General features: G+C 46.6%; 3 protein-coding genes and 2 long non-coding RNA genes across 5 annotated transcripts; 4 read left to right on the top strand and 1 right to left on the bottom strand.

Annotated features, from left to right (window-relative positions):
- Positions 1-65,345: 65,345 nt before the first annotated feature.
- On the bottom strand, positions 65,346-280,850 carry LOC138566455 (uncharacterized). Its single transcript, XR_011301938.1, has 4 exons — positions 280,735-280,850; positions 279,948-280,035; positions 244,256-244,341; positions 65,346-72,851 (listed from the first exon to the last, which is right to left on the bottom strand). It is a non-coding gene; the product is annotated as an uncharacterized lncRNA (long non-coding RNA).
- RPP14 (ribonuclease P/MRP subunit p14) lies at positions 77,781-164,230 on the top strand. The gene is made up of 6 exons (XM_069643771.1): positions 77,781-77,920; positions 100,092-100,200; positions 100,281-100,365; positions 131,902-131,978; positions 147,933-148,011; positions 162,873-164,230. The coding sequence occupies exons 1-6, from the start codon at positions 77,893-77,895 to the stop codon at positions 162,927-162,929; spliced, it is 435 nt and encodes a 144-aa protein (XP_069499872.1). The 5' UTR covers positions 77,781-77,892; the 3' UTR covers positions 162,930-164,230.
- HTD2 (hydroxyacyl-thioester dehydratase type 2) lies at positions 162,970-164,230 on the top strand. Its single transcript, XM_069643770.1, has one exon. The coding sequence runs from the start codon at positions 162,970-162,972 to the stop codon at positions 163,489-163,491; it is 522 nt and encodes a 173-aa protein (XP_069499871.1). The 3' UTR covers positions 163,492-164,230.
- Positions 201,470-255,757, top strand: LOC138566456 (uncharacterized). Its single transcript, XR_011301939.1, has 3 exons — positions 201,470-201,777; positions 222,345-222,386; positions 255,321-255,757. It is a non-coding gene; the product is annotated as an uncharacterized lncRNA (long non-coding RNA).
- Positions 280,851-280,952: 102 nt separating the features above from the next.
- LOC138566452 (myb-related transcription factor, partner of profilin-like) lies at positions 280,953-286,302 on the top strand. The gene is made up of 2 exons (XM_069643768.1): positions 280,953-285,038; positions 285,451-286,302. The coding sequence occupies exons 1-2, from the start codon at positions 284,360-284,362 to the stop codon at positions 286,248-286,250; spliced, it is 1,479 nt and encodes a 492-aa protein (XP_069499869.1). The 5' UTR covers positions 280,953-284,359; the 3' UTR covers positions 286,251-286,302.
- Positions 286,303-288,358: the final 2,056 nt, after the last annotated feature.

Raw genomic sequence — 288,358 nt, 5'->3', positions numbered from 1 at the left:
AATTACGGTGTAGCATGAAAGGAAATCCTTCATGGCTGTAAAGAAGAGACTCTGTGACCAAGCTGTGAAGTAAGCCATGCAATACCCGGCTATAACTGGCTAAACTATGAATTGAACATGCAAAAAGACACATACTAACCCCACTTCTTTTGCTGAATTGCGTCATATGTGCTCTGTTTATCTGTTGCACGTTGTTTTTTTCTACCAGATACCCTTCTTGGGTCGTATTAATTCTAGCCTTCAATGATTTGAAATACATTCAAATATATTTTTGTATGTTTTTGGATAAACTATTTAACTTTTGTGTTGTCCCATCTAATTTATTTTTGGATACCCTGCAAGTCCTTTGCCAATGCACTAGCCTGTACGAATTTGAGAAATGGGGTAATTACCTTCTGTTCCGCTCTTCCAATGTTTCTTGACCCTTGAAGGTTTTCCCCCATAAATAACAGGGTCTTCCCATCTTTTGATACCTTGATGGGGATTGGGACATTATGATGTATGAGCTGGCATGTGCGGAGAATGGGAAACCCAATCAAAATGCGGAGACTCCAGCTGTATGTGGAGCAACACAAAGCCTGTATTCTGTTTTTGCAGGAAACACATGCGGTGACTGCGAGATGTTTGCCAGAAACTGGGGCACACAAAGGTTTTTTTGCAACATACTCCACTCAGTGCAGTGGCGTAATGACTCTGATCCACAAGTTGGTACAATATGTGCATAAGAAAGCACACCTGGACCCTCAAGGTTGTTATGTATTACTGGATGGTACACTGATGGGGAAAGAAGTGGTGCTGATGAATGTCTATATGCCAAATGTAGATGATCCTGAGTTTTACTCTAGCATAATAGAATTGTTAGCACTATACCCACTTATACCCATCCTGTGGGGGAGGGATTTCAACAAAATATTAGATACAGACCTCGACAGGTCCGGACATACGGTTCAGCAATTGACAAAAGCTGCCTGAGAGATACAAGAAGGAATGGTTGACCTAGGGGTAGTAGATGCCTGGAGAATGCTCAATCCAACATCACAAGGACACAACTCTACAGAACACAACTCTCATTCTCGTTGCAACAGTTATAACTCCGTTGAGGTTAAACCTCTCGGTATTGTGTTACCAATTTCCAAAAAGGATATTTAGAAAAACACTAACCTGATCGGATGCCAACGTGTTCGGAGCAGAAACAGCAGAAGAGAAGAATCACCCCGGAATCCCTGTTCCCCCTAGTACTGAACATAAAAGAATCAGTGAGGGGAAACACGGATCCCAGGGAAACCCTCAGGGGAATAAAACCCTGGAGATCTTGAATCAGCCTTCTTGTAAGGAAAGACTCCGGACGTCAGGACTGGTTGTCTCTCAGGATGACCCTTCTCTATGTGGCGAAGTGGAAAAAGACCTACAGAACAAGAATAACAGGTAAGTATAAGAAGAGCAGAATGATGGGTAAATTGATGAGGAAAGTGTGAAACTAACTTTGGATAGGACTGGAGATAGATCCTTCGAATGGGTCTTCCCAGGCAGTTGAATGAGTGGTAGTCCAAAGAGGAGGGTAACAACTGACAAAGGAAGAATGGTAAGTGTAGTTCTAAACAAAGAAAAGATAGACCAAATGTAGGAATTGGACTTACTTCCGCTAGGCGGACCTTCTGTCTAGAGCGGAATATCAAATGGTGAGCCCTGCTTGAAGAGACAAGGGATTTCTCTGGACTGAACGAAGGAGAGGAAGTGAGCAGGCCGAGACAAGATACAATTCTATAACAAAAAGGAATGTTAGTGAGAAAAAGATAGTTGAATAGCTGTCGATAGAATAGGGTTAGGGGTTCTGAATCTTAGCGAATTTACGGAGCATCACATTCAGCAGAAGCAACGTGTTGGAGCGGAGTTCCGGGTTCCTTAATAGGGATCAGATGACTTATCACGTGTTCCTGACGGCAACGTGAAACAACTAGACTGCTGGCATAGGATTCTCTTGCTATTTCCTCGAATCATAGCTCCACACAGGGACCAATGACGCCTAAGCTGCCATCGGCGAAAAGGTTTAACCGTATTCCCCCTCCTCAGGGGAGGCGAACCCAGTTTACCCGGGTGAAGGCAAAAGAAACGGCGCACCAATCGAGGTGCATGAACTCCTCATGCCGGTTCCCATGTTCTGTCTGCAGGGGAGTAACCCTTCTAATCAATAAGAAATTGGAGATGGCCTCGACGATATCTGGAATCACAGATACCGGCAACCTCATATTCATCCCCAGAAGAGGTCATAACGGGAGGAGGTAAAGGTTTGGTGGACCGAGGGAAACGGTCTGGTACATCCAGCCTGATCTGAGACAAGTGGAAAACAGGGTGAATGTGAGACCAAGAGGGAGGTAAGGACAATCGCACTGCCACTGAACCCACCCGTTCTAGTACCTCAAAGGGTCCAAAGAATCTTGGGGATAGTTTGGAAGGGATCAGATGTTTGGGTAGAAAGCGAGAGGCCAACCAAACTTTGTCCCCTGGATTCAAATTTGGCTCGGCTTGACGGCGTTTATCAGCATATTTCTTGGCATAATCTTGTGCATTTTGCAATGCCACTCGTGCCGTTCGATGTCCCTCTTGAATATCAGCTATCAAACTGTCTACTCCAGGGATTCGTGATGAGGTTGAGGAGATGGATTGCACAAATGAAGGATGATATCCATAAGAACAATAGAAGGGACTTGTCTTTAATGCTGCATGCCTGGCATTGTTATAGGCGAACTCTGAAAAAGGTAAAAGCTCTACCCAGTTGTTTTGAGCAGCCGACACAAAGCAGCGGAGGTAGCCTTCTAACGTCTGATTCAAGCGCTCTGTTTGCCCGTTGATCTGGGGATGATATCTTGAACCTAGAGCTCTCTTGATGTTTAAGGCTTGGCAAACTCCCTTCCAGAAACAGGATGTATATTGAGGGCCTCTATCTGAAATAATAGTTTCAGGAAGACAATGTCTTGAAAATATTTCTGAGATGAATATCATAGCCGACTGGGCAGTTCCTGGAGTGAAGTGGGCCATCTTGGTGAAGTAGTCGACAGTGACCATGATAGTAGTGTTCTGAGAAGAAGGTGGAAGATCGACTATGAAGTCAGTAGAGATGACTTGCCACGATCTTTCTGGTATAGGCATGCGGGCCAACAATCCGAAGGGAGGAGACCGGAGTGTCTTCGATTGAATGCAAACACTGCATGCCTTTACATAATCTGTGACGTCCGACTGAAGGGTAGGCCTCCAAAAGTGACGTTTAATCAAGTCAAGAGTAGTTTGAATGCCTCGATGTCCCGCTGCACGGGTGTCATGACACATCCGAAGAACCTCCAATTGTAATGGGTACGTAGGAATCAATACTTGGCCTTCATAAAAATACAATCCCTGATCTCTGGTTAGATGGTAGGAAGTAGCCAATCCTTCACACAGTTGACTTTGATTTGAGGTTTCAGATTTAAGGGCTTGGAGAAAATCAAAAATGATGGAGACAAATCAAGCTTGGGGAAACATCTTTTCAGAACAGAATCTAGTAGCATGAGGATTCTTACGAGATAAAGCATCCGCTCGTAGGTTCTGATTCCCTGGTAAAAAGGTGAACTCAATCCGATATGGGAAACAAAATGTGCCCATCTTGCTTGTCTACTATTGGTGGTTTGAGCCTGCTGAAGTACTTTAAGGTTTTGATGGTCAGTCCGTACCACTACTGGGAAGGGGGAACCTAATAAGAGCTGTCTCCATTCTTCAAAGGCTTTCTTTATAGCCAGAAGATCCTGAATAATTTTCTTCGGAATGAGTGAATGTCTTCGAAAGGTAGGCTATGGGTCTTTCGTCACCAGTGCTTGATTGTTTATTTATTTATTTATTTATTCGCATTTGTTAAGCGCACATACAGCCCATAGGGCATCATGGCGCTTGTTACAGAGATGACTTGTTATACATACAAAGAAGTCATTACTTAGTTACAAGAGAGTAGTAAGGAGAAGATAGGAAAGGAAGAGGAGATGATGTTGTACGACGAGCTAGTTGAACAAGGTGGTTTTCAGTTTTTTTTGGAAGGCAATGAGAGATGTTTCTGCTCTGAGTGTGCTAGGAAGTGCGTTCCATAGCTTCGGTGCAATGTAAGGGAAGCTTATTCCACCTGCTCTGGCTCGTTTGATGCGTGGGACCCTAAGCTGGTTGGTGTGGCATTGTCTGGTTGGTCTAGTGGAGTGCGATCTGACTAGCGTGTCAGACAGGTAGGAAGGTGCAGATAGGTGAATACATTTATGTGCAGTGGTAAGTATTTTGAATGTGATGCGCTCTTTGACAGGTAGCCAGTGTGCTGCCTTTCTGGCTTGCGCAATGTGGTCCCGTTTAGGTATATTGAGGGCTGCTCTTAGTGCATTATTTTGTGTTGTTTGGAGTTTATTGAGATTAGTGATGGAAGTACCAGCCAGTAGTGCATTACAATAATCTATCTTGGCTCCTATGGTGGCTCTTGCAATAGATAAGCAATTATCTTTGGTTAGGAATGGTTTAATGGCATTAATGAGCTTAGTGCTCAGAGCGGAGGCAGAGACAATGGAGTTGACTTGCTTGTCCATGGATAGTGATGCGTCAATGTGGACTCCTAGTGTTTTTACAGAAGGTAGAACTGGGATGACACAATTGTCTATGCAGAAGTTTGTGTAGAGAGGGTCGAGATTCTTGAGAGTGGATTTTTGGCCAAGGATGAGGATTTCGGTCTTGTCACCGTTAAGACATAGGCCATTCGTGGCCATCCATGCTTGGATGGTGGCGTATATATTCTGGAGGGTGATTGCGTCCTGGAGGTAGTGTCCTGTGAGCGGGAGGAGTACTTGGGTATCGTCAGCGTAGTTGGTGTATGTGATCCCAAGTGCGTCCAATTTGTCAAAGAGAGGTTTGGTGAAAAGATTATAGAGAGTGGGAGCTGTACATGAACCCTGAGGGACTCCATACCTGATGGTGGTAGGCTCTGCGTTGGCTATATTGGAGAACACTTTCATCACTCTGCCTTTGAGGAAAGAGGTAATCCAATTTGTGGCTTGTTTGGAGAAATGAGCGGCCTGAGTTAGGTGGTTCGTGAGAATGGCATGATCGACTAAATCAGAAGCCGCTGAAAGGTCTAGGAGGAGCAGGAGGGCCGGCTTACCTTTATCTAGGATTAGGGTGATTTGATTCTTCAGATCTAGTAACGCAGTTTCAGTTCCATGACCTTTACGGAATCCGGACTGCCTTTTGCCTAGGACAGAGTTGTTTTCCAGGTAGGCCTGTATCTGCATATGTGCAGCTTTATCTAGGATTTTTAAGAGAAATGGAACCGTTGTAATGGGCCGGTAATTGTTAGGTTGGGCGGGGTCCAAGGTTGGTTTCTTTAAGAGCGGGCGTACCCACGCCTCTTTAAGGCTGTCCGGGACTTTACCCGTCTTGAATGAGGCATTAATGAAAGCTGTGATGATTGTTGCAATAGGACCGCCCCTATCGCATGATGAGAAGCGTCAGTCTCTACAATAAATGGATGAGTCTGATCTGGGGTGACCAAGATAGATGCAGAGGTAAAGAGGCCTTTCAAAGTATCAAATGCATGTTGAGCTTGTTCATCCCACTTGAAACGTACACCCTTCTTGAGTAACCTTGTTATGGGTAAGACAGTCTCAGAATAACAAGGAATAAACTTTCGATAAAAGTTTGCAAATCCTAGAAATCGTTGGATCTCTTTAACCGATGTGGGGGATGGCCAATCTAGAACGGCTGAAACCTTCCTCTGGTCCATGGAGATACCATGAGCTGATAGAACGAATCCCAGGTAGGAGATCTGTGCTTGATGAAACTCACATTTTTCAGCCTTACAATACAGTTGATTAGCCTGAAGGCGCTCCAAGACGATGTTCACGTGATGAATATGATCCTCCTCATTTGCAGAGAACACTAGTATATCATCCAAATATATGATTACAAAATGAAGAAGAATGTCGGAGAATAAATGATCCATAAACCTTTGGAAAACAGCGGGTGCATTTATCAGTCCAAAAGGCATCACCTGATACTGAAAGTGTCCAAAAGGTGTGCGAAAAGCTGTTTTCCATTCGTCTCCGGGGGCGATTCAGATCAGATGGTAAGCCCCGCGAAGATCTAGTTTGGTGTAAAGTGCTGCTCCTTGAACCGCTTCTAGGATGTCTTTAATCAGTGGCATCGGGTACTTATCTGGGATGGTGCTCTTATTGAGCCCCCGATAGTCTATGCAAGGACGTAACTCCTCCGAGTCTTTCTTTGGGAAAAAAAGAGTGTGGCCCCTGCTGGAGATTTAGACTCAGTAATTAACCCATTCTGTAGATTAGAATGAAGATACTCCTTGAGAGCCACTTTAACTTTTTGAGACAGGACATACATCCGTCCGAACGGAAGAGGCTGATCGGGGAGCAAGTTGATGTGGCAATCATCCCGACGATGAGGTGGTAAAGAAGGAAAAAGGGGTTTAAAAAAACTTTGTGGTACTGTTGATGACATTCAGGCACTGTCTGTAACTGATTAATAGAAGAAGTTGTGGGAGTATTGGAAATTTCCGATGGAACTTGAATTCCAACTGCCTCTTGAGATATACAATGGGCTAAATAATACTCCGAACCCAAAAAAAGAGTCCCTACTGTCCAATTTATAAACGGGTTATGAGTGCATAGCCAAGGGAGTCCCAAAATGACAGGAAAGTGGGCAGCCTTTATCAGATCGAAAGTCAAACTCTCCTTATGTGAGGCAATCATACAAGTCACGGGACTGGTTTGTTCTCTAATAGGTCCAGATATTAAGGGACTGCCATCTACTCCTTGGATTGGAGTGGAGCAAGATTTAAGAGCCCTTGCAATGCCATTTGTAGCTGCCCAATGGTCATCCAAAAAGTTTCCAGCCGCCCCACAGTCGAGTAAAGCTGGGATATTTTGGATTAAACAATCTGGAAGGCTAAAGGTCAATACTAGTACAATCATGGATTGGTTGAAGACGGGCTGTTCAGGAGACAATCCTAAAACATGTGGGGAACTCTGAATAGATTTCCCTACCGTGTTTCCCTCTACGGCAGGGCTTTGGCGTTTCCCGTCGTCTGAGGTTTGGTTCTGCGCGGAGGAACAATCAGGCAGTCCCGTAATATGTGAGAAGAGGAGCCACAATACATACAAAGCCCCAGGGTCTTCCATCGTTCTCTTTCGGTGTTTGTTAAAGGACCCTTGACGGATCCAATCTGCATAGGTTCCTCACCCGTAGGGGCTTTGAGAATACTGGGCAGAGGATCAGAATGCGTACGGATTCCCCTAGGCTTCTTCTTTTCATGCGCCCTTTCTTGAAGTTGTTAGTCTATTTGCATGGTGAGGGTTATCATTTCAGCCAAATTGGCCGGTTGAGGAACATTGGAAACCTCGTCCTTCAACTCCTCAGAGAGTCCTCGACGAAACAACATTAAGAGACCATCATCTGGCCATCCAACCTCTGAGGACAATTGTTTAAACTGGGTGATATAAACAAGAAGGTCCTTGTTTCCCTGGCGGAGATCAAGAAGTTTCTCTTGTGTAGTAACCGAAATTTCCTGGCGACTAAACATAGATCTCAGACTGTTTACAAATGCTGGGTAGGAATCTAATACTGCGTTACCTGACGTAACTAAAGGGGTAGCCCAAGCTAGCGCAGGACCAGATAGATGCGAGATCAAAAATCCCACCTTATCTTTATCGGTTGGGAAGAATATGGGTTTAAATGTGAATTGCACGATGCAGCTATCCAAAAAATCCTTGAGTTTATGAGGACCCCCATCAAACCTGCCCATGCTCAATGAAATTGGGGGAGTCTCGGAAAAGGCTCGGGTCACCTGTTGCCTTAATTGAGCATTATCCCTCTTCATAGCTTGCATTTCTAGTGACATAGACTGCATAGCGGCCATTAATTGTTGCATTTGCTGCTCCATGTTATTGCCACCCGATCTTGTCAGCTATATTGGGCGTCGCTTACTGTAACAGTTATAACTCCGTTGAGGTTAAACCTCTCGGTATTGTGTTACCAATTTCCAAAAAGGATATTTAGAAAAACACTAACCTGATCGGATGCCAACGTGTTCGGAGCAGCAACAGCAGAAGAGAAGAATCACCCCGGAATCCCTGTTCCCCCTAGTACCGAACATAAAAGAATCAGTGAGGGGAAACACAGACCCCAGGGAAACCCTCTGGGGAATAAAACACTGGAGATTTTGAATCAGTCTTCTTGTAAGGAAAGACTCTGGACGTCAGGACTGGTTGTCTCTCAGGATGACCCTTCTCTATGTGGCGGAGTGGAAAAAGACCTACAGAACGAGAATAACAAGTAAGTATAAGAAGAGCAGAATGATGGGTAAATTGATGAGGAAAGTGTGAAACTAACTTTGGATAGGACTGGAGTTAGATCCTTCGAATGGGTCTTCCCAGGCAGTTGAAGGAGTGGTAGTCCAAAGATGAGGGTAACAACTGACAAAGGAAGAATGGTAAGTGTGGTTCTAAACAAAGAAAAGATAGACCAAATGTAGGAATTGGACTTACTTCCGCTAGGCGGACCTTCTGACTGGAGCGAAATATCAAATGGAGAGCCCTGCTTGAAGAGACGAGGGGTTTCTCTGGACTGAACGAAGGAGAGGAAGTGAGCAGGCCGAGACGAGATACAATTCTATAACAAAAAGGAATGTTAGTGAGAAAAGGATAGTTGAATAGCTGTCGATAGAATAGGGTTAGGGGTTCTGAATCTTAGAGAATTTTCAAAGCATCACATTCAGCAGAAGCGACGCGTTGGAGCGGAGTTCCGGGTTCCTTAAGAGGGATCAGATGACTGATCACGTGTTCCTGACGGCAACGTGAAACAACTAGACTGCTGGTATAGGATTATCTTGCTATATCGGAGTTTCCTCGAATCATAGCTCCACACAGGGACCAATGACGCCTAAGCTGCCATCGGCGAAAAGGTGTAATACTCGTATAGATATGTGTTGTGTGTCTACGCCTCTCACTGGAGGTCTATGTGATGCTGATATATTGCCCAGGACCTTCTCTGACCACTCCACAATTACATTGACACTGACACTGGGTGAAGCATTGGGGACTAGACGGATGTGGATATTTAAATCACAGGCATTGCTAGATCCAGTGTTTGGTGCAGAAATGGCAAAATGTGTTAAGGAATACTTTGAAGTAAATATGTGCTCCGCAGGCACATGTGCAATGCTATGGGAGGCTTTTAAAGCATATATTCGAGGCAGGGCATTAGCTACAGAATTGGGGATTCTCAAGACGATACAGCATGATATTCAAACAAGCGAGACCGCCCTGCAGCGACTAGAGCTGCTATATGCATCCACACCCACTACCGCCACCCTGGAGAACATTAAGGTGGAACTGGATAAATTCTGGACACACGCAGATAGGGAGCTGAAGTTGCTTAATAACCCGAGGTCGGCAAGACAATATGGGGAAGGGAATTGGCCAGTAAACTACTAGCCAGGGATGTGCGGCAGGCAAGTGATAGTTACCATATTCCGTATGTGCAGGATGGCTGCAGCATTTTAGTACACACTACGCCCGAGCTGAATCTGCTATTCCATTACTTGTATGCTACACTGTATGCCAACTTAGACACCAGAATTTGAAAATATTGGATTGCAGCTCAGGGCAATACGCGGCTTACTGGTTTGACAAGGATACCTGCCACCCACATGTTAAAATTGAACGACATGCGGCTTGTGCTTCCGATATTCGCTCAATGGTGCTACCTTTGTTGTTTGAAGATCCTGGAGTAAATTACCCTGTCAACGTGACATCATACGCATGGGGTAAGATATGGAAGTTGCTGGGAACTCCCCGTCCATTTCATGGGGACCTCCCATTATGGAACTTTATACTGTTGTTTCCTAGGATAAGCAAGACTGCTGAGCGACAGTGGGCATTAGACGGATACACAACCCTGACAGATGTATATGCAATGGGTACCTTCATTACACTTCTGGAGCATCCTGAGCACTCACAAAGACAATCCTCGCATTGGTTGCAATACAGAGGACTCTGACGTGCGGTCTGGAATGCACGGGTAGAGTTTCCAACACTACTACCTGATGAACCACTGTTATATTGTGTAGTGGAAGCAACCAGAACCCGAGGTAAAGTGGCTAGATTTTTTTACCTGTTGCAGACTCGTGGGAATAGACCCCTTACCATGCTCTGCAAGACTTGGGCAAGATACTTGAGTATTGATATCACTGATGAAATCTGGGAAGTCATGTGTCTACAGACTCACACTGTATCCCTCAACTCTATATTTTGCTTAATACAATAAAAGTTTTTACACAGATTTCACTATATTCCGGCTACGCTGCATCCATTTTCTCAGGCATATTCCGCTCTCTGCCCAAGATGTCATTAGGAAGGGGCGAGATACCTGCATATGTTATGGGACTGTTTAGAGCTAAGAGACTTCTGGTGTGGAGTGTGTGATGCCATGTCTAAGATTTTTAATTGTACCATTGAGTCTACCCCGATGCAATGCCTGTTTCATAGGTTTGAATCACTGTAATATGGTTTTCATAAACTGGCGAGCCTTTGCATGATAACTGCAGTCCTATGTATACTACTGCTATGGTTGAAAGCCGGCAGTACCATCAGCTGTGTATTGGCTGCGTGCAGAGACATGGGCTTGCGACCGTGAGGAGCAATGGTCCTGCTGCAGCCGATCGGATGCAACCAGTTGAATCTGGCCTCCTATTTGTATGTAATATGGGTTTAAATCGATGTACTGAGTAATGCTGCCATGATTATGCTGTGTTATAATGTCAAGCACTTTTATAAAAAGAAATGTTATAAATTAAAAACATAAAATGATGCTGCAGGGTTCTGCATAGCATTGTGTATTGTAGGGTGTTAACAGCCTTAACATTACTAACTACTAACACCACTATATATATGTGTATATATATAATCTTACTGATATTAGTAATTGGACTGGGATTGAAAGTGCATAAATTCACACTGCAATTTGGGCCTAGATAAATAAGTAAAAAAATTGAAAGCTGAACATCAGTGTGTTTTGCGGATGTTAGATTCAGAGCACACTGGGGGTGGCAGAATGTGTACTTGAATGAACGATTTCATTGTTCAAGCTGGTAAAAGTCAGGAAGCAAAGGATATCATGCTGCACATATCATCCGGGCTCAGTGAAATATTGAACAGGAGTGCTGTCCAAAGATCATTGTAGAAAAAGCCAGAAAAGGCTGTAAAGATACTGTGGGGATTTGGCCGAAAGCTGGGTGGTGTTAACCAGAGGCATCACATGACATCACAATGAAATGTAGGAAAATGAGTGGTGAAATAATAAAGAATTAGTTAAATGTGATTTTACAGACGAACTTGGTACTTTTCATCATGGAAAAAATACCAAAAAACACAGAACTTTTATTTTTTTCATATTTGGTGGGGTTCCCCCAAATCCTTTGTTTTGTTACACTTATAACACCACCCCATCCCGACCCCTTGTAACCCCTTTACCCCAGTACCCTTTATATATTTATTTAATGTTTTCTGTGTTTTTTTCAGTATTATGGTCCACTCTGAAATGTACCACCCTGTAATGTTTTCGATATATTGACTGGGTACCTAAAGAATCTTTATGAAAATATAGGCTGATCGGAGGTGAAAGGAGGAGAGCTTAAAAGCTGGGTGAAGAGGGGAGAAAGGTGTTGGCCACAGAAGGATCGAGAAGAGGGTGAAGAGAGAAAGCAGGAAAAGGGAATATTAAGGAGATCAGAACGGGTGCCGACTGAGCTGCGCTGGGCCAGGCTGCGCTGCAGAGGAAGGAGGCAAGGGCTGGATGAGAGAGTGCTGTACTACTGGAGGCATGCCCCAAGAGTGAGAAAGGCAGCCAAAGAGAGAAGGAGGGTGTTCACTAGCACAGGCAGAATCGTCTGATACCATATTATTGGTAGGCATAGTTAAAAAAAAGAGAAAGCTAAAAGAAATACTTAATTAGTGCTCCTCCTAGTCTAATTAGTGAAGTGTCAAATTAGACATGAAAGGGCAGAAACCCATGTGTTCTCTATGCACCGGAGAATAAATGTGTTTTCCTGTGTGCAAATAATCACTTGTTGGAAAGGAGGAGTTTGCAGCACTGCTAAAGTTCATCAGTCATATTTTCAAGGTTGCTTATAGAAATGCATGTGGTCTGCCAAATTTGCTAAGACAAAAGCTTGTTTCGCTGGACGCGAACGAGAAATCATTGTCTTGGTGGGGGGATGTTAAGGAAGTCTATGCCAATATGCTGTGAATATAAATGCACTAACAAATTATGAAAACTGTATTTTTGCAAAGCTGTGTTTAGATCTTTCTTCCTATTTCTTGGTTATGTTCAACAAGGTGCAATGCTAATGTTAGTATCAGCAATTTTATTATTCTGTTTTGCTAAATGAAGAAAAAGTGCCTAAGGGCATAATTGTGGAAGCCGTGTGTGGTTTATTAATGTGTGACCTGGTCATTTTGTGATATTTGGTGAAGTCTATTGTATCCAGTATAGTCGATGTGGAAACTTAGCGTGCCTAGTATAGTGCTACGTCTGACATTTCATTAGCCAAAGACCCCAAATAAAATCATAGCAATAACAAGTGACCCATGAACTAATTCCTATGAACTATTTCCCTAATTCCCTACACTGTAGCAAACCAAAATACTAACAGAGTGCAGCAGCTAGGTGAAGTGGCGGGGAGCGGTGGGTGCAACAGAGGAGGCAAAATCTAACCAGGAGAGGGCAGGTAACAAAAGGCTGATCCATCTTTTCAGCCTGGGATTTAAGAGGTTGGCCTTTTGCGAGCTGCCTCCAGACCCTGAACCATCAATCCTCTCAATGCCTTTGAGACAAGGAACACAGTAGATAGCAGCTATGTCCAAAGACATCTGAATGTATTGAACAGCTGGCGACCCCTACTGGGACAACTGAATCTTCTTCTGTAGGAAAGTTTTCTCAAAGGAACCCTGTGGCCATGAGGTTGATCTTGTCCGCAGGCAGAGAGGTGAATAGTCATTCACTAGGATGAATCCAGGATGCAGATGGCTGAGGAGTAAGGAGCCACAGAAGACACAAGTGCTGCAGGCTTCCTCTCTGTGGGCCAGGAAGAGGAACAGCAGCCAAGCACGTACAAGATAACTATGGCACGGTGACTGCTTCAGCTTCTGTGAGTGAACCCTCTGACTACCTAAATGCGGGGACCCCATGATCTTGCAGTTCCTCACGTAGCTGAAGTGAGATGGTCTATGCCTGGCCGGGCAAGATTCCAATTTCTGATGAAATATGACTGAGCATTTTTCACCTGTGAAACCATAATGGACCCTCCCTTGATATGCTTTCTAAAAGCAACACACCATTTATTTTATTTATTGGATATTTGTAAGGCCCCTAGATAACAAATGATGTTTCAAGGCGTCACAAGTCAAAAAAGGGGGGAACAAGGGAGAAAGATAACAATAATGGTTCTACTATGCCCTGTGACTTTCGTATTGTGCAAGTGCAGTAACAAGATGTGCGGGGGGTGCCGGTCTGCACAAATGCGAAGTGCTAGGGTAGGAAGGGAAGTGCAGGAGTGTGCAAGTGAAAGGAAGGGTGTCGGAGGGTGTGAGGGCCACAGGGGCTAAGCAGGTGCTAAGGGGAGGAATGGAGGGCAAGTGCTAGGAATTGCATGGGGTGCAGGTGGTGAGGGTCCACATGATAAGTACAAGGAGGGGGGTGGACTGTGCGGGGGATCCTGGAGCCCTGTAGAACTCAGAACGTACCACGCAGCCAGTCACTGCGACAGACAGGGGTGCTTGGAGGGGAGAGGGAGAGGGACGGTAGAAGAGAAAAGGAGGGGGTTGAGGAGCTTCCTGAACATAAGGCAAACCGGCACAAGCCTGAGAGGGGCAGGGAGACCATTCCAGGGTGAGGCTCCTGCAGAGGAGAGAGAGCTACCCCCCACTCTCTGCTTAGAGAAGCATCTGATCTGCAGAGAGTTTGAGCTAGAAGACCAAAGGGCTCTAGAAGGGAAGTATTTAGGGAGAGAGAGTTGAATGTTGTGGGGACCCAGGCCCAGAAAGCCTTGTGGATGATGCAGAAGGTCTTGAACTTGATCCTAGCAGTAACCGGGAGCTAGTGGAGACATTTTAGGGCTGGAGAGAGGCAGTCCCTGGGTTTGAGGCCAAGGATATGATATGATGTGGCATTTATAACACACCTGTACACAAGTGTTTCTAGGTACCACAAGACAAGGGAGGGAAGACATAGGGAGGACAAGACAAACAATCCTACTAGACCTTGTGTCATTTGGATTGTGCAAGTGTGATGATAAGTGCAGGAGGAAAGGAGAGGGTGAAGTGCAGGGAGAGGAAAGGTGGAAGTGCAATCAGGGCAGCATGGCTCTGAGTAAGTGCAGCCAGGGCAATGCGATTCTGGGTAAGAGCAAGGAGGCAGGGGGCTGTAGGGCTTACAGTCACAGGCCATGAGTGCACGGTAAGCCAGGAGGCAGTGCAAAGGAAGACTGGTCATGGAGGAGCCTGGTAGCCAGTGAGACTCTGAGTGAACCAAGTAACCAGTCTGCAGAGCAGACAGGTAAGTTAGCAAGGGTGCAAGAGAAAGAAGGCAGAGGAGAAAAGGAGAGTCTTGAGCTTCTTCCAGAAATTCGGTTGGTCTGGTTCCAGTCTGAGCAGGGCAGGGAGGCCGTTCCAGAGGGAGGCACCTGCAGAGGAGAGCGATTTACCCCCCAATCTTAGGATAAGTCTTGTACTCCTATTCTGGATTAGTTGAAGGGGACGAAAGGAGGATAAAGGAAGATTGAGGAAGAGGCTGTTGCAGTAGTCCAGCCTAGAGAGGACCAGAGCTCTGGAGATTATTGAGTTTCTGGGGGAAGGTGAGGAAAGGGAGAATGCCTCTGAGGAGGTGCAGCTGATAGCGGGCCTTCTTGGAAAAGTCTGCAATGTGAGGAGAGAAGGAGACAGGACAGAGGAGTCAAAGATGACACCAAGATGTGTTGCCTCACAAGAGGGTGAGGGGAGGGGACCCATAGAGGGCGGCCAGAGGGTCGGAGGGAAGGAGGGAGCTGGGGTCCTAATAATAAGGATCTCAGTCTTACTGGCATTAAGGCAGAGATCATTGGCAACAACCATGCCTGAATGCCAGTCAGACAGTAAAGGATGAGAGAGGAGAAACAGGAGGTAGTAGAGCGGAGCTTGAAGGAGAGCTGGTATTGTCTGCATAACACTGGAAGCGAGGAGAGAAGGATGTGATCAGGTAGGCCAGAGGGGCAAGGTAGATATTGAGGAACCATAGCGCATTGAGGGACGCTGCAGGGGGAGAGTGTGATAGGGGAGAAAAAAGGCCCCAGTTGAGATCGGTCAGAGAGGAATAAGGTCAACCAGTCCAGTACCAGGGCCGTGATGCCAAGGGTGTCATGATTGACCATGTCGAAAGCAGAGGAAAGATCCCGAAGGATAAGCACGGATGGAGAGTTGGAATCGAGATTCGAGAGCAAGTCTTCACCGGTGTTCAGTAGAGCAGTTTATGTGCCTCTGGATGCTCTGAAGGCAGACTGGTGGATCAGTTGGGAGATGACCAGATTCGCCAGGAGTTTGCCCAGGAGTGGGATAATGGAGGTAGTGTGGTAGTTAGGCAGACAGTAGGGGTCAGCAGAGGGATTTTGGAGGAGAGGATGACCAAGGGGTAGCAGGAAGGAGCCAGTACCCGAGGAGTGATTACAGAAATCGGCCAAGGGAGGCAATGTTGTCTTTGATAGTTTTGGAGGAGCAGGGGAGCACATGTTTAGAGAAGACTTTCATAGAGAGGACTTGTCTGGAGACCTCATCCGGTGCTATGGGAGAGAAAGAGGAGGGTAGGAGGGAAGGGGAGAGGGGGCCAAGGGAGGTCAGTAAGATGGGGCAAGAGGAGGGAGGGGAGTAAAGGAGAATGAGGACAGGATGTCCTGGGTTTTTTAGTTAAGAAGTGGGAGGCCAGTGAGTTACTGAGGGTCAGGGATGGCAGGGGAGAAGTGGAGACTACAGTAGGATTGGCGAGTTCCTTGCAGATTTTAAACAGTTTACCAATGTTGTTAGTGGTGCCACAGATGCAGGCTTGGAAATGGGCCCTCTTCTTCGAGTGGATGGAGAGCCTGTATTCCCTTTGGAGAAGGCAGCAGGCCAGTCTGTCAGAGGATGTGCCTGGTGCCGGCCACTTCCACTCAGCAACGTTGCACTTGCGTTTCAGAGAGGCTAGGTAGGAGTCATACCAAGTGTTGCGCTTGGAGGCAGGCTTCATGCGGATCCTCATGACAGGGGCAAGGATGTCCAGGGTATTGGTGATGGAGAGGTGAAGATTAGTAAGGGCAGAGTCAGTGTGGGAGTCCATGGCAGGCGTGGGAGCGGGAATGAAGTGGTGGCAAATGCAGCAACTGTCACTAGCTTCATTGGTCAAATGACAGAGAAGGAGACTGTCCGTGCAGGCAGAGGCTTAGCTAGGGAACCTAAGAGATCCTGGTGAGAGCACAGGACAGCATGGACAGACCAGCAGAGAGGTATAGTGAGAGAGTTGGAGATGGGGATGTCTGCTGATATAAGAGAATCCAAGGTATGACTGGCTGAGCGCGTCCGACCAGAGGGATGAATGGTGAAGGAAAGAAAGTCACAGAGGCTGCAGAAGAGTCCAGTGGCCAAATCAGGAGAGTCAAGGTAAATATTGAAATCTCAGAGGAGGAGAAGATTGGAGGTGGAGGCAAGAGGAAAAGAGGTGAGGTCAGACCACTCCGCGAGGAAGAGGAGCACCAGACCAGGGGTAGCGAGTGTCAACGAGAGAGTTTGAGAGACACCAAGCCTGCAGATGAGGCATTTGAAAGAGGAGTAGGTCTGAGTGGGAATGATAGTGGCAGGGACCCATTCAGGGAAGATTAAGGCCACTCCACCACCAGACCGGTTAGCAGTTAGAGTAGCAGTTAGAGATGGAGAGCACCATGAAGGAAGAAAAGAGAGAGATGGAAAAGTGGAGAGAGAGACAGAGAAAATGCAAAGCACAGAGAAACTTCACAATACATGAGGAACTCACCAGGCGGCCTAGTAGCTCGACAGTTGCAGGCAAGTCAGCTTCACGAGACGTCCCAGGTCACCAAAAACAATCCTATGCATGACATCACACAGGTCACTGAAAGGGTATTGTGCTGCTCCAGCAGCAGAGGAGGAAAGAAGGCCACTCAGATAGGATGAACCCAGGCGGCCTAGCAGCAAGACAGGCACAGATGAGTCATGTGCACGAGACGTCCCAGGTTGCCGAAAACAAGTAATTCGCAGCTCCAGCAGCTAAAGGGGGGACGCCCCAAGGAAAGCATGAGGGCCAAGTCCTCAAACAGTTCTCATTCAGGTCAGGTAAATGCCACAGGGGATCTCCACCTTGGGAGCCCTTGCGTTCCACTCAGGCAATATTATTGAGGCTCCCAGTCAGCTGCTTACTACGGCTTCCCTTTTCTTCCATGAGTGTTCACCTCAACTGTGCTTGTATTACCGAGCAGGGATGATATCATGCGCACTCACTCCTTGATTGGGTCCTGTTGGCGGTATGCACATCACAAGATGATCCACAGTACCTTTATTTGTAGTGCCTGGTGAATATCTGAGGCCAGCTGTCCTTTCCACCAATGTGGTCATAAATACTGCAGAGTGTCAGGAGTGTTTCCTGTGTGGGGCTGCTATTCTTCTTTGGATTACCTTGAAGGAGTCTGCCTTTGCTGTTTAACCGGACGAGGAGGCGCAGATCATTCAAGAACTCACTCCCCAACGTGGAGCATAGCGGAGTGTCGGGAGTATTCCCTGTGTGGGGGCTGCTGTTCTTTTTTGGATTACCTTGAAGGAGTCTGCCTTTGCTGTTTAACCTGAGGAGGAAGAGCCTAACATTCAAGAACTCACTCCCTGGTGCGGAGTGTCACAGAGTGTCAGAAGTGTTTCCTGTGTCGGGGCTGCTGTTCTTCTTTGGATTACCTTGAAGGAGTCTGCTTTTGCTGTTTAACCTGAGGAGGAGGAGCCTAACATTCAAGAACTCACTCCCCAACGGAGAGCATAGCGGAGTGTCAGGAGTGTTTCCTGTCTGGGGTCTGATGTTCTTTTTTGTATTACCTTGAAGGAGTCTGTCTTTGCTGTTTAACCTGAGGAGGAAGAGCCTAACATTCAAGAACTCACTCCCTGGTGCGGAGCGTCACAGAGTGTCAGAAGTGTTTCATGTGTGGGGGCTGCTGTTCTTTTTTTTTGGATTACCTCGATGGAGTCTGCCTTTGCTTTTTAACCTGAGGATGAGGAGCCTAACATTCAAGAATTCACTCCCCGGCGCGGAGTGTCGCAGTGTGTCAGGAGTCTTTCCTGTGTGGGGCTGCTGTTCTTTTTTCGATTACCTCGAAGGAGTCTGCCTTTGCTATTACTCAACTAGAGTTGTAATGCCAAGTGTGAATGGTTCAGTTTGTCCCCCTCTAGTGCTCTATACGAGAATGGGTTGACCCTCCTAGAAGTGACGATGCATTGGTCCTATTAGGCATGAAGATTTGTTTGCTCTCCTGGCCAGAAAGACCATTTGTCTGTCCTGGGCTTGAAAACATGCTAGCACTCCTGGGCTTGAAGGCAAAGATAGTCCCTTTCAGGGGCCAGAAACCGATATGTGATGCATCGGCAGGCCCAGAAACCGAAGAGAGAAACCACTCACCTTGGTGTTGAGAGTAAAACCACGGTAAAGTTGGTTTACCCAGGGTACGGCACTTCTACTTGTCTTTCCACTTCCCCTCTCTACTTTTGATGGGCTAGTTATTAGGTTAAGATGTTCAACCAGGCGCCAGCTAGCATACTTCTTCTTCCACAGTATTTACCTTATTTTCAGGGTCCACCTTCTGCACTTCTTCCTTCCTCCACCTCCCTTTTCTTCCTCAGTACCTCTTCCAAAATGTCCCTCCATCGGTGGCCCTCATCGTCCTACTCTGATTCTGTACCTTTCAAACTGTTCTCCAAGTAATTTCCTCCTTTCTCTTGTGTCTCACCTTCCATCTTTCCTTTTCCCCCTTTCTAGTTTTCCTCTCTTCACGCTGCTCTCCCCTTTCCCTTCTTTTGACACATCTTCACCTTCCTCTCCCATCCACCTCTCTTTAAGTTTTACTCTCCTTCCACTCCCTTCGCCTTCCTTCTTCCTCTTTTACTCCGCTCTTTACTGCAATGCTTGTTTGCAAACTCCCATACTAGGCCTTCTACCCATCTCTGTATGGTCCTGCCCCTTTTGAAACTGAAAAAGGAAGAAGAGGCTGGGGGTTAATTAATGTGCCCAAGTCCTTGTGTGTACGTGACAAAGTGATTGTTTCTTCTGATTAACTCATCATGTTCAGATCTAGTGATTTATATCAGTTATAAATTGTCAGCTGCCTACAAGAAGTCAAGCAGCGCTGTCATGGTAGCTGCCTGACCCCACCATGGTGCCTCCTGTAGGCAGCTGCACAATAACTCTGCCAACCTTGAACCTCCTCATCCGCCAACTTCCTTGCATACCCTCAAGCTCAAGTAGGTCTTTTTCACAGTCCATCCTGCAGACTGTGCATACAAATGTACTTTTAGTGGGATCAAAGACGATACCCACAGACCTTTTGGCCTTCTAATGCAGAGTTGTTCATTCTTCAAAACTCTACCAGGTCTTGAATTACAGACTGGTACCTGGCAAAGGATAAAGTGGATAGGGTAGACGCCTTGGGAATACCTTATATACTGGCTATTATCTTTCTGAAGGTACAGGCCCCGCCAGGGTCTCGTAGCTCCATTCCCATGTGTCCACCTAGAAACATGGTCACAGTTCTCTCCTTTTTCTATGCTGTCACTCAATTTATTGTTGTACTCAATAAGTAATTCCTTTCATTGACAGTTTCATATTTTCAGTCATTTATATTCCATGAAAGTATTTACATTGTTAAAGTAGGCCTTATTTTCATTTATTATATTACTCGAGTTATCAGTTCATGGTTCTTACATATTTATCATATTCAAGATTAATTATAACCATTTAATTGGACCAAAGTGTAAGATATCTTAGCCATTGGCATACTTATGGATCTATGGGGGTCATTCCGAGTCAGGAGTTAAGGGGAAAACAATGCCGGAAAAGGATTACCGCCATCGTTTCCCGTTATGGACTTTTCTGCCCTACTAGACCGTTATTTACGGCACCATAAAGTACAAGGTCGTAAATAGTGGTCTAGTGGCGCGCGCCCGACACTCCATGCCGAAATTAGCGGCATGGCGTAAACCGGAGATGATCCCAAGTAATGCAGACATGCAAAAAAACGGCCTCCACAAGGCCGCAAAGTACCTTAGTGGCATGGAGTAAATAACGACATCGCCGAGAAGGTGTTAAGAACCATGAGCAGTGTTTCCAAGAGGCACAGGTGCACTCAAGCAGCACAGGTGGAGGCAATGGAGTCTGGCACAGCACAAAAAGAGCACACCCACACACCACACCCCCTCCCACACCAAGATGATACCAATTGTAGCAGCATTCCTGGAGCTGGAGGCCCTGCTTGCAAGGCAGCAACTACAACAACAGCAACAACAACAACCACAGCCCCCACCACAGAGGATACACAGGAGGAGAAGGAGGGTGAGACAGGCCCAGCATGCCCTACCGGTGCAGCCACCATTACCACGCCGCCAGCCCCAAATCCCCCCCATCAGAGCCACCCCCTTCTACCTCACACCAGAGCCGATCCACACCCTGTACCGGCTTGACTGGGACACCATTACCACCATAGTGGACCTGATACATGACGATAGAGTGAGCCTCATAGAAATCAGCACTGCCATCCCCCCTCTACTGAAGGTAGTGTCTGTGCTCCACTTCCTTGCCACAGGCACCTACCAGCATACAGTCGGACACATGCATGGCATTTCACAGCCCATATTTTCCCGGATACTCAACCAAGTGCTGGATGCCCTCCTCAACCACACAAGGGACTACATATCCCTACCCCGGACTCCCCAGGAGATATATGATACAAAAGTTGCCTTCCATGCACTAGCAGGCATGCCAAATTGCATAGGTGCCCTCGACTGCACCCACGTTGAATTGGTGGTCCTGCATGCCATGGAGGTGCCGTATCGCAACCGCAAGCAATACCACTCCATCAACGTCCAGATGGTGTGTAATGCCAGTAAAGCCATCACACATTGCAATGCCCGATACCCCGGATCAACTCATGACTCCTTGGTCCTGCGGAACTCCACACTACCCTGCTACATGGAGCGACATGCCGGACGACGTGCCTGGCTGCTTAGTGAGTAACCTGAATGGGCCATGGCAGTGCATTGGGGCTGTGAGTATGTTGGCTGCCTACTTCACCTGGCTGGGAAAGGGGGGAGGGAGATGCCTACTTCACCTGGCTGGGAAAGGGGAAGGGGGGAGATGCCTACTTCACCTGGCTGGGAAAGGGGAGGGGAGATGCCTACTTCACCTGGCTGGGAAAGGGGGGGGGGGAGATGCCTACTTCACCTGGCTGGGAAAGGGGGTGTGGGGATGCCTACTTCACCTGGCTGGGAAAGGTGGTGGGGGAGATGCCTACTTCACCTGGCTGGGAAAGGGGGGGGGGAGATGCCTACTTCACCTGGCTGGGAAAGGGGGGGGGTGCCTACTTCACCTGGCTGGGAAAGGGGGCGGGGAGATGCCTACTTCACCTGGGTGGGAATGTTCACGGCAGTGCACAATGTGCACCTCACAGAACACTGTGCCCCAAGGCAAGTGACACGGCACATGACTACCTAACCACACAGTGATGATTTAGAGCCGACACCTAACACAACATGACTAACAGGAAACCTGCCCAAATACCACAACACATGCCACACCCATCGGCGGCCTTTACACACCGTAAGGGCATCCTGCATCATGCAGTGCAATAGCACCATGTCGCAGACTCCTGCATCTCACCACACAGGACAGTCATCCCTGAGAGTGCATAGAAGTGAGTGCAAAAGGGATCCCACAGCGTGGGACTGGTCCTGCACACCCATAGGATTGCTGCAAGTCACCATGGCACAGATCAGTGCAGAATGATGAGTATGCTACTAACTACAGGCAACCCCCCACTGTCACCAAAACTTGCACAACACATCAATGAATGCAGTCCAACACTGTTGCATGCATATACGATGCAGCAAGACGTGAGTGCACACCATAACCCATCATGAAGAAGCTACCCCTCCATCATTCCATTGCACAGGACACATAGCCGGGCCAGTAATGGGGTGAATGCATCCTGGGACATGTGTGTTTGGCCAGTAATCACCTGCTGCCATGTAAGACTAGTACAGTTCTCCACCATGAATTTACAAACACCTACCTTCATTCCACCCATATGCAGGTAATGCTGGCTACCCTTTGAAGCCGTGGCTCATGACCCCGGTCCGCAACCCACAGAACAGGCACGAGGAGGACTACAATAGATCCCATACTGGTACACTGGTGGTGATAGAGCAGACCTTCGGCCTGTTGAAGGCACGATTTCGCTGCCTCAGCCGGTCGGGTGGGGCACTCATCTACAGCCACGAGAAGGTGTCCAAGATCACCATGTCATGTGTAATGCTGCACAACATGTGCATCCGTCGGAAGGTGCCACTGCCCCCTGACTTGGAACTGCTACCACCAGATGATGATGAGGGGGAGGATGAAGGAATGGCAGGACAGCATCACGGTGCCGATGCACAAGAGGGATGTGCCGTGCGGCAATCATTGATCGGACAATATTTCTGACTCACTAGTCAGCTGAGGGTGTGAGGATGACAGGACATCTGGCACTGGGTGTGGGGATACATGTACACCATGCACTGTGGAACATTAAAAGACACATGCACAATGATCAATGTCCACTCTTTTTTTCTGGATGATCAACCAGTGTATTGAATGATAAAGTTCTAACGTGTACAACAAAACCTACACCACCACCCCCTCCCCTTCCCCCCCAACTCCCACACACACCCTCCCCCCTCCCCCTAGCCCCCAACTCCCACACACACCCTCTGCCCCTCCCCCTCAACTCCCACACACACCCTCACCCCCTCCCCCTCCCCCGCCACCTCCCAAACACACACTCCCTCCCCCTCCCCCACAACTCCCACACACACCCTCACCCCCCTCCACCACGCCCCACAACAACCCCACAATAGTTCAATTGGGGCAACATAGGCCACATGTGTGTGCCGGGATGGTCAATGTGCACTCCCAGAGCCAGGGGGATCCATGTCGTGGCAGCGCAATGTACGCAGTGAATGACGGACCTGGCTGGTCTGGGTGGAGGAGCTTTGTGAAGGTGGCTCCTCCCGCTGGGGCTGTGGTGTGGGGTGTGCTGCTTCCAGGGCATCTGCGATCCGGCCAAGGACGTCGCAGAGCCGGTTTGTGTTCGCTGTGATCACCTCGCTCAGAGCCTGAAGGTCATTGCGCCACTCCACCCTTGATTCGCGATTGTTCCTGATGAACTCCTCAATGAGGCCTGTGAGATGCTGGGATCGCACTACATCCATGGCCGATGTGGCCGATGTGCTTGGCAGGCTTGGTATTGGGCCTGCAGGCCTTCGCAGAGATTCTGCAGGGGAAGTAGATACAGGACAGGCAGGTTGTACTTCTTGCCCTGTGAGCCCTGGGGTTTCACTCTCCCCGGAGTCGCTGTGTGCCACCTGGCTGTATGATGGTGTGTCAGGGGTATGGCCAATGTCAATGGTGTCCTCCACGTTGGCTCCGGATATTGGTGGGGGCTGTCTGGCACATCGAGGAGGCACATGGCTGCATTCTCACCAGCCACAATGGACTCCTCAGAGTGCAGCGTGGGACATGTGTCCAGCGGCACTGCAGGCATGGGTAGGGGTGCGGGTGGGGGTTGTGCACCCTCCATGGGGGTTGCTGGAGCAGGTGGTGTTGCCTGTGTTGTCTTCCTGCTTGCAGGTATGCGGCGGCCCCTGACTCTGCCCCTGGAGGTACTGGCCCCGGTGCTTTCCTGGTCCTCGCTGTCATGCTCGCTGCCTGTGGGGGGGGAGAGAGAGAGAGACGGCATGAGCAATAATTTGGGGCTCAGCATTTCTACATGCCTATTCTGACTCTGCATGCATTTTACATGCCTGGTATCACAATGGGATTGCAGCGGTTTGTTGACATTTGGGTGGTGAGTGGGACAGTGATCTGGGCTTGAATGGTCAATGCATGCAGATGTGTGGGTCACTCATGTTGACGGAGTACTGTGATGACCCACATTCACAATGTTTACAATCACTGCCCCGTGTGCCTCACAGATTCGGCCTCTTTGTGTGGTATGGCCCATATGGGTTACAGACTTGCACCTGACATCGGCCTGGGTCCCACTTGTTACAGCATGATTTCATTGGGGGGGGGGTTGCCCAACCATGACGTGACACCTTGCCCAGCCCATGGCAGTGACCTACGTTAGGAATGCATGTTCTGTCTTTACTCATGACACTCACCTCCATCAGCGGATGACGCTGCACCGCAATCCATTTCTCCAAGACCTTCTATGGCTTCTGTGCCCATCATGGCCGTACACGTTTCCTCCCACGGCATCATTTTGATGGGGGAACCTGGCCCTCCTCCTGTCTCCAGAGCCTGACTTCAGTTTGCCGAGAGGATGGCCCGCACCCTGAGACGGAGGTCATCCCAACGTTTCCTGCAGTCCTTGGTGGTGCGGGGGTGTTTCCCACGGCACTCACCCTCTGTGCCACCAAGGCCCAGATCTCTTTCTTCCTGACGACGGTGGGCCTCCGCATATCACTGCTGAATACAATGTCTGCATGTTCGTGCAGAGTGTCAACCAGTACCTGGAGCTCATCCTGGGTAAAGCGCTCCTTTCTTATGCGTGCAGCACCCTTTTTTAATGCTTTGGGCATGATGCTGGTCTCCAAAGCCTATTTCTCTGATCACTGTATGGCTGGGGGTCCTGTATGGAGAGGATGGCAATGGATTGTGATTTTAAAGATGGCCGCCGTGCTCCTTCCCGTTCCTGTGCTATGACTTTTTTTCCGGTTCCGTTTTTTAACGGTGACCGTAAATAGCGGTGAGCGCTATTTACGGTTACTGCTAAATTCTCTATGCCGGTAATGTTATGTACCGGTAAGGGCGTTTGGGGCCCTTTTACGGCATGTCGGTGAGGTGCGTTACCAGCACGGCGCAAAGCGCGTGCACGCGGATTCGGAATAGGCCGATTTTTACGGTCTTGTGCCAGCACGGACACGCTCTTTACGCCATGCCGGTAATCGCCTATACTTACCGCCCTACTCGGAATGAGGGCCTATGTGTTCAAATTGAGCCTGAACTAATTGCATTTTTTCCAAATGTTTTGTACCTAATTTTTTTAAATGTCAGATTGTGGGGTAGTTCGCCCCTCCACCACCCACCCCTTACACAATCCAATATGGCCTGACTCCAACCCACAATGTAAAGAAATTGAGGGGAGGGGGGCAGGGGATTCTCAACCAGTTTGGGACCGGGATGTCGACCAAAATCCATAAACCTATAATTATACTGTTAACTGGTGTTATGGTCACTAACATTCTTCATAAAAATCCAAAAAAAGGGGAAAATGTGTTTTTACTGGGGTGTGAGGGTTACTAGACCACCAGAGATGGCTTGAAAGGGGAGGCAGTGATCGGAGCGTGATAGTTAGCCAGAGCTCCAAGATGGTCAGAGGTGATGTCGGCGGTGTTGTCCCCTCTTGGGCGGCTGTCTACCATGTGGGTTGACCATCCCCAAGCAGCCCCGGCAGGGTCCCCGACTTTTCCCAGAGGGAGAAGCTGTAACGCAGGGCAGCCATAGCTACAGGATTGTCGGGGGTAATGTCCCTGGCCGTGGGTAACTGTCTCCCATATGGAGCAACCATCCCCAAGTCCAGCAGCTGTCCCAGGAAGCCCCCGGCAGCGTCCCCATCCCTTCTCTGAGGGAAATACTGTAACACAGCCAGCCAATACTCCAGGGTGGTCGGGGGTGAGACCCCTGGCCTTGGGCACCTGTCTCCCATGTGGGTCGACTCTCCCCAAGTCCAGCAGCAGTTCCAGTGAGCCTCGGCAGGGTCCCCATTCTTCCTTGGAGGGAAAAGCTGCAACGCAGGGCAGCCACAGCTCCAGGATGGTCAGGTGTGATATCCCTGGCCTTGGGTAGCTGCCTCCCATGTAGGGAAGCCCTGGCAGGGTCCCACTCCCTCAGGGAAGGTGACCCTGCCGGGGATCCCTGGGACAGCTGCTGCACTTGGAGATGGTCAACCCATATGGGAGACAACTGCCTAAGGCCAAGAACACTACCCCCAACTACCCTGGAACTCTGGCTGGCCTGTGTTACAGCTTCTCCCTCCGGGAAAGGTCTGAGACCCTGCCAGGGCTCCCTAGGAGGACCCCTGTGCTTAGGGATGGTGGATCCACATGGTAGAGTCGTCCAAGGCTGGGGACATCATCCCCGACCAACCTGGAGCTCTAGCTAGGCAGCATTACAGAATTTCCCTCGAGGAACGGATCGGGACCATGCCGGTCTCCTTGGGACTGCCATTGGACTTTGGGACCGTCGACACTTTTTCTTTTTCACCCAGGTAGGTGCACCAAGACATGAGGTACTGTTTTCATCCGGAGACCTGTGGAAATGTTGGAAGGTATGACATGTGTTGTTGGCGGTATGTTTCAGTAGTTTCCAGGTGGGAAATGTCTGAAAATTCTGTTTTTTGTTCCCTAAATATCAGACTTTGCCGGTCTTCTTGGCAATAAATTCTAGGGCGATTAGCGCAAGTCAGACCTCTGTGGGTTCCCACAGGAGTCTGCTCTCCCGGAATACTTGGGTTACCAGTGGTTTAGCCTTTTCACTTTGCGCCCAGATAGGTGCACCCACACGTGAGGTACAGTTTTCGTCGGTACACCTGTGTGATCACGGGAAGCTACATATGTTGTTGGCAGTGTGTTTTGGTGGATTGGAGGTGGGAATGTCTGAAAATTGAGGTTTTGTCCCCTAAATTTTAGACTTTGCTGGGGCTTGTGGGTAATACATTCTGGGTCGATTCGCACAAGTCAGACCTCTGTGGATTCTCACGGGTGCCTACTTTTCAGAAATGCATTGGGTTCCGTTTTCCTTGGTGGCTGCGACACCGCAGGCCCAAATCTGTAGGTTGTCCACAAGAGCAAATTCCCGCAAAATCTGCCCTGCCGAAACACTTGGGTTTACCAGTGGTTTAGCCTTTTCCCTTTGCGCCCAGGTAGGTGCACCCCCACATGTGAGGTACCGTTTTTATTCAGACACCTACGGGAAGGTAGGACATTTGTTTTCTCTTGGTTTTCATACATTTGCTACTGCACTTTGTTACACAACCCTTTCATTTCCCAAATGGGACCTACATTTAGTTGCTGTTTTAGGCACTGTATGCTTTTGTAACCTGCACAAGTCACCTACCCTTCAAAAGATCTGCCTGTGCTCTTTCAAAAATTGCATGCTTGCCATTCCTCATATTTATTTTCCTTATTTACACATGTCTGTTTAGGCTGTCAGCCTAAAAATCCTGTGTACCATGACTCAGTTTTTGGCTTGTAGTATTGCTGGTTTTGTGAAATAATACAAAAAATGTGTGATTTCCTAACTGGAAGAGTCAGGGGAATGTAGCGGGGCATTACCTTTCTCAATATTCACAGATGCCATTACCTTACAGGTTCAACCATGTCCAGCACATACCTTTTTTATGTTATTTTTCCAATTTTTCACCAAACTATGGGCATTTTCCCACATAGATGTTGCCTGGCCTGCGCAATTCACTAGTTCCTTAACTTGGAATTTTGTCTACTTTTCAGAAATGTATGCCCTTCTTTCTTCCCATTCAGCATTCTGCCCTCCTCTTCCATTCCATCCACATATGGACTACTAGGGGAAAAAACGGGAAAAATCGCCTACCTCTCACAAAATTGATGGTAAACGTATAAAAAAATGTTTGGGAGTTTCCACTCAACCTGTTCTTGAAAGCCTGGAAAATGGTGAATGCAGCACAGCAAACCATTTGTTCCTAGCTCTTACAAGGAAAGAAACACAGGCTTCTTTGTACATCACTTTATTGCCATTTTCTGAAAGAACACAAAATGTGCTCCTTTTTGGTTATTTTCTCCCCCCCCCATACAGCAACTAGTATTCCTTGGTGGCGTTATGAAGGAAACAAGGAGGCCGAATTTGGCCGAGATATCACAAGTAACAAAAAAGGTACAAGGGATTGAATGGTGACATACCAAAACCACCAAAAAGGGCTTGGCACGGGGGGGGGGTGCTGGTAGAGGGGAGAACCATTGGCAGTTAAGGGGTTAAAAACATTAGCTTAAAGAAATAGACAATTGGGTAGTGGAAGTGTTTTTATTATGACAAGTGCTTGCACTGTAAAGCAACAAATAGTACATATAGATGTGTAGACTGTATACACACTATACATTACACCGTATATTTGGCTTTGGCAATTGCCTTTTTAAAACCAAAGATTGAATTGATGGAGCCATATGAAGTGAACCTGCTTTACCTGGGTGATTGGAAGAAAATGAAGCCGAATAGTGAAAAATTTGTGGAAAAACAGATCTCATAACTGCACATGAAAAGCTGCAAGAATTTGATAACAGAAAAAGTAAACTTTATTATGCAAATGTTCACAATCTTTCATCACAATATTTCCTGTAAGAGCTCAACAGATATCACGACTTCACACCTTCAGCAGGGGCATGCTGATACACAGTGCCAGAGGTTTGTGACGCACTTATCGATCTATAAATTATTTGCTTTGCATAATGGTGCTGTAGTGTGAACAAGTATGGGTAAACTATAGACAACTAAAGATCTCAGAAATAACATTTCCAAGTTAAAAATGTCACTTGAAATATGGATTTATAGGACAGTGAGTTAAAATAACATAAAAAGCAACTCACACTGCCTAAAATGAAAAATGTGATTAGAGTGGAAGGAACTCAGAAACAGTTGACACTTTTCTGAAGCGCACCTGGCACTTTTTGAATCTGTTATACACTTTGCACTTTAGTCAGGCATTTCCATTTACGATTTGCCTTGGTGAAGTAATATGGCACTGCGTTGAATTTATGATGCATTTTGCACTCAGCACTTTTAAATGGATATATAATGGATTTGAATGTACAAGGCAGTTTTGTCAGTATTTAACATCATGAGGAATGGCCGAGCAGGCCAAGTAGAGTGGCTGAGCAGGAATGTACAGACATTATTTGGCCTGTAGATATTCTGTCCCAGTTCAATAAAAGGCATGATGAACTAGACATTAGGCCTTGACATGAATGGGCTTGTCCATGGGTTGCCAATGAAGATGGTACACAACTGGAGTAATGTGAGCACAACTAGGTGTGTAAGTGGCTACTCAGGCTGTGGAGTTCTGCAGGACCTCAAGGTGCCATAAGAGGTAGACAGGTTGTGCCCGAAATAGTGCATGGCAGTGGTCCACGGAGTAAGCAAAGAACCTTACTAAGGGGTTTTCAGTTGAAGATAGTCCCTTTGACATACTGGACTTATCTGAGATTCCGCAGACAGAAAAGCTAATATATTTACCCCTAAAGATGGCCAAAAAGAGGGGGATTCCAAAAGACAGTAGAGGAAGGAAGGGCACCCACAGCACCAGAAAGGCCGACACAGAGGGGCAAGATGGCATGGTCATTGGTATCAAAGGCAGCAGATAAATCAAGCAACAATAAAGCACTGATGCCAGCCGAGTCATGCAGCCAAACCACATCATCAACGTTGGAGACCAGCAAACCGTCTGTGCCACGTCCAGGACAAAAAACAGATTGGGAATTGTGGAAGAAGAAAGATTACTTTAGAAAGGGCCGATGAAGGCTTCAAAAAGCTTCATAAGAAGATTCCAAGATGGCCACCATGAGGAACGCACTCCTCCCCGGCGACCCGAAAAAGGAGCCATAAGCAGGGTTAAAAACAAGACCCCATGGCAGTAAAACCCAATGGGACGACCCGAGAACCGAGTGGTCCCCAAGAAAACTCCAACCTGAGCGTTTGAAGGCAGAGAGGGGCAGAGTGAGCGGACCTGGACCGCCAGCAGCGATGCCTTCGTGGGGACTGGCAGCCGAGCCAGAGGAGATCAGAGAGAACCCCCGCGGGTGGTGCACAAGACATGGGGTGCCTGTTCAGCCACTGCAACATAGGCGAGACTGGGGAGTGTGAGCGCACCACCACAGATCCCTGGATGCCGACCTGGAGAGACAAGGCTGCCGGACCAGTGTGCCCGCAGGGGCCAGGAAGCGCTGGCGCATGCACTACAGCGCGGCAATCCAGCAGAGCCGGCCCAGACACCCAGCTACAAAAGTAAGGTGAGGGAGTCAGTAGTATTCCCCTGAAATCCTGTGCCCGCCTCTGCCCCATATAGCAAGCCCAGCTCTGCACGGTGCAGGGCCCCAAGAGCTGTGATTCAGCCCAGCTGGCGGATGGTAAGCAGGCATAATTAAGGGAGTCGGCAGCCACGAAGCGGGTGCGCGCAAGTCGCTCCCCTCCCAAACAACGGACATGGAGGTTTATGAAAGCATCTGCCCCAACGCACCATAACCTTCACTTGGAAGGGGACCCCCTATGGCATGAGACACGTGAATACCAGGACGCAGGCAAAGGCCCATACCCATACCATTCTGCAACATCAGAGGCAAACTGCAGTAATAGAAGGGCGACAGCACTAAGTCTCCTGCAGCATCCCCCCGGCCAACGGCCAGGGAAGGAACCCGGAGGGAGGGGGGTGGCGGCGCGTGCTCCCATTCTCCAGCATTGGACTCTGCCGGAGAGCGCCGCTCCACCGCCCACCCTCATGAAAAATAAACCCTGCCATGCAAGATTAACCAAGAAGGAACCTTTCATGGGGGCAAGAGTGTACTTAGAGGCCCAGGGGCGGTGGGAGCATCGGGGGCACCCTGGGAAGAAATTCAGGAAGCTCCTGCGCTCCGGCCCAGTGTGACACTGCGACCATGACCACTTCAAGGTCACCTTTGAGCATACTAGCCCCACGGCCCCCAGGGGGCAACCAACCCAGGCTCTAAAGGGGAGCTAGACCCCCTTCGGCACACAGGAGGGAAGAGAGGAGCATCTCCTTCATACAGAACAACCGACCAATAGCCCAGGATGAAGAGGAACCTCAGAGGCATTAGGAAAAGCCCCCCACAGTAAGGTGCAGGTAGGCACTCGCCATTACCCGGCAATGTCGCGCAACAAACCCAAGGAGGCCAAAGAGGGCCACCGAGGGGCCAAGATCTCAAAAAAACAGGAAGGGACCTTCCAAAAGCTATGGCGATAGGAGGGGGAAGCTCCAGAGGAAGAGGATCCAGCAGTGACAGAGAGGCAGCAGTCGGAGGAACCCCCAATGCTGCCACAAGGGAAAGAGGTCACAAGCGAGGTGCTGCAACAGTGCTTTAAGGCATTCAGTGACCAAATGACGGGTACCCTTAAGACATAATTAAGCCTAATACGCACAGAACTTGCACAGTTCCTGCAGGAAATCAAAGGCGACATAGTTGATTTGTGTGACAAGAGTTGATACAAATGAAAACGCCATTCAAGAACTCACTGAAGATACCCGGAAGATAGGTGTATTAGCGGAGCAGCTTGCGGTAGTGCCACACAACGTGGAGCTCCAAGCAGAGAACTTGGAGAACCACTCGAGAAGGTCCAACATCAGGGTGAAGGGGCTGCCAGAAAGTGTGAGTGATGCCGACCTCAGGGAAAAAATGTTGAAAGATTTGCTGGACATAGAGGCTGGGGGAGAAATTATCATAGATAGAATCACTGCGTAGGTCCACAGCGAGAAGAACTCTCGGCCAGGCCAAGAGAAGTGGTGAATCGATCCTCCAAGCGGTGAGGAAAGCAACCCTTGTAAAAGGTGCACAGCACCATCATAGAACTTTTCCAGGACCTGGCCAAATACACACTAACAACGACGAGGCAAATGGGCCCAGTGACGAACAATACATATAAGATACAGGTGGACATTCCCCTTTGGAATGGTCTTCAAGTGGGAAGGGCACCAACACAGCATCGCCACATTGAGTGAGGGACTCAAGACCCTGAATATTGAAGAAGAAGGGGATGCAGGGGGAGGACATAATAGGAGGCCAGAACAGGAGGCCAGAACATGAAAGCCACCAAGAGAAGCCATGGGAGTGGAGAAGAGTAGAGGGGTCGAAGACAAGACGCAAACAATTGCGGGGCTCAGGGGGGCAGCAACTGAAGCCCCCAGGCTGAATAGGCCATCCACTTAACAGCAGCAGCAGGGATCATGAGACAAGGGTTAAGACCAGGTGGGGTTACAGGAGGAATGTCAGCCTAAGGGTCGGCTCGGGGACACAGGGATCGGGCAAGGTGACGGATCTTGGAAACGGGAGAGAGCAGAGGAATGGCTCTCCCAGCACAGTTATTCTCCAGGATAGGAACGAGATCCGGCAACCTAGGACGACGACACGGCCTTGGGAAGTTGAGCCGATTCCAGCTGGAGGGGGCGAGAGGGAAGGGGAAAGAAAATAAATAAATAAAAATAATTAAGGGGGAATCGCTGAGACATGGTTACTCTCAGGGCATAACGGTTTATGGGTAGCAGAAAAGGGATCCAAATACTAACACTCAATGTGAGAAGACTAAACACACCGGCTAAGATATGGAAACTGGTGAACCTCCTCCAAGAAACCAAGCCTGACATTGTGACACTCCAGGAGACCCATATCCATAAGTAAGACAAACACAGAATGAAGTTAAGAGGGTACCCCCAGGTTCTGCAGGCCAACAACAAGAGCAAGCCTCGAGGGCTTCTCATAGCGTTTAGACACCTACCTGATGTCCAAATAATAGGCACAAAAGCCGACAAAGGAAGGTAGATTCCTCTTTGCCCAGCTACAGAACCTCTCACAATCGCCACACTATACACCTCCAACTCAGGACGGATACTTGCGGGGGGTTTGGAGAAGCTAGACCAGTTCACAACGGCCAAGCTAATACTGACAGGGAATTTTAACTTGGCGTGGCGCCCATCCACGGACAGAAGCGCGGAGAGGACGCCCACATCTAAAGGCTCATCTAGTAAACTACAGGCTAGCATAACCAGAATGGCATTAGCAGATACATGTCATTAACTAAAAGGGAACTCCAAGGGGTATACTTACTACTCACATGTGCACCGATCATTCCCAAGAATTGATTACATATGGGTTTCGGTGACACTGATTGGCCAAGTACGGAACATAGAAAGGGGACCCATAGCCATGTCCGACCACGCTCCCCTGCAGCTAGAAATCCAATGGGAAAGGGGCGCGGGGGGAAATATGGGCTCTGGAACTGGCGGTTCCCCTGCCATCTGCTGAGAGACACAGTAATTTGCGACGAGATACTAGAGTCCATCTGTGACTTCTCTGGGGAAAATAAGACCCTGGAGGTGCAGGAACATGTAGTAATGGACGACTTTAAGGCAACCATGCAGAGGTGCTCACAGCAAAGCAGGCATCTCGTGTCAAACAGGAAAAGGTCTTCCAGGTGGACCTAAAACAGTGCTTAAAAGGGGTAATGGAGAGAATGGAGACAGATAGGGGGTAACGATCAGGAGGGAGTATAGGCATGTCAAAAGGCAAATCAATATCCTTCTAGCTAAACAAGCATTAAAATCGCTCCTATTCCTGAGGCAGAAGTATTACCTCCAGGCAACCAAGACAGGCCGGCTTTTAGCCAGGTGGGTTAAGCAGAAGCAGGCGGTAGGTACAATACGCCGCATTCAGATGGTGGGGGGGCAGGAACCCACATGTACAGAGGAGATCCTGCAGGCTTCACTGAGTTCTATACGAGCCTCTACTCTACAGAGGCACTAGATAGTGACCCCCAAAAGGCCTTCTTAAATTCTTGCTGGTTAAAAAGATTAGAACAGAGACAGCGTTATGCTTTAGAAGGGACGATTACCGAAGACGAGGTGAGCGCAGTGATCCAATCGCTACCACCAAATAAAGCCCCAGGCCCAGACGGGTACCCCGCCACATTCTATAAAGCATTCCAGACCACATTAGTCACGTTAATGACATCCCTGTCAATTCCTTCTCCGATACGGGCCACATCTCCCAGATGGAGGAGGGCAAGATAATCCTCTTCCGTAAGCCAAACAAGAAACAAACCCTCTGTAGCTCCTACCACCCTATTGCCCTAATAAACGTCGATGCCAAAATCTTTACAAAAGTTCTAACATCTAGAATGGATAAAGTAATCCCCGACCATATCCACCCAGATCAAGCGGGCTTTGTCAAGGGGAAACAAACATTTGACTAGGTGAATATCCCACCTGATAGAGAAGTCAAACAGGGAAGGCCTGAGGGCGGGGGTGTTAGCGCTAGATTCCGAGAAGGCATTGGACAGAGTCGAATGGTCATTCTTGTGTGCTACCATGGAGGTTATGGGATTTGGCACAGGCTTTCTCTGCCTGATCAAAGCCAACTATGAAGCACCAGTTGTCAGGCTAGCTATCAATGGGCATGTCTCCCAGGTGATAAGGGTCACTAGGGGTACTATGCAGGACTGCCCCACATCACCAGTCCTGTATGCAATCTTTCTCAAACCCTTCCTAGCTAGAATTAGACAGGAGAGGGGAACAAAAGGGATTATATTCAGTGGTGAAGACCATAAGGCAATGACCGCACTCCTAGAGGAATTCGTCCCTATCCCGCCCTACAGATCCACACCAATGTGCCTCTATCCCACCCTCCAGACCAACAGGTGCCCCATACCTGTTTCAGACCGACACCAATGTGCCCCCATCCATTGCAGACCTCAACCAAGATGCCACCATCCCTGCCTCCAGACCCACACCAATATGTCCTCATCCCTCCCCAGACCCACACAAATGTGCCCCATACCTCCCCCAGACCAATGTACCTGTCCCTCCCATCAAACCCACACCAATGTGCCCCCATCCCCTCCCTCCTGACCAACACTGATGTCCCCATCCGACCCAAACCAGGATGCCCCATCCGTCCCTGCAGACCAACACCAATGTGCCCCCATCCATTGCAGACCCCACCAAGATGCCACCATCCCTTCATCCACAAAGCAAGATGCCCCCATCCTGCCCTCCAAACCCACACCTGGATGAACCATCCCTACCTCAGACACAGACCTATGTCCCCATCCCTCCCATCAAACCCACACCAATGTGCCCCATCCCTCCATCCAGACCCACACCACTTTGCCTTGATCCCTCCCCCCAGACCCACACCACTGTACCCCCTCCCTTCCTCCAGACCCACACCACTGTGTCCCTATCCCTCCCTCCAGACCCAAGCTGAAGTAAATGTAATTTTCGGCTCCCTGTCTCAACCTGGTGTCTTGCAGGAACGTTCACGGTATCCCGAAGAAAATGCAAATTGTATTCTCAGACAGCCAAGAGCACACGGATTACTGCTGCTTTTGCACCCTGGCAGCCAGTGCCTTCCCGGTTCCCCTCAGAAAAATGATGAGGGACAAGACAAAGTCGGACGCTCCATGGTTTTGCATGGTTTTGCAGAAACGTTCCCGCTATCCTGAAAAATACCCACTTGCACTGGCAGGTACAGCTTGCCTTCCTGCTTCCCGAATTCTACTCAGCGCTCACTGAAAGTGCTCCCGCTCCGGAATCGCTTCACTGCTCCGGAAATATCACAATGATGACGTGAAAGTCACGTGACAAAAAATGGGCGGGCCGTTGCTATGTTCCGGTTCTCGGATGGGAACTAGTCGCTACCATGGTGGGAACAGAGTTAGGAAGTACGTTATATAATCTGTAAGTAACGTGATGAAGACACGTTGCTAGGGCTGTTCCTCTAATGGGGAGAAGTCACTACAGTCTGAGTTAGCAGGACACTTTGCACGACAGTCAGTGCCAGCTTAAGCGCAGAGACTCCCGAGTTATGGAGTTTGAATCTCGGTATGGACGTGGTGTTTGCTTGAGCTGCTCTAAGTGGTCTTGATGATGTGTGTGGGGTAAGTTGGTTGGTGAGGTAGGATGGTGCAAGGTTGGCCCTGGCTTTGTGTGTAAGGGCAAGAGTTTTGAGGGATATTCTGTGCTCTACTGGGAGCCAATGCAGATTATGTCTAGTCTCTGAAATAAGCGACTTCTTAGGGATATTGAGGGCTGCCCTGATGGCATTATTTTGAATTACTTGTAGTTTGTTCATATTTTTGTGGCTAGTGCCTAAGTAGAGGGCATTACAATAGTCTACTTTGGACAAAACAAACGTTCTAGCAAGTGTGATGCAGTTGGGTGTGGAGATGAACGGCCTACATGCAGTGATGAGTTTACAGGTGTAAGCGGCTGATGATGCTACTGCATTAGTTTGTCTGGAAAAGGATAAGGTGGCATCAAGGTAGATACCAAGGGTTTTAGTATTGTTTGAGACGGGGATAGGATTACCATCTATAGTGAAAGATTTGAAGGCAGTATTTAGTTTTTTTAGTTTAGCGTGGGTGCCAAGGATAAGCAGCTCTGTTTTTTCGTCGTTGAGACAAAGTCCATGATGTGCCATCCACGCTTGTATTATTGTGTAAATTTCATTAAGGGTTTTGCTGTCTGTTGCATAGTCACTAGAAATAGGAATGAGTATCTGGGTGTCGTCTGCATAATTAGTATACGTGACACCCAGATATTCAAGGATATCAAAGAGGGGCTTTGTAAATACATTATAGAGCATTGGAGACACACAGGAGCCTTGTGGGACCCCACAAGGTACCGGTGAAGGTTCAGCCGAATCAGTGGGAGAGAAGACCCTCATGGTTCTGTTCGCCAAGAAGGGGTTGATCCAGGCAGTGGCTGCGTCGGAGAAGTGTCCTGCAGATTTCAAATGGTGGCAGAGCGTTTGGTGGTTGACCAAATCAAAAGCTGCTGACAGATCAAGCAGTAAGAGGAGTGCAAGTTTACCGTTATCTTTTAAGATTTGGATCCGAGTAGTGAGAACTATTAAGGCAGTTTCCGTGCCGTGTCTGGGTCGGAAGCCGGATTGCCTTAGTCCCAAGAGATTGTTCGATTCTAGATAAGCCTGTATTTGCAGGTAGGCTGCTCTATATAGTATTTTTAGTAAGAAGGGTACAGTTGTTATCGGCCTATAGTTAGATGGGTTGGCTGGGTCAAGAGTTGGTTTTTTGAGTAGTGGTATGACCCAGGCATCTTTTATGTTATCAGGAACTACTCCGGTTTTGAAGTAGGCATTGATAAGGTTAGTAATAAATGGTGCCAGGTCATGTGCTGCTGCTTTGATGATCGGGGCAGGGCAAGCGTCACCTTGGCAATTTGATGGTTTGAGTTTCCTAATGATATTTTCTACGTCCCAAATTGAGGAGGGTGAAAAACTGAATGGCTTACAGGTTGACTCAAAGGTGGGTGACTTGTTAGGGAGTTCAGCGAGTAGAAGACATTTTTTCGCATTGATTTTAGATTGTGAGCGAGCTATTTTATCTAATAGTGCCTTCTGGATAATTCTGCACCATAGTGCATCTGTGACACATTTAACGATAGGGGCAATAGGGGATTCCAATTCTTTTAGAATCTTGAAAAGTTCTTTTGTGTTGGATTCTGCTTGCGTAATCCTTTTGTTGTAAGAGTCCCTTTTTTTGCGAGTAAAATGGCTTCTTTGTAGCTAGAGGATGCTAGGGTTAGCTCGTTCTTATTGGTTGCTGTAGGGCACTTTTTCCAATGTGCTTCTGCAGTTCTCTTAGTTTTGCGTAGTTCTCTTAGATGCGGCGTGAACCATGTATTCAAATGACGTTGTGGTTTAGATTTCCTCAATTTTAGTGGGGCGTTGGTATTCAGCGCTTTTAGAATTGCCAGATTGTAAATATCCACTAAGACTGTAGGGTCAGAGTCAGTGTTGTTAAGAAGGGGGAGTAATAGCGGTAGGAGTTTATCCGGTGTAATGTCTTTCTTGTTTCTTGTGCGGGTAGCTGGAGCGATGATAGGAGCCGGGTGCTGTGTGCTGGCTTTGATGGTAAAGGTTATTTTATGATGATCCGACCAGATACAAGGATCATTAGATAAGAGATCAATAGAGCAATTAAGGTTAGTGAGCCAGTCCAGTGTTCTTCCTTTGATATGTGTGGGCTCGTGAATAATGTGGGTGTGACCCAAGTTGGAAAGGGTGTTGGCTAGATCACGGGCGTTAGTATTCTTAGGGTTTTAAAACCAAGATTAAAATCCCAGAGTACGATAGTTTGTGAGTTAGGTTTAGTGTCAGTGGATATAAGAGATACAATATCCTCAATGAATGAGGAGATAGGTCCTGGCGGTCGGTAGATAAGGTGCACTGTTGCTGTATAATTAGGTGATAGTGGTAATTTGGCCAAATTTAGTTGCTCTGAGCACTAACAAAAGGGTGTCTGTCCCCAAGTCAAAAAGGAAGATCTTCCTGGAATCATTCTTGAGTCATCAGGTGACTCCATCCTAGAGTCATCCATGGCTAGTTCAGGGAGATCATCCAAAACCATCCTTAAGTATGTGTATAGGCCAAAATATTCAAATGAGATGACTCTAGAGTTATCACAGAAACTACTCCAAGAGGAGTTCTGATTACTTCCAGTGATGATCTTGTATTACTCCAGGATGACCGCCATGACAACTTCAGGATGGTGCGGATTACTCCATGATGACTTCAGGGATGGGTGGGGATTACTCCAGGATGACCCCATGACAACTTCAGGGATGGGTGGGGATTACTCCAGGATGACCCCATGACAACTTCAGGGATGGGTGGGGATTACTCCAGGATGACCCTGTGACAACTTTAGGATGGATTTGAAATTGTGAACGATTATTACGGTCACACTGAACCAGGAATCAGGCTGGTTTGCAAAGTTAAAATATTTATTTATGTATTCACAATTCAATCACACTATGTTTTAATGGGTATACAATAATCACCAATGGGGTGATGTAACACTAAGCAATCTCTTTAATCACAATGAGTAATAATGAGCAAAAACCATGCAGCACAGAAAGAAACTTTGGTGTGTGTGTTCAGAACAGATAGCAGTGTGGTTACTATTTCCCCCTGCACACCCCTCAACCCCCCAATAGGCAATGTAAAGAGATAGGAGGAGAGAGCAGGTATTAGGAATGGCAGAATTCAAAGAAAATAACAATCCCAATTCCCCCCAGCAAACACAAGAGAAAAACAGAATTGATTGGCAAGCGGTCAGAATGATTTTTAAAGTTATCTAGAGAATGGGTTGGGTAAAACACTAAATATGGGCTAAATTGCTGAAATTGTTTAAATTCTTATGGGAGCCACTTTGGATAGTTGCACATAAACACAAGCGATGATTTGATACTAAGAAGCAATGTGAAATCTTAAAATTGAGGTCGGAAGCCATCAAAAGCTGTTTTACACATGTCAGAGTTTTTGCTAAACGAAATTTGCTGCAAACTTTTCAGTGCACGGTAAACCTGACGAAGTTATGGACGTTTTGGTGGCGGTCGTATTTTCAGATACAGGCGCAAAATGGGAAACCGGAATGCAGTTTTACAATGACAAAAAGGATTTCTTACACTAGGTTAAAGACCACCAAAAAGTATAATGCCACACAGGAAGGTCATTCACAGCCGCTCATAACAGTTCAGGTGTGATACTCTACTTTCTGTTTGTTTTGGAAATAATATATATATTTTTTTAACTTTGTTTATTTTAAATCAAGGCAGGATGACAAACACACAGCACATCAATCAAGAACATGCACCCCAGACATTTTCTACGAGTCTCGTCCCCCCCATCTCCCATTCCCACAGCCAAGTCCCTCCTTCCCAGGCCATCTGACCTGCGCCCCATTGTCCATGTGTCAGTTTCGGGGTTTTCCTGGTCCTTCAGGGTCCACCGAGCTTTAATGGGTTTGTAGGTCAGGGCGGGGAAACGCAGGTCGTACTCTAGCACTGGGACCCAGATGTTCTGGAATCGGTGGAGGACTCCCGCTCTTGCTGCCGTCACCTTTTCCGCGATCAATATGTCCCAGAGCTTTGTCCACCACTGGGCCATAAGGGGGCCCTCCGGGGACTTCCAAGAGCGGGTCAGCACGGTTTTCCCGGCTAGCAAGCATTGGGTCAATAGCTTTGCCCTGTTTCCAGCGCGTGGGTAGATCCCGGGGACCGGTACTCCCAGAAGGACTGGCTCTGGATCCAGCGGAATCGCTGTACCAGTGATTTCTGCGATGGTTTCCAGAACTGCTGGATCTTCCGACATGTCACTACATATGAAAGAATGAGCCCAGGTGGCCGCATCCTTTCCAGCAAGAGTGGTCTAGTTGGGGGTTCATGTGGTGGAGTCTAAGGGCGGGTAGTACCACCATAATTTTATATGCACATTCCCTGTTGGTGATGCAGGTGGACGAGGTATGAGTTCGGGTCCAGATGTCCCCCCCAAGTCTGGTCTTCTATCAGTGTCCCAGGTCCGCCTCCCACTGGGCCATGCAGCGAGTCCTCGTGCTCAGGAAGTCGCCCAGAAAGCACCTATATAGGGTGGATACTCTCCCCTGAGACGGGAGGTCCCTGAGTGTTAGTTCAGGGCGGTGGGGGGGCGCTTTGCCGCCTGCAGGGTATGGGGGTGCGAGCACCAGTGGCGCAATTGGATGTAGTTAAATCTGTCCTTCTCCTGGAGTTGGAACTTGTCATGACGCGCGCTCCATGGAAGCTATGGAGCCAATGGAAGGGCTGATTCCGTTCCTCCACCAGCGGTCTAGTCTCCCACGCACTGCACATTACCGTCATGACGCATATAAATAGGCGTCACACGCGGTAGTCGATTGCTTTCCTCGCCAGGTTCGTACGCTAGTGCTCCGCTCTTGCTCCGGTTGTGTATTCTCGCTTGCTTCCTCTTGTCAGTCCACAGTGATTGCCCGCTCAGCTCCTAGCCCTTGTTCTCTCATGGTGCTACCTCCTCTCCTCTGTACCTCCCACTTGGTAGCCTTTGTTCCTTCTCCCGCTCTAGTGCTTTTCTCTCCCCTTTTGGGCATACCTCTACAATTGTATGCTCCTTCCCACCGCAGCCTTCTGCAGGCCTCTTCCTCATTCCTCAGCTACGGTATCCATCCAAACAGCGCTCAGGATACGCACGCTAGCCCGACTCCAGCAGTGTTTTCTGGGAATTGAAGTCCTCTCATCTACTTCAACGGAAAGCCTTCAGCCTTGACATCCTAGTGCTATCTCCATCCAAGCACACCAGGGTTTTTCAGCCACGCTTTTCCCTGGAATTGGGGGCGGACTTCCTGAGGGCCCCCTCTGCATTGCTGTCTGCCAGCAGGCAGGGTGGCTTCCAGTGGAGCTCGTCCCAAACTCAACAGGAAAGGACTGGACCTCTGGAGAGAAAGGAGAGCCATAGACACCGACGATTCCTCAGAAGAACCCAGTACAGGTGAGGAGGAGGAGGAACCAAGGAGGGTATTTGTCAAGCAACCAATACTTCATCGCATGACAGTTTGCAACTCCAAAGGATGACTAGCTTAGAGCAGTATCAAGAACTAGTCAATGCCATACAGGGGATAGCTGCTGAGCTCCAAACCATGAAGGTAGAAAACACCACTCTTAAGGCTGACAATGCCGTTCTGAGACAACAAATGATTCTGAGAGAAGATGTTCGGGGAGATCTCCCACCTATGCCTTTACCTTGTGGTAAGTATGAAGGAAACCCCAAGAGGATTAAGGAATTTCTCGACGCATGTAGGGTATACTTCACTTTTCGCCCAAAGATGTATGAATTCGACAAGGCAAAGGTTGGCTTCCTCGTCTCAAACCTTGGGGGTAACGCTCTAGCATGGGCCACCCCGTTGGTTACAGAAGCTGACCCTGTGCTGAATGATTACAATGCCTTTGTACTACGATTCAGAGAACGCTTTGAAAGGACCGAGACTTTGTACGCGTCTTATGAAAACATACTAGACCTTAAACAGGGTCTTTCTGATGTACAAACCTATGCCTCAAACTTCCAGAGGATAGCTTTGGAGACAGGATGGCCTGAATCAGTTAAGAAAACTCTCTTTCGGAGAGGGCTACATGAAGACTTGAAGGATGAACTCTCTCGAGTAGCCAGACCCTCCTCCTTCCAAGAACTGGTCGATCTGGCCCTCCAGATGGAATTTTGAATTTCCGAGAGACGAGCAGAAAGAAGAAAGACCAGACCCAATCCGCCTTCTACACCATCCTCCTACTCGCCAGCCGCTCCAGACAGATCTCTTCCCCAGACTGAAGAGCCCATGCAAATAGGTGCAACGAGGGGTCCTCTTAGTGCAGCAGAAAGAAAGAGACGAAAAGACCTAAGCTTGTGCATGTATTGCGGTTCTGAGAAGCACCTTCTAAGAGACTGTCCGGAAGTACCTCCCCGAAGATCGGGAAACAAAAGACCCCGACCCTGATCAGGGACACGGAAGGGGCTTCTCTTGCTAATCCCTTTGTAACAAGTCCACCTATAACATGTACCCCCTCAAACCAACTTATGGTCCTAAAGATCGTCCTGGAATGGACCTCAACCCAAGCAGTAGAGTGTCTAGTAATGCTTGACTGTGGTGCAGCTGGGAACTTTATGGACGACCAATGGGCCAGTAGATTCGCCATTCCTAGGAGAGAAAAACCTCAACCCATACCAGTAGAAGGAGTGGATGGTACCCCCTTGTCTTCCAGTCTTATCCGACAAGAAACCACAGAAGTCATGGTTAAGATGAAGACTCACCATGAGACCGTGATATTTGATCTGATAAAGGCAGCCCACTTTCCAGTGATACTCGGGATACCCTGGTTAAGAAAGCACAATCCGGGAATTGACTGGGTAACTAACATTATAGAGTTCAGGTCAGACCTTTGTATGCAGTCCTGTTTGAAAGAAGAAGGGCAACATTCACATCAGGGTGACACAGTGCCAGCGAGGAGTATTAACTCCATTCCTGTTACCTATCAAGAATTTACTGACATCTTTGCAGACACTCTTCCCAGACCTCTTCCTCCACATCGAGCAGAGGATTGTAAGATCAATCTTATACCTAATGCTGTGGTTCCATTTGGGAGAATGCATCCCTTATCCCTCCCGGAGAAGGAAGCATTAAGAAACTACCTAGCCAGAAATTTACAGAATGGCCTGATACAAGAATCAACTTCTTCGGCTGGAGCTTCTCTGTTCTTTATACCAAAGAGGGGAACCAAGGAACTCAGACCTTATATTGACCTGAGGGGCTTAAATAGCCAAACCATTCGAGATAGATACCCGATGCCTCTGATAAAGGAGATCATGGAAGCAGTACAAGGGGCAAAATGGTTTACCAAACTAGACCGCAGAGGGGCCTATCATCTCCTACGTATCAAACAAGGGGACGAATGGAAGACCGCCTTTCGTACTCCATTAGGTCATTTCGAGTACAAGGTAATGCCCTTTGGGTTGGTTAACGCACCAGCCCAGTTCCAAAGATTTATGGACAAGGTCTTCAGTGATCTTCTGTTCAAGTCCACTGTAGTCTACTTGGATGACATCTTGGTTTACTCTCATACTTAAGAACAACATCGTCTACACGTAAGGGAAGTGCTCAAGAGACTCCGAGACCACCACCTATTAGTCAAGCCAGAGAAATGTCTTTTTGAGGTTTCTACAGTTCCGTATCTGGGCTTTATTCTGTCAGAAAACCGCATTGAGATGGACCCTAACAAGACAGCATCTATTAACAATTGGCCAGTTCCCAGCTCAGTCAAGGACATCCAGAGGTTCTTGGGGCTGACAAATTTCTATCGGAAATTCATCACGGGCTTCTCCAACACAGTCCTACCTATAACAGCTTTGCTAAAGAAAGGGGTGAAGTTCCATTGGACGCCAGAAGCAGATTCCGCTTTTCATCAGCTCAAACAAGCATTCACCTCTGCACCTATCCTCAGGCAGCCTGATCAGTCTCAACCCTTTATCGTAGAAGCTGACGCCTCACAAGGGGCTATTGGGGCAGCTCTACTACAAAGGAAGGAGGATCAACTCGAACATCCTATTGCCTATTATTCCAGAACACTCACCTCCGGTGAAAGAAACTATTTGGTGATAGAAAAGGAACTGTTAGCAATCAAACAGGCTTGTGAGGAGTGGCGTCATTTGTTGCAAGGAGCGAGATACCCGTTTTAAGTACGAACTGACCACAGGAACCTAAGTATTCTCCAACAGATGGAATGCAGGAACTCTTGTCATGCTCGTTGGGCTTATTACTTCTCCCAATTTGATTTCAAACTCACATACCTACCGGGTAAAGACAATCACTTAGCTGATGCACTCTCCCGCAGCCACCAAGAAGGATCAGGTAATTACCCCGAACAGGAATGTCTGCTCAATGGGAAGAGATTCATAGGAACAGTTAATAAATATTTACAGTAGGTTCTGGAAGCCCAAAAGACCACCTCTCTTCCAAGAGACCCCTCTCTAACCTACAAAGGAGAATACCTGTTTAAGGATGAGTTGCTTTATCTGCCCACCCAAGATCTCCAGAACCAAGCTCTTTCGTGGTGCCATGATCTGCCCATGGCTGGTCACAAGGGACGTACTGCTACACTGGAACTACTGAAGAGGAATTTCTAGTGGCCAAAGATGAATAAGGACGTAGTGGAGTACGTCTCTTCCTGTCCCATATGTGCTCAAAGCAAACACAGTTCGGCTAAACCCTTGGGGCTTCTAAAACAAGATGAACCACCTGCCGGACCCTGGCAACATATATCTATGGATTTTATCGTTCAGTTACCCAAATCGGGAGGATGTTCAGCTATCATGGTAGTGGTCGACTCCTTCAGTAAGCTGGCTCATTTCATTCCCCTTAGAGGCAATCCTTCTGCCACTACCACAGCAGACATGTTCTTAAAGGAGATAGTCCATCTCCATGGTCTACCATCATCAATTGTGTCTGATAGAGGAACACAGTTCACCTCCAAGTTTTGGACAACCTTGTGTAAACAGTTGCAGATTCAGAGAGCGTTGTCTTCTGGCTTTCACCCTGAAACAAACGGACAGACCGAACGCCTCAACGCTACACTTGAACAGTTTCTAAGATGTTGCTGCAACCAGACTCAGGACAACTGGTATCATCTCTTATCGGTTGCAGAATTCTCGTATAACAACACCAAACATACTGCAATAGGAATGAGTCCTTTCAAATGTACCTATGGGTACGAACCCAAACACATCCCATTTCCTACTGTCCAACCCACTAATGTCCCTACCATAGACCTACTACTGGACACTCTTAAACAAACTCATAAATCTGCTCAAGAAACCCTGTTAGCCAGTCGCCAGACTTACAAGAGATGGGCTGACAAAAACAGAAGACCTAATCCCGACTGGAAGAAGGGAGACAAGGTATGGTTGTCCACTAAATACCTTCCCCGAAGAGTCCACCCAGGTAAATTCACTCCGAGATACATTGGACCGTTTTCCATAAAACAACGTATCAATCCTGTGGCCTTTCGGTTAAACCTCCCGCACTCTCTTCGAAGAATACATCCAGTATTCCATACCTCGCTTCTTAAGGATTATAAACCTGACCCTTTTTTGAGAACCTCCAGAAGAAAGATACCCAGTGTGGATGATGGCACCCGAGAGTATGAGGTTTCACGCATCTTGGACTCTCGTTACAAACACAGAGTCCTACAATACCTCATACTGTGGAAAGGATACCCTTGGACGTAAAGATCTTGGGAACCAGCCAAAAATCTACATGCCACCAGACTCCTACGCATATTCCACAGACACCATCCAGGCAAGCCTGGAGGAAGGCCTTGGCGAAGGGGTTATACTGTCATGACGCGCGCTCCATGGAAGCTATGGAGCCAATGGAAGGGCTGATTCCGTTCCTCCACCAGCGGTCTAGTCTCCCACGCACTGCACATTACCGTCATGACGCATATAAATAGGCGTCACACGCGGTAGTCGATGCGTTGCAACCTTGCTTTCCTCGCCAGGTTCGTACGCTAGTGCTCCTCTCTTGCTCCGCTTGTGTATTCTCGCTTGCTTCCTCTTGTCAGTCCACAGTGATTGCCCGCTCAGCTTCTAGCCCTTGTTCTCTTATGGTGCTACCTCCTCTCTTCTGTACCTCCCGCTTGGTAGCCTTTGTTCCTTATCCCGCTCTAGTGCTTTTCTCTCCCTTTTTGGGCATACCTCTACAATTGTATGCTCCTTCCCACTGCAGCCTTCTGCAGGCCTCTTCCTCATTCCTCAGCTACGGTATCCATCCAAACAGCGCTCAAGATACGCACGCTAGCCCGACTCCAGCAGTGTTTTATGGGAATTGAAGTCCTCTCATCTACTTCAACGGAAAGCCTTCAGCCTTGACATCCTAGTGCTAACTCCATCCAAGCACACCAGGGTTTTTCAGCCACGCTTTTCCCTGGAATTGGGGGCGACTCCCTGAGGGCCACCTCTGCCTTGCTGTCTGCCAGCAGGCAGGGTGGCTTCCAGTGGAGCTCGTCCCAAACTCAACAGGAAAGGACTGGACCTCTGGAGAGAAAGGAGAGCCATAGACACCGACGGTTCCTCAGAAGAACCCAGTACAGGTGAGGAGGAGGAGGAGGGAACCAAGGAGGGTATTTGTCAAGCAACCAATACTTCATCGCATGACAGAACTTCACTTTACATTGCTCAAATGTGAGGGGTACCTCTCCCGCATACAGCTGGTCTATAGTCTCCAGGCCGCCGCTTATCCAGTTTTGGAAATTGTTAGGGTTTGCCCCAGGTGAGAAGGCCGGGTTGTGGAAGATCGGGGATTGAGGGCTTTGGCTTCTCGGTACTCCGTTTCGTTTCAGGGCCCAGTCCCAGGAGCTTAGAGTATGTTTGGTCGCTAGGAGGAGGTCTCCCCAGTGCGTTCTGAGAAGTGGTGGGATGTGTGGCAGGAATCGTAGGGGTAGAGGCACCTGTGCATGTTCTACCCATCTAGGGCGGTTTGTGACCGTTTGCCATGTGTGGATCTGTGCTAGTTGGGCCGCCACTCTGTAGGCCTGTAGGTCCGGGACCCCCAACCCTCCCAATTTGGAGCTCCCCAGAAGTGTCTTGAGGGGGATCCGTGCCTTCTTACCTCTCCAGATGAATTTCAGCATCTTCCTCTGTAGGTCCCGAAGGGCTGGGGCACGGATTGCCACTGGGAGCGAGGCGCAGGCGTAAAGATATCTCGGGAGGAGGTTCATCTTACAAGCTGTTATGCGCCCCAGTAATGAAATCTCTTGGGTCGTCCAACGTTTCAAGTCTCCTTCCAGTTCTTTAAACAACCTGGGAAAGTTAGCTTTATATGTGTCTTTCGGGTCTGCCGGGATGTAGACCCCGAGGTATGGGATCGCCCTCTTTTCCCACTTGATTGGGCACATTGCAGCTAGAATTACCTGTTCTTCCGGAGTGAGGCCGATGCTTAAGGCCGTTGATTTAGTGAAGTTTACTGAGAAGCCAGACACCTCTCCGTAGCTAGCTATTTCCCTCAGTGCATGCTTCAGGGATGAGTGAGCCTCCGAGATCATGAGCAGTAAATTATCGGCATATAGGGCAATTTTGTGTTGTGAAGGGCCGCCTTGCGGGCCTTTGATCAGCTCATTTCGCCTAATTTTCTGAACGAAGGGCTCCATGGTGAGTGCGAAGAGAAGAGGTGACAGCGGGCAGCGCTGTCTAGTTCCGCATGACAGGGGGATTGGAGCCGAGCTGTATCCGTTGATCCTTAGGAGAGTCTTCGGTCCCTTATAATTGGCCAGGACCATTGTTTGGAATGCTGTTCCGAAACCAAAGGCCGCCAGAGTGTGTTTCATGAAAACTCAGTCCATCCTGTCAAATGCTTTGGCCGCGTCCAGGGCCATTAGGGTCAATTTCTGGGAGTTCCGGGAGGCAAGGTCCACCAGGTTTAGGACTCTCCGAATATTATCACCTGCTAACCGGTGTAGGATGAAACCTGCCTGATCTGGGTGTATGATCTCCGGTAAGACGTGGCCCAGGCGATTCGCCAAGATTTTCGAGTATAGACTCGCGTATATGTTCAGTAGTGCGATTGGTCTATATGAGGCCAGGTCCCTTGGATCCTTCCCTGGCTTGGGCAGGAGAATGGTAGTTAACTCCTGCATAGAGGGGGTTACCGAGCCTGTATCCCTGAAGGAGTTGAAGAGTGTTACCAGGGAAGGGGTCAGCTGGGGTCTGAATAGCTTATAGAACCTGGCCGAAAATCCGTCCGGGCCTGGAGCTCGTGCTTTAAGTGCCTTAATGGCGTCTTCTATCTCTTCCCCTGTGATGGGCGCCTCCAATTTTTCCCGTGCTGTGTCGGGGAGTTGAGCCAGCGCTGCCTTTTGCAAGTAGTCCATTTGCTGCGGTAGGTTCCGTAGGGTAGCTGTCATGACCTGGGTGAGGTGGTCCACTGCTAGTTGTTGTTTTTTGAGTCCAGAGTATTGAATGACCCCCATCGGGGTCGCGCAGTCCAGCGATCCTGTTAGTATGCCGCAATTTGGCCAGTTTGGCCACCAGGATTTTATTTGCCTTATTGTTCTTTGCACAGTATGACTGTTTGGCCTTGGCCAGGAGTATTGCTGTTTGTTCCGTATAGTGGGCTTCTAACTTCTTCCTAGCTGTGCGTATGGCTCGCTGTGTCCTGGGTGACCAGCCTTTTTCCTTGTGGACCTCCTCCGCTGATCTAAGCTCCTCTTCTAAAGCTATCCTGGCCTGCTGCCTGTTCTGGTGATAGGCTGCTCCTTGGGCGATCAGGGTGCCTCTGATCACTGCCTTCATAGCGTCCCATTTGTTCGCTACCAAGGTGTCTGAAGCTCGGTTTTCTTCGAAGAAGTTCTTGATTGCCCTTGTGATCTTGTCCCTAGTTGCCATGTCATTGAGAATTGGGTCATATAATGTCCATCTCCGGGGGTTGCTGGGTTTAGGGTTCTGTGCCCGAATCTCCAAGATTACCGGGGCATGGTCGGAGAGAGCTCTTGTGCCAATGGACACCTCCTTGACGAAGGCCAGGGTTTGAGGGGAGGTCAGGAGGAGGTCAATCCTTGAAAATGTTCGGTGGACGTGTGAATAAAAAGAATAGTCTCTTTCGGTGGGGTGGAGCACCCGCCAGGCGTCCACCTCCTCTATGGATCTGAACAGCTGGAGGAGACTTAACGCCTGGGTGAAGTCGCTGGGGTCAGGGGGTGAGATTTGTCTCTTACGGGGTCTGGTACCCCATTGAAATCTCCTCCGATGATCATTTGGCCTTCTACAAAGCGTGACAGGGAGGAGCCCATTGAGTTATAGAAATTCGATTGGCCTGTGTTGGTAGCGTATACCGAGACGAAAGTGTACAGATCTCCCAGCAGAAGGCATTTAACTGCTACAAATCGGCCTTCCGGGCATGTTTTCGATTCTAGTATTTGTGGGTTTAGATCCTTCCTGAAGAGGATCGCTGTGCCTCCTTTTTTAGATCCTCCTGAAGCAAAGAATTGGAGTGGGAAGAGACGAGAGCGGAGTCGGCTGACGTCCGCCAGTAGCAGGTGGGTCTCCTGGAGCATGGCTACCGCAGCCTCCTCATCTTGGAGTTTTAATAGGACCGCCTTTCGTTTATTGGGAGAGTTCAGCCCATTGACATTTAGTGAGATGAATCTTAGGTTTTGGTAGTCCGGTGCCAGGTCATTCCCCGTCATTTGCCTTGGGGGGGTTGAAGAGGATGGGTCAACCACCATTTTTGGTGTGAGCTAGGGGTCTGCCATCCTGCACCTGAGGTTTTAACACGCACCTCCAACGGGAGGTCGTAACTTTAACTAGAGGGTGGGCCGTCATTGTGTGTGCGGACACACCCTTGGCCAACTGGGCCAACTCGCAATTCGGAGGTTGCATACTATAGGTTTCCAAGGACCTTGGGTTGAAACTGTCCTTGGTGTGGGTATGAACCGTGGGTGTGGCCCGCCGCCACCGTTGTTGTGCTGGTTTATTCAATGATGAGCTGGTGGTTCCTTGTTTAGGGCAAGTTGGAGGGTCTGAGGCCGCCATAGAGAATGTTTGCGGGACATGGGTCCGCTTCTGGTTACCTTCTCCTATTGCTCCGCTGTATCTTGGACCACGAGGAGCGTCTGGGCTTCGGGGAGAGGGGCGGCTCAGAGCCTCCAGCCGCCTCCGGATTCGGCGAGGAGGCCTCCCTGGGTGGGGTTGGGTGCATAATTTTGTTTGCGTCTTCCATGTGACTAATTTGTCGTATCATGCCTTTGAATGAGAACTGCAGCACTGTTGGGAATAGCCATCTGTATCGTATTTTTTGATCCTGAAGGAAAAGTGCCAGGGGTCAGAGAGCTCTTCTTTTCTGAAGAGTGAGCAAGGAGAGGTCCTGATAAATCTGAAGTGGTGTGCCCTGAAAGGAGAGCGTGTCTCCTGTACGGCTAATCGCTGAGATGGCCTCTTTGGTCGTAAAGAAATGGACCCTGGTAAAGACATCTGGGGGGAGGTCTGAGACCACCCCCTGGCTTGGGCGCAGTCTATGGGTTCGGTCTAATAAAAGCTGGGATTTGTCTAGATCTGGGAGCAAGGCTTGGAAGAAGTTCCCAATGTATTCCAGTACTTTTTTTTATCAGGGATGGAGGATGGAACGCCTCGGATCCGGAGGTTGTTGCGACGCGCCCTGTTTTCCAGGTCCTCTTGTTTGAACTCTAGGATCTCATATTTGTCTTGTAGGGCATGAATGGATCATTGGATTTCCCCTAGGGCGGTCGTATGATCTTGTGAACGGTCCTCGATCTCCCCTAGCCTCTGCTCCACCTCCGTTACCCTCTGGTCCGTCTGTTCTACTTTGGTAGTGAGTTCCGAAAGGCAGGAGCGAAATTCTGATTTAATGTCTTCCATGAATGCCACTAGGTCCCCTCTGGTAGCTAGGGTGTCTTTTTCCTCTAGTTGCTTTTGTGGAGTCAGTTTAGGGGGGTCCTGTTTCTTGCTTTTGTCTGATGCAGTGAACATAGTGGCTATGTCCGTGCCTATACTGGTCTTTGTTTGTTTGGACATAGTGGCCATGCAGGGGGTCAGACCTGAGGAGGTCGAGGGATTCTCCAAGGGGCACCTAGGTCATAGAGTCAGCTCCGGCGAAGTCCTGGATATTGCTGGGCCGGTTGGTGATGCGCCTCCAAGGGCAGGTTCCATGGGGCCTCTTCACCAGCAGGGGAGAGCCAGAAGTCAGCTCCGTTGCACCTAGCCGGATCGGCCTGCTAAGTGGGTGCGTGGGCCGGGGCGCCCCAGGAAGCTTGCGGGGGGAGAGAGTCTGTGTTAAATTGGGCCTCAGCTGGTAAAGTCGGCTATGTGGCACATTGGCCCAGATGAGCGTGGGTTTATTATGGGCGTGTGCTGACAATCCTCCGTGGACTTCTGCAATGGGGAAGGACCTTACGGGTATGTTGATGATTTGTCCCAGTATGGCCGGTTCCTGTGATGTTAGTGATAGTCTTCAGGGGGGGGGGACCCGGTTCACCCCACAGAGAACACCCTTCCGGCTGGTGCTTCTGGTGTCAAGGGCCGGGAGTAGCGCCCATGCCTTTCTGTGGGGCGAGCTGGGAGGGGGAGATAAGGAGCCCCTGCCCCTGTTATCTGTTGGTGCTGTTCAGATGTACCGTGGGCACCCCCACTAGGGACCCCGCCGAGACAGGCCCATACGGCAGTTATTGTCGAGTTGGCCCGGGGGTGGTGGGAGGGGGAAGAGGCCAGCTGCTTTGTGTCGGTGTCTTGATCCTATGCGGGGCCTAGCAGGGCCTCCCGCGGCTGTGTGCACTGTGCAGCCCGAGCGGGAGACGAGGCTGGATCCTCTGCCGGGGGCCCCTCCCCTGCTCTGGGTCGCTAAGCGCCACTTGATCAGCTGGTCCGGGGACCCCTGATGGTGGTCCGCCACTTCTCCCCACCGGCTCCGGCGCGCTCCCCTCACAAGGCTGAAGGTCAGTTCGGGGGCGGCTGAGGGAGGGAGGGGAGAAACCGCTGCATGTCTTCAATGCTTGCTGGGGTCCAGAGCACGAGCGGAGCCCGGCAGGACCCCCCCCATGGCTGCAGCTGATGTGTGCCCAGGGCGGGGACTGGGGTTGGGCCGCTCGATGTCACTTCGTCCGGGGGTGTTGAAGCGTCGTTAGACGGTCATCCGCTCCTCCTCCTCGGCTCCCTATGCTTCCGCGCTCCCGGGCTCCTATACGGCCGGCATCTTGTCTCTCCCAGCCGGCACCGAGTGCCCGCTTCAGCGGCTAATTTCAGGCACAAGCCACTGCATCAGACGGTCATCTTTGGCCTCAACATTCACCAGCAGTTCCGATTGCCTTGGATGGGATCGGTGGCCCGTTGGGCTCAAAGGAACCGCCTAATTTTAACGGCGACGGCGGGTATCCCACGGGCGGCTTCAAGGGAGCAACCACATAGATGGCGCTCCAAGCCACGCCCCCCGGAAATTATTTTTAGGGTTTAGGAACACATATGAGAGAAAAGTCCATGCAAAGATAGATCTAACAATACTGGCTCGGAAAGAAAGAGGATGGGTTTAAGATAGGGATTAACTAAGCAAGGTACATAGACTAGTGACACAGTTATATCTATAGATACTCACTATATGTGTTTCAAACGGAACCTCAGGGATTCTGGTCAGGGATTCTCGTCAGGGATTGGCAGTGTCAAGGCGCTCTGGACACCGCACAGCACAAATGACCTGGATCTGATCTGCAATGGCTCTGGTCACCGCACGCCACAGCTGGGTTGGATCTGCCCTTTTTGGTTCTGATGATAATTCTTTCAGCGGGGAAGCAGTAGAGCACAGCCCGGCTGTTTGTTTTGTTCCCTTAGATTTTGGAATTTTAAGGCCTAGCTGAAAATGGTTCAGCTATATAATGGGCCTTTCTGCTTGCCAAGTTTCTGGAGTCTGGAGCAAGGAAGATGGATACTTCTGCTTCAGGGTGCTCCGCCAGCAATCGGTTAGTGGGTGAATCTTTGTGTCTTTTCCAGCCCTGAGCTGTTTCTATTTATGCTTATGATAAAGGGGAGTGTGTGCTGGATTATCCCCCTTTCCAGGGATTGGTCAGGGTCTCCTCTCTTCCTCGAAAGGAGGAGAAAAACAGTGTGTCATCATGATGATGTGGTTTTAAGAGGCCTAGAGTCCACCCCTCGCCTCTTGATCACAAAATCTACTTTTGGCACAATACATATTTACAAATGTGCAACCTCGATAACAGTAACATATATAGATTACATATTTTGTGTAGCAGATACTCTTCCAAACCCTGTCGCTGTAAGATCTTGTGTCTGCTTTTTACAGAATGTTGCCCTTTTAGTCCGGAACACATTGTCCAATTTCGGAGCAAATTTCTACAAATGTGCGCATTGAATATGGGCATAAGTGTATGAAGTTTCATACTTTTGGCATAAATTAATTTGGTGTAAATCCATATTTTCTGCCGTTTCTTTCCAGAACATGTCACAGAGTTCTGGCGCCTCTTAAAACGTGCAGCCAAAAATTAGATTCACAAATCTGTTGTTTACATATTTTTCATAATTTTAAACAGTAAATTATCGGTCTTTTAAAAATTTGCTTTTTGTCCTTGTGAATCAACAAATGGCTGTTTGTCTCCGCCTCCTTCTTCTCCCTGCAGCTCAGAAGCAGTCTCCTCCCAGTTCCTCCTGGCAGAGGCCATTTACGACCCTTCATAATTAGCATCTCCTTCAGCTGGAGGAAGTCCATTGTCCCCTGCCCACAGCAGCCCAAATTGTCCTCCCACTCTGTAATCATCACTTAGGTGTGATTTCCTGGTGGAGGAAGCTGTCACGCTCACCTGATTCCCACGAAGGCGCAGGTCTGGCTTCGAGTGCTGATGCTTCTTCTATGGTGAAGCGCAGGACTCTGAAGATGGACTCACTGGCTCGCAGGAATATTCCCCTGTGCGTGAAGGGTCTGGAAGGATGAGTTCTCCATCCTGCTTCTGATGCAGGGGCGCGTTGAAACCCAGTTACTTCACTGGATTGAGGTTTAATGGGAGTTCAAATAAGCTTGACTATTCTGGTAAGGCGCTGTAAGAGTTCTGTAGCAGGTTCAAAAGTTCAAGCTTAATAATAATGTTCATTGTCTTATTGCAGCAAGCGCTAACGCTTATGTCTGTTTCCCCTTGGGGGCCGGGGTTCGGAATGCCGGAGATATGTCGCCGACCCGAAGTGAAACGTGCAGTTCCAGTAAATGACAGGTAAGTTCTGGATGAGCGTTCGGGTAATGTCTTTGCATTCGCTCATTCAATGTCTTTGTCTTTTTTCCCCATAGGGGCCGGGGTCGGAATGCCAGGAAGCGGCAGGACCCGAAATGAAATGGGAATGACCCAACAGGTAAGTCTTAGAAGGAAACTGAGCTTTTCCTATTACCTTCCTTTTCTCACCTTGTGTTCTTGTCTTTTTCACTCTAGGCTCTGGGAAGTGGCGGCGGATCCGGATGATCGCTGCTGAAGATGGAGGTGCCCAGGAAAGGTGAGTGAAATGCAGCGCTGCAGCGATCGAAGCGAAATGCTTTTAAAATGATGTCTTCCCTTTCAGGATCGTCGGTGTGAAGTCTCCCTGATGCAGCTTTAGCAGGTAAGGTCTTCTTTCTCTCCAATTCTCTCTTAGCAGGTGACCCAGGATGCTGACAGGCGTGGCTGAAGTCCAGATGCAGGAGCTGACACGGTGAGCGTCCAGCTGCGAGGAGCAGAACAATGCGAAGCGTGAGTTGCTGATCGGGCGTGGTTTAAATAGCTTTGGAAGAAGTTCCAGGTATGTATCCTTCCACCAATCAGGTATGTATCCTTCCCCAACCACACCCAGGGGAAAGTAGTTCCACAGGTAAAGTAGTTCCGTTCAGGCCTCAAGATAGCCTGGATGTAGCAGCATGGTCTGCATCAGGTAAGTGCACCTTAAAACACTTGAACACATGTCTAGCTTTATGAGCCTGGCGCCTAAGACGCCAGGACAGGGGTCCAACATGATCCTGGCGCCTAAGGCACCAGGACTGTGTCCAAAGGGCCCCAGCTTGGGCCCGCTGGCACATCCCTGGGGGAAATGATGCCTGCCTCTGGGGTTGCTGGGTCGGACCTGGCTCCTTGGAGGTAGGCATCATGACAGTAGCAGAAGGGAGAGGCCTGGCCTCTGTGGGGCAAGCTGTAATACTGGTTTGGCTGCTTTCAGTCAAGCTTAAATTCAAATGTCATTCTGTTGCATTTTTTTCAGGGTTTAAAACACACTTGTAATTTCAAAACAAGCAGCTATCACACTGATTCCAAATTCTAAACCATGGGAGTAAACAATTACAACATAGGTTACTATCAGGAACAAGTCACTTAGTTTTCAACCATTTGATTTCAGTTGTACAAGTTTAAATTCTATCATGCAGGCTCCTGACAGCTGTAATTCAGGCGGCTGTGGATGTTTTTTTATGACAAATTCAGCTTCGCAGGACATTTTAAGTCCACAATGATTTCTTGAACTAAGTGAATTGTGGCACCCAGCAAGAATTCTGGATGTTTGAGGGTGTCTTGTCCTGACATTCTACAGTTTCAGCAACCAAGAAAAAGGATTTAAAAGCAAGATTTTGAATTTCTTTCAGCAAAGCACTGTTTTGCCTCTGTGCTCCATTTTCACTTGTTGGGCAGCCCAGTGACATGTTTCAGGAGTGTGATCTCTGTTCCACCACTGACAACATGCATGGCGGACTGGGCAGCCATCTTTTTCTGTTGCAAAGCATGATTTCCATAGGGTTTGGCACGCACAAGGGTTTTGCAGCCATTTCGATATTTCTGACACCATCAGAACACAGGGATGCCACATGGCAGAGCAAAAGTGGGTCAGTACATCCCACAGAGCCCCCTCGCCGACTTAAGTTTGACTGCCCGTCATGGGGAAGTCGGGAGATTGGGATGTTCATTCTTTCTTTTTGGTCCAAGTGGAAAAATTCATCTGCTTCTCCCATCAGTGCTGGATCGACAGGTTCTCCTCGCCGGTTCCGGATGGGAGTATGGAGCGATACTCCGGCCCCCTTGGGTCTTTCCTCCCGGTCCCCGAGTGGTCCTCCTTGGTGCTTAGAATCCATGGTTTCAGTACTATGAGACAGAACAGAGCAGGGTTATGGACATTTCCCCACCACTATTCATGTAGTAGGGCAGATGCATACATTTGACATACACTTGACAATATTTCCCGCCTGTAATTACTCCTGATTTTAACAGGTGGAATGGTTTTACATTTGGAATTTTCTAGGGATCCGGGGATGGCAACACTTCAGCTGGTTGATGTGGACCCACTTGTCTTCCCCCTTTGCCAAACTGCCTTTGGGGATACAGATTTTTTAGGCGACTGGTGAGATTCTGTCTACAATTTGAAAAGGACCCCACCAGCTGGGAAGAAATTTGCACTGTTTGGCCTGGTTCCTTTGGAAATTGTACAAGTAGACCCGGTCTCCTACTTGGTATTCTTTTTTAGTTGTCTGAAGGTCATAGTGGGTCTTCATACTGTCTGCAGATCTTTCTAGATTCCGCTGAGCATAGGCAAAAGCATGTTGAAGGTGTTTTCTCAGATTCTCAACAAACTCATGAGTTGTGGAGGCATTTATCAAGGTCTCCTCTTGGGTTCTGTAGAGCAGATGCTGGGGAAGCACCATCCTTCGTCCAGTTATCAGCTCAAACTGAAAAATTTTTGTTGCAGAAGAAGGGGTAGATCTGATGGCCATCAGGACAAGAGGTAATCGAATGTCCCAACTTGGCCCACAATCTGCCATAAACTTTTTTTTAATATGCTCACAATTGTCTTGTTGTATCTCTCAACCCTACCACTTGCGGCTGCCGGTAGACAATGTGTAGTTTCCTTTTGACCCCAAGTATTTCCCACATCTTTGTCATCACTTCGCTAGTGAAGTGGCTACCTCGGTGTGACTCAATCCTTTGGGGTAGTCCAAAACGCGAGAAGATGTGGTTGATCATCAGGGCAGCTGTTTCTGCCTTACAATTTGGGGCCGGGAGACATTCCACCCATTTAGTGAACAAGCATGTCACGGTCAACATGTACTTGGTCCCCCTTAGAGGAGCGAATCACGGGCCCAATAAAATCGATTTGTAAATCTCACCAAGGCAGTGTCATCCCCCTCTTTTGGAGGGGAGCACGGTGTGTGAGTGATGTTGGCTGAAATCGTGCACACACAAGCTACCCCTTCAAGTATTGGTCGAGGTCCTGCCCCATGTGTGGCCAGTATGCAACCTCTCGCAAGATTTCCAGTGTCGTATGAAACCCCCTATGACCGGCAGTGGCCGCATCATGGGCGTGATTTAGCATCAGGCGTCGGAATGAGGTACGGACCACCCACTGGTCATGTCCAGCTATGGATCTCCTTACCAACGAAGCGTCTTGGATTCAGAACATTTTTGGACATTTCATCAACACTCTGAGGTCCTCTTTCCCTATGTAATCGGTATCCATCAGGGGAAAGTTCTCAGGGTCCTCAATGTGTTGATAAAAAGTACCAATTATTGGATCCCCTTTTTGAGCCGTAATCAAATCAGCATCTGGGGTCTGCTTACTCCATTGTGCAGTTGAGAGTTCATTGTGAGCATTGGACTGGGCTCTAGTGATAGCAGTGACCTGGTTTTCCCCCAACAGGGACTCGATATCAAGTAGATCCCCTTGGATAGCTCCGGTTTGGCCAGCTGATCAGCCAGGTAATTTCCAGTTTTGTCTGGTCCCTCTACTTTAGAATGACCCTTAATCTTAATCTTTTTCTAGTAGGTGTTATCCCATTCGAGGTGACCAGATCATCAATATTTTGTATTAATTGCCCATGTTTCAATGGTTTGTTATTAGCACATAGCATGCCTCTGGTTTTCCAGTTAACCAGGTGCTCCACAAACCCGTTCCAGACATAATCCGAATCTGTGATTATGACCAGTTTGTGGAGTTGGTGTTGGACAGCAGTGAGGATGGCTTGATGCACAGCCAGCAACTCTGCCACTTGACTACTTCGGGGACCGATTTTGTACCCAGCGGAGTGTTCTGGGGCATCATTCACCCATGCATTCCCTGTGCCGGCCACAAGTTCTTTTTCCCCGTTGTTGTCAACATGGTAGGAGCACCCATCCACATAAACAGTGGCCATTCCCTCACACTGGTCTTCTTCATAGACTTTGTGTGGGGAATTAAGGTATGCCTCCATGTTGTCCTTGATTTTAAGACTTTCGTCCTCGAGACAGTTTTCTCTGGCACAATCATGCAAGTCAGCCAGACTTTGCGCGAGGGGACTCTTCTTGCCATATCTGACCTCCACAGGAAAGCCTTGCATTGACAGAATCCAGGAAGTAATTCGGGAATTACTCACATTTCCGGCCCAGATTCTGTCACTCTGAAGATATTGCAATGGTTGGTGTGGAGTCTCCACTATGATGGGTTTCCCCCTGGATAAACGGGCGGTAATTCTTCAATGCCCACACCGTTGCCAGGAGTGATTTCTCACAATCGTTGAATTTATCCTCTACAGAGGATAAGGTTTTACTCGCATAGGAAATTACTTTATTGACCTTGTCATGCCTTTGATATAATACTGCAGTCAAGCATGTATTTGAGAACCCAGTCTCCAAGAAGAACTCCTTGTTTTTGACAGGGTAAGCTAGGCAAGGCGCTTGTGAGAGGCTTCTTTTGAGTTGTCTTACTGCCTCGGCTTGTTCTGGACCCCACTCCCACTTGACCCCCCCTTCAAAAGATGGATCAGGGGTCTTGTGATCTCTGCGTAGTCCTCAATGAACTTTCTGCGGTAATTAGTTAGTCCAAGGAGGCTCCTTAGTTCCCGCAGAGTTGTAGGGTCTTTTATTTTCTGGAGGGCTTCCACTTTCTTTTCTTGGGGACAGAGATCCTGAGGAGTTATCTCATGCCCCAAGAAATTGACACTGGTTCTGCACCACTGTGCCTTTTGAAAGGAGAGTTTTGCTCCGGCAGCCCTCAACTGTGTCAGGACATAACGGATCTCCGCTATGTGTTCCTCCACAGTTGAGGTTTTGACTAGAACATCATCTAGATAGGCCAGGTTACCCCTTTCACCCAGGTCGGGCATGGCCTTGTGTATAAAGATGTTATATTAATTGCCGGAGTTGATGTATCCGAAGGGAATCCGGGTCCATGTGTACTCCTGCCCCCAGAAGGTAAATGCCAGCTTGTATTGGTCCTCCCTACTGACAGGTACAGTCCAGTACCCATTGGTCAGGTCAATTGCAGTGAATTCCTGTGACCCTTGGATCTGGGCAAGCCCTTGGTCAATGTAGGTAAGAGGCCATCAGGAAGTATGGACCCGTTTGTTGAGCTCCCTTAGGTCGGCACAGTCTCCACTGGCCGTTTGGTTTCAAAATCCCCAGCACCGGATTATATAAGGTGCTGTGGACTGGACAAATTATCCCACGGGACTCAAGGTTCTTAATTATTTCAGTAAGGGACTCCATTGATGCGAGAGTCAATCGATGTTGCTTCACAAACACTGAAGTCATGCCAGGGTCTGTGGGAATTGTGTGGATGTCGGTGCGACGACAGTCAAATGAGTCAACCGCAAAGAGATCTTGAAAATCTAAGAAAACTTGTTTCAATTTTTGCTTTTGCTCCAGAGTCTCACAGGCATCAGCTAGGTTGACTCTCTCTTCAACCATCTGCCTGAAGCCTGGAAAGACTTCCGGTTTGGCTATCTCAGCGGCCTCCTCCAGCTGGGTCGAGAGGTCCCTGGTCAAAGTGCTGATTTGGACTGATGGATTCAAATGGGGAAAGCAGTCCTCATGGACTTGGAAGATCACCTCATCCCTCCTGAAGTCACAGGTCACATCTTCCTTACCATAAGGGCAGGAAGAGTACACCAAGAAATTCCCCCCATGCCGGGTGAAGATCCTGTCTGGTGGTGTGTCATCATCGCTATCACTGTCAAAACAGTCCTTGGGGATTGGTCCTAACAGTTAATTACCTAAATTTATGGAAAAATGTTCGTCATCAACCGCCATTCTAATAATGGTGCCTGCGGCCAGAGTGATACTCTTTAGGTCGCTGTTATCCACCCCTATTGGAATGGTGTTGTGTTCTATGTTGACTAGTGGTGTTGGGTTTACACCCAACCCTTGCTGTTGGAAATGAGCATTAAGATGGACATAGGCATCAGGGTTTTTCAGTTTCTGTCCTCTTTTAGTTTTTACTTCCAGTGAGAATTGTCAGGTCCGTTCTGGGATGGTGACTTCCTCTCCAATCTGAATTTCAACTGCATATGGCAGCATTTGAGCTGACTGAAATGCTTTCTCTGGGTCATCAAAGTTCATGGGATTACCCGCTAATCGGGACCAAGCTTTGATGTTTATTAGGTCCAAACTAATGGCAAAGCCATTGAGAAGGTCACTGCCTAATTGAAATGCAGCAGGGACATCTCGCACGACCCAACAATTATGGACTATGCTCTGGTTGCCTATGGAAATTTTGAGCATACACCTGCTAGGCAGGAGATATTTGGAATTGGGTGTTTTCAGGTCCATTTCCCATTTGTCTAACAGTTTAAATATGGGAATGGCTGGATCTTTTGGGAGTTTGCGGAACATGGCCTCGCTGATGAAGCTCTTACCGTTGCTCCAACATACTCGGGTGAGAACAGGGTCCTTCCCTTCATTTAACTGAATAGGGATGAACAACTGCTCTCCAATTTTCTGAAGATTAGCCAAACTTTGAGCTGATTTCTCATCTTTTTGGACTTTCGGAATGGAATTTTCTGATTGTGAATTTGTATAGAATTTCAGAGTGTTTCCTTCCAGTGGGGAATGCACCTTAGATTGGAAGGAAGGTTGATTTTCAGAAATAGAGAGGACTCACCATCAACAGTTTGTTGTCCTACTGCAATTACTGTCACGTCTAGGATTTGTTTATTCTGGAAGTGAAATTCTATTTGGTCAGGTTTTTGTTCAACCATGTGGCATGTGCCGTTTAAACTAACATGGTTGACACTATGTTTTAATTTTATGGGTCGGCTAGTCTGGGTCCAGAGGACCTTGTTTACAGAATCTATGAGGGGAGCCAACCTACGCAGGATGTTATTCCTTAGAAAAACAAGATATGCCCTCTGGAGTCACAACTATGACCGAGTGCTTCACCTTGTGTAGCCCAATTTTAATGTCCAAATCTGCAGCCCCCTCGACGGGAATTTCCTTCCCGTCGAAGTTCTGAAGTTGTCCAGGTAGAGGGGTGAGAGGAATTTGGTATTTCTCCCCCCTTCCCGAATTTAGCTGATCAAAGACCCTTTTTGACAGAAGGGTAGCTTGGGATCCAGTGTCCACCAGTGCCAAAATTTTACATTGCCCCTGTATTTGGACCGGGGCATAACATCTTCCCTCCTTTTCCTCAAGGGGGCAAAGATAATGTACATTTTTGGCCAACTGGTGGGTTAATTTCCTTGCTTTGGATACTGACAGAGAGGTGTTTGGGCAGGATTCTGTTTGGGATCTTGGGAACCTGTAAGAAAAAGGTGACAGCTAGATATGGGGGGAAGTTTTAGGTTCCCCTGGTTCTGATTCTGGGATCCCCCCCGCCCTTTTGGAGGCAGTCCCCAGGATGGGTTTGAACAAGGGGATTTTTGTGTTGTTCATTCTTGGTACTGATGATGGGCGGTTCTAACTCGGTCCCCACATCTACCCAGTCTGGATTTGGATCCTTTGGGACCCATTTTTCTTTGGGAGGAGTTCCCCCATCCCTGGAGGAGAGGATCCTTTTCCCAGGATCCTCTGAGGAGCCCTCTCCTTCAAACTGGAAGATTTGTACCTCCTCCACAAAATGGGTCCTTTTGGGCTCTTTATTTCTCCTACCCGCCCTCTGCTCCTTGGGTTGCAGACTTTCGGGAGCAGGAGATTTTGGTTCCGCTTCCTGGGCTTCCAGGGGCTTAGCACAAGTGGGGAAGGAAGCTTCGTCCAAGGCTTTACACCCCCCCTTCCCCTTGTGCCTCCTCCCTGGGAACCGGTGGGTTGTCGGGGATCTTCCCCGTCATTGTTCTGGAGCACCAGACCCTGGATTTGAGGAGTTATGAGCCTCCATGCTCATCTGAGGGTTCTGTTGAGCCCTCAGCATGCAACCCAGATCCTGTGCCATGTTCTGGACCTAGCGCTCTAGTTGGGACACCCGCTCTGGCTGGTACGGGGTCCTCAGTTCTCCCCTGGGTTGATCCTGGGAAGGGTAACTATCCCTTCTCGGGTAATACCCCTGGTTAGGAAAGTTTGGGTACCCCTCCACCCTTGGCCTCCCCTCTCACGAATTGGGCTGTCTGGGCTCAGGAAAGTGGGGAAAGAAGGATGGGTTGTTTTGGGGGTTGAAATTTGGCGGGTACCTAGGAAAAAAATTTGGTCTGGCATTTGGGGGATTACTGTCCTCCTGGGGGAAGTGAGGAGGGAATTTCCCTGGGTTTCCTGCGGTCTGGTTGGATCCCCCCCCTTGGGCTGGAGGAGTCCATACATAACCCAGGATGGGTCTATTTCCCTTGTAACATTGGCTGATGTAGTCAGGGGAGTTAGGGGTCCCATTTGTGGGGTTACCTCCCTGGCTCCCTGTTTGTGATTGGCCCGAGGGCCTTCTGGGTTTGGGGTTGTTTGGATTCTGTGTGGGGAGGTTTTTAGGCCCCCTCATCTCCAGATCTAAAATGGGGGCAACCTTCACCTCCACCACCTTAGTAGCAGCAGGGGTGTTGGTTGTTTTGGGGCTTTTGCTACTATTTTTATTTTCCAACGGCTTCTGTACCTCATAGATGCGCGTTGCTTGTTCAATGACCCAGTCTAGTGATCTTTTCTCGTGAAAGTCCCTCACTAGCTGGGTCATAATATACTAAGGGAGAGCATGAAAGAAGGTGTTTACAAATTCTTTACTGTCAGTGCGCACCCTTCTAGCGGTCAGCGCAAAGGCGCATGTTAATTCCGGAACAAATTCTTGCGGGGCCTGGTCTTCCCACATCGTAAATTGTAGGCTGCTTTGCGAGCCTCTTGAGGGTTCCTATGGATGGAATTTTTTTCAAGATGGATGCCCTATAGGTGGACCATCTGGAATGGTTCTGATCCTCCAGCCCCACAAAGAAGCTGGAGTACTCAGGAGAAAATGTCCACTTTACAAACTGAATACAGCTTTGGCTGTCCTTCAGATGGAAAGTTTCCATCATCTGTTAAAATAACTCAAGGTGCTCCCAAACCAAATATTTTGCATTCTCGTGGTAGGGCGTAATGACGCTCCTAATGGCTTTTATTTGTTTCAGGGGATCCTTGAGCAAAGCCCTCTTGACTTTATTGGCTTTTTTAGTTCGGGTCACCCTGGTCCACTCATCCTCTGACTCAGAGGCACTGCTACCAGAGGTGGCTGTCCGTTCTTCTAGGCTCTCCCGGATTCTGCGAGCTTGGGAATGGCTGGCAGAATGTGGGGGCCTAGTTCCTTGGGTCCTGTGGCGCTCAGAAGAGTCTTCTGACTCTTCCTTGCTCCTAGGATTGGCTGACCCCCCCCCCCACTGTCCTTTCTTGTTAAAAAATTATGTTTCTGATTATCCATTTCTCTGATTCTCCCCTCATTGGAGTCTCTCTGATCAGAGAAGATGGCCCTAGCTCTTGGGAACCTATACACAGATGCCCGCCCATCCATTTCTGGGAGGCGCCCCACATTCCCCATTGAGTTGAAGTCTACCATCGCCATGGCCCTTGGCTCATGTGAGCCAGTGGACATGGGGCTGGCAGAGTCCATGGAATTGAAGAGATTGAGGTCTCTGGTGCCAGGGTTCCCGAGGTTATGCTCAGGGGTTTCCCTCTCCCATCTGACCTCATCTCTCTCAGCCCCTACTCCCTGTTGATATGCAAGAGCCTGGCCCTTTTGTTCTTCTATTAAGGCCTTACTGGTCTCTATTAGTTGTTCCTGCATAGCTACCTGTCTATGGAGCCTGTCATTTTTCTCACAGAGAGCCGCATTGTCTCTCTGTGCTTCCTGCCTAATTTTGTAGTATTGGGCCAATTTTTGCTGAAGGAGGGTCACCTCCTGAGTCTGATCCTCCCTAGCCTGATCATTCTTTTCTAGAGCATCTACCACCCACCTGGTGTGCTCTAACAGTTTTTTTTGTGTCCATTTTGAGCTCACCCAGTTCCTGAAGGGCCAGGTGATTTTCTTCCATCTTGGTTTTTAAATAACTGACTTCCTGGCCTAAGGTGTCCCTTTCCTGAACTATAGTGCCCCTCTGTGCACCAGTCATACCTTTGTTTTTTGAATGCACTAGCTTTCTGGTGCTCTTCATCAAATTCTGTTTGCGATTCAAGGTCTTTGAGAATTAATGGATTATTTTCTTCTTTCACTTGGTCTATCTGGTCTTGTAAGACGACCATCTGTTCTGCGCAAACTCTATTAAAAGTTAATTGTTGCGCCAGTTTTTGTTGGCTCTGTAGTAGAGAATCCAACCTTTCCTGACATTCTTTTTCCAGTGTCAGTAATTTGGTGTCTTGCTCTACCTTCTCTTGCTGCAGGAGATCCAGATCTTCCTTTACTTTTATCAGGTACTGTCTGGTTTCACTCTCTGATTCTTGGCTCTTTTGTAGCATTTGCTCTGCAGAGTCCAGATCAGTTTGGGCCTTTTTTAGTGATTGCACTTGCCTTTTTACCAGGTCCAGGTTTTCTGCATATTTTTTCTGTTCTGTATTTCTCCAATGTGGAGGTACAGGCATGCCGCTATTTTGGCAATTTTGCATTGCTCTTCTTTTAACCTTGGGGCCATATACAGCTCACTATGTGCCATGTGTAATGGACCCTGATCCTGCCATATATAAAATTCTGTGGCAGTGGCTTGCTTGATTTCCTGCAGCCAAACATTCTGATCCTGCTCAGCCATTCACCCCTGACAAACAGTTTGTGCAGTAGGTGTTCTTTTGCCATATTAATTTCCACTGGGGTCGCCATTTGGAAATATTAATTTCCTTCTGACTTATCTCAGGGTTATTTTACTTTTGCAAAACAGGCCTACCTCCTTTGAGTATTTCTATTGAATGTTTTTTTTACAGTGTAGCACAGAGTGGTAGCCCAACAAGGTGTATGTACCCCGTCAGTTAGCACGCTGTATTAGACTGTCACAAGTGGTATGTCTAATTCAGGATCCCGGACGAGCCCCCAATCTGTAAGTGATTTCAATCCGGCACTTCACCTAAGTCAACGCCTAGCGGGTCATGCACAACTGAAATCCTTGTTTATTTGTGTCTAAAAGTTATTTTATTCTGAACGATGTACCACTCATATCACGCCCCTCTCTTGGAACCCCCTCCGGTCACACTGAACCAGGAATCAGGCTGGTTTGCAAAGTTAAAATATTTATTTATGCATTCACAATTCAATCACACTATGTTTTAATGGGTATACAATAATCACCAATATGGTGATGTAACACTAAGCAATCTCTTTAATCACAATGAGTAATAATGAGCAAAAACCATGCAGCACAGAAAGAAAACTTTTGTGTGTGTGTTCAGAACAGATAGCAGTGTGGTTACTATTTCCCCCTGCAAACCCCTCAACCCCCCAATAGGCAATGTAAAGAGATAGGAGGAGAGAGCAGGTATTAGGAATGGCAGAATTCAAACAAAATAACAATCCCAATTCCCCCCAGCAAACACAAGAGAAAAACAAGAATTGATTGGCAAGCAGTCAGAATGATTTTTAAAGTTATCTAGAGAATGGATTGGGTAAAACACTAAATGCTGAAATTGTTTAAATTCTTATGGGAGCCACTTTGGATAGTTGCACATAAAAACTAGCAATTATTGGATACTAAGAAGCAATGTGAAATCTTAAAATTGAGGTCAGAAGCAATTAAAAGCTGTTTTACAAGTGTCAGAATTTTCCCTAAACGAAATTTGCGGGAAACTTTTCAGGGCGCAGTAATCGCGATTGCGGGAGAACTACATAGATTTTGTTTCTAGTATAAAAACTGAAGACGTTTTAGTGGAGGTTGTTTTTTCAGATACAGGCGCAAAATGGGAAACCGGAATGCAGTTTTAAAATGACAAAAAGGATTTCTTGCACTAGTTTAAAGACTACCAAAAAGTACAATGCCACCCAGGAAGGTCATTCACAGCCGCTCATAACAGTTCAGGTGTCATACTCTACTTTCTGTTTGTTTTGGAAATTACTTTTTTAATAAATCAATAGGAAGTTAGGGTTTAGGAACACATATGAGAGAAAAGTCCAGGCAAAGATAGTTCTCACAATACTGGCTCGGAAAGAAAGAGGATGGGTTTAAGATAGGGATTAACTAAGCAAGTTACATAGGCTAGTGACACAGTTCTATCTATAGATACTCACTATATGTGTTTCAAACTGAACCTCAGGGATTCTGGTCAGGGATTGGCAGAGTCAAGGCGCTCTGGTCACCGCACGGCACAGCTGGGTTGGATCTGCCCTTTTTGGTTCTGATGATAATTCTTAAAGCGGGGGAGCAGTACAGCACAGCCTGGCTGTTTGTTTTGTTCCCCTTAGGTTTTGCAATTTTAAGGCCTAGCTGAAAATGGTTCAGCTATATAATGGGCCTTTCTGCTTGCCAAGTTTCTGGAGTCGGGAGCAAGGAAGATGGATAGTTCTGCTTCAGGGTGCTCCGCCAGCAATCGGTTAGTGGGTGAATCTTTGTGTCTTTTCCAGCCCTGAGCTGTTTCTATTTATGCTTATGATAAAGGGGAGTGTGTGCTGGATTATCCTAAGTGCGCCCCCTTTCCAGGGATTGGTCAGGGTCTCCTCTCTTCCTTGATAGGAGAAAAACAGTGTGTCATGATGATGATGTGGTTTTACGAGGCCTAGAGTCCACTCCTTGCCTCTTGATCGCAAAATCTACTTTTGGTACAATACATATTTACAAATGTGCAACCCCTAACAATAAAATATATAGATTACATATTTTGCGTAGCAGATATTCCTCCAAACGCCGTCGCTGTAAGATCTTGTGTCTGCTTTTTACAGAATTTTGCCCTTTTTGACCGGAACACATTGTCCAATTTCGGAGCAAATTTCTACAAATGTGCGCATTGAATATGGGCATAAGTGTATGAAGTTTCATACTTTTGGCATAAATACATTTGGTGTAAAACCAGATTTTCCGCCATTTCATTCTAGAACATGTCACAGAGTTCTGGCGCCTCTTAAAATGTGCAGCCAAAAATTAGATTCACAAATCTGTTGTTTACATATTTTTCACAAATTTACACAGTAAATTATCAGTCTTTTAAAAATGTGCTTTTTGTCCTTGTAAATCAATAAATGACTCTGCCTCCTTCTCCCTGCAACTCAGAAGCAGTCTCCTCCCAGTTCCTCCTGGCAGAGGCCATTTACGACCCTTCATAATTAGCATCTCCTTCAGCTGGAGGAAGTCCATTGTCCCCTTCCCACAGCAGCCCAAATTCTCGTCCCACCCTGTAATTATCACTTAGGTGTGATTTCCTGGTGGAGGGAAGCAGAAGGGAGAGGCTTGGCCTCTGTGGGGGAAGCTGTTTTACTGTTTTGGCTGCTTAAATTCAAATGTCATTCTGCTGCATTTATTTCTTTGTTTAAAACACAATTGCAATTTCAAAACAAGCAGCTATAACACTGATTCCAGATTCTAAACCATGGGATTAAACAATTACAACATAGGTTACTATCAGGAACAAGTCACTTCGTTTTCAACCATTTGATTTCAGTTGTACAAGTTTAAATTCTATCATGCAGGCTCCTGACAGCTGTAATTCAGGCTGCTGAGGGTACTGCGCCCACATTTTGACAGATTTCACAGGCAGGCAACTTTTGCTGTGGATGTTTTTTATGACAAATTCAGCTTTGCAGGACATTGTAAGTGTACAATGATTTCTTGAACTAAGTGAATTGTGGCAGCCAGCAAGAATTCTGGATGTTTGAGGGTGTCTTGTCCCGACATTCTGCAGTTTCAGCAACCAAGAAAAAGGATTAAAAAGCAAGATTTTGAATTTCTTTCAGCAAAGCACTGTTTTTCCCTCTGTGCTCCATTTTCACTTGTTGGGCAGCCCAGTGACATGTTTCAGGATTGAGATCTCTGTTACACCACTGACAACATGCATGGCGGATTGGGCAGCCATATTTTTGTGTTGCAAAGCACGATTTCCATAGGATTTGGCGCGCACAAGGGTTTTGCAGCCATTTTGATATTTCTGACCATCAGAACACAGGGATGCCACATGGCAGAGCAAAAGTGGGGCAATATATCCCACAGAGCATACACAACTATAAATCCCCCCCACGTCACGAACCAACCTCTAAACTCCCTCATTTCATATCTCCCCTCTAGCTAACATGGCATCACACCCAATAAACTGCCACAATTACAAATCAATGCACTAAAATAAACACTTTCAGTGACCTGAACAGAAGGTCTACCTGCATGACAAGACTGTCGATCACTTCACCCAATATCACTATGAGCAGCTAGCAATTAGTTCGACCATTTCAGTTTCACAGAGCAGCATGTGAGCTACAATTACATTGTAGATTAGTAGCAGTGGCTGACGTAGCAACCAAACTCGGTTGTGGGGATGTTCCAATTCCATTGTTTTTTTAAAAACTGTAATCTGAAAGATTGCACAGGTGTGTGGTAACGTGTAGGTGTCACTTCATGGTCCAAACAGGCATGACCGTCATACTGTAAGAAGAACACACTGTTAAGAAGACGTGGTGATAGAGTTGAGCTTGTCAAATTAGATCTGTCCGACAAAACATTTGAAGCAGACAAATGACGGGTTACTTTATCGTCCAATATTTTGCAGTTGTTGCACAGCTACATCTCCAGGAACCGCAACATTACACAGACATCTGCCGATTTAATGCTGTGTCTATCAATTGTCCAGGTGAAGTAATAGGCAGGTTCTGAGGAAGGAATGAAGAACACTAGCCATCCCTGCCAAAAAGGTTTTCCAGCTTTTGTGTACAGCCATTAATACATTTTGGAATGCTCAGTTTTCACCCATCAGCTTTTACAATATAATTCTCTTGTTTTTTTCACTACATCTTCTTTTTCCAGATTCCACCAGCAGCTGCTTTTTCTCCTCTAACCTTTCTTTTTAATGCCTTAATTATAGATTTTCGTTATTTCATCAAATGTTTCCTGCGTCTTAATACTGTTTCTTGGCTGCGGTGATGAAAAAGGCAAGTTGAAACTTCATAATGTGACTACCAATACAACAAACATTTTGCCTGAGCTGTACACTGGGGTGACTCCTCTTAAGCGTGACCCTATCCGTCCCCTTGTTTTGCTTATTCTTGCTCTCCTTGGTGCTTTCCCTCCCTCCCCATGCAGCTACCCACAACTCAGTGTAGCTGCACACATAATGTGTATGGGCACATACCTTTGAGAGTGCACTGTAACCACTATAATGTATAAATAGTGGCGAGCTGCATCACCAATTCCACAAGGTCTACGCATAAAGACCTTGAATGAATAGGACAGAAAACGGATTGGTATTTGCGAATCGCGCTCTACCTTGGACATCCTAGATTAGTTTCCCAACCCGTGGACTACATGGATAGCATCGAAGGTGTAAAAAAAAAAAATCAAAAAAGATAGTTTAGGAATTTCCATTTGGGGAACCAATCCAGGATGTCCAAGCACCACTAAAAACTTTTAGCACAACGCACCAGCCATTGACAGGTCTCTCGGGACTCAACCCTTTAATCATCAAGTAATATCTGAAAATTGTTTCAAGATATTTTCACAATCCACTTCCAAACCTGGTCACCATTCCAAGTGTTCAATTTCAAGGCCTTGAAGACGGCTAAGGTGGAAACATGTGTCGGCTGACTTTATGGGAATAAATTCACCTACAGATGAATACCCTGATGATATGGTTTTACTTTAATTCTAAAAGACTGTATACCTAACTTTAAGGAGGTAGAGTGCGATTCTCCAATAGCAATCCTCTGTCCTAGCTGCACACATACTCTGACCTGGATTACGGTTCCCGAAGGCGTTCAACCCATAGCGCTTCGTCAATAACATAAAAGAAATCGGTAGACCATCTATAGTTACTCTAGAGGAAAGAGATGCTGTAAATGAGGTGGCCATTGTGTAGCATTCATCTGTATGTGTGAAAAAGGGAACGACTCCACATAAGGACGTCAGATGTACCCTCTTCCCCCAAACATCAAATAGATGAACAAAAACATTGATTACCTAACTAGAAAAGCATGACTCCTTTAAATCCTTTTCTTCGCGTATTTCTTTTCTACCTTCATCAATACCCTCTTTGAGCAATTTCCAATTAACTTCACCAGGAATTGCAATGGCTCACATTCCCCATCCTTTCAAATGCACAGAGAATTGTCTGAATCAAAGAGTGACATGATGATTTGAGTTAGTGTCTAAAAGAAGAAATAAAATATGTAAATTTAGTATGTGCCAAGTATTTGTGAACCAGGTCTGTACCCAAAACCATTAATTTATAGTGGGCTTGCTATGGATGTTCCTGCCTGATGTGTCCCGATTTATGAGTGAAGCGTGCTTGGTTAACTTCCACCAAGACTTCCACCCATTGTGGCTTTAACTAGTTGCATCTGTTCGCAAATTTAGAGGTGTGTGTTCTGGAGAGGCAATACGTTCTTAACTGCAGAGCTCTTGTACCTAAAATGCTGCAGTCATTTTGAGTGTGTCCTTTAAAAGACAAACACATGTTTCAGTTTCTCAAGTGTAAATATAAACCATAGAGAGCCCCACCTTGCAGATAGCAACAACATGTACAGGAAATAGGAGGGTATGCAATGACAGAACCCATGACCAAAGTGATCTTTACTGGGGGAACAAAAAGTAAATATTACACCTTAGCAGGAAGGCCTTTGCAAATATGAGCCAGGCACTATCCTCCAGAAGGGTCACACGTTTCCCCCCCCCCATAAGCATTGCTAATGTGCAATAAATTATGCACTACATCTGAACTAGTGCAGCGATCATAGCAGTGGAAAAATCAAGCCATGGGTAAACTTTGCAAAGGCATGGTTTCTCACACATGCACCACGGCTGGATACATGTGGATAACCTATTACGTAGAGGGTCTGTGCACATATCTGAGGAAGGCATGGGCTATTTGTGTGGAACATTGTGGGGGCATTGGAGCAGCAACTGCATTAAAGCCAGAGAGGGGCAGCCAGTAGGAGCATTTATTCCCTACTTGGCAACGGTTTGAAAGCAATCAGCCTGATCCGTATAACAGTCATTGTGTGGAACTGGGAAGGAGTTGCCCCCCCCCATGAAAAGGGGGCGTCTGTATGCCGAACAGCTAGGGCGTCTTATGGCAGAGGTCTTCAAACTGGGGGGCCCAAAGGATGCCAGTTGGTAGGGGGCTTGAAGGATTATGGTGACTTCTTAATAGAAAAAGAATTTGTGGCGGGGCAGAAATTATTTTACTCAAGGGGGACCTCTGCATAAAAAGGCTTGAAGACCACTGCCTTAACCTTTAACTGCCATGGGTTTTCACCCCCAGTGCCAAGGCCTTTTTTGGTGATTTTGGTATTTCACCATTCAATGCCTTCTAACGTTTACTGTTTCAGTAACCCCTTAGGTGCCAAGGACGAGGTATCTCGTCCTTGGCAACAGGGAGGTAATCCTAAGGACAAGATACCTCACCCTTGGCACTTAAGGGGTTAAGGGAATAAAGTGACCTCCCACTTTCAAATCAGAAAATTCCCGCTACCGCGCCAGTCCTGATACACAAGGCTGCTGAAAAATCCAGACAAGCAAGAAAATAGCTCAACATCATCTAATGACAATGAACTGGTCCCATAACTAGATAAAAAGAAAAACCATAAAAAGCATTCACCCCAGATCATCATAAACAATGATCAAAAAATATATTTTCAAAATTAATTACAGGGATCACTAGCCCTAGCAAGCATTCAATAAAGTTTACAGGCAAACTATCTTCAATTAACTGCTGAGGTCAAGTGGTTGGAAAAAAAACACACCGCATTGAAGGGGCAATACAATCCCTCTGGGAACCTCATCAACCTATATAGAGAATCTGACATAAGTATAACTAGAACATACAGTATTCCAGAGTCCCTGAAACTTACATTTGTATATATTAAATCATGTAGCGATTTCCCCAAAGTGTTGAACAAACTAAACATAGATGAGTAGAACATGAGTCATGAGGGGAATTAGAACACAGTCCACTGCGCATAAAGGCTGGCACAACTAGCCCTACTGTGAACCGAAAAGGCAATGGAAAACGGGGGTGTACAAGCCATCTATGTGCCCTTTAAAATAAACGGCGTAAAAAGCTCTGCCTCGCGGGTATAGCATCCGTAACTTCCAGCAGTGAAAAAATAATATTCAAAAGCATTACAATATAAAAGACAGTTCGCTTTTTTTGGGGGGGGAAGCTTTACAGAACCTCTTAAGGGGTGCTTTGACATTGAACTTCATAGAGTACCTGCCCTGTACACGTTTCACATTACACCAATCTCAACAATGTTCACCAGCTTGAAACGGCAGGGGTGGGGGGGGAGGGGCGTGGGGAGCGTTGAAACTCTCCTTTAATGCAAATTCAGTTAATGGACAATTAATGGATGCCACTTTTTTTTTGTTGGCTGGTGTTCAATGGCTTAAGTGAAAGCAATGATCAGGTTGCAAGCACTGCTAAGAGAAATATGTAGATGGGGGCATCTGTCCATGGTTGGTGAGAGGAGTCTTTTTCTCTCCCTTCTTCATGAGAGCTTGGATGGCCAATATCTGCAACCATTCTCTGTGCGCCGAATCACAACAGCAAATCTAAGCCCAAAGCACCATTGGCCCAAAGCCAATTTGTGTTCCTGCAATTGAAAAAGTACAATAAAAAAATTATATTAAACGTACCAGATTGACCGTACCAATATGTGTGCACTACACTCTGCCAGTCGGCACACATCCTCCCTCGCACACAAAAGGGACCTAGGGTGCAGGGTCCAACCGGGAAATCTCCAAAAGTTCCCTATAGGCCAGTCCACCCCAGCTGGTAGAGATAGCAGTCAAGAGCACATACCTGAAAACGTGACTCATACTCATAGAGACAAAAAAAGAATAATAGAGCGAGCGAGAGAAAGAGCATCAGCTTGTTATGGGTTACCCTTAACAGTTGTGGAGTCCAGCCTGCTGGCATCAAAATCATTCATCTACATATCTTACATAGAATACGACACAGTAGTTCTAACTCACCGAGCTAACCTTCGGAAACATCGAGTAATAGCCATGTAGCTTATACTGCAGTTAGGTGACAGCGCTGATGTAGCAGCAGACTGCCGCAGCTGCCATGCCAGACACGAGGGCACTTGGCTTCTCTGCAACATATGGTGCCACATGCAGGCGAAGGCCTAGCACCCAAAGCAGGATGATGTACATGAATTCCACTTTAAATCACTTCTATGGCAGCAGTGCAACCAATGTACTGTTAGTAGCAGTGATTTTAGTATATCATGGGATGCATAGACTTGCTCTATAGTAGATGGCTCTGAGGGTAGCTCAGCGGGTTGACAGACAATTGCCGAGACTGTGTTTAAGGTTGAATTTAACCAAAACAATAAAAACCAAAAAATATGCAAAACTTAATCGATAGGGCTTTTTGAATATACTTATAAAAAAAGGAAGTGCTATAAAATGTGTTTGGCCAAGGATGGGTTGGGGTATTTCTGTCTCCGTTTGGCACCCATGAACCCAGTTTAATTTCCTGATAACTGCTGTCAGCACAATGGAAGCATTTATTTGTAAACATAATATCTTTATGAATATATCCTGTGATAAAACACAAAACAAGGGCACACAAATTGTATTGGTGTGGTGCTCAGAGAGAAATAAATAAATAAACTAAAAACACACACATCTCAGCGTTTTTAAGTTTGGAAATTACTTTTTTCCTTTGAATGTGTAAAACGCACATTTGAACAATAATGTGTCCAGCATTTAGAATGCCTGCTTTCAACAGTGACCACACCCCTCCCCGCCACAGTGATGTTCATGGCCCATTGATTTCCGTGGTGTCCCTTTCAGGACAGAAAAAACAAACGGGATGAGCAAACAGAGCCAGGAAATGACAGCTGGGGAAAGTAGCCCTGCTTAGATTAGGTCACTGAGCCCCCAGCTTCCATCTGCAAAGCTGGGGGCTTGATAAAGCCTGGTCATGGCTGAGGCAGGCCAGGTCCCGAGATCCGGCCAGACATCTGATGCCGGATCTCAGACCCAGCCAGTGCTGTCCCATGGACCAGAGGGGTGACTAGGCAGAGGGACAGCCAAAGCAGGGGGGACCGGTGGTGTACGTTATCTGGCTCCCCATCTGGAGAGCCCAGCAATCTGCTGTGGGGGAGCTGGATATCATACAACACTGGCAACGCATGCTTCCGTCGCTGCTCGCCTCTTCTTCCTCCATGGCCAAGCAAGGTGGGGGCACAGAGGGAGGGAGTTACAGGGGGAACCAGCATTGCAGTGACCCAGCCCCCATGTTCACCTTTCCCCACGCGTTAGTCTTCATGGGTCAAAAGGGGGAGAGGGAAGCAGAGGGACCGACAAAGGCCTGAAACGCTTGCTTCCCGGTACTCCGTCCAACTGTGGTGTGGTGGTCTGAGCCGAAAAGCAGCATCCCTTACCAGGCAATAAGACGCTGGCGTCACCAGCAGGAAGCAACAACGCAGCGTGGACACGGGATCCAAATTCAGGAAAGAGCACATCCAGGCTGCATTTATTTCCCGCGCCCTCATCACGTTGCACTGACTGAGCATGTATTTTCTCTTTTCTCACTGTCCTGGATCACACGCCCCACAGATTGAAGACCTCTGCCTACAGTATGGCTATTTTCTTAGGGCTAAATACTCATGGTCATCTTGCTGGCAAGACTACATAGGAGTTTGCATTTTCACTGTATACTAGCAAAGCAACATGCAGGCACCTAGTCAGTGAGACAACACAGGTAAATCAAGGAAGCCGCAGGGAAATGAAGGAAGTCGGTCCTATACAGAAAGAAAGAAACATGGGGGTGGGGGTCAAGAGACATCTTGTGGTACAGACGCTGGCCGGTACAGCTAAATGCACTGCCTGGCAGCACTGAGCGGTATCTCCCTGCAATGTTCATAACCCCTCACCTCATAAAGGCAGTAAAGTTACAGAAATCATACCAAGGGAACTGTATCCCGTCATAGTGAGCTCATTGCTGTTATAACAGTGAAAGCCGTGCAGATAACGGCAGCACTGGTCATTGGGCCGGCTCTCGTCGGATCCGAGATCTGGCACCAGATGTGTAGCCAGATCGCGGGATCCGGCCGGAGTCAGCCGCCGCAAACCCCAAACCCATGCTCTGCGTTGGGTTACTTTGGAAAGAAAAGAAAGTACCCGCGGCGGCACAGAGTAGGGGGCAGAGCAGTTCATTGCTGCCATGAGCTCCCTGATGGCTCCGCCCCCCTACGTGTACACAGCAGGACTTTGCTTTTCCTGCAGCTGTGACCTGTATCAAACTGTAACTTCCTCTGGTGACCCCGTACAGGGTACACAGGGTCACCAGAGGAAGTTACAGTCCTCAGCCACGACCCAGTTTATTTATGCAATGTTTGTCGGATACATGGAACCGGATTATTCATTTATTTATGCAATGTTTGTCGGATATTTATATCCGACAAACAATGAATAAAAAGAAAATATACAGGTAGCAGTCAAACATTGCATGAATAAATAAATACCCCTATTATCATTGAAACTATCCCACACGATGCAGCCACCCAACTGCTTTCAGAGGGGAGCTGCAGGAGCTGTGCCGGGTGTGGTTCAAGTAAAAGAAAACGTTGCTTATGGCGAACAGAAATCAGCTGGTTTTAAGAATTAGGTTGCAGGACAAACCCTCGGTTTAAACCAGGATTTCCCCACAGATTATCTGCTCTTTCACCATTAGTTCGAGTAATTGCTCCTTTTAATGATTCTTTAACAGTCTGCTTAAAATAATCCTCTGTATGAGCTCAGATCACAGTGTAGACTAACATTGCTGTTGGTAGATTAGGTGCACAGATGGATGGTACGGTTTGCTCCCTTGTACAAGTGCAGGTCGGACTGGGCCATAAAATTGTCTCGGGCACCAATGAAAAAGTGGCCGATATTTGTAAACGGCAATTCATTCCTTTTCTGAACATGTTTGATTAGTGCCCAATGGGGGAGTTTTTTTAATAAAATGGGATGCAAATTGTTCATTTTAAAGAATATTTACTCAGCAACACTGGTCAAAACTATTATTCACATAGTGAAGTAACTCATCGCCAGTGCCATGGAAGTGGTTTAAAGCGGAATTGATATATAGTTTGGAAAAGAAGCAGCATGAAAGAAATTGCGCCGTTTTAAACTATTATTTTGGACATTTCATTTGATCGGAGGTCAACTGCCAGCTCCACCCCCACCCCCAAACCCCGCCTCTTTGGGCACCGCCCCTTCAACTCCACCCCCACACCGGCCCTTGTGGGACCCCCACCAAATGTATTTAATTTTCACCACTGGATAAGGGTGAAGATGGCGGCAGCCGAATCTGCCCTGAAATTCCTTTGGTGTGTGCAGCACGGCCATAAACCACTTCTGTTTGGGGGTGGGTGGAGCCGAGGATGGGGATTCCAGCCAAGAAGACAAACAAAGATCCGCTGTTGGTGCAACTAAAATCAAAATAGGAAAAACAAACCCATCAGTGTTTTGTTCTCCCCCGTTCCGCTCCCTTGCCACGCTGTGAAACACCTGTGTATGAGCTCGATGCAAATAAAAATATCATTAAATATAACTGGCACTTTTCCGAGATGAATAAGCGCATTATAAATGCGCAATAAAAAATAAATTACCTGCCTGTGCACGGCGTGGAGCGCTCCTGCCTCCGTGATCCTCTTCCTAAGCACGTGGACGTCCCACGTGAAAACGTCACGACAACGTAACAGATACACGTCATTAAGCCGTAAAGGCATTTCAGAAAGTATCGGCAAACTTTAAAACAAACACACAATGCTAGCAGATCTCATAGGGACTTTAAATGTGTGATTGATAATGAAAGCAATACAAGCCCTCCGTTTAGCCTTCTCTTCCACACATTGCAATGGGGTAAATGAACAATCCCCTCCCCGCATAAGACACATATACATATCCATATCCCCATCTGCTGCACATACCAAATCCTCCAACCCCCTCCCTGCAGGGGGGAGGGTAACTGTTGGCTGTACTGTTCACTGGTACAGTGGAAGTCCCATTGGGAGGAGGGAATGCACTGTGCCCATCCCCACTTCATAAAACACATGTCGCACATCTGCATGAGAAACCTCAAAACAAACTGAATCCACCTGTACTTTAAGTAAATCTCAACCCCCAAAATACACAATACCCCTCCGCAATATTGCCTCACCTCTGTGATGCACGTTACATATCCCAAAAATAAACCGAAATAACGAAACAAAACTGAATCCGCCTGTACTTTAAGCAAATCTCACCCCTGATTCACATTATAAACCACCAAAATACACAGAAATACCCCATCCCAAATATTGACAATCAACAGGAGATGATTTTAAGATTTACCAGAAACCAAATAACAATCAACTATACGAAATGTGCTTTGCAAAGGAGGAATCACTCTCGCAACGCCTTGCCTTCCAGTTCGTGCAAAAATGATGATGACGTGAACGTTGAAAGCGTGAAACCCTTCTTCTTTCTTCTTTCTAAACCCACGCGATGAAGCGGACGTTGATACTCATGTGATGCAGAGCAGCCCACGTGATGAAATGGACGTTTAAACCCACGTGATGAAGTGGAGGAGGAGCGTTGCTTTTGTCCGTTTTCTCGAATGGGAACTAGAAAACTACCCTTTACGAAACGCTCATGTCCCGTTTCCAGGCAGCAGCATCAGGTGAGTGCGTGCGATCCAGCTATTGTAGTGAATTTTATATTCATTTCTTTTAGCATCCATCAACTTAGACGTTCTTATCCCTTTGTTGTTATATTGTTAAGAGGAGCCGTTTTGCAACCTCTAGGAATGCACGTTGAAGCTGTAATTCCTTGTGCTGCACTTATCACTTGTTGAAATTTAATATTTAAATAAGTACGTGATTTTTAACACATCTGGTTTTGAAATTACACGGGGCAGCCTGTTGTTGGCATAGACACAGTAGTTGCTGTGTAGCTACAACACAGACCCTGCTTTGGTGTAAGCGACTATATGTCTAATAATACCTGTGCTGGATTTGACTCACAGATGCAGTAACTGCTGTGCAGCTTCTACACAGACCCTGTACATTTAAATAGTACCAGCGCAGGCTAATGCTCGCAGACGCAGAAACTGCTGTGCAGCTACTACACAGACCCTGCTCTTGGTGCAAGTTACTATATCTATCTATCTATCTATCTATCTATCTATATATATATATATATCTGTGCCAGATAATGCTCGCAGACACGGTAACTATTGTGTAGCTGCTACACAGACCCTGCTCTGCTGTAAGTGACTACATATCTAATAATGCCTGCAGAGGCAGTAACTGCTGTGCAGCTGCTAGACAGACCCTGCTCTGGTGTAAGTGACTTTTACAAAGTGTATGTGTAGGGGTGATGGAGTTCTTTCTATTAATTGTTTGCCGATTCTTGTGGCGTATTAGTGTTGTTGTTATTATTATTATTTTTTATTTTTTGTTGCTTTGAGGACTGTTGCTTTGTACAGTTTCAGTTGTCTTTAGTATTTTATTTAGTCTTGTCAGGTGTATTGTTCTCTCCGTTTTGCAGTTTTCTTTTGGTGTTTTTTCAGTTCTTCTGTGAACCTTTTTTTGGTGGTGTTACTTTGAATGTTTTAGCTGGTGCTAATTGGTCAATGGCCTTGGTGATCCAATTGTTGAGTGTGTCTTCTGTTGTATCTATGTTTGTATCAGTGGGATCTCTTTTGCCTAGGTTGTCGTGGTGGGTTGATAGCATGGCGGCCTCGTCCACTAGTTTTGTTGCAAAGTTGGGGTTGTAAGAAGATGGTCTGGAGATCAGTAGGAATACTATGTTGGATTGGTGAGTTCTATCTTGATTAGGAGGGATTCATAGTCTTCCACGTTGGTTGTGATGATTCGAGATGCTCAGGGGTGTGTTTTTTTTTTTTTTTGTGTGTATAATTACGATTCCACCTCCTTCGGTTTTCTCTGTTGGCGTGTATTTTATAATTGTCGGGTATTGTTCGTTCGCGATGGCTTTATAGTTGTCTGATACCCAGGTTTCTGTAAGGAAGAGCACGTCTGTGCCTCCTTCGCTTAGGAGGTAATTGGTTTCTGTTGAGTGTTTTGCCATGGATCTAATGTTGAGGAGGCTGCAGTGAAGTTTGCTTCATTTCCCTTTTGTGTTGTTAGTATTGCTTGTTCTGACCAGTGTGGTGTTGGTTGGGTTTCCATTCCAGGTGGGTTTTTCCTGTTTTGAATCTTTTGGATGGGGTGGTTCTTTGTTGGTCAGTCTCTTTGTCGAGTAGACCGATAAGGTTTATGGTGGGGTTGGTTTGTTTCTGGGTGGTAAATAGGGTCGCTACCCCTGTGTTGTTCCAGTCTTGGTGATATAGGGGGTGTAGAGTGAGTGTGATGGTTTCCAATTTGTTCCTTGTTCTGGTTGGGGTATTGTCCATGGTGGAGACCGGGTTGCGATGGTTTATTAGTTGTCATCCGTTTGGTGTCCTGGTTGGGCCTTTAGTCATGAAGCTTGTTGGCTGTCGGTTCATTGTTGCTGTGCTGTTTTTGTTTACCACGTTGTCGTATGTGGACAGATGGCGAGCATTGTAGTCTGTCTTTGTTCTGTTATTTGTATTTTGGGGTTGTGGGATCATGCTGGTCCGTCCCTTCCCGAGTGGTTTGGGATTTCTTATTATTTCTATTATCTTCTTTGTCTTTCTTATGGCGAGGCATGATGCGTGGGTTGTGTTCCTTAGTGGGCGTCCTCTTTCGATTGGCGTTTTTCATGGTCTTTTGGGTTTAGTCTTTGCTGTTTGTGGTTTGTTGTTGCTTGTATTTGGTAGGTTGTGGTTAGTTGATGGGATTTTGTTCTGTTTGTTTATTGCTTCTTTCATTTTTGGATCATTTTCTTATTTTGTTATCCTGGAGGTAATTTTCGTTATGGTTGTTGATTATTGGATTTTGTGCAAAGCAAACATGAATATTGTGTGAAGGAGTGCATGTGAATACTGCCATATATTGGTGCAGTCATGTTAGGGAGAATTCTAATTTCTGTGCTCATTCCCTTCAACTTTAGAGACCCCCAGCTCGTTTGCTGGACTGTAGGACTTTTTAATTTTAACCCTGGAGTGTCTGAGACCCTTTTCCCACTGCATTATGTGTTTTGTCCTTTTGTATTATGTGTTTTCACTGTTTTGGGAGTCTGACAAACTCAATATGCATCTACTTTTTGTATGGTGACACACATCAACTTCAGTGCAGTGTCACTGAGAAATCCTTTAGATTTCTCATAAGGTTTAAAATACCTTTTCTTGTGTGAACTACTGTTCCCAAGAATAGTAAAGTGAACATTACTTTACTTACCCTTTTCTCTTTGTGGGCCCAGCACACACCATCCTATGTGGAGTGCTGGGGGGGTTACCTAGTAGCCCCTTATCCTACATTCTCATGTAACATTTGTATGTTGCCCTCCCTACTTTTAAATGACTAGTGGCAGTGGTTTAATTTTTCCTACCATTGTTTTTCTACCGCAGGCGAACGAACCCTCAGCTGCAGTATAGCACCCGGGGGTGACCATTTTATCAAAACGGCCCCTGTCTTCTTTTTTTGCCATTTTCTGTTTGTGAGGTCTTTCTTAGGTTTTACTCTGCGTCAAACAGATTGAAACCCTTTGTTTGTCTTGCCGTTGGTGCACTTCACTCCAGAGTCCCGCCTCTGGCTCCAGTGTCCCGCCTCTGGCTCCAGTGTGTCTGGAAGGACAGGATGTGAGGGAGGGTCCTGAAACTCCCTTGTCCTTTGTCTCTAGGAATGCCTAAATACAACCAGTCCTGAATGGCTGGCTGGCTGTCCTTTCAGGACAGCGACCCTGATGTGTGATTGACAGCCTAGGCTGTGCATGAATGGGAGAACCCTGCTTAAAAGTCGAGGATTTTGGCACTAGAGGCAGAGTCGACCACTGGGAAAAACACCTGACGAAGAAACCGTGAACGAAGCTTGCTGCATCCTCCTGGACCTTTTGAATTGCCCGGTGAAGCCCTGCTGCTGTGCTGAAACTCCCTTTTCAGACAGAGAAGCACCGGAATGGACTTTTTCCCCTTGGGTTAGTGGGGCCAACTAACCCAGAGATGAACTCCACTGGACCATCTTCCCTGTCTGGCAGGTACTTCTTCACTACTGCAAGAACCAAGTGCCAGGGGTCGAGTAATCCGTAGTCGAGTGAAACGTCTGAAATTTGTCTAGATTTCATTGGAAGATTTATTTGTCCTCGCATATACTGAGAACCTGTTTCCTTCCTTAAACCTTTCCTTTCTGCAACCTCAGAATCTGCAAGTGTGATATATAAATGCCATTACTGTCCTTGTGATTGAAGTCACCCCATGATGCAGCAATTGTGTATGAAGCATATCCAAAGATTATCCACTAACTTGCTCTGATTCTGAAAAGTAATTTAAAAGTATATTAACATTGTTACATGAGTTGCCTTTCTAAAGAACGCTTATTTAAAAAAAAAAAAGTTAATAATAACTATAACTGAAACCTTGAGTGTAAGTGTTACTTGGCTACTTGTATTTACAGATTTCGTTTGTACAGCTCTACAGCTCAGTTATCCCTCTTGAGATAGGCCTGGCTGCCCAGTCACACTCCCAATCTGTGTAGTCCAGACCAATACCAAAAGGTGGGCTTAACTAATTCCAAGCAGATAAGTGTTGTGTAGTCTCACACAGTGGGACAACACCAATTCTTACCTAACAAGTCAGCATGGAAATGTATTGATTGTGAGGGTCCTGGGTTCCTGCTTTTGACTGGGATGGCAAAGGATTCTCACGGGTGCATGCTATGTTTAGGCCTCAGGCTTCTACTTTGGCCCAACATAGTCGCAGGCTTTATCCATGCCACATTGGGGATTGTGAGGGTGATGGGTGCCTGCTTTTGACTGGGATGGCAAAGGATTCTCGCGAGTGCATGCTATGTTTAGGCCTCTGGCTTCTACTTTGGCCCAACATAGTCTCAGGCTTTATCCATGCCACATTGGGGATTGTGAGGGTGATGGGTGCCTGCTTTTGACTGGGATGGCGGAGGATTCTCACAGGTGCATTCTATGTTTAGGCCTCTGGCTTCTACTTTGGCCCAACATAGTCTCAAGCTTTACACTTGCCACAGTGGGGGATCATTCAGCATAAGTGCAACTAAGCAAAAGCAGAATGACAATCTGTATTGGTCCGCGTATCTTCCTACAAACTCATTAAGTCATCATCAAGAACAAACATGTTTCATGGCAATGCTCTTGAAGTAATCAGCAGGTCATCCCAGAATCATCCCCAAATCATCAGGGACAAGCATGCAATCTTTTGAAGTGATCAGTAGGTCATCCTAAAAGCATCAGGAACAAAGTTTTCTAAAATGGGGATAATGTTAGCATATTCATTAAGTCATCCTAAGCTCGTTCCCAAATCATCCACCATTCTGAGATTTGCTGATGACTTTAACAGCGTAATGACGTCTGATGATGTGGGAATGACTTCTAGTGTAGTTCGATGATCATCAGATTGGGGCATATTCTGCTCTACTGAATGTATTCTAAATAAATAACTTTTAACTTAACCTATTGCTATTGTGGTTTTATAAAACGCAAACATTTGCCCCAAAGACCTCTTAGCATGATAAAAAGGTACCACAAAGGTGAAAAACCAAATCTAGCAGTAAGGTGAGGCTCTCATTAGTTAGTTCTATATTATGTAGTAGTCTGCTTAACATAATGCATGGATGTGTGCATGGAATGTCAGTGGATCCCAGGGTAAGTGTTTCCTAGAGTGGCATTTGAAAGTAGAGCTTGGTTAGGTGTGGATGATCCAGTATTTTGTTGTGTTGTTACTATATTATGTACATACACTACTTCCCTTCAGGAATAAGCATAAAGGAACTTACCTATATACAGTGGAGCGAATGTGTTCTTCAAGAGCTGGAACCAGGTCACTTCATTGAGACAGACTAAATAGGAATGTATTCAGGTTTTTTTCTAAATGGCAGATGATTACTTTCTTTCCTAAGAGTTTGGGGTAGTGTGTTCCAGAGTTTAGCGGCCTTTATAGAGAATGCCTCCCTGACTTATTTTACGGTAGTGAAGGGAACAGACGTAGCCTGTTTTTGGTTTTGGATATAAGTGAACATTATTGGCACACCAAGAGAAAATAGCCAATGGCTAGTAGAGACTGTAAAATGTGCACACTGCCTATATAATGTCCCAGAGAATTCCGTGTTGTATGTTTTTATTTAAAAAAATCTAGGGTTTACTCGAGGACAGAACTAAACACTCTAGCTGCTTGTGAAAAAGTCATCAACCTTTTCTTCTTATTAACACATGTAGCTCCTTGTCATGTTTGTGTAGTTCCTGTTTGCACATCTATGTAAGGTTTGCTGCTAAATAAAGCTATGACACACATAATATATTCTTTTTCTCATAATGCTTGGCAGGTGACGCTCAAAGCTGCACACTTGCCACCCTTGAACATTTTGGCACTTATAGGCCTACTCCCAGCTTGTAGAGAACGTTTCGCAAACAGCCAGGACTGGTTCAGGATGTTAGACACCATGGGTTCACTGGCCTACCATCGAAAATATGGAAAGCTGTTTTGTTTTGATGACACAGTAGTACTCCTATCATTATTGCACACTAATTCGCCACTGTGACTGCTTCCGTGAGGTTATTCTGTTTTTCTGGTATTTAATACAGCATAATATTTTCCCTTTTGCATTAGAGGACACTGTTGTTTGTACCTTTGGAACATGGCCTGCTTTTTTGTATGTAGGGTGACTGAATACATCAATTTCCAGTACAAAAAAGATTATGCTCATAAAGAATCCTTTTGGTTTCTGTTGGCATGCCATTTATTTTTCAAATACTTCTGCCTGTTTTACATGCAATGCAAATTCTTCATCCCTCCCATCTCTGCCTCTTTCCTCTCCCAACATAACTCCCGCTTCCTCCATTCTTTCCTCCCACTTCCTGAGCTAGCCAACATCCACCTCCTTTCAGCTCATGCACACATTTCTTCTAGTTGATAAACCATCTATAACTCCTCACACGTTTTGTTAATTTAAGCTTTACTGTTTTAGGGTCGTGGCACCACAAAAAGGCATTGGATAATTCCGAAAGCATGATTGCAATAAAATAATCTGACATGCATTCATATAAAATATCTCACTGTTTTTATTAAGCGGTTCACCGCTTGTTACAGTGTTTACACTTCCCCTCTGCAGAGTCAATGCTCATTCACTGGCGGGCAAGGACATTTATCTGATTCTGTTCAATTTGCTGTGTATATAATGTCTCCCTTTCTCTTCTATAATTTCTCCTGTCCTCTTCCAATGATAGTTTTCATTTCATAAAGCATTTCAGTCAAGAATTGAAGCAGTAATTTAAGAACATCCGTGTTAACTGCTCGAGAAATGCTAATCATCCACACTTTATTTAGACATTCTATTAAAGGTTTACTCCAAAATAATTGCGCATGAAGCATACATACATTTCAGATTCTTTTTCTCATTTTGCAGAGTTCTAAGGATGTAGGTGTGATGTTGCAGGGAGGACAGATGCAAGGTCATATACTGCCTCCCGGACCCCTCAAGCAGAAGCGGAAATATAAAATAGGAAAACTCTTCTAGTAGAGGTATTCAAGGCCTTTTGTTGTTTTAATAGCTGCTATGTTGCTTTTTAGTTGGGTCATGGACACAATTAGAATAGAGCTTCCTTTGCCACACTTTAGGGAACTAGATGTAGCTGCACTTAAGGGAGCTTTAGGTGTGTGTGTGTGTGTGTGTGTGTGTGTGTGTGTGTGTGTGTGTGTGTGTGTGTGTGTGTGTTAATAATAATAATAATAATCTATATCGGAACAGTCGTTTGTTTGTAACATTGAGCAACGTTATTGCCATTTTGCGACAAGGCCCCATCCAAAGCTAGACAACTTATTTGTTTTATTGAAGGCTTTCATTTTTTTTAGAACACCAGGCAGCCAAGGCCAGGAATGAAGGGAGGATAGGACAGTGTTAGCTGAAGCTGTGAGAATCGGCTGTTCCCAGGACTCAAAACTAGATATGCAACAATTATTTTCGTTCCATACGATAACTAGATGAATGCACAGAGCTTTTATTGCCAGGTGCGTGAGGATCCATGTAGTAACACTGCCAAAGATACAAAGCTAGGCTGCATGCTCAGTGTCCCCAACGACAAGTTGGTGCCATTGCACCCATAGTACAATGCATTGGTGAGGCCAACCAATCCGATAAATTATTTACTGCACACAGGGCATTCGCCATGTTTTTTCTAAAACAGCTGTTCATCCCATGTCCCAATTAGAAGACTGTGCACCTGTGTTGGCAAAATTGATCGAGACAGGAGTATGGCGAATGAGCCATTCGAGGTTAGGTAGCGGTCTGGGATCCTTGGAACTCGAGCATTCAAGGTGAGATGGGAGTATCTGTTCAATCTCTGTTTACATTAAATGCTAATTCAGCTGTCTCGGAGGGATGCAACATCCAAAGCCACCCCAAGGAGGGCCAAGCAATAAAGTCAAAATATTTTATCACTGTCAGCATGAACCCTGCAGCCAATCAAACCGCCGGTTAATGATTCTCCTGGTGATGACGTTCTAGTTGATGGGTGAACTTGTGTGGTCCTGGAGATAGAGGATTAGCCAATAGTAGATTCAGATGTACTATGGGGTTTTGATTTGAGTAGCCAATGACTATGTTAGAACGTTATGAAATGTTGTTTTTTGTAATTCTGAAAATCCTGTGTTTTTCTGCCTTGTATCCATTGGCCCCTCGGTTGAGCGAGTTGCTTTGTTTTTCGCCCGGCTGTTAATTTTGCAAGATAAAGTAAACAAAGCAGTTGTTTTCCTTGCACCTGATGCACTCCATTATTTCATCTAATTGGACTGTTTTTGGTGGCACTTATACATGGGTACGTTTATTTTGCTACAATGCCAAATCGCCCAATTTTGTAGAGGACATGCTTATCAAGTCCCAATCAAAATTGGACAATCAATATAAGTTCCATATACTCGTTACTTGGGCACGTTAATAAATTCGAGTATAAATGATGAGCCAATGATGAAAAAGATTGCAAGTAACTGCAACAGTTAACAACCCAAGTTACGATCTTGCAAAAAAAAAAATGGGGAATTCTCAGACATTCCTCTCATAAAGTTTTATAAGAGCAAGGTAACTCCAATTTTGGTTTTCGGAGCGGAAAGTATGTTTGGATGTTCATCACAGACTTGGGCCAGGTGTGAAAGTACGTTCTGGAAGCGGATCCTTCAGTTGCCTCAAAGCTGCCCCACTGCATGTGTACTGTACGAAGTGGGCTTAACCACATTAAATGCTAGAATAATGTGGACTACATTTTCCCTATACGGGAAGACCTTGGAGGATGCAGACTTGCCACCTTTTTGAAGTACTAATTGATGTAAATAAACAAGCCAGTAGGACTGCAGTACCATTGTGAAGACAACAATGTAAAGACATCCTGAATCAACTGGCAACGGATGAAAAAACATTATGGTCTATCCAAATGCAGTAAAGAAAAAAATATTTCAACTTGATTGTATGGAAAATTCTCCTGTTGAAGGTAAAGAGATGAATAGCACTCCTAAATATATGGTCATTTGCCCATGTAAACGGCTGAGAACGTTCTATTTGAAATGTAGGCTAAACTTGTATGAAACCAAAAATCTTGAGACCAAGCCGAATGATTCATCCAGAAAATCTAAACTGCCGATTCTGCAACCATAACGAGGGAAATCTAAAACATCTGGTCTTCTCTTGCCCGGGTATAAAAAATCTAAGAACGATTTACTTGAGAAAAGAGATGGCCAAATGTTTAACATACAGTACTGATGATTGGTGGTGCCAAATGCATAATAGTGAATGTAAAAATCGGACATTAGCACTTATGAGGTTTTACAGTTACAAAACGTGATGGAGTTCGGGTCATGTAACAAATAGTGAAATGTAAATATTCATGGGGAGTAGTCCGTGTTTTGTAGTTTAACAAAAATGATATTCTTTTGTTTTGTTATCTGGTTTCTTGGAGCTAAATATTTCAAAAGTTTGTATAGACTTTATGAAATTAAAATAAAACATTTTTCATCCATCCTGACTTTGCGTTTTGGGCCTTGTAGTTCGGTTGTCTTCGTAAATGGTATTTGTCTACAGCGGTTAATCTAACTACTGCTAAGGTCTTTATGCACATGAAGAGCATATGATTGGTACTGAATTGGCTTGCATGTTCGTGACATGAACAGTTTGCCTACATGAAGTCCCAATCAGTGGGATGTGTGCAGTTAACAGATTTTGAGCTTTGTTGGGCACTAAAATGTGTGTCCTTGCATCTGTTCCGTCCATTCTATTCCTATGCAAATCAAGCATTGTCAAAGTACTGTTTTGGCTTTTATTAATGCATTAGACATTTACTAGACACCATCTTCAAATGCCCAGGTACTCTGACTATTGGCCAGCTGGTGACATTATGGCAGGACATGGCAATGGCCTACCCGTTTCTGCACAAAAGCCAAAAGTATTGGTTTTGCTGGTGGTTATTCCAAGTGCCAGTGAATATTTTGATCTGGACCATTCTCTTTCTGTTTACTAGATCTTGGACATTTCTCTCTGGATGCTCAACAAGTAGGTGGCTCGATTGTTTATAGTGAATTGCACCATAAATGTCTTGCCTGGTAGGTTTGCGTATTGTAGGCGGGGGAAGACTTAATGTACAAGTCGACCTGGTAAACCTTTACCTTTCTGAAAATAGCAACATTGAGTATATTTTGAGTCAAGGACTCGTATGCCCTGTGTTGATAAGCAGTTGCAAAGCTCATTTTGTAATGCTGTTTTTAGTAGGCGTATTTTTAGAGCTGGAAGGAGTGTTTATTAGACGATTTCTCGTTTCACAACATTCAACTTCATGTATGTCTGATCAGTGAAGATGTGGCAAAGGCTTTCTCAATAGGCAGGCATGGATATTCTGGGCTGCATGCAACCATCATAACAATAAAGGCCTGCCTTCAGAGGCTCTCTGTGAAGTTGTACGAATGCATTCCAAGTTTACGCTGTACCACCACGTGCAATTTTACCCAACTCCTTTCTTTCAGGACATGCATAAACACTGGCTTCTTGTAGCATAAGGTCTTCTCTTGCGTACCTTCGCTGTGTGTAATCACAATGTACCTAGAAATGATTCCAAGTGTGTGCATCATAAAACAACATGACTTTGGGCCTTAGTCCGCCCTATAAATACCATAAATACAAACATATAAAATGTTGCCAAACCAGAGCACAATAAAACTCCTGAATAAAGAAAAGTCTGAACCCAAGTCGCAGCTGTCTACATGAATTCTCATCTGCATTTGTAATATTTGCAGATACGTAATATACCCTTTGCCGCAATATATCCTGTGTGTGAACTCTCACCCTTTTATTTCTTGTACCCAATGATCTCAAAGCAAACTGTGCCTCTCCACTCTGTCAATGAGGTTGCACTGGCTGCAGAACGCACTGCCCATTCACATGGTTTAAGCCAGGCTGTGGCTGCATTAGCTACAGTTCTGCAGGCACTTATTGTGCCATCCGCAAAATGGAGCTTGTACATTGAACTTGGCACACAACTTTGAAAAGGGCAAGAACCATGTGAGCAGAGTTTAGCTTCTTCCCCAGTGCTGCTTTTATTTTTTTTATGTGAAGTGTTTGGGGATCAAGTCTCGCGAGAGGACAGGCTCACGGCCCTCCGGCAAGACCAGAAGTGCAATGTGTGCCGGAGCTGCTGCGCATGTTTATGAGGAGGCATTAAACTTTGATGGAATTGCTGACACAGAAGAAACTGCGTCCAGCACCAAATACCTGTTTTCCAGATTAACCTCACTGTGGCCCAGAGTGCTTATTGGGGCCACAACAAAGCGTTATGACCAGAAATGGTTTTCAATTGAAACAAAAGAATATGAAAATAAGGACAATATACTTTTGCATCTTAACCAATTAACAAAAACAGACATGTGTGATCTTCACATCCCACAATGCTTTCTATGATATGATAGGTTATTTATAATGTGCTTAATACACAGAGGTTTCTAAGCGTGGACCCGGGGATCGAACCTGTGTTGCTCCGTGTCGTCTTGTTTCCAAGGTGAGCACATTTCCCCCAAGCTGTCGTCCTGAGTTTATGCCATTCAGGAGGCATATGTGGCTGCTGCAATGAGAAATGCAAGACTGTCTTAACCCTTTTCAGGCTTGAGTTGACTTTCTAGTCCGCACTCTACCGCACTGCTTTATCCGGTCCGTTCATGATTTTATCCACCAAGCTTGGTTCAATCGTATCAATATGATTAGACTGAGGAACAGTCTGTCCTTCTCCATTTAACTTTAATTTTGTCTTGAATCTCAGAATATTGACCCTTTCGGCATCCTTCTATTACTTCACTATCGCATCTTTAACTTCCTGTAGTCAAGGGAGACCTGTTTTCACGGTATGTTTAAATTGCATTGATGGGGGCTTTCCCTGTCTCTCCCTTCTGGTTCCCTGCCTGATCTTGTTCATGAAAACCCATGTACTCAGAAACCCTAGCAGGCCACCGGCTATTTATCCATGTATTTATCTTTTGGATCTGTGCCCCTGGAGAGGATGAGGAAGAGGAACTAGAAGAAGCGCTTATCGTGTTTTCCTTGCAACTCTTTTAGCCGTTTGCATATTTGCTGTGGTGTTTTCGCAATAGCATTTTTCGCCGCATTTAAAAAAAAAGTATACAAAATAGACGTGTGTTTGGGGTAGGTGATTAGGGGGCTGGGTGGGGTGGTGGGCGTGGGTTAGAGAGGGTTTGAGGGGTATCCCCCATTATAAAGAGAAAACACGTAGATAACGCCTGTGGTGAGAACACCATGGCAAATATGCAAACAGCTGAAATAGTTGCAAGGAAAACGTGGGAAACCAGAAGAATGTGATGTGGAAGATGGAGTCCTTCGAGATTTCTTTCTACTTTCTTCTTTCCTTAATGCTTTTCTAAATATGTGAACCATGCTTGGTCAGATCTCATTTGCTATCTTACAAGGCATACATTCTTTTTCAAAAATTGATTAGCAGAGTTTGCTAAATAAAATGTTCTTGATTAGCCAACAAACTTATTTGATTAGCAATTTTGTACTTATTGTTTTAATGGACCTAGAAAGTACTTGTACCGAGACATACAATTAGCAACATTACAGCATTTCCATGTACCTCTGAAGTAAAACATTAGTTAGATTAGTGTCTGTAAACAGTAAAGGCTAGCTGCATGAATCAGCACAAAAAATAAATAAGTAGATATGATAAAAAAAGGCTCTGGACACAGGGAGCGAAATTGAGATTGAATACGTAGGACCTCCAAAACTGCTCCTGGGTATCCAGCAAAAACAATTGACCTGGAGCTACCGCTGGGGAACGAGGTACTACTCCATAGAGTTCTGGAAATCTAATCTCCACATAAAAAGCAAACTTATAATTTGTCCATTATGTATGTCTCCTTATGCTTTAAATATCATACAGATGGGTTCTAATGTTTATTTATAGAATGTCCCACATGCAAGTCACGTAGGTGTGTGGTTGACTAAAAAGCTATGTTTGACAGTTATTCGTAAGGCACTATGGAAGAAACAAAGTAGGAATCTCCATCCGGTTATTTTGCACTTCTACGCTGATATTTCGGTACAAATGAGAATTAACGAAGGATTATTGAGTACCAGCATAGACTAACCATTGCTTGAAACAAGGCTGTCAGTTGGCTCTAGTACTGTACAATCTTTACGTTGCAGACCTTGGGGACTAATTAGATAAGTGCCACAACTTTCCACCTTGCGCAGGGAACCAGCAGGTAGCATGGTTAGGCTACGCTGATGACACTATTTTACTTGGTAAGACACAAATAGGCCTGCAGCAGAGCTTAAATATACTACAGGAATACTCAGCAGAGAAAGGCCTTCTATTAATTATAAAAAGACTAAAGTTATGGTAGTATGAGCTAATAAAAGAAAACCTAATAAATGTGTATGGAAAATTTAATATTGAAGCTATATATGTTGTATCTTCTTATGTATACTTGGGAATCGATGTGTCGGATACACTGAAGCCTATAGAAATAGAAAAAACAATTAGAGATAAAGAGGAAAAAAAAAATTGCATCCAGAAATTTCATCAAGCATCAACGTGGATATTCTGTTGAAGGTTTCATGAAAATATTCAAAGCAAGTTTTGTCTGTAGTGCTCTGTATGGATTGGAGATCTTACCAATAACAAAACCAAACGGCTGAAAGCTCTAGAAGGGAAAATATGGCACACAATATCTATGCCATTGGAAATAATACATTGTGAAATGAGCAAAACTTCTCTTAATTGCCCCAAAAGAATTGCCAGTGGTGTTTTTTTTTATACAGAAATTCTAATGAAAAAAGATAACCCCAATTGCGTGTTTGCTAATCTGTTGGACCCGGCTACTCGGCCAGGTGCATTAAAAGATTGTCAGAAGGAAATCATCACCTTCTTTGACGATCTTGGATACTGTATTGGCCGATAGAGTTAAGATATGGGAGAGAAATAATAATTTAAGAATATTGGGCATGAGATCCAAATATTTAATGTATATAAAACAAGGTTTTCTGGTTAATGATCCTTTCAGCTATATTGAGAAGCTTAATAATGAGAAAGTGAGAAGATTCATTATACAGCTATGCCTAAACCTGTGTGCAGGTTGGGTGACTGAAAAAATATTCCACATAAGGAACGTTTATAGCATATTTGTAATGCAGAAATTGAAGCACCTAGACATTTGCTGACTGGCTACGATGTCCTTATGAAATTTATATATAAAAGGTTATCTTAATCTTCGTTATAAAATAGACCATTTTTACACACCCCAATCTTGGGCCTTTTTGTATTCAGCTAACAGCTTAATTTTGAATTTTACGATGTATTTTGTCTGGCAAGAAATGATGAATTTGCTGAATGGCACACAGTTTTTCGAAAGGAAATGCTACTAATGTTTTTTTTTTTAAATTGTTTTTTTTATTATATTGATTTTAATATTGATGTATGTAAATGATGATGAAGAGGATGATTTTTTACTTGGAATGTGTAATGCAATTTATACATTTATAAATCGTGTTTAAGGTTTATTTAGCCATAAAACACTTACAAAATTAATAAAAAAGTTGTTTGTTCCGCATCAATTGGCCTGGAGCGCTAAACGTAGCTCCTGTTTGCTCTTGATGTTTAGTTAACCAGGCTCTTCTAGGCTACAAGCAGGAGCTAAATAGCTCCCAGTGTACCTCAATTTCGAACCCTGGCATAGTATGGTCCCGGGAGGATAGCTCAGCGGCAGCGTGCGCGTCTTGGAAGCAAGACGACACGAAGCAACAACAGGTTCGATCCCCGGGTCCGCGCTTAGAAACCTCTGGGTGTTTAAGCGCGTTATAAATACGTAACTAAGACAACAAAAAAAAAAAACACACACAATTAAGAAAAACAAACAATTCCTGTAACAGTGCCTCGATGCCTGCGGGCTGTGTGAGCGCTTTATAAATGTAAAATAAATAAAAAAATAAATAAATAAATGGTGTTGTGGCAGGCAGGGCAATTTTCAACCTCAGTTGTACAAGGTGGCCATGCCTGTGTATTGATATCAACTGTTTCAATATAGCTGTATACCACTTTCAGGAGAGGGCCGGTAACCTCTGTAAAGCTGAGCCAGGTAGGCGCAAGGTAGTATTCCAGCCCTGTGTGCCAATGCAAGCAGTATTTATGGCTATTAACCCTCTGAGCTTCCATAGCTGCCATCTGCGGTGTGTGGTTAGTCGGAAGAAGGAGTCGGACACGTTGAGAACATTCTAGATTATTTTTAATAAAATTAGAAGACTAAGGCCTGACTTTCCGTATTGCTATAGGGAATACCCTGCCTATGTAAAGTAGGTGCTTGTCAGATTTCGGGAAGTCCAAAGAACAAATGTCCTACATCAAAACTAACTGTACCTGACCCAAACACTATATGTAACTACATTAAATGGGCCTAGAGAATGTCTTTTCTTTCACCTGGTCTTCTCTTCTGTTAGTCTTATGTGCGGGTTTCCCTTTGATAAAGATATTTCTTAACGTCATCTCCTTTGATAATCTGTTATCCACTCTTGTATTTCTTCAAAATTACTCTTTTGGTTTCAGGCTTTCTGTGGTCGTATACTTGGAATATCTTTCCTTCAAATGGTTCCTCGCACTCATGTCATCACTTTATAGACTCTCTCTACTCTGTTACGTCACGCTGTCCTAACTTGGGTTTATCTTCATGCCTTTTTAGGCTTTCCTTGTCAAGGATTCTTTCTCTTAGTCTGTCTCCACTTTTACCTTGTTCACTTGCCATTTTTATTTCCTCTCGTTACGTGTTTCTAGGTTGGACTTTCTCCTGTCCTCAACTCTGAAGGCATGTGTTTTTGCTTCCAACTCCTTGTGGGCTCCCCACCTGGGTTGGTTAAATCCCTTTATGTTTTTTTTTCACACCTCTTAACTGGTTTCTTTAATGATATCACATCCTTCAGACTGGAACAATTTTCTCTCTTCATATGGTAACCTGGTCGGGAAGAGGGGTATTTGTTACTTGCTTTCTCAGATTTGTACAGTTCCAATTACAGTCTTATATTAACTCTCTCGTCCTTAGGACTAGGGCAAGGTTCTTCCCACGTATAATGGTCCCCTGTTGGCTTCTCGCATTTCCTGCTGTTAAGCAGGGAAAGGCTGCGGGGCTCGGCTTTCGCTTGCGTATGGTTTCTCTCCCTTCTTGCTCTTCGGTTTCTCGTTCTTGGTTCCTTGTCAGGTTAGTGCCCTGCACAGACACTGGCAGTCGGAAGCTATTCCCGCTTTCCCACCATGGTAGTCTCTGTGTTGTTGTTCGGGCGTCCTTCCCACCACTCTGCAAGCGTGGGGACGCAACTACCAGGTACAATGTTCCTCTTTCCTCGTAACACTTTCTTCGCGGCTGTACACACTGGTCCTTCAGCATCTTGCACTGGCCTTCTGCATCTGGTTGAAATTTGCTGACTTTGCGACCAGCCCCAGCTCCCCAAGGCGTGATGATTTCAGTGGGTTTCTGCTACGTATAGCACTGTCCTCCTCTCCTTCCTAGTTAAATATACGTGTCTCGTTAAATAGACGGCTTCCTTTATTTTCCCATATGGGTTTCTTTTTGCATTGTCTTCAGCTAATTGTAAAGATGCCACGCAGTCTCATATATGTGGTTATGGTAGGTGTCACGACTCGCTCCCTTCGCTCCCGTTCCCACCACTTGGGGGCATGATTTGGGGTTTATTCCCTACTGGACCTTTCCTCCGAACCTTATGCTACAGTGCTGTGATGAATTGGGAGCGCTAAATCCCTATTTTCCAAGCTACTTCCCTTCCGGATCCATTCCAGGTTTTTGGCAGCCAGCATGCTTCTTTAACCAAATGACTATGCTTCCCAGAATGCCTGGCCCACTGCTCCACCTCCACCCTTGCAGGACAAGGTTGGGTGGAGGATAGGTAACAGCAGTGGCTGCAGGTGCAGCAATCAGCACACCTGAGGCGTGTGCTCGTTAAGCAGCTTTAAAAGCCTCAGTCTTCAGTCCAGCGCTGGTCATCGTTTGCAGTGTTCCTGTTGTGACTAGTCCCTTGTTCCTTGCCTTTGTACCTAGTTCCTAGTTCCTGTTTTCTTGTTCCTCCGCCCTGAATTTCGGATTCATGCGCTAATTGATTTCTGCTCCCTTGATTCCCTTTTTGTCTTCCTCTGTTTGCAGGCAGCATTTCTCAGTGCTTTCCCCTTTTAGATGCAGCCCAGTTTGTCTGTGTTCTATATTTCTTTGACTCTGTACTTTGCTGCTGTAAACCCGTATGCCTTAGCCTTCCTCTTAGATTAGCATCCTGTCTTTCCCTTGGAGGGGTAGGGGGAAGTTTGCATTGGTTATTTCGTTTTTCCCTGCTCCCGATCCTTATTTTCCATTGGGATCCATTCCATGTTTTCCATTGCACAACTGCATTTATTTCCCATTTGATATTTAGGTTTGGTGTGCGGTTGTAGCTAGCTCCTGTGTGAATGTTTATGTTTTCCTCACTAATTTGTAAACACTATTCCAACTTAGGTATTTAGTTTTCCTCCCATTGCTGTTATAGCCTTTCTAGGTCCCAGTTTCATCAACAGGATTCGTGGGCTAGCTGACATTCAAGAGGTTTATCTCGTCCTCGTGAGTACTGTTCTTTAGTTCCCTTATTTAATACCATCAAGAGTGTTAGTTCACAGATCCTGTCATTGCTTGCCCTCCACGTGGGTTTAGCGCTGTCAGTACCTGTAACAGCAATTGGGGGTAAGGCGCTTGCCGACTTTCCTCGCGGTCAGGTGCTTACCCCACATCCCTTTTCATATATTGGTTTTGTTGTCACACTCTATTTGCACTCCTGGGTTCTAGCATACATGAGTCGTTGTTCCTGTGTGCACGTAGTTTAATTCGAAGCTATTCACTGTGTGATTTAGTGCACATTTCCCTTGCCATATTCGCTGCCTTTGTACTCGCCTGACTAATCCTGACAGTAGGTGGCTTAGGGAGTTCCTCGCAGGAACAGAAGTCCTTGTCCCCAAAGGGGGGAGTCTCTCCCGTTGAGGTCCCACTTGCCTCAACCCCTACGGAGGGTCTTGCGGAGCAGGCTCACCTCCCTAGACTCGCAGTGGGAGTCTCCCCCTTGGGGAGAAGGACGAATACCTGCTGTGATTTGTCACAGGTGCTGGTAATTTTACTTTTCTTAAAAACGTTTTTTAAAACATTTTTTTTTTTTTTAAGGAAACCAGGTGTTACCGTTTCCCTTTAAAATTAAAAAAGGACACAATTGGAAATAACTGAGAACCTGTAGGTGGGTCGAGGTGTGCACTCTAGTGGATACTCGGCCTGGGGCACCACCTCCAGTAAAAGTACGATGGCTGGGCAGAAGCGCATGCGATTTTTAGATAAACTAACCTAGACTCTGTTTATAACCTGTTATGTACGGATAGAATATACATTTGTATTTATATAGTGAATTTGGATATTGAGTTGTAATGGGGGACGGAGGACTCTGACACAAAGGTGAAATATTTGGAGCTATAGACTATTATTGGTAAAGAAAGCAAGAGAAAATGCATCTTTCCCTATTTCTAAACAGGGTTTCCCTGCCTCAAACTAACAGACATCCTGACAGTCACCTTAGATCTTTAAAGTATAAGTGTCCCCTGTCAAGAAAGCCCTACTTCTAATCCTTACACTATAAACTAAGGAATTAAGCAGTACTGTTCTATTCCCAAGATAATGCCTCCCCTCTCCTGGGCTATGGTCCAAGTTCCACAAAATGTTTCCTTGGTGGACCAGTACAATGCCTCCCTCCTCCTGGCGTTCAGTTCTTAGACAGCCTGGGGGAATGACTCCCTTCCCAAGGTCACAAAATTTCAAATACCCCTGGAGGAACATCTCAATCTCCAATTAGCCCAGGGAATGAGACTCTTCCGCAGGCCTGTTAGACCTTCGGAGAGTGACTCCTTTCTCCTGGTAATCCTAAAACAATTTCATAACCGGGGCGAATGACTCCCATCCCCATGTTTCTCTGCATTTGGTTTCACACTTGCAACACCCAACTCTTGAGTGTTGTGAGGGTTTGCGACCCTGGTTTCTGCTTCTTTGGTTTGGTTTAGTCCACTAGCCTGCCAAGTACTGCCACGTGGAAGATGACTCGTATTGCTCTCTTGGTTTGGGTCCCCAACCCTTGTTTCTCTCCCCTTCTGTTTATGTCCCCTTGACTACCTCGCTTGCCAAGTACTGATACAAGGAAGATGGTCCTGCTCATTTTATTTGTTTTTGCCTCCTATACCTTCCAGTCCCTGTGCCTCTTGCGTTACCGTGTCTCGCTGCCTTCACCTCACAGATTTCCTGCCCGACCATTGGAGCGATGTTCTGGACGCTCCCTCTTGCGTTCGCGTTACTGTCGGACAGCCACGTATCTGGAAGCTGGTGGGAGTCCCATTGTCCTCTTGACACCGGGAGCAGAATGCTCTCGGCTCTGTCCTGGCCTTCTCCACAGCTCCTTTGTGCGCTCTAGTTGGCTGTAACTCTCCATCCTTGGTTTTTACTGCGCAAAAGGAACCATGCCTCTGCGGAACTCTATACCGCTGCGGTTTCTTCTTGGTATTGTTCTCCATGGGTCCTGTATTCCACCTCATCCCAGTACTTGGATTACATATGTTGCTGATGTTCTGTTCATCTAAGTACTTTCCAGGACCTTGAGGTAGGGTAGTCTACTTCACTTTACAACAGTGCATGGGTCTACTGTCTACAAAGAGGTTAGTAGAGACTAGAGTGTGTGGGGGTGTGATGGTTTTATAAGGGCTATACCCTAGATGGTCGCCCTCCTCCCTAGAAGGGAGGAGGAGTAGAGTCCCTCCCCATGAGATCCTCCTGCTTTGTACCACCCCCAGGAGACAATAGTTTAGCGACCAGACCTCCCTGGCATAAGTAAAGGGGCTCCCCTCTGGGGGTGAGGGGAGTGACGCCAAACCCAAGGTTCGTCAGTGTATTTGTGAAAGGTTTAAGTTCAAATCCTAACACAATAAATAAAAATAATGTATGTAAGGGGAAAGAAAGTAAGACTAAGCAAAGTGGATGGCATAGTAGTCATGGAACGGGGAAAACTAGGTGGAAAATTATTTGCGGACATCTCAATTTTAGGTTTGAAAGGTAGGCATGGTATCAAGAGATGACGCAGACAACCGTTTTCAAATTTCAAAGAATGTTTTATTTCAAATATCAGAATGGTGTTGGTCCTTACTTGTCCTATAATTAGTCGTAGGGATTTCTCCTACTTGAATAAAACTAAGGGAAGTCTGTGTTTTAAGTCAAAATCAAAAGTCTATATCAAAAACCTATCCCTATCCTTGCGTCTAACGAAAACTTGTTATAGGATTTTAGCCAACAGAACAGTGTTAAAAAAAATAGTCTTACCTGTTCTTAGCTAAAGGTTCTTTCTTGGGTTCCCTATCCTAAGTTCAGCACAGCTCTGATGAATGCTTTTCTTCACAATGTTTTGTCAAATCTTGAGGTTCCCTTCCCCAAGTTCAATACAGTATAATTGTAATTGTTTATTTGTACAGCGCTTGTACACAAGTTAAGGGCTTCAAAGCGCTTTTTCGTTCACACAAAAAGGAGGTCTTGAGATTCCCTTACCCCCAAACCCCCAAGAAAGCCTTTCTCAGTTCTTTTAACTCTCAGGGTTCCCTTCCCCAAGATTTCACGGCAGCACTTATACTGTTTTCATCCGCTCAGTATTACATACAAGAAAACAGGAGGTCTATTTGAACCACCTTCTGACTTGCTTTACCAATTGTTGCACAGGAATCCTTTCCAATGTCCTTTGATTATCATCATTTAGAGCTCTCTGGTCTCGGCGCAGTTGTCAGACCACAGAGTCCACCCATCACACGTCACGCAACCATGAATTCCCTTAACCTTGTTTAGCCCCTTCTCAGGCTCTTCTGCCTCAGACTTCTGACTTCTCACACTTGTATGCACTTTAGTTATTGTAACGCTCTTTCTGCTAATGTAACACTCATCTGCATCAGTCTTTTATTTTACTATAGACTTGTGGTCCTTTCTCACACTGTTAGACTACTTAAATGATAGTTCAATATTCCAATGTATTAATTTTGATAATTTATCTCCAAGAGTCGCAAGAAAAATCTGATTCTGTTGATGTTCATTAGCTTTAAAAACTGCCTCAAGCGGCACATTGTATTGCTGTAGATGAGCCCCAAGAACAAGCATGTGCGGTTGATGTAGTGAATACTCAAGAAGAAGTGCCTATCCTATGAGAGGACCTGCAAAAAGAGCCACAATAAAGGCTACAGTCGAAAGCCCAGAAACCTTCTCGGGCACCTTCTAAAACCAAGTTGTCTTCGGAAGCATCTCCACAAAGTACACCATGTATTCACTGTTTTCTATTAATATGTATCCTGAAGACTCCTAACAAAAATGGAAGCAGGAAGATGGCCTATACCCCAAGATCACTGTATTAAAGTAACGTGATTAGACACACCATGCTATTAGTCTACTGCGTCATTATTACTTTCTTTTCTAATGCAGTGCAACTGTAAAAGGTTGGACACCATCTTCTTGGAAACATGGTACAGCACAAATACAATAAAGTACTCGTAAGTAAAAATGTAAAGTTGCAAACTACTAGACAGGTATAAGATGTCACTTGCTCTCTCGTATCTCCATATGCACACATCGAGCCATCCCTTGCTCACCAATTGTCAATTATCACTAGCCAGTAGCAGGTGGGGAGTGCAGATTGTGAGGCCTCGGTGCACGCAGATTGGCTCTAAAAGCAGAGTACCGTAAACTGACTCTATACATTAATGGAAATCTTTATCTACCAATACGTTCCAGACATTAATGGCGTTTCTTGTATGAGTTTGTCTAGGGAAAGCAAATTGAAATTTAAAAAGGAATGAGGACCTAACTGAGGGAGAACTAGAGGGTGCCAAGTTTCTTGGATTTTTTTTTATTTTGGAGGTATAGTTCCTTTTGATTTTTGTTCCCATTCAGGCACTAGTTTCTTTCGCTGCCTATGATTGATTCCATTTATACAAAGACAGTTAAACTCTGTGGGTCTGACGCATTCATTTAATAAGCATTCCAGTAGCAGGTATGCACTGCATTAATTGGCACATTTCGGTAGCCAATGTACTTGGCTATCTGCCTCCATTAGTCCCCATTGATTCCAGGTACCAGAGATTGCTCAGTGCATTTAGATTGAGACCACTTTTCTTTTTGTCTTTAGATCTCTTTATTATGAGGGAGCAACCTGAGGGGAAGCAAGTGAGACCTTGTAATTACGAACGAATTGTATTGAAGAATGCCTCCGACTACCACTACATGAAGATCCAGCTGTAAGATAACATTTTGACTAGATATTTGTGATTGATTGCAAATGGATCTGTAATATGTATATTTTTATTTTATTTTTTAGAGTATTCCAAGGAGACCGTCTCAGACTGAATGCAGCAGAATTCAAACAATTGATTATTTTGGCTCTGAGGGAATTGCATGGAGAGGTGTGTACATGTTTTAATTGACCTAGTAACTTTTACATTTCCCCATAGAAAAGACATATTGGGCTGCAAGATGTCGCTTATGTAGTCGAGGCTAGTCCAGTTTTGTTTCTAACTCTGCGAGCACGATTGTAGGTTATTAAAAGAGCTATCGATCCTAAAGATTTTAGTAGTTTTTTTTTCTCTACGCCCTAATTCCTTTAATGGCCTCAGAGAAAAAATTGTTAAAAAGGCAGCGTAGTCCTGTTGCACAGGCCAGATTTCCACATGTTAATTCATTGCTGAGCAAGGGAATTGTCCAAGCATATCCTATGCACAAGGGGCAATGTATTAAGAAGGCTGTCGTAAAAAGCATTGTTTTGCTGATGAAGGCATAACTATGAACTTGGCCAATACATGGCACACAACCTTATATTTAATAAATGTAATAATTAAATGGGTTTTAAGGTCAAGCAACTGATGCGTGCTTAGCAGTGCTTAATTTGCAAAAAAAAGTGCCGGGGCTCAAATATTTTCGAGCATGCCTGTGACGCATCTGGACGGGCAGCTCCCAGTCCACGGTTTCCACCACCCATGGGCTGCTCCCCACATTGTAAGGATATTTGGTGTTGAAGCTGTAACTCTCACCAGCTCATTAAGGTAGATGGATACACTACCAAAGGCATATGTGCATTTTACAGATGTCAATCAACCTAACACAAAATAACTCCACATGCTATTTGTGTCTTAAAGTAAGGGTAATATTTGAGTGCTTTTTAAAACACATCGTTAACATGTGGCTCTGATTCTATAAGTGGTGTTGACCATGTGCTTTCCTCCTATAGAAACTTGATGAGCAAATTCAGTAAAAATCATATCTGAACTAAAGAACTTCCCCGCAGCTATATAGGATGGCACCCGTGGTCATTGACTCTTTCCCTGTCATTTTCCCTGTGTTGGTTCTGTTGGTATGGTCACTATCCTGTCCACAAGCACAGAGCATTGACTGCCACCTTCCAACTCATTGATTTCCTTACATGGATAACTAGCATTGTCCTGCTCACCTAAATCATCACGTTCATGGATAACAATGAGCTGGAACAGGATGCAGAGACCCTAGCCATTGCACACTGTAGTTGCTTGAAGTTTGACTTTGACTTCGACAACAGTCACAAAGTTGCCAAAACACCACATATTGTCTCAGGCTTAGTTTGATCAGTAAGTGCCAGGGCTCAAGAGTAAGTGGTGGGGCTGATACCCCTATCCCCCAAATTAAGCACTGCTGCTGAACAGCATTGTCTTACCAAAAATAACAAAAGTTGTAATAAAAAGAGCACATAACCTGTTAAATATCTATCTCCAAATGCTGCCTGTTTGAATGTGGCAACTTTGAGTTTTGCAGCTAATCTGCTCCAGCAATGGGAAATATATATGGTGCTCACTCTCCTGACATGTCATGTACCAGTTGCTTATTTATTTTCCCAGGATCACGCATGGTGGAGCTGGGATTCTGGGGTGCACGGACTAGTTGGGCAACAGTGTAGCCAGGCGCAAGTCCTAAAACTTTGGGAGACAAAATAGCATGGTCAATATGTCACAAAAAGTGATGCAACTGCAAGTTGAGTAAGTGACCCCCATCTGTGGTAGCAATAATCGAAATTGCTGGTAGGTAGGAGATTATTGGCTCCTGCTTGTATCTGTTGGTTTGACACTAATAGCTGCCATGAAGTATTGTTGACTCTTCAGGTCAACGAGTCTCTTACAACTACGCCTCAAAATTGCACTCACCAACAGCCATTGAATAGTAATAATTGACTAGGCGAGTAAGAAATGGTGTGTTGTCTGCATGTGGGGAACCGAGAGGGTGTTTTACTTTGTATGTCTGGTTAGTAGCTTGCAACTTGACATCTTTTCCCCTGTTAGAACCATACCTATGTGAGATTTACTCTGTTTCGGGATGTAGATATTTAAAGCATAGTGACAAATATAATGTACTAAAAGATATAGTTAATATCACATGTGCTGCAGCACAATGTGTACTAGCGATTAGTTTCCCTGGCGGTAGCTCCTGCTTAAGTGGGGGGAATGTCTGATATTATAGGCCTGCTTTTAGATGCTGCACGTCCTCTTTATTTCAGTCCTTGAAATGGCTTTGCACAAAAGTAGCTATTTGTTACATAAGACGAAAGAAAATGAGAGTTGCAAACACAAATCTAGCAGAGAATAAACCTTTTTGCCTAAACGATAATCAATTCCTTGCCAAGACCCACATTCAGCAAAACAATATACATGAAAAGCGCACACTTTTAATGCTTGGAGATGCTCACTGATAAAGATTAAGCCTCAATGTCTTACCATCCTGACTAGAAAGAGACCCTGTTCTACCATTCAAAACGTGGCCAAATCTTTCCTCGGAGGAGTTTCAAAGAAGTTGAATATAAAGCACTGTGCCCCTAGCGACTGCTTCCTTTGCAAACTATCAGTTACCCTATACCTCTCACTTAGGTGCACTCATCTCTATGTTGCCAGTGCAGTGACCGATGCAAGAAAGACTTATGTAGGACCCTCAGACCGAGTTGAACAATGTCCGATGTGTTCATTGCAGTTCAGTTCTTTAGTAACCGCATGTTGCTGGTTAGTGGCTCTTGCAGTTGTGATGTGCCATCATCTTCATGCAAAAATCTCAACAAGGCAATTGAGAAGCAAAGGTTCTTTGGGCTGACGACTCGGGTGTGCTCTCTGGTTCACGGAAGGGAGCACTCCATAGGGCAGTCGTTTTCAAACCTTTGTTAATGCTTGCCCCCCTTGAGTAAACATAATGTTGATGAACCACTCCTGCCTTCTGTGTGTACAAATATTGTTACTGGGCTCCCCAGAAGCCTTATCTCCTTGCTTGTATTCTCTATTAAAGGCAGTCACTGTACTCCCCTTTTTAAAGAGCATCGTGCCCCCCCCCCCCCTCCCTAGATATCTTTTGGGCTCGACTAGGTGGGCCTGCTCCACAGTCAAGACCAATACCATAGGGCATTGCTTTCTGGTCAAGGTAAAAAAAAGTCTAGTGATCACAAATGCTCGCAGAGCTTGCCCTCGATATCCAGTCTTAAAAGGTTGAAATCCATCATAGCAGCCCCACATTTCTTTTTTTTTTCTTTTTTATTTTTTTTGGTGGCTGCTGCTTCCTTCTTTGGGATTCGCTCTGAGGATTGACAAAGTACGAGTGCAGACCCTCGGATTATAAATGAAACTGGTAGCTGAGATGGGTTGCTGCTCCCAGTTGCAAGGTACTTGGTTGCCACTCAGTCATTGGTTGGTGCCACGTTGAAACTTTCCTGGGGATTGTAATTATTTATACAGCGCTTATAAACAGGTGGAGTGCTTCAGGGCGGGAAGGGAACAAGGGAGTACAGTAATCTTTCTTGGGCCTTGAAGTTTCCAAATTATCCTACAGAAAAATTAGCATACTGGACCTGACAGCATTTCTTCTAGTGCAAGTGCACGAAGTATTACAGTTGTGACTAGGGAGGGAGACAAAAAGGGGGGGGGGGAACAAGACAGACAAACTTACTAATCCTAGTAACATTTAGGTGATGCAGGCGTACAGATGGAGGTGCAAGGAAGAGAGTGGGGTACTAATCCTAGTAATATTTAGGTCCTGCAGGCGTACAGATGGAGGTGCAAGGAAGAGTGTGGGGTACTAATCCTAGTAGCTGTCATGAGCACTACTCCCGAGGAGCCAGGACTGGCCCAGCACCCCCGGAAGCAGACCCTTCTTCCACATCTCCGGACCCAGCAGACCCCTGCAGGGGCCCTTTGGACCGTGTCCTGGCGTCTTTGGCGCCAGGCTCATAAAGGACTTCAGTCCCGGCGCCATAGGCGCCGGGCTCATATTGATAAACTGTGTAATAATGCTTGGGTGGACTTACCTGAGGCAGACCATGCTGCATACTTATCCAGAACAATCCAGTATGGCTGAAGTCCCCAGCCATCAGGGCTGGGAGGAACTATTTCCTCTATTCAGGAACTCTTTTCTTACCTGGGTGGGGCCGGTGGAAGAACACACACCTGAAGCACTTCTCTGCTATTTAAACCACGCCCGATGGAATACACGTGCTTCGCATTATTCTGCATCAGCAGCAGGACGCTCACCGAGTCGGCTCCTGCATCCTGGCTCCTGACACGCCCGCCAGCACCCGGAACACCTTCAAACAGACAAGAAAAGAGAAGGCGAGCATTAGAAATTATACTTATCGAAATCCGGCCTCAGCAATCCTACCTCCGACGATCCTGCAAAGGAAAGGTACAAGATTAGCAGCGCTCTCAAACGCTCGCAGCCGCGCCGCCTTGCCTTACCCATCCGTGGCCTCGCCGAACGCCACCGCAGCCACGACGCCGGCAGCATCTCGGCACCTGAAAGACAGAAAAAGACAGTCATTAGAGGTGCCCGCTCTAAAGCGGCCACATTTCTTCCACTTACTTACGTGCCTCATCACGCGCGACAGCGGCTGTGTCGCCGGCAGCATCTCGGCACCTGTAAGCAGAAAAAGAGAGTCATTAGAGGTGCCCGCTCTAAAGCGGCCACATTTCTTCCACTTACTTACGTGCCTCATCACGCGCGACAGCGGCTGTGTCGCCGGCAGCATCTCGGCACCTGTAAGCAGAAAAAGACAATCATTAGAAGTAAGCAGTCGCTTTTCTTTCACTTGCCTTCCTCCACCGCGGCCACGACGCCAGCTACATCCCAGCACCTGCATAAGAGGAATACATGGTGAGCACTAACTAAGCACGGAGAACAAATACTCACCAAGAGACTTACCTGCTTTAGGTTTCTGGGCTCCGGCTCCTGTGGAGAAAAGACACTCATACTTACGGCTACCGCAGAAGAGACTAAAGGACACAGTGTCCGCAACTATTTCCCATCCAGTGACGTAACTGGATTCTATGCACCCCTGCACCTGAAGCAGGATGGAGAGCTCATCTTTACAATACCTAAGGTGAGAGCTCGCAGAAACCAAGTTGGGGGTCAAGAAGAGTGAGAAACGGGAGATTGGTGGGAACACATATGCACCCCAGCTGGTAATCAATCCCTTTTCTTCCACCGGCAGAAAACTTACTCTACAAGCCAGGCAATCCAAATTCGGAGGCCCCGTCCAGTGCCTCTTCCGGGCCCTGCGCCTCACGATAGAAGAACGGTAGCAGTCTAGTTCGGGTCAGCCTTTCTGTGGGAATCAGGTGAGCGTTACAGTAACATTTAGGTGATGCATGCGTACAGATGGAGGTGCAAGGAAGAGGGTGGGGTACTAATCCTAGTAACATTTAGGTCATGCAGGCGTACAGATGGAGGTGCAAGGAAGAGGGTGGGGTACAAATCCTAGTAACATTTAGGTCATGCATGCGTACAGATGGAGGTGCAAGGAAGAGGGTGGGGTGAGGGGGGCGTAAGTGCGTCCGGTCCAGTAGGACCCTGGGTTAAGTGCAGAGAGGTTGCACTGCTCATGGAGCGCACACTGAAAGTGCAGTAATGCTGAAACCTAGTGCAGAGGCCCAGAGGCAAGTGCAAAAGACTGGCGGGGGGCCTTTGACCTATAAGGCTCTGAAGGTGAACCAGGCAAACAGCAAAAACTGAACAGAGTTAGGGAGGAGAAGGTGGAGAGAAAAGGAACAAAGCTTAGCAGGCTAGAGGGAGATAGAAGGAGGAAGAGGAGAGGAAGGTATTGAGGAGTTTCTGGAACTTAAGGTGCCCCGGCTGAAGCCGGAGAGAGAGGCAGGGAGGCTGTTCCAGAGGGAGCCACGTGCAGAGGATAAATATCTACCCCTAAATCTCTGTTTGTGAAAGCGGCTCACCCACAGCGAATTGGAGGTGGAGGACTCTAGAGGGAGAGTATTTAGGAAGAGAGTGTTGTAGATAGTACGGGCCCCAGCCCCAGAAATCGTTGTGGATTATGCATAGGGTCTTGAACTTCATCCCTGCAGCCACGGGGAGCAAGTTTAGGGATTTCAGCGCTGGAGAGCTGCGGTCCCTGGGCCTGTGGCCCAGGATAAGTCTTCTGGTTCTGTTCTGGATGACTTGTAGAGGACGAATAGTAGAAGTGGGAAGGTTGAGAAAGAGGCAGTTCCAATAGTCCAGCTTAGAGAGAACCAGGTCTCTCGAGGTGGTGAGGCTCTGGGGGAAAGTGAGAAAAGGTAGAATACCTCTTAGAGGTGCAGTTGGTAGTGGGACATTTTGGAGATGTGAGAAGAGAAGGAGAGAGTGGAGTCGAAGATGACCCCAAAATTCTTTGCCTCACTGGTAGGTGAGAGCGCAGTGTAAAGGGAGTCCGGCCAATGAGAAACTGGGAAAGCGGAAGCAGGGGTCCCAATAAGGACAATCTGTCTTACTGGCATTCAGGCAGAGATTGTTAGCAGCACACCAAGACTGAATTGCGGATAGACGATGAGCAAGGAGGAGGCTGAAGGTAGCCTGAAAGAGAGCTGCGTGTCATCCGAAGGTTTGTGTTAAAGGTAGAGATCCTGTGGCCAAGGGGGCCATATAGGTATTGAAGAACCAGGGGGATAGGTCAGATCCCTGGGGGACACCACAAGTAGAGAGAGTGATGGAGGAGAGAAAGGACCCAAGTTCCACCTGGGTGGGCCGTCGGAGAGATCTTCCCAAACCTTTGCTAGGGTGTGAATTTAAAGTCAAATCCAGACACCAGTCCAGCATCCCGCTATAGCTAACTGCAACACTTGCTCTCCAAGGTAGGCAAATGTCATGACAAAATGTCTGTGTATACACTACTCCCTCTTCCTAGACACATTAGACTTTTGCTGTCCGTACTGGATTTGCACAAGTAGTCCCTATAAGCTCACCACCAGAGGGTTAAAAAAAAATAGTTTAATGCCGGACTCGAACCACTGAGCGTAAGAGTGTGAACCGGGTATGGAACATGTGGTGCTCCACATTGTTTTTAAGACCAGTTCATTGACCCTCAGCTATCCTCCCGGCCGGATGGGTTTTCTTACCCCTTCCTGAGGAGGTGAGCTTTAGGGTGACCAAAACCCTTATTCTCTGCTGTATCTTGATGGAGGCTTCCTGGGATCCAGTACCACATCCTCCCTCTTCCTCTTAGTCTTGAGCCGGACAACCTCAAATTCCGGAAGCTCCTCAAGACTTTCCTTTTCACCTCCTCCCTCCCTTCTTCCCTCCTATGCTAATCTAACAGTTGCTGTGCTGGTGACCCTAGCCCTTATAGGTCCTTTGGGCCCTGCCTCCCTCACCTAATCGCCTCAGTCTCTGCCTACACAGCACTTGCCTCAGCACCCACTGGCCTACACGACTGTAGGTCTGCAATTACCTACTTATTGCAGCTCAACGCTCCCTAGCTCTTACTATACTGGGCACTTACATCTGCTGCTCGCCCACGAGCACGGCCACTCAAGCACTTACAGCCCCCCCCCTTCCCTCTCTTCTCTCTCTGCACTTGCACATTCTGAATACTCACAAGGCCTAGTAGGTTTGTCTTTATTATCCAGTGTATACATTGTTTTCAATCCCAGGTTCCCTCCCTATTGCCCTGTGGGCGCTTTGAAACACAATAGTGTATTTGTGCCTAACAAATGCACAGTAAATCAATAAAATAGTCAAGCCAGGAGAATATTAGAGCTCTGGCGATGGATGTACAGCTATCAGTAGATGTCTCGTTCTGGTTAGGTACAGGTTGGAATCCAGATAGACTCCCAGAGTTTTGACTTCCGGAGAAATGGGGATGCCGTCGATGGTGAAAGATTTATAGGCTGAACTTAGTTTGTTGCGTTGGGGTTGTGATCAGACCAAGAGCAGCTTAGTCTTGTCATTGAGACAAAGTGAGTGATGGGCCATTCAGGCCTGTATAGTGTGGCAGATCGATCCCAGCGAGTTGGTGTCAGTGAGATAGTCTCCTGAAATGGGTAGGAAGTATTGTCGGTGTAGTTTGTGTAGGTGAATCCCCTGGGTGTCGAGAAGGTTGAAGAGGGGTTTAGTAAAGATATTGTAAAATGTGGGTGAGACACAGGAACCTTGAGGTACGCCGCAAGTAACTGGGGCTGGAGTAAATAAGTCGAGGGGGGGGGGGGTAAATACCCTCATGGACCTGTTAGAGAGGAAGGTGGGTATCCAGGCTGTGGCTTTGTCTGAGAAGTGGGCTGCTGAAGTTGGGTGTTGGCGCAGGATTTGGTGATCCACCAAATCAAAGGCAGCAGAGTGGTCTAGGAATAGTAGGAGATCGATTTTACCAGCACCCTTTAAATCATCCATTTCGATTTATTTATTTTTTTAAATCGAGGAGTGCGGTTTCAGTGCCGAAACCAGGTCAGACTCCAGATTCACGTAGGCCTAGGAGATTGTTAGCTTCCAATTGGTGCTGAATATGAAGGTATGCTATGCCTCGCTATCCAAGATTTTGAGAAGGAGCGGTACTGTGGTGATCGGGCGGTAATTGGTGGGTATGTTTGGGTCAAGGGTATTTTATTTTTTTATTTTTTTTGGTTTTGATCGGGGTAAGACACTTGCATTTTCTAAATTCATTGGTACTGGGCTAGAGGCAAAGGAGGAATTCATGAGTGAGGCTATGAATGGAGCCACTGCTTCGGCACAGTCTTTTTTTTTTTATTGCTGTGGGCTGGCAGATCTCACGTTGGCATCTGGAGGGTTTAAACCCTTCTATGATTTTGGTTACCTCTGTAACTGACACTGGCTTGAAGTCAGAGATGGTGGTGGGGAGCAGAGGGCGGTGGCACTGTTTTTTCTTTAATGAGATCTTTTTTGGAAGGAGGTTCTTTTGTCTAGTAAGGCATTTTATAATGTTGGTACACCAAGTGATATCTTTGGGGCAGCCATGCGGGCGGGGGGGGGCACTGGGGACTTGAGTTCGCAGAGTATGGCGAAGAGTTCCCAGGTGCTCAAATTGGCTTTACTGATTCTGTCACTGTAAGTGGTGTTCTTGGCAAGGAGAATGGCTTGTTTGCATTTTTTGGAGAGGACACAGAAGTGATATTTATTGGATTCAGAGGGATTTTTTCTCCAGGCAATTTCAGCTGTCTGTTTGTTCCAGCGGATTGTCTTCAGACCAGAGGTGAACCATGAGTTAAGGTGGGCAATAGGTTTTTCTTTTTTTTTGTTCCCTACTGGAGCCACTGTGTCAATGGCGTGCAGTAAGGAGTTGTTGTATGTCTACTAGCTTGGAGGGGTTTTAGGAAGGTTTTGGTTGTCGGTCAGGGCCTTCAGTAATGAAAGCATTCTGCCAGAAGTGATGTTTCTGTTGTTTCTGGTTAGGGTGGCAGGTGCAGGCTTGGGAGAGGTTTGGGTCAAGTTGCAGGTCGGTATATTAAAGGAGATGATATTGTGATCCGACCAAGGGCAAGGCTTGTTGGATAGGATGGAGACGTTGCAGTTTAAATCAGCCAGCCAGTCCAAGGTTCAGCCTTTATTGTGATTGGGGCTGGTGATGTGATGCTTGAAGCCTGGGGCTTCAAAGTTGTTGGCTAGCGTGAGAGCGTTTTGGTCGGCACTGTCATTAAGCCCTGGATTCATATCACCTAGGAGGCGGGTTCTAGTAGTAGGTTTAACTTCTGATACGTGTAGATGAAGATTGCCATCTTCAAATGAAAGGTGTGGCCTGGTGGTCGAGACCATGTGTCGATTAAAGGAGGTGGTGTGCGTTGGTGACCATTTGATGGACAAGGGATCTCCTGAGTGGAAGTCTAGAATGCTGGAAGCTCTGATGCCTAAGGAGTCTTTGGTGAGGGTGCTGGTGGCCGGCAGCTGGGATACCGAGACGGTCCGGGCAATGACGGTGGAGCGGTGCCCGAGCTGATTGGCACCTGCAGGAGGCTGGTAGACCCGGCGCGGTCTGTGCAGAGTGCCTCAGCTGGGAAGCACAGCTGACGGGCGGGAGCCGAGCGAAAGGCTACACTGTCGCAAGGCAGCGGAGGAGCCGCGCTGAGTGAGAAACTAGCACGGATTCAGAACTGTGGTGCTCCTGAGCCTGGCGAGCTGGGAGGAACGAAACCCATGCTGCCCCCGGCCTTGGGGAAGACACTGCAGCCCTTAAGATCAAAGGGCAATAAAAAACAGTGGATCGAAGTGCGCAGCATACATTTGCTGCAGGCTGATAACAGAAAAGGCCAGACACGGCGCAAGCCCTGGCCTTCTGATGTACAGAGGGGATCACTGCCCTGAGTGTTTAATTCATAGCAAAAGTGCACCCTGGAGTCTCCCCTGGGTATGAAGGCACAAGTGGAGTTGCTGACCTGAGGAAAGTTGAGAAACGCATACTAAAGGGGGCCACCTGGGACCCCTGGGCTGTACTGCGCGTGTGGGGCAGCGCATTGAACAACAGGAGGACAGGGGTGCATATTGAATAGGGGTGCCTGCTGGGCGGAACATGGACATTGCTAATAAACCAACGCCACGGGGATGGTGATCTCTGGGATACAGCGGACGGAAGCTTAAGCCACTGGTTGCCACTTGGTTGAATCTGAGAGGGACTGCTGTGGATGCAGATGGCGGAGTGCAGCATGCAAAGAGCCTGGTAAACAGGTGACCTCTAAGACGCAATAAGACTCTCTGAAACGTGGGAGGATGCAACCCACTCTAGGACTAGCCCGGCAAACACTCTACGCTGGGGCCCCTCTGGGATAATAGCCTCAGACCCGACGAGATGCACTGGTGACGTATCAACCCTGAGAAGTAGGATCAACACACCCGAGACCAAGCAACCTCGAGCGCACAACTAAGGCCACAAGATGACAGGACGAGGGGCCGTAATCAAGAATAAGGACAAACAATCTACAATGGAGGCATTTGCCAAAACACAAGTCTCCTGCGGCCATAGCACCCAAAGGCTTGACCGCACCAGTGGAGAGCACCGTAGGCACTGACAATCCCCAAATACTAACGGCCATCACGGAGTTGAAAGACTTGTGGGGGACAGCGATGTCGGTCCTGCGCACTTCACTGGAGGCTAAAATAGACGCGGTGGGCATAGAAGTCACCCTGCTAAGGCAAGATGTTAGGGCGTTGGCGGAGAGAACGAGCAGCCTGGAGAGCGCAGTGCAAATCAACACGGACACTAGCACTAACAACGCAAAGGAGGTTCATGCGCTGAAGCAACAGGTAGCTAACCTAGAGAACCAGACGGAGGAAGCAGAAGGGAGAGCGAGAAGGAATAACATCCGCGTGGTCGGCCTGCCGGAAGGGGAGGAAGGACAAGACCCGACGGACTATGTTGAGAACCTACTTCTACAAGAAATGGGGGCTGAAAAACTCTTGCAAGGATTCGCGGTGGATCGTGCGCACCGAGCTCTTATGAGAAAGCCAAAGCGTGGGGCTCCTCCCCGGGCGATAATCGCGAAAATACTGAACTATAGAGATTGTGAGAAGATATTGGAATACTTCCGTAAAGGGTGGACGATTGAAAGGGCCTCAAGCACCATTACGGCGTATCCTGACTACACAATGCTGGTCCAGAGTCAATGGTACAGCTATGTGGCGATTAAAAGGAGGCTGCGCATGGTTGGCATAAAATATATGCTTCTGTACCCCGCGAAATTGAAGGTGCTGCACAAGAGTAAAACGTACTTTTTTGAGACTCCGGAGGAAGCAACGACATGGCTGGACCTACAGGGCTGCCCGGAACGAGATACGGAGCAATCTCGAGAGGAACACGATAAGTGATTGGGATACTGTATGTATATTGATGTGGCGCAGAGCGAGTACCCCAGCAGCGCCCATGATAAAGATTGAGGCTAAGGGGAGCAACTAATTCAGGTTAATATTGGGCTAGGATGCCAGTGACTGTAACAAACTCAAGGAACTTGAATATAGTAGCGCATATACATATGCAAATTGAGTAGCAATGTGTGGTTAGACTGATGCAAAGCAGGAGCGGCAGGGCAAAGGCACCCTACCCCCTTGAACATTAGTTGTATTTGCAGTAGGTAAGCCACTAGGGCGACCTCACCCTGCAGAGCTTCGAGTACAGGCGAGAGCCAGAAAGAGCTAGATGCGGGGGTGCCTGAGATCCAGGGATGGAGCTGGGCAACAGTTAAAGGGGGGGCTGTTGGGGATGGGATGGGATGGGAGGTGGGAGGAGGGTAAAGGGGGGGGTTTGGGGTGTTTTTGGTTGTGGGGAGTTTATACAGGGGAACGAGCCTATATAAACGAGAATGGAACTTAAAGTTAGACTGCACCTGTGGGGGGAGGAATGGAAATCAAACAAGCCACGGGGGACCTTAAAATAGTTACATGGAACGTAAGAGGGCTCAATAGTTATTTAAAGAGAAATAAAGTTATGTTGTACCTGCGTAGACAAAAAATAGATATTGCATTGCTGCAAGAAACTCACCTAACGCGGGAGAAAATGGATACGATTGCTGAGAAGGGGTGTTGGTGGGCTCATCATACTCTGCTTATGCCAGGGGTGTGCTTATTTGAGTGGCGCCAAATGTCCCATTCCAGCGATTGCAAGTGGTAGCTGAGGCAGATGGGAGGATGATTACATTGAGGGAACTGGTGGAAAATAAGGAGATAAGCATAGTAAATACGTACGCCCCGAACCAGAACACAGCGGCGTACATCAGAACACTGTGTACTAATTTGAGCAGGTGTGTAGGGAGCGCGGTGATACTGAACCCAAGGGTATATAGATCGGATGGGAAGATGGATAGACCTGCCCCTGCCGCCAAAGCGTTAGACATTGCTGAGCAACTTTGGCCTAGAGGATGCATGGAGATCGAGACACCCCCGAGAGAGGCAATATTCACATTATTCTGCCCACAGCAATTATTCACGAGGTTGGATTATGTCTTTGCTACACCTGAAGTAATAGCGGAGATCACACAAATAGAATATAAAGCTAGGGTCCTTTCGTACCACTCGCCCCTGATTCTCGAATGGCAATACTGCCCCTCAAGAGCGAGGATTCCAACATGGCGCCTACGGGCGGAAGCACTAAAAGACCCCTTTTTTAGGGAGGAGATTGTAAATTATTTTGAGACGAATACTGGTAGTGTGGACTCGGCGGGAACACTGTGGGAGGCCTTCAAAGTTGTGATGAGGGGAGTAGCTATAGCAAAATCTAAAGGCCTACAAGGTGGTATTCTAGCCGATCTGCAGGAGACAGAGGAGAAGCTTAAAGAGGCGAAGATGGTACAGATGAGATGTTAGAACTGATACTCCTGTTGCAGCAAAGATGTACGGAATATTGGGATAGATTGTGTAACCTCAACTGTAGACAGCACGCGGGAGGTGATAAACCTGGGAGACTCCTGCTGTGGTTATAATAAGAGCGAGACCCCCAGAGTCACAATTAGGACCATAGTGAGGGAAGACTATAGCGTGGTAGACGCACAAGAGGGAGTCGATCAGGAATTTGCAGACTATTATAAATTATTATATGGGGACGATGGGAAGGGTAGTCTCGATACGATAAGAGAAACGCTGGAAGACAGAGGTTTGCCAAAGATAAGTGAGGTAGAGAAGGAGGAGCTAGATGCACCAATTACCCTAGAAGAATTAAGGGAGGTGGTGAGGCAGTTGCCTATTAGCAAAACTCTGGGGGCAGATGGACACCTGAGTGAGTTTTATAAAGCATATATGGAAGAGGTCCTTCCCCCCACTGTTAAAAATGTTAAACAAAGCGTTTGAGACGGGAAGCTTACCAGAGTCGCTGAGAGAAGCAATAATAATACCGCTTCCCAAGCCTAATAAGCCTGGGCACAGCTGCAGCTCCTATAGACCCTTGTGGATGCGGAATCAAGACTGCAAGATATTGACTGCTGTCTTGGCGAATAGACTGAAGAGGGTTATTGGTAGACTGATACACCCTGATCAAACGGGTTATGTCCCGAATAGGAACATCACCAACAACTGTAGACGACGCCAACGAATCATTGGGAGAGGCAGCGAAAATGAAGATGAAATGGCTATTGTGTCCCTGGACGCAATAAAGGCCTTTGATTCAGTTAAATGGCCATGGCTGCTTGCGGCCCTGGAGTGCTATGGGATGTGACCTGGATACGTACGGTGGGCAAAAATACTGTATAGCGAACCACTGGCTAGACAGGTTCAGTGATATCGGGAAGGTGGCAGCTTAGCAGGGGCACCAGGCAGGGATGTCCATGGTCCCCAATGCTCTACAGACTTGCCATGAAACCTCTAGCCATATACCTGAGACAACAATATGACATCATAGGCATCGAAGTGAAAGGGGAGCGACATCTGATCTCCCTGTATGCAGATGACATGCTGCTGTAATTGAGGTACCCGGAAGAGCATCTCCAATACATCCTAGAAGTGATGGAGGGATATGCAGAGTTGTCCGGCATAGCAGTGAACCCCCAGAAGTCCAGCATGTTCCCATTAGGGGGGTATAAAGGGATTCCAGCTGAGCGGTTGCCTGTGTTACAGGTACTATGGGCAGTCGGCACATTTCGGTATTTAGAGATACACATATATCACACAGTGGAAGAGGAGCATAGGTGCAACACAGAGGTGGCTATCCAAAAAATTGAAAAATGCATGCAGTTTTGAGTAAAGCTCCCCTTGGCAATGATGGGGCGGGGAGCAAGGCTCAAGATGGTGGTCCTGCCTAGGATCTTGCACTACTTTGGGAACTTACCATACCTGATGCCTAAGAAGTTCTTCACCAAATTGAATAGTATGTGCAGGGATTTCCAAGGGCATGGCACGCAAAACAGAGTGGCGCTATGGAAGCTACAGAATTTCTACCACAAGGGGGGGATACAATTGCCCAATTATGAGGTGTATTATGTGGCAAGCCAGTTGCCAAATGGCTCTTGGATGAAGAGACCTCTGAATCCAGGCTGTTTGGGCGCGATTGTGCACCATTTTATTTGAAAGAGATGATGTGGGTACCTAAGGCAGAAATGATAGGGCGCCCTAAAATGATGTTACTAGGGTGGAAGATGTGGCGTAGGGCGTGCCAGATGATGGAGACCCCGTTCCCATGCTATCTGCAGGTACCTCTGGCTGCATTAACAGGGGAGATGCACAGCTCAGAAGGATAATCCGGAACCACTGGGAAGCGGTAGGATTGGCAACAATGGGTGATATTTGGCGGGAGGTTTCTATCATTACCTATGAGGGGCTGCAAGATGAGACTGGGTTGCATGCGGGCCAGTATATCACATATCACAGAATTGTGCAGAAAATTAAGAGAATATAGCCTGAAACAGTGCTGGAGAAGAACTGGACGCCACCATAGATACGATATACAACATAACTGAAGGGGGCCATGAGATTTCTAGAATATATGAGATGCTGATGGCTAAAGAGGGGAAGGAGGTCACACAGTTGAGACTAGACTGGGAAGCGGAAGTAGGGGCCCAGATGGAGGATGGGTGCAGGGATATCATAAAGTATCTAGAAATGCGAAATTGAAACAGATACAACTATATATTACGCACAGAGCGTATATGACGCCCCAGAGAATCTCGAGGTTTGAGAATGCAGGACGGCAGGCATGCCCCAAGTGTGATGAGGAAAGCGCAGGCATGGTGCACATGTTCTGGTCATGCCCGGTCATTGAACGCTTCTGGGGTGAAGTAAAAGGGGAAACTGGAAAAAAAGGGGGTCCAAATTGTAGTGGACACAGTGGGGAGTTCCCAAGATCACGAAAGCTCAAGCATGTGAGTAATCTGAAAGATTTGGCTTATGTGCTTGCAAAAAGGAGAATTGCCGTGGGGTGGAAGACCTGCCCAAACCAAGAGTGGAAGTGTGGTGTAAAGATTTGCATAAATGGGCAGAAGCAGAAACCATGGTTTGGCAAGAAACGAGTAACGCAGGGGGGGGAGGAAGAGACTGAGTCCCTGATGGCTTAGAAATCACTGATAGCCGAGATGTTTGGGTCAATACAGGACCCGGCAGAACCCACAGAAGGAGAGACCGTACCACAGGATGCAGAAACAGAATGTGTAAAGTAATAGACTCGTGAGGGGGGGTGGGATAAGGGAAGCAGTGGCTAGAAGTGAATAATGTATAATGAAACGGTTGATACATGCACTGCCTGTTTGGTTTGTATCGTTTGTTTAAATTGAGTAATAAAAAAATGTTTAAAAAAAAAAGATGGTCCTGAGGCCACATGCAGCCAAGCTTCAGTGATTGCAAGCAGGTCTGCTGACTGGATGTGATCAAGTTGCAAATGTCAAGTGCATGGGCTTTGAGGGACCTGGTGTTGATGAGGGCACATCTGATGGGTATATTTGTGTTTTGGCTATGGGCAAGGTCACAACAGTGGGGTGATGTACTGAACATCGGAGGCTGCGTGCTTTACTGTGCTCTGTCCTCCCGCAGAGTCGAACTATCAGTGAGAGTATACACCTGTATTGTTAGTGTAACATAAGGTAAGTGTTGACTAAAATGGACACTGCGCACTCCTAAATTAATTCAATCACTGATAAAAATAACCCAAGAAAATTGCATCCACTTGAGCAGCAACATCTGGTGAAAGGGACACTTAACCCAAACTTGTCCAAAAACTGGTATAGATAAAGGGACCAGAAACCTAAACCCTGGAAAAAGCCAAGTAGGGTGACACATTGGCATGTGCTGGCCAATGAGTTATTGTTGGTAGTTGAAGCTGTACACATTATGGATTGTGATTGTTTTGTAAAATAAATATAGACCCTAATTGGTGTCTTACTCGGGTTTTGAAACAAGCATGGCATGTGAATCCTTTGCATGTCTACTATAATGAGGACCACACTTTTCCCCTAACGTATTAATCCACAGCGCTTAGGGTTCTGGTCTCTTTAGCTATACCTGTCTTGTTAGTGGATGGGGCAGGAATTGGTTGTTGGCCCCGAGTGCCCCTGGGACCGATTTGGGCTTGGGCGGTTGAAGCAAACCTAAAGTCTGCCATTCGTTTTCCTTCTCTGATGCTGTCTGCGTTGAGATCTCCTGTGCTCCCAGAACCTAATCATGTAATTCACATGCTGGGAACACTCGGCTTTCCTATTGTGCATGTGTTGGAAGTGAAACACTGTATCCTGGCACGGGAATCGCTTGCCGGGTAACAATGCCCGATTTAATTTTCTTACTGCAATGAGCACTCCACATTCGGGAAGTCAGGGCCTTGTAACCTGTAGGGCTTCGGAGTTCAACATGGTTCGTGCAAACTCTAAGAAATAACTTTGATGGATTGGATGAAGCTGGAACAGTATATACACATATGATCCTATATCTGAGTGAAGGGAAATTACTTTCTTAAAAGACAAAGGATTTATTTCTTTTCATTTGTTTTTGGCTCTACTCCAAAGAGCTAAAATGTATACTTTAGGATGGGGTGCCTTTTTATTGTCCTGCACGGTGTCACAATGGTGGTCAGGGTTAAGATTTCTAGGGCTAGCCTGCCCTAACTGATTACTGGAGCGGGAAGAATACAAGCCCCCCTGGGACTGGCTTGTTTGTGACTGTCCTATGCCATGTGACGAACACCAGGGGCAGGTGATCAGGAGATCGCCCCCACAGCGCCTCTGGACCTAAACTCCACCAGTTGGGGTTGCCTAGGACCATCACTTAGCAACCCCCAGAACTTATCAGTCGACTGCTTCACATCCCTTGCAGGATCAAATTCACATTTGAGTCCCTGATTGAAGCTTTTGAGGACAGAGCAGATATAGGTCTGAGTAAAAGCCATACAGTCAGTCACTAATACACAGGCCTCCCACCAGGCGTTGGTTTTAGGTTGCATAATTTGCATTTGTTGTTTGAAGTCTGCTTTGTTGATTGTACTGTAGCTTGTATCGCACACCTTTTTTCTTTACAATCTGTGCTCTTTTTGTTTTTACCCCTGGTGACCTTTGTTTCCGACTCCTCTGTTGAGAAAAGAAATACTACTTCGAATGGATTGTGTCCTCCCATGTATTCCTCATCTTATGATATCCTCGTGGACAGCTTCAGCTGCTTTGGAAAACATTTCGTCTTGGCAGAGGGCGCTGTGCTTCGACACGGTTGACCTGATGTCCCTCGAGGGCTTCCATCTCGTTTGACGTAATCGTCGAGTGTATATATAACATGCGCAGCACCTGTTGGCTTCAGTTCTGTTTTTACGCAAATGCGATAAGCTTTAAGAATTAGGACACGCTTCAGTTTTCAGCAAAAAACGTTACGATATGGCCTCGTCTTCGAGATCTGTAACTCTGAAGACCGGCTTTAAAAAGTGCCTCAAATGCGGTGCTAAAACGTCCATCATGGACCTGCATCTGGTGCCTGGGCATCAAGCATGAAACCTCTTGTCTGTTGATCCTGTCAGTCAATGAGAGGTAAGGCCTTAAAAGAGCATAATTTTTTTGAAACAAAATGGTGGCGTCCTGCCACGTACATTTACGTCAGTTTGCATTATAATTTCCTGCAAATATTATCTCATTTGTCATGCTAAATATCAGAGACACTGTATACTCGTGATTATAAGAGATATAAGTACAAAAGGAACCCCAAGTTTGGCTTTTAGCTTATTTATTTGACTAAGGTCAAACCAAAGAGGTAGAGCAAGGGTACAGTTTCCCTTAATATTTAGTGCTTTTTACAAACCAACACTTGCCTCTAGGTTGGCAAACATGTTCGAAATGGAGTGAAACAGAAAGCAAATTATAGACATAATTCACAAACTTATTGTGCATAGTCATAACATTGTTAGTGCATGAGCATAAGAGCAAGACAGTTATTTCAGCAATTATGATCAAGACAATACATAGGTGTGAGCCATGAACTGAAGTTAGGTTTTCACATAGAACATCCTGGTAGTTATTTCCAAGCTGTATTAATCCAATATTAATCTTCAGTTCATGGCTCACACCTATGTATTGTCTTGATCATAATTGCTGAAATAACTGTCTTGCTCTTATGCTCATGCACTAACAATGTTATGACTATGCACAATAAGTTTGTGAATTATGTCTATAATTTGCTTTCTGTTTCACTCCATTTCGAACATGTTTGCCAACCTAGAGGCAAGTGTTGGTTTGTAAAAAGCACTAAATATTAAGGGAAACTGTACCCTTGCTCTACCTCTTTGGTTTGACCTTAGTCAAATAAATAAGCTAAAAGCCAAACTTGGGGTTCCTTTTGTACTTATATCTCTTATAATCACGAGTATACAGTGTCTCTGATATTTAGCATGACAAATGAGATAATATTTGCAGGAAATTATAATGCAAACTGACGTAAATGTACGTGGCAGGACGCCACCATTTTGTTTCAAATACTTGTAGCTCTGAAGTCCTACCACTTGATTTGAGCAGTCCCTCCTGTTACCCACTTAAAAGAGCATAAAGCTAAATTGTCAGTGGTTAGGATTGGCCATCTACTCCATCGAAATTTGGGTTGTCCCATGAGTTGAGAGATTCATGTCCTTATATAAAAAGATCTCGCTCCAGGAGCAGTCTCTTCTCCATCTTCAAAGAAGGCATCATAAATCTTCTTCCTCCTCTTCCCCTTCTTCCCGCTCTACCCCCCTCTTCTTTCCTCTTCAGATACTTTTCAGGAAAGCAGCTTTGTCTTCACGACTAAATTATCTACTATGGATGAGTGGGAATATTTTAGAAAACAAATGGTTAAAACACAAAAAAGTGGCCATGCTCCAGTCGACGACAAGCATAAGGCCAAGGCAAAACCCTGCGAGCACTCGAGCCCGGTCTTAAGCCGAAAACCTCTCGATTCTTCGAGTACTCGACAGGACGAGAAATCATTCAAGACGACGTCAAGTCCCTCCAAAGCATAATTCGAAGAGTAAGTCGTCGATACCATCAGTATGGGAAGTCAACGCCAAAACAGTCTAAAACCAAGACATTGAAGTCAGCAGTGGAGTTATCGAAGACTTTACCACAAAAACCTCAGTAAAAGGAAAAGGTTTTTAAACCTTGACCAAAAAAGCACCTTTTCAGGCCTTTAACCTCAATATAAGAGTTATGAGACATCAAATGACGCCCCACCTTTTGGCTTAGAATTGTATAAATAAGGGTATTTCTAATTTCCCCAGAAAGTTTAATCTCAGAGGAAGTCAGAGTCAGGGAGTTTCCTGATACCCTACAAACAGTATTGACACTTCACCAGAATTAGACTTTGGAAAGCCAGACCCGGCTGATCATGCTGATGCATCATACAGAAGTCTGATGACAAGGGTTATAGATTTTGTAGGGTAGAATAGACCTGCTCCTCCATTTCAGGATGAACTTGCGTACATATTGGACAAAGGTCCACAAAACGACCCTATACTACCATTTTATGTGGCACTCCAAAAGTAACGTCAAACTGGGAGGTTTCGGAATCTAGTCCTGCAGTTAATGGAAACCTCACCAGAAAATACAGACCATGCAATAGCGACCCATGCTACCTGTCAAAACATCCAACACTGGAAGGTTTAGTGATCCAAGCAACTACGTCCGTCTTCTAAGCAAGCTGCATACCCAACTGTCCCTCCAGATGGGGATGATAAACGTATTGATACCTGTGCAAAGAAAGTTTGTTTTTATTTTTTTTTTTCATCTGGAAGCGTGGCATTAAAGTCTGTTAACTCTACATGTGCACTGGCAAACTTCCCATTCACCCTGTGGGACTGTGTAGCAATGGCGGCTGATCATATACCCGAGGGGGAGGAAAGAAACGGCTTCATAAACCTGAGATGACAAAGAGGCCATTTGTGAGTCTCTTCAATCATGTCTGGACTCTGCTGACAGCATCAGCAGAGCCATGGCGGCAAGCACTGTAATAAGCAGGTTTGTGTACTTGAGGAAGTCGGGATTTGCACCTGACGTACAATCTAGACTCCTCCACATGCCCTTTGACGGCTCTCATTTATTTTGTAACTAGCTGGGCTACCCGGCATTGCCTGTGTCTTTTCCCAAAAATGATCATGTAATGGATGAACAGTAATGTTTCTCCCCCTGCCTTACAGATTAAAAGAAATAACTGTTACAACTTTTACAATAATCTTTCATACTATTTTTATTTTCTCATTTCCCAAATAAGGGGGAGGACCCATTTAACTTTAGGCCCATCACGCTATTAGACAGGAGGGGGAAAGTTAGTAATATGCGCGAAAGTAATATGCGTGCACCTCCAGGAATGGGTTTTTGCAAAATGAGATTGACCCTCTCCAAGCTGGATTCCAATCTGGAATGAGCACGATAGACCAGGCATTTTGTTTGCACGTCATAACGCAGAAGTACACGGCCCTGAGGATGACAAAGGTGTATTCTGCCGAACGGTGAAACATGTGTAGAGAGACACTCGTGAGAATAACACCAATAAATGCATGATATTAGCAACAAACTGTAGCTTTTAATTTCTCTCCAAATCTGGCATCTTACAAACAAGGGAGCCAAAAAATTGAAGTTGGCGCAAAAACAGTTTAGCCCAACCTTGTATTTTCAAGTATTCTGCTTTTGTCGACATCCGGACCGCGTTCAACTCCGTGTCGAGACCAGCTCTATGGAAAATCTTGGTAAAGGGGGAAATTCAGTCTGCCCTCTTACAGATATATACTCTGTTAACACTGCCTCTGTTCGATGGGGAATGGGCGAGGAAATAACCGACCCCTTCGAAGTATCGAGAGGGGTAAGGCAGGGTTGCATGCAGGCCCCTCTCTTTTTCTTGTTGGACATCAATGAGGTGGTAAGGTCTGTTTAGAAGAAAATGTCTGGACCCCCAAATTGGGTCTGGAGTCCTGCACTGTTCGTTTTTGCTGACGATACAGTCATACAATCCACATCACCAAAAGGCCTCAGGACTACTCTGGAGACCTTCATGGAAAAATGCACCTAGCTGTGTCTGGAGATCAACATAGCAACAAAAAGTTTGGTCTTTCGCCTGAAGTTCAGCAAATTTACTAAAATGGTGCTGCCCATTAAGAATACTCCCCTCGAGCAAGTCCAGGAATACGACTACCTAGGCCTTGGGTTTAATGACCAGGGGAATTGGCCCCTTCAAGTGAGTATATCATGTCTGCAGATAGAAAAATACGGGGCAGGGATTGTGAGATTCTTTTATTCACATGGTCAAGGTCCGATCTCACCTGCAATCAGAATGTTCTCAACGCAGGCCACATCTGAAGCTATGTATGGGGCTGAAATTTGGGGTAGCACAGACTGTAACAAATTGGTCCTGGCGGAGAGAGCCATTCTAAAGATACTCTTGGGGCTTCCAAAATCCTCACCTTGCCCCACACTATACATGGAATTGGAACGGAGACCCATACAGAGAGAGACCAATTTTAGACCAGCATTTTTCTGACTGAGGCTTTGGTCTACCCCAGATTTGAAAAAATACCAAGAAACTGTTCTTCATATTCTAGAGGCTGAAGGAGGGAGATCCCTGTCATGGTTCCAGCACATCAAAAAATTATTGGCGCAACTGGGTTTGTTAGACCTATGGCAGAATGCACAGGGAACACCCTAGGTAGTCCGAGCAAAAGCTAAGAATAATGCTCAGTCGCTCACCGAGGCTGAATTAGCGAACGAGTGCAGGTATCTTTCAGGGGGTCCTCTCTACCTGGCTAGTAAGACATGTCTGGGGTTTGAAACCTATCTCGACATGGTAAGGCCTCAAATTTCCCACAACCAATATATATAATGTTTAGAGTGTCCAACTTGAACCTGGCATGTATCACAAAGAAGTGTGTCCCAAATGGGAATGGTCTTTGCCCAGTGTGTTAGTGGAGGAGTCAGTGTCCCATTTCCTATTTTTCTGTGACGGTTATCAAATGGCATTCACAATGTCGAAGTAGCACTCCACTTTTTCAAGAAATGCGATTTTAAATCAAAGTGGTATACTGTGTGGCTACCTATCTAACTTAAGCCTGGCGGGCGGGTGAGGGACTAAATGTTAAAGTAGGGTAATGCAGGGCCATGATGACCTAATTGGCCAAATATGAATGAACAAGGTGGTGCATTTTATGGTTTATTTTGGCACTGGTGGTACCTTTTTTTAATATACTTCGAATGGATGTAGCCATTATATCTTAATGAATCAACCTAAAGATTGTTGTATTTTTTTTTTTTGTCATATTTATGGTAACCCTGCGTTTTTGCATATGTAATTGTGGCTAGATGACATTGTTTCGAATAAAAGTCTTTTGAACAAATTTCTCAAATAAAAACATTTGAAATTCTGGAAAAACATCACAGAAACTTGAATTGAAATGTCACAAAAGTACTTTTTTGTAGACCATGTTTGGTTTTTCCATCTGGAGAAAAGATGAACAGATTATTTGGTGTTCCAACTCTTGAGCAAGCAGCATAAAGTTGTCCATGAGCAAAGCATGGTGCCTCCAAGTTGATTCCAGCAACCTTCAGTGACTGTCCTTGGGCTTTGTTGATTGACATTGCAAAGGCAAGTCTAACTGGGAATTGCAGACATTTGAAGTCAAATGGTAAGTCAGTTGGGATTAGAGGAATTCTTGGTATGAATACGTCTTCTCCCTTTGAAATGTCTGTCAGAATGGTGGCTTCAATGATGTGAGCAAAGAGGTTTTTGACGCAGAGCCGCGTGCCATTGCACAGGGGTTCAAGTTTCTGATGAGCCTGATCGGTGCCCCAATCTTCAAGAGCAGGTTGTGGGATGGGATACCTGGTGGCTCCAATGAATTAAAAAACTCTGTTGGGTAAAAGACAGCTTGAGCTGCTTCGGTGACTGTGCCAATTGATTTGTAGCATTAGGCATCTCCAGGTAGCAAGTTTCGTATTTGAGCATTGATGCACTGACATTTTTCGGAGAAAGGATTGCTCGCTCACACAGCCATTTGTGGTTTTGGAAAGTGCAGCTGGATATTTGGGAAAACGTTTGATTTCAGTACTTCAATGGACTTCAGAATGTTGCAGAAGTTTTTTGGGAAAGGGATAAGTATAGTATAGTGAGCGTGGAGTTGTAGGGGATACCCAGCAGCTGTTCCGAACCAAAGAATTACCTACACCACCAAATAGATACTGCAAATTGCCCTACAAACCTTTAGTTAGTAGGACATTTAGTAGTATCTATTTTCGGTAATTTGGTGGTATAGGTCATTTGGATTTGGTCATTTTGACCGAATCCTTTTTCCCCCGGAGAGAGTGGATTTAAAATGGCACATATGGTCAGCAAAAGGAAAAAGAAATGTCTTATACGGGCTGGCGAGTGTGTGGCACTTGCTTCCTCCATAGCCATGTCCCAATATTGGTCATTTTCGAGCAGTCCCCTTCTCTGGCAAGCCTCTCTGAAGGTTTCACACCTGAACATTGGTTGTTTTCAAATCAGCAAATGATGTGGGTCCTCTGACAACATGAAGTAGCATTCTCAAAAAGAGGCACTCCGCATTTGATGGATGTACTGTGTAGACACGACCAAGAGCCTCTGTAGATTTCACTCCAGGGTAGCTTTCAACATCTGCTCCTTTCTTGTGACGTTGGAATGCTTTTTGAGATGGATTCCATGTGTAGTAGCGAGGAATGTTGCTGTACATAATGGTAGTTGCAAAAGGATAATTCTGGCAAAGTTCAAAGAAATCAGTTAAGGTTGTCCTTTGTGGGTTCTTAAGTTGTTGACGCAAGTTGTCTTGCTCCAAGTAGATTCTTTGTCCATTCTTTATGTGGACACTAAGATGAACAACTGTAGGAAAGCGTTCATGAATGGGAAAGCTTAGAATCCTCCAAACTGCCTCATAGCTGCTTATGTACCTCCCATTTGAAATGTGCGAACTTCATCCAGATTTGCTCCACTTTTTTGAAGCTCAAAAACTGTTTGGTCACTGCCCATGTTAACATACTTGCAGATGTACCTGATTGATTTGACCGATTTGGCAAGATTCAGAAATAGATGTTAGATTGAAACATTTTGGACAACCAAGGTGTATTAGGAACCACCCATTTGTTGTCAATCTCCTGCTAGGATGTTCCAACACACATTTTGATCTTTGCCGTGAAACCACAATCTTCAGGTTTTTGTTGTCTGTACAAATGGTAGCCATCATCTCCAGTCTGTTTCTTGCATCAGATCACGGGCCATGAAGCAAGTTCTTGGTGATGTCAACGAGCAGGGGGTCTTCATGGTTCAGTAGTTCTGCAGAGATGACTTGGTCAATTTCTGTTGGTCTGTTTTTTTTTTTTTTGTTTTTTTTTTCTTTCAGTCAAATTAGGATGTGGGCATGGGAGAAGGCTTCACTTTTGCCATTCAATGGAGTACATCCAGCACCGAGTGTGCTCTGAGGCTTTGTATTTTGTGATTGACGTCCATCAATTTAGCCACTTTTCTCTTGGAAACTCGAGCAACCACGTCGTGGCGATCAACTGTCCAGCTCGAAGATTTGTAAGGATTTCTGGCCAAAGATGAATGCAAGTGAAGGTGATGAAAAGGTCAGGGCGTCCGTAGTTCCTGACATGTCATTGCATCTTGGGCGTACTCCTGCATGGGGCTTGCGCTGCCCGTGAAGGTTACTGGCAAAATAACTATTTTGCCCAAGTCTTTGGGCTTCACCTCATTGGCAATGGCATCTTTGAGGGGAAAGTAGTCATCGACGCACAGCTTCTTTTTGATTGATGCGTATGTAGAGCAAGTGTTCACTTTCGATCTTGGCATACATGTCAACAATGAACTGTTGGAAAAGCTGGCGACATTTGAGAATGATTCTCCCCTCTGACTTGTGTCATGATTCTGTGAGCATAGAAGTCCATAGCAGACACCTTTTTTCCTGGAAGAGGGTTGCCTGTAATTTGATCTCTCTGTGGTATGCCAGTAATAGCCATCTTCACCTTTTCAAAATCTGATGGGATGCTGGAGGGCATCATATGATCGATGGGTTACTCTATGAAGGTTGTTGTTTCGTATCTGAGGGACAATGTCACGGAATTGAAATCCATCACCCACCATAACAAGCATTGTACCTTCTTTGATGTTCTCCCCCTGGGGTTTTGTCTGGTCTGATCACAACTTTGTAATCATCTGTTGGCATTTGTTCCAGTGCTGTGACTTGTCTTGAAAATCTGAACTAAGACATTGTTTTCATGGAGAAATGGTTGCAAGTCCAAAACAATGTCTTGGCGGACATCAGCAATGTTGGAACACCTCTGTATTGCCTCATTTGTCGTCTCACCAATTAAATATATTTGGAGAAATGTTGGCTCTTCTTTTGTAGGTGGGACTAAAGATCCAGCTCGATGGCAGACTTGTTACTGCACTTTGAAAGTTGGCATAAAGCCAGCTGCTTGTATTTCCTGAGTTGCGCCAAAAGATGTGATTTGAAAGCATGAATTGTACTTTCTGATGTTTTCCAGGAAATATTTTGATGTAGGTGTGGTCCCCAACATAAATCTTTCTAAAGGATCAGGAGGAGGGCAGAGAGGAGTTAGTTTGACATTCCCATTTGAGCAACGCATTCCTGGTGGCTCTTCTGTCTGTTTGTATGCGCCGCAATGAGTGCAAATGGTTTCCATGCTTCCAATCCCAACATTTGGATGCAGATGGTAATTGTGATTTATATCGTAAGAACATGCTGCTCTTTTTAAATCCCTCTGTATAGCATTTGCCCTGATGGTTGTGGCTCTTGTCCTCATGTTGGCAACACATGCTTCAGTTTGTTCTGGTGTCTCGTTTGTCACAGAGAAAGTGGCTCTTGTCCTCATTTTAGCAAGTTTAGCTTTGGTTTGCTCTGACTTCGCATGTGCCCTGATGGATGGTGCTCTTGTCCTCTTGTCAGCAAGTCTTGCTTGCTCTGGTGTGTCATGTGCCCTGGAGGATGTTTCTCTTGTCCTCTGGTCGGCAAGTCGTGCTGCTGTTTGTTGTGTTTCAGAAGCTCCTGATATTGATTTTCACTTTGCATCAGATGGAGCTTTTCCAAGTAGTGATCGTTTTTTTTTGGGAGGCTTTTTTCAGTCACTTAATGGCCAGCACATTTGATAAAATAACCACAAAAGATTGATTGTGCCCTCTTCTCGTGAAGTGAACTTAAGTAAACTAACTTTGCCATTTCCCAGATTTGACACTTTTCTGAATTTTGCCTCCTTCTAGTAACTACAGTAGTGCATCGGGGTGAGCATCAGTAAATGAGGGTGTCTACGGAGTTCCATTTTTGCATCCAAACATAGACTACAACCTTGCCCAAGACAAATGAGGGATACATGCAAGATTTGATAGCAGTGGGTTCGACGGTGTGTATTTGTATAGCCAGACAAACGTACACGCACACATGCATACATTCAGCTTTATATATAAAGATAAGGATTATGAAAGCCTTGAAAAGCTGCAGACCTCAAAAGCGCCAGCCAAGTCCCTAGGTGCTGCCATCGGGCAGCCACAGCCATTTCACCCCAGCAAATAATCTTTCGTCCTTTCGTTTCTATTCCTCAGTTGGAAGAGCAAGAGGACAGGCTGACGAAAGAGGACAAAGAAGATTCCCTCATGGTGGACGAAGGAGAGGTGCAAAGCCCGCCCAAGCAGCTTTTTCTTTACCATCAGACGCCTCAAAACCTCTCTGCGGTCTTGATTTGTGACACCCCAGTGGGAGGCAGACTGTCGCAGTATCTGAAAGAATGGCAAGTTATTACTTCAGATGCCTGGGCACTGGAAACAGTAGCCCAAGGTTACTGCCTCCCCTTTATACAGAGACCTCGGGATCATCCACTGGAAAGCCATTCGCTAAATGTTCCAGATCATTCCTGTTGCAGGAAATGTTGAGCCTGCTGGAGAAAGGTGCCAGTACCTGTAATGGAGAGGAACAAAGGATGGTACTTTCCCTATTTCCTGATCCCCCAAAAAGGATGGAGGACTGAGACCCGACTTGAACTTGAGATACTTGAACAAGTTCCTCAGGAAGGACAAGTTCAAGATGGTCACACTTTCTTAGATCCTTCAGGCCCTCCAGCTCCAGGATTGGATGGTGTCATCGGACCTTTAGGATGCTTACTTTCATGTGCCAATCCATCACAAGCACAAAGTACCTGAGGTACGCCATTGGCGATTCTCATTATCGGTTTCGAGATCTGCCATTCGGGCCGACTTCCGACCCAAGAGTTTTCACCGAGCTGGTGGCGGTGGTGGCACGAGTGTCAGGAGAGGGGGGGGGCTTCACGTCTACCCCTTCTTGCACGATTAGCTGATCAGGGCACGTTCACCCGAGCAAGACCTGGAACATCTCAGCCTAACCTGCCACTCTATCCACAGACTGGGCTTCTCCCTCAATTACAAGAAGTCCCACATGATACCATCTCAAAAGCTCCAGTTCATCAGAGCGGTCCTGGATGCAACCTTGGGGGTGGGGCTGGCCTTGCAACCAGAGGTGAGGTCTCAACACATTCTGCAGATGGTCACCAAATTCCAGAGTGCCCAGCCTCTTCCGGCCTTTGACTTTTTGAGGTTTGTCGGCCTCATGGCAGCAAGCCTTTTTCTGTTGCCAGAGGGTCGCCTGAGAATCTCTCCATTGGGCTCTGAGGACTCGATGGTCCCAATTCTCGGGCAGGATGTCGAACCTTCTTCAGGTTCTGAGCAGAGTCACACATGATATTCTGTGGTGGGCCTGCAAGGACAACATTCTGAAAGGAGAACCTTTTTGTCCGCTATGGCCGGAGATAACAGTAGTTACGGACGCCTCACTCGTGGGGTGGGGAGGATATGCCAACGATCTGACAACCAGCAGTCGTTGGTCTCCATTGGAGTCCAAACTACACATTAGCCTTTTGGAGCTGAGGGCAATCAGACTAGCGCTGAAGGCCTTTCTGTCCTATATACAGGGAAAGAATGTCCTGATAATGACATATGACACAGTGGCCATGTACTACCTCAACGAAGAGGAGGTGTAGGGTCACTACCACCGTGCAGAGAGGCAATGCAGCTCTGGTTCTGTGTAATTCAAGAAGGAATCTCCCTGTCAGCAGCTCATCTCGCCGGAGATGAGAACACGGCAGCGGGCGCTCTGAGCAGGCACAGCACAGTCTCCCACGAGTGGGAACTAGCTCCGGAAGTCCTTCAAGAGAACTTCACCCTTTGGGGAACCCCTAAAGTGGATCTGTTCACGACCAGTGTCAACCGGAAGTGCAAACTGTTTTGCTCCAGGGAATTTCCCTCAAGAGGAGCTCTAGGAGACGCATTCGTAGTGGACTGGGAGTTTGCATTACTGTACGCGTTTCCTCCCAGTCCCCGTCGTGCCTCGCGTGATCAGGAGGTTGAGAAAGTTCTGGAAATCCATGATACTAATTTCCCCAGATTGGGCCAGGCGGACGTGGTAAACAGACCTTCTGGCCATGTCCATCTGCCCTCCAATGGGTCTTCCACAAAGAGAGGACTTTCTCTCGTGAGAGGAGGGTCAGGTTCTCCATCCAGAGGTCAAGACACTCCACCTTTACGCATGGTTTCTGAGAGGTGGAGATATAAGTATTGGGACCTCCTGGATAGCGTAATGGATATTTTGCTTTCGGCCGGAAGGCCAGCAACAAAATCCCTATATCGCTGCTGTTGGAACAGGTTCTGGAGTTGGGGTAGGGAAAAGGATATGGATTATTTTTAATACAATACACCTACAGTTTTATCTTTTTTTCTATTACATCTAGCAAATCTGGGGCTCCATATTGGTACAATTAAGGGTTATCTGGCAGCGCTTTCCATATTCAAGAGCACCTTTTGAGCCTCTGAGAAGGCGTCCTACTTCAAAGTGCCTTTGATAACACTGTTCCTGAAGGGACTCACAAATGTGTTTCTTCCTACACCTTTCCAAGTCCCAACTTGGACCTTAATGTGGTCTTAAAGCTTTTGACGTGCTCCTTTTGAACCACTCCATTCCTGCCCATTAAGGTTGCCAACTTTCAAAACTATTTTGTTACTTGTGATAACATCAGCCCGCAGGGTGAGTGAGTTGCAGGCCTTATCCTGTAGACCTATGTTTACCACCTTTTACCAAGGACAAGGTTGTCCTTAAAGTCAAACCCTCATTCCTACCTAAGATTGTATCGGATTATCATTTAGCACAGAAAATTGTGCTTCCGACCTTCTATCCACCACCTCATCATGGCAAGGAAGAGGACAGATTTCATAGACTCAACTCAAGGAGAGCTCTAAGCTTTTATGTTTCAAGAATGGCAACATTAAACCAGCATGACCAACACTTCATTGGGTATGCAGGACATAAATTGGGTCTCTCAGCTACCACACAAAATGTATCCAGAAGGATATACTTGCTCTTTCAGAGTGTTACAAACTATCTGGAAAAGATCCCCCAGTAGGCTTAAGGGCTCATTATACTAGGGGCATGGCGACTTCCTCTGCCCTTCAGAGGGGAGTTCTGGTAAACGATATCTGCGAGGCAGCTACCTGTTCTACCATACACACGTTTACAAAACACTATTGTTTGGATACTTCTAACAATGAGGGAAGATTTGAGGAGGCAGTTCTATGCTCCATTCTTGACAAGTAATAACATTAAAAATTCTTACATCCTCCTCCAAAAATGCACTACTGCTTTGGGAGTCTATCATAAAATGAGGAATACGTGGGAGGACACAATCCATTCAAAGATCAAGTTACTTACCCGTGGTAAAGTTCTTTCGATTGGCTGTTCCTCCCACATATTCTTCATCGACCCTCCCAATCTACCCCGCTGTAGAATTTCCGGGCATTAAACTTTACGCTCTTATAAAGTCTGATAAATTAAAGGCACTTAATAATGTTATAATATACTCGACGATGACGCCAACTGAGATGGAAGCCCCGAGGGACATCGGGTCGACTGCATCGACACACAGCGCCTTCTGCAGAAAAATGTTCCAAAGCATCTGAAGCTGGAAACGAAGATATCATAAGATGAGGAATACATGGGAGGAACATCCAATTGAAGGAACATTAACATGGGTAAGTAACTTGTTCTTCTTGCAAAGGTCTATATGTGCCAAGCGAATATCGATGTACACTCTCTAGTTTACAGTGCTGGTCATTGGGCTGGATTTTCCTGCATTCGAGATCTGACAAATTTCTCCCTTGTCCTCGGATCCTGGAAAACTACTTGTGCCCATTAATGTAACCAATCGGCTTTTGTTCCCGAGAACCAGGGATTCGGATCACCAAGTCCAAAGTCGAGTGACTTACCCACTAGACTAAAGGAACTTCTGGTTGGAACACTTGTGAATATTCCTGTCATGATTGTACTCTGCAGAAAATATTCAAAAACAGCTTTATAAAGATGTGCACCTTTTCTAATTCTTTGCAATATTAGAGGAAACATCTCCTTTCTTTGATTATTTAATTAATCTCCTGAAATGTACATTTTTATTTATGGGTGGGGCTGCTGAGATTTTTTTTTTAAATTCTTTTTGCACTTAACCACTTATCCACCATATTCATTTTGTAGAGTTCCTGTCCTCTAATCGCGATCAATTGGCTTGCCTTTTTTCATTTTTCTCTTTCTGCTACTTTTTTTTTTCTCAAATAATTTTTTTTTATTTGTTAAACATCATTCATTATCTCTGTGTGGCAATTTGGACACATTTGTAGGTGGGTTTTTATTAATTGTACAACTTTCTTGTGTAATGCTTTAATATATTTTTGTCTAAAACTGTCCTCTTTCTCCCATTTCTTAGGTTGGGGCAGCCTTGCTCCTTGATGTCCTGAAATTTGATGAACAGACGTTGACTGCAATAATAAGAATCTGCAGCAAGTATGAAATATCTTGTAACCTATTTCCATCTTTACAATAATAATCCTATAACAAAGCTATACTGAGTTACAGGGGGAATCTCTCACCACACCCTGACAACGCACAATGCACCAAATAATAAAGGTGGTAGAGTACTTCAAAAGATGACCAAATTCCATGAAGCTACCCTGACCAAAGGCGTGACATAGGGTCACCATATTTTGCAGTAGAGCTAGGTAAATACTAACTCAAAAAAGGACAGAGAACAAAAACCCAAGAGTGTGGAGAGTAACAAGGAAAAAAGGGTTTTGTTTTACATTTACAAAGAACAAAAACAATTTAACACACTGCGCCTCGGCGCTGGTAAAAGAAAGATAGCATTACTAGACACATAGTAATCGGCAATACTTGTGGATTAGTAAGCATAGTGATTAACAGTGTTAGTTTTTATGTATTGTTTGAAGTTGCAATACATTTAACATGGTTTAACATTATTTTTCCTATGTATTGTTAAGAGTGGCAATACATTTAACATTGTCTAGCATCGTCCTAGACAATGTTAAATGTATTGCCACTCTTAACAATACATAGGAAAAATAAACAAAACCCTTTTTTCCTTGTTACTCTCCACACTCTTGGGTTTTTGTTCTCTGTCCTTTTTTGAGTTAGTATTTACCTAGCTCTACTGTAAAATATGGTGACCCTATGTCACGCCTTTGGTCAGGGTAGCTTTTGACTCTTTCCCCCCACCCTCTCCCTATACCATTTACCCTCCTGAGTCAAGCCCCATTACAAAAAAAGAGGGGCCGCCCTATTATTATTACTTCAAATTCCATGAATACATTTTTATAGCATTGTATTTGCTTTTGACTCTGCCATAATCTGTCCGATTTCAAAATCCCTTTTAGTTGGCCGGCTTCTATGGCTGTCTCTTCGCTCCCCCCCCGCCCCTCAAAGTGTGAAAGGTGGAATACTGTTGGATTCCCATCAAGGCCCGTCACAGGAATTCATGGATAGTGGCCCTTTATGCTGTACCATCTACCCTGAACTGCTGCAGCTCCCTGTGACGTTTGACTCAATGTTATCAAACACATACAAGGCTCCACAGTGGACATTGCCACCTAATGATCACTTTAGGCAAGCCCTTTTAGCTTTTTACTAACTTTTCTATCAAAGAAATTGTGTATTGTTCGCAAGGCACTGCATTGAAGTGCCCAACGGTACTCTAAATCGTACTCCTCTACTAGCAAGCTAAACCCCTAACTTCTGCCTTCACAAGCATTTATCCTACTAAATATAAGTGCAGAGATAAATGCTTGCATTCACAAAACTTCTGGAACTCCATCTGAAGCTTGAAGACTTCTGCAATACCACAGGGCGCATACAACAGACCTGATCTCCATTGCAAACAGCCTATAAGCATTATGTTCTGGGGTTAGGAGAGAAGCCTGCTGCATTGTCGGCAGCCTGCCATGGATTATGGCAATCAGGGGCTGGTTATTCACAGAAACTGGTGCATGGCAGTTGTGATGTTCCTTGGAGTATTTCCCATGAATTCGCTGGTGGGTGTACTGTTTAGACATGGCTGCCTATGTTTATGCTGCTTGCTTATTTGTATCAAAATGGCTCAGAAGTTTCCCAAGCCTTCATGTCGTTGGCTTCTTTCCTGTCGGAGGATTTCCTAGATGTCCCTAGGTAAACCAAAGATTTACGCAGTTGCAGTGCAGCTTCTTTTACCTCACCTTCATCGTAGTGCTGGCATCTTGCTGTCACTCAACATAAATGATTCCCTATGTGTATACTTCTAGCATGTCTTGATTTGGTTATTTTTCTTTTATTCACCACCAAGCATGCCACTGTTTACGATAGACACTGTTATGTGCACATTTTATTTTTCCATAAGAACATGAAGGAAAATGCTCAACACATACATATTTTTTTGTTTTAATTTCTTTATTGCCTTTTATAACAGTCAACACAAAATAACAACACAACAAACATCAAAACATAACAAACTGGTGGCACTGCTTTCAGGTAGTCTCTCTAGTGCGATAATCGTAGCGCTTGCTCTTCTTAGTATACGTAATTCACGGCTATTCCTTGTCCAGCTGCATGTCCATCCGCCCAATCCCATGAGTGTAAGGACCACACCCTCCGCTTGTTAGACGCTTTCGTTAGAGCTTCCAGCTCCATTAGGTATGGGACCACACTTTCTGACCCCACAGGGTCCTCCGTGTCAGTGTCCTCTCTGGATCCCAGCATTTCCTGTGGATTTGTTTTCCAAGCCACAGCTTGTCGCTACTTTCCCTCAACCTTATTTGTATTGTACTGGTCCATACTACGGTCGCTGCCAATGCCCAACGATTCAAGTCGACCCACCATACTTCTATCCTGGGCACTGTGTCGGTCTTCCACGACATAGCGATCTGGTGTTTCGCCAGGATGCACATCCAGTCTTTTATCTTGGTGTGTCATTTGTGCTTCACCCTTTGGGAATAGTCCCAACAGGTAGCTTTCTGGTCCCATTGTTGCATTTGCACTCCGTCAGCAGCCGCCCTTTCCTTGATGTCTTCACAAAATGTTTGTATTATTGTGGACCCCCCAAAACATGTGGAGCATGTCTGCATTTTCTGCGGCACATCGTGGGCAGGTGTGTATGTTTATGTTTTGGATTTATATAGCGCACCATGTACCCGAGGGCTTTAGGGCGCGGAACATAAAACGAACTGAACTAACACGAGAAACATAAGAATGGCAGAGAGATCATAGCAATGAGATAAGGAGAGAGCCGTATCATTAAAATGGGAGATCAGAGTCTAGGAGAAGGGAGCAGTTTTCAGCCCTTTCTTAAAGACCTCAGTAGATGCGGTAACCCTCAGCGAGAGAGAAAGAGAATTCCATGCCTTGGGTGCTGCAGAAGCAAAGGCAGAATCCCTGGACTTCTTGGTCTTAAAATGAGGAACATGGAGAATATTCGATTCATCAGATCCGAGGGTTCTGATGTTTTTATTAGGGATGATCATTTCTTTAAGATAGGCGGGCATCGTTCTGTGTACACATTTATGTGTAATGAGTAGTAGCCTGAAGGAAATCCTGGCCTGAACAGGGAGCCAGTGCAGAATGCTGCGAGCTTCCAACACATGGTCTCTTCATGCAAGGCATTTAACAACTCGAACAGCTCCATTCTGTAAGACCTGAAGATGATGAAAGTCTTGTAGGGGCAAACCTACCAAAAGGCTGCAACAATAATCTATTTTGGAGCCAACGATGGCCCTTGCCAGAGTTTCTGATTTTTTTTTTTTTTTTTTTTTTTTTCCAGATACAAAATGAAACAATTTAATAAAGTAGGATGCTGAGGAAATAAAAACTGAATATCCTTGTTCGCCTTTTTGAACAGTCTTTGTGGGGTGAGGTACGCTCTGTGGGTGACGTAGAGCTGTCTGCTTGAATCTCACATTTGTTGTATATCTTAGGACCCTTGACCATTCCTGATCCGTGAAGGGCCTCTGGAATTTCGACTCCCATTGGCCTCGCACCTGTAGTTTCTTGGTGTTGCTAGTTTTCACGAGCTGCTCATACAGCCTTGATGTTGTGTGTCCTCCTTCGGAGATGTCGTACCACTTATCTAAGGCCTCCTGTGGTTCCCCGACCTCAGTAAGATACGGCCATCTCCTCTTAATAGTTTGGACCATGCTGTGGTAGTGCATAAATTGCCCTTTATGTATTCCGTTATCTTCTGTGATGGTGTCGAAATCCACCCATTTCCCCTCCTGCCATAGGTCTCCAATCAGTGCCACACAATTAGCCTCCCAGTGTGTCCTATAAGCAGCCAGAGTGTCTGGTCTGGTGAACACAAGTCCCGCCAGGGGGATCTGCAAGGAGCAGGGGTCTCGGGTTCCTTTCAACCTCCACACCCTTTTCCATAGCTTTGGCCCCAGTTTGAGCAGTGTAGGGAGTCTCTTAACCCCTAAATATTCCCATCCAGATGATTTCACGGAAGTAGCAGTTAGTCTATGGAATCTTCATCCCCCAACCATCGGATCACAAACTGCAGCTGCTCCGCTAGATAGTATCTTCCATAGTCCGGCACATTGATTCCCCCAGACAGGTAGCCCCTTTGCAGAGCATGTAGAGCTAGTCTGTTCCGCCCTCCTCCCCACAGGAATTACTCACTATTGTATTCAGTTTCTGCGTATAGTAATTTAAAAATGTCCCCATGATATTGTAGGGTATGTTCGGAAAGTAATATAACAGCCGGGGTAAGACTGGCATTTTTAACAGGGCAGCTCTCGCTATCATCCCCAATGGCAACATCTTCCAAAACTCCATGGACTTCATTGTTTTTTTCTAGGGTCATTTGTGTGTTGCCGGCGTGTGTTTTTCTGCGGGTTCATGATATATGTCTACACCTAAGTAGCGGAAGGTGTGTGGTGGTACAAAATAGATTTTGCTTTGTTTATGGAAATACCCGATAATTTGGCATAGGCGTCTATTGCCTCCAGTTGGTCGGGGAGGTTGTCGCTGGGATTCGTGGCAAACAAAAGGATATCACCAGCGTATAGTGACAAGATGTGTGACGCTGTCTATGCATATGCCTGTATCTGCATATGTAGCCTGCAGGAAGACCGACAGGGGTTCCAGTGCCAGTATATAGAGCATTGGGGATAACGGGCAGCCCTGTTTCGTGCCCCTGTATAGCCTCCACGTTTCCGAGATATGTCTCCCTGTCTTAACTCTGGCCCAAGGGTCTTGATAGAGCAACCTTATCCACCTGAGAAATCCCTCGGCCATACCGTAGTGGGCCAACACCCTGAGAAGCCAATTCCAGTTTAGAGTCGAAGGCCTTAACCACGTCTAAAGACGCTATTGCGCACTCGCTCTGCACGTTACGGGTATGATCCACAACGTGATGTAGCCTCCCCAAGTTCCACGAAGTGTTACTCCCCGGGACATATCCCGTTTGATCGGGTGCGCTAGCATGTGTATGACTTTTTTTAGCCTATTGGCAAGTACAGCCGTTAGGATTTTGCAGTCCTGATTTATCGATGAGCTAGGTCTAGCTAGGGGCGAGGGGGTGTGCCTGGTTTTAAGTTGGCTAGTATCAAGGATTTGCACATGCTGTCTGGAAACTGGCCCATTTCCACTAGCTAGAGTGGCCTTCTACATCTTGTAGAACTCTCCGGGTAGCCCATTGGGTCCTGGGGTCTTGGCTGTCTATTACTTCCTCTACCGTTACGGGTGCTTCAAGCATTTCCTGCATCCAGCTTTGGGAGGTCAATCTGGTCTAATGCGTCTGCAGTATCTGAGTTATGTGCCTTGCGAGTGCTCGAGTATAGGTTCTCATAGAATTCTGAAAAAACATGGTTTATACCCTCTTGGGTCCTCGCCTCTTCCCCAGCTTTATTATTGATCGGGAATTTCTTAACCTCCTGTTTGGTTAGCCAGGCCAGGAGCCTCCCCGGTTTATCCCCTTCAGCATGTAGTCTTTGTGTATATTTCGCATAGTTTAAATTTCCCAGTTTCTCCAAGTTTGCTTTGCACTGTATCCTGAGGGATATCAGTTCAGGTGGTTCCTCCTCCTCCTCCCCCCCACCTGTCCCCTTGCGGGCCTGCCTGTGATTCCATCCTCTTTATTTGTTGTTCAATGTCCCCCAAGTTCTGTCATGACCCTCCCTTAAGTCCTGCTGTCTTCTCAATTTCTGCCCCTCTAACTACTACCTTAAAGGCATCCCACACATTGCCGATCTATCTACGATGCCTGTGTTGAGGTGGAAGTATTCATCTATTGTATCCTGCAGATGCCCATGGACCTCCCCCCCTCCAACAGGGTCCCTGCCCGAAGCCTCCATGTCGGTATAGGTGCCTTCCTATGTGTGTACGCCCATGTTGCCACACATGGTCTGAGAGTGTTCTTGCTCTGTGCTGCGCATTAGTAAATTCCCCTAGTGTCTCGCTACCTGTAGAAAGATATGTGGGGCACTGTAATAGGTGTATCCCTGTTTGTCTGGATGCAGATTCTACCAGACGTCCTGCAGCTTTAGTTGCTCAAATTCTCCAGAGTGCTTTCGCCGGCAGAGCCGGCTTGTTGAATCAATCTCCCGAACGGTCTAGGAGCGGGTCCAAAGCAGTTAAAATCACCTGCCCAAATTAATGCTGCCTCCCGTTACAAGGCTAGCCGTGGTGCCAGCTTCTGGAAGAACGTCCTTGCATCCTGATTTGGGGCGTATGTGTTGACCAAGCACACCTCTTTATCTTCCAGCATCCCATGCACCAGCACCCACCTGCATTCTCTGTCCTGTTCCTGGGTGAGCAGCTGGAATGGTTCCCCCGGAGCTATCCACGTTAGCACCCCTCTGGCATAGGTGGAATAGGTCGAGCTAAACTTTTGTCCACCCCGCTTGGCCGCTATCTTGGATTGCTTGTGTCTTGTGGTAGCATAATGCACAGCGCTCGTCTTCCTACCCTCGTGGTCCTTCTGTTGGTTGCGCCGCTATTCCATCTTGTCCGTATAAAATGTCCTTCTCCTTCTTGTGCCTTGTTCTGAACAAAAAACATAAACTGTGAATGAACGCCCAGCCACCCTACCACCCCCACTCGGGCACTGCTGCTCCTCTTGCACTATCCTCCTAGGTGGGGCAAGTCTGCTGCAGCGTGATGCCTTAACGCTGGCATCTTAACTTGTGAAACACGTGGGGTTCCGTGTCCTGTCTTCTTCTACGGCAGAAGTAAAGTCCATTGCTCCTTCATTTATATTACCGCTGGCCTACGTCGCATCAGTGGTGTCTCAATGTTCATTTTCAGTGTTAGGTTCACACGTCTTGTCACTGGGGAGGGTTCTCATTATTATTAGCATTTCTGGCTCCCTGTTGATCCATCCATATGTGTGCCTCCTCCGTCATTTCAAAGAAGTATGATCTGCATTCTCTCATCACCTTCAGTCTGGCAGGGTAGAGCAGCATGTAATGTATGTTCCCTACCCTGAGGCATTCTTTAGTCGGACCAAAGCGTGCCAGTTGTCTCTGGACCAGAGGCGTATAGTCCAGGTAGATTGTTATTCTGGAGGAGTTCCTGGTTATCACCCACCCACCCCCTCTCTTGAGAATGTTAGTATTTTCTCCCGGTCTTTAAGGTTCATTATCTTGGCGATCATTGATCTTGGAGGGGGGGACTTCTGGTTGTGGTTTCTTGGTCAGGGCCCTGTGGACTCTTGGACTCTCTCCACTGTGAAGCCTTGGGACCGACCCCCCTGACCCAATCTCCTGCAGCAGCAGATTTTCAGCATAGTTTGTGGGGTCCCTGCCTTCCTCTCCCTCCGGCAGTCCAACAATCCAGACGTTATTTCTTCAAGCCCTCCTCTCTGCATCCTCCGCCCTGTGCTCAAGTATCTTCACCCTTTGTAATACATCCGACATTTGGGACTGGGTGGTGGCAATTTCAGTGGTGTTGTTGTGTACCTGCTGTTCCGCCATGCTCACTCGGTCTGCCAGGGGCCTTACATCCTGTCGAAGGAGGCGCATATCTACCATCCACTCATCCAATTTGTTTTCCAGGGACACCTTCAAGGCCGCTATAGCCTCCAGTATGGGGCCCTCTCCTCTGCCCCCTTCATGCTGCTCAGAGCTTCTCGCAGCCATGTTTGCATCTGACGTGGTGGGTTGCTTTTGTCGTGCTTCTTGGCAAAGGATTCCATGCTAGTCTGTTTTGCCTCTAGCACCTTTTGATTTGTCTGGCATCATTCTCTTTGTGACCTTATGCTGGCCTCAGTGCTTCCTCAGTACCAGGAGCGCGATCACCTACCCATGGTGATGCTATTACGTGGTTGTGTGGTGTCCTGCAAGTGTTCGTAGCATAGGTTAGGCTGTCTATTCCAAGTGAGTGGGGGGGGTCTCGCCCCCTTTGATTCCTCGTGGGCCCAGAGGTCCGGTTCGTGTCGTTGCACTGTTCCCTACCTCTCTCTGAGGTCTACTGGGGATTCGCTGCACCTTGCTTGCTAAATGTAGCTTGGTGTCCACCCGTAGCAGATGTTCTCCCCCAAAGTGGTGCGTCCCCCCACTCCCCTTTTTGCTCTTTTGCAGCTGGTTTCTCGCTGCTCACATTGAGTGCATGCTCAATGAATGTGTGTCTTGTATTGGCCCGGCGCAGCCTTGCGGGTACAGTTCAATGGGCCGTATGAAACATTGTGGGTTGTGCTCCCCACGTATCAACATAATATATGCCCTTGTTTCAGTTGTCCATTCTTGCAATGCGCTGTTAATCGCCCCTATCTGTGCAGAGGATATGCTTTAGTTCCCTCCGTGATCCGAAGTTAGCCTCGCTATGCTCCCCTCATTCTCCCGCTCTTCCAGCCATGTTGCACCATAGACAGTTTTTGCGGGATTATTGTAATGCTCACCTGGTTCCCTTGGAGGCGCGGGTCTTGACTGGGCGGTGAAACCGTCTTCAACGTTAGGCGTAGGATTCGTTTGGCTCCCGGATTTGGCCCCCGGATTTGGCCCCTTTCTCACCGAAAGTTTGACCAGAAGGGTGAGGTGTCTTAAATAGGTGAATGCTGGGCTCTCCATCCTGCGTCTTGTGCAGGGGCGCTGGGTCCAGTTCTTCACTGGATATGAGTTCAGCCTCTTGATTGCAGAGGGTAAGTTGAGAGCGATGCCGCCGTGTGCTGCACGAGCGTGACTTTTAAGTATTAAAGTTCCCTTTAGATTGCTCTCTTCAAATGTCTTATCTCCTTAATGTCTGTCTTTTTTCCTTTTCAGATGCTGTCGGTGCCGAAGAAGATGCTCCCCCAGGTTCGTGGCAGAGAGCGTAACAAGACGATGGTGAATACGAAGGCACGTAAGTAGAAAGGCTGCTCTAGGGCTGTAGAATGCACCTTAATGTCTCTTTTGTCTTTACAGGTGCCGGAATGCAGCGCGAGCAGAGTTGGAGCGAGCGTAACACAGGTAAGCAGTTTTGTAACTAAGCGTTACTAACCAATGTTCTTTGTCTTTGCAGGCCCGATGCCGGACGAGAAATGCAGAAAAAACGCCTTGAATGCTGCCGATGGATCGGGTAAGTTGAAGCGCTAACTTTGCCTTTGCCTAACCTGTGCCTTTTGTTTTGCAGGAGCTGCTGAAGACTGAAGATTGGTTCCCAGCAGGTAATTTTCGTATCCACAGGATCCGGAACTGAAGATTCGCTGGAGCTGACACGGTGAGCGTCCTGCTGCAGATGCAGAATAACGCGAAGCACGTTGCACCAATCGGGTGTGGTTTAAATAGTCCATAGGAGTGCTTAGGTGTCTTCTTCCACAGCCTTGCCCAGGCAAAAGAGTTCCTGCTTCCAGAAGGGGTCCAGCATCAATGATCCAGGGAGTGGTGCCTGCCCCACCCAGAAGGAAAAGTAGTCCCTGCCAGAAGAGAGTGAAACATCATCTTGCTGGTAAGTAAGCAGCATGGTCTGCTGCAGGTAGGTCCACCCAAGCACTTTCACACTTGTTATGAGCCCGGCGCTTCCTGTGCCGGGACGGGTCCATGCTATGAGCCTGGCACCACCGGTGCCAGGACAAGGTCCAAAAGGTCCCTATTGGGACTTGCTGGTGGCGATAGTATATGTTATGAGCCTGCTTCCAAGGATGTTGGGTAGGTCCTGACTCTTGGGAAGCAGTGGTCATGACAATTATGGGGTTACTCGCCTACCTTGCATGTGCCCCTCTGTTTCACTTCTGGCGAGCGGGTCAGGGAATGCAAGGATCCGAGCAACACGCGCGTAGATCCTACTACGGCCTCTCTCCAGCTACCCCTCATTACTACTCCGCCCACTCTACTGCGGCTATTACTTTATTACTATCACTCTACTACCTCTTCTCCCTCTAGTTTTACTCTTTTACAGTTGTAACCGCCACCACGACTACTACTTACTACCCAGCTCTCTCACACACTACTATCACTTCAATAGTGTCGCTACCACTACCTCTATCTTCTACTCTATTGCTTTCTACACACTCCTTACTCTCGCACACAAACACTCAAATACCCCCCCCCCCTCCAATAGCCTTTGCCCTTCTTTCTCTCTTGCCCCCTCTGATCTCTTTAATGTCTTCCACCTCCTATCCTCATTCAACTAACCAACACTAGGCCACTCATAGACACTTCATTAAATACCCCTCCCAGGTTTGGCCACTTAACGTGTCCAATAGCTTACCTTCCTTGAGGGTGGTGTGTGACAGGGACCTTGGGAGGGCTCTAAAATGGCTTGTAAGCTCCACCTCCTTGTTCCAGGCAGTCTTGTCATAATTTTACCTGGGTCCCATAGGGAACTATTGTTCCCAATCTTCCTGGCTTTTTTGTAGACCTAATTTGATTTATATCTTTCTTTAGTGGGGTTGTCGCTTCTTCATGGTGGTCTTAGTTTAATATATATAATATCCCTGGTGAAGTAGTGGGTGATTTATTATTTCTTTTTTGTATTTATTTTTCTGCCCTCCCCATCTCCTTATCCGCAGGCTCCAGCTGGGACTGACAGCTGGAGCTGCGTCCTGGCGGTTGCTGCCATGCTCCACTGCCACCCGGTGGCAGCCTCCCAGCTGCTCTGGTCTCTGCCACACTGCAGCGGCTCTCTGGATCATGGCTTTGCCCCCTTCGCTCTCCCTGCTGGTGATTCTGGCTGCATCGTCCTATCTCTAGGCTCTTCTGGTGGGGAGATGAACCTGCTGCCTCCCTGCCCAGTGCTCTATTGGCCACTGCTGCAGCCCCGGGCTGGCTCACGTGGCCTGGCTTCTCAGATTTCCTGGTGTGGCGGGTGGTTGTGGTGCCAGCTCCTCTACTTCCATGACTCCCTGGGACAGCTCCCCTGTTGGGGCACGTCTCCGTGGAAGGGACACCACCACCTCCTTCAGTCCAGGCAGTGCTTTAATTTGTGGGGGTGGTTGCTGGTGCCCAACACCACTCTTTTTTGGGGACCGGAACTAATCATAGGGGGGGCCAGCGCACGTGCAATTGCTTTATTTGATCTTCCACTTCATAATTATAAATCATTGGGTTTGTTTGTCATTGTGATTTCTCGTGCTTGCAGGTGCAGGCCATGGCTGGCTGGGCCTGGGAGGGGCCAGCAATAGCAATGAACAACAAGTTACAAACAGGCAATGAAAACTGCCATTTTGTTGTTACTGTGCAGTATTTGATACATTCTGTATAGTAACACAGAATGTGCAGTTTTCATTGGCTGTTCTTCTGGGCCAGTGAAATCACATGGTGACCTTGTGTTGTTACAGGAGGCAGTGCAGCGCCACCTTCATTTCAAGAGTTATGTGTGGGGGGGGGGTAGAGGTAGAGAGAGAGAGAGGTAGAGGGAGAGAGAGGTAGAGAGAGAGAGAGGTAGAGAGAGAGAGAGGTAGAGAGAGAGGTAGAGAGAGAGGTAGAGAGAGAGGTAGAGAGAGAGAGAGAGAGAGAGAGAGAGAGAGAGAGACAGACAGACAGACAGAGACCCCCCCAGTCGGTAAAAGCAGGTAAGTCTGGACCGCAAAACAGCAGCCTTGCAGGATCAAAACGGTGATCAGGCAAGAAAGGCCCAAGTCGGGGGGCGGCGCGGTCCCCTGGTGGTGTCCTCACTGCCCAGGAGTCAGGGGCCCGTCCGCACCCAGGCTTCTGTCTGTGTGACCTGTGTGCTGCTGACTGCAGTGCCAGGCCAATTTCTGTGACCACCAGGCAGGGCTGCCGCGACGCAGATTGAGTCAGATGACTCTGCTGCGGCGCGGGCCCGTGGATTGTGCCCAAATTAGTATGTTTTTTACTTTTTTTCTTTTAAAACCTGACCTTCCGTGGGGCCGATGGCCGAGGCCCCGCCACACAGAAGGTAGGTTTTAAAAGAAATAAGTATTTTTGAGTGGCGGCTGGGGCCCATCACTTCGAAAGTGATGGGCCCCAGCCACCCAAATATGTTTTTTCTTTTAAAATCTTACCTCTGTGGGGCCGCTGCTGCTGCACATCTATTTTTGTCATCAGCATGGCCGCGGTGGCTGGGTGGCCCCACAGAAGGTAGCCTAAAGTGATTGAGGCAGCTCAGGCAGCCAGGACCGGGCGGGGCACCGGCGGCTGCGTGGTCCTTGTCCCTGGTTGAGTCCTGCTGGGCTTGTCACCCCTTTGTATTAGAGTCCGACTGGGGTGGCCATGGCCGGGTGGCCCTCATGTCTCGGTGAAGTTGCGAGTATTGAACATGGGATGGGTCCCCCCAGGACACTACGTGCACAGCCCCCAGGTCACCATGAGCACAGTCCCGGGACACTGAGCACAGCCCTCCCACCCCCTCTGGAATCCATGAGCACAGCCACAGACCCCCTGAAACAATGTGAGCACAGCCCACCGGAACACTACGTGCACAGGCAGCCAAGGGGATCACTAATGCGCAGCCCCCCCAGGACACCGCGTGCGCAGCCCCCCCAGGACACCACGTGCGCAGCCCCCCCAGGACACCGCGTGCGCAGCCCCCCAGGACCGTGCATGCACAGCCCACCAGGACCCTGCATGCACAGCCCCCCCCCCCCGGACACAGCGTACACGGCCCCCTCAGGACATTGGGTGCTCTCAGCCTCCAGGACAACGGGTGCGCAGCCCCTCAGGACAGCATGTGCACAGACAGCCCCTCAGGACTGCACAGTGCATGCAGCTTCGTTTGTGTCAGTTAGCAATCCAGCCCCATGCCCCACATCACCTGAGCAAAGCCGCAATATCCTGGGGTGGAGCGGGTGGGGGTCCCGAAATCCTTGGCCCAAGTGATGTGCGTTTAGCCCCCCTTCACTACGCGGTACACCACGAGGCCATGTGCAGGTTTTTACACTTGCATATTTCCTTTTCCATAATTTCGATCCTTCGGGCACCCGTCTGCCCGTTTGACAACATTTTGATTGCAGGCACGAGCAGCCATGGTCTTGTCACCTATGCCTTTCTCCACTGCACTAACATACTGCACTGCTTCCTTCACCCCAAAACGCACACCCGGCAGAGTACCGGAAAGGATTCAGGCGATGCAGGGGCTGAGTGTTTCGTTTTCATTGAAAAGATAGCACCGGCTCGGACTGGCCTATAGGGCAAAAATAGCATCCGGCTCGGACTGGCTTATAGGGCAATGCACAAACCAAAAACACAAAATGCTGCTGTGGGCCAGCTTTTTTGGTCCATGTGGGCCACTCTTTTGTCCCATGTGGGCCAGTTTGACAAGTTACTTCACCATTCGACTAGTAGTTTGGGCCAGTGGCACTGAAAAAATACTCTTTAAAATGCACAATTTGCCTCACATTTTATCAAAAAGCCTCCCCCGTGGGTACTACTCAGCCTGTCGCAAAAGGAATGAATTGTCGTTTGCAACTTTGGCCACTTTTTCATTGGCGCCCGACTCGAGACAATTGTATGCCCAACAACACCATGCTCATGCTTGAAGGAAGAGTGAGGGGGGATGCATTTATGAGATATGATGACTGATAAGGGCTTGAGAGTAAATTGATTACACAAAACACCTGGATGAGGTGACTGAAGAACAGGCTGAGTGGAGGGTGCTCTTCCTGGAAGTAACCGATTAACAATACTTGGTGTACTTTAACAGACTGTCAGATGGGGCAGAAGGGGTAGAGACAAATGCAGTGTAACAGTGACTGAAACAGATTGCTTTTTTATTTATTTGCATTTTTAAAGCGCTCACACATCCCAGGGGCATCGAGGCGCAGTTACAGGAGGAGCATGTCTTAGTTGCATATTTTTAATGCGCTTAATACCCAGATGTTTCGAAGTGAGGAGTCGGGGATCGAACCTGTGTTGCTTTGTGTCGTCTTGCTTCCAAGTGGAGCACATTGCCGCTGAGGTATCCTGAGTCCCGGGACAATGATTGCAACGCAGCAGTGAAAAGGGACCTTTACTTGATGGGAGTACACAATGGATACCTACCTCCGACTCTGGAAAAGATGGCAAGAACAAGATCTGAAAAAAAAATGCTCTTGTATGCGCCAGTGAGGACTTTGTATTATTTGGCACACATAGTCAGAAAGCTAGAGCAATCAGTTTAGACTAATTGAGTTTATGACACAACTTATTTCATTGTGCGTCTTAAAGCAATGAAAATAAGTGGGTAAATAAATATTTTGCCTTTTGCATCGTATAGTTTTCCATCCAGGATGTGGAAAATAAAGATACACTGATATTATGTTGGCCCAACATGCTGCTATATGGATTTACATGTTGTCATGAAGCTTTTATGCAATTTGTGTATTTTGCAAGTAAACTATAGGACAGTATTGTAGGTCTTGTTGACAACCAAAACTGAAATATTTGTTCCATGTAAAGCATGGAAGAAGGTGGCTGTTCTGTTCCAAAATTGGGTTAAAATGCTTGCTTCGCTGTTCAGCATAAGTGTGTGATCCCGGGCAAATAATGTAATCTCACCCTGACTTCGACTGCAAAGAGTGTCTCTCTACCCGCTTCTTCCCCTCTGCATTTTTGAAGGAAAGTTGCCATAGAAACTTTGCCCTGTTAGTAAAATGTCTCACTTGCAATACCTACAGATTTGGCCCACTGTGTCCTAGGCTTTCTTTTTCCTACCCTCAAGTCTGAGTTTATACACTCCACCGAGTGGGGAGTCTAAGGGTGTGCAGCTCAGAGCAGAATAACCTGATGCTGTATTACAAAGTAACAAGTAAGGGAGCACCTGTAAAATACCTCCTGCTAATAAAGTAACTGCGACCTGTACATCCACAACCCAAGTCAGTGTATTATTTCTGGGGGAGGTTATGGGAAAAGGGAAATGTGTGGAGGGCCGCAGGTTAAACCAAAGTGAATTTATAAACCAGGTAAATCAAATGCAGGGCCTGCGGAAGGCCAGTGTGGGGTGTTGCGGCTAAGCAGGGGGATGCGCCGAGTGCAAGGAGGAATGTAGCAGACACCATCATAGCCGCTACACGCAGCCGGACACACTCGCGCCCATGTACCCCATCTCCCTCCAACAACAGGATGGGGGGGGGATCAGAGGTGGGGGGGTCTCCTCAGACAGGATGGCACAAGGAGACAGGAGAAGGGAGGGAGCAAGGAGGTGCAAAAGGGGAATTGGGGGAGCGGCCTAGACCATCCCCTATCTCAGGCTTAAAGACACAGGGAGGTGAGGGAAACAGCCTCATTCTCTGACAACCAAGAAGTGTTTTCCAACTTTAAAGCATTATACTTTCTCAACCCATGTGTTCCCTTCCCCCATCCATTCCACTACTAGCCTATGCTAGCAGTTGCTGCAGCACCAAACGTGACATGGAGCAGCAGCAGTGTGATGGGCTGGTGGTGGGCCGATCTAGGTCTAGCACTGAACAGGCGCGGGCCGTGCGCCCGCACTACGGGCAGCGCCCCACGCAGCATTATGGGGCCAATATTTTTTGGGCACTGGCACTTATTTTTTTACAAATTAAGCACTGAGTCCAGGTAAAATGTGTCAGGGTGGTGTCCTGCCCACACGCTCTTCGACACTGTTCGAAGTGTTTGGGTTTGGGGTCCCTACCTTTCCCGACAAGGCCTGACTAGATGCTTTATGAAATTGCTGCTCAAATAGCCCATATTGTTCTGGGTTTTCAAATTATGTTTCTGCAAATAAGGCATAATGTCCTCCACGATGACATAAAGCAGGCTTTATGATAGCCTCAATCATACTGCATGCTTTCAGATACCACCTGTGCATTCTGGGCGGATAGTCCTAAGATTATTTCTGCACTTAGGATACCAGCAGATGGAGTAAAACTGGAATGGATTACTGACTTGAAGAAGTAGGAAATTGATTGAGGTGACGTATGTGCACCGAAATCAAAGGAAGCAAAAAAGTGTCCTCTTCATTGTAGTGTTTTTCGACAACTGCTGATTCCATGCTTATTGGCTCTGCATCTGAAAATGTATGATCAAATTTAGATGCAAAAATTGAACTGACTTGGGTACTTCAAATTAATGAAATATATGAATTATCCTTTATTTTTCTCTGCAGTGGCCTTGTCAAATTGTGGAGTGCTCTGACTCTGCTGGGAATCTACAAAAACAAAATCTGTGCCTTTAGAGTGATACAGGTAAAGCTGCCGATTATACTCCTGACCCATGCTAAACCTGAAACACATTTTTCAGCTTCCTTCATTTGAAATACCCTTTTTCCCTTTTGATTTAATCATTCATGATGCCAGGCTGACCAGTAACTGTTAACATAAAGTTGTTTGTCAATGACACATGACATATTAATGTAAATACCATGTTTCATAAAGTGTGATGTAGAAATCAGTGTACAGAAGTGTAGAACTCTGTTGCAGGATGAAATGCAAATAAAGGAATTCATAGTGCGAGGCCGTTGTTGCGGCTCAGTTCGTGTAAACAAGACGTGCTCTTATAAATCGTTCTTGCATGTGTGATTAGTAACTATCTGGTTTCATCAATCTGTTTTTTGTCAATATTGAATGCTATGCTTGAGGAGAACCATCTCCGGTTCCGGAAGCACCTCAAGACCTTCCTCTTTGCTTCTGCCTTCGCCCCCTCTCTCCCCTGCTGATCTGCTCTCTTGGTACTGTGCACCTGACCACCCTCTGTCCCCTGGGCCCAGGTACCTGCTCAACCTGCCACCCTCCTGCACTGCCTCTTGGCCCACCGTTGCACTGGGGACTGTATCTGTACCCATACAGACCCCCATTTTCTTCTTTTTCTGCACGTATCAGACTTGCCCAGTTATGCTGCCATAAACACAGCACTTGCCACTTGCTGGCTGCACTACCACTGTTTATTGCCTCCATTATTTATTAATTTATTTTTATTTATTATCTGTTCTCCTCTGCTCTGCACTTTCCACTCTCCCCCTTCCATGTACTTTTCACCTTTCATTTCCCATGCACTTCTGCGTTCTCAATATCACTGGGACTAGTAAGATCGTTGTTGTGTTATCCCCTGTTCCCCCTCCCTTGCCTTGTCGCGCTCTGAAACACTTGTGTACGAGCTCAATACGAATAAAATATGATATCATGCTATGGATTACACGTGGGTGATTAGATTATGGCATTTGAACGGGATGTAAGTGTGATAATTGATGATATTGTATCTAAGGAAGAATAGACTAGACATGTTGACAAACCTACCTTTATTGAACAGCAAAAAGGAGTATCATCCAATAAAGATGGTTTTAACTTGCATTTGTTGAGTGGTGGGCAACTGACCATCACACAACAGAGAAATTGACAGTAGAAGTGAATGTGCTTGTAAGATGAAATGCCTTCATTTATTCATTTGCTTGTAAAGCGCGCCAAGCCCAAAGGCATCTGTGCACTTTCTTACACGGAAATATCACAATTGTTACTCAGGTTGCAGTTATTCAGTCACATTCACAATGTTTACAATACTTTACATTTTTTAAATTCTTTGCTGTATATTACATTAGCATTTTGCATTTCGCACATTTCGAAGTAAGTGTCCACTAGTAACATTTTGGCTATGTCTGTAACACAGATGTTAAGCTTTCACTGGTCTTTCCAGCCACTGCCAGCCCCTCGTCATCCCTTGTCCCTCTGTGGTGGCTTAGAAACAATTAAAATGGCACACAACAGAGATTCAAAATGGTTGATTCAGCATGGCCACAAATTGAAAAATTGTGCAACTAACTGTACTGGGAGTTAAGTGAGGTTGTCATTGCGTAAGATGGCGCTAACATTTCATCCTTTTTCAAGAATATTCTACCATCCACTTAGTTTTGTGGTGCTGGTCGGGCATAGCTATCCCTGAAGCGACAACTTGTCTGCAAGGGCGAGTTTTCATCTGCTGGCTCAACACCGCATGCGGCGGTGGCTTGTGGCCAGAAGAAGCTGGTAGGGAGGCAGTGTCGAGTTGGGGACACTGGACGATCCAGCGTGTCACTGATGCACTGTCAGCGGAGAATCTCTGTAGAGTGACTCTCTGAGATGCAGAGGTAATCCAGTGTCAAAGAGTACTCTGGCAATTCCCTTCAGCAGCTTGGACAGAGGGAAAGTACCCAAAGCGGTTTGGCGATGCAAGGAGAGCCAGGAGTTACTTCTTGGTTGTTGGGGCACCCAAGGATAAGGTTAGTCCTTGTGCTGCATATTCCAACTCTGAAAGTTAAAGGGAGCACTTGCAGGGGCGGTTACCTCCAGTGAGTAGGGTCCTGTGTAACAGTATTCTGGTTGCAAGCAATGCTTCTCCAACTGCTGGCCATCAAAAACTTTCCCTTGGGATTGTTAGGGGAAAAGCTTGCCTCTTCTTTGTAGTGTCTTCCTCTCTATGTAAGAGGACTTTTGAGCAGTCTATACTCCCAACAGAGTTCCAGGTGAATCCTTCTTCTTTGAGTCCAAACATGAATCAACCAGGGCAAGGTCCACATACACGTATATAGGCAGCATGCCACAGTGGATTGATCCAGAGCAAGCCTTTTGTTAGGGCTCCAATCCAGTATGCGGTAACAAGTGCTCTTTGTCTTCTGATGCCATACCCAGTGGGCTTTCTCTCCAGAAAGTAGAGATAGGGAGTTTGGGAGTCCTAGCAAAATCCAAGATGATCCGACCCCTATGTGGATGGAAGCTTTCTGCTGGGCTACCCTAACTCCACCCACTTCTTCCGTTGTCCAACATCCAAAGGACTACAGTAATCGTCACCCTCAGGCAGAGTTGTCGCTCGAGGGTCAATTGGGTGGGGGGGTGGCCTATAGCCCCAGGTCTTTTGGTTGTAGCCCTGGATCGCTCAGGGGCTACAACCGAAAGGCTAACTAGCCCAGATACGAGACGGTACCGACATTATCATAGCAGCAGATCTTTTCCAGACCTAGCAACATTGTTGCCCTCAGGTGAGGGATAGCCATTATAATTAAATGACCTACCTTTTCAAGTACCAGTTCCCAGTTGAACCCCCAGTGCCTGTGCCTGTTCACTGAAGGCTGTGACTCGCCTTCTCAAGGAGATACATGGGGAAGGCTTCCTCCGCCTGGCCCTGCATGGTTGGTGTGGGCTCATCCAGCCCAGACGGCTTAATACACATCCGGCCCCGTCATGAATTAGTCACTGGTCACTAAGCGGACCATAAAATACCTTCAAATGCTTGTGGCTGTATACTTATGTAATCTCAGTAGACGCTGCATCAAAACCAGGTATGGCTTATATTTTTTTATCAACTGCCACCAGTCTACTGTAACAACTTCCCATTTTCAAGCGCCCAGGTATCTCAGGGTTTGGTGCGCTCTACTACAAATAAACTAAACTGCTGGGATACATGATTATGATGTTTTGAACCAGAGGTGCATGCAGTTAAATTGCTATCTGTCTGTTGGAATGCAGATGTGACCTTTGAACTTGCCATATTGCCACTACAGGGCAGCAGCTGGGAATGTTGGTAGACTGTCGCAGCAAGGTGCATGGTTGAATTATGCTTTTTGGCAAAGGGAAAGTGGGTTTAAGTAGCAGGCCTCACTTCCAGAATCAAAATTACCTGCTTCATTTTATAGTATAAAAATCAAAACATCTGACTTTTCCACCCTCGCAGTATTACATTCTCTCACAATAGCAGAAATATTACTATGAATTACATGGTAATAAAATGTAACCCTAAGCCACATGTAAGTAGGCGATGCAAATGATTTCACTGACTTTACTTTGGTTTATTTTACATAATTAAAAGTCTCTTTGTGTATGAATCTTATGAACAGCCTCAAACATTTCATAAATGTAGGCTAGCAATAAACTCTAAAATCATGAAGGCACATTTCTCCTCTTTGTCTGGGTCCGTCTAGTTTTTGTGCTGTGCAACGCAATGCAAGAGTCCAAATTGATTGACATTCGGAAGATAAATATAGGCAATCAGTAGTGCCTAAATTAGAACAAGTATTCTAGTCAGAATATTTCTTTTTGCTGCACATATCCTTCACATTAATGATTGATTCATTATATTTAATCTTGCAAAGTTGGTTTAAAATGTGTGCAGCTATAATTAGCGCAAAGGCAGATTAGTCTGACTTTTCATCTTTTGAATGGCAAACTCTTTGAATTAATATTGCCTTTCTCTGTTTCAATCTATGCGTTTCTTTTTCCTATTTGTTATGAGGTTTTCTTGCGTCCTATGTCAAGCATGTAGTATGATACCCAGTAGCCGAAATTGGGATTTGTAGTAAAAAATGAATAGTAGCTTGTGGGTTCCTCAGGATTTTTGGTTATCTAGGAGCTAAGTGACTTGAGCTAGGAGACCACATATTTTTAAAGTGAAACACTGCGAAAGATGCATGAACACACTAAATGAGTTTTGTTAGCTGATGAGATTGAGCAAAGAGTTTAACAGGTGAAAAAAAAAGGATTCCATTGCCAGCCTCAATTTTGTCAGTCTTGGAGAGGTACCAAATAGATGTGTTGCATTCTGACATTGTTTCTTTGTGTGACTTACACTAGCTGCTTTGTTCCGTCTTTAATGCATATTGTGAGGTTTTTCGTAGTTGTCAGCTTAAAGATGGTGTGCACAAAGAGCTAGGCCATAGCCAAAATAGATCTACAGTGGCAGATCTCCAAACTGAGCGAGTGGAGTGCCCAAGGAGAGTTGAAGAAAACAGAAAAGACCCAGTAAATGTCCATCGCCGGACTGCAGTGTGATGAGGAGGGCAACTTGGTTGCAGCATGGTGAGGCGCACTCCCGGAACGACAGGGAAGGCTGAACAGAGGAGCGATTGATGTAGTGAAGGAACAGACATGGAGCAGAAGAAACTAGAAGAGCTGGCTCAGTCATCCCCCATTACAGAAAAGCTAAAATGGGGTGTAAGTACAGCAGCGGCCCCAGGAACTGATTCCAGCTCCTGCAGGACTGGAAAAGGCGAGTCAGGAGGAGGCCAAAGAAGTAACAGTCCTGAGTCTTGGCAGGAAAGAGGAGATGAGGACTGGGAGAGAGGAACAGAGTTCAGAAGAATAGGACCAGGCACAGCAACGAAAACCGCCAAAGTGGGCTAGATACATAACCCCTTAGCTCAAGAAATCTGACGCCTGAAGAACCTCAAACTGCCAAGTGGCAGAGGGAAGGAGGCGGTGAGTCTACAAGGAGGTGGGCCTGACCGCAGCAGGAGAACTGAGGCAGAACACAGAGCCGCCTCCTCCATGGAATAGAGGAGAGGTAAGTGGTCTGGAAAGCCAGCAAGGCCATAAATTTAGGGAGGACCCTGAGGCTTGTGGAGCGTACCCAGGAAATTGTGGATGTTTTATGAAACTGTCTGGTAGGAAACGAGATGACCAGGGAAACCACAACAATGAAGTACCCAAGGAGGACTGGACAGGGCTTTGTGGCATGAGAAGCCTGACGCTGGTAAATCCGCAGAAGCCAATGAAGATGAGATCACAGAAGAAGGCGAAGAGAGGAGGTGATAACAGAACGGGCTGTGTGGAGCACAGTGGGAAGATCAAGGTAAGTCTCTCCAAAGCTCCGGGGGAGCGAAAAGGTAGATGGCCCGAAATGTTAACTCAAGCCACAGTCCCAAAGAGGCAGCAGCAGAGATCAGTGGAACCTGACGGGGCCTGGGGAGCTGTGGAGGCAGACGGAAGTGATCTGACCCACACCAGTGAAAGACCTGATGAGGACAGTGTGAGTCTCCACCACCGCCCCATCCCAATATGAGGTGGTTGCATGCCCATACAAATGCCAAGGGGACGAAACGCCCCACAAGAATCTCACTGAACAATGAGGGGAACAACTGGCAGAAGTTGGGCAGGTTGCACAGAACACAGATCAGTACAGCTCGGGTGGGCGCCGGCGTTGAGAAGACAACCAAAGACAACTGAGGGAGAACACTGAAGGACCACACGGGACCCATAAGAAAGTGGTTTTACCACTTGCAACTAGGCAATCTAGTGCCTGCCTCACCAAATCATGAGGGGCAACCTCATAGAAGCATCTGCCTCAATAAATACCTCCCAATACCTTTCTCAATGTGATATCAAATGAAGGGTGAAGGGCCTCTCCATACTCGCTAACTGTAGAAGGTAGGGAATTGAGAGGGATGGACTAGACTGGATGCTTGGGATAAGCCCTAAAGATAAGGTGGGTATCAGCCACTTTAACCCAAAAAACAATTGACAAATACTCTGATTTCCCTTGGGGGTAAAAACAGAATGAATTGTTCCCCAAGCAGCTGAAACAGAATCTGAGTTCTGCTCAAAAGTCCTTTAGGGACTCTCTGCATAAACCCTTGATGAGGTTTGCGGCTGTGTGTAGGAAACTTCTCAGGAGCTCAAGGGAGGACAAGAGGCCTTCCAGGAGGACATTGCCCCCATATAGGTGGGATAGGACCAGTGCTTGAATGGTGGATCTAAAGCGGTCTAAGGCAATGAAGGGTTGGAGGGAGAGCTGATACCAAGCTGTCTGAGTTTTTCTTAGCTATGTGTGTCTTGAAGGAGAGGTGTTTGTTGATGTGGAACCCAAGGGACTTGGCGAAGGAGGTAAGCTTGGGTGTAAAGCTTTATGGTTGATAGCCAGGTCTGTATGTCTGTATGTTTGGGTGTTTGGTGGTGTTGGTGGGGAGTAGGAATTAGGTCTTGGAGGTGTTGCGCTTCAAGTATGCTCTAGACATCCAAGACTGGATCAGTGAGCGGCAGGTTTTGAGCCTATGGATATCCTTGATGGAGTCTATCTTGAAGTCTATAGCTGTGTGTTGTCAGCGTCTTGGTGGGTGTTGTATGTGGCTAGGAGGGCTCCTATCGGCTCGTATATGGATTGAAGATTACTGGGGAGAGGATAGAATCCTGCGGGACTCCACAGGTGACGGGTAGCATTGGCGATCTAGAGAAGTCCATCTGAAAAAACGGCTTGCGGTTGGCGGTTTAGGGCTTGGACCAGCATACTACAAGGTTGCTGATCCCCATGTGCTGATGTAGGGTAATCCGTAAGCACCTGGTGGTCTACTGTTTCGAAAGCAGCCGAGAGGTTGACTGGAACCAGGAGGCAGGGATGGCCATCGTCAAGGATGTTGAGGGCGTCTTTGACCACTTATATGGTTGCTGCCTACGTGCTGCATCTGAATCCGAATTGGTAGGTTTGGAGGAGATCGTTGGTGTCAATGTGTTGTGGCAGTTGCACCGCTACTTTCACTATGGTCTTAACTAGGAAGGGAAGATGGGGCAATAGTTACCTAGGTTGCCAGGATCCAGAGTAGGTTTTGTTTAGTAGTTTTTTTTTGTTGTTGTTGTTTTTTTTGCAGAGGCAGGATTTGTCCTGTGTTTAGGGTAGATTGGAAGGTGGTGCCCTGAGTTAGGGATCTTTTGATGATCCCCAGGTAGGGAAGGAAAGGTTCTGTGGGGAGGGTCCTGAGGATGGATCCTGGGAGGATGTCATCTGTATACAATGTGGCTTTGAGGGTGGCCAGGATTTCTACCAGGTCCTCTGTTCAGTGTCTTGGTTGTCCACAATGTGGAGATATTGCGAGGAGGGATGCAAGGTGGGTCTGTGGATGCAGAGCTGGCGTCTATGTGCTGGCGAATCTTCCTGATTTTGTCTATGAAAAAGGTGTTGATGGCGGTGGATTTTCCGATGGAGTGTGGTATGGCAGGGTTGGGTAGCGGGTTGATGCACTGCTTGATGAGGGCTCTGATTTTGTTGTCGATTCTGCTATGGTATTCTGATAGTAGGAGTCCTTGGCTGTGTTGATTATTTGTCAGCGGTTTGCTCAGCGTTCCTTGAGGAACGCCCAGTCTGATGCAGTCCTGGAGCAACGCCAGCTTTTCTTTTGTTTCCTGATGACTCTTTTGTTCAAGTTGAGTTCTTGCGTGTACTAGTGTGCTGACGGTTTTGGTTTGCAGGTACATTGTTTCGGAGTTGCATGTCGGTCGATGGAGGCTGACACAGTGATGTTTAGTGCTTCCAGTAGAGAGTCGCAGTTCGGTTGGGCGTGTTCGGTACTTGTAGGTGTAGGTTGGCGATGTCTTTGACTTGAAAGTTTGTCTGTTGGGTTTCTGCTGGGAGTGCCTGACTGTGGTGGTGTGCAGGATGTTGAATGGCACGGCTAGGTGGTCAGACCAGTCAAGCTGGAGAGGAGGGCTGTAGTGAAGGCTTTAGTGCAATACTCCCTGCGGAATCTTCAGGACATTGATGGCAGTTTGGAGGTAAACAAATTATTGTTGAACACTGTCGTACTTGAAGAGGATCCGAAACCGGTACCCCCATTTATATGGGATACATCTGGTCGCTAACCATTGAGTTAATGGTCTCATCTGCCAATTTTTTTGACTAGTTCCTGGTGCTAAATCCTGAAATAACAACAAAGTAACGCCTCTGAACGGCACTCCTCTTTGGGTCCTGGTTTTCTGGAAGGTTAGCTTTTTACTTTTAAAGAAGTGTACCCTTGTCAAGACATCAGGTAGACGATTCTGGCGCTGCTGAAAGTCAGAATAAACTGTGTCTGATCCAGTTTCAGATCTGTTTCAACTAACATGTGAATGAAAACATCAGGCATAAGATTCCAAGCCCTTGTCCGCAAAGTGACAAGGGATCCCCCCCCCGATGCGTATATTATTGTTCGCAAACAATTCTCTGCATACTCCTGTTTCTCATCAACGGAGGCCCGATGCAGCTGAAGTGCAGTGACCCTTTGCTCCAATAGATCATGCGAATTGGCTTGGTCACAAAATGCTGTTTCCATATCACCCAATCAATGTTCAGTCTGTTGTAGATTGTGGGCTAACACTTGAAAAGTACCTTTCAGTTCCTGTAACATTGTAGCCATCTCCTTTTGGATAGATGGACGCAGACACGTGATGTCGCACTTTGTAGTCGACTGCATATCCAGGTTGTGTCTAGGAGCAGTGTCGGGATCTAAGTGGCCACTCGGAATTAGTTTAGTTTGATGAAGAAGATCCTTAATGGACGTTGTCGGCTTATCTTTATTCTTACTGGCCTTCATGATGTAACCACCATTGATATACAAGCACAAATATTAAGAAATAGCCAATCCCCCGCTCCCGTATGGTTGTGAGGGATCCGAAATGTGAGGCGGACAACTTGTTGAAGGTTTTTCAAAAGATGCCATTTTATTAACTTCAAAGACTGGATAGACGCTTCACTATCCCTACCATGACAAGGATTTCCCTGCCTAAAATGAACTAAAGGAAACACTCTAACAAAAAGATTCAGTCCCTCACAATTAAACCTACACCAAGGGTATATATGGCAATTAAACAGCAACAAATACAACTGTTAAATTGACATTAGAACACCTGTTCCTCCTTCTAATATGGGTGAATTCCCCATTGCCAGATTCAATCAGGATTTTGTCAACAGTTCCAAAAAGGTTGAGGAAATGCTGTTGTGTATCAAAGTTCAACTTCAGTTCTCGTTTAGGTTCCAATTTGATAAAACGAAGTTCCAGCTTGTATATAACCAAATGTTCATAAGTGGTTAACAAAGATTTGTGTACCTGTTCACAAAACCACTTGTTTGACAATATTAAATACTTCTACAGCAGTTCACCCAACACTTGCTTAAATGAAATAAATTTGTCAGGATGAGTCTGCCTTAATCCACAAAAACACTTTAGTGGCTCTTCCACTTCTTCAAGATGTATAACCACACCACAGTACTTCAATGGCTTCCACTTGGTATACTACCCTGCCAGGCTTAATAAGACAAAGTTCTGTGCTCTGGTGTACTCTCCTGCCAGAACAGATCAAAATACTACAACATTCTCTGACCTGGTGCACTCTCCTGCCAGGCCTGAACAATGTACTACTTGCAAGTACTTCTGTACTAGCAATCTCTTGCTCCACAACATCAATATAAGAACCACTTCAAGGGAAACAAGAACCACACTGGTGCTGTCTGTTACTCCTGTGTGATTGCCACACTCCTTGCAGGTTATTTATGCTCCACTCCCTCTGAATGTCTTCCTTCAGAAGGGCAGCCTTCCTGTTTCTCCCCTTTTCCACTTACCAATTGCTTATAAGGCTTCTCTTTCAATTTCGCACGTCTTTGGCTTTGGCAATGGGGGTTTAAGTCATTCTCTCTTAGGACCTCCTTTTCATGTGGGCAATAGTTTTTATCAACACTGAAAGTGTCAACAGCCTTCTTCTGGCTTTGACAATTCTGGTTCTTTAATTGCCTGGGCATGTTTCTCTTTTGGCTTTGGCAATGATGGTTTAACTTTTTTCTTATAGATATTGCCCCTTTTTCGTTGCTGGCTCTTATTATGCCACACAATGTTACAATCACACTCTTCTGTTATGGTAATCTAGTTCTAAATTTGACATCTGCGCCGTTTCAAATCAGCTTGGGTCACAACAGAAGAATTGATCTGCTGTATATTGGTTTGGTAGTCAAAATGTTTCTTCTTCACTTGTTTTACTCTGTTTATCACGTTTCTATAGTTAAGGCCCCTGGACTTGCACAGCGGGTGGTTTCGGAGTGCTCCAGGGTCTCATTCTAACAGTGAACCCACCGTGTCTGGCGTGCATGTCTGTTTGCCTCGCTGCCTCCAGGTCCTCTGCTTCTGTTTTCCCCATGCAGTTGGGAAATCTCTCCTTCAAAAGAATTATCTGAGGGAAGAGCACAGAGATATATATCTTCCTCGTAAAATGTTGTGGTGGCGAAGCAGCACACTCGCGCCCAAAGCCTCTCGAGAATATAACCACCCCCAGGTTACACTTGAAGATCCTGTGATCCGGCTGCATCAGACTCCAATATTGCATCGTAGTGCTCTGTCTCCATCAGTCCAAGCGATGCTATGCTGCTAGACCAGTAGTGGGCCACCAGGCTATAAATCCTCCCCTCAGCTCGTCAACATTACGGGGTGTGAACACCAATATCAGGGTCCTGGCAATAAACTTTGCTTGTTCCCAAAATGGAGTGCTGCAAGGCCGTTCCAACTCCCGGGATCGCCCCAGCCCGCATGGGCAAACAACCTCCTTCCAACATGGACGACTGGTACCTGTCGCCCGTAGTGAGAGCGCCAGGCCCTCTCCCAGCTTATTGGAGGAAAGAGAAAATGGATCACCACGGGAATACAACTGGCTTCCCTGCTCCGTCAGCCCAGATCCATATCTTGCTGCTGCAGCTTCCCTGCTCCTAGGAAATCGGCATCGCGCAAAGCTTGGGCACCTCCGTCAGATTTCCAACTTCACCCGGCATTCCGATAATAGCCATCGGGTTATAGAGTAAGGAAAATTAAATTAAAGGACCCATGGAGCCATATTTTGATAACAGAACTGCGTAGCTTAAGAGTTTCACAACTTCATCGGTCTCCATCCAGACCACGCCCCTCCTGAAAGATAGCAGTGAGAAACATCTGTTTTTGTGTAAGCAATTTGCAAGGATGAAATGTGATTCAGCACTATGAATCTTTCCAATAAGTGTCCGAGGACAGCATCGCTCCTGTCCGAACTACAGCAGGACGGCAATTGTAGTTTTGCTTGCATTGTTATCAGTTATCGCTTGTTTAAAATTCTTTGGAACATTGGCTCTCGTCCTAAAAAAAGCTATGTAGCAGTGAACGGACTTTGTTTATACAAGAGGCCTGTGGTGTGCCCAACTCAAGGCTGCTGCTGCTGCTCACCCTGGACTATTGATAAACATCTCAAATATACTGTATTTTAACATTGAAAAAGCTAATCTTGCGGCCTGCATTTCACTAAATATGAAAGTGTTTGCATTGCACTGTGCGTTTTACCAACAAAGCTGTGTTTACAGCTCATACCACATGTCGTTTTAAGCATAGCTAACATTGGGCAGACATGGGAAATCACATGTCATCAATGTGTGGTTGTGGTGTGGAATTTAATATTTGTTTTTAAATTCCTTATGGCGGCCCGTATGTGTGCCGCCATTCCTGTTCATTTAAATTACTCACACTTAAGGTGATTTTCTTGCTTGCCATCACATCTGAAAGACAAAACCGACTCTGTCAAGGTGGATCATTCTCTACATCTTGGAATGTTATGCTCTGGTTGAAAAGGATGTACCTGAGGCTCTCGAAGCCCATTGTTCCAGAGGGGCTGTCACCTCTGCCCTGCAGAGAGGAATTCCTGTCCTGGACATCTGCCAGGTTCTGACATCAGCATCTCTGCCCATATTCACTAAGCATTACTTCTTGTGGGTCAGGATGCCAGTTCTGGTAGGGCAGTCCTAAATGGTTTTCTTGTCTAGGTGGTGACCTTGCTTGCTTCCTCCCTCCCTCCTGATTTACGTATTGCTTTTTCTTTGGAATTCTATCATAAATAAGTAATCCAAGGAAGGAAGAAAGCCACTAAAAGGACAAATTACTTGCCTCTAAATAATGTTCTGTCTTATGGGTGTTCTCCCCACGGATTCCTCCTCACCCTCCCTCCCTACCTGCCCCTCTTGGCGGATAGCCAGTACACCATTGGTTCTACGAACCCTCTGCTTCAGAGTGATTGTGAAAAGGGTGAAACTGAGGTTGAGGGGCGCAGCGCTACTGTATGTACTGGCCTGTCTGGCATAGTCATCAGGCAGAGCCGTGCTACACCACCTCCCGACAGAAAGGTTTCTGAAGTTTGGCTGCACTGGTATAGGGATATTGTAGATGAAGAATCCATGGGAGGAACATCCATCAGAAAAAACATTACTGAGAGGTAAGTCGTTTCTTCTACAGGAAGAAAGAGCAAAGCATTGCTCTTTTTGTACGATACCCGCAGGCTGCAGAACTCTGAAGTGCCACCATGTTTCAACCTCTGGCTCAACGATAATGCAGCTTAGAGTCCTTGTTCTTCTTTAATGCTGAAATGTAAACCAATCTGACACTTTGGGCCTGGTTCACTGAGCATTTTCCAATGGGATTGCGCCATTATAAAATGCTTCTGTGAATCCGGCACTTTATCGTGTCTTAAGCAAAATGGAAATATACATCTCTTTAAATGTGCATTCCCAACTGGTGAATATGTGGCCAAAATTAATTTAGGCTGTGATGGTAAGTGTCATGAAAAGCCACAATGCCTTTTAGTTCTGGCATTCCATCCCTTGAATGTACTTCTCCAGACATATGATGTATTGATTGTTTATACAACTATAGCAATACCAATAATATTTCTTTTAATGTTAGTTTCTTGACCTGCAATGATAGTCATTCTGAAATGTCTACAAATTGGATTTACAGTTTTAATAGTTTATATGTTGTAATTAAATCTTTAATAGAAAAAACCCAAACCTTAGTAATCTTGTTTAAACCTATTACTGTTTAATATGGCGTTAATCCCCCATTCGAAGGGCTGTAACGGCCTGCAGCAAAGCAAGGGCGTATAACAAATAATCTGGGCCGTTACTCCCTTCACCCTGTTCCAGCACTTGGGACAGGGGATTATGGCCATTGGCATTTTCCTTCATACAACGAGAAGCGTGAGGTGTACTGTTGTATGAAGGAAAATCATTTTCCAAGATGGCCACCATGGAAATCGAAGAGGGGCTTCCTATGGAGCCCCTCTTCCCTTTCCATGGCCTCCTGCAGGCGCCATGAGCAAGGAGCGGAGGTGGCGGGAGTGCCGCCGCTGCAGAGATATGCTAAGTTGGTGGGCGGGAGGGGGAGAGAAAAAATAATGAGAGAGGGTGGGGGTAAGACGGCAGCGGGGGAGACGGCCGTCAGGTGTGATGGAAAGTAGGTTTTCACCGGCAGTTCAAGCTTGTGTTCCTAGCCACCTGATTGGCTGGCTCCTCAGCCAGGGTGCTAATTATTTTTGAGCACCAATACTGGACTGACTATGTCACACCCATACAGTTTTGCAGAAAAGCATAATAATTCTTTATAGTGTTGTTTTAGAGAAGCACTTTAATTGTCAGAGAAAATAAAATGTACATTTTTATTCTGTGTGAACCTTACTAGGGACTGGGAGCTGTACAAAGTTAGTCGGACGAAAGCTCTTGCTTCAACGGGGTATAGTGAATAGTGCTGGTAGATGGGAGAAATCGAATTCCAAGTAAATGATTCAAGATAAGTCTACAGAGTTGAGGGCCAGTCTCTTACGTGTAAACAACTATGGAAGGACCTGTGAAGAGATTGGTCTTCAGAGTCCTTTCAAAATTGTAGGAGTGCTGGGCGTGTTTGTCATTAGCTGACCTTGGCTTGCTTGTCTCCTAGAAATATAATGCGGTGTTAATCTTTCAGGTGAGAGTACGAGCAGGTATATTTTTGATTCTCTTGTTACGTTTTTATTTCTCTGCTGTGCAGATTTTACAGGGCTGTATGTGATATCACTGGAAAAACCGTCTGAATCGAAACAAGTTTATTTTTCTCTCATTTTCTAGGACTGTTATAGTTGTATAAACAAACTCCAGTCCTGAATATGTGAGTGTGGATAAAACACTGTCTCCTAACAAAGGTTTTTACTCCAGATAAAATCACTGTATTCGATTTTACAGTTTTGTGCTGCTGATATATCTGCCTTTTTGAAGTTTTTATTTTTCACTGCCCATCACTTGTCTCTTACCAAAACATTCACAATAAGCAGGCACATCAATCCCAATTAACATATCCATTTTTCCTTTAAGGAACTTAATATAGCCAAAGACATTTGTATGCATCTGTATACAATTAAGAAACTCACATTTGTGTATTAGTGTGTTAAGTATGCGCACTTCACCAGTACAATAGGGCAACCTAGTAAAATTGGTCTAATCATTAGCAGCCAGACTATTTTGGTACTGTTGTATATTTCAACGAATTTAACACTAACATTAAAAAATAAAGGATATTTTTTTTAATGAATGTGTTGAGGCCATATGTACATTGTTACTGCTTGGAAAGTGTATCCCCTTAAGTCTCTTTCTATTGGCAGGCAATTGCCATTCCAAGGTTTATCATTGTGGCATGTATGTTGGGAATAGAAAAAACATAGCATAAAAGTAAAAACCTGGAGAGTTAAGTCTTCAAAGGGATTGTTTTGCACAGGTGCCTAATGATGTGCATCTCACTCCTTTTCTGTTTTTCTTCCAGACATCCCCATTTCTGCTTGCTTTAGCTGGCAATAGTAGAGAACTCGTTTTAGACTGAATCTCCCATATTTATCAGAGAAAGGTAAAGTTTGATCAGCATGTTTCAAACGCTCTTCAGACCCATCATGATTTGTGCAGCAGCAGTGCAACAACAGCTGGTGACTGGACTGGTGTCGCCCCGATGGTTTCACAGAACCGCTTTTCAACGGTGTTTACAAATACAGGTCGGCGACCGGGCCGAACTTACCAAGTTGTTTACTCCGATGGATGTCGTAACCTTCTCTGAATTAACTGGAGACAACAACCCATTGCATCTTGATGAAGACTATGCAAAGAAGACCAAGTTTGGGAGGACAGTTGTTCATGGGGTCCTAATCATTGGGCTTGTTTCTGCTGTTTTGGGTACAAAGATGCCTGGACATGGTTGCATTTTTCTGTCTCAGGAGATTAGCTTTCCAGCACCTTTATTTCCCGGAGAAGAAGTGCTAGCTGCTGTAGAAGTGAAAAAGATTAAGCAGTCCATAGCTCATATTTCAGTTTCATGCACTGTGGTCGATAGTGGAAAGACTGTGATGGAGGGAGTAGTAAAGATTATGATTCCAGGGGCTAAAGGATCTTGAACCTTAAAGTCTGCATTGCTGTAATAATATAAGAATGTGTGAGCTGTTACTCGCAGCACAAACGTTTCTTCATGAAACGTTTTACTTCCATCCCAAAATAAACACTTATTTAAATGTGTTTTGACTTGCATATTCTTCTATATTCCAGCAAGCGTTCATAGTTCCAACTTTAATGACATTATGATCTATAATTTCAATGCATAGCTTTATAGTCTGATGCACTAAACACTTCATCATGACATATACTTTTTTGTTATGATTGTTGCTATAAGTAAAAATTGCTGAAGTATCCTGGGCGATCTCTTGGCTGCAGCACACTGTTTATAGATGATTGTGTCAGCTATTCTATATGATTTGGCCAGTGGCTTGCTGATAACTACCGCTCCCTCTTTATGTTCTCCTTAAGGGTCAATTTTTGTTAGGGACATTTAAACCTGTACTTTGCTCCTTGATGCTCGCTTCACAATGAAGACATTAAATATTTTTGTCCAGCTTCATAAACCAAGTAACAATTGTTTTGTGAAGAAATCTTCCACATTGCTATTTGAATTTGCTATGGATGAAAATGTCAGTATTCAACAAGCAACTTGTTATTTAAATTAATGTGTTTTAAAAAAAATGCATTTTCTAAGATATTAAGAATTTTATTTTGATACCCTGCTTGACTGGTGAAATCGGTTGTGTCTGCATGAGCATGCAGTGGCATGCGCTGTACATTAAAATCAACCTTTTTTTAAAATGGCTGTCCATATACAAAGTACATTTTCATTGCAATCCACTATTCATTTAAGCCCAAAGAAAAAGTAAGAACAAATTATTTTATAGTTTATTCTTCTTCCTTCCAGGCTAACCGCATTCCAAATGTGTGGACTGCTAATAGCCACCATTTCAAGCAGAGGACCTCCTACTTTTAAACATTTTTTTTGGTCATCACCCACATGTAAGGTGCTGGCAGGAAACTTCACTTCCCGAGTAGAGGTACATTATCTGAACGTGTTTAAGAATGATACCCTCTTCCTTCTACCAGCACTCTTAAAATGCCAGTGCTCGTTTGGAGTTTTAGTCCTGGCACCTTTGAAAACATCTCTGAATTCCCCTGTCGTTATGTGCACCGTTTGCTTTTTGGCATTTACATTTTAATAGTTTACAAAAATGCATGTACAAGTAATTGATCAAACCGGAACCAGCGGGGGGCGTGGATAACTAGCCTTGTGAGTGGTCGGGTGACTCTGAAGCTCCTGCTGATCCGAAAGAATCCTGCACATGCCCACCCAGCAGATGCACCGCAAACTACTTCCAAAAAGGGGAGAAGCCATGGGAAAATGAACGGCATCCAGCGCGCCAAGAGGGGACCAGATCCACGTTATGAGAAGAGATATTCGCAAAAATTGGTCGCAGAATCTTCACGAACGCACAGCCAAAATGGCCGCCCTGCTGGACAAAGGACCTGGGCGGTCTGAAACTGCAGTGGATGAGGCGGCGATGCTGTAATGAAGAATACACAGCGAGATCGAGGAGGTGCCCATCAAGTAGGCTGAATGTGCAGCGCCAGGACATGCCCGTGGAGAGGATGCGAGATTGGGTTCCCTGGAAATGATGCACAAAGACGTGACCCGGAGGTGCGCGTAACTCGAAGCTACACCACTGAATATATGCGTTGCGTAAGGTCAGTGTGCCTCAGGAGCGGGCACCGCAGACCTGCAGAGACCATACCACCGGGGCGCGACATAAAGCAAAAGCGCCAGACAGATTTGCTGTACCCACCTCCCGCAATGAACTGCAGCTGAGGGACAGAGAGGTATACAGCGCCTCAGTCAGAACCAGTACAGCGCAACAATAACACGAAGAGGGAAGAAAAATCTGCATATGGTCATACAAGGGTCCGCCACTTATGCCCACATAAAATTGCTGCCCAAGGGAACAGAGGACTCGGATGAGCCGAAGCCCATGTAACAAGCAATAAGTGCATGACAGAGCGAGGAGGCGCCCATCAGGGAGCAAAGGCATGCAGTGCAGGGGAAGGCCCGCCAGAAAGGAGTGAGAGCCGGCTCCCGCTGTACAATGCACAGAGACGCGTTCTGGAGGGCTGTGTAGCACAAAGCCACATCCAGGCTGTGAGAGGCGGTGCGCCCACGGCGCGAGAGATCTGCCGAACCATTGTGAACACACCCGTTTGTTAGATTGTATGACAGGCGGAGACCCCCCCCACAACCCCAGATGAGAGGGCTTAACGGCGGGGGTAACCGGGCGCGAATACAAGATACAATACTGAGCCCGCAGTCGGGGGCTCATACCACTGAGGCAAGTGCAACGCCAACAATAAAGGGCTACAAAAAGGAAAGCCGGCGGAACACCACACCATATGACGGCAAGGCACACACCACGAACCACCAAAGGAAAGGTGACCTGACCTAGCAACAGAGGCAGTGGCACGAAATCATACGTGTGAAAGCCCAAGACAGCAGGGCTAGCACCTGGAACACTGGTAAGACCGTCCCACGATACACATTGACAGTGCCTCATACTGCGCCGGTAAATGCGCCATAGACCCGAGAACTGGTACAGCCAAAAGGGGAGGCTGCATGAAACCACATTCAGCAACGCAAAAGAAAGTAACAGTCGATACTGGTAGAGGGAAGCACCCCCAGGGAGGGAGGTAATACACAAAGCGAATCCAAGCCTAGAAAGTATAGCCACAGAACAGATACTTGGGCATGGTGACAAACACAGAAGAGCTCTAACGAGAATAACGTTCTCCTAATCACCAAACACCTAAGAAGTAGCACTTACTGCGAACGCATTCTGACCCCGGCTAGTGCAACCGGGGGCCCCCAAAACGAGAACACGGACCGCGCAAGCCTGCACAAGCCTGTATAACAGATTCTCAGACTCCAAACATCCGAAGCGGGGTCACCCGGAGATAGATATTTGTTTTTAGCCACTGTGCCTTTCTTGTTAGACACTGTACCCATCTAACTAAAGCCACTGTACTGCTTGAATTCAGCCACTGTGCATATTTGACCTCTGCCCTGCAGCCCACTGTGGCTATTGCACACCAGCCTAGCTGTGTGCAATCATATGCCATCACCTGGAAGGTACTTCAATCGCGAACGTGCCACACTATACGGTATTCCACACCATGAGCCTCATAGCCCTTAGCCTGCTAACATACTCACGTCTACTAGTCATCACCCACCAGTCTTCGGGTAATTGCCTCCCCATAGCGTTCAAGAAAGCGCCACATAACCTCACCAACATATCTCTGGCCACCTCCACCATTATGAAACGCCCACTTCCGAGTCCGCCTAACGAGCTTCAAAGCATTCCGTGCAGTCAACCTTCTAGAAACGGCAGGCTCGGAGCAAGACTCTCGAGACTACATTACCCCCTGACTAGAACCCTACCTCCAATTAACTGAAGAATAACGACCCCAGAAGCCTAATGTCCCCCCTCTATATCCTGAAGCCTATAACCATTCCCACTGAAATATAACCCCCCCATTCTACTTCAGTGCACCCCTTAAAGGAGGACTAATAAACGCCAGATCCCTAACTGCACATGCCACGGATATCTGTGACTTGATTTCAGTCGAGAATCTGGACTTTCTCGCCATTAGAATCCTGGTTGCATGATGCTGCAGGACCCCTACTCTCCCTAGTAATCCAGATGATTACACCATACTGAGACCAGACAGAATTAACATGCGCGGCGGCATCCCCATCATCACTAAAACTAGCCTAGGCATGAGATCCACACCCACTATAGTTTCAGAATCATGCGAAACGCTCACCATCAAACTTACTCTAGTCAACTCCCAGACACTGACCATCCACCTCATCTACAGACCACTGGGTCCTATAGGGACTTTCGAGGAGGATATCCACAATCTACTCTCCAACCTCCTCAAAACCTACTTGCCCTAGGAGATTTTAACTTGGGTTACAAGACCCCCTAGACAAAAACGCCACTACCATTGCCAATACTCTCTCTGACCTGGGAATAACTCGATAAACTCTCAAATCTACCCATATCAAAGGGAGAACCCTCGACTGGCTAGCAGACTACAACTGCACTGCAAATATTACATCCATCGTCCCACAACCCTGGACAGACCACTTCTTCTTGGCTTTCGAACTATCCACTTCTAGACCACTCCCACCCACCATGGCCTGTCATGTCCAGCAAGAAATAAAGAGCATCACTAAGGACAAAGTGATTCTCGCGATCTTACCCACTCTCAACCAATTAATGGACCAATCAGACCCTGCAACACTCGTAGACGAGTATAACAAAATATTAACCACCCTCGACAACATAGCCCCCTAAAACTCAGACCGAGTAAACACTAAGCCCACTTAAATAAATGGTTCACCCCGGAACTAAATGACATACGTCTACTCAAGAGGAGCTGCGAAACAGCATGGCGGCATATCCCCTCAGAAGCCCACAAAAACAAACTAACGGAAATCTCAGCCCACTACAAAAAGGAGATTTACCTGGCCAAGCAAAACTCATACACCAAGCGTATTTCTAGTGCCAACTCGAACATGACAGAACTCTTCACCATCCTCAAGGAACTAGAGCCTCCCATCCCCATCCCGGACACATGCTCCAAAGAAAAAAGCCATCCTCATCCACCATCCCAGACCAACATTCTGAACATGGACCCAACCCCCCCCTCCTCCTAAGGAACAGGACCAAACAGCACGATTTAGGTTCTCAAAAACCTCTATTCTTGAGGTGGAGAAGTCATCCTCTCTTAAGCCGTCCAACTGCCAAGGTGGCCCTTGCCCTGCCCAGCTTATAAAATATGCTGCCAGAGATCTCTCCCCATTTATTACGAAACTTGTCACCGCCTCATTCGTGTCCGGCACTGTACCGACCAATCGGAAACAATCATGGGTACCTCAGCTTAAAAAGTAACATCATACCCACCAATTACCGGCCCATCACGACAAATTGCGTATATCCAAATTCAAAAATTCTTGGAACAACATAAACTCCTAGGAGCACACCAATCAGGATTCCGACCCCAACACGGCACTGAGACTGCTCTTATTGATTTGAAGGCACAAATGGATGACCTACGCGATAAAGGTAAAATGGCTCTCCTTTTGTTGTTGGATCTATCGGCTGCTTTTGACCTTGTGTACCACGGGGTCCTTTGCAGTCACCTAGACTCAGTGGCACATTTTTCCAAAGAGGCCATAATCTGGATTGAGTCTTTCCTCAGTGACAGGACTACGAGGGTGTTCTCCCCCTCGGCAGCGGCCGACCTGATCCCCATCCTGTGCGGAGTTCCTCGAGACTCTTGCGTCTCCCCTACCTCATACAACATATTTACTAAGCCCCTTTTTGATTATCTGGACCATCTTGGTATCACCTACACTTACTATGCAGATGATACCCAGATTCTCCTCCCTCTTACTGGGGATTGCAATAAGGTTTTGGCCTTGGTAAATAGGGTGTATATCATCATCCAGGCATGGATGGCAACCCACGGTCTATGCCTGAATGATGATAAAATGGAGCTTATCATCCTGAGGAGACACTCTAACCTCAAAAATATAGACCAAGACTACTCCTCTTTCTTGATAGATGGTAATACCTTCAAGGTCTCCAAGGAGGTGAAGACACTTGATTTCTATCTAGATTCCACCCTCTCCTTTGACAAACGGGTGAAATCCATGGCATCTGCCACAGCTTACACCTGTAAACTCATTCGAGCAGGCAAACGCTTCCTATCTGAGAATAATTGCATCATCTTAGCCAGAGCCCTGATTCTTTCGAGGCTCGACTATTGCAATGCCCTCTACATAGGTGCCAACAAATCCATCATCCACAGAATCCAAATTTTTCAAAATAATGCTCTGTGAGCAGCTCTTGCCGTGACAAAAAGATCGCATATATCCAACATCAGGCGCCAAAATAACTGGTTGTCCACAATCAAATCCATTTAAAAACTGCATCCCTTGTTCACAAAGCTCTGAACAGTGCCGCACCCAGCTATCTGACGGACAAATTCCTAAAGAGAAGCTCCAACCGACATGCATGAGTCTCCAATGTCAACAGCCTCATTATACCTAGATACAAATTGATGAAGGTGGGGGCAGCTTTTGCAGAAATTCAGATCCAACTACATCAACCTACTGAAAGCTGCTGATGATTAGCTTCAGCCCTTACCCACCCTTGAGACCGCCCAGTGTAGTCTTGCTAGTGGCTGCTCATAGATATATAGTCTCGTCCGACTAGTGTCTCACTGTCCCGATAGCGCTTGTATCTATGCGGTCCTCTGTATTCTGTAATTTCCTGGTCTGTATATATTATGCTTGCATATTTTCTGTATAGAACTGTATATATCTGTATATTATCCGCAACCTTGTAACTTAAGCCTTGCATTGTCTGTACTGCTGCGCCCGGCTACCTCCAGGTTTGGTGCGCATTGTAAATGAATAAAACAAACAGACGGGGATGGCATCAAAACTGCCTAAAACAAAAGGGAAGCAACCCACTATGGAGGAATATACTACACCACCACAACCAACATAAAGCGCCAGAAGCAAAGAGAAGAACTCGCAATTGGACACTGTACCAGAGCGCAATGATCAACAGATCCTGGAGGTGATAGCAGACCTAAAGGTTGCATGGGAATACAAACTAGAAGCAGCCATGACTAACCTCAAAACGTCTCTTGAAGTCAAAATTGACACAGTACAAGTGGACGTTAACTTACTGAGGCATGACGTAAAAGCGAAAGCGGAATGCACAGGCGAGCTGGAGAAAGAAGTCAAATCGAACACAACCGCCTGCGCGGAAAATGCCTCGTTGATCCACATACTGCGTCAACAAGTGAGCAACCTGGAAAACAGGGCTGAGGAAGCTAAGGGACAGGCCCGAAGAAACAACATACACATTGTAGGGCTCCCAGAAGGTGAGGAGGGAACAAACCCCACTGATTATATCAAAACTATGCTGATACAAGAAATCGAAGGAGGGGCACTCGCCCAAGGATTGACGGTGGAGAGAGCACATCGAGCACTAACAAGTAAACCGGCGCCGGAAGCCCCTCCGAGGCCGATCATCGCCAAGATATTGAACTATCGAGATGGGGAGAAAATCCTGGAATACTTCCGTTAAGGTGGCACAATAAGGAGGGCATCCGGGTCAATAATGGCATACCCCAGACTACACGCTCCAGGTGCAAAGACGACGACTAAACTACGGCATAGTAAAGGGATTACGCCAATCAGGCCACAAATGCACGCTGATGTACCTGGTGAAATTGAAAGTATTCCACAAAAACAGGGCACTGTTCTTCGTAACTCCGGAAGGGGCTATGGAATGGTTGAATGCGCAGAATGGCCTGTCGGGGATGGATGACCAGCGGGATGGCGGAATGGACAAGTGAGGCGGAGACAAGTGAGGTGGTGTATAAATAATGAAAGTGGGACTTGAATATAGATCTGCAAATAGCAGTAGGATGAAGAGCTATGGATATGGGTGGGTAGTGCATAAATTTGTATAAATGTGGGAGATACGGAAAACCCACACTCACACCCCATTAGATAGTTTAGTTGGGTTGCCAGTAGTGCGGCAACCCCCTGCTGTGTTCTTAGTACTGGCGTAGCCAGGGTAGGACTAAATGCGGGATAGCCTGAGATCCAGGGATGGAGCTGGGCAACAGTTGGGGACGGGGAGGGTATGGGGAAGGGGGAAAGTTAGGGAGTTTGCAGTGGAATTTGTCAGGGAACGAGCTTTCATCCATGTGCTGCGGTGCACCAGACGGTGGATGAGGTAGGACAGAGACAGGATGGGATACGGATAAGGGATGGGGGACCTCCAGATAGCAACCTGGAATGTCCGGGGACTCAACAGCTACTTGAAGAGCAACAAGATTATGTACCTGAGCAGGCAAAAAATAGACATAGCCCTATTACATGAAACACACCTCACAAAAGAAAAACAAGAGATGATTGGGGAAAAAATGGAAGGGGACCACTATTGGAGCAACGTATTGAGCATATGCCAGGGGGGTAATCACTTGGGTCACGCCGCATGTACCCTTTCAGTTATTGCAGTCGACAGTGAAGCTGGATGGGAGAATGGTGGTGATGAGGGCAATGCTGGAAAATAGAAAGGTGAGCATTATTAACCCATATGCCCCAAATCAAGACACAGTGGCCTATTTCAAGGCCGTGTATGGCAAAATCAGTCTGTATATCGGGGGCGCGGTCATCTGGGGAGGGGATATTTTAACTGTACGCTAGATGCCAGATTGGACGGGAAGTTAGACAAGCCTACCCCTAAAGCCAAAACCCTGACAATCCTGCTAGAGGATTTCCGGCAGGAAGATATATGGAGGCAGCATCACCTAAATGATACTCTACTCTCATTATTCAGCCCCACAAAACTTGTATACACAATTAGATTACATGTTCGGCAACCCGGAACTTACCAGGGAAATGTAGGGTCGGAATATAAAGCAAGGGTCCTATCGGACCACTCACCCTTGGTCCTAACATGGCAACATCAGCCCCACAGAGCTAAAATTCCAACATGGCGGCTCAGAGCCGAGGCACTGAAAAACAGAGTTTTTAGGGAGGACCTGAGGGAAAAAAATAACTATTTTGGAACTAACGCTGGAAGCTTAGCATCAGAGAGTACGCTGTGGGAGGTATTTAAGGTGGTGGTGAGGGCGGCAGCTATATCCAAATCCATGGAGATCAAAGGGGGCATAACACGTGAGCTACAAGAGGTGGAGTGGAAACTAGAGGCAATCATGAGTAAAGGAGACACCTCACAGGAAGACGCCAAAGCCATGAGCCAATTACAACAAGAATGCAGTGGGCACTGGGAGAGATTAGGTAACTTAAATTATAAGAAATACATAGAAAGGCAGCACACAGGTGGGGATAAGCCAGGGAGGGTGCTGGCATGGCTATACAAAAATGAGATGCCTAGACCAGCGATAAGAGAGTTAAAGGGAGAGAACAGCCAAATATTGGATACCCAGGAAAGCGTAAACAGGGGATTTCTTAAATTCTATCAACACCTATTTGAAGAGATTGGGGAGGAAGACGTGCAGGATTTAATGGAAACAGAAGATATTGGGCTACCTAAACTGAGTGGAGAAGAGAGAGAGAGCGATCCTTGATGCCCCAATTACATTAGAGCAGTTAGAAGCAGTGGTCAAACAATTACCCACCAGCAAAGCCCCATGGGAGGATGGGCTCCCCAGAGAGTTTTATAAAACATACAGATTGGAGGTACTTCACCCCCGCTATTGGCAATGTTAAACAAGGCCTTTGAGACAGGGAGATTACCGGAATCCCTGAGAGAGGCAATAATAATCCCGCTCCTCAAACCTAATAAGCCAAGCATAGGCTGCGGGTTGCATAGACCGCTCTCCATGCTGAACCAAGAAAGTAAAATACTCACGGGTGTGCTAGCAAACAGACTTGGACTGGTCCTAACCAAACTTTTACATCCAGACCAGACTGGATATGTTCCAGGCAGAAGTATATCCGACAACCACAGAAGGCTCCACCGCATCATGGAACAGGCAGAAGACGTGAGCTGTTGTCTCGCTAGACACGTTGAAAACCTTCGACTCGGTAAAGTGGCCCTGGCTGATGGCGGCCCTGAAGGAATATGGAATGGGGCCTGGGTACTTGAGGTGGGTGAAACTCTTATAGAGTTCACCACTAGCCAGAGTCAAAATGGGAGCGATTATCTCGGACAAATGGCAACTCGGTAGAGGCAGTAGACAAGGCTACCCATGGTCCCCGATGCTGTACATCCTTGCATTAGAACCCCTAGCGATCTATCTGAGACCGTAATATGAAGGGATAGGGGTCTATACTAAGCGGGGGGGGGGGGGGCTGACCTAATATTGTATGCAGATGACGTACTGCCGTATCTGAGAGATCCGGAGGAAAACCTGCAATATATCTTGGAAGTAATGGAGTGATTTGTGTCGCTCTCCGGCATAGCGATCGACCCCAAGAAGTCGTGCATATTCCCCCTAGGCAGATACAAAGGAATCCTGCAAGAGAACCTACCAGTTTTACAAATACCCTGGGAGTCTAGAACGTTTAGATACCTAGGGATCGATATCTATCCTGCAATAGAAGATGAACACAAATATAACACAGAAAAAGCAGCATCAAACATTGAAAACAGCATGAGGTTCTGGGCTAAACTCCCCCTGGCAGTGGTGGGAAGGGTGGCGTTGCTGAAGATGGTCATATTGCCTAGGCTGTTAATTTTTTTTTGCGAATATCCCTCACCTGTTACCCAGACGCTTCTTTGGTAAACTTCAGAGCTTATGCCGAGGTTTCATTTGGCACAATACCAGGAACAGGATTGCCTTATGGAAACTACAAAACACATATGACCGAGGGGGTTTACAATTGCCCAATTTCGAGATATACCATCTGGCTGGGCAGCTACAGTATGTGGCTAAGTGGCTAATTTAGGACTCAACAGCAGAGTCCAGACTGTTGAGGACTGAATGTGCCCTGTTCTTTCTGAAAGAACTGATATGGCTGCCCAAATCAGAGTTAAAAGGGAGATCGAAGTTGCTAGAATTGGGATGGAAGACATGGCATAAGGCATGTCGGGCCATGTAGAACCAGTCCCTTGCTCCCCGCAAGTGCCGCTAGTGGCGTTGCGGGGAGTGGATGAGCAGCTATGAAAGCCGATCCGTAGACACTGGGAATCGGTGGGAATAGCAACACTGGGTGATGTGTGGCGAGATGGGAAGGCACTGGAATTTGAAACACTGATGGAGGAAACTGGGGTTCACCCGGGGCAATATATCACCTACACTAGATTGGTGAAGCGGGTAAGAGAGTCATGGTCTGAAATAGAACTGGAAGACCAACCAGACTCGGCCATAGAAACAATGTATAATACCTCGGAAGGGGGGCATGAGGTATCCTGGATCTATGAACTGGTAATGTCCAGGGTGGGAAAGGAAGTAACCCAGCTGAGACGGAGTGGGAGGAACCCGTCCAAGACGGGCAATGGGAAAGAGCACAGAGGTATCAAAGTGTCCAGGAATGCAAGACTACAACAGATTCAGCTATATGTATCCCATAGGGCATACATGACCCCTCCAAAGGATCGCCCAATTCAAGAGCACAGAGACGCAAACATGCTCCAGATGTGGTGAAGTGAACGCAGGGATGATGCACATGTTCTGGGCTTGCCCGGAGATTGGGAAATTCTGGGGCGAAGTCTCCCAACGTGTAACGGAGAAAGGAATTAAGATAGATGTGGAATCGATGTGGGCATGTATGTTGGGGGGGGGGGGGATTCACTAGACCATGTAACCTGAAACATGTGAGCTAACTTAAGGACTTAGCTGCGTTTGGCCAGAATATTGGCTATGGGATGGAAAGCGTGCCCAGACCCAGGTTGGAGGTGTGGTGGCACGATCTTCAGAAATGGAGTGAAGAGGAAACAGCAGTATGGTATGAAGCGGCTGACAGGGGGGAGGACAATGAAGTGGGATCCCTGATGGCCTGGAGACAACTAGTGGGCACATCATATGGGTCCGCCCAGGCCAGTCCAAATGAGCACGATACCTCTGGGAGCACGGAAGGCGGGGTGTCCCCGGAGGAGTGACAACTGAGCGCGTAGTGGTGTAGGCTCGGGTTAAGGGGGGGTAAAGGGATGACGGTGGTAAATTCACGGTAATACACCTGATATTTGGAACTAAGTACTTGTACGGTCTTGTGTGCTTTGGAGTTTGTTGATTGTAAAAACCCCAGGTTGCTTTCTGTTGCGAATTAAAAAAAATTTAAATGGAACCATACATATTCTGTTTACACATTTTATTCAGCCCATATTTAATTCTGAACCATATTTAAGCAATATGCCCCGAGCGGCAGGGGCATTACCGAGTCAGGTAATGCCCCGGGGCCTTCGTTGACTCTGCAATGCCCCCGCCGCTCGGGCCATATTGCTTAATTAGTACCCAGCGAGAGTCAAGCAGAATGCAACACGCATTCTGATTTGCTCTCGCTGGGTCATTACCCGGCTGAGAATCCCTCGATTCTCGACCCGGATTCCAGACGCCTTGTCCACGGCAGGGGGCGTGGCAACCCCTCAGCCAAGCCTCCTCACGGCTGAGAAGCTGCCTTTGCCCCCCAACCCCCCCCCCGCCGGGGACTCGGGTAAGGTTTTTTTTTTATTTTTCTTCCCCTTTCCTCCCACCTTCCTGCCCTCCCCTCCCCTCCCACCTAACCTTCTGCCTCCTTTGTCCACGGCAGGCAGCATGGCAGACTCCAGACATGTGGAGGCTCGAAGCAGGGCCTTCCCCGCTCTGGGCCTCCACACGGCTGGAGGCTACCATCGTCCCCAGGCGGGGATTCTGGTGCATCCTCTATTTTTTTTTTTTTCCCCCCTCCCAACCCCACTTACCTTCTTTATTGTCTTTCGGGAGCGGACGAGCTGGGAACACTTCTGTTCCCAGCGAGTCCGCTCCTGATGGCAGCCATGGAAAGGGAAAACGGACTCAGTTATATATTATTTTATTTATTTTATGTATTACTTTGTGAGTGCGCCGTATTACCGATAGAACTGTCAAACTCCTGTAACAATTGCATGCGTTCAGCAACTAAGAAGTGACTATTTGAAAGCATTGAAAAGTATATCTGTGTGTGATGGTTTATGGTGCTAAGTAAGTATTTAACAGTAACTCCTGTGTAAATATAATAAATATATATTTTAATATAAATTTATGTGTGCGTGTTTCTTTCATGTGCTTTACTTACGGGGTTCAGTGTACTTACCTACAGCTCACATCTTCCTCATAAGATAAGTCTGACTGCTCTGCCACTCTACCAAGGTCCTGAGTTAGCACAGACTGATGGTAAGAGTTGGAGATCTACAAACCCCTGCGATAGCTTACTAAATTCTTAATATCAAGTAGGAATTTAGGAGAACTCCCCTAACAATGAGGAGGAGCAGAATAAACAGGTTCCCTTTGTACTATCGATAACCATATCACCCACTCTGACTGACTGGCATCTCCGGACCGTTCTAATCTAAACGGTTACCAATTCAGAGTGCATGCCACATCCTGAGAAAACAATGAAACCCATGAGTTTTAGTCACTCTGGCCTCGAGTGCCACTTCAACCCATGTTTATTATTGGTCAAAAGCAAATGGCCGGATCCCTCTGCAAGCTCCTATGCACTTCGAAAGATTACATCTTCCTTTGCGATACTGCCAAGCCATAGAAACTCTGGCAGGTTTGTTGGCTGACCATCTGCTCGGTTAATCATTACTTCTCTGTCAGCCTCCAAGACTGCGAAACCAGTTGTTCCCAGTGACTCGGAAGATTTATAAATTCCTAGTGTATGTATACGAGTGTGCATGCATGTTTAATACCTACTGTCTTCTTCACAGTGGGTTCTCCATAAGTACCCTTCCTTGCATGCACAGTATGAAACTCCTTGTTGCCCAGGTTCGAGGCACTTCGTAGCATACCATATCTAGATTGTTTATATTTCATTAGCGATTTTGACCTCCATCTTGCTGCATGCATGCAAATCTTAAATGTATCAATTGAAACACAAAGTAACACTTAACAGTAACACATACCCATTCTCATATACTACGCTAGATAGATATAAAATTATCGCCCCCAGCTTTGCCACTCCCCCAATCACAAATATGGCACGCGCAACATGAACCCCTCTATCTTGGTGGGACCTTTCTTTACCACCCCAACAAAGGCAAAAGGTGGTGTACACCCTTGTACGCCGCCTTTGCCCTTCACTTTTACTCTGCTGTGCAAAGTGAGTAAACGCTGTCTGGCATGCAAACATTCCAGGCAGCGTTTAGTTTTAATTGTGGCCAGCAAGCGGTGCTCACAATTACAAATAAACATTGCCTGACATGCTCTTTCATTATGAACACTGCTTAACATGTGCGCATGGCAAGCAACATGTACAATGGATCCAGCATTTGCATGTCGGAGAGGAGGGAAGGCGGAGGAAACGCAGGTTGTTATCCACCCCTCTCTCGCCATACAAATGATTGAATATGTGGAGTGATTGAAAGGCTTCAAAGCCTTACTCACGTTACACCACTATGGAACAACCGCTTCATTGGGTGTATTGTAACCGGTGCTGTTAGGGCACCTACCTGGGTGGCTGTTGGAGGACGTTCCCGGGCCTGGCAGCTTTATCCACGATTTCGGCTTGCCAGGAGGGTTGTTCAGGCTTGCCAGGAGCGGACCATTATGCTTTAAATTTCTAATCGAGGGCATACACACACGCTGCGGAGAGCTGCGATCGGCAGCGCAGGCTTGTGTGTCAAGCCTCGTTCCTGTCCCAGCACGGCCACGGCGCACGCATGGGTCGGTCTGCGCTTCAAGCCTCGGTTTCATGCCGTGTGCTTCAAATAGCGTCCGAGTGCAGAACTGGTCGCGTCTTAATGCGGTTTGTTCCTGACTCGCCGCTGCGCTCTTGGCTCGTGTTTTGCTCCAGTTCCTGCTTTGTTTATTTCTTTTTTCCTTCTTGCTCCTAGACCTGACCTTCCCTTCCTGGTCCTGACTCTTTCTGGGTCTGGGTTCCCTGATTGTTCTGAGGTCCTCTACCTTGGGTCCCTGCTTCTCCCTTGGGTCCCTGCTTCTCCCTTGGGTCCCTGCCTTCCCTTTTGGGTCCTTGCTTCTCCCTTGGGTCCCAGCTTCACCCCTGGATACCTGCGTCTCCCTTGGGACCCTGCTTCTCACTGGGGCTCCTGTCTCTCCCTTGGGGTCCCTTGTTCTCTGGCTGGCCTGAGGCCCCTTGTCCTGGCTTGTCTAGCCTGGGTACCAGCTCTTGGCCTGTCTTCCAGTACCAGCTTTGTACTTGCTCCATCTGGATACCAGCTCCTGGCCTGTCTCCCAGTACCTGCTTCTACTTGCTCCATCTGGATACCAGCTCCTGGGTGCCACCTTTGATACTCAATTACCTGAACTGTGGCTCCAACCTGCAAGTTCCTTATTGAGTTCCTACCACTGCCTTCCGAGTATACAGTAAGAAGCCATCTTCTTCTTCAAGTCAGCTTCCTTGGACTTCCTAGACTTGTCTACGGTTCTACCTACCTTCCCTGTCAGTGCTTGCACTGGTTTGACGTCACGTAAATTTGCAGGGAAGGGTCTCCGTGGTGTCAGGAGTTGGTCCCCATCCATACCTGTTTCATCAGGGCTGGGTTGGGATTGCTTCCTTGCGTCAACTTCTCTTCATCCGGCTCCCTAATCAACCAGTCTGGCTTCTCCAGTACGAACATCTCCTGGAAATACAGGTACGCAGCATTCACGTGACGCACACCTTAACAGGTGCCCCGAAAAGTAATGAGGGACCGCACTTTTGTACTTTTCAAAAACGATGTGACACAGAGGATTGAGTATGTAAAATGCAAAGTAAACCCGGCTTCTATTCAAAACAGCTGGGGGAAATATGACTGACAGCCAAGCTCTCACGATCTTCCGAGTTACAGTGAATGACAACAGTTTATAAATTTCTGATTTGTCACTGCTGACGTCATGATGACACATGTAAAAAAACAATCTACTTATGATTGGTTCATACTCCTGAGCTACATATACTTTACACAGGAATAATGATTGGAGGGGTGCCATTCTGCTAACTCCTTCTAAGGCACAACCTATTACAAATAAGTCTAATACATGATTGCTTTAAAACTATTGGTTGGTGCTAACGTACTAGGCAGTGGGGTAAGCATGAACGTTCATTGGTTGGCATGTAACACGGCCAACCTTGGGCACTGACAAGGTGCAAGGAAATATGGAGGAACATGGTTGGGGTAGAGAAATCAATGGTCCACTGTTATTCCAATTAAAGAACAGTCGTACAACATCTTAGCGCCATGACGCCTGTTGAGTTGAGAGGATTCGCTCTTGGACGTCTCCTCATGCCTGTCCGAGAAGGCCAGTGGTTATCTGGTTCCTGGCACATTATAAATGACTACATTTTAGATCACGTGCGGATGGGCCGTATTTCAAGCACAATTTCCCCATATTTATTTGTATTTAAGCAAATTCTAGGTGCATGCATCTGACTCAACCAGCCACTTGCACATGAAAAGCCTGTTTTCTTACTGTAGCTAATAAAATGTAATGGTCGAGCACACACTGGCCTGGGAATCACTATCTCGTGCTCTTGCTGTTCCTTCATAAGAAACTTCCCTCTGGTTCTCTAAGCCTCGAGATTCCTTTCTGCTAGCTACCGTGCAGCCACTTCAGATTTCCAGATATTTTTTTGTATTTATTTCAATTACCACCTTTCAGCTCAGAGGCCTAACTCGATTTTCAGAGCCTTATGTTCTGCTATGTTTTGCAATTTTAAAATGGCAATGATTTTGTCACGTTTGTTCCCTATCTACGGGGTCCTGATGCATGGCTGTCATACATCGATGTCCCTCCCTATGGGTACGCAGCATCCTTCTCCACCCTACATTTGTAGTGAGTCCCTCAACTCTTCATGCTTGTACCTGTCACCTAATCGAATCTATTTAAAGTGCACTTACTTGTGCATGGTAGGCCTTATCTGTCCCCTACTAAAGTTGCGCAGCTAACTACTCTTTATAGCAGCTGTATTTACAGGAATACTGCACTCCTCACAGCACTTTGATTGTTTTTTATTTGTTACTGGACTCCCCTTATTTTGTACTTTCAAGACACGTATGGGACGGGGCTTCAACATGAGTGCTGGTTAACCTTATGCACCCACCCCTCTGATCAATCTATCACCCATATCGGTATTTCTGCCAAATAAGTTGTATTCGGCCTTGGGTAAACATATCTTGCGCACCCCATATAATTCATCTCCTCATGCAGCATACTGTCTGGCCTGCATGTCATGAAGCAACAGTCTCCATCACTGTTGCAATCAATCCAGTGTTCAGTATAATTTTGAGGGTCAATAGGAAGTTCAGATGGTGCATCATGTGGCTCTTTGATTTGCAGTATCGGATCTGTTTGAGTTAGCGTGTGCACTTTGCCATCTATTTTCACAATTATTGTCATTTCCAATGCTCTTGCTGCCCATCTGTTGCATCTGTTCAGTGCTATTTGCAGTATGCAAAATCCTGGGAGCACCAGAACTATTATTCCCATTTGTACTTTAAAGGGGTTTGCTAACCAGGTAGGTACCCAGGAGAAAAGATTTGTGAATCAGTCGTCATCCTCAATATCTTCCACCACCTTTTCCATTTTGTCATGCAGCTCTTGTAAGGAGGAAATGGCCTCTGTTGGCGTCCCATTTTCCTCTAGGTGTGAAGGGGTATATATGTTCAGCAGTTTGGGCGCATCTTTGCACAGACCCCTCCTTTCATTGCTGTGAGGAGGTCTAGAACGTATCTGTTTTGGAGGGTGATTATCCATATTGTGCTTATCCCCTCCTTTATGGCATTGAAACACCGTACAGTGGCATTGATTGTTTTTAGCAATTCCCATCTGGTGACTTGTATCAATTGGGCATTTGCTGCTATTTGCACACCTGGGGTAAGGAAAGCTGTAAAGAACATAAATGTTGTACTGAACAACTTGAGCTCATATGTTTACATCAGATGAATTACTTGCTTTTGTGGAGAAGGAACTACTTATTTGTGTGTGTTTTAGGCTTATGGATCTTTTCTTTCTGTTTAAGCTCATAGAAGGAAAAATCACAATCTCTTCCTCACTTTGGGATACTACCAGTGCTGGTGTATTCAATATCACTATTGAACATATGCCACCCTAATTCGGTGGATGCTGCATATAAGCTCTGGTCCAGGAGTGCTGCTGTGCAGTTTTCACACCTGGTAAATCCATGATGCGTTTGCATCTTTCATTTTTTTTTTCTCCAACTTTCACCATCCCATTATTTCTAAAGCATAATTGGGGAGAAAAGATAGCTTGAGGGCAACCCGTTTGTCTTGGAAGCACAGGTTTGAATCCTGATCCCGCACTTAGAAACCACACATTTTATAAATGAACAGTTATAATTAATTATAAAGTTGGCTTCTGTATTTTTATGGTAATGGCCCTGGTTCATCCTCCATCATGTTAGAAGCTTGGCAGTTCCTTCCAATCTTCACGGCATACATTATCTGCATTCTTTATCACCTCTACAGATGCAGACAGTATGGCTTCTGCCTTGCACCGCATTATACTGTCAACCCATCCTCCCAAGCAGCATACCGTCCCTTTTATTTTCAACTCCGGTCTGTAGAAGCAATAAGGGATCTCTTTTTGCTGGGCATCTCTGCACTTTAATATTTGGTGATCCACTATTGGGACATCTCCTCTATTTGGGCCTGATGACATGTACTTCAGCATCTTTCAATGTTATATTATCCATCATGATTGTCTCTTTTATATAGCTGTCTACATACAGGTCTTTTATATAGCTGTCTACATACAGGAAGTCTGATGCCGCCAAATACTTTGTCATGGTCGATTGTCCTTGACATTTTTGTTACTTTTTAAAAATGTTATTGGTTATTTATAACACCCTTAATACCCAGAGGTTTCTAAGCACGGACCCGTGGATCGAACCCCTGTTGCTCTGCGTCACAAAGGCTAGCGCGTTGCTCCTGAGCTATCCTCCCAGCCCCAACAAATGGTCCCCTTGTTGCGCACAGTGTCAAGCATTCTGCTCTGAAGGTATTACCCAAATTGTTTGTTTACAATTGTTCGAATGAACAATTGACCGAATTTAAAGGGTCACAATTGACCTTTTCACAATTGTGTTGTGTTGGAAAACGCTGCGGTAAAACAAACAATTTGTATACAACCGTTCTGAATGCAGGAACTTCTTGAGGTATGAACGCTCTAGAGGCATCCATGGCGTATGGGATGAGTGAGCAAACAAAACGGCTTCCAATCGATTTTCTTTTTTTGTTTGTCCCCACCTTCTCCATGGACCTGTACCATAGGTGCTTGTCAACATTGGTTGATTTTTCTAAATATCTTTTCATATAATGTACACCATCTGTAACACTCTTTCTAACTCTTACTTTTTCTTTGGTTGGACGAAACACAATTTTTTGTTCCATCTGGAAATCTGCTTCCCCCTTGACTTCCTGGCTAACGTTATACAATTGGGGCATATCTGTACTACTGGCATTAATCAACTGTGATGCACAGCAGTAGAGAAAGTGGAGACAGAAAGAAGAGAAGGAAAAAAACAAATAATCACCTAAGTCGACTGTCTGTAAATGTGCCTCGCTGAGTATGTATCTGGGTATCAGGAGAAAATCGCAAAAAGGGGGATAAGACAATTTTTATAGATTTCTTATTACATTGCAATAGTGAGTGAGGCAAGCTATATTTTTTATCAACAACAAACCGCCGGTCAAGTGGCACAACGAGTAGAGCGCTCGCTTTGACATGCAGAACATGCTAACGCAGGTTCGAATCACGGCAGGGCCAAACTAAGCCTTTCATCCTTCCGAGGTCGATAAATGAGCACCACGCACCATGGGTAATAATAAGCAGCGCTCAGATACCAGAGGATTCGTAGCACTATATAAATGCGAAATTATTATTAACAATAATATGTTTTTGGTTACATAATTTTCACCATTTTATGCTACATTGATAGAAATGTAAAAATAGTCCAGTGTAGGAGTGCAATATGTGACAAATCAGTACTGTATACTACAACAAAAATATATTTGAAGGTTTCAGCATGAAACTCGTTTTCTTACTGTTGCAGAGATAGTTCAAAGAAAAGGTTCCTCAAATGGTACTGATCATGAAATGTTCTGGCACACTTGTGCCGCAACTCTCTACGCTTAATTTCACATAACTAATTTAAACTATGTTTTTTCACTCTCTATTTCCTCACTCTGGTTATGTTCTTGCTCAGCATGCACTTTAACTCTAGTTCTGGATCTGTTATTCTCTTCTCCCTCTGGTTCCTGGTAGCTGGGCTGGGGGGGGCCGCACGCTTGTATGGCTTTACATCTGTTATATGGACCCAAGCCTTCCGATCCTGCAATATCACTGATGGAGGGGCACAATAAGTCACGACTTGGATGGTGCTACTTATGCACAATAGCGGCATAGCATAAGGTCACTGGGAAAAAGTTGAAGAGGCTGGATAACTATGGATTCAGTTCTGTTTCATCATTTTCTGTGCCTTTTGCGATACCGTACTGCCTTTCTTTACCTGTCGAGAAATGAATGACAGACATTTAGTCATGGACATCAAATGATCATGTAACTCATCACCTAAAACAGTTGCAGTGCTTTGGGCATCTGTCTGCGTGCATGTGGGTGGGGTGATGGGTGTGTGCGTTCTGCGAGTAGTCACAAGTTCATGAGGAGTCAGGTGATGGTCTGAGCCTGGCTGATTGCGGAATTCAAAAAGAGTCAGCAGAAGGCATTATAGCTAGTCCTTATGCAGCGTGTCACGCAATCTTGCTATGCGGTCCTTCAGTAGGCTGTTGAAGCGCTCCACAATGCTGTTCGGTTTCAGGTGATAGGCCGAACAGAGCATATGCCCAGTAGGAACATGACACTGACATAGCTTTTGGATCCAGTTCCTGGGAGTGGACCAGTGCGGAAGGATCACCTGGATGAGGGGTCTTCGGGGAGTGGAAGTGGGAGTGGGACACCGGAAAGTGAGAAGTGATTTCCTTTCCCCACCGTAGGATACCTAGGTACTCAAACCGCCCTTGCCCCCTTTCCCGACACAAACACTTTCTCACGGATAGCTCACCGCGAGTGAAAAAAGACTAACACCAGGGCCGTATACCTGACATGTCCCAATGCAATGGTCAGGCAACGTCAGGCAGTTACTGATCATTACACACACCTGACTTCATCACACTTCCCCACACGGATAAAAGACGGAGCACGAAAGCATACTCTGAGCGTGCAAAGCACATGAAGAAACCTTGGTTCCAAGATGGCAGTTTAATACAAGGAAAAAGATGGCGAGACCAGAGAGGGTTGCAATGAGGGAAGTGCCCTTGACCTTTTTAGACAGTTACTTTAGCAAACCTTGGAAAGTAAGAAATCTAACACCGGGAACTAAAGCAGAACAAATCTGTATTGTGTGTCGGAGGTACCCGGGGCTCTCTCACGTCAATAACCAGTGCTGGGAGGAGTGACTGCCGCCGTGGTACTGTCCTTGGCTCCTACAACAAAGCAGTGCCAGTAAAGACTGCATAGTCGGTTAGTCGAAGAGACTGATACTGAACCAGCCTATGTTCGAACCAAGATTGCATGCAGCAACATTGTATTAATAGCGTGTGAAACGTATGCGATGAACGATGCAAATATAATTGAAAACCAGAGGAGTGTTTGACCTTTGGGAGGCCAAATAAGATACCATAGACAGTGGGCAGGCGCAGCATGGGTGCTCACTCAAAGGTCTCTGTCAGGTATCCAATTAATTGGAATCTATTGAAAGGGGAAATTTGCAACAGGTCAAGCTAAATCCTGTGCACATTCGAAAGTCTTCGATAGTTGAATGCGTGCTACAATTGGTCTGAGCCCGGCTGAGGGGGACTAATTGTGACAGAGAAAGGATCATTATTTCCCCTGGCTGAGGGTTAATCCGGGGTGAACTGTGAGTCATCTGAGAAAAAATATTCTCTAATGGGATCTGAGCCCAGAGGAGGGGGAGCCACAATACTGACTGAGATATTAAATGGGATCTGAGCCCTGCTAAGGGGGATCCAAAGGGAGAACCCCGAATTGAACACTCAAAAGAGGAGAGGAACTTTGTGTTTATTTTGTTCTTGTACACCAGGCCCTCTGAGTCAAGAGACTTTGGAAAAGCAAAGAGACTTGCAGCGCAGAAGGCCCTGATGCTGGCAACAAGGAACCACCTTTCCCGTGCTCAACATGTGGGGAAGGGGAGCCAGCGGCCCGAACATCCCGACATATCATTTTGTGGACACTTTTTCATGAACATTACCCCTCACTATGTATGTTTAGCGGTAAGGATTGGCAATAGGTTTATTTAGTATAGGCCGTTTTTATTTTGACAAGACTCCACTAGGACTGCATTATTATTATTTGATGGTCATAGCTGGCTCACCTCTATAGATTCAGGTTTAGATAGGTGTTTATCACACCCTTATTAAGGTTCAATAAACTCCCTTGAACTGTTGTCACTTGTGTCTGTCTTACTGTTGATACCATGCCTTCCATACAATGTCCTCCGTTTATGGCATGCTGCATGTTTCTGGCAGGTTGCGCAGTTAATGAAAAAGTTTGCCACGTATTCATGCAAGTTGGACACACACCCCTCACTGGAAATCTGTAATGCAATGCACTCTTTGGAAATGTGTGTTGGATAGTCTAAATGTTCTAACGCTACTGTGGGTAATTCTAGTGGCATTACAGGTTTACCTGTCCCCACAGTAGATCCACAGGGCCAATGAACAGCCACTTTTTTTCCATAATTCCTCTGGTAGTGCTCACCCTTGTATCTCTGTCAACTGTATTATTGGCAGTGAAATGTAACTTTCGGTCACTGCTATAATCTTTGCATTTGGTTTCATGGACGTTGGTATCTTCACTATGTCTGGGGAATATGCTGCTCTTTTGACCTCAGCGTCTGCTGCTTTGTTTCCACTAGAAATTAAATCCGAGTCTGTGTGCTAAGCATTTCACCATGGCCATTTATGATGGTTTGGATAATGCATTAATCAAACTTTCTAACAATGCAGCATGCTGCACTGGTATGTTGTCTGCTCATAGGAAGCCCCTCGTGTACCATGACCGCCCAGAATGCACTGTTGATGTCACATATGCATATAATCAGAGTACACAGTAACCTCATCTTAATGCCTCTCTAGTGCCCATCACCACTTATTCTGCTGCTTGTGCTGAGAATTGTGCCGGTCGCCTTATGCTTTCAATCATGTCCAACCCTCCATTGTGTTTTGCTCTTACTACTGCGGCTCCCATCATCCTTACTCCTGAACTCTGATCTATTGTCGAACTGCCATCAACGAAGACCTTTACTCTTGTTTCTAAAGACACCTCCTTGGCACGAGGTATCTTGTCAAGATAGTCTGTATTTGTTGTGCAGTGTGAACAAAATCATCTTTCTGTACGGGATCTGCTATGTATTTTGCAGGTTTCACTACATAGCATCTAATAATCTTAATAGATGGATTTGTTAAAATGACTTCATATCCTGAGGCCTCTGTAGTCCATGAACTTTTAGGCTTCTCAAGTGTTGCAACAAATGCATGTTCCACATATGTTACTGGGCAGCCCATCGTCACTGCGGATGATTACTCAATTGCAAATGCTGCTACAACTCAAGCCTGTTAACATGGTTAATATGGGTAATGCCCTTTCATCGGTGGGTCTAACAGCCAACTGTAATATGCCAAAGGTTTGTGTCCCATTGAAGTCCTTTGTGTGAGAACAGCCGTCGTCGCTACTCGATTACAGTAGGAGAATATGAAAAATTATGATTTGTAATCTGGGATTCCTAATACTTGTGCTATACTTGCATCAGTAAATGCATCACTCAACTCTCTTGTCCATTGTATGTAATCTTTGTTTTTCAGTGCTTATTTTAGCCCTTCTAACAGGTGTCGAATGTATGAGCTGTAGTCAAATGCTTGTTAAAACTCCTTCACTGTTTTTGGATGTGGTGTGTTATTGCTCTTTCTGGTGTTGCTCTCCTCCCTTCTCTTGAGATTACGTGGCCCAAATAAAGTGCTTCTTCCTGACAAAATTGCATGTTCTGTTTGCTAGCTGCGAAAGGATACAAAGTTGGCAATGCCATTTCTGCACTGTTCCAGGGAATCGCTGAACACAAGCAAGTCATCGACATTCTGTATGCTGGTGCTGGGAGGTTGTATGTTTTCCAGGTCCATCTGCAGCTCCCTGGTAAACATACTAGGGGGATTCACAGTAGTCCTGTGGGAAACGACAATGTTCCAGTCTTGCTCCTCAAAAGAAAAAAGCTGTTAATACTGCAAGTCTTCATGAAGGGTGTGATGAATCTGATGGTGTCATCACTCCTTTCCCAGCATCGCCTCTCCCTGTGTTGCCAGGGGAACGCAGCCGCCACCTGATCCTAACCCTGGGGCGGCTATATGATGGAGGATCACATGGGGGGGAAAGCAGCCCTCAAAGGAGTGACACAACAACATAGGATGAGAGTATCCCCTTTTCCTTCTAGGGATACACCCTCCATTCCACCTGCCTTAATGGCATATTGGACTCCCTTCACATCGCCCTGAAAGTTATTGAGAACACCTTCCCCTTCCCATATTCTGTATACAAGTCATCAAGAACTGATTTCTCTTTCCCTGATGTAAAAATACTGTGACGAGGAAGCTGAGTGCAGTAATGAAGATCAATGGAGGCCAGAAGCACAAACTGTGCTGTAGTGTGTAACGCTTACCTGGTGTTCTGCAGGAACGGATGTCAACCTACCTGACTCCTAGGAACTGGATGGCATAGACGGATATCAGATCACCCACACCTGGGAGCAAACATGTGAGCTGTCTGATATTTATGCACCAACCCTTGCATCCAAAGAGATAGGATTGTGTGTGTTGGAGATGTGATTATATGGCTTTAATGTATCTTGCTTCTGTACTCCTTGTGGCTGCCTCTCTGTGGATGACAGGATGGATCATGAGAACCTTGTGTGTTAACTGTAATAATTAACTTTGATTGTCATCATCCAATTACAATGATGGTTTACTCGAAGTTGACCTTTTTGGTGAGAGACTAACTCGCAGATCAAGTTGCTAAATGAGGCTGGGTTCTTGATATCTGCAACAATGTCCATGAGTATTCATGGCAGCCAGCTTTTTAGTCAATGTGCGTTATCTTAGTTTGCTTACTGATGCAATTGAAGGCACACCCCTGAACGCTCATATCAGAGAGAATACCACCTGCTAGGGAAGCAAGGCTCAAGTCGATCTTGTAAGGGTAGCAAGTTTAATCTCACACGCAGATGAGAGCAACAGCAAAGGACTCTGCTGCTAAGAACGTTCTGCCGAACAAGTTGTAGAAGCAGAATCTTATGAAGCACTGTTGTAAGTGACGCAATGCATACAGTAAACACCTGTGCGGCTGATTGGATGGACCCTATACAGGTACTGCCTTTATCCATAAGGGGTGGCAGTTTTATTTATCCTAGGCCAGTCCACCCGTCTTCCATCACGTGGGTGCTGTAGGACTCATCTTCTTAAGTTGAAGGTCAGAGAACAAATTAATTATACTACTGCTGTACAGCTTGTTTTATCACTCATACTGTGCACTTTCCAGGCCTCAATATGGACACACAGGAGGTTCTGGGGCACTCTAACCTTCACACACACATTTCACTCACTCCCACCGTGCCATCTGACTCCAACGTCTCCATTTTGAACTATAATGTATTCCTCTGATCACCTTGCAATACAAATCACACTATTGTCGGTCATGATGTGCCCTGTCCATCCTCTTTGAACATTTCAGGACCTGCTACTTTGTGGTTGGTGGTCAAAGAGAACCTGGTTTCATGGAATTCAGGGATCTTTTGGATTTAGTCAGTTATATGGGCTATAACTCGTGGTCACTTGGGAATGGTCTGGGTCATGCTTTGGCCAATGTGAGATAACATGCACACCAGGTGCCAGTCTCTGATCGGGGCTTTGTAAGGCACATTCCTCTTAGGTGAAAGACACATCTTTGCAACACTTTCATGAACAATGAATAAACAGTGTGGCGGGAGGGGGGTGCGAACTGTCCTCATGGGAGGTCGGGCATGAGTGGAAATTTCTGTGACCTTGTGGTTTTTCCTCCTGCTGCATGTAATGGCACATTTGCCATGCAAGCCTTCTCTTCTACCTAGGATTATTATGTATGCAAAATAGCGATGCCATCCGCACCTTGGGCCATACCAGTAAACATTTTTATTTAAAAAAATAGATAGGCCACATAAAAAAAAATATACTAGCATCCTCCGTTTTAAAACTTCCTATGTAAAATTTTGAGCTATTCAAGCTCAAAATTTGAAAAAGCAAGCACAGGGGTGCAGCCATTTTGTGAAATGGAGGCCCTCCTGTGCTGGCTTTTGCTTTTGCGGCACTAATGAAGGAAAAGCCAGCCAGCTGTAGTAAACAAAGTCTACCGCTGGGTGGCTTTCCCTTCATTAGTGCCGGGACTCGGAGGATGCAGACCGGAGACCAGAGCAGGAAAGCTGCAGCTGAATCTCGGTAAGTGCTATTTATTTTTTTTACAAAAAATAAGCACTAGCTTTGGTTTTTTTTTCTAGGTTTCCGGGCTGGAGGAGCCAGGAAAACTTAGAAATAAAACCACAGCTTTAAAAACAACCGCGTTGTGTCTGCCTGAATCTGCTTTCCATTTGGGGCTCTCGGGCTCCCCACGGGGAGCCCGAGAGCCCCAAATGGGAAAACAGATTTAGGCAGACAACGCAGCATTTAGCATTTCCCATTTGGGGCTCTCGGGCTCCCCCCGGGGAGCCCGAGAGCCCCAAATGAGAAATCAGCTGCAGGTAGAAACACTACGCGGCATGTAAACATAACTGCGTGTGTTTCTGCCTGCTGTGGCTTTCACTTTGGGTCTCCGGTGCTCCCCTGGGAGCACAGGAGACCCAAAGTGATAGCCACAGCAGGCAGAAACACACGCGGATGTGTTGGAAAACGCAGCGGTTTTAAAACGCAGCGTTTTCCAACACAATAACGTTGTATTTATGTTTGCGGTCGCTTCAAAAGTGACCGCAAACATAAAAAACGTTTTTAAAGCTGCGGTTTTATTTCTAAGTTTTCAGGGCTTGCTGAGGAGTAAACCAGAGAGGAGGCATAGGGCGACTACAACGCTTGTGCTGGGCACACCAGGCTTACCTTCTAACCACTAATGGCGTGACCACACCCTGAGCTGTAACCGGCAGGATAGAGACCAGATTGACCCGTATTACAGAGCAAGCAAAGCTGCAAACTATGCAGGGGCCCAGGGACGCAATATAATGCCTAAAGGTGCGACCTCTAAGAAAAGCGGTGCAATGGACAGATACACCAAACCAGTCACCAAATCGAATATCACGGACAATGAAGGGACTAACGGTCCAGAATCGGCAGCATCGAAGCCACCTCCTGCTCCTATGGATTAAAAAAGCATCTTCACCTCAATGCAGCAAGGATTTGCATCTATAAATGACAAGCTAGATGGAATCAATATCAATGTCACAGCAATTAGAGCCCAGCTGGAAAACTCCATACAGCGCATCACAGATACGGTAACGCGAATTGGTACACCAGAGGACGCAATAGAGGTGTTACAGCACATGGTGACAAGCATGGCGAAAGATCTAAGTACCGTGAAAATGAAGTGTGAGGATCTGGAAGCAAGATCATGTCGACACAATGTACGCATCATAGGGGTGCCCGAGTACTCCTTCAAGGGGCCCATGGAATTGGCTTTCGAAGAACTACTAAAGAATCTGCTGGGGGATCCAGGCTGGTCCTCAATGTTTTGTTGTTGAAAGGGCACACAGATCCCTGGCAGCTAGATGCAAACCGGGCGCTTTCCCACAGCCGGTAATAGCACGGCTCCTGAACTACAGAGGCAGGGACATGGTTTTAAGGGCCACAAGGGAGAAACCTGAAGACGGGGTCCACTTTGATCCATATTTTCCCTGATTACACCTTGGCAGTCCAACAGGAAAGACGAAAGTTCATTGGAGTGAAGAAACTACTAAGAGAATGCAAGATATCCTATGCGATGCTGTATCCGGCCAGGCTGTGCATGCAATTCAAGAAAAAACATATTTCTTCATGTTTCCCGAGGAAGCAGCCACCTTTTGTAGAAGCTAACATCCCTCTGCCCGATAAGCAGCCACCCGAAGAAGAAGATTGAATGCAAGGTAACTTATACTATCTGAGAAGACATTGAACTTGCTGTAACTATGGCAACAAATGTGATAACCTGGAGGACTTATTGATGCTGCATCGTTCCCAGAGTTTGTCCATGGAGCACGCAACGGGGGCGAGAGGTGGGTTGCACACTTGGGTTGATGCAAGGTATGTGAGCAGCAATGTTCTCACAATAGTCCGAATTAGTCTGCAGGATGCACCGGGCAAGTGGCGTATGGGGGACTAGTTGGCTGGCTGGTTATAATCTTGTGGCCTGCAGTACCCATTGGATATTCTCATCTGTGGTCACAGCACTGTCTGGTCCATGTAAAATCAGAGTCTGGGCTCAGGCCTGCGGATACGCACAGTGATTAGTGGGCAGTGCTACATGCATATGGGGGTGCCCAGTGAGGACTGAACGCACCCTGTAGACTAAAGCAATTCATAATGTGTGTTGGTAACGTCATTTTGTGGTTTAAGATGGACTCGGACCGGACAAGGCTCTGATACTATGAACCGGGACCCTGGTTGCCGCAGCAGCAGTCTCCCCCAATGCAAGTGCACAGTTTAGTTATAAGGAAGAGGGACGGGGGAGAGGGTGGAGAAAGTGGGCAAAACATAGTTGAAGTTCGGGGTACTATGAGGGTGAGAGAAGGGGCTGATGAGGGAAGTAGGGATGAAAAAGTTAGACAAATGCACAGGTTGACTGCAACATGTTATTGCCATGCTGGAAGACTGCACGGAATTGTGAAGGCGGTACAGGAATTTGGGAGAGATGATGGCAGACATGGATAAAGTTGCTTAGCTGGAATGTGAGGGGCCTAGTTATACCTGTGAAGATGAGAAAGTTAATGGCATACGTAAAGAGGCAAAGCGCCCATATATTATCTCTGCAAGAAACACACTTACTGGACCATCAGCCACACAAGTTCGCACCCGGATGGGGAGAGCACTGTTTCTACACTGCCTACTCTACACGGGCCCGGTGGGCCATGATTCTGGTTCATAGATCGCTCCTGTTTACCCATACGCAATAGAAAGTGACGCCTGTGGTAGATGTGATTGTACATGGGAAATTAGGCAGCGTTGAAACACTATTGATCAATGTGTATGGTCCCAACATAGATGACGCGCAGTACTATGTAGAGGTGTTTCAGAAATGTACCAGGTACCCGACTGCCCAAGTATCATGTGGTGGCGACTTTAATACCATATTAGACGTAGACCTAGACAGAACATCAACCACACCCAGAACCCTGACGAGTGCAGCACGCACAATACGCACACATAGTGCAGACCTGGGTTTGAGGGATGCCTGTGTTAGGCAGAAACCTGTGCAGTTCTCTTTGGGAACACTGCAAAAGATTTAGGACTACAGGTGTTGGCAGTAAACCCACTTGGTAGCAGTCTGCACCACACAGATTCACTGTTGGTAGCTGTGGCTGAGAAGTCAGACTTCCCTCAAGAAGAGTTAGGCAGTATGTAAAGTATACACAATAGGCACTCAGATACAATAGCACAAGCAAACACGGACAAGAGCTTTGGTATCAAAAGGTATATAATTATTTATTTAAAAAGACACACTTATAGAAACACTCCAGCACTAATATTGTAAACCACTTCAAAAACACTGTTACTATTACTATGTACTCCACAAATTCCCTATCAGACAAGTCTTAGTTAACACCACTTATTTCCAGACAGAGGTGAGCGCTTAACTAAAGATGGCACTCTGATAAGTTAACGAATTGGGAGGGAAAAGGCAGAGATTTTGGAAAGCATACAACACACAGACTTTAGAACGTTTAGAGCAAGGCAAGAAAGGCAGAGTCTATCGGTGGGCCAAAGTCCAAAGGCCGGGCCCACTCTTAGAGAGAGATAGGCACAAATGTGTCCAGGATCACACAGTTAGACAGAGTCAAAAAGTCTTGCAAATAGTTCTTAAAGAAGGAAGTGAACTTTTAGAAAAGATTAGTTAGGGTGTCCCAGGCTAACCAGGATCGAGAGCCGAGGGCTAAAACTACCTCGTATAATCGGTTGCAAGGGAAGCCGGGCGGAACACAGTACCTTAAGTGGAAAGGATCCTCCTGCGGGGGCAGATGTTCCTGGCAGTGGGTGCAAGTCGCAGCGTCATCTCGAGAAAGAGAAGGTCTCAACGAAGAGGAAAGATGAAGGTCGTTGCACTGCCAGGGATGAGGCCAGCCGTGGAGTTACCCAGCCACAGGGTACAACCCCTAGTTCGCGGTTGCGGTAAAAACATGGTATTCCGGCTACCAAGAGTGCTTGGCACAGGTAGGACGGCCACGAGATGTTCCAGGAAGCGAAAAAGGAAGAAAAACTGGTTATCCCCAGCAGTCAAAGGAAGAAGACTCTCCGGAATGGAGATCTCATCTGTCGTTGGGAGTGAAGAGTCGGTTCAGCAGGGCTCCACCGGTGGTGTCGTCGTTGCAGGTCGGCTCAGCAGCTCCCTCGTCGGATTCTTAGGTCGTGTGGCGACTTCTGAAGAACTAGTCCCAAAGACCCTGCTTTTATGCAGCAAACCCCCATTCATTCAGCCTAGCTGTCACTCAAACATGCTAAGTGGTGAGCGGGGCAGCTCACCACTTGGGCCAATCACACCAGAGTGCGACATGAGTTGGCAAGGCAACTCAGTCCAGGGTGCCTAAAACCCCCTCCCACACCCCCTGTGGTACCCAGATGGAATGGCACCACTTTGGAGGGCTTCTGTGTAGTAGCCCGCCAAATGTGGAACTAAGGGCTCAACTTTGGGTTAGAGTCACAGAAGCGAACACATATGCCATTTTAGAACCGGGTTTCGGCAAAAACTACCAACCGGAGAATTAATATTAATTAAATAAACCGGCGGTATGTCCGAGGCTATGGTAAAAAAGTATTAGCCTCGAACAATGGGAAAATCCCATAGAGAAATATTTGCGGTCGAATATAACAAGTAGTATCCACTGCCACCAGCCAAAACTCGATCAGGGGGGATGGAGACGTGCCCCCTCGAACAACAGGCCCCGGGGCAATCAAATTTCCCCGACCAGTACGTCCACAATAAGATGGTTTGTACTGGTTCTGTTGAGAATTTAAGACTAGTAAAGTCAGTGGTGACTTTACATGCCCTGGGAGACAGTAGTCAGTCCCAGGGTATGGAGTCTATGTTTGGGGGTCTCTAGGACACCCCTGTGTTACGGCACTGAGGGTGCTGTGTAACACATATCACAAAAGCATATGAAGCCCTATGGAGTAAAAGACCCCATAGCCCATTAAACACATCTAGAGTCAAGGAAACACACTCAAATCATGCCCAAGAGTGAGGGTAAAAGAGTCTCATTCTTGGCAGGAGAAAAAAAATAAACCCAAGAAATCCAGCAAAGCTGCTGGGGGACTCACTAGGTTAGGAAATTCAGCCTAAACAGAGAATTCTCCCTAACACTCGCCCCCCCCCCCAGGCTAAGGGACAGGAGGATTTAATCCACTCCTGGATGAATCTCATACCTCTAGTCGATGACATACATCCTAGAGAGACAATCAGCATTTTGGTGGTGACACCCTGACCTGTGCTCAAAGGTGAAATCAAACCCTTGTAGGCAGATTGACCATCTCAATAGTTTTGGATTTTCCCCTTTCATTTGCATTAACCATCTCAAGGATTGGTGGTCTGTCTGAATGAGAAAAGTAGAACCATACAAGTATGGCCTAAACCTCTTCAGAGCCCACACAATAGCAAAGCATTCTCTTTCGATTGTTGCCCACCTTGTCTCAGGATCCTTCAGCTTTCTGCTGATGAAGCAAATGGGGTGCTCCCTACCTTTCACATCCAGTTGGCTAAGGACTGCACCTATACCTACATTGGAAGCATCAGTTTGTACAATGAAAGTTTGGTGGTAATCAGGAGCTCTCAGTACTGGTGCTTGGCACAGAGCTTTCTCTAGGTTTTCAAATGCCTGATTGCACTCCTCATTCCATTTTACCTTTTTGGGGAATTTAGGAGAGCAGATGACATTCAGTGGAGAAGCTATGGACCCATAGTTCTCTATGAAATTCCTATAGTACCCAGTGAGGCCTAGGAAGGCTCTCACTTGAGTTTGAGTAGTAGGTGTTGTCCAATTCTGCACAGCTTCTATCTTGCTGAGCAGAGGCCTTCTCCTCCTACCTCATGCCCAAGGTAGATCACTTTACTCTGTCCAATCTGGCATTTACTAACCTTTATGGTCAGATGGGCCTGTTCAAGAGCCTGCAAAACATGTCCAAGGTGGTTCACATGTTCCCCCCAGGAGTGGCTGAAGACTGCAATGTCATCCAAGTATGCCATGCAGAAGTCCTCCATCCCAGCTAGAACTTGGTTTACCATCCTCTGAAATGTAGCAGGTGCATTCTTCAGTCCACAAGGCATAACCTTGAATTGGTATAAGCCAACTGGGGAAGAAAATGCAGTTTTCTCCTTCGCATGGTCTGTCAGGGCTATTTGCCAATAGCCTGACGTAAGGTCAAATGTACTGAGGTACTTGGCTGAGCCAAGTCTATCCACCAGCTCATCTGTCCTTGGCAAAGGGTGGGCATCAGTCTTAGTGACTGCATTAAGAGCTCTATAGTCCACACAGAATCTCAACTCTTTGGATCCTGCCTTTGGTACTAACACCACTGGGCTAGACCATGGACTAGTAGAGGGCTCTATTACCCTGAGATCAAGCATCTTCTTGACCTCACCTTTGATGTGGGTTCTGACATGTTCTGACATCCTGTACCCTCTGCTTTTGACTGGCAGACAGTCACCAGTGAGAATATCATGCTGTCCCCAAGGGGTCAAGCCTGGTGAAAGTGAGAACAGGGGGGCAAACTGATTTAACATAGATTCACACTCCTCCTGTTGCTCAGGGGTCAGATCTGAAGAGAGATGAACTCCTTCAACCTTTTCGTCCACAGGTAAGCCTCTAAGGAGGTCAGGTAGAGCTTCACTCTCCTCCTCCTCCTCTTCTGATGAAGCTAGAAGCAAGGCTCCTGCTTCAGGTCTAGAGACATAGGCTTTGAGGCGGTTGATGTGGAATAACCTGGGTATCACTGATCAGGCCCTGGCGTGGCTGTCTTCGTTCCTCTGTGACCAACCCTCCCATGTCCAACTTGGGTCCTTCCTCTCTGCTATCTTTTTCTCTACCTGTGGTGTCCCCCAGTGGTCTAACCTCTCTCCCTGGCTGTTCAATCAATACCTGGCACTTCTTGCCCACCGCATTGCTGCTCTCTGCCCCAACTTTCAGTGCTATGCAGATGACACTCAGCTCATTTCCAGGCTACCTTTGGCCACCTCTTCTCTCTCTCATCACTGACTTTCTGCTATCCAGGAGGGTTGTGCTGCCAATGACCTCTTCCTTAATGCCAGTAAGACTGAGATTCTCCTCATCGGCACACCCACTCCCTCCTTTCCTTTCTCTCTCTGGCCGGCCTCTCTTGGCCCTCTTCTTGCTCTCACCTGCGGGGCTAAAAACCTCACGGTCATCTTCGACTCCACACTCTCCTCACATCTCTGACGTCTCTAAGAAGTCACACTACCAGCTGCACCTCCTCAGAGGTATTCTTCATTTACTCTCCTTCCCACAGAAGCTCACAGTCTCTAGAGCTCTGGTTCTCTCTAGGCTGGACTACTGCAACAGCCTCTTTCTAATCTGCCTGCCTCTACTCTCCACTTTCTGCAACTCATCCAGAACAGGACTGCAAGACTTGTCCTTGGCCTGAAGCCCAGGGATTGTATCTCTCCAGGACTGAAATCTCTGCACTGGCTCCCAGTGGCTGCGAGGATTAAGTTCAAAGCCCTCTACATTGTTCACAAGGCCTTCAGGGGCCTGGGGCCTCAATAACTTCAACTCTCTCTTCCTAAATATCTTCCTTCTCGAGCTCTGCGCTCATCCGCCTCCAACTCCCTCATGGTCAGTCACTTCTCCAAGAAACAAGTTGGTGGTAGATCTCTTTCCTCGGCTGAGGCCTCCCTCTGGAATAGCCCCCCCTGCCTCCCTGAAACTTGAGGAGAACCATCTCCGGTTCCGGAATAACCTCAAAACCTTTCTCTTTGCTTCCACTTTTTCTTCTCCTCTTCCCTGCTGACCTCCTGGCTGAAACTGCACTGGTTACCTGGCCACCCTCTGATCTCTGGCCCAGGTCCCTCCCCTGTCAGTCACACACACCTGCACTGCCTGCCTGACAACCCCTGCACTTGGGACTGCTTCTGTATCCCTACAGTCCCATTGTCAGCACTTGACACCTGATTCTTGCACTTACCTTTGTACTTGCCACCTGCTGGCCGTTACTTTACCTTGTGATTATTTTATTCCCTTGTATTGCATTGCCCCTTCCCTCCCCCAGCACTTTCCCTTCCCCCATCCCGTGCACTTGCACGATCTGAATGACACCTGGCCCAGTAGGATTGTTGTTCCCCCCCTTCCCTTGCCTCGTCCCGCATTGAAACACTTGTGTATAGGCGTGTTATAAATGCCATATCATATCAATGTGGACTGAAGCACTGGAAACCGGCATTCTGCCAGATACAAAGTGAGACGCGGTTATCACCCTACTATTGAAGCCTGGAAAGCCACCAGAGGACTGTTGGGCATATCGTCTGCTATCCCTTAACACCGATGTGAAGATATTCGCAAAGATACTGGCTTCCTGATTAAACCCACTGATGTCATACATGGTGCATGCAGACCAAGCGGGATTTGTGCATGGCAGAACGGCATCCAATATACAGAGGTGCTACAATATACTAGCAAGGATCCCACAGGAGAGCACAGGGGCCGCAATTGCCTTAGATATGCAAAAAGCATTTGATACTGTATACTGGCCCTTTTTAGAGTGTTGCATAACTATGGGTTCGGCCCCGAACTTCATCCAGTGGGTGCGCATTCTTTAAATGCTGCCTTATTTGCGGGTGTGTGTGAACGGGGTGCTTTCTTTGATCCTAGAATTAGCAGGGGGCACTAGGCAGGGATGCCTGCTCTCCCCTTTGCTGTTCGCATTGCTGATAGAACCACTAGCAGACATTCTGAGGGCGTGGCATGCCCGGGCTTGGATAACTATAGCGGGGAGAGTGGAGTTGATAACTCTTTATGCAGACAACATATTATGCTGTACGGAAGGGAACCCAGGAGATACCTGCAGAGGGTACTAGCAGCAGTCCAAGAGTTCGGGGAATATTCAGGTCTCAGACTGAATACTATGTCATGATTCCAGTGAGAACACAAGACACACTCATAAGCACACAAGACACACCCTCCTATGTTGGTGTCCGGCGCACGTGTGTATTAGGAGCTGCTTTAACCTACACCAACATGGCTGCCAAATTAGGACCTGCTGTGTAACTCAAGATGGCCCCCGGCAGACCCGAAGGCCTGACACCCAGGTGGTCTAGTGTTACAGGATGCGGCCTGAGGCTATAAAACTACGCCCTGGGCGTCACCGTGTGCTTAGCGTTTCTTCTGCTACCTGCAACAGAAGTATAATGCTTACTGCTCCTGTTTCCACGTGCATGGAGACTTTCACTTTCCTATGCACGCCCAAATTCATCTGCGTGTGGACTCTGCCTTGATATCCATAATTACCTAACGCCTTCAGTGCCCAAGCTCTGCAGAAGCCCCAGTTCTTGATACTTACTTGGAATCTTCACCGATCTGGTCCCGCAGCAACTGCAGCTCCTGTAACAGAAACTACAGTAAGAGGTTGCAGTTCAATGACGATGCCCACCCGAATTGCCATTTAAGAGGTTACTTAACCGAACAAGCGATCAACCTACTGGAATCCTGCTGGTTGCCGCTCGAATCATTCTTTGCGCAGCGGCCCAATTCGGAACAGCATTTTGCGAGATCAGCACCTGTAGAACGTAAAAGAGAAAGAGACTTGTTAAAGCGCACCGCGCCACCAGAAAAGAACGAACAATACAAAAAAAGCCATGCAAGACTTAACTCAGCATCCACAGCATACCGTGCGTCGCAGCTGGCCTGGATCACCACTTCCAGTGAAGAAACTGGAGTCGGATGCTTACCTGGCACCTTCAGCCTCCCATCTTCTTAAAAACACAATGAGCACAACTGCGTGTGCGCCAGCCAGAATACCTAAGAGATACATAAATGGGAGGTTGCGGGGGGGGGGGAGAGTCGGGAAGACACATACTGAATATCTGTACTTACTTGTCCTTAGGTCTCCATACAGACCCCCTTGCACATCTTACCAGAGACGCAGCATTCTACTGGGTCTCTCCCGACCACACTGTTCACTGGGCTATAGCTCTTCAGTGGGGGAAGGAGTGGCTTGGGTGCCCAACCTAACCGGCTCATCCAGTCGGGTAATGCTTTGGAACAATCCAGACCAGGCACTCCTGCAGGGCACCAGAGATAAGTGTTACATACTAACAAATCTGAGATATTCCTGCTAACAGACAGGCCTGGTGAACCCAGCAATCTGTATGGACTGAGGTGGGCACCGCAACGGGTGAAGTATTTAGGAGTCGAGATTGCACCGTTGGCTCAATTGCTGCGCTCTCTCAATTATGATAATCTGGCCGATGCACTCTGTGCCAAGATTGACCTTTGGAACTATCTCCCTATTTCACTCATGGGCCGGCTGTCGCTAGTGAAAATGATTATACTCCCTAAACTGTTTTATCTCTTCAGCATGATACCACTGTGGCCAGGAAGATCCTTCCTCTCGAGAATACAAGAGGCATGTTCGACATTTGTGTGGAAGGGCCAGGTGCAAGCTAGTTGGAAGTGTCGCACAATGCCATATGAACAAAGGGGGCTGGCGGCTCCTGATTTCGAACTGTACTACGTGGCTGCACAGGCTTATTATGCAGTATACTGGATGGAAGGTGGACCTGGCGCGTCCCATGTGGCACTCGAAAAACAGGGGAAAGACACAGCCTACCTCTTACACGGGCTAGCCGAAGGGAAGTCCAGGAGCGACAACCAGATGGACCCACTCCTAGTCACACAGTGAGCATGGGCTAGACTACTCTGCCACCCCAGAGACACCATAATGTATAACCGGACATGCCTGTTTGGGGTGCACCATACCTTCTCCCATCACGAGACGCGGACCTAGTCGTACACTGGCGGGACAGGGGCATCCTTCACTTTAGGGATCTTTTCTGCCATGGGCAATTCTTAAGCTGGGATGACATTAAGGCAAGTTTTGGCGACGCCCCACTTCAGAAATTGCAATATCTCAGACTCCGCTCCGCACTGGCGACACTGTAGGATGGATTTCCAACTGAACCGTCCTCCCAAACGAGTCTGAGGTATGCACTCACACCCTGCACAGTGAGGAAGACAGCCTCAGCATTATAGAAACGGACATTGTCGGCTAGGAAGGTGCAAGCTCCAGATATCAAAGGGGAGTGGGAAAGAGACCTAAGGATAACCCTCAAGGAAACGCATTGGATGTAGCCATGTAGGTTAACAAAGCAAATATCCTGTAATTCCAGGTACAGGCTAATCCACTTTAAGATTGAACAGACTACACCTCACCCCAGCCCGCCTTACGAAAATGTATGTTACGGCTGAAGGAAAGTGCCCAAGATGAGGGAACAAGGATGCAAACATACTCCAAATGTTGTGGTCCTGTGGGGGCTCACTGAGTACTGGGCGAATGTGTGCAATGCGTTGGAAGAAATGCTGGGCCAACCTATAAAATGGGAACAGGGGTCATGTCTATTGGGCTTTGTATGTAAAATTAACCCTGTGCAGTGTAGACTCCTTAATCTGGGTCTGTTGTTGGCTAAGCAAGCTATACTGATGCGATGGAAAAGTAAGATACCCCCCCCTCGGCAGGAGACTGGGTGAATGATATGTCCTGGGCAAATGACAATGAAGAAGTCTATTCTAACTTACTACCCTTATCGAACCGCCCGAAGGTCATATGGGGAGGATTTAGACAATACCTGCTTAATAAATGTGAAGGGGGGACAGTCAAGACGAAGTGTCATAATGCCTGTATAGAGATTGCCTAAACATGTACGATACAGTAAACTCGATGCAATGTGCAATTCAACTGTATGGAATGTAATGTAACTCTGTGCAAAGGTTAAATAAAAGTAAAGAAATGTAATTTGATCTTTTCATCCTTCTCTAGTTGCTGGAACTTTCCCTGACCGGATGTGGGGCTCTTGCGTGGGCACTAATCTTTCATTTTCCACTGCGGTGAAACCCGTTGGCCCTTCTGGAGGCAGTACTCCCCCTCCACACCCCCCTTCAGGTGTTCTTCTGGGATTACCAATAGTGCTGAATGCAATGTGGCCAGCGAACAACAGCCCCTCCATGACGCTGGGAGGTGCAAGTAAGCTTGTCGGCCACAGATCCAGTATTAATCCATCAGTGCCGCCGTTCCTTTCTTCAGGTCTGCAATCAAGAGAATTTTATTACAATGTCCGTTTGTGCCGATCAGGTCTGTACTTTTGCTGCGGAAACAGCGTTTATATTGTTCTTCCTTGTGCACTCACACCAGCTTTTCCATCGTTGCAATCCACGTCTCCTTTATGGTATGCTCTGTCCAGATTTGCGCACAGAAGTTGGCCACTCATGCTATTCTTTCTTTGCTATATGTTACCAGTCCTTCTGACAAGCAAGGTAGTGTGCTATCCTGACAGTTATTATTGACATACTTCCGCCCCTTCACCATCAGATAGGGTAACTCCACGCACTTGATGTTTCTTGGGTCTTCGGTGCATTTTACATAATCTGGACCCCCATTTGCAGTTCCACACTGTGTGCCTGGAACATCCCTTTTATTCTGCATAGCACAAAATGAACCAGGCATTGTGCCTCTATAATTGGAACTGCATGGGGGTACTAATGCCTTTGGAGCCCCTGACGCGTGTGGAATGAGTGAACACACATAACGGCTCCCATTCACAGCGTTTCTCCCCACACTCATAGCAAAGTACCGTGAATTAGTGAACGTGAGTTGATGAATATCCTCGATCACATCAAAACCCAGCCCTTGATATGTGTCATACTTCTCTTTTTATTCTTCTATACGCATTCTCAAGGATGGCCGCTTTGCAGTACTTTCAGAAATATAATTATACCATTTCATAGTGGTCGACAATCCCCTGCTTGTTGTAAACAACCTGTTCTCTGCCTTCTTTACAGACATTACCTACATATTGGAGTCATTAAATCCACTTCCATTGTTATTATTATTAATGTTCACATTAGAACTGATATATGTAAATCCACTTATTTTATCAACACTTATATGTATCATTCCATTTGGATGATATATAATCCTGTTTCCCTTATAGGACCTCCCTTAAATAATACCCTCCCAATAAACTCCCATTAGTACTAGCAATATCACACACAATTCTCCAGCAATTACTGACCCACTATAATAGATATATGCCCACAATCTCTCATTCATCTCTCTATGCCTCAGGTCCCTACTTAACAAACTATGTACATTAGTTGCGTCCATCTTCTTTCCTGAATTAGAAGCACAGAAACACAAGACAATGAAAAAGGTAAAAACATACAAGACCTACTCTTATACAAAAAAGAAAAAGAAATGATAGGGGGCAAGGGAGAAAGAGAGGTCCTAGAAAAAGAAAAATGCAGCGCTATCGGCTTAGCTTTGGCCTGCCCCTTGGACGTGCCACCACACCCGTATCGCCTCTGAACAGGCCAGTGAGATGATCGGGCCATGAGTACTGTTCCCCTTTGTTTCAAGACAACTGATGCACCACTGTGCTCTCTGTAGGTGCCCTACGAATGTCAGAGAGGTGGAACCAGTAGTGTAATTGCTTCACTTTGACCGTGAGGAGAGTATAAAACACCACCGTGTATGGTCCTTGGAATCGAGGATTGTTAAACAAAATTGCCAATTAGATATAGTCCCCCGGCAGCAGTGGTCGTATTGTTATATGCTCAAGATCTGTCCTCGTTTTTTATGCAGCATCGGGCTTCTCTGTAGTCACAATCCTGGGAGGGGCAATCTGTCGGGAGACACATTTAATGGAACAAGTTAGTGTCGTCAAATATTCCTTGAATTCCTCTCCTAACACTGCTGCAGTCCTGTGTGCATCAGAAACCCTTCTCACAGGGGATATGGGGTTATGTATATGCCGACCAGTAACCACCTTGTAAAGTGACAGATGATGACCTTTACTTGGCTGCCTGCGTAAACTAAAAAGGGCCAGGGGCAGACAGTACACCCAGTTTATCTTTAATGTAGTGCACAATTTAGATAACTTGCACTTGAGGAGGCCATTTATTCTCTCCACAATGCCATTGGCCTGTGGGTGATTAATTGAACACATCTGATGTTTGATTCCAAGAAGTGCTGTAACATGTTGGAATAATGCATCACTGCATCCAAAGTTCCACTATAATAGGCCAATGGCTTGTGGCCCATAGTGCTTTTTTGCATCTGCATCAGCACTGCTGTCATGAGCTGACCATCAGAATGTGAAAACAAATAGAATTCCTGCGTATAATCCAGAGTGGCCAATACGGGTGCCGAACTAATCGCCTCCTTTAAGTCATAAAAACTGTCTGATCATTACAGCCGTCTGCTGTAATTTGGGGTCCTTTATCTTTTGCGCTTCCCTAAGGGCCTGTAGGAGTGGTCTCGTGTATGCCGCATATTCTAGAATCCAGGGCATACAGTAGTTACATAAACCCAGAAACTTCTGCATCTGTGTAACTGAGGGGGATCTGTGGGTGGTGCGTACAGACATGGCCCTGTCGGGTAATATCCTCTTTCCATTCGGTGATATAAAACTGCCCCAAATAGATCACTTCTTGCTGGCAATATTGTAATTTAGCCTCATCGACCTTGTACCCCATACAGGCCAACAATTGCAGGAGTGTAATGGAGTCCCTTCGGCAGTGTTATTCCCTGCCACTACACACTAGCAGATTATCCACATACTGGATAATTATGCTAGGCACTTGAATAGTCCCAAGATCGGCATGCAGTATTTGGTTAAAAATACTCTGGCTCTCACAGTGCCCCTGGGGTAATCTAGTGTGTTCAAACCGCATCTGGCCCTGCGTAAATGCCGTGAGGTACCTAGACTCTGGATGGAGTGGAATCGAGAAGAATGCATTTTTCCAATCCACTGCAGTTAAAAATGTTATACGCACAGGTGTTACATCTTTCAGTAATCCTACATCATGTGGATTTGTAGTTTAGAACTGTGAAGGCACGTGCTGTAAATCTTCATAAAAAATTGGGATGGAGTTAATGCTGCCATAAAGGGACACTGCACTCTTCGGTAATGTATCATTATGTCACATGGGATGCAATACTCTAGTATTATTTCTCCTTCATTGTCGTTATTCCCAAACGGCTCGTCATCCGTCATCTCCTTTAGCTGCACAGTAGATTCTACACTGAGCACTGTGCGGCACTCGCACCCGTACCTATCCATTCCCAATTGGACAACCCTTTTGTCTGAATCCAACAACCCCTGTAGGGCCAGCAGTAATATTTTTCCTGCCACCACCTAGGGCGACACAGGTGGGCGAAAAATAAAATCAGTGGGTATTTGCCAGCATTGCCTGGCAATCTGGGGCACCGCCTTCACAAGCACTGTAATACCATAGATAAACATATCTGGGTCTACGGGAATCTCTCGTACTACCACCTCCCTTGTCATTGTGTGTATTATCGACATCACCCTAACAGCATACATCCCAGGAGTGGAACAGACTATGCCATAGTCACGTTTAATTTACTGAGCAGGTCTCTACCCAGTAAATTGACAGGGGAACTCTCAGAATATAGTAAGGGTGCCCGTACTATCTTCCATCCCACCTTTACATCCAACTCCTCAGTGTATGGAACCTTGAAAATGGCCCCAGAGAATCCCTGTGCGTCAAGATATTTTCCTGATAGTGGAAAGTTTCGTTCCATGATACATGATTTAGTTGCACCAGAGTCGACCATGAATATGAATAGCTTATTTCCTATCTCTGCCCCACCAGCGATTCCTCTTCAGGATGGGTAGTCATCGACAAGCCCGGACACGCAAGTGCTTTCTGTGGGCTGTCCTAGTCGGGATATGTGCTTGTTCCAGGGAACGAAAATGGGCAACCTCCTACTACTGCTGCTCCCCCAAAGGGAGCAGCAGCCCCAGCAGGCATCCTGTTCACTGGGGAAGCACTGCCCTGCTTTGCTGCGGCAGGTACCGCGCTTGTGTGTCCTGTGCTTGGGGCTGCTGATTATGTTTGGTACTGCCCCTGTGGATACTCCTGGTTCTGGTACCCTTGACCCTGTTGCTGGTACACTAGTCCTTGGGGCCCTTGGCCCTGTTGCTGAGGCCCATAATTATACCCCACTACAGGCCTGGTCCTGCATTGCCTTGCTAAATGCCCCCACCTTAAACAATTCCAGCATTGAGATTGTCCGAACCCACCTCCCCTAGATCCAAACCCTCCTCCTTTTGCTCCTCAAAATCCCCCTCTTTCTCGCTGCAGCCCCCTTGCTGCCACTGTGGGCCAGCGTACTGTTGCCGCTGCCCCACTGTCCTTGTCTTCCTTTCGGCCCAGAGCGCAGCAATGGTGGCACTCACAACTTGCTGGGTACTCTCTGTTCCTTCTACATGTACTGGCATTGGCACAGGCCCCTGAAATGCTACCTTTGCCAATTTTCTTCCACCAATTTTGCTTCATCCCCCTGACGCCTTTGCACTGTTTCCCTCTGCCACTCCTTAATACCCACATTCGTATCCAGCATCTTCTGCACTTCCTTCGTCAAACCCCTCTTTACGATAAAATAGCAGAATGGTATCGATTGATCCCACAGCCCTCACTTCTCTTGCATTTTAAGAATAAATCTAGCTGTGTCTTCATCATCACCCATGGTATACTGCATCAAACACTGTAAATAAGAGTATCGTGAAAGGCCCTGTGTAGTGCTTGCCACACCAATGCTCCAATAAATGATGCTCCGTAATGTGAGTCATCCCCCAGGGTTACTCCCAGGTATCTGGCTTTGACCCACACATCCCCAGCCTGATCCCCAATTACCACAAACAATAGGCTCTTAAGTTCCCTTATTGCTAGGGGCATCCCTGCTGTTTGTTTGTCAAATTCGCATATCCACTTAATCGCCTCTGCTGTAAGCTGTGGGAGGGCATAGTTTAATTATTCTTATCCATTTGGAACCAGGGGACATACTGTGTCTGCCCTTCCCCTTTATGTATGAGGGGCATCTACATCTTTGCTCTACTTCCCACACCCTTCCTCATAATTCCTCTTCTCTTTACCAACGCCATCCAGCCTGCGCTGTTCCTCAGCCTGCCCCCTACCCATAGACATTCTGCTTGGGGGGGGGTATTTTCAGCCACCTCTTAACCCCTCCCTTCTCCTTCACTCTGATCCTCAGTAAACATATCAGCACCACATTCCTCCACATGCTCTCTCAACACCGTACTCTCTTCTCCCAAGATAATCCACCCACCCGGTCTCCTTTCGTTCTCAACACCTACACGTCATATAACTTCAGTATCCATCTTAAGCAGCATTTCCCCCGACTTCCACTCTCAGGATCCTTCTTGCAATTCACTTATATCCCTTCCTGTTCCTGAGGATGTCTATAGCCTTTTCAATTCTGTTAGTAACCCTATCAACCTATCGTCAAACTCTCTAGATCTGTAACCCGCTGATGCCGGTACTTCGAGTGGATCGGTATACAAAGGTGAGGGAGCAGTAGCCTGTAATGTTACTGATGCTGCGTGAGTCCCTACTGCAGGAAAATGGGTCCCTATCATAGTGTTTACATAACTTGGATTAGTGTATCCTTCAGCGGGATATGTTGTCAAGGGGTATAATCCCTTACCCCTATACCCGCCACAATGGTGCCATGCCTTCTCCATCTCCCTTTCTACACTTCCTATCTTTCTGTCTTTGAGCCTCGACTCCATTCCCATGATCTTCTGCATCTTCAAACATACGCCAAAGATCAAGAATCTCTTTTTTCTTCTGTAGCTTCTTCCCCTTAAATTTTGCTACTAGAAATATGGACATGTGTTTCCAAAATACTCTTGTTGTGTGAGCCCTGCCCTGGCCATGGGCAGGGCATCCTCCCTCCCCCTCCTCCTGTCTCCGTGATCCACTGTTTATATTTCTCCACTCTGTCATGATACAGTGGCAGGGCCTTGTATATGTGCTCTATTGGTGATCCTCCCCCCCCATGCTAGTGACGTCTATTACTAACCCAGCGAAACCCCTCTAATGCGCCGCTCACGCTGACAGTTGTTTGATCCCACAGAAACAAGAAAATCAGCCCCCACCCTACTCTATCACCCTTCCCTGCGTGCATATCCCACTCCACGGGATCATCCAACACCACACCGCGACATACACAATTACCTGCTCCTTACCCACAAAGCATGAACACAATAAAATTAAAACAAATACGCCAAACTAGCAACCAGTACTTGTTCCAGGCCTACTACGTATACAAGATCACTACCCTAATTTTTATATTCCTCCTTTAAATTATATAATATCATGTGGTACAACCTTCCCTCCCCTTCTGGGGAGGGGCTCCCTCTCTTACCTTTGCCTTACCTTATAATTCCTTACCTTATAATACTTTCCCGAAATACTCCATTCCTAACGCTCTGGTGCCCAACGCTCTGGTGCCCTTTGGGAGGATGTTCTCGCTCTCTAAGACAGAGAAGGAAGTACTTCGGAAGTATCTTGATGATAACTTATACAATGGCCTCATCAGACCCTCTAAATCCCCGGCTGGCGCACCATTGTTTTTCATACCAAAACGAGATTCCAGAGACCTAAGGCCTTGTATTGATTACCGAGGTCTTAATAAAGTAACAGAGAACGATAGATACCCCATGCAACTCATCCCTGACATCTTAGAGGCAGTCCAGGGTACCTCGGTTTTTACCAAGCTGGATCTGTGTAACGCCTACCACCTGCTCAGAATACGCTCAGGGGATGAGTGGAAAACTGCTTTCCGTACACCCTTCGGGCTATACGAGTATCATGTAATGCCCTTCGGGCTGGTGAACGCTCCTGCGGTCTTTCAAAGGTTTGTAGACCGTATGTTTTCAGACCTTCTCTTCGTTTCAGTGGTTGTATACTTAGACGACATTCTGTTTTTTTCAAAAAGCATGCCAGAACACCTGATCCATCTGAAGGAAGTGTTAAAGCGACTCAAACAACATCAGCTACTGGTCAAAAAAGAGAAGTGCGTTTTTGGAGTCACAACAGTACCCTATTTGGGGTTTGTTCTCTCGCCTCAAGGAGTTCAGATGGATGAAAAGAAGGTGGACGCCATTCTTAAATGGCCTGCTGCCTCTTCTGTAAAAGAGGTACAAAGATTTTTGGGCATGGCAAATTTTTACAGACGTTTCATCCCTGGTTTTTCGGAGATCACCCTGCCCATAACAAACCTTCTAAAGAAGACATCCATGCCGTTCGTGTGGAGCCCACAAGCAGAAGAGGGTTTCCAACGAATAAAGGACACGTTCTGTAGTGCTCCCATACTACGACAACCAGATCAAGGGAAACGATTCATCCTGGAGACCGATGCCTCAGCATCCGCTCTAGGAGCGGTTTTGCTTCAGGAACACGACAATGAGGAACATCCAGTGGCATATCTGTCAAAGACCCTTATACCGAGTCAACAGAACTACTCGGTTATAGAAAGGGAACTTTTGGCCATGAAAAAGGCATGCGAGGTCTGGAGGCATCTACTACAAGGGGGTAGCCATCCCTTTGAAATTAGGACGGATCACAAGAACTTACAGGTCTTACAAACCATGGACTGTGTCAACTCCAGACACCCCCGGTGGGCACATTTCTTTTCTCAGTACGATTTCCATATTACGTATATACCAGGGAGCCAGAATACTTTGGCTGATGCACTTTCCAGGAAGACTCATGCTTCCGCTTCTTCTACCGGTCCCCCAGACAGGCTGTTCCCTAGGAACCGCGTTATCGCCACCACCTCAGTATTCCTACAACAAGTCAGAGAGGCCACGGCTACACAAACAGAACCAAGAGGGTTAGCTAAAGCAGAAGGTCTCCTTTTCTGCAAGAAAAGGTTAATAATACCATCAAAGAGCCTGCAAGAAAAGGTGCTATCCTGGTGTCACGACCATAGGACAGCTGGTCACAGAGGACAAGCCAGTACCTTGGATCTGGTCAAGATAGCTTTTTACTGGCCGGGCTTTTCCAGAGATGTGAAAAGGTATGTTAAGACCTGTAGCGTATGCAACCAAAGTAAGTACAGCACCAAAAGACCCATAGGGTTGTTGCAACAGGATGCCGTTCCAGGCCGTCCATGGAGTCATATCACTACTGACTTTATCGTGGAGTTACCACGTTCCAAAGGTTGTTCATGCATTATGGTCACCATGGATTCCCTCACAAAGATGGCTCACTTCTCGCCACTTTCAGGCTTGCCCATGGCCGATACCATGGCCACGGTTTTCATCAGAGACATCTTTAAATTTCATGGTCTTCCCGACAAAATCGTCTCAGACCGCGGAAGCCAATACATATCCAAATTCTGGAAATCCCTATGCAAAGCCCTTGGCATCGAATGCGCGTTATCGTCTGGGTATCACCCCCAGACCAATGGGCAGACTGAACGCTAAAATGCAACCCTGGAACAGTACCTACGAAGCTATTCAAATTTGGAACAGGACAATTGGGTGGACCTACTACCCACAGCAGAATTTGCATACAATAATGCCAGTCACTCTGCCAGTGGTATGTCCCCGTTTTACTGTTCGTATGGATTTCACCCCCGTTCCATCATTCCCCTCTTTTCCGTTCCAACTTCTCTCCCAGCAGTCGATGAAGTATTGGCTCATCTCAAGGACACCCCTGAAAAGGCTAAACTGAACTTGGCAGAGAGTCTCGGAGCATACAAGAGACAAGCAGATAGACATCGACGGGAAGTCCCCGAATAGAGAGTGGGTTCGAAAGTATGGCTTTCTACCAAATACCTACCACGCTGCTCATCCATCTAAGCTTTCACCACGCTTCATTGGACCCTATCCCATCACTGCTAAGATCAATCCGGTGGCTTTCCGCCTTAAGTTGCCTCATGCTCTAAAACGTATACATCCGGTTTTTCATGCTTCCCTCCTAAGAAGTGCAGACCAAACTCGCATCTCTAGACCTCTTCGGATTCCATCTTCTCCTGAAGTGCCAGAATACGAGGTGTCACAATTGAGGGATTCCAGATACCATAATGGTCGCCTAGAATACCTGGTACATTGGAAAGGTTTCTCTTCTACAGAAGACTCCTGGGAACCCCTTTCGCATATTCATGCCCCTATCCTCCTTAGGAAATTCCACAGGGCTCACCTGGGCAAACCCGGGGTTTCGAGAGGGCATACTGTCATGCAACGCTTTGGACACTGGCGTCTGTGGCCCCGTTTGATTCTCCACCGTACTTCCTGATTCCATCACGCATTCATCTAAGTGCATGCAGCGGTCTAGTTTCTTTTTCACATCATGCACGTATAACTATTTAGGCACACCCCTTTTTGACACATGTGCGTTGCAACTTTTCGGTCAGCTGTGTTTTTGCTTTCGCTGCCGTTGTTGCGCTTTGCAGTGTTATCTTTACGGACCCTACCGGTCTCTTTTCTTCCCTTTCGGTACTTTCACCGCTCCGTTGCTCTACTTGCCTTTGAGCTGCCTCCCCCGGCCGTGGTCTGCACTCGGTCCACGGCACCTTTCAGTTCCTCCGTCTCTCTCTCTCTCACTGCTTTCTTTTTTCTTTTTCTTAGTGCTCTACCTATTGTTTTTGATACTGCCTGCGGGAGTTTCCCTTTCCGCACTCTGCTCCACAATTTTGAGTGCTACCGGTTCCTTGCGGAAGTATCCCATCACTGTTGCTTGTGTCTACATCTTCAAACAAGCCTGCAGTACACCACTTCAAAGGTTTTTTTTGCCACATTTGGCTTTTTCCCCCGTATTGGTCCCTTCCAGGAAGGGGGCCCCAGAGAGGTGCGTCCTAGCAGCCCTCACCGTGGCTTCCTCCCGTACGAGACCCCCGCTACACCACAAAAAATAAAAGGACTACAGATCCCACAGATCCTTGAGCACGGAGGAAGAGGACTCGGGTGAGGAGGTGGAGGAGGGGAACCGGGAGACACAACCCCAACAAGAGAGGGAAGTTGACATATACCCACTCAATGCTCTTTTCCTGACAAAACTCCTGCACTAATTTGCCTTTGAAATGTGACCCATTGTCACTTTGAATCTGCAAAGGCACTCCATAATGGAATCTGATCTGATCTAACAATCTGATGGTGTTCAATTGGGTTGCACGTTTGCACGGCAAAACCATCAAATATCCCGAGTATGTATCTACAATAGTGCATGCATACTGACAACCTCTGCTGATTGGCATAGGACCGATATAATCAATCTGCCAAATTTGTCCTGGTAATTTTCCTCTTCTCGATGTGCGTCGAACAATTTGAGGTATAGGTCTATGCAATTGGTGTTGGCACACGGGAGACTGCAAAATAATGGTTTTCACTAATTCTAAAGGAAGACTGATGCCTCCAGCTTGTGCCCACCTGATAGTAGCCTTTTCTCCAAGGTGCCCACATTTCTGATGGGCCCATTTGGCCAAACCCTCCATATTGTCCTCCCGAGCCTCTGCATCCACTGAGGCAATCTTGGTGTGTTCATCTGCAACAGAATTAAACCAACATTCTAATGAATCTGTGGCACAATGCGCGTCCACATGATATACATTGACTTCACCTTGTAACAACATTTCTGCAATATCTTGCCACAGTTCTTTTCCCCACAACTCTTTTGAATTAATCTTCCATCCATTCTTTTGCCAAGTTGGCAACCACACTGCCAATCCATTCGCCACTGACCATGAATCTGTGTACACATAACATTGACCAGGGGTCTCTTGTTTCAGTGCTTGGTGATCTGCATAAAGTTCTGTGAACTGACTGCTCTTTCCTTTCCCTGTCGTTGTCAACATCTTTTTGGTTTTGGGATTGTACGACAATGCTTTCCAGTACCGCTCAGTTCCCACATATCGGGCTGAACCATCCGTGAACCAAGCATGCTCTGTTTGTTGCACGATCAAATCGCTGTAAGGTACTCCCCATTTCACGGGAGACTCACGTTTTTCAGGCACTTCCGGTGGTATGTAATCTGAGGGCGGAATGCTGGCCACTCCACCCTTTCCTGATTTGGCTCTGTCTTGAATGTACCATTTCCATTTAATTATGCTGGCTTCTTGAGCATGTCCTATTCTATGTGTTTTAGGAGAGCTCAGTACCCATTGCATGATTGGTATTTCTGGCCTCATCAATACATCATGGCCCACCGTCATTTGCTCAGTATCAACAAGAGCCCAATAACATGCCAGCAATTGTTTCTCAAACGGAGTATATGAGTTACCAGCATCGGGCAACTTACGACTCCAAAACCCTAATGGCACACGTTTCCTGTCTTGTTTCTGCCACACACTCCAGTTAGCATAATTGTCCTCCACAGACACATTTAATTTCACTTCGCCTTCCTTCAAGGGCCATAAATCAAGCACCTGCTGCACGGTGTCTTTCGCCATCTCAAAGACTCTCTGCTGCTCTTCCCCCCACTGAAACTCATATTTCTTTCTTGTCACCTTGTAGAGGGGGCCCAACATTTGCCCTAAATGCGGAATGTGCTGTCTCCAAAACCCAAACAGTCCTATAAACTGCTGAGCTTGCTTTTTGTTCGTTGGAGTGGTGAATTCAAGTATTTTCTGTCAAGCTTTAGGCACCATTTCTCGATGCCCATGATGCCACTGAATCCCTAAACATATCACTGTTTCAGCTGGACCTTGAACTTTACTCGGATTAATCTCCCATCCTTCCTTTTTCAATCCTTCTATAATGACATCTAACTGACTTTGCACGCTGTGCTCATCCTTGCCCTGAATCAAAATGTCATTAATGTAATGAGAGATTTGTATGTCAGGTTTACATGGTATCTTGTCTAAGTGCTCTGCCACCAGCCGGTGACAGATAGTCGGACTGTGCATGTACCCCATGGGTAGTCTCGTGAAAGTGTACGGACGTCCACCCCACGTAAATGCAAACTGCTCTCGACACTCTTCAGCAATTGGCACGGAGAAAAATGCATTGGCTAAATCGATCACTGCATACCAAGTCCCCTCGAACTTTTGGACATTCTCAATCAAGGTAATGGCATCTGGGACTGCGGGCACTAAGGGAGGAGTATGATTATTCAACTTCCTGTAATCCACCGTCATCCTCCACGACCCATCCCCCTTTTTAATGGGCCAGAGCGGATTGTTCCATGATGTGGTAATAGGGCGTAATACACCCGCCTCCACGTACTCTTTGATGGTGTCTGAAATTTCCTTGTGCCCCCCAGGAATGCGGTATTGTTTCATTGCTACCCGCTTGATTGCTATTGGCATTTGCACAGGGGGCATCTTCAATTTGCCTACAGTAATGGGGGTACAAATCAGTGCACTCACCCCAAACTGGTACGTTTTGCCGCCAAGTCCCAAGGTTAGCTCTTCCAAAATGTCAAAGTCAATTATATACTCAGGTATCGGGACAATCAACACTTGGTATTTCTGCCTCTTTAAATTGCCTATTTTCATCTCCACTTGCGTTTGCACTGCGGGGGTCTCCTTTCCCCCTAAACCTGTGATCGTAAACTGTATGCCCTTAAATCGTGCCGGATTACCATGAATCAAAGAGGCCTCCGCCCCGGTGTCTATCAATGCTCGCACCCCTTGTGTATTTCCTGGCCCCCAAAAATCATAACATGAACATGAGGCCGTCTATCCACTTTTATGTGGGCAGACGCTGCCGGAGCTTGGCCGAAGCCCTAGTCAAACTTCGAATGAGTGTGACTTGACTCTGCCTCTAGCATTGCACTCACCACCTTTCTCAAATCAGCGTATGTCGGCTGGTACGGGAAAGGTGTCCCCATAGACCCTTCATCTTGTTCTTCTGCAGGGGGAGCAGAAGGTGAGGCATCCCCCGTGGTGTGGTGACTACTTGTTTCTTAACCTGTTTATAGCGCTCTTTTGCTACAAGTCCTCGCTTTTTGTATAATTCATACATTACTCTGGTTTCAATGCCATCAATTTCTTCATGTGGCACACCATCTTTTAACAAAGCCAAAAACATGTCTTTTTGGGACACTCGAGAGTCTCTGCTATCTTGCCGCCTTCCTTCAGTTCTTCTCTCACTGCGCCCCTCTCTCTCTCCCATGGCTTGTTATCGCTCTTGTCCCACTCTCCCAAATCTGCAAGTTGCCTAATGGCATCTGCTACCTCATCAGTAGCCTTGCCCGTCATACCTACGAGCAAAGTCATAATGATACTTTAGTATGCGGGTGGCGCAGTTCTAATCACCATGTTGCGAGTTGAAACTGAGAGTGGCACGGCTCCCATGTGATCAGGAGCATCTATGTGAATCGCCTCTTTCATAGCATGCTCTCTGACTTTTTGAATTGCTTCTCTCAATGTATACCACTTCATTTCTTCTCTAGGCCAGTCTGTGGTAATGGGGTATTTACGGTTACATGCTTGGGCTATCAGGTGCAACAAAGACACCTGCGTATCTTGACCATTTGCATCAGGGGCGGTCCTGCTCTTAAGACCTCCTGTACATTGGTGTCAATTGACTGGGGTAAAAAACGCGGTGAATCAGTAGAATCTACCAACAACCCTGCAGCACCCCCATCTAGCAATCTCACCATCCATGTCAATAAAGCTTCCCCTGATTTTTGCCTCAAACGGGTAATAATTTCCACAACCTCCTGTTGTGTGTAATCTTCCAAAGTGGTTAAATCCACCATACCACCACCAGGATTCTGCGGGTGTGGTCCGGCTCGCTGCCTTCTAACAGGCTTCGCCGCCACTGTTTTCTGTTTTACCTCAGGTTTGGGGTCAGACTCTTCTGCAGAACTACTTTCTAGACTGGTGGAATCAAAAATATCCCCATCCCGGTCAATGACCTACTGCATGGGGACCGGGAACTACCCCACATTAAGGCCGATGTGGCAACCATGCATGACACCGATCCACTACAGCTACTGTACGACACCCCCCCTAGATCCTCCTCACTAACGATGAGGGCACAGATCACTACCACTTGGAGGCAAGTGCACAACTTTGTGGGATGGGGGAACAAGATATCAGCGGCGCAACCCCTATGGAGAAATGCCAACCTGAGGGAAATGGCGAGGTTCGAACCTTGGCCGTGCTGGGTGAGAGCTGGGATACAGAAAGTGGGAGATGTTCTTAGCGGTGAGAATCTTGCCCCGTTTGCGGTCCTGCAGCACAGGTTTCGACTCCCTGACACCGAAAGATACCACCATATGCAAATGTCCCATGCCCTAAGAGTCCACATAGCGCTGGACGACAGCATACCGGAGTACTCACCTATAGAACGTAACATTCTACCTGAATACATCCCCTCCAAATGCACATCCATTCTTTACAATGCCATTACATCCTTTGCGACTCCTGAATTGATCAGCTTAAAGGCCAAGTGGGAAACAGATGTAGGGAACATTGACCCTGAGGACTGGATACGGGTACTAATGCACCCCAGGGAAACTGCCATCTCCTTGAGACTCAGACTAGTGCAACTTAAAATACTACATAGAGTGTATTATCCTAGAACTGCACTGTTTGGATGGAAGAGGGCAACAAACCCGAATTGTCTTAGATGTGGGAACGAGGAGGGGACCTTCTTTCACATTCTGTGGTCCTGTCCCCGCATCCGAACTTTCTGGGGGGCCTGTTGTCGGGAACTGACCCGGATACTCTCCACTTCAATAGAACTTGACCCGAAGGTCCTAATCCTGGGAGCGCCAGGGGAGTATGAACTGAATAAATGGGGAGAACTCTTATTGCATACGGCGACGGCCCTGATGAAGCGGAACATTGCACAAAAATGGGGAATCTCCGACGATGGAGCAATGGGCGATAGACATTGACACATGTGCTATGTTTGAAAGACGGGTCTATAATGCAAGAGGCTGTCCCAACAAAGCCTCTAAAATATGGGCGGCATGGGAGGAGGGAGGGCCTTGAGGCGTGTGGCCTTGAGAGATGCCCTTTTGAATATTCACACTGTGAATTGCAGGTGTGTCTCCTGTGAACGGTAATGATATACTACTACTGCTGAATGGGTCATGTGGGCCTCATCTGATGTAGCTGCCTCTTTTTTCTCTTTTCTCCTTTCTCTTTTCTTTCTTTTGCGCCTCTCTTTTGGTTTTGGCCTATTATGTCTATGTTATGACTAAATGAAGATAAAATGTTTTATAAAAAAAAAAATATCCCCATCCAATTTGTCTGGATCCCAGTCTGCGCCAGCGGTAGCGATTACAGTTGCCACCTTTCTTTTGTTGAACCCTCCCCGTCTTTTCCTATACTTACAATGAGCTACTCTGACTGCTGCCCTCTCGGCCACCGCCTGATATGTGTCAGCCTTATCTTTAAACAGTTTCATTTGAATCTGCTGCATTAATGCAGTCTGCCGTTCTGCAGCCAGCTCTCTCTCTAATCGCAAAACCTCATTTTTCATATCCATTTGTCTCTGATGTATTTTCCTATAAGCATGCAAAAGAACCCAACCTCGCCTGCCCAATGCCACACATTCTTTACCACGTTCTACTGAAACTTGTTGCAAGCATATATAGGAACTCCACAAAAGGGGAGTTAATTCTCAGACCTTCTGGAATTGCACCTGCGCAGTTGAGGAACAGCCGTCGGTTGCCAGCTGGGTCAATCGAGAGCTCCCCCCAAGGAACGCAGGGCCTCCCTGCTCTAAAAACATGTTCCACAGAGAACAGTAGCAAGTCATAACAACGTTGGCTTTTCCCAGCAGAAATGGCCTTGACTGCATACCAAGTTTGAAAAAGCATGTTTGTCTCAGCACTGTGAATCTAACACTTCAGCAAAATGTGTGCAGCCTTTCACTGCAGAGTGAAGTAAATATCCAACATGGCTCCGAGCGCTCCCAGAATGCATCGCGCGCCCGCGCCATTTTGAACCAAACATGAATTAAGCAGAACAGGGTGCCGCCCCTTTCCTAACACAATCCTTGAGCCTAACCTCCTCCCCACCCACTCTTCTAGCAGCCACCCTCATGGGCATTTCCATCAGCTAGAGTGAGAAATGAACTGCTGTGAAAAAGGAACAGAAGATCTGCAGACTGTTTTTGCTGTGCCGAGCAGGATTGTGCTGTAAATCAACAAAAAGAGCATGAATTCATTCTGAAAGAGCGGGAAACCCAAACACTCCCTCATGGATGCCCCCTTCCTTGGCGGCACCAAGGCCTCCCGGTGTTCCCATGTAAAAAAGGCTCCTTGAACGCTGATTGGCTCCTTTGTTCTTTTTCAGGCCAATCAGGTGCTGGCAGGCTTTCAAGCCGGCCCCCATGTCAAAGGCCCACTAAATAAACACCCGGTCTGTGCCTGTCCAGGCCAGGAAGGGCACAGGAGGGCCCCTACCTCCTTACCCCTCTACAAGCCATAATGCAGCCTTCTGTGAATCAACCTGCTTCCCCATGAACATGGACCGCTACACCTTCATGCTCCTTTGTGCTCCACACGTGAGTGATGGCTGAGCTTGCCACTGGCTCCTCATTCTATCTCTTTGATCCATAACTGTACCTATTTGCCTATCGACCTTAGCCATCCTACTCTCTCATTGCATTCTGTGATACTCAGATGAAAAATCGTTGTGCCTATGGTTTTATTTTTCATTGCACCACTTCCTGCACTGCATTTCTGATCCATTTTCAAATAGTATTTAAGTGGGTGCGCTTTACATCTTGCATCCTTCTGTGCATTGCCTATGTGATCCATTTTAAAATCGTATCTAGGTGGGTGTGCTTTACAGCTGCATCCTTATTTTCGCGCTGCATTTTAAAATCATATCTAAGTGTGTGTGCTTTACATCTTGCATCCTTTTATTCACCGCATATGTGATCCATTTTAAAATAGTATCTAGGTGGGTGTGCTTTACATCTTGCATCTTTTTGTGCCCTGCATTTGTGTTCCATTTTTAAACCAAATCTTGCCTCCCATCTATTGCTCTGCATTTGTGCCCTTTTTTGACTAATAGGCCACCTTGGAGTACAAGCCAGGACTGTGCAGTGCAGCCCCCCTCCTTTCTGTCCTTCTTTCATCTATCCTTTGCCACTTGGTGGCACTCACCATCTCGCCAATCTTTAACTGCTACACTATCACGTATCCTCCCTCTCTCACGAAGTCTGGAAGGAAAAAGCACAAAAAGGACATCCTCAGTGCAAACCCTGGCCTTCCCATCACAGGCACTTATGTCGGCGCTTCTTCCAGAGAGGTCTTCACTGATATCATTTTCTCTGCCCCCTCTCCAGATCTGTGGACACCTCATCTCATCTCTACTCTCTCCCTCCTTTCACATCTTCTCCCATCAACAGTGTTACCAAGTTGGAAGTCCTCTTGGCCGGCTACTCAAGTTGCTTCGTTAATGTCTACCACACAGGTACTATCCTGGTTCAGGGTCCTCAACCCAAACTCCTTTTCTTTGACTGGATCCTGCCATCTGTCATGAACTTCCTTCCTTCTCCTGCCTCTCCCCCCGCCCCACCCCTTTCTCTGTCTTTTCTCTCCTGTGATTGGAGCCCCACACCCCTGTACTCCACCTGACAAAACTTTCAAAGCCAGAGACCTCCTCCACCTGGCGACTCTTAACTCCTGCTTAGCCAACAAACAATCTGATGACATCTGCCTCCTTCTTGAAGACACTGACCTAGACATTCTCGCTCTTACGGAGACATGGTTCAACACTAGCTCAGTCACTGCCTTTGACCCCCTCCTCCCTGATGGCTTCAACATCATTTCCAAGCTTTGACCTAACCGTCCTGGCGGTGGGGTTGCCTTAATCTTCCTTGAGTGGGTTCTTTCTTCTATCTTACCCCCCGTGCCCTACTCTTCCTTTGAGAGCCTAGTATGCAAGTTGGTCATCTCTTCCTCCTCCACCCTGACTATTGCTACCATTCACAGGCCTCCAGGTGCTACCACCCTGATCCTCTCTGAATGGGCTGATTTCTGTTCTTCCTTACTTTCAACTACCTCCAATCGCTTCCTCTTGGATGATTTCAACATCCAATTGGACTCCCCTGTCACAGCGTCCACTCTTTTCATTGACCTCTGCACCTCGCTATCCCTCTCCATTCTCCATTCTGGTCTAACCCATTCAGCTGGATGCCTTCATCAACTCTGACCTCTCTCTCCCTCCCTCTGGTCACCCCTCTCTCTTGGTCCGATCATTCTCTCCTCTCCTCCCACCTGGGTCCCTTTGTCCCTCTGACCGCACCCCCAAAAGCCCTGCCAAACTTGTTCACGAACATCCGCTCGATGAAACGAGTATCAGCTGCTGCATTTGCTTCCACCTTCATCTCTCTTCCCCCCCACCTCAGACTCTACCACCTACTCTATTCTCGGCGACTTCCACTTGACCATCACCAATACTCTTGCCATTCTTGCCCAGTCATGAGGATCCGCCTGAAACCTGGCTCTAAGCGTAACACCTGGTACGGCTCTGAACTTGCAGGCTTGAAAAAAAAGTGCAGAGTGATGGAGCAGAAGTCGCAAAACTCGGGCTCACCCTCTGACAAACTAGCCTGCCGCCTGATCCAAAGGCAATACAGACTCCATCTGTGCCAAGAAAAGGGCCCACATTCAGGCACAAGTATTTGGTGCATCCAACAACACAGCTGAACCTTTCAAACTCTGCAGGAAACCAGCCAAGGCTTCTGCAGTCTCCTCCTCTCCTCTTCCTTCCCAGGCCCTCTGCAATGCACTCGCCACACACTTTGCCACCAAACCGCAGGACATCTTCAACACCCTCGTTACTCACTGGCCCAACCCATCCCACACCCCTTGCCTCCCTTGGCCCCCTCACCCTCCTTATTCCTCCCTCTCCTCCTTCTCCCCTGTCACTCCTGCAGAAGATAGCAGTGTGGGCCGCTCTATGAAGGCCTCTTCCAAACAGGTTTCCTTTTGCTCATCCAGAACCATCAAGGACAACATTGTCTCTCTTTCCCCTGCACTCGCTGATTTCTGCAACCACTCTTGGCTCTGGATCTTTCCCCTCCTGAAAAAAACATTGAGCAGACCCTAGCTGTCCAGCCAACTACCGCCCTATCTCCATCACCCCCTTCCTGTGGAAAATACTGGAGAAGCTGATCTTGCCCCCAACTCCGCTCGTACCCCGGCCATCAATTTGGATTCCGAGCATCAAGAGTCACAGAAACTGCTCTTCTGAACACCCGTGAAGAACTGCTCGCATCTCTGGACTCCAACCCCCCAGGTGTCCTCATCCTATTAGATCTCTCCTCTGCCTTTGACACAGTCAACCATTCCATCCTCATACAAAGACTCCATGATACCCTTGGTATCTCGGACTGGGCAGTGGACTGGCTGACCTCCTTCCTAACTGACCGCTCCTCCCAAGTCATCCAGGTGACCTTCTCCTCTTCTACTTCCTTCTGTACCTGTGGTGTCCCCCAGGGTTCTATCCTCTCCCCTTGGCTCTTAAACATCTACATCGCTCAGCTGGCACTCCTCATCTCCTCCTTCTCACCTAACTTTCAGTGTTATGCAGATGACACGCAACTCTTTTTCAAACTTCCTGCTGACCCTCTGGCTCCTTCCATCTTCCCTGACTGCCTATCTGCCAACCAGTCCTGGTGCATTTCCAACGATCACTGTCTCAATGCCAGTAAAACTGAGATCCTTCCCGTTGGGACCTCTGCTCCCTCTTTCTTCCTTTCACTCTGGCCTTCCTTCATGGGCTCTTCCCCCTGCTCCTTCTACTGAAGCCAGAAACCTTGGCGTCATCTTCGACTCCTCTCTCTCCTTCCTCCCTCACACTCTGGACATTGCCAAGAAGTCCCCCTTTCAGCTCTTCCTTCTCAAAGGAATTCTCCCTTTTCTCACTTTCCCCCAGAAGCTCAATGTTATCCGAGCCCTGGTTCTCTCTAGGCTTGACTATTGCAATATCCTCCTCCTGAATCTACCTTCTGCCACTCTGCAACCCCTCCAGCTAATCCGGAATAGGGCAGCAAGACGGATCCTTGGCCTAAAGCCCAGGGACCACATCTCTAAATAGTCTTCACTGGCTCCCTGTTCCTGCATGGATTAAATTAAAATCCCGCTGCATCATCCACAAGGCTGACTGGGGCCGGGGACAACACTATCTTCAACTCTCTCTTACTAAATACTCTCCCTCTAGACCTCTATGTTCCTCTGGCACCAACTCTTTGTGTGTAAAGTGTTTCGCTAAACAGAGGGCAGGATGTTGGTTGCTTTCCTCAGTTGGCGCCCTCCTATGGGAACAGCCTCCCCTGCCCTCTTTGTCTTGAGCAGGACTGTCTTAAATTCCGGAAGCTTCTCAAGACTTTCTTCTTTACTTCCTCCTTCCCTTCTTCTCTCCTCTGATATTCTCACAGTTGCTGTGATTGGTGCCCAGGGCCCTTATGCATCCTCTGGGCCCTTGTCCTCCCACACCCAATTGCCCCAGCTTCTGTCTACCATAAGCACTTGCCTCGGCTCACCCTCTGCCTTGGAGGCTCATACTTCCCACCCTATGCGGCTCCAGGCCATGTAGCACTTAGCATTCCTTGCACTTCATCTGTGGCTTACCCACGAGCACGGACACCCCAGCACCTACCCACACTGCCCTCTTCCATGCTGCACTTGTACATTCTGAATGCTCACAAGGCATATTAGGTTCATCCTTTCTTCCCTCCACTGTATTTATTATTTTTGTGTATTTTAATGTGTTTCATTCCCATGTTTCCTCCCTGTTGCCCTGTGGGCGCTTTGAAACTGAATTTGCTTGCTGTATAAGCACCTAACAAGCAAACAATAAATGAAATAATCTCTGCATGTAACTGCACAAGTCTCTCATTCTTGTGGAGAGTATCTAGGTTGTTAATGTCTTTCTCTTGCTTTCAGGTTGGATTGGAGCGGTGGATTAATCAGAAGAAAGAAAAACTGGTTAGTGAGTTCTCCTGTGTCTCATGGATGGTTGAAATACGCGCGTTAGTGGGAGAGTGCAACAAACAATAACTTGTAGGGGCCAAAATAAAGAAATAGTATGCGTCCTGCAGGCGAGGGACCCCGTTACTTCGCAGTTTGCTGTGCATTAACACAAGGACTTGGTTCAGTACACCGCTTTGGAAAAACAAATCTGTTGCTCCACAGGCTCCGGCGACCGTGGAAAGGGAGCCACTGGACTGGGTACCACTGTGGTTCAGAGAGAAAGAGTGAGAGCTAGGACTCGATCACGATATTGGGACAAATGAAACCACTGAGTCCATAGGAACGCCTCCTCAGAACGAGCGTTTGATCTTGTTCAGGAAACAAAGGCTCTCCAGAAAGCTGTGGTTGATCTCACTGATATCGTCCGTAAATGTTCCGACAAGTCTCTGGACTTGCAGTATAACGCTAAGCATGGGCTCAATGCAGGGTGGGGTTTATATAGCCCGGATTCTTGCTTTACTAGACTGTTTTCGTGCTTTCTTCCCGAAGGCCCAGTGCGAGCCCTCTTGGTGGTTTTTCTTTGCTGATAAACATTTAGCTATCTTGGAGTGTCTTAGATATACTAATTTAGCCCATTTTGGCAATGGCTTGGGTGCTGTAGTGCTGTAGGCCTTCATAGACGGTCTATTATGGCTTTTGACAACAGAGTTATGACATAGTGGTTGCAAGCGCATATTTGATACTGGGACATTTAAATCATGGTGCCAGCTGACAGGAGAGAATCTCTGGCTAGGAAAATCTCATCCTCTCAGTAGCGGCTGAGAGACCGCTGTGCTGTTGAAGGGTCCGTGGAGCCACCCAGCTCACGGAGAAAGCTGAGGAGAGCAGATTGCAGGAGCAGGTCTGCTGCGATGACGCCATGAGAGGAAGACAAAGGAAGACTTCCCGCCTACACAGGCACTGAGAAGCAGCCTCCACACTGCTCGAGCACTGAAAAACTCACAGCAGGTAAGCGGGAGCCACAAGGCAGAAGCGGTGAACCCGGGAAGAAGGGACATGATGCAGAATAGCTGCTGCAGGCTTCCCGCTGGAAGACTGACACACGCGACAGAGAGCCGGTGAGTCCATCCAAGGAATGCTGGGACACTGGGGTATGCCATCAATCCTACAGAAGGCAAAGCCAAGTAAATGAAACGCATGAGAGATTCGATATTGCCTAAAGAAATATCACAAAATGAATACTAAATATGGTCCAATTTGCAAGTGTGCTGAGTGAGTGAAACATATGAGAAAGCCCTGGCAGGAGACTTTGCCAGGCAGATACACATTGCAAAAGTATTGAGTAAAATACATGAGAAAGGCCTGGCAGGAGAGTAAACCAGGCAGATTGAAGTTGCAAGTGTCTTAAATTAGGCACAGAAGAAAGTTGCAAGAGTGTTAAGTAAAACACAGAGGAAAGACCTGGCAGGAGAGTATACCGGGCCAATTTAAGTTTGACAAAGTGTCAAGCAAATTACGCGAGGGAATCCTGATAAGGATATATCGGGCATAGCTAAAGACTGTATTGAAATCGTACTAAAGGGAGAAAGAAAGCTGGTAGGAGAAGTTGCATAGAAGTTGTTTTACCTACCATAGGAAACCCAAGGAAGACTCATATCCTAGTACAGTGAAGAGCAATCCAGGCAAAGGGAGTTATCCTCTAGAACTGAACTTTATCCAACTGGAACTTTTGTGTTGGAGGTACGTCTTTTCCTTTTTGAACATTTGTGCACTTTTGAAGGCCAAAGGCATTCCCCTTTTTGCCTTCGAGTTAATTTAGAGTGTGAGGGCCAGGTTAGTATTTTGAATACAGGACGTTTTTGCTTTGGACATCTTGACATTGCGCAGACCCTTAGTTTTTTGTTTCAGGCAGGGAAACGCCTCCTAGAATAGGGGTAGTGCAGCATTTTCCAACCCGTTATTGTTTCAATAAAGGTTTATGGCCAAAACTATGAGTTCTGTGTCTGCGTCTCATTCCTGGCTCCTCACAAGGGGTATACTGAAGAATGCTTTCTTTTTACAATCGGTCACTGTTAAATATGTGACTGTGGGAGGTATGTTACACTATACCGTGGCAAGATTGGGCGCCACTGGCAATTCAGCCTCAACATTGTTATTCAGGGGGTGCAAATCTCATATAAATCTACATGGCCCTCCCTGAGATTTTATTACTGGGTACACGTCAATATTGCAAGGGGACTCTGATGGCACGATCACTCCCTGTTACATGAGGACTTCTATTGTTTCGTAGATCACCTCATCTGCTTCTTTGAACATTGGGTACTGTTTTGCTCTAGGTAAAATGGCTCTTTTCTTCAGTTTTATTTCTACTGCTCCAATTCCTTTTAGAAACCCCACATCGTATGGACTGGTCGTCCACAGTGTGCTGGGTACTTTTGCCAAATCTTCTTCCATCAATGATGTAACTCGTTTAGCTAGCATTCTCTTTAGTGGCACTGTTCTGTACGCTACTCTCAATTGATATGGTATACTGATTTTGAAAATTATCTGATCTTCTTAGTCACTGTGCCTCATTATGAGTCCGCCGGTCCAGTATGCAGTGATTCCGTGATGATTGTGAAACAGTTTCCACGTCTGCAAGGTTGCAGAAACTGCGGCCGATTACGGCCTGTCGGGCACGCACAGCACACTAACGCGGAAACGGTGTCACGGTCGCCACGTAAACGCCCACGGAAATGGACATTCTGCCTCAAAAAGCAGTTCAAAAACCGTGACCGCCACCATCGTCACGGACACGTAAACTCTGGAAGCGGAAATACCATGACTGTGAAAAACCGGAAAGAGAGAGGCGGCCATTATATAAACAACTATCCACTGCCGTCCAGAGTCAGCACAGGCCAGATCACCACTCTGAGAAGTCAAAAAGAACCACCACCATGGCATCCAGGATCCCTGCACAAAGACAGGGGAAACAGCGCTTTAGAGAGGCAGAGCTGACTGTACTAGTGGACCACATTGTGCAGCATGCTGAAATGCTCTTCAGCGCTGACCAGCGCTGTGCAACCCAGCAACGTCGGAAGGAGGTGTGGGCTGAGGCTGCACGGAAGTGCACAGCAGTCGGTGTCACAACACGCAGTATGAAGGACTGTCACAAGAGGTGGGACGACCTCAGACTCGGGATGCGAAACCTCATTGTTGCACACCGGTAGCAGAGCAGTGGCACAGGTGGAGGGCCTGCATCACCACTAAAACTGCAGACATGGGAGGAGCGCTGCAGCAGTGTACTCCACCTTGAGTCAATACATGACATTGGCGATGTAGAGGCAGGAGTGAGCCCACCTGCAGATGCACAGATTACAATGCCATGAGTGCAGTTTGAGCCCAGGAGTAATCCAAAGGACCCCCTCAGAGCCCCCCCCTGTCAGAGCAGGAGTGACCCTAAGGACCCCCTCATTAGCCAGATTAGAAGAACACCCCACAATACATGGCCCTTGGACATGCTCACAGTGCGTGACTCGGTACAAGCAGAGACACGTACACCTGAGTGCATCAACAGTCATATGCGTGTAAATGCAAGTGCTCCCTGATTGACCTGTCTGATGCATGTGATGGACCCATCAAGTACCAGCACACAACTAACAGCATGCCCTCTGTGTCCCCACAGCCATTTCAAGTGACAGCGACAAAGCCCAACAGGCGAGACAACGTGCACCTGCACGTGGACAACGCAGCACCGCTGCCCAGGAGGACGGTGCAAGCTGCTCTGGAACTCAGCCATCAGCTGCATCTTGCCCTGATGCACCGGCCAACACCACCATCCCCATGCTTCCTGCTGCCACACAAGTGCCATGCCCACCCATCATGGCCACAGATCCCATCCCTGAGACCATCTGCACTGCGGAGGAGGCTGCATGCAGTGACAACAGTGCTCCAGCCTTGCAGGATGAAGTAGGGCCATAGGGGGAGGGGGCCAACTTGGATGACCTATCATCGCTCCACGACCTCCAGTTCAGCCCCTCCCCTCACTGCATAGTCCCATGAGATTGCCAACCCCCTCCATGGCGGAGCTGAATGCCCGCATTCAGCGGATGGAGGATCAGCAGGCCACCCTTGCGTAGCTTGATGAGAGGCAGCTGGAGGAGGCCAGGCTGCAGACCGAGAGTTATTCTACATCTGTGCGTCGGCTCTCCAGGGCCATTGGACGTTTTGCAACCACCATTGTGACCTTGGCACGCCATGTCCGGGAGGGCAGCAATAACACATCCACCATAGCGGAGTCTATGTTGCTTGCCCAGCAGGTGTATTTAGGACGTATTCTAAAACTGACACCAACAGTGCCATCCATCAGCACCACAACATCTAGCTACACCACTGCCAGCCCACTGAGGCGCTCAAGTCGTCTGACAGGGCCGTCTGGCTAGGACGCCCATGCGCAGAAGCACACACGCAAATAATGCTATATTTGTTTGGCTGTGCAGGAGACATTCAGGGACACAATGGGTGTATGGGGTGGGTACATTTGGGTGGTGGGGGAGGTCCATTAGGGGGTTAGTAGTTTGGGGCCTGGTTGGAGCTGGATATGTTTGGGTGGTGGGGGAGGTCCATTAGGGGTTTAGTAGTTTGGGGCCTGGTTGGGGGTGGGTACATTTGTGTGGTTGGGGAGGTCCATTAGGGGGTTAGTAGTTTGGGGCCTGGTTGGGGGTGGGTACGTTTGGGTGGTGGGTGGTCACGGTGTACAGCTTCCCTACACAATGCACCTTCTTTCCTGTTTTGTTTAAAATATATCACCTTAGATAAACACTGAGTGGACATCCGTCATTTCATTTGCAGTCAATCCATTTATTAACTGGCATCGTCCTATCCATGTAATGCTGTAAATGTGCAGTCTCTCAAAAGTAAATGCGAATGAGTGTACCCCGTGCTCATTGGCCATCTTGTGCACCGCCCGTGAGGGAGTGGAGCCATCCCATCCCCGTCACCATCCTCAACTCCATCATCATCCTCTGTGTTTGGGGGCAGCGGAATGTTCCTACGCGTGCACAGATTCTGCAGCATGGCACACATGAGCACAATTTTACCCGTCTTCACTGGGCTGTAGAGCAGTGATCCGCCAGATCTGCTCAAGCAGCGGAACCTGGCCTTCAGTAGGCCAAATGTCCGCTCAATAATGCCACGTGTGCGGACGTGTGCCCTGTTGTATGCCTCCTCATGCCTGTTCCTTGGCCTCCGTACAGGTGTCATCAGCCATGGCGAGAGTGCATATCCAGCATCACCTACATGGGATGTAAATGTGGGGGACATGTCAGTTTTGGTGGTATCATGTCTTGATCAGATGCAGTGCAATCTTGCGTCATCATTCATTCATCCATATGGGCCAAGGAGTGGGTGATTACCATTCCTGGATCATTGTTGTTGGCATTTGGACGTTGCCCAAAGACTTGCTGTGCATATGTAGTTGCCCTTGCGGACAATAGTGCTTGGTAAATATGGCATTGTGCAGTGATGTACACACATGGAGGAGTCGATCAATACACTGTGATGATATGGTTGATGCAGGATGTCTCATGTGCAGCCATCATGTGCATTGGGGGAGCAGTGGTGCATGGTGTGGGTGGATGTATTGAGTATGGGCTTGTGGTAGTATTGGTTGTGTCTTATTTGGCAGGGTGTGTACGGGCACACTGTGGCAACCTGTCATGTGTAGCTTTGTGATGTGTGGGTTGTGATGACTGTCCATTACATGGGCCGGGGGGTGATGCATATGCAGTTGTAGCAGCCCACTCACACAGGCCATTGCCCTGGACACACACCCCCCTTCCACAGGGCCTGTGCATTGGCAGTTGTACTCACCCAATACCCATGTGCTTTGTCCAGCGTAGCGTTCCATGTAACGTGGCAATGTCGCATTCCGCAGGACCATTGAGTCATGTGTTGACCCCGGGAAATGTGTGCAGCAATGTGTTATCACTTATCCGGTGTCACATACCATCTACATTCAGTGAGTGGTACAGTTTCCTATACAGTTTCCTATTCCGGTACACCATCTCCATTGCACGTGGTGCTGTCAGCTCTATGTGGGTGCAATCTACTGCACCTATGCAATTTGGCATGGCCGCAATGGCATGGAAGGCCAACTTGGTGGCAATGACCTGGGCAAGCGTACGGGGTAGGGTGATGTGTTCCGACACATGGCGCAGCAGTGTATCCAGTAGCTGTCCCAATATTTTGGAAAAACAGGGTTGTGAGAGCCCATGCAGCTCACCAACTGTGTGCTGATAAGTTCTGGTGCCAAGAAAATGCAGTACCAACACCACCTTCAGGTCAGGAGGGGGGGTTGCGGTCGTAATGCCAATGTGGCTGCTGATGTCCTCAATCGTGGTGGTGATGTACATGGTTGTTGGACGGTCCAGCCGATATAATGTGTGGATCTGTCCTGGGGTCAGGTTCTAGGGTGAGCCCTTGATGCAGGGTTTTGCAGGCTGCCTGTGGGGTCGTGCCAGCTGCACAATTGGTTTTGGCATGGTTTGCTAACTGCCGCCTGCGCCACCTCCTCCTCTGCACCATTACTGCCACCATGTGCAGTGCTGCCTGTAGGTTCAATAGCCCCAGTCCCAATGCTGCTACAGCTACAGCTATTGCCTGCATAGTTGTGTTTGGAGTTGGCCTGGGTGTGGGCCTTTTGTAGACTCCCAGTGGCCTGCTGGGTCCAGCTGGGCTCATTTGGTGCACCTGTGGCCTGATTCAGCTCACCAGGCACTGTTTAAAGTCATGTTCGCGGTGGCAGCGATACCGCCACCGTGTCCACGGTTTTTCTGCCATTTTTATGGCAGTGTTTCCATGTCTGTGATACTTGCAATGCGCACAGTGTTAGGTATTGCCGGTAACTGGGGGGTCTCCCTGCCGACGCAGTTTACAGGTGCCTTGACTCCGTGGTGGCGGTTTATGGTGGTGGTATTTCCGGGATCGTGGGCCGTAATTTGCTAATCGTGGAAACGGTGCAGGTATGGTTATACCGGCAAAGTTAAGTCCGGACCGGCGGACTCGTAATGAGGCCAATTGTCTTCAAACAACTCATCATCTGTCAACCCGGTCAGTCTGTGTGTTGACGAGTGCTATCACTGTGTGCCAATTCACCACCTCCTCATCAGTTTCATGTAAAATCACTCTGTCCTTTCTCACTACAGCTGTCTCCAATTCAAATATAATCAGCTCTCCTTCTGTTACATCCCTAGGTATCTCTGCTCTGAATTATAATTCTGTGGGTAATCTCAATAGCTGTCCCTTAATGCAGGGAAGCAATGCTAACACCACTTGTACTCCATAAGGAAATCCCCTTTGTGCTCTTTGCCCATAAAATGCTTGTTTGTACTCTCTTGTCACCTGGAAATGTATGCCTTATGTCGAACATATTATACTGTCCTCTGTAAATGATATTGTCATGTGTTATTTACTCATAAAATGTCTCTTCCCAATATGTTAACAGGTGTCCTTTGGAAATATAAACATGGGACATCTAGTGTCTGGTCTCCTACTGTCACAGGCAAGCTGTCAGTGAAAGGAACCGTCTGTTTCCACCCAGAGAATCCTTGTATGTCCATGGATATTCCCGGCATTGGAATTTTCCCCACTCTGGCACAGGCTCTTGTCACCCCCCAGTGTCAACTAAGAGAGTCCGGTCACCTATATTTACCCCTACCCTCACTTCCTGCCCAGCGTTACTGATTGGATAAGGCACATCAAGTCACTCTGTGGGCTGTCCTATTGTGGGTACATGTTCAGTTCTGTCCCCGTGAAAGGGTTCCCCGGACCACCATCACCCCTCCTATCCGGGTGGTCTGTGTTTGCGGCAAGATGTTTGCATCCCATTGTGTCGCTGCTTGTTGTGATTGCACTGCATTCTGTGGTTGCTGTGTCAACAATGTCTGCTGTGGCGCTATCTGTGATTGTGAATGTGGCATTTGTGCTTGCTGCTTTGGCTGTGTTTGCAGCATCAGCAGCATCTGCTGTGATTGTGTCTGGTCTTGCAGATATTGTGTGTTATCGTAATAACCATAATCTTGCTGTGATGCACTATATGGTGGTGGATATGCCATCCCCCCTCTTGACCCATATGACCTCCCTCCTCTTAGCCTATATGGCATCCCTCCTTGCTGCAGTGCTCCCCTACTTCTGCATACTTGTGAGATGTGTCAAATTTTCCCACATGTCTAGCATTCTGCCCCCCCGGCCCCTCAAATCGTGGCTGTCCTCTCCCAACCCCTCCCTTGTGGTGCTACAAACCCAAATCTTCTCCCTCTGGGTGCAAATCCCCTCCTCGTCTTGAGTAAAAATTACTCTATCCTCTCCCTGCAAAGTGACAACCCATGCCATGCTGGGGCATGCCCACTCTCTGACCACTGTTCCCATCTCCTGCATTTGTTAATACTGCTGCTTCTACTGCCATTCTGTATAAAAAAAACGTTGCACTAATTTTGCTGCTTCCTTATGCCTTTCTTCATTTTTCTTTTGACCTTTCTCCTGCTTTAACCTACAGTGATGGACAATAATCACTTGTACTTCTTGCCATGGTCTCATTTCGATCCTCACAATCTTTTTTTAACTTTCTCTGTACTTCTTCGTTAAGGCCCTGACATAAAATATGACAAAACACTTGTATATTTCTATCCCAATTATCTTTAGTTTCGAAGCACCAACGTTCCTTAATGTCTAAAATATAGGTAGTGGGGTCCTCGGTAGGTCGCATCTTCATAGTATTTATTGTGCCCATGTCAGATTTGTCTGGAAATAACACCCTTAGTGCCTTCCATACATTGGCTCTGCAATTATTGATTGACGACATGTCGTATTTGGTGGTGTTCTCTTCTATCACAGCGGAATAGCCTGCTTGTTTCCATACGTCCTCTGCCTGCTCACCCAGTATAGATGCTAATATAAATGGTCTTTTCATGTCAGATATAGCTAACACTATCTCAGCTGTCTCTCACTCTAATCGGTAGATCCACTTACAGGCACCTGCTGGGCGTGACAGCAACTTATCCATCAGATTATTTCTGTCCGTCTGTTTCTATATCGTATAGTGGGGCAGCTCTAATCACTTGTGGAGTAGCTGGAAATGCGGTGTTCCCTTTCTGCCCACGGACGCAGTTGTGTATCTTCTCTTTTTAAATGTCTCGGCCAAGCTGCTTTGGTGGCAAGTCTTGAAATAAATATGGTTTTCTATGGTCTTGGTTTATCGGGCGTACTGATCTAAGAGGCGGATATATGCTCATATTTGGCCCAAACAAGTCAAATATATCCCCTAATGCTGGTCCTGTCTTGTCTATTTGCGAGGCCACCTCTTCTCCCCCGTCACCGTCATCACTGTCACTTTCTCTGCCTTTGTCATCCTCAATTATAGGATTGAAACTCACTTTCTTAAGTGGATCCCTTACATATGTTCCAATCATTATCTCTGACAACACATCTCTACCCCAGTTATCTGGGGTCATTGTCCCAGTCTCTTCTCTCAATATTACTGCATCATATTTCCCATTACACTTTTTGTCACCTCCTTTCTCTTTTCACAATTTCTTCCTTTTCTCTTGTCATTCTTTTATTTTTCTCATTTAATTCCCTTATATACTCATACTTTTCCTTGCCTGTGATCATGTTTGCAATAATGGTATTGCCTCTTTGCCTTCTATGTTCCTCTCTCTGTGTTTTCTCTGCCTGCCTCTCTTCTCTGTTCATTCTCTTCCTTTTTCCTTGTATTGTGCTCTATCTCCTCATATGTCTCTCTTCTGAATTCCTCCCAAGCTGCCTCCTTCTTTTCTTCATACTCCAACCTTCACATAGTTATTCTGTATCCTTCCCATCTAGTTTGAGTAGGAATGTTTCTCCTACCCATTCTAGTTCGATTGTTGGCTCTCCACTACCTTCATCACCTATTGGTACACTTCTCACTCTTCCACCACCTGTCTGCATGCCCCTCTCTCTCTCTCTCGCTGCTGCTTGTAACTGGTATAGTCCTGGGAGGGTCAGGGCGCTCTCCTCATAAGGAGCTGTTACTGTGGGCTGTGTGCGAACGCTTGCCTCGGCTGGCAGAAACAGGGCTGTACGCAAGTGCTCTGCTCAAAGGAGGAGGTGGGCAGTGATGTGGGCTGCTTGGGCCCTACCTCATGCACATTAAGCATCCATTCTCTCTTAGGACCCTATGTCTCTTTCTCAAAGGCCTTTCAAAGATTTAGTATGCCTTGCCTGCTCTTGTGTTCGTGCCCTTGTGTATGGCATGTAAGTATGTGCAAATATGCCGGAGTACATCCTTAGAGTGAGTGCCCTCTTGTGGCCATTACACAAACATCTTACTGCCGGTGTCTTTCACCCACTTGATATGATATTGGTGACCTTTGTGCTGTATCTGCATAGGTGGATTATTGGGGTATCTGACATGGCAACTTTTAAGCAACGCACAGTTTACCGCTTAGCAAATAACCAATATGAACAATACACAGTTTACCAAGGATCAAAAGAAACTTCTTTTCACAATCTACTCATGCACTCCCCTTGCTCACACCCCTTCCCAATTTCAAATCTTTGTCACAATTCAATCAACCTCCAACATTTTCTGAGGACACCCCGCAGTGATCCAATCCTGCTTCTACGTCACAACTGCTCATAAGCTAAACCATACCTACCCCATCAACGTCCGTCAAACACTACTATCTGCTATGCTGACAATACCCAAGGAAAAACACCTCTATAGGTCCTATCTCACAACACAGAAACAATGCCGGCAATCAACAATTCAAACATTTTAAATAAAAAAGATGTTTCCCGGGGGATTCTTAGCTCCCTTTCTTTTTTTTTTCTCTATCCTCCCGAAGGAGGTCGGGCCTTAAACCCTGCCCCGCACCCATTCCCATGTCTTGCTGGGAAATTTCTCTTATTCCTCTTTCTCACTTTTTATGCATACCAAAATTTCCCAATTTGACCACTCACATGACATACTCATATCCGCAGATCTTTTAAGAATCTCTGCATCAGGGGTCCCCTTAATCTGCCGGTTCCTCCTGTGCCCAGCGGGGAGCCAAAGACCGGGCAGGACTTCACTCCAAGGCTGGCTCCTGCTGACTTCCTGTTCGGTTGTGCACACAACTCTGCTCTCCAGAACGTTCCGCTGTCCAAAAGGAAGGGTGGCATGGACCCCTAACAGTCTGCAAAACTCTCAAATAAAATCCTCTACTACCGAGTGTAGCGGGAATGTTCCTTCTAAGCTGAGCGCACGTGCGCTTGCCCAGCTTGCTTCTGGGTGCTGCTCAGAAGATTTTTTTTGCTGCACACACAGACAATTCTCACTTAATCAAAAATCATTTAATAAGGTAGAAACCACATCTATTATCTGACATTTGCTTTCTCTTAAAATTACAAACTAATCTTGATATTCTGGTATAGCTCATTTGCACTACCCTACTATGCACGCGTGACCTTAAAAACGTAAGTTCCCCAACAACAGAATACACCCATAAATGGTTAAAAACTAATATGAAAAAGTGGTTCCATGAACAGCAGAATCTAACCAAGATATGCCTGGACACATTACCAAATAATGTTCCCTACTCACCCATGACTACAATACTTGATTCTTCCACGCTTTTACCTTATGACTCTAACTTCTGCCCCAGAACACATTTAGATGTCAACCTTGACTCTTCCACTTTTGGCTCTACGAAAGGTTACCAGACTTGTACCTACATCCACTTGTTTTATATTTGTTGTAAACTGAATAACGTTCAAGCGCCAGAATTTCTATTGCTCATTGTGCCTCACCAACACTATGTAACCCAACTATCAGCCAAATATTGGCTACTTACTGTAAGTAAGCAGGCTACTTGGATGTGTAGCTTCAACCGATGCTTCCGATGCTTTGTATATATGTCATGCAAGTGCTTTGCAGCAGTCCTCTTGCAGGGTAACACATTATGAAACTCAAATATTTGCCTTCTATGGATTTTGAGTAGACAAATGTCGTGCTTAGCGTCTCCTACTTTAGCACTGCTGACATTATGCTATAAGCTAAAAGCAACATTGCAATATCATTTTCATGGCCTGCAAGGGTACATGGGTATGGCTTATACCTGACATTACTCCTCTAATATTAGGGCGATTGATATTCTATTTATTTATTTTATTTATATTTATATTGATAGCTAAAGAACATGCAATAAATAAGAAATCAGATTTGACTGGAAGCACTGAGCTTCGTACAATAAGTTGATTTTGGGGGACATTCTGACCAGCTTGTGGAGGGGAGTAAATGGAACCATTTCTGGGGACAATACATAAGTGGACATACATAGATGAAGGACAATAAAAAATTGACATTTTTAAGTGCAGGTAGGCGGATCAGCCAGCTGTGCTCGGGATGTGACCCTGATGGGTGAAGTGCTAGAGTGCAGACAGAGGAAGTGAGAGACAGGCAGGTTAGAGGTGAGGGACTAATGTTAGCCAGCAGACAGATGAGAGGTAGATTACAATGGTAACTCTGATGCGAGAAGGTAGGTTTTTTGTTTGGTTTAGAACAAATCTGTGTGGACAGTTTTTCAGATGTCCGAGGGAAGAGAATTCCATGAAAGTGGAGCAAGAAGAGCGAGCAGAAGTTAATGTTAAAGGATATTTGTACCGCACACTATCACCACCGGAGTGGTCCCCTGGTGCTCTTGAGAGGAAGCACAGGGAGGGCGAAGAGCCACGAGGGTAGTTGAGGAGGCAGAGCAGAGATTACGATAAGGCTTGTGGTGTTGGATAGAGGAGGATAGATACAGATAGTAGAATGCTTTTCAAACAATCTACATCCTTTCCAATTTTTCAGAGTTCTATTGGGCATAGGCCTTAACACGTTATACAGTAACTCTGCTATACAGAAATGACTTCACTGAGCACTTGTATAATACTGTAGGGGTGAGGTATGTTGCAAAACATCTTGTATGCACTGCAAAATAATTGTGCCCATGCAAATTGATGACTTTCCCAGCAAGTGTTTACTGCTACAATCCCTCACTTTCTACAGTACTCTGTCAACTAGTATTAGAGGCTAGCACAGGAGCTGGGGGATTGCGGAGTACAGGTGGCAGGGTATAGGAGAACACTCCTAGGTGATGAACAAATCAGCCAATTTAAAAAACCAAGTCAAACCTTTTGGCAATACAATACAGTGAAGGAAATGTGTTTGTTTGCTAAAGGATAGGAAACTGCACTGTCTGTTTCTATCTATGCTCCTCTGCTGAGGGATTTTCTATATAATCATGTGTTCTTTGTTTATTGCCTCTAGCATCCCCATGCAAAGTATTTAAGTGATAACAATGAATTGCAGAAGAGGGTTCCCTGGTTACAGAAGAAGGCACTCAATCTGTTGGACAGCTGAGCATTGCTGCTATTAACTTAAAAGGCACATATCTGTGGTGGCTCCATAAGAAACATCAGTAAGGGTTTTGTTGAATTTTGTCTAGGCTGTGGTGAGGAAGGGAGAGCAAAACTATAGGCTGTATTATTAGCCCGATCATTTCACTTCCTATGTCAGCGTTGCAGTGAGGGCTCCGATAAGATTTTGCTCCCTACTTGGATTCAAATATTTTTTCTCAGGGAGTAAAAAAGTAATTAGCTTTGACAATAGGGATATTTTATGCTTATTAAAATATGTTCTTTCCTTTTATATTTCCTCTTGAGATCAGCAGCAATGTTTTTAAGAGTTGTTTCCTATGCCACTGTTCAGCTGGTAACTAACTTGAAAACATCAGGAAACTTTGTGGGTAGAAGCAGGGGGTAGGCTCCCATGTGTTCATTGTTTCCTATTGTTGTTGGCCACATTTTCCTGTTTTTAGGGAGTATTAATTGATGGTGTATATGCCCCTTATACTTGTGTCGAGTAAGTGTTGTAACAACTCACAAGATAACACAATGTGGATAGTAAGCCGAGGCCCAGGAATTTTGACCATCAGTTTCTGAGGTGCTGTTATTCTGATGAAAGTATCATTATTACACATTGCACATCCATACACAAACTAGGCATGTTCTCCTGGTCCTTGAATTACTTCATTAAAGTGGAACATGAACTCCTATTGGCATGTTTTCTGACATATTCCCTTCAGTTGCCAATGTTCCATGTGCAAATATTGTATTCTGTCTGAATTGTTTCACAGCTACATGTATTGTGCAATATTTGTTGTTTTGTAATATGCGTGAGTGTTTTTCCAGGGGCATAAACACACAATTTTCTCTGCACAGGAGTACTTCTGCTAGGTACTGTGGCAGATCTTGAAGTCTTGGACTAGTTGATTAGCTGTCTTTATAATAACATATAACATATTTTTTAGCCTATGTGTTTGGAAAAAAGTGATGTGAGATTTGTAAAGAATTGCAGTGATTGGGAAGTGGACATGCCTTTCCAAATTCTATTCAGATATGGTAGCTCACTAACTACGCATGCTCACAAAGTGGCTTACCTCATTAGTCAGCTGCCCCCATGGAAAATAATGTGCGCACGACAGCCAACCAGTTCTGCACATAGAGAAAAATAATTTGAGGGAACATTGGCAGGGTTCCCGAAAAAAGTAATGTGGGTCCCACTCTGGTACTTGCCAAAAAAGAGGCGACACAGAAGATGGAGTATGTAAAATACAAGGTAAACCCGGCTTTTATTCAAAACAAGCAAGACAGCCGTGGGAAATATGACTAACAGCCAAGCTCTCATGATATTCTGAGTTACAATGGATGTCAACAGTTTATGAAGTGCTGATTTGTCACTGCTGGCATCATGACGACACACAAAAACCTATCCCTACCTATGATTGGTCCATACTCCTAAGCTACATATACTTTATAGGTAGAATTATTATGATTGGAGGGGTCCCATTCTGCTAACTCCTAAAGGACAACCTACTACAAATAAGAAGCCTAATATATTATTGCTTTAAAACTCTTGGTTGGCACTAAACTACTAGGCGGTGGGGTAAGGATGGACGTTCATTGGTTGGCATGTAACACGGTCAACCGTAGGCACTGACAAGGTGCGAGGAAATATGGAGACGCATGGTGGGGGTAGAGAAATCAACGGTTCACTATTATTCCATTTAAAGAACACCCCCATCTTGGCACCATGAAGCTTGTTGAGTTGAGCGGATTCACCGTTGGACGTCTCCTCGTGCCTGCCTATTGTCGGAGTACGCAGGCGCTTTTCTGGTTCCTGGCACATTATAAATGACTACTGTTTCGGTCATGTGTGTAAGGGTGGTATTTCGAGCGCAATTTCCCTATATTTGTTTGTATTTTAGCTAATTCTATTTGCATGCATCTGACTCAACCTACCACTTGTGGTGCTCTTTCGCTTTACTTCCCATGGATATCCTGGCTTACGCATAACTTGCACCTGCACATGAAAGGCCACTGTTTTCATATTGTAGCTAATTCAATTTAATGGTTGAGCACTCACCGGCTTGTAAATCGCAATCCCATGCTCTCGCTATTCCTGCATACGAAACTCCCCTCTGGCTCTCCTAACCTTCAGATTGCTTTCTGCTAGCTACCGTGCAGCCACTGAACATTTCCATAATGTAATTGTATTTGTTTCAATTACCTAATTTCAGATGCAAGGCCTAACTGGATATCAGAGCCTTGTACTCTGCTCTGTTTTGCAGTTTTAAAATGGCAATGGTTTTGTCACATTTGTTCCCTACCTATCTGGCAGGTCCTAATGCATGGCTGCCATAAATCGATGTCCCTCCCTATGGGTACGCAGTATATCCTGATCTACCTGCAATGGATTCTTATCAACATATGTAGTGAGTCCATCAACTGTGTATGCTCGTACCTGCCACCTAATCTATTACACAGCCACGGTAGTGGCTGTGTAGTTATGGTTAAGTTGCTGTTTCCATAGGAAGAGCACTTTTTGGGCAGCTTATAATTCCACTGTCCCCGGACGAATCCTCACGAAACTTTGCAAAAATAGTATATGACCCACTCTGAATATTTTTGCAAAGGTTGGTGAGGTTTGGTCCAGGGGGGGAAAAGTAGTAGGGGGGGTCCCAAAACGTCTTTTTTTCCCCATAGACTGAATGGGGGAAAAACGTTGCGCACGCCTACAGGCCAAACCGCTGGACGGATTTTCACCAAGTTTGCGGCAGGGGCAGGGGCTTGGTCCCGAAAGCGTGCTTTTATAAATTTGCTGACAATCCTTCCAGTAGTTTCATTTTAAACGATCGAAAAGTATGTCTCTAAAAATGAGTGATATCTATGTCCACTTCGCGGTCACACTTCCCTGTTCGCTCCACGGACAGGATACCGATTCGCTAAGGGGCTGACGTCTTGACCGCGCAGACGCGACGTCTCCGCCGATTGGCTGCAGTGAGCCGTGATTTGCGTCAGGTTGTTTGGATGTGCCCGACATCTTGGATCCGTCGACAGCGCGGCGGCGACCAGAGACGAAATGCTGTTTCAGAAACTGTGTTCATGATGTATTCCCAATGGCCGCCTTGTACGGAATGTTTGTAAGTACTGAAAATGAGGGGTCTCATAAGGATAGTACTTCAGTCCGTGCTGTGCGTACGCACCTTGAAAGTATTCTAAGGACACGCGTGGTGTCAACGAACATTAAGATTGGGTACATGGCGTACTTAACATTTTTATTGGTATGAGGGTGCTCCTCACTTATACGCCACCAGGGGGATGATATGCTGCGGTGGTTGTGGCCAGGGCCTACAATCTTGGTTGCATGGCGAAAGGCCATGCACCCAAGATGAAATTGATAGGTAGAGAAACTATAAGGCACTATGGGTGCGATATGCTGTGGTAGTTGTGGCCAGCACCTAGAGTCTTGGGTGCATGGCCGAAGGCCGTGCACCCTAGAAATAAGTTAAAAGCAGAGTTATTAGCCACAACGGTTTTTATATACTATACACCCACACCTTCAACTATTTATGCCCTGGCACCCAAGCCTTTAGTCTCTGGGCACAACCGCTTTAGCATATCACAGCTATAGATACACAAGGCCATGCACCAAACAACAAAGTTATAAGCACTGCAATTATTTGCCACTGCACACGTATACATTACAATATGTATGGACAGACACCCAAGACTCTAGGGACTGGCAACAACCACTATAGCATATCACCGCTATGCATACACCCGTATTATCGACCATCAAGGAGGTGGTTGTGGGAAGTACATAGAGTCTTGGAAGCCATGCACCTAAGACCACACTTGTACGTAGTGCAGTTAAAAGCCACAATTGGTGTGATATGCTGTGGTGGTTGTGGCCAGGACCTAGAGTCTTGGGTGCATGGCCAAAGGCTTTAAGCACTGGAGTTATAGGCCACTATATTTTTTACATATTGCACACCCATACATGAAATATCTATGGCCTTACACCCAAGACTGTAGGCTCTGGACACAACGACTGCAGCATATTACACAGCCACGGTAGTGGCTGTGCAGTTACGGTTAAGGTGTTGTTTCCACAGAAAGAGCACTTTTTGGGCAGCTTCCATGTCCACAGACATGTGGCCTCTGTACTAATTGGTTGTGGAACAGCGTGAAGTGCATGAGATTCTGTCGCTGCAGCTGCCATCTTTCGTTTATGTTTTGGTGTACGCGGACATCGCCCCTAGCACATACAGTCGCAGCCAACATTGCACTTGTTACACTTATGCAACACTGTTTGGGAAGGTGAGCGTTACTGAGGCTGGGATGGGCTGTGGAGCAGTAAGTCAAAAAGCGTTGTTTTCATGTCACCAAAGTCATACGGTACAGTGGCAGTAGATGCTCAATATACGGCGAAGAATCACTCTGTCTTATAACGCTTTAACAATACTATCACTATGAGACTTGCGTCCTACATTTTAAAATCTGAGACAGCCACCTGCAATATTTGCTGACAACAGTGGTTCAGCGTGGGAGTAGCGATTCTCATGAATGCATACTAATATGTTGTTGTAAAGTGAGAATCTATTAGCATTCTGAGTGAATGTCACATGATTTGCTTTTTTTGGTTTCCAGCACAGTAGGGCCACGCAGCCAACTGTACCCATAAGGGTTCATTGTTTTTTTACCTTGAGCTTGAACGCAAAAACAGTAAGAATGTGGGAGTGAAAGTTTGCAACACATACCATTTAATAAGGTTACGTTTCAAAACCATTTGTAAGGCACATGAAATATCACTTCACTAAGATTAATTCAGCCAAAAACATTGCTGTCTGACTTCACCTAAACCAATGGAGGCGGTAAATATCATGTAAGTTGAATTTTGACGACTGCACACCGCACTGAGTTTGAATTTTTATATTACCAGACCATTATTTTTGACAATATTACTGATGTATTACCTTTCTATGCAATTGTTATTTTTTTCCCCCCTTACCGAGAGTGCAGATTGTCCCCATTCTCAGGCAATGTGTTCATTCACCCTTGTTGAACGCTAATATTTTCCCATTACAATGTCATGTTTGGCCATATCGGTACCTGTATTACTTTGCACGTTCTGTTGGTCTTTTCTGAAATCACGAGGTGGCATTTGCAAATGCTTGCACATTACTTTTGCCTTGGTAGCTGCAATAGTATCTTTGTGTATAGTTGCCATTTTTTTAAAGTTATAGAGAGTGGAAATTGTTGACATTTGTAGCCTGTCACTAGCTATACCCATGTTGAAATCTACTATTTACTTAACATTTTTTGTATGGCAACTTCGATTTGTGTCTTAGTTCCTATGTTCTTTTTTTTTTTTTTTTTTTAATTGTTTGGTAAAGGTTGGTTATTGATGCATGTTTTCTTTACACTTTCCCGACCAGCTACTTCCTTCCATACTGTGCACTTTGTCCGTACGCTGAAGTGTCTACTAGGAGTAACATAACATCTTTTACGGTGTTGTAGCCAAAAGGTCATGGCGACGTTTTGACGATCATTGCGGAAACAAATGGGTTGCTTTATCGAAAACGCGTAATTTGTGTTTGGAAAAAGAATGTGTGCTTCACCATTAACATTTTCGATGACGACTGAAGAAACAAATTTATTATGTGATTGACAATGGGATTACGCCGATGTTCGTGCTCAGTTTATTGTGAAATAAAAGTAAAAATGTTACTCTTTCTTTGAAAAACTAGTTTATTACTTCAAAATGTCACGTGCTACATTGTATGTTCCTGTGTGTTCATTTTCAGGTGCTGTGTCATGGCACGTAGGTGCTTATGAGCGCATTTGGCTATGCTGGAGAGGATCGTCAATGAGAAAGGAAATGTATTTCAATAGGGTTGGTTATGTGAGGGTCAAGGGCAGCCATTATGTTTTATTGACGTCAGGCCCACTTATGTTAGGCAGCTGCTGCAATAGCGAACATTAGAACAGTATGAACATCAGGGGAGTTGCTAGGTCTGGAAAAGACCCGGGGCTAAACTGATGTCGGAACTGTTGGGACTGGGGGCTAGCTAGTCTTTTGGCTGTAGCTCCTGAGATTCTATCAGGGGCTACAACCAAAAGACCAGGGGCTATAGCCCCTTTAGCCCTCCCCCTAGCAACGCCCCTGATGAACATGCTCTGCTGTCAGATTTAGTATGTTTGTGAAAGAGGAAAAATGAGGTAAGGTACACTGCAAATGTTTGTGCTACATTAACGTTTCTGCAAACATACATGCTTGCATCCTCGGTACAATCTTATCTTCTGACCTTTCCACCTGGGCACCTTATGAAAATATGTGTACGAAGGTGAGTTCTAATGCTCATGGTTTCAATATGTCTGCTATCATTGCGATTGAGGCCACAGAGTTTTTTGGGATTTTTTTCCACACGTAATATGACAATTCATTTGGGCAGTCATTTGACAGTTGTGGGGAATAAAACTTGGTGCATTTACTGAAAATGTGTCTATGGCAGATTGGTAATGCCGAAAAGACTAGTGTTGCAGATGTTGCAGTGTTTTGGTGTTTGACAAGTGTCGCTCTTTCAATAAAAAACAATGCTACAACTTCAATGGCTGAAGGGTAGGTTGTACTTAGTAGTGGCCACAGTGTCAGGGTCATGGTATAAGATCATAATGTGCGCAATGTGGCTACTGACCATGACCAGAACGGAGAAAAGATAGCATTACAGTGGCAATATCCACCTGGGACTGGCTTTGTGGTAAATTGTTGCACATACCCATACATTTCAATGGGAATAAAAATGTGCTCATGGCAATATGGTCACACAGTTTCCATTTTTTTTTTTGCAGACTGCAATGGAAAGTGAAGAAGGACTATGTATGCAACACCCAGCTTCCCTTTCTATGGTGGCCATCTTGGAAGAGGACTTTATTTCTTAAAGCGGGACGCCAGAGGCGGCCCGCTTCAAGACACAAAATCGTCTGTTTTAATTCCACGGGTTACTGCTTTGAAAATGTACATTGCAAATGGCTTGCATCTCCGATTTTAGGAGTGGAAGGGGGGGATTAATGATCCAGAGACCTTGTTAAGCACTTTCGGTTCGATTGCCCTCATAACTTGCCCTGCGTCTATGTACTTTACTACGAAATATAAAGCAGATGCAGTGTATGCGTTTTTTTTTCCCCATTCCTTTTTGTCATTGTGAATGGTGGGTCCCCAAGGAACATTTCTTTTGTGTATGTATGGCTTTTGTTTGGAAGCATAGCTAAGACCGAAATTTGCAGACGGAACTGAGGAAAGAGGCAATAAATAGTAATATGGAGGGGTAGGTGGAAGATGGAAAATGTAGTGGGTGTGCTATTTGTGAGCTGGGGCCAGTGTTTCTACAGCTGCTTCTTCACAGCACTATTGGTGTGTTTTGGGGAGGAGGGATGGCTTTAGCTAATGTCGTTTTGAGATGAATAGCATTTTTATTAAAAGTATGTGCTGTGTACTATGTTGTTATAAACTGTGTACGATTAGGTGATTGATTTCTGCACGGAAAATCTTGCGGTTGCATGTTCACACAGCAGCACAAAATTACCTCCACTTTGTCTACGAGGTACATATCTTATTGTGATTCGTGTATGGGTTATACCATGCTGCGCGTCAGCATATGATCATGTGGTATTCTTCAGAAGGTGTGCAGTGAAGGCAAATGTTCGTAACTGGTATGGTTGCGTGTCACTACTAGAAACCTATTGAATTTACTAGAACAATTTTGTACAAGGCACGATATGGGTCAGTTGCCCTACTAAAAACTTATGAAATTCAGTAAAAAAAAACTTTGTTAAAGGGGTGTTATGGTTAAGTTGCACTACTAAAAACCTATGAAATTCAGTAAAAAATACTTAGTTAAGGGCATATTATGGTTCTAGGTAAAATCGAAAAACCCCTGAAATTCACCAGTTATGGTAGGCTAAGCAACCATCCCTGCCCGCCCCACTGTGCACTGCTAACACTAACACCCAGGACATCAAAGATGACATCACAAATGTCATTGATGACATCACTGATGACATTACATGTGCATGTAGTTTTCATAAAAAGTCTGCACAAGGGAGTCTTACTATAATGTTGATGAAAAAAAACTGTCACGGATCATTGGATTAGATGACATGAGCTACGTGGTGCATTAAACAATGCTTTGATATAAATAGCATTCCATTATGAAGTTCTTTAGTACTCATGTATAAACATAAGCATTGTGTGCAGCATACATGATGGAGGTGCAATATTGATAATATTCCCATGTGAAATAGTGAAATGGTAAATGCTTTCTTAAACAGTTTTGTGTACTGTGCAACATGTTCTAAGTAGCTAATAAAGCCAACTTCCTATATAATTTCATTATTACATACAAAACACAAAGACATAAAAACAAATTCAAATAGGAGTATATACAGAGAAAGTGAAGTATGCAAAAAATCAACAATAAAACCAGATATTGTTCATAACCTACCTGATTATTTGTATGCTCAGAAATGATTGTTCTGCTTCAAACCTAAGACTTCTCTATGAATAACTATCACATGATGTGACTGCACCCTAAAGAGAATAATGCGAATACAAATATGAGCATATCCACAGAAAGTACAGTAATAAAAAAAACAGCAGACCAATAAGAAAGTGTTGATAACCTTACTGATTGTCTTCATACATAGAAAGCATTGGCATCTTTCAAGTGTCTATTTTCCCTATGTATATGTTTCATATGCTATGAGTGAAACCCAAATGAATTACTGTCAGAACATATTTGAAGTGTAAGTCTACAAATATAGTACTTTTCTATTTTTTAGTTCCAAAGTATTACTAGCTAAGATATATCACTAAAGGAAAAAAGAGGGAGCCAGACATGTGATGTGATCAGTGATGTCATCAATGACATTTGTGATGTCATCTTTGATGTCCTGGGTGTTAGTCTTAGCAAAGTTTTTTTTTTACTGATATACATATATATATATATTTGGAAGAGAACAAAAACAAAGGGCCTACACATGTGATATCATCAGTGATGTCATCAATGACATTTGTGATGCCATCTGTCATGTCCTGGGTGTTGGTGTTAGCAATGCACAGTGGGGCGGGCAGGTATGGTTGGTTAGCCTATCATAACTGGCGAATTTCAGGGGTTTTCCGATTTTACCTAGAACCATAATGTGCCCTTAAAGTTTTTTTTAGTGAATTTCATAGGTTTTTAGTAGTGCAACTTAACCATAACGTCCCTTTAACAAAGTTTTTTTTTTTTTCTTATTCTATTTAAAGTACACTTATTTGTGCATGCTAGGCCCTATCGGTTCCCTACTAAAGTCGCGCAGCTAACTACTCATTATGGCAGCTGCATTTACAGGAATACTGCCATCACTTGAATCGCTGCTGCACTTTCATTGTTTTTTATTCGTTAATAGACTCTCCTTATTTTGTACTTTCTTGACAAATAGCGGCGGGGCTTCGACACGGGTGCTGGTTAACAGTTGCATCACCACAGTATTTAAACGTCCTATCCCAACACCTCTACTATACTGAAACCCCACCAGACACAAGCGAACCCCATCACCAACCCCCAGTTCACCGCTACCACAAGTGAGACACGTCCAAATTCACCCAACACCACAGCGACACATACTAAGACCAATTTGACCCCTTTCCTGAACCCTCCCACAACTACAAAACCCTTACTCAGACCCCCTACTCGATGTCAGGTCCCTCGGGTCCCATGCTTTAGATATACACAACAGCATATTAGAATTCAAACTCTATTTCCTACTACTCACCGAAACATGGTTACACTCAGCCTCAGGCCCCCAAATCACCTTAGCCATCCCCCCTGAGTACACTCTTCTAAGGGCAGACCGCCTATAAGGCAATAGTGGCGGAGTAGCAATCATATACACAACCACTTTGCAATTCAGAGAATGCAAAATTGAACCACTCACAGGCTACAAACTCCTCTCGCTCAAACTAGCCATCAACCCCAAAACAACTATACATTTCTTAATAACCTATAGAGCACCAAATGCCCTGAGTAGCCCAGACATAGACCTACCTCTCCTTATGACACCACTACTCCAACCCAAAACTAAGTACATAATTCTAGGAGTCCTCAATTTAGGCTACAACGACCCGATGGACAACGGCCTGCCACAATGCCTTCCAAGAGATGCAATACTCTCAAATCGTGAATGCCTCCACCCATTCCAAAGGCAGAATCCTCGACTGGATTCTCACACTTAACACCGCACTAACCATAATTGACATACTTAACATGCAATGGACAGACCACTGCCTTATTAAATTTAACATAAACCTAGACACTGATCCAACAGCCAAAACTTGCAAAGCAGCACCCATACAGATCAGGAATTCCCGCACACTCACCCATGAAAATCTCAACCCTCTACTACACAACCTGATAAATACCAAACCACTACACTGCACCAACACAGCTAGCATTGCAGACCACTACCATCATTGCCTGAAAACCGCTTTAGATGAAGTGGCCCCACTCAAACCCAAACAACCCAAACCCAAACGTAGCTCCCCCCTGGTTCAGCGATGAACTCAGAAAACTCAGAAAAAAAAGAGCCTTTTAAAACCTCTACAGAATAAATCACTCCCCAAACTACATTACAAACTCCTTCAACTATCCAAAGACTACAAAAGTAGCGTACTCTTCCACAAAGCCGAATCAATCAACGAATGCATCACCAACGCAGCCTCAAATACCAAAGAATTAATCAAGATCATCAGAGAACTAGAATCCCCCATCTTACCTTCCGGCCCCCTTAACACGAGCAAAGCCTGGTGCACCACCATTCAGAATGTACTATCTGCCAAAGTAAATACACTACAATGTAAAATTGCCACTCAAAAAAAGCTCTTTGAACTCTCATCCAATCCATCTCACCCTATTGGTACTCCAACTACCAAACCCGATGTACCCGAATTCCATTTCACCCAAGTTACAAACGACCAAGTCCTTAAAACAATAGCATCCCTCAAGCCTTCCAATTGCAAAGGTGATGGCTTTCCAGCTAAAATAGTCAGACTGTGCAACCACACTAGCACCCACCATTACTGAATTTGTGAATAAGTCCTTCAACACCGGCGAAATATCAGCCTCCATCAAAGCAGCATGGGTAACCCACTTACTCAAAAAAGCATTAGATCCTGAAATCCCTACAAATTACAGACCCATCACAACGGTGCCCTTTCTCCTTAACCCCTTAAGTGCCCTCTCTGTTGCCAAGGACGAGATAGCTCGTCTTTGGCTCTTAAGGGGTTAATGAAGGAGAAAATGTTAAAATCATTGACAAAATTGTATGCAGCCAAGTACAAATCCACCTAGAACAAAACCACCTGCTAGGAGATAGTCAGGCTTCCGTCCTAGACACAGCACTGAGACTGCCTTCCTGGACCTCAAAAACCAGATGGACTCCATCAGAGACTCAGGTAAACTGTGCATTCTACTACTAATAGACCTCTCTGCGGCCTTCGACCTGGTCGACCACGACAAACTGTGCCAAACCCTAACCACCAATTTCCACTTCGCCACTAAAGCCACCACATGGATAAAGTCCTTCCTCTCTGACCGTACATCAAGAGTCTTCCTAGGAGAAGAAGCAGCTGACCCCATCCCAGTACCGTTGGGAGTACCGCAAGGATCCTGCCTTTCCCCTACCCTTTACAACAGCTACACAAAATTACTCTTCGCAGCACTTGACGCCATGGGAGTCATCTACACTAACTTCGCCGACGACGCACAAATACTCATACCAATCACAGGCAACTTCGATCAGGACACTGATACCATCAACAAAATGTACTCCCTCATCCAAAACTGGATGGCAAACAATAGTCTCTGCCTCAATGGAGAAGAAACTGAGATTCTCATAGTTAGCTCCACAGCCAGACTCCGCAAACTCCACTCTGACTACTCGTCCATTATGATGGATGGCACCCCTATCCCCATCTCCCGCAAAGTCAAAACTTTAGGAATACACATTGACTCCAGCCTCACCATGAACAATCACATCAGCGCACTCGCCTCTTCCACAGCATATATTGCCAAACTCATTACACTAAGCAGACCCCTACTCTCCTTCGATAACTGCCTCACACTAGTCAGAGCCCTCATACTAACAAAAATAGACTATTGTAACGTCCTACTATTAGGCACCTCAAAAAAGAACCTAAACAAACTACAACTCCTTCAGAACAAAGTTCTTAGATCAGCTCGAGGCATCAACAGAAGAGAACATATATCCCAACACAGAAGGGATGCCCATTGGCTCCCAGTGCAAGCCAAAATTCTCCACAAAACCCTTGCCATCACCCATAAATGCATTCCAGATAACACCCCCATCTATCTCAGTCAAAGCATCTCCCGCAAAACCTCTAACAGAACTCTCAGGTCCAGCGTCAACACGCACCTCCACATCCCATGATTCACAACCTCCAGAGCAGGCAACACCAGCTTCCCCATAGCAGCTCCCCGCATCTGGAACTCTCTTCCTACTCACCTTAGTAACGAAACCTCCTTCCAAAGTTCAAGAAACTACTAAAAACCTGGCTATTTAACAAATACTAACAGCCCTAGTCCTACCCTACCTGGCCACTCCCTATCCTTAACTCAAGTAACTGCACTGAATGTAAATGATATATGGATTTGTTCAACAATGTATGTATATGCTTTAGATGTAACTGACCAAGAATTATACCACCCAAGACTACTAAGATATATGTAACCGTACAAGCTCACCAAGATTCATGTAACCAAGAATTCTACTACCCAAGACTACTAAGATATATGTAACCGTACAAGCTCACCAAGATTCATGTAACCAAGATTTCTACTACCCAAGACTACTAAGATATATGTAACCGTACAAGCTCACCAAGATTCATTTAACCAAGATTTCTACTACCCAAGACTACTAAGATATATGTAACCGTACAAGCTCACCAAGATTCATGTAACCTACGCCGTGACACCTAAGGGTTTGGGCGTATGACCAAATGCAATAAATAAATAAAAGAAGAAAAGATGAGCCTGTCCAGGGCCAGTGTTATGTAATATTTTGTATCCTGTACTTTTCTAGTCGCCCATGATCTTCAGCTATCTGTATTGGATACCACATATTACATAACGGTGCCATTCAGTGCTCCTGCTTTGTATTAATGAAAATAAGAAACCAAAATGGAAAAAACCATGTGTCCTCAGATCGTTCATCGCTGGAGCGGGAAATGCTTTTCTGAGGAATGAATGAGTGAGTGAGTGAGTGAGTGAGTGAGTGAGTGAGTGAGTGAGTGAGTGAGCGAGTGAGTGAGTGAGTGAAGCCTACCTTCAGCTCTCCAAAGTCAGCCCATTTCAGGTGGGCCTGGCGGGGGATAATGGCAATGGAGCTGTAGTGAGCCCATCCTCTCAGGCACAGCCTGTACTTTTGCTCCCCCCCACCTGGAGGGGTGGGGGGAGAAAAATGGAGGACAATAGAACATGAAAGAAAATTAACCTGCTCCGTGCTCGAACAGAGTGCCTTTTTGGCACAAAAATTTAAACCAGAATTGGCAATTGCAACAGTTTTGGCTCTTGTGTAGGCATGGGATAGACATTTTCCAGTCACTGGCGTAATGGCATTAACTGGCCAATAATGGTAGCAGCTACAAAATGGTGCGAATGCCTGGGGATATAATAGCATTGCCTTGCAAATACCTATCGAGCAACTATACACAATCCAAAACTCTTGGCTTTGCCAATGGTTGTTTTAACAGAGCTTCAGTGAGGGCCATACATTCTGCATTTATATCAAATTGTTGAAGGCACGCTTGGTTAAGGCATTTTTACACCAACAACACAATACAACCCAGATTAAACCATTAACTCCCAGAGAACTGCTTTGAAATAACACTGGCAGGCAGTCAAAGCACTACGTCTGTTCTTACTGTTTGATAAAGTTAGCTCAACGATCCCAGGAGAGTGTGTTTTGGGTGGGGAGGGGCAGGAAGTGGGTGAGCATGGCTATAGGGTCGAGCATGGCCATGGACAGTCAATGGGTGGGCAAATAACCAAATACCTACATGTTTTGTGTACCCTGCATATCACATCTCCCTCCTACCTATACTTCAGTGAAATAGTTCTGGTTCATAGATGGCGCTTTAGTGCCACCTAATAACCAAAACTAAAAATTAAATGGAAGCCCTACCTGGGCCCTTTTAGTTGCGTTTCTCGGTTGCTGCTCTATTAGAAAATATAATGCTGGCTTAGTAGGGTGTTCCCTGGCAGAGCGGGGATCGCAGTGGAGGGAGGGAGGGAGGAAGAAAGCAAGAAATTAATAGAAATAGAGCAAGCCCACCTCGGTTTCACTGAAAAAGATGCGCCTCCGAGGCGTGAAGAAAAGAACAGAAACAGTTGAATAAGGATCCCTTCCACAGCCACCTGCGGCAAAGTAGGTAGCTTTTAAAACCAGTAAAATGCTTCAAAATGAATACGCACATGCCTGTCCTGAGGTACATGGGAACATGGTATTATTGTGGGGGTCATATTGTAGTTGTTTGTTTTTTTGGCGCGCTGTGGTTGCCTTAGTTCTCCCGGGGGGTTAGGCTATGGAGAGGAACTGATGTATTATTGTTCTGTATGTTTTTCAGATACAACTTTCTCCATTCTGTCAAATGGAGGTGGGGAATTGAATTGGGGTCGTTGTTTATTGATGTTTTTCATTCCTTAGCCCGAGGTGAAGTTTGTCTGGGGTTTCAGCCTGTTTTACATCAGTTTCAGAATAACCTACTAGGGGAGGTGAAAAAGTTGATCAATGTCTAGGTTTTTAAACTCCCCTCTTACAATTCCTTGCTAGGTGCAGTAGGCTTCCCAGGTTCACCAATGTCCGCGCCGGTGTGCCAGTATGCTTCTGTGGGCTTAACGGAAACGTCATCTGGATGGGAAAGCCCACGATCTGCGAGGGTAAACATGCATAGGGTGGTATTACCTGCCGTTGTGGGGCCATGGGTTGAACTAGAACTAAATCGTTTAATTGCAACTTCATCATGTTTCTGTGTTATCCTCTAGACCCGTGGCCGCTAGTGAGGGATGTGACTGTGTAGTGGTGAGAGTTTTCATGGGAGTGGAAGTCAGTGGAAGGGAGCATGAAAATGGTTATACCAGTATTAGGTGGGAGAGTTGGTACAGAGTGCCGTACCACATGCCCACTGATGATGTGACTCTGTGGCGAGTCGGAGGTTCACAGCAATGACCATTCTGCTCTTTTTTTTTTGGAGCTCAGTCTGACCCTAGCAAGTCGGTGTGTGATAGATTTGTTGTCTGAGTGCATATGGGTTTCTGGTATATACAATAAATTCAAGTGCCTTCATTGGGGCGAGGATGAGGAGAGTAGGTGTATATTTGTGTGGGTTCTGATGATATTCTCATGATGCATTTAATCGAAAAGCCATGTGTTCAGCCGATTTCCGAAGCAAAGATGGTCATCTTCTGTAGTAGGTGTTTCAGCATGGAGTTCCTGTCTATGCTGTTTCCAGTTGTTTGTTAAAGTTTCTAGTGCCATGTTGCACAAAGACATTACTAAACTTAGAAAGTGACATTTCAGCTACTACATATTGTGATGAATCTGATGACATCATCACCCCTTTCCTGGAGATAGCCTCTTCCCATTTGGCCAGGGAACAGCAGCTACTACCTGATCCTGACCCTGGGTGCAGTTACATGGGGAGGACCACATGGGGGAGGCGACACTCAGGGGTTGGGGGGAGGTCTGGCATCGTCAGATGAGAAATGGTATCCCCTTTTCCTTTTAGAGATACTCTCCTATATTCCTCATGCCTTGAGGGCATATTGAGGTAACCACCTTCAACAGCCTACAAGACTTACTGATGGCATTCTACAATATCCTGAAAATAGAATGACAAAACAAACCATAAATCCCATGCAAATGAATCCTTTGGAAATACTGAGACGAGGAGGAGGAATGGAGCTATGAAGACCCCTAGGGAATGGAAGCCCACACTAGGGGGGGGGTGGAGGGGAGAGGAGGAGAGAGAAGGAGAAAGGAGAGAGAAGGAGAGAGAGAGAGAGAGGGAGTGAGAGAGAGGGAGACAGAGAGAGGGAGAGAGACACCTGATGCAAGCATTCTCACATTGGGAGAACCACGATGAGAACTTGGTGGCAGGTAAGGCGGAGGAGCAGGTGGACCACTGGCCAAAGCTAAGGGGTTTCCGTCACCCGCAAGGCGAAGGAATGGAAGAGCCGGTGCTCCGTCGTGGCAGGGCTGAGAGCAAGAGGCTGCCCTTCAACTGCAGTGACATGACGGAGCACTGAGAAGAGGTCAATCGTTCTCCTAATCGACTGGCGAACTGCAGCATTCACGATACAGCGCGAGGAAGAAAGAAGCAGCCAACCTCAGCCACTGAGCCCAGCTGGGTAAGGTGGGATGCTTTGGCAGGATTTCTGCACACCGGGAAAAGAGCTGAAATGCTGCTTGGGAAGGGCGAGAAGCCCTGGAAGAGAGGGACTGTTGTAAGAAGGGTCTCCGACCTGTTGGATGTTGAACGCATGGGAAAAAGGTTGCAGGCAGAGAAACTGCAATTCTGGGACCCGTATTCATATTGCGCAATAATTTTGTTATATAAGTAAGCCCTGGCAGGAGAAGTATACCAGACAAAGCCTTGTGTGTAAAGAGACTCCTAGTGAAGACCCATGCCCTTGAGATTGTGAATTGTGTCAACTGTCTAAGAAACTCCTGTCAGGAGAGTATACTAGGCAAAGCCAAGTCTGTGAACTAAATTGCAGATACCTAGAGAGCGAGTTATCCGCTTAGCCTATAAAGAACTTGGTTATTCTTGTTGAACTATTGTTTGTGGTGGAGAGAAATCTGGGGAAGGGAGCCATCCCCTGGAACTTTGAACACTATCCATTTGGAACCTTTTTGTTGGAGTTATCCTTTTCTTTTGGAACTTTGAACATTTATGCACTTTCAAGACCAAACCAATACCCTTAGCACCTTAGTTACTTTTTAGAATGTGAGGGCTATGATAGCATTTTGAACACAGAACATTTTGCGTTCAGCATCTTGACTCAGGACAGAGCCTTCGTTTTTGGTTGAGGCAGGAAAACACCTCCTAGAGCAGGGACAGTGAGGCATTTTCCAACCCCTTTCATTTTGAATAAAGGTGTATAGCAATCACTATAAGCCCTTTGTGTCCGTGTCTCATCCCAATATCATCTAATCCAAACATACATATATGACCAGGTTAGGGTCATGGTCATGTCAAGGGGGGGGAAACAGGGACCCTCCACAATCCAGATATGTCAAGTGGGAGTGGGAAGGGGGGGAGGAGGAGAGACAGCAGTTCCTGAAAATTCCCCATGTGCCACACATTTAATTCCTGGTACCACTCTATGGGCCTCATTACACGGATGGCGGTACGGGTATAACAATACCGGTAAGGGATTGCCGGTATCGCTAAATACCCTTGGCAATTACGACCCAGATAACCGCTATTAGCGGCACCGCTAAGAACGGTGCCACTAATAGCGGCTAGTCCGCGGGCGCGTGACCCCTCACGTTGGAAATAGCGGCATGGCGCTAATAGCATACCATCACAAGCCATGCGGACATGCTAATAGCGGCATGGATTTGGCCAAAAAGCCCATACCGGCATGGCAGAAATACCGGCATCGCGAACCACCTGTTAAGAGACATGAGCAGTGTTCCCACTTGCCACAGGTGGCCACAATCAGCACAGGTGGAGGCAATGGAGATTGGGGCAGCACAAAAGGAGCACACCACACCCCTTCCCACACCAAGATGGTTCCAATACTTGCAGCATTACATGGGCTGGAGGACATGATTGCATTGCAGCACCAACAACAGGCAGCACAGAGGAGACGCAGGAGGAGGAGGGCGAGACAGGCCCAGCAAGCCCCACCAGTGCACCCAGTAATACCACAGATGCAGCCACCAATCCCCAGGATTCGAGCCAGTCCATTCAACCTAACCCCTGAGCAGATACACACCCTGTACCATCTGGACCGGGATACCATCACCCGCATCGTGGACATGATACACGACGACATTGTGAGCCTCATAGACATCCGTACTGCCATCCCCCCTCTACTGAAGGTGGTAACTGTGCTCCACTTCCTGGCCACAGGCACCTACCAGCATACGGTAGGGCAGATGCATGGCATATCACAACCAGTATTCTCACACACGCTGACCCAGGTGCTCGATGCCCTCCTGAAGCACACAAGTGAACACATATCCCTGCCACGGACTGCCCAGATCTCCAACACCAAAGTTGGCTTCTATTCACTGGCAGGCATCCCAAGTTGCATCGGGGCCATCGACTGTACCCATGTGGAATTGGTGGTCCCACATCACAATGAAGTAGTACCGAAAAAGAAAGCAATTCCACTCCATCAATGTCCAAATGGTATGTGACTCAAACAAGATAATCACACATTGTTGTGCCCGATATGCCGGATCAACCCATGATTCAATGGTCCTGCGGAACTTAACAATACCACGCTACATGTAGCGACGTGCTGGACAACGTTTGTGGCTACTTGGTGAGTAGCAGGGCAAGCACATGTCAGTGAGATGTGGGGTGTGATTGGGGGGGGAAGAGATGCATACTCCAACTGGGTGTGATTGGGGGGAGATGCATACTCCAACTGGGTGTGATTGGGGGGGGGGAAGAGATGCATACTCCAACTGGGTGTGATTGGGGGGGGGAAGAGATGCATACTCCAACTGGGTGTGATTGGGGGGGGGGGAGAGATGCATACTCCAACTGGGTGTGATTGGGTGGGGGAAGAGATGCATACTCCAACTGGGTGTGATGGGGGGGGGGAAGAGATGCGTACTCCAACTGGGTGTGGACTGTCGTACGTACAATAAATGGATATACAGATGTACGCCAATGTTCCACCAAGGCAGGCCACAATGGACCGGAAACAAAACCACATGCAATTTTGAAGCTGCACAACATTGAAATTAATCAAATATGGCAAACATGACACATCTATCCACATGCACATTGCACATCATACCATACCCCATATGACACAAATCAGCAATATGGAGCCAATATGCCAAATGGAAATGTGCGCTGAACAACATCACAACAGATATGCGCCCTTGAATGCATGCAAAGGGATCACCTGTAGCCATTGTACTGAACCACACCCGTACACCACTCCTGAAGTGCCGCTTCCCAGCATGGCGACATCGATTTCAGAATGGCAGTACACTAGCATTGTGGTACAAACGTTGCCTGGGCCCAGGAACACTTAAGACCTGTCCTCACCCAGGACATGGCAATAACTGCCGGAGGCATGCATGGTGCATGTCCACTTGCAAGGACTAGCTCACCTTCTCACATTGCAGTTACACAGATCGTCTCCATGCATGCTGGGATTCGTGGATGCCAATCACAATGCAATGTTGATTTGTGTGAAATGTACAGGTTGCACTTGATGTGAACAGTAACACGTCCCCATTGTTGCACTCATGTAGGTGATGCTGGCTATCCCCTGAGGAGGTGGCTCCTTACCCCTGTACGGAACCCACAGAACAGGCATGAAGAGGAATACAATTGTGCACATACCCGTACCCGCGTGGTAATTGAGCAGACATTTGGCCTTTTGAAGACACGGTTCCGGTGCCTCAGCAGGTCGGGTGGGGCACTCCTGTACGGCCATGAGAAGTTGGCCAAGATCACCTTGGAATGTGCCAATGCCCTCTGACATTGAAATGCAACCACCTGATGAGGATGATGATGGGGATGAGGATGATAATGGGGATGAGGAGGGAAGAGATGGGGCTGCAGGTCATGCAGGAAGCGATGCCCACGAGGGACGCAATGTGCGTCAGCATCTGATCAACCAAATATTCTGAATCACATGGTCCTACTCTGTTGAATGGATGTGGGTATTTTTCCACTGGGTTCTGTGGTGAAGCGCACACTGGGCCCTGTCCCCCAATAAAGCTCACATACTCAATGATAAGGTCCAAGCCTGTGTTTAAACTTGTCACCAGTGTGTTTAATATATTAAGAGGTGAAGAAGTGCATGGACCCAACTACGCAAACACCCTTATCCCCCTCCCCCCACAACACTCCCAAAACACCCTAACCCCCCCACAACACTCCCAAAACACCCTTTCCCCCCTCCCCCACAACACTCCCAAAACACCCTTTCCCCCCTCCCCCACAACACTCCCAAAACACCCTTACCCCCTCCCCCACAACACTCCCAAAACACCCTTTCCCCCCTTCCCCCACAACACTCCCAAAACACCCTTTCCACTCTCCCCCCACAACACTCCCAAAACACCCTTTGCCTCCCTCCCCCCACAACAACCACATGTATGGCTGGTACAACATTGCTGTCTTGCTGTACATGTGCCAGCTACATCGGGCTGACCCTAGTTCCCATCCCCACCACCACCATTAGGGGGATGGGAGGGTGTGCGCCGCATGGATCACAAGAACCGGCCCCGGGGTCTCGTCTGCCTTGAGCTGGCAGAGGAGGAGGTGCATGGTTGTTCTTGTGGCGGTGGGGGGGGGTACTGTCTGTCCATAGCGTCAGCTATGCGGGTGAGGACCTGCCTCACTAGTGCCATCTCCTCACAGAGCTTGTTGGTCCAGGCTTCCATGCCCTGTCTTATCTCCCTCGCATTCTCCCTGCACTCCTCCCTCAAATGTGCTGCCTCATCAACATGCTGGCCAACCAGTTCTGTTATGTCCTCCTGCCGCTGCCTGATGATGGCCATGTCATGGCCACTGTGTCCTGCTCGTGGGGAGCGTGGCGCGCCTTGATCTATGGGTAGGGCATCGGGTGAGGATACCGGTGGGCTCCAACACCCTGCCACGATTTCATCACCAGGCTGGGCATGGCTGCTGGATTGTGATGTTGGCCGTGGGCTTGGTACTTTCGATTGGTGGGGGCTGGGTGTGCTCTTGCATGGCCAAGTCACAGGTGTCCTCCACATCGGACAGCGGTCCAGTGGCTGCTGCCTCGCCAATTGAACTGTTGGCAGCAGACAGTGGCCCCTCCGTGGGTGGTTCGTGCATTGGGGGGATCACTGGAGAGGGTGCAGCAATTGTTTCAGCCGTAGGTTCACGTCTTGGTGACGTGGGTTCTTTGCTGTGTTTGGCCCTCTGCAGGAGCGCACTCCTCCCTGTGCCCCTCAATGTGCTGGCGGTGTTCCCTGACTCCTTTCTCCTGGCTTGTTTCTTGGCAGGGGGAGCCTGTGTCGCAGTGTCCTGCTCATCGCTGTCAGTCTGTGAGCCTGTGTGGGACAAAGAGGGGGGATGGCATTGGTGATGGGTCAACGTGCTTCATGCAGATGTTGTACATCATGCTGTTCTATGCATTGATACTTCATTTGTGGGCATTCAGGTTGTAGGACTGTTGGGTGGGTCATTCATGCATGGGTCTGGGTGGCACGTGTCTGTGGTGATGCGTGCATGTGTGTGTGTTGGGATGTGACCCTCACATGGGAGGGTTGTGTGCATGTATGTTTGTGGCAACATCCATGAGCTGATTTAGGGCTCACATTTGGGTGGGTACCTCTACTTTCACAGTGCAGTATTTTATGTGGACACTCACCTCCATCTGACGTTGTGGGCGCACCACGCTCCATTTCGCCAACTCCCTCTATGGATTAAACACCTATGGTGCTCGTGCAGGCCTCCTCCCACTCCCTCAGTTTGATAGGTGAATCTCCACCACCTCCTGTGGCCATGGCCAGGTTCTGATTGCCAGCCAGTATGCTGCGGACACGGAGGCGGAGATCGTCCCCCCGCTTCCTGCAATGTTTCACAGTGCGGGTGGTGGTGCCCACGGCACTGACTTTCTGGGCCACCTCTGCCCAGATGGCCTTTTTTTTGGTTAGGGTCTCACGCCGCATGTCATTTGCGAACACCACATCCGCGTTGGCAGCAAGCTTATCCGTGAGCATGATGAGCTCGTCATTGGTAAATTTCTCCTTCCGCTGCCGATCTGCTCCTTTTTTAATTGCTTTGGGTATTGGCAGGGGGTCTTGGATGGTTTTGTATGGCACTGGTGTGGATGCAGGTCCTGGGGGCAGAGGATGGCAATGGATTGTGTTTTTAAAGATGGCCGCCATGCTCTTTCCCGTTCCTGTGCGATGACGCTATTTCTGGTTCCGTGAATTTCCGGTGACCGCTAATTCCGTGTTGCAGGAGGTCGGAAGTGATATCAGCGCTTTCATTGGTGCTGCTAAGGGTCTTTACGCGGTCTTTAGCGGCATGGCGGAAGGGACATTACCGGCATGGCACTTTGCTCGTGTCCGCGTACTCGTAATGGTACGCAATTAGCGGCCTCTTGCCTGCGCGGACACGTTAATAGCACCATGCCAGTAAGGGCGGTATCTTACCGCCTACCATGTAATGAGGCCCTATATCTATGAGTGCCTCCCAATACAGTTGGTGGTCATGGTTCTGGTATTTCCCCTTCAGAGCTGCAACTTCCAGAACCCACCTGCGAGCAGCCGATAAGAACTGGACTGGAATCCAACGAAGGGAAAAATAAACGCTGCAACTAAGACGCAAATGAAGCTTTCACCACATGCCAACAATGACCAGCCCCACAGAGAAGTACTGAATCCACTACAATAGAAGAAAAACAAACCTCCAGACCCACAGCATGACAGTGAAAAAGCAGGAAACCCTGTAGAAACTGTTGTTGAAACTGTGCTGGAAAAGGAGTGGGGGTTTACACAGGTTTTTAAAGCCTCTCACTTGGGTTTTGGGAAAAAGGCAGGCACTGGTTGGTGCACACTGTCAGGTGATCATTGAAGAAAATGGAGGAAGGCGTGTGGGATGATTAATCGAGCGTCATCTAATTCGGGGGAATATTCTACCCACCCCAAATAAATTTAGCACCTAAAATGTTTGTTTATTTAACAAAGTTCTTTTTACGAACCTGGGGCACGCCAGATTAACAGTATTGATTCTCTAAAGCAGTGTTGGCCAACTCCAAGCCTCGAGGACCGGAAACATGTTGGATTTTCAACATATCCCTCTTTGATATTCATGATACATTTGCATACGATTCCGGCCCTCGAGGCCTGAAGTTGGACAACCCTGCCCTAAAGCCTCTCCTTTCATGAAAATAAATGTGTATAGGTCTGCACAGAAATTCTATTTGTTAAGAATAGAAATAATGAAACCAATTTAAAATAAACAAATTATATATCTTTCCTTGCTCTATGAAATCCTGATGCCAATGATTACTATAAAGATTAATGTTCAATACACTGGTCACTTCATTTGTCAAAGCTGCATTTAGCTTGAATATATACTTTAGTATTCAGGGCAAAGTTTTCATTTGATAATAAACAAAATTCAATCAGAACATACCTGCCTTTCTAAATCTCTCTGCTATTCATTTATTAAAAATAAATATGCACTTTTTTAATGGATATATCCGTGTTTGAAATATCACTTTAGAAAACTCAATTTAAAGACCGACTGCATACCATTAAACAGGCAAGGTCTGCCCCGGCGCCTAGATCCCTTGGTAGACCTTGACTTCCTGATTCTCCCTGCCCGCCTCCCGCTCCACCTTTGCGACCTAATTGGGCCTATTGGGGAAAAAAAAACAGAGGGCCATAGATTCTGCTGGCTCGCTGCTGCTGCGCCAACTGCAGGTTCCCCTGGCACGGTGAGTAAGAGCTAACTCCCTTCCCTCCAGAGCCCCATTTAATATTTTGGATAGTGCTTTTTTTTTTTTTAATTTAGCTTTATTGGTTTTGCGAGAAACAAAAAGAAGCAAACAGTATTCAAACAAGATCATACGTCTACCAGAGGTACAAGTCGAACAAACGGTGCATAATAAAACAGTATACTAAAATCTCTTGGTAGTGCGACAGTCCCAATTATCTGGAAGTGTCTCATTGACTGTTCGCCCTAACCCACTCCCATCCCTCCCCCCTCACTTGGGTTGGTGTACTTCACGAGTACAATAGTTTGACAAAAGTATTAGCATCATATGATTGACACAGTGTCACATCCGATAGTACCATGGTCGCTGGAAATGAGAGTCTCATCCTTTGGAATGTTCCTTAGGTGTTGCATCATTCGGTCAGGTTTTTGGGGGTTCCTCTGGTTGGGAGTCGTAAGTAGGTGTGATATATGTATTCTTGAAGTCCATCCATAGAGTTTCGCATTTCACCGATTTATTGTGCAGGGAGGCAGTGATTGTTTCCATCACATAAATGCTTGTGGCCAATTTAATCCACTCGGTGTTACCTGGAACCTGAGGGGATTTCCACTTGGTTGCTATTAGGGCCCTCGCAGCCAGTAATAGCTGAGGAGCCAGGCCTTTGACCCGAAACCAATCCTCCTCGACTCTTTCAAGGCCAAACAGAACAAGGTGTGGGTCAAGTTCTCTATGGATGTCATCCACTTCTTTGATCCATCCCAGGACTTCAGTCCAAAACACTTTGATGTGCGGGCAGCTCCACCACGTGCCAGTAGTTGGCATTTTCTCCGCAGTTTCTCCAGCACTTTGGGCTCATGGACTGGGACATTTTGGAGAGTCGAAGCGGATCGTATTGCCATCTGTGTAGGAGTTTTATTGCATGCAGCTTATATTGGTTGGATATGGAGGATTTAGGTGCAGCTCTGCACATTAAGTCCCATTGTTCGGGAAGTATCTCTTCGCCGAGGTCTTTTTTCCCATCTGGCCCTAAGGGGTTCCGTAGTCCCACCGCCTGCTCCCAATAGCGTTTCATACATTATTGAAATAAGGCCTTTCATTTCTGTTCTAGAGTCTAGGAGTTTCTCAAAGGCGGTAAGATCTCTTCTCAGTTTTTCTCTCCATTCGGTTCTCCACCCCTTTAGCTGGATGAAGTGGAATGTCGATAGAGTACCTATCCCCAGTGCCGTTGTCAGGCCAGGAAGTGTGATAAACGCAACCTTTCTCTGGAGTTGTCCCACCCTCTCCAGGCCTGCCTCGTACCATGACTGGAACCGGTCTAGGTTCGGGATTTGGTCATTTATGCCAGGAGACCACAAGTGACTGAGTGGGGATGGCCAGGTGGTAACTTCTCGCATCTCTTTCCCAGTGCGCCATATAGCCCATATGGTGGTTAGTATGGGGTGGTGCTTAATTCTCTTCTGGACCCGTTGGTATGGTGTCCACAGCCACTCTGCCACTGTGGCGGGGGACAAGTAGTGGTTGTCCATCTGGACCCATTGCAGGTGTTTGTGGTCCCTGAAGTGTGGAATTAGGACACGCAACTGAGTGGCATTGTAGTATTTTCTCAGATCGGGAAGACCTAATCCTCCCCTATCCTTGGGGAGAATAAGTGTGTCGTAAGAGATCCTCTGTCTTTTTCCCTGCCAGAGGAACCGCAGCATGATCTTTCGGGCATCCACGAAGAATTTTTGGGGTATCTCTATCGGTAACATCTGAAAGGGGTAGAGGAAACGGGGGAGGCACACCATCTTGACGGCATTGATGCGCCCCAGCCAAGAGGTCGTCAGTTTGCTCCGTTTCTCAAGGTCTCTCTCGAAGCTTCGAATGAGCGGGGGGAAGTTGGCCTCATAGAGGTCGTCTAGGGTTTTGGTGATCTGTATGCCCAAGTATCATAATGTCGTGTGTTCTACCTTGAGCCCTAAGGGGAGGAACTTGGTGTCATTATCATCTGGGGTACCTTGGAGTGGAACAAGTATGGATTTGGACATGTTTAATTTAAACCCAGAGAACCGGCCATATTCTTCTATTAGAGTTAGGGCATGGGGGATGGAGGTCATAGGTTTAGTTAGGTGTAGAAGGATATCATCAGCGTACAACCCTGCCTTGTATTCCGTCCCTCCCAGCCGTATTCCCTCTATTCGGGGGTTGTTCCTTATTTTTTGGGCTAAGGGCTACAGGGAAAGTACAAACAGGATCGTGGAGAGTGGGCATCCCTGTCTGGTCCCCCGTTGCAATTCAAACAATCTGGAATATTCCCCGTTCACAAATATTGATGCTTTGGGAGAGGTGTATATTGCTTGTACCCCATCACGGAATTTAGAGCCTATCCCTACTTTCTGGAGTACTGCACCCAGGAAATCCCATTCCACCCTATCGAAGGCTTTTTCTGCGTCAATCGATAGGAGGGCCGGATCATCTGGTATACTGTGCCCCACGTGGACCAGGTGTAGAGTTTTACGCATGGTGTCGGCGCCCTGCCTCCCAAGGATAAATCCCACCTGGTCAGGGTGGACCAGATTGGGCATTAAAGTTTCCAGTCTGGCTGCCAATACTCGTGCGTAAATCTTCGCATCGAGGTTGAGGAGGGAAATGGGGCGGTATGACCCGCATAATTTGGGATCTCTACCCTCTTTAGGGATGACAGTTATGAGGGCTTTCTTAAAGGAATCTGGTGCGATCCGAGAACTCATTATCTCATTAAAGAGTTCCGTGAGAAAGGGTGACAGTTGCTCAGCGAAGGTTTTATAGAAGTCGGCCGTGTAACCGTCCTCGCCCGGTGACTTCCCCAGTGTAAGCCGTTTGATCGCCTCCCGTGTCTCGTGTTCGGTTATTGGGCTATCAAGGAGTTCGGTCTCTGTGTATGTTATTGTAGGCATAGTAATTGGGGACAGGTAAGAGGATATATCAGAATGAGCCGCAAGCAGTTCGGAGGTATATAGGTTTTCGTAAAAATTGGCGAAGCTCTCGGGTATCGAGTGGGGTGGGTGCATCGCAGGGTTGGTGGGCTCTTTCATCTCTTTCACCTTGCGTTCTTCCCTCATTTCCCTGAGACTGGCGGCTAAGAGTGCATCAGCCTTGTCCCCCTTCTCATAATATGTCTGTTTCAGGAATTGCAATTTCCGCACCACCTGGCCGTGTTCTAACAGCCGTAGTTCCTCTCTTTTACGTTGGGCCATGTCTACTTTGGAGGAGTCCACCGACGTTTTGTCTCTTATTTCCGCTTCCAGCTGGTATATTTCTTTGCGGAGCTTGTTTTCTACAATTTTACACTCTCTTTCTAGAGGAGCCCTCAGGTATTAATATACCTCTCCAAGTGGCCTTCCCCGCTTCCCAGATCACTTGTTTGGAGACCTCCCCGTTGTCATTCGTCTTGAAATATTCTTCGATCTCGGTCTCCATTTCATTTCTGAACGCCGCGTCAGTCCAGAGGGACTCATTGCATCGCCAGGATCCCCCAGCGACAGGCAGGTCGGCCCAGTCGACATCTGTTAGGACCATGTCATGGTCTGTCCATGTTGTCGGGACAATGTTGGTATGACTTGTTGACCTTGCAAGGTCAGGTGCGAGGAATATATAGTCTATGCGTGAGAATGTGCGATGGGGGTTAAAGTAAAAGGTGAAACCCCCTTCGTCAGGATGTTGTATTCTCCACACATCTCGTAGATCGTAAAGTTCCACATGACAGCGAATTCAGTACGGTCCCCTCTATGCTGGGCCCGCGTGTCGGGGTTGCCTGGCCTCCAGTCAACAGATGGGTCGACCCGCTGATTAAAATCGCCTCCTATAATGAGGTGGCCTGCAGTCTCTAGTACTATTTTGGGAATCATTCTCCAAAAGAATGCAGCTTGCCCGCTATTAGGCGAGTATATGGTAGCAATCGTGACCTGAACTCTTGCGATTTTCCCCACTAGCAGGAGGGCCCGCCCACTCACATCCGACCAGGTCTTCTCTAGCTCAAAGACTACTCCCTTCTTGATGAGAATCCCAACCCCTCCTTTCCTGAGTGGGCCAGAGCCCCAGAATTCCATACCTCCCCGATTCCCCAGGACCGTTCGCTCCTCTCCTCTGGCAAATTTCGTCTCTTGTATGAGGAGAATGTCAATGTCGGATCTTCGGAATTCTCTGTGCACTAGCGACCTCTTAGTAGGGGAATTCAGTCCCTTTACATTGATAGTCCCAATTCTGAGGAGACCCTTGCCCTTAGACTTCTCATGTGATGCCATCAGCGGTTTGCAGACTAGGATCTCTCACCATCAGCGGCCAGAAAGGCAAGTGGGTACCCTGTGCCATCTTGGCTGTGATACTTTGGAGCAAACGTATTGTTATCTGTACATGTCCCAAGTGTTCGTTACCTCTCTCCCCTTTTCCCGTATTCCACCATAATTGATGGTGCTCGCTTGTGCTTGCAAACAGGGGATGCTGCATCGGCAGCTGTTGACGGCGTCCGGGACAGACTGGATGAGAATATGCAGTCCGTCGGCGGACCATCAGTAGGGACCGTTGACCTATGGTCTCGAGCAAATTTACCATCGTAACTTAAGGGTGAGCCCCCATCTCTCCCCCCTCCCCCAAACATTATGCAATTTCAACAGTAATAACAACAAACATGTGAAAGTTTCAACGTTACGTGTGGCTTCAGGTCTTTCCGCAGGAGTTCACGTCATCTCCCATTCCTGGGGGGTGCCCTGCCCGCAGCAGCGCCAAAGTGGGTGATTTTGCTATGTTGCATCCTCCGCGGGAGACAGTGCCACGTGTTTTAAATATGACTGTACCCAGCACAATTCCGACGCGGCTTCTCTTGTTTAATCATGATCGGGGGTGTTGTTGGGGCGTCTAAATTTTCTCGATCCCTTTACCCTCTTGCGCCTAGGGCCCTGGAGCTCCCACTGCGATCCTGGTCCTCCATCGTCGCCGCCTTCCTTGCTCCGCGGGTCTGCACCGAGGAGATCGATGATGCAGTCTTTGATTTCGTCTTCAGAGCGTAGGACTATTTTCCTGCTGCCGTGCTCAAAGGTAAGAGAGAAGGGGTATCCCCATCTATACCTTATGCCCTGGTCCTTGAGCCATTTCGCCAGGGGGCTGCAAAGGCGTCTCAGGGCTAAAGTTAGCGAGGATAAATCTTGAAAGATGGTGATTTGAGCGCCTCCCATTGTGAGCGGGCCTCCAGACCTGGCCTTTTCAAGAATTCTAGCTTTGTCTTGGGATCGATGAAATCTGGCCAGAACGGACCGCCGGGTGGCCCACCGGCTTTATGTATGCGTTCGGTTTTGGGCTCATCAATGTCTTCATCGGCGGTCAATATTCTAATGATGTCGTGGATGGTGTCTTTGAGATCTTTTTCAGTTTCACCTTCGCGTTCCGGAATGCCAAAAAAGCAGAGGTTATTCCTCCTTTCTCTGTTTTCTAAGTGATCCATCTTGAGCCTCGCCTCGACTTCTCTTTTTTCGATGTTTCGGATCCGTACGTCCATCTGAACTTCAAGGGTGTCAATCGAGGCCTGGTTATTTTCCACACTTTCCAATCGTTCTTCGAATCTGTCCATCCTCTGAGTGATTTTGTCGATTTTGCCGCCGAGGTTGGCTCCCATGTTTTTTATTTCTTTCAATAGTGTGGCGATGTCTCCTTTGGTGGCGGCGGCACCCGCATCCGATGGGTCCGTGGTCATTGCACCTGTAGATCCGCAAGGCGGGACGTACGGTTCGTAGGCAAATCTGGCCAGTTTGTGGCGTAGGTCCATGCGACAAAATCCGGGTTAGAGGAGGCACATGCCCCTGAGTAGGGGGCCCTACCCTCTATGAGGATGCTCGGGTTGTGGGATCCGTATTGTCTCCGGTCTCCAGCACTTCGTATGATGTGGGACAACTCCTCGGTTCAGCTCTGCGGGGGAGTCATGGGTGTCCGCAAAGCGGGCCCCTAATGTGGGGTATGTGTGGTTCTGAAGTGTGCGTGGGCAGAGGGGCTACACTGCAATTGGTGGGAGTCCAACCGACCACTCTTATCCCTCCGCCGTAGTATGTTGTGCAGGGAGCGTATGGCCTAGATAGGCAGGGAGCGGAAAGCAAGTGTGGGGACCGGCGTTTCCTCTACACCGCAATGTGTCCTTTAATCCGCGTGGTATCCAATGCCCTTCTTCCCACACAGCATTCAGGGGGTTCTTGTGCAGTGCCACTGCAGGGAGGTTCGGGTGGCACGCAGTCCCCGGGTTACGGTTCACTGCATGAGCCCAGCGGCAGGGTTGGGGGACACGCGTGTTACGCGGCACCGCCGAGCGCGGGCTCTGGTACCGCGGAGTTTTGCGTAGAAGTCTCTCACTCACCCCGTGCAGCCGCCCGGTGTCCTTGGGAGTCTTTGGGCTCGCTGTCTCACGCGAGCGAGGGATCACCACCAAAAGCCTGGGGCACAGATGTGCACCGCGCGTTACGCCTATCGCACGGGCCACACTACGCCAGGCTTCGCGCCCTCCGTGGCGCAGCGGATGGGCACTTCTGGAACTGCCTAGTTCTCGGTCAAAACGGATCCGATTTTTGTCGGGTTTTTTCTCAGCTGCGGGGGGGGTCTGTTCAGATCACAGAATTTCGAACTTTCGTGGGGGGGTCCATCAGCGGGGGCTCATACCGCTTATCGGGACCGCAGGGACGGAGCTCACGCAGGAGAGATACTCATCCGTGCGCCCCCTGGTGGCCAGTGTCTTGGATATTGCTTTTAAAAGCATGTGAAGCGCCCCAGCGCCTACATTCCCGGCAGACCTTGACTTCCTTATTCTCCCTGCCCGGCCTCCCGCTCCTCCCTCATGACCTGATGGGTGCTCTGTGCAGTCATAAGGAATACCCCAGGGAAGCCCCCTGCGGCTACGGGCCCCAAGGCAAAGGGCGGCTCCAACAGAGGCGGCTCCAGATTGTGTCCGCCGGTGTCAGCAGGGGAAGCCAGTGGCCAGCCGTCAACCAGCAGCTACTAGAAATAAGTATGGTAGGAGTTGCCTAGGTAGGGAGTAGAGCACTTACTCTACCCTGGAAGCCTACCCGCTTACCAAACCTATCTAAAACACTATGACTAACTCCACTGTCCCCCTCTCTCCCATACTGTCTATTCTAACTGCACTTAGTATTGCACTCAATTGTTCTGCTGTGTATTACACTGAATTGCTCTGCTAGCCAAAGGCCTTTCTCCCACTATACAGGATTCTCAAATCTAGCTGTGTTTAGGACTCTACTCATTTGTTCTGCTTAGTGTTGCACTGAATTGCTCTGCTAGGCATAGGCCTTTCTCCCACTATACAGGATTCTCAAAACTAGCTGTGTTTAGGACTCTACTCATTTGCTCTGCTTAGTATTGTACTCAATTGCTCTGCGGAGCATAGGCCTTTCTCCCACTATACAGGATTCTCAAAACTAGCTGTGTTTAGGACTCTACTCATTTGTCCTGCTTATTGTTGCACTGAACTGCTTTGCTAGCCTTTCTCCCACTATACAGGAATCTCAAATCTAGCTGTGCTTAGGATTATACTCATTTGCTCTGCCTAGTTTTGTACTCAGTTGATCTGCTGGGCATAGGCCTTTCTCCCACTAAAAGGGAATCTCAGGTCTGGCTGTGTTTAGGACTATAATCATTTACCGTGCTTAATATTGTACTCAATTGCTCTGCTGGGCATTGACCTCTCTCCCACTATGCAGGAATCTCAAATCTAGCTGTGTCTTCGACTGTACTCATGTATTCTGATAAGTTTTGCACTCAATTGTCCTGCTTGGTGTTGCACCAATTGCTCTGCTGGACGTGGGCCTCTCTCCCACTGTGCGAAACACTCGGATCTAGCTGGGCTTGGTATTGTACTCAATTACTCTGCTTGGTATTGTACTCAATTGATCTGCTGGGCGTGGGCCTCACTCCCACCTCCCACTGTGTGGGACGCCCAGATCTGGCTGTGTTCGAGACTTTACTCAGTTGTTCGGCTTTGTGTTGCACTCAATTGCTCTGCTGGACGTGGGCCTCTCTCAGGGCTTTAAGTGGGGTAAGAAATTGAGCGGGGGACCTCATTTGGGGGCGTGGCTTGTGGGAGGGGCATGGCCTAAAAAGTATGCAAATCGTAGGGTATACACACAAATATATATAAATGTTATATATTTGTGTGCGTACCTTACTATGGTTTGTGTACTATGCAAGCCATCTTTTCTAAACATAGAAATATGTAACATATTTCTACGTTTATAAAAGATGGCTTGCAAAGTACACAAACCATAGTAAGGTACGGACACAAATATATAACATTTATATATATTTGTGTGCATACACTACGGTTTGATTAGTTTTCAGGTCATCTTTTTTAAACATGTCGGGTTTATAAAAGATGGCTTTGAAAGTACACAATTCAAGCCATCTTTTATAAAGCTTTGACTACGGACAAAATTGTCCGTCGGCAAAGCTTTATAAAAGATGGCTTGAAATGTGTACTTTCAAAGCCATCTTTCATAAACCTCGAAAAATGTCGAAGAATCCCCAGGTTCGCCGTTAAAGGTGACCTGTGGAAACAAAGGGACAGTAACTGCCTCTGGTGAACTCTCGCGCGAGGGGTCACCAGACGCAGTTACTATGACTGTCAGCTTGCCTGACTTCATTGCAGGCGCATCTCCCGTCGCGGCTGCGGCCGCGACGGGATAATGCATCCCGCGATTCCCACCAATGTTGCGGTAGGATGGGGGCCCCGGCAGGGCCCCGGCTCAGTCCCACATTTTGGAGACTGCCGGGGCCCGGCCCCGGCAGGCCCCAGCCCACTTTAAGCGCTGGCCTCTCTCCCACTATGCAGGACTCTCAAGTCTAGCTGTGTTTAGGACGGTACCCAATTGCTCTGATTAGTGCTGCACTCAATTGTCCTGCTTAGGGTTGCACTCAATTGCTCTGCTTGATATTGTGCTCAACTGCTCCGCTAGGCATGGGTGTCTCTCCCACAGTGCGGGACTCTCAAATCTGGCTGTGTTTGGGACTGTACTCAATTGTTCTGCTTAGTTTTGCACTCTGTTTCTCTGCTGGGCGTGGGCCTCTCTCATACTGTGCAGGACTCTCGGATCTAAGCTGTGCTTGGCATTGTACTCAATTACTCTGCTCAATATTGTACTAAATTGCTCTGCTAGGCATAGGCCTCTCTCCCACCATACAGGAATCTCAAGTCTAACTGTGTTTGGTATTATACTCAACTGTTGTGCTGGGCGTAGGCCAGCCCCTCCCACTGCCCATTCTGGTCGCTGAATTACTACTCCCTAAACCCAGACCTCTTCTAGCTACCAGGGAGTCCCGAAAACAACCGCTCAAACACCCACCTGAGGCCGCTTCAAACAGAGCCCCAGCAGTCCAAGCCCAATTTTTAGCGCTAAGTACTGCCTACCATCATTGATCAATCCACACCCTGAGATTATCACTGCTCACCTCAACCACCCGACAGTGGAAGGCCAAACTCCCCAAAACCCTAGACAGTGCACCGACAGGAAGGACAGACTGAACCTGAGAGCATCCAAGCATATCAAGACGTAAAGAAACTCCAATTCGGTGCTTGCACAACACATTAGAGGTCCACTAACCCTGCTACCTTTGCACTGTGAACCAAAATGCCCCAAACAGAAAAGGTCGATGAGAAAGAGAGCAAGATTGTGCAACAATGGCCACGGACACACAGACAACAGCACCCAGCAGAAGCAGCCTCAATTTCAGGAAACACCCCGCCTAACACGGTCAGTATCAGAACAAACTAGGTAAGAGTAAAATTCTTATATCTTACACCCTACCTCGATACAGCCACGGAACGTCGATACCTCAACAACAATGAAATCTTGCCACATACAAAGATTCCCCTGAAACACAAGGAAAATAGCAGGGGGCACCCAGTAAGAGAGTGGTATGATTCCAATCCCCTTACCCCATACATCACAAAAACAGAGGGGCACCATCCTTACCCACAACACACCAGACAAGACGACGAAGCCCTGATAACTCACAATCCCACCATCAACCTAACATATCGATTCAATGAAGGAGAAGCCATCGCTGATCTTCAATCAATCGTCTCCACTGGAGAAGCACCACAATTTAACAGCCATGCTATCAACCTAGTGGACTGCTTCAATGAAGAAGCAGCTGTCGCTGTTCTTCATCCAATCAACATCAATACTGAAATACCATGACGGAATAACTACAAACCAATAAACAAAACCACACCAAGAAAATCCATTGCAACCTAATAAACGCAGGGTCTATGTCCAAACATTCAACCGAAATATACGATCTCCTATCTGACGGAGGTATCGACATCCTATTTGTAACCGAAACATGGTTAGATGACAATTACAAGATCACCCTCAATAACTGCATGCTGGAAAACTTCAAATGCATCCTAGCAAACAGGAAAAATAGAACAGTGGGGGGCTGGCAATCATCCACAAGGAACACCTGGCTATCAAAGTGAAGATCCGCTTTACATCGATAAATGTAAATCCTTAATACAACGCCTATCAGTTAACCGCAAAACAAACCTGAAATTCATATTGATATACAGACCACCAACCTAGGATGCAACCTTCGTAGATGCCTTCACTGAAGCAATCACCATCCTAGCCATCAAGCACAATCACCTGATCGTCCTCAGAGATTTCAACATCGGTTTCGATGAAGAAACCACAACCACACAAAAATCTTTAACCGCCAAACTAGCAGCAATGAACCTACAAAAACTAGTCAAAGGAGCGACACACTCGGCAGGGCATACACTTGATGCAATCTTCGCCAATAAAAAACTCATTACCACGGCACCCCCAATTCAAATACTCTGGAGCGACCACCTCATCATTCCATTCATATTCACAATGGGCATTCCAATAAATAAGCAACAAGATATACCACCAATCACCATGAAAAGAAACTGGAGAGCCATCAAAAATTCTAACCTAACTGAACTCCTGGAACTCAGCAAACCACAAGCAACAATTATGGAAGAAGCAGACCTGGACAAAAAAGTAGCTTTATTCCACACTTGGATCGCAACAACCCAAACAACATCTCTAAAGAAAAACCTTTCACACCCTCATGAAAAAAAACAATGACAAAATGGTTCACCCCACTACTAAGCACTATGAAAAGAAAAAAAACTAAAACTAAAATCGGGACCAACAACAACGCTACAAACAAACTGAAATGTATGCAACAGATCCGCTCTTGCAAAAAGGAAATACAAAAAGCAAAGAGGAAACACTATGATAACCGAATCTTCAAAGCACCAAACACCCAAAAAGAACTCTTCAAAATTATAAATGAAATAAAAAACCCACCTGGATGCAACAACACACCAATTCCATCGATGAAACTATGCAATGACCTAGGAGACCACTTCACAAATAAAATCATTACCATCCAACAAACCATACAAAACAGACCACACAATCCCACTGCAGACCCCACCTACCCTCATGAGGAACATCCAAACAAACTACGAAGCTTTCCAGAAATATCAGTGGAGACTTTTGTCAAACTGGTAAATCAAAGCAACAAATCAGGCTCTCCCGAAGACCCCTGCAATCCGGACTTATACAAATCTATTCTCATACAAGGAACTCCCATGGAATACTATAGGAATGTCCTCAACCTTTCAATTGCAACAGGTAAAGTACCACAGGCCTTCAAATCGGCGTACATCAGACCACTACTCGAAGACAAAGCAGGAAACGTAAAGGACTTATCCAAATACAGACCCATCTCCAATATCCCGTACATAGCCAAACTGCTAGAAACATATGTCTGCAAAAAACCCAAGAATTCATAGAAGAGCACCACCTACTAGACCAGCCACAAGGTGGCTTCAGGCCAATGAGAGCAATGGAATATAGGACGACCTAAAAACAAATGCAGACTCGGACAACAATACTGCCTTCATACTTCTAGACCTATCCACAGCATTCGACACAGTCAACCACGACATCGTCATAACGAGATTAGAAGGACTGGGAATAATAGACACCACCCTATTATGGATCAAATTGTTCCTAACAAACAGAACGGAAACCGTATGGATGAAACAGTTCAAGTCCAACCCAAGAAACTGCACATGCGGAGTACCAAAACGATCTTCCTTCTCCCTGCTCTAATTCAACATCTACCTATACCTATTATTCAAAATCATCAAAAGACAAGTCCTCACCTGCTACAGCTACGCTGACAACACACCTTCAAAATACAAGACTCCCGAGAAGAGAACAAAACACTGGAGAACTGCCTTTGTGACATATTCAACTGGATGAACTTGAACCACCTCAAAATGAACCCAGGCAAAACAGAGATAATGATCGTCACAAAAAACAAAGGAGAACCCAACAGCTACATCCCTTGGCCAAAAGAACTCAGCACAACCCCAACACCATCGTTGATTGTAAAAAAAAAAAAACCTGGGGGTCCTGTTGGACAAGCTCACTCTAGAGCCACAAGTAAACGCTCTGCTCAAGAATTGCTTCTTTCTCCTGCGAGCAGCAAAAAGGATCATACCATTCCTATCATTCAGCAACAAAACACTTACCATCATAGCCCTTGTCATGTCAAGAGTAGATTATGCCAATAGCCTATACCTGGGTATGCCTGAACAACTACTAAAAAAAACTACAACGTATACAAAAATGCAGCAGCCAGACTCCTTCTCAAACTACCCCGAAGATATCACACCTGCACTAAAATATTACACTGGCTACCAATAAAACAACAAATACAATTCAAATCAATGTGCATCACGCACAGAGAAATACACAACCAAGGCGCCGAATTCCTCAGGGATAAACTGCACAAATTACATCAGCCAACAAGAACGCTCAGATCAAGCATTGACATCCGCCAGGAACCGAAACCTTACAACAAGAGAAAACTTGGAGGATCCTCTTTCTCTCACCAGGCTCCGAAAACTTGGAATTCCTTACCAAAGGACATACGGAACACAAGAAAACACCTACTATTCAGGAAACTGCTCAAATCCTGGCTCTTCAATGCGTAACCAAAGATCACCGACAAGAACACAAACACCGCTAAAACAACGTTGAAGGTAGAAACTCAATCCGATTCCCAACAAGCGATCGAACACAAACAGGGCCTAGGGAAGGCATTCCACGACACATCACATGGCACAATGAGAGATATCCATGAGAGGAGGACAGTTAAAACTGAAGACCTGGTCAGAGCCGTGAAAACTCAGAAGCGACACACTTGGAACCGTGAATAGTGACATGTGAGGTGTTTGTATGGGATGGTGGATGTTGGCCTGTGCCGCATCTCAATTGGATTGTTGGCAGGTGCCACGCCCGCTTGAACTTGTAATGGTTTGACAAGCGACACATCTAGAGTTGTGAATGGTGGCATGTGCTGCATTGGATTGAATGTTGAATGTTACCAGACGCCACACTGGGCTGGAATGTTGGTTGCTGGACTGCGCCGCCTATGGACAGATCTATGATTATTAGCAAGAGCATTAAATGCACCGTGATGCCTGGCCCTATCCCCTTTTAGCCGACACCCAAGTCTGGATGCGCCTCTGTCTCTGCCTGTTATTTTCTGAAGCCCACCTATCGTGGAGCCAGACCTTCCCCCCACTATGCAGGAATGTTGTATCTGGAGATAGCCCCTTGCTTACAGTATGGTGAGCTGTACTTTATTGTGAAGTCGGTACTTGTCCACAAAATGGTGTGGCACTCGAATCCTAGGTCTGATTTACACACCTGCCCATTGTGTGCTGAAACGGAGCCTACATTGGGATCAGGGCCTCTCCATGAAGGACCCGTGAAATCAAGGCTCTAAAGCATACTGTGAAGATTAACTCCAAATCATATAACCCACTAACCAAAAAAGCTCATAGTCTCTGCATACTTAACTCACCGAAAAAAACTCACACAACCTCCTCTCGCACCGCAAGCCGCATGCACTTCACCACACCGCAACAACACATAAGCCGCCCCAACGGCACACGAGGACTGACATCGATCCGACACTTGCACCAAATCTCAGCACACGGTTTACACCGAGCCAAAGCTACCAACAGTACACCACCCCTCTCACTATCATACTCCCTCTTTGCCTTACTAACCCATCCCGCCTTCTCATTTTCAGATCTGCCAGAGCACCTGGGGACCAACTCGTTGGTGACGGTGCGCGGTACAAATACCTCTAACATTTAACAACATTCCCCCATGTAAATTGGTTGCAAATATAAAGATTTCCATTTAACCTGTGTTTGTGTTAGATTCCCTTCAATTGTGTTTGTATTGCTTTAATTTGTAGGAATTGCCGTTTTGTCATTTTTCAAAGGGCAATTCAAAGTGGGAAAAACAGGAGGCAGTTAAAAAAAACCCTTGCCCTTTCTCTTCCAGTGGTTCAAAACCAATAGGACTCTGCTCAGTGATACAACCAGGGATTGACTACAATCACATTACTTTCCTAGGCACATGGAAAGGGAGATATTACTTGCCTCCCAGTCTGTACCTAGCCAATGTACAGAAAGGGAGCCCCTGATCTCCCATTATACACACAATTTAGGTTTATTTTAACAAATCAAAAGTTTCCAGAAGCAGTTGTATTTCTGATATATTTACTAATCTTCGCAGGGTGTACAGCCAATTGGTATACCACCTCTGTACTTTCACAAATAAGAGAGGCTGGGATTTAATGTATTCCCCTCTAGACAATACCTCCCATATTTCCCTTCAGCATTATACTAAGATCTCACATAGATATTTATTTTCTTTGGTTGTCTCATAGACAGATGGGTACCTTCTCAAGAACTGGTTCGATACTACCCCCTCTAGTAATAGGTGGCCATCGGTCAGCAAGATGGGTCAGCTTGTGTAACGCTCACCTTGTATCCACAGGGACGCCACCCGACTTGGCTGGACCGCTTCTAACTTGGGTTCACCTTCCCCTGGTATGCGTTCTGCCGAGGATCTGTTCTGGAAGAAAGGAGTTCTGTTTTAGCCACAATCTCCTTCTCTCGGGACCCATCTCCCAGGTATTCCCCCAGCAACCCCCTTAGAGTCTTCCTCACCTTGCGTTTCGTTAAGGTGCGATCTCCGTCCTGCTGTTCTGTGCAGGGGCGCGTCATGGCTGGGCACCTTACTGCCTAGTTACTTCACTGGTGTGGGCCCCGGAGTCCAGTCCTGCTGCGACTCTGCTCTTGAGGTAAGTCTTTAGTTCTTAAGAGTGAATGTCCGTAATAGTAGTTGCCCTGTTAATCTCCTCCTTCTCTCGTAGGTGCAGAAGAGATGATGAAGGTGTCGAGCTGATGGTGAGGGCGGTGCTCAAAATGGTAAGTGAATGCGCAGAGCGCGGCGCTATGAACGTCTATGTAATTGGGCTAACCTATATTACTCTTCCCTTGCAGATCACAGAGAAGTTCCTGGAAGAAGTGCGATCAGATGGAAGAGGACGTAGAGTGGAAGGTGTCCAGACCGCCGTCGAGAACCAGGAGAACTTCGCTAGGTAAGTGCCAGTCTGAGAGGCGTTGGAATCGGGAGGCGAACGCTTACTAAAATTGTCCTCTCTTCTCCCTAGCATGGTGCTTGATGGCAAGGATGGCTCCAGAGAAGACACCGAAGCGATCGAGGAGCTGGATGGCTGAACAGGTAAGGAGGCTAATGGTGTTCTTCTTCTCTCCTTGTAGATGCAGACCTGGAATGCTGTGAGCTGGTCTCGGTGAACGTCACGCTGCGAGTGGAGAGCAACACGAAGCGCGTGCCTCAGCTCGGGCGTGGCTTAAATAGCCTACAGGTATCCCAGGTGCCTCCAGGGCGGACCACGCCCTAGATGCTAGACTGCATGGTTCAGTTCCGAACTGAACCTTGTGGGTGCCGCCATGTTGGTCCTTTCCCCAATGGGAACTCCACCTGCCATATGAGCCTGGCGCCAAAGGCGCCAGGACTGGCTCCAGGAAAGCTGAGAGGGGCATGATTGGGCCCTTGGGGCCTTGCAGGAACACTGTGGCGAGGCCCAGTGGCTCCGAGTCCCAGGGCCAGGGACTTTGGTCGTGACAGCTTGCCTCCACAGTCTGGTTTCTCTCCTTCTGTATTGGGCTTATCTGCTTCCTTTTCCAATGAGGAAGGCCTGGTGTTGGTTTCCCTATAAGGAATCTCAAGGAAAGCAGGCTATTATATTCTCTTTGTTCTTGTTCTCAACTCTTCATCTTATATCCTTCTTCAATTCAGTCTGTCAGGTTCCTGAAATCTGTGGTTTGGTATCATTTCTCTATTTTAATTGGTCACGCTGTGTGATTGAACAGGGTTCCAAAAGTGATGTGTCCCTAACCCATACTCTTTGTACTCGTTGGGCATATTAATGAAAAGGGCAATCTAATGGGAGTAATATTCCACACCCAGTTTCCCACCCATTTCATGTGATGTCATCTTGAATATATTACATTAAACAATTGTGATTTTCTAAAACATTATGTTCCACACATGTGATTAAGTTACAAATTGGTTTGCCAGATTGCTCTTGCTCAGGAAATCAAATGATGCAAGTCTCATTGCAGTACGATATGTAATGTGCGTGTGACTGAGTTTTGCTTTTTATTCTCTGATACGTACCCTCAAAGATTCTATTCTCATCTCAGTATATAAGCCTAGCCGGCATGGACGCTAGGATATATGAATAACTGACGTGCAATGTTTCTGTGAGAAAATGTCTACATTTTTATAATTTATATAATTAAAAAATACCATAAAAATCAATCAGTTTATAGAGTATTTCACTCTGACAAAAAGTTATTTGCTACAACACGCTTATTGAAAGAGATTCAGTAAATTGGATCCCATATTTAAGATTTTAGGATGCACTTATTTTACAAAGTATTAAATAGTAGTTAGTAGTTCACATTCCCTGATCTGGCAGCAGGCTTATATTGTCAATTGTTTGCGTCTCATAGCTTGACCATTTATGATCCTTGAGATGCCTGGTTGTGGCTTGGCACTATTGCCAGAAGGTTCTTTGAAATTAGGCTGCTCATAGCCAAAATGTTGACTCAGTCCCCAGCCTCTTAAGTGATATCAGCTCGCTTCATGAATGCCATACTCCCTGTCTCTGTGTGTGGGAATGATATCATTAATGGGAGCCCAATTCGATGAATGTTGCTGATAATTTGGGCTTGAGCACTGCAAGCCCAGGTTTCAAAGTATATTTCTGTTTTTTAAGGAATTCTTGGATAGACCCAGTGACAAATGGAAACTGTTAATGAACAGCATTAGTTGTATTACCAAAGCCTGGTTTTCAGAACAAAGAGGACATTTGATCCTTTGGTGCCAGGATGCAGTCATAAAATGTATGGCCGAGCCTCAAGGACTTGGTTTAATTGTTATTAGAAAAACATCTCTTCAGAGCTGCTGCTGGGTCAGAGAAAATGGCATTTCATTTTTAGGCAATGTGGCCGGATTCATGTACAGATGTAACATAAGAAGTCACATCATGTAACAAATTGGTTTGGCAGATTGCTCTCCCTCAGGAAATCAAATGGTGCTAGTCTCATCTCAACATGTGATATGCGTGTGACAGATCTTAGCTTTTTAGTCTCTAAAACTTTCACTCAAAGATTCTATTCCCATCTCAGAATTTCAGCCTAGCCGGTATAGACGCTAGGATATATGAATCAGAGAGATGCAGCAATTCTGTGAGAAAAATCTATATTCTAATAGTTTTCATAATTAAAGGAATACCATAAAAATATTGTTTTACGATCAGCTGATAGTTATTCACTACGAACAAATGTTTTTAAAAATAAGTTGCTATTACACGCTTATCAAAAGATATTCATGAAAAAATAATCCTGTTTAAAGATGCACTTAGTTTCCTTATTTAACAAAATATGAAATAGTATATTCCCTAGCGTGGCAGCAGGCTTATAGTATCAATCGCCTGAGTCTCAGAGCTTGGCCATTTATGACTCTTGAGAAGCCTGATTGTGGCTTGGCGCTATTGCCAGAGGGTGCTTTGAAATTAGGCTGCTCAGGGCCCAAACCTTGACGCAGTCTTCGGCCTCTTAAGAGATATCGGCTGGCTTCACAAATGCCAGACTCCCTGTCTTTGCATATGGGTGTTTTTAAGAAATCCTTAGACAGACCCAGTGACAAATGGAAATTGTTGAAGTCACATCATATTTCGTTCTTCAAACAGGGGCATTATAACCTTTTTGCATTCAGGCTCCTTGCGATAACAGTGTACACTTTGAGTCTCTGAACGCTTCTTTTAGAAGGGTGATTCTCAGTCCTGTAAAGAAGAAAGGAGAAATAACATAGACCTAAATTCGATTTTCACTTTTCTATAAAATGCTGTGTTTTTTCCTCCCAGATTGACTGTACTCCATGTAATACAGAATGCTGTATGCTTCCATGTAACTGAAAGGATGTATTTTGTGCCTTGTCATTTAAAATGAACAAATACACTTGTGTTGTAGCTAGTCTGCTGACATCACAACATTTCCTCCAATGTGTTTCTTTCAAATGCTTTGCACAGAATGCAGTTCAAATATTACATTTTTGTAAATGTGAAATTTTCATTTGATCCTTTTTCTTTTTTTGTTATAGATTTCTCTATAGGAGGGAGACATGGGACCACCAGTTCAACAATGTAATAGGGGGCAGAAGGAGAGGCAGAGTGTGAGTTCTTCAGATAAGATCACAGGAGGAAGTGGTGAATCGAGAGACCAGGTGGTCGACAGATGGAGGAGCAGAGTGTTGGAGAGTTGGTGGCAGAGTTTCATACAGATTAGGTATTTGTCAAAGAGCATGGTACCAGGTGTATGTAGTGTTGTAAAGTAGGTGCGGCGGGAAGATAACGATAGTGTGGGAGATAGGAGTAGGGGATTGAGGGGAGTAGGTGTCTGAGTGGGAGGAGAGAGTGTTGTTAGTTGAGAGGGGTGTAGGAATGAGGTACGAGGAGAAAGGGTGTAGGAGAGAACTGCACTGCAGAGTCATTTAGAAAGGTCTGTTCCAGGGAATTCAGGTCGACAGAGGCGTGACCAAATGCGCGTACCCAGTTTGTTTGATCCCTTTTGGATACTGATTGCAACCAAAGGATTGCATTTGATATTGGGAATTTTCTCATTAAGAAACTAAGCCTAGAGGCTTAGAGCATTGTATACCTGGAATGCTCTTAAATCAGCTGCGCCGACACACACTGGGAATCATTTTAAAACTGTTGTGTTATTATCTAATGGGTTGTAAACAGCCTGAGACAGCCACTTACGCTGAGATTCTGAGAAGTGTAAGAAGTTTCTTGTATGCCAACTGTGTGCCGTGATGCATTTCAGTGATCCCACATTAAACCAGCTGGAAGTTACTGTATTTGTCTATTTAACTGTGCAGCACTGCTTCTGGGCAACCCAACTCCCAGGAGTTCAAGCATGACACTTAGTGAAAAACAGGAGCTTCTACTCTGGCGCTCGACACCCAAGCCGGTCAACTGCGATTACAGCGTTTTAGACAGCAACATTAATTTCCGACCACTCCTAAAACCGGATTGGATATATATATATTTTTTTTACCTCTCTTCAAAGGTAACCATGGGTTATTTAAATCTTGAAAGGCTGTCTCATGAACTGTTAAGCCAGCATCGTATGGCTGCAGTTCACAGGTCAGTCCAAAACGCTATGGAGAAAAAAAGTTTAGAGTACCCTAGAGTAAACCAGAGGATATCCAAGACCCAGTATACAGTGTCATAATAGACCAGAATACATGCAGACCACGAAAAAAGAGGATATATATATATATATGTATATATGTATATATATATATATGTGTATATATATATATATAGAATCGTGGTTGGCTCTAGGAGTGTAAACAACCTTTGCTAGGCTCTGTTGTTTTCCAAGCATACTAATAGGGTTCAAATGTTGCAAGATCACAGGAGCTGTAGGGGTTTAGCCAGCACCCCAATTGTTGAGTAGAAAGGGAGAGTTTTTTCCTGGTTATCTTGCTTCAATAGTTCAAAGAATGGTTCTAACACAATGGTTATTGCGATACAGTTTTCGCTTTTATTTGTGCTAGTGCTGAGTTGTTTTAACATACAGTTGGTAAATGCATTTAGTACATTTAGGAGCAATTGTGTTCCTTGTTTGTCAGCCGACATGTGTTTCGACCCGTGGGTCTTTATCAAGGCTGATGAGGATTCAAAAATCATGTGAAGTGCGTAGTTTGTGACATAGTTGTGACATATAAAATTAATTTAGTGCACACTGAGTGGTGTTGGGTAAGGAGGAGTGTTGGCAATTAATGCAAGGTAAATTGGCACATACATTTAATGCAATGACAAGGCATTTGAAACAGAGGGAGAGAGAAAAAAGCACAGATGAAAGGTTAGCAAGGTAGTGGTTGGAGGTAGTTAAGGTTCAAGATCGAGAAGTTAGAGGATGGGTGACTCTTACCTATTGTGTAAAGTCTGTAGCCCCCTGTGGAGTCCTGGTCCGTGGTGAAGGGTGGCTGTCCTTTTAAGACAGTGGCTCCTGTTGGGCCCTGTAAAACAATTGGGTTGAAGTTAATTTGGGGTGTGGTGTTTGATGCCATGTGCAAGGTTTGTGCAGGTCCCCCGTGGGGGCTCTTGGTAGAGTCTGTACTCATGGGTATGTGGTGGCATAATGGGGTGGGAAGATAGGGTCCCATGGTGGGGAGATCTGCCCTTGAATAGTGAAAGGGGCTGGTGGACCACCGGATTGGCATTAGTCACGGGATGATGCCGGGTGCATGGATGAATGCATCCTGAGAATTGGTACGGTGCTGTGAGCGCCCTGTGCGGTTGCCTCCCTACCCTGAGGGGTAGTGGCAACGTGAGCAGGAGGCCGGGCTAAGGCTCCGTACTGCGTGTGTGGGCCCGATACTCCTGTGGGCTGGAGTTGTAGGGATTCCTGATGGGAGGGGGTGCTTGAGTCTGCCCGGGAGGAGTTGAGCAGGCTCTGTGTTGCGCCAAGACCATGGTCTGACTACCCTTGTGAGGGTGCTCTGACCGTGCGGTGAACGTGAGCCGGTGCGCCGGCTCATGTCATTTTTTGGCGTTATGGAAGTGGTGCTGGAGGCAGGGCAGATAGTGAATGCCCGTGCTGGGTGGGCAAGAGTAAAGCGCGCCAGTCCGGCCGTGTTTGTTAAACACTAGGGACAGAGTCCGGGCGCCACCAGGGAGTGGGGTAGGGTGCTGTCTGCTGGGAGGCTTTGCCTTACCTATCGAGCTGTTCCGATAATCAGGTCCGTAGCGGCTCCTGGTGGGTGCCTGGGAGGTGGACCTCCTCTTATGCCTCTGCGCATGCATTGCCGAGTCACCAGAGGTGGTCTCGGCGCATGTGCAGGGGAGCAGTGTCTGTGCGCGGGTTGGTGCGCATGTCTTGGATGAGAAGTGTTTCTAACATGCGCATGTGCAAGGGGTTGAGGAGTGAGTTGTGCTCCCTTGTGCTTGTGCGGAGGGGATAGTGTCCTGTTGGAAGCGAGGAGTGCCGTTGGGCTTGATGGGGGGGCCGGACTAGGACTCCCCCGTGTGGGGTGTGCGCGATGAGTGTGACAGATGCTCCTTTAGATGTGGGGGTAGCCGTGTTACAGCATGTCCAATTGGACATGAAGGTGGAATTGTAGATGGTGTTGGCACGAGAGGCTAGGGGGATTGTTGATGTACATGTGTACTGGCAGGCTCGTGGGACCTGTTGGTTGAAGTGTTCCACAGTTGGTGGATGACCTACTATGAACTGCAATTGTAGTTCCACCAGTGGTTGGTGTGCTGGTTTAGGTACCTCTTGGGAGAATGGATGTCCCAAGGTCCTGCTGTCTGGGAAAGGGTCCCAGTGGGTATGGTACAGGCTGCTGTGATCCAAGCTGTGTAGCAGTCTGGAAGGCCGCAGTGGGCAGTGGTATCCCCATATCTACGGTGGGGGGGATGTTGGGTTTGTCCCGGCAAGCCAGATGTCACAAATCTAGGCAGGGGAAAAAATGATATAGCCCCAGCTGTATGTACCAATGGGTCGCTAATGTCACTAGGCTTGTTGGGACTGTCGGTAGTCGTGGCAGTCCTGGGGGGTGGCGCGGGCCATGGTTGGGTCTAGGGAAGCATGCTGGTTGGTGTGTCGAGACAGAAAAGGTTTACAAAAATACATTAAACTCATGATCCTTGTTTAAGCCATTCTTGACACATCTAAAGCGGCAGATCAATCTTGCCTCTTCTTGTCTGAGTCTTTTTATTCTGTCTCCTCCTCTGGCTCCCAACCTCACGGTTTTCAGTCCATTATATCTTATCGAGCTTTTGTCATCCATCTGATCGTTCTTCTGCCAGTGGTTGGCCAAAGGCAGCTTCGGGTCCTGTAAGTGGATGCTGTTCATGTGTTCCCTTATCCGAGTTTGTACTTCCTGGATGGTGCTCCCTATGTAAATCTTGTTACATACACAGATTAGTGCGTAGATTACATACTTGCTTTTACAATTGAGGTGCTCCATGATTTTGAATGGTGGACAGCCTGTAAATTTAGCACATTTAGTTTGGGTGGCATATTTGCACATGGAGCAGGTTCCACATTTAGTGAAGCCAATTGGTGTTTGTCTGCTTAACCAGTCTTGTGTCATGATGTTTTTCTCGGATAGAAAGGATAGGCTGAGTAGGTTTCTTAGTGTTGGTGCTCTGCTGAATGACATACTTGAGTATGCTTCAAAACTGTGTTTGATGTGCTCATCCATGAGTAGTAGGTCCCAGTGTTTGAGTAGGATTTTTTGGATTGCTTGACTGTCCTTATTGTATCTGGTTACAAATCTGATTGTGGATTTTGCATCTTTCTTCTTTGGTTTGGGCGAGAGTAGTGTTTCTCTTTCAATCATGAATTTTGGACAGGAAGTAGAGGGTTGGCATGATCGGGTGATCCGTTTTCAGGTAATCATATTCCTCATCTGTTATGAGCCCTTCTGTTTGGTAGTGTTTTAGGAGTTCTTGGTGTTCCTTCAGGATTCTCACTTGTGGATTTGTGTCCAATTTTTCATAGTTGCCTTGTGTTTGGAGATGGTTTTGTGCCATTTTTAAGTAGTCAAATTTCTCCATTATTACAATGTTGCCACCTTTGTCGGCCTCCTGGATTATGATGTTCATCTCTTCCCATAGGTTCTTGAGTACGGTTTGTTCTTCTTTCGAGAGATGTCTTTGTTACTTGTCCTTTGATTTCGTTGGTCCTCCAATCTATGTAGGTCATTGGTGACTGCTTGTTGGAATATATCTATATAGTTCTCTGCAAATAATTGTGGAGTGAATTTGGATTTGCTTCTGAGCTCCGGGATAATCATGGCTACGTTCTGAATCCCGAGTTCTTGCATACATTCTTGTTTGCTTTTGAGGTCTTCTTCTAGTCTAAATCACGTATAGCGAGCGTGCTGGGTTCCGGTGTCATTTCTCTGGGTTTATAAGCTGTTGTTTTTGTAGCAAAGAATTTGGTCAGTTTAAGATGTCGTGTGAATTTGTAAAGGTCAATTTGAATGTCCACAAAGTTATTGTTGCTTGATGGTGAAAAGGAAAGTCCCTTGTTGAGTACTTTCCGCTCTACGGCTGTGAGTTCCTTAAGTGACAGATTCATGATTACATTTTGTCGTTCTTCTGTCCCATCGTTTTCTGGGATTGTGACCTCATTTGTCTTTGCTCTATTTCCTCTTCCAATACTCTTGCGTCTTTTGTCTGGTTTTCCTCCTCTCTCTCTTCTTGTGGGGTTCTTGTATTTGTTAATGGTACTGCGAAGGACACAGTTTTTTTGGGTTATGGTTTGAGACGGCTTGCTTTCTTATGTCGCTTGATTTGCTCTAAAAAAGACAGTTTAGTTGGTTGGTTGTCTGTTGCGTGTTCCTGTGGTTCCGTTGTTTCCTCTGGTTCACTGTCTACTTCAGAGCTGGCCGGTGAGCTGTTGGGTGTGCTCTCTTTAGATTTGGGTTTGTCTTGATCATATTTAGCTTGGTAGGTAAATACCCTGTCTTCTCTGTAGTCCTTGTCGTCTCGGAATAGCTCGATAGGTAAGGCAAAGCCTCCCAGCAGACAGCACCCTACCCCCCCTCCCTGGTGGCGCCTGGACTCGGTCCCTAGTTTTTAACAAACACGGCCGGGCCGGCGCGCTTTACTCTCGCCCGCCCAGCACGGCAATTCACTATCTGCCCTGCCTCCAGCGCCACTTCCATAACGCCTCAATGACATGAGCCGGCACACCGGCCCACGTTCACCGCACGGTCAGAGCACCCTCACAAGGGTAGTCAGACCATGGTCTTGGCGCAACACAGCGCCTGCTCAACTCCTCCCGGGCAGACTCAAGCACCCCCTCCCATCAGGAATCCCTACAACTCCAGCCCACAGGAGTACCGGGCCCACACACGCAGTACGGAGCCTTAGCCCGGCCTCCTGCTCACGTTGCCACTACCCCTCAGGGTACGGAGGCTCCGCACAGGGCGCTCACGGCGCCGTACCAATTCTCAGGGTGCATTCATCCATGCACCTGGCCTCATCCCGTGACTAATCCCAGTCCGGTGGTCCACCAGCCCTTTCACCATTCAAGGGCAGATCTCCCCACCATGGGACCCTATCTTCCCACCCCATTATGCCACCACATACCAGTCTATTACCCATGAGTACAGACTCTACCAAGAGCCCCCACGGGGTACCTGCACAAACCTTGCACATGGCATTAAACACCACGTCTCAAATTAACGTCAACCCAATTGTTTTACAGGGCCCAACAGGAATCACTGGGCCTCATTACAACCTGGCAGCTTCGGATAGCAGTGATTCCGTGACGGCGGTAATAAAGTTTCCGTGTCCGCAAGGTTGCGGAAAGACCGTCCAATTATGTGCTGTCAGTCGCGCGCACCACACGGACGCGGAAACATTGTTACCGCCGTCATGGAAAAAAACACAGAAATGGACATAACGCTGCCACAAGTAGCGCAAAACCCGTGTCCGCCTCCGTCGCCACGGAAACGCAACTGGAAATTCCATGATCGCCAAAAACCGGAAACAGAGAGGCGGCCATCATATAAAGCACAATCCATTGCCATCCAGAGTCAGCACAAGCACAATCCATACTGTGAGAAGGCAAAAGGGACCACCAGCATGTCTGCCAGGATTCTAGCGCAGAGGCAGCGCAAACAGCGCTTCAGTGAGGCGGAGCTAACTGTGCTCATGGAGCACATAGTGGAGCATGCAGAGATGCTGTTCAGTGCCGATCAACGGCGTGCCACACAGCAGAGGAGGAAGGAAGTGTGGGCAGAAGCAGCACGCAAGTGCACCGCTGTGGGCATGACAGTGAGGAGCGTCAAGGACTGCCACAAGCGGTGGGACGACCTCAGGCTGATGGTTCGTAACCTCATCTCCACACACCGCCAACGCAGCAGTGGGACAGGTGGAGGACCCCCTTCCCCACTGAGGCTGCAAGCATGGGAGGAGCGTTGCAGCAGTGTCCTCCACCTTGAGGGCATTCATGGGATCGGGGAGGCTGAGGCAGGAGTGAGCCCACCTGCAGATGCTGGTAAGTGGTCAAACATGAATGCCATATGAGAATATGTTGATGGCATTACAGTGCCAAGGGACCCATTAATAACCACCCCCCCAGGCAGTGCATGACTGGCCCAAAGGACCCATTAATACACCCCCCCTCCAGGCAGTGCATGACTGGCCCAAAGGACCCATTAATAACCCCCCCCAATCAGTGCATGACTGGCCCAAAGCACCCATTAATAACCCCCCACCCCCCAGGCAGTGCATGACTGGCCCAAAGGACCCATCAAGATCCGTATGGCACCCAATATCACAACAATGCATACCCCCAGCAATCAGATGCATGTAACAAACACTATACAATGACCAACCTGTATTATGCATGTGATGCACCCATCAGCCTCCACCACAACACTAATTGCATGTCCTCTGTGTCCCCACAGCCGTATCCAGTGACAGTGACACTGCACAACAGGCCAGGAAATCAGCACCGGCACGTGCCCAAGCCACCACCCCCACACAAGAGGATGCTGCCAGCAGTTCGGCATCTCAGCCCCCACTACCAGCTGCAACAGATGTGCCGGCTACCACCACCGACATCCCCACCGTCTCCACGCTGCCTGAGGCAAGACAGGTGCCACGGGAACCCACCATGTCCACCCAAACCAACACAGAAGGCAGCTGCACTGCAGAGGAGGCGGCCTGTAGTGACAACAGTGCCCCGGTAGAGCACTCTGATACTGGGCCACAGGGGGAGACGCCCACATTTGATAACCTGGGTTCCTTCCATCAGCTGGAGTTTAGCCCCACTTCACTCAGAAGTCCCATGAGGTCACCCACCCCATCCATGGCAGAGTTGAATTCCCGCATGCAGCGGATGGAGGAGCAGCAGGCAACCCTCACCCAGTTGGTGGAGAGGCAGCTTAAAGAATATAGGCTGCAGAGGGAGTGCTATAGCACGTCAGTGCGCCGCCTCTCAAGGTCTATTGGACGCTTTGCAAGCACAATAGTCACCCTGGCACGCCATGTGCGAGAGGGTAACGACAACACCTCCAGGCTCATTAAGGCCATGTTGATTGGGCAACAGGCAAATCTTGCACGGATGCCATCCATACCGGATTCTGTGCCATCAAATACCACCAACCCATCAAGCTCCACTACTGGCAGTCCAAGGAGGCGCTCAAGTCGGCTAACAGGGCTCTCGGGCAAGGATGCACAGGCACAGAAGTGCACACACAAGTGATGATATGTGTGTGTGGCACTGCAGGACACACGTGGACTTGAAGGGTGTGAGGGGTGGGTACGTTTGGGTGGTGGGGGAGGTTGTTTTGGGTGTTTGAACATTGGGGCCTGGGTGGGGGTGGGTACGTTAGGGTGGTGGGGGAGGTTGTTTTGGGTGTTTGAACATTGGGGCCTGGGTGTGGGTGGGTACGTTTGGGTGGTGGGTGGGCTCGGGTGTACAGCTTCCCTAACCATTTCACCTCCTTCCATGTTGTGAATTCATCAATATATCATCATTTGAAAGCAAAACATACATGTGTGGACATCTATCATTTCATTTGCAGTACAACAAATCATTTATTGTCATCACTCTATGCATTGCTGTGAATGTGCTGTGTCTCAAAAGTAAATGCGAATCAGCTCATCCCATGCTCTTTGGCCATCAAGTACACCCCCAGGGGGAGGTGGTGCCATCCCATCCCCATCTCCATCCCCATCCCCATCCCCATCTCCATCTCCATCCCCATCTTCTTCATCTGCGTCTGGGGGCATTGGGATGTTCCTGCGCAGGCACAGATTGTGCAGCATGGCACATACGAGTGTGATTTTACCCGTCTTCACTGGGCTGTACAGCAGTGATCCCCCAGATCTGCTCAGACAGCGGAAACGGGCCTTCAGCAGTCCGAATGTCCTCTCAATCATTCCACTGTATGCCTCTTCATGCCTGTTCCTTGGTCTCCGTACAGGTGTCAGCATCCAGGGCGTGAGTGCATATCAAACATCACCTACATGGGATGAAGATGGGGGGACATGTCAGTGTTTGTGGTATCATGTCTTAATCTGATGCTGTGCTATCTTGTATCATTGTTCATTCATGCATATGTGCCATGCAGTGGTTTGAAGTGTTCATTGGGCATCACAGTGGATGTCCCCAACTGGATATTGGCCTACATATTTATGTGCATGTGTACTGTGCCCTGCGGGTGACATTGGATTGTGAGTATGTCATAGTGCAGTGATGTGCACACATGGCAGAGTGACTCCACTGTACTGAAGTAGTCAATGCACGACGTCTCATTTACAGGCATCTCGTGCATTGGGAGGGCAGTGTTCCATTTGTGGGTGGGTGTCTGCAGTGGCACAAGGAGTATGGGACAGTGACAGGATGGGCTGTGGCAGGGTGTGTACAGGCACACTGTGGTGACCTGTCATGTCTTCCTTTGTGATGTTTGGTATCCGCTGTCTATTTGGTAGATGGGAGGGGGGGTGATGCATGTGCGGTCCAGCGGCACACTCACATTGCTCATTGGCCTGGACACATACATAATGCTTCAACAGGGTCAGAGCATTGTCAGATGTACTCACCTAATAGCCATGTGCTTAGTCCGGCATAGCGTGCCATGTACCGTGGCAACGTGGAATTCCGCAGTACCATTGAGTCATGGGTTGAGCCTGGGAAACGTGCGCAGCAGTGTATAATCAGTAGCGTGGCATCACATACCACCTGTACATTCAGTGAGTGATACTGTTTCCTATTGCGGAACACCATCTCAATTGCACGTGGTACTGTCAGCTCAATGTGGGTGCAGTCAAGTGCACCTATGCAATTTGGCATGCCTGCTATGGCATGGAAGGCCAACTTTGTTGCAATGACCTCGGGGAGGGTACGGGGTAGGGCTATGTGTTCCGACACATGGCGCAAAAGGGCATCCAGTACCTGTACCAGGATTTTCGAGGAACAGGGTTGTGATATGCCGTGCAGCTCACCGACCGTGTGTTGATAGGTGCCAGTGCCAAGGAAATGCAGCACAGACACAACCTTCAGGAGGGGGGGGTGGCAGTGGGGGTGTCTATGTGGCTGCTGATGTCGTCCTCAATCATGTCAGTGATGTACAGGATTGTTGGGCGGTCCAGCCGGTATAGTGTGTGGATCTGTCCTGGGGTAAGGTTCCAGGGTGAGGCCCTGATGCGTGGTATTGCAGGCTGCCTGCGGGGTAGTGGTGGCTGCACAATGGGGTTTGCCATAGGTGCAGAGTTGGCTGGTTGGCGCCTGCGCCTCCTCCGCCTCCTCCTCTGCACCATTACTGCCATCATGTGCAGTGCTGCCTGTTGGTTGAGTAGGCCCAGTCC

This window comes from Ambystoma mexicanum, chromosome 2p (genome assembly GCF_040938575.1).
Source record: "Ambystoma mexicanum isolate Mex_15411 chromosome 2p, UKY_AmexF1_1, whole genome shotgun sequence".
NCBI lineage: Eukaryota > Metazoa > Chordata > Amphibia > Caudata > Ambystomatidae > Ambystoma > Ambystoma mexicanum.
The sequence above is the reverse complement of the archived record's forward strand: the minus strand, read 5'-3'. Positions and strand labels throughout refer to the sequence as shown.

Coding starts and splice junctions, on each gene's coding strand:
- LOC138566452 (XM_069643768.1), top strand. CDS start 284,360: ATGTGCTGTCAGTCGCGCGCACCACACGGACGCGGAAACATTGTTACC. Junction 285,039..285,450: donor GAGCCCACCTGCAGATGCTG/GTAAGTGGTCAA, acceptor GTGTCCCCACAG/CCGTATCCAGTGACAGTGAC.
- HTD2 (XM_069643770.1), top strand. CDS start 162,970: ATGTTTCAAACGCTCTTCAGACCCATCATGATTTGTGCAGCAGCAGTG.
- RPP14 (XM_069643771.1), top strand. CDS start 77,893: ATGTCCCGTTTCCAGGCAGCAGCATCAG. Junction 131,979..147,932: donor ATAATAAGAATCTGCAGCAA/GTATGAAATATC, acceptor TTTTCTCTGCAG/TGGCCTTGTCAAATTGTGGA. Junction 148,012..162,872: donor GTGCCTTTAGAGTGATACAG/GTAAAGCTGCCG, acceptor TTTTTCTTCCAG/ACATCCCCATTTCTGCTTGC.